The 243,793-nt window shown below is 45.6% G+C and overlaps 5 protein-coding genes and 1 pseudogene across 8 annotated transcripts; 3 read left to right on the top strand and 3 right to left on the bottom strand.

Annotated features, from left to right (window-relative positions):
• Positions 1–9,382: 9,382 nt before the first annotated feature.
• On the top strand, positions 9,383–104,211 carry RCAN1 (regulator of calcineurin 1). Of its 2 annotated transcripts, none has more exons than XM_068547019.1 (4): positions 9,383–9,775; positions 98,308–98,481; positions 100,071–100,230; positions 102,436–104,211. In XM_068547019.1, the coding sequence occupies exons 1-4, from the start codon at positions 9,542–9,544 to the stop codon at positions 102,606–102,608; spliced, it is 741 nt and encodes a 246-aa protein (XP_068403120.1). In that variant the 5' UTR covers positions 9,383–9,541; the 3' UTR covers positions 102,609–104,211. The 2 variants fall into 2 exon arrangements, with proteins under 2 accessions (XP_068403120.1, XP_068403121.1); XM_068547020.1 differs by lacking the exon at positions 9,383–9,775 and adding an exon at positions 95,308–95,570.
• An 8,251-nt stretch (positions 104,212–112,462) lies between these two features.
• On the bottom strand, positions 112,463–133,459 carry LOC137765987 (ubiquitin-conjugating enzyme E2 G1 pseudogene; annotated as a pseudogene).
• Positions 133,460–142,509: 9,050 nt separating this feature from the next.
• Positions 142,510–148,086, top strand: KCNE1 (potassium voltage-gated channel subfamily E regulatory subunit 1). The gene is made up of 3 exons (XM_068545763.1): positions 142,510–142,583; positions 143,557–143,641; positions 147,593–148,086. Exon 3 carries the CDS (start codon positions 147,644–147,646, stop codon positions 148,031–148,033), a length of 390 nt encoding a protein of 129 aa, XP_068401864.1. The 5' UTR covers positions 142,510–142,583; positions 143,557–143,641; positions 147,593–147,643; the 3' UTR covers positions 148,034–148,086.
• Positions 148,087–182,530: 34,444 nt separating this feature from the next.
• Positions 182,531–183,286, top strand: C6H21orf140 (chromosome 6 C21orf140 homolog). The gene has a single exon (XM_068545765.1). The coding sequence runs from the start codon at positions 182,531–182,533 to the stop codon at positions 183,284–183,286; it is 756 nt and encodes a 251-aa protein (XP_068401866.1).
• A 9,652-nt stretch (positions 183,287–192,938) lies between these two features.
• Positions 192,939–203,322, bottom strand: SMIM11 (small integral membrane protein 11). 3 transcript variants are annotated; one of them, XR_011074266.1, is made up of 5 exons: positions 203,263–203,322; positions 199,598–199,700; positions 195,214–195,391; positions 193,407–193,510; positions 192,939–193,116 (listed from the first exon to the last, which is right to left on the bottom strand). XR_011074266.1 is itself a non-coding variant. In XM_068545761.1 (4 exons), exons 2-3 carry the CDS (start codon positions 199,607–199,609, stop codon positions 195,227–195,229), a joined length of 177 nt encoding a protein of 58 aa, XP_068401862.1. In that variant the 5' UTR covers positions 199,610–199,700; positions 203,263–203,322; the 3' UTR covers positions 192,939–193,116; positions 195,214–195,226. The 3 variants fall into 3 exon arrangements, 2 of the variants coding, with proteins under 2 accessions (XP_068401862.1, XP_068401863.1); XM_068545761.1 differs by lacking the exon at positions 193,407–193,510; XM_068545762.1 differs by lacking the exons at positions 193,407–193,510; positions 203,263–203,322 and adding an exon at positions 202,981–203,124.
• A 4,412-nt stretch (positions 203,323–207,734) lies between these two features.
• On the bottom strand, positions 207,735–208,106 carry KCNE2 (potassium voltage-gated channel subfamily E regulatory subunit 2). Its single transcript, XM_068545759.1, has one exon. The coding sequence runs from the start codon at positions 208,104–208,106 to the stop codon at positions 207,735–207,737; it is 372 nt and encodes a 123-aa protein (XP_068401860.1).
• Positions 208,107–243,793: the final 35,687 nt, after the last annotated feature.

The following is a 243,793-nucleotide window of genomic DNA, read 5'->3' as shown; positions in this document are numbered from 1 at the left end:
CATAGTGCTCTGGGGTGACCTAAATGGAAAGGAAATCCAAAAAAGAGGGGATATATGTATACACATGGCTGATTCACTTCACTGTACAGTAGAAACTAACACAACATTGTAAGACAACTATACCCCAATAAAAAAATTAAAAAATAAAAAAATTTTTAAACACACAATAAACATTTAAATTTGTGTTTATTTCTCTTTCCTTACACTTTAAAATTTTCTATTTCTGTGTGTGTTTTATAATATGCATCACATGTATTCTGAATACAGCTGGGGAGACAGATAACTTCACAAATAAATGTTTTAATTGTATATAATATACACAGCTTAGTAATGTGCTATTACATACATTATCTGCATGTATTTCTATATGCACATATGATGGATGAACATATATTCATATACCATATTAAATTCATATATATTAGATACTATTGATTATAATTACTTTGTAGTATGTGTTATATTATACATATATATAAATATAGTATTTGTTTATACCTATTAATATATGTATATATTATATTATAATTATATACATGCATTTACATATTGTAATTTACATATGTTATACTACATTTGTGTGTATATGTAATCCTACATTTTCCTAGTCCATTCACCATTCACTCTCCCGCATTCTTGGAGGACTTCTTCCCATTTTCTTAACATGCCTTAAACTCTCAATGCCCTGCTCCTCATCCTCACCCTCAGCTGACAGCGTTGCTTCCTATGTCACTGAGGAGATCAAAGCAGCCACAGGCAACTGTCACTATCCCTGCCCCGCTATCCCATCATCCAGCCACCAGCACCTGTGCTGAACTTGCTACCTTCTTTCCATGACAGTGAATGGATGCCAGTCTTCTATCTGGGGCCCGCCTCTCCACTCATGTACCAGGTGCCCTCCCCTCCTATCTGCAAAGAGATGGCTCCAGAAATACCCCCCCCACCCCACCCAGTCATCAGGCTTTCCCGCTCTAACTGGGTAATCCTCCTCAGCGTACAAACCTACAAACCTGGGGTTTCTTCTCCTGTCTGTAAACACCAAAAAAAAAAAAAAAAACCTACAAAACTCTTCCCTTCCTCCCACTTCTTCCAGCTACTGTCCCATTTCTCTGTGCCCCTCTACAGCACAACTTCTTCAGTCACTTCAAGTCATCGTCTCCAATTCTTCTTATCCCAGTGGCGCATTCACCTCCCACTATTTCTCCAAAATTTCTCTTGCCGAGGTCAGTAATGACTTCCAAACTGTGAAATCCAAAACTCACTTTCCAGTGGTCCTCAAAGCCAGCCTTTCAGCAGCATTGGACACAGAGAACCTTTCTCTCCTCCGTGAAGCCCTCTCTGGCTTGGTTTCTAGGACACCCCACCTGCGAGTGGTTCCCAGCCTCTCTGACCCACCTCCCCAGGCACCTGCTGACTCAGCTTACACCCCTCACCTCACTCCAAGGGAATCCCTCTCGACAGGCTCATGCCTTTAAATCCCACCTAGAGCTGCATCCCCCAATGCGTGATCCCAGCCTTCTCCCCTGAACTCCAGATTCACTATCCAATGGCCTCCTTGACAACTCCCCTTTCAGGTCTAAGTGGTCTCTCAAGGCTAAGTTGCCCCTCTGTGAGCTCCTGATAAATGCTCCCTCCCCACGTGCTCCTCTCCAAGGTTAGAGGCAGCTTCTTCCTGGCAGCTGCACAGATCACAAGCCTTGTAGTTAACCTTGACCCCCATCTTTCTCTTAGTGTGACATATATAATAACGGTCCCCCCAGAAGATTCCCACATGCAAAAACCCGGAACCTGTGACTATGCTACCTTTCAGGCAACAGGACTTTGTTGATGTGATTAAGGTAAGAATCTGGAGAATTGGGAGAGGATCTAGACCATCCAGGTGGACAGCACAATGTAATCACAAGGGTCCTTATAAGAGAGAGACAAAAGGGTCAAGGTCAGAGCAGGAGATGTGATGGTGGGTTCAGAGGTTGGAGTGGTACACAGGACCACAGCTCTGCTGACCCATTTTAGATGTCTGACCTCCGGAACAATAAAATCATCTGGGGGTGTTGTTTTAACCACTAAATTTGTGGTGTTTTGTTGCAGCATCAATAGGAAAAGAATACACTAAGGAAATCCTGTTGGCTGACCTTCAAAATATAGAGAGACTCTTACCACTTTCTCACCACTTCAGGTCTTCCATCCTGATCCGAATCCCCATCACTTCTCACCTGGATTATTGCAGTAGCCTCCTGACTGGTCCCCAGCTTCCACCCTTGTTCCCACGCAGAGAACTGGGCACATAGCTCCTGAGTGAGCCCTCCTGATAGTCATAAAAAGTCAGAGCATGTTAGTTGTTTTCTGTTCAAACCTTCCTTTGGCTCCCCGTCTCAATGGGGGTGAAAGCTAAAGTGTTCACTGCACCCTACAAAGCCCTTTAAGATCAGATCCTACCAGCTCTCTGACCTCAACATCACTCATGCCCTGATCACTCACCTCAGCCATGCTGGCCTTCAAATGATCCCTTCAACAGGCTAAGCAGCTGCGGCCTCAGGGCCTTCGCACTTGCTCCTCTGCCTGGAATGCTCTTTCCTGGAAGTGGGCATGGTACCCTCTCCCTTCCTCAGGTCTTTACTCATGGTCTTCCCTGGCTGACCTAGCTGACATCCCTCTCCCACCCCACACACAATTTCCAATCACTCTTCCCTGCTTTATTTTGTGCTCCTCAGTACTTATCAATGTACATCTACGTGTCATATTTATTTATAACCAACAACTACACGTTGTCTTTATTTATCTTTATTGCCCCCCACCCGTCCACCCCCAGCAATCACCCAAGTACATTTCATGAGGGCAGGGGGTTTTGTCTGTTTTGTGTACCACCATATCCCTAGTATTCCAATGAGAATGGGAGTTCCCAGAGTCAGAGTCAGGGTGGGTTTGGGCTTGAATGCGGCTGGCTTGGTGTTGTCACTTTAGCCCTGCTCCTGGTGAGTTCTCCAGCACCAAGTCGCATTATGCAAAACACCAGGCGCTGTTAGGTGTCACAGGCAAATAGCATGTGGCTCCTACACTATAGGGTAAAATCAAAGAAGGAACCCATCGCAGTGGTTAAAACCATCCCTGAGGAAGGGCACTGGGAGAGGCACCAATGATGTCCTACCCTGACCCCTAAAACGAATAATGATGACATCAGCTAGATCTCAGGACAGGCTCGCCCAGCACACACAGGTGGCTTCCAAGGACAGACTGTCAATAGACTGGGTGTGAAGTAGGACAAATCATTAATGTACCATCCATCTCACAGTCTAAAGAAGAACTCATAACAATCTCAATAACTAACTGGTCCCTAGATCCAGCCCCTGCCCTGGTTTCATTCCCTAGAAGCTGGCCAGAGGGGAAGATCGATTTACCTGTTATTCCTATGTTAAAAGACTTTAACATAGAGGAGAAGGGGGTCCAAGTGGAAGACCACGAGTATAATTCCAATCCTTCCATTCTGAGCCCCTCCTCTGTGCCAGGAAGCGGCTGGACAAGGTATCTAAGCCCGGCAACACTTCTGAAAGGAAGCTATATTTCCATCACCTATCTATACGAGAGCATCTGGAGACTCCGACAGGTCAAGTGTTCCCCAAGGCCACAGAGATAATAAATAAAGGACAGAACTGGAATTTAGACCAGATCTACCTGGCTTCTGGAGCTATACAGGAGATTGCGTGATACTATTACAGGAGTGATCATTTTATGTCAAAACAAAGGGAGACATTTTGAACCATAAGCGCTCACTGAAAATGCACAGGCTACGAACATTCAGAAATGGACACCCATTTGCGTATGCACCCATCCCCCATCTCCAATGGCCTCAAGATGCTCCAAATGACAGCCTAGCTTCTGGACAGCCATTGAGGTCTGGTTTCTAGAATCTTCCCAAGGCCTGGCTGCATTCCTGCCTTTGGCTACCATGAGATGCCTGACATCTTTAATTTAAACCAGCTCCAGGGGTTTTGGTTACTTGCAACCAGAAGAATCCTAAGTCAAGTAAAAGCCACACAAGTGTCAGCAATTTTGAAAGAGAACTTAGAGTAATGTAAAAGTCAGTGAATTTTCTTTCTAAACTTGGAAAGGCAAAGTAACCAAATTCCAATATTTCCCCCCAAACCTAATTTATAACTCTGGCTTTCTGATTTAAAAAGCACCAGAAGACCATTAAAAATAACAGGGATTTTTAGGGGATTGAGAGGTACAAACTCTTCTCTATAAAATAAGCTACAAGGATATATTGTACAACCCAAGGTATATAACCAATAATTTTAAAAATTACAGGGATTTTTAAGAGGGGATTTTAAGAATGAACCTTGAGTAGGGAAAAACATTCCTTTCTCTAAAACAAACGAAAACAGCAAGAACATAGGACGTATTTTCATTCATTTGACAGGAGGTAATAAAATGGAAATTTTCAGTTGGGTTATTTAAAGGGTTTACTGGTTGGAGCAGTCTTTGGAAAAGTTTATTCTTTGTAAAAGCAAACACTCAAAGGCAGCTATTTGCCTTCTATCTTAAGTTTTTAAATGTCTATAATTTCCCGGAATGTGCAGAAATGCCTTTGGTTCATTTAATAAGCATTCAGCGGGTGCCTCCTGCACACAGCCCCCTTCCATTTCCAGAACAAAATAGGAAGAGATTGAAAGTGTCCTACAGCGAAACTTTCCCACCTGGCGAATGAATAGACTGGTTTATCTTCGCACAGGCATGTTTGCATAACCGGGCTGCGTTAGATGCAAGAGACAGTTGCTGAGAACAGAAATAACCAAATGTGGCTTTCTCAGCACCTCTTCGCCTTCTGCATTCTGTAATTGTGATGGCTGACGCGAAGGAAGTGTGAGGGGAGGAACGTGAATGGGAGGTGGTAGTAGGATACACTAATTGAAATGTGCATCCCTTCCCCCATTTCAAAAAAAAAAAAAAAAGAATCACTGAGAGCAGCTCTTTACCCATGTTGGGTTCCCTTCTTTTCTGGGTATCTAAAGACGTGGATCTAATCTGCTCCTTCAAGCCAATGAATAGGAAAGGCTTGCTGGTTAGAGGCCAAAGCAGGAAGCAAGGACAAATCTTAGATTCCACTGCCACCGTTAGAAGAAGAGGGACAGCTAAGAATTCCCAAAGGATGCTTCAGGAATTTTGTATCAGTGTTATGGTGAAATAGCTCTTAAAAGATTACCCTCTCAAGTTTAATTGATTTCATCCTTAAAAATGTCTGCACTTGGGAATTTCCTGGAGGACCAGTGGTTAAGACTCCGAGCTCCCATTGCAGGGGGTGCAGGTTTGATCCCTGGTTGGGGAACTAAGATCCCCACACGCCAAGAGGTGTGGCCAAAAAGAAAAAACCTAAAAGAAAAAAAAGAAATGTCTACACTCATACTTAAGTAGCATGTTTTGCTTCGTTTCTGCCTGTGCTGTTGACAGCTCGTATTTTCTGTTTTTTCCTCCTTGGGAGAGACCACTGATTGCTGATGTTAATTGTTAGAGTCAGTGGGTGAAGGCATAAGACACAGCGTCTGCCTTTCTTAAAGAGAGAAGTTACTATACAATTTTATTTTCTAGATGGAAAGGAGAATCTGACATTTTATTACTAAAGATGTCTTCTGCGGTAGGGCAAGAACCTTGGGCACCCAGATGTGGAAGGCATCATGCTAATCCTATTTATTGAGAGTGTCAGTGGAAAAATGTTGCCTGTCTTATCAGTAAACAAAGAATGTTGCAGCCATCAAGCCATCACATTACAGCCTCCCCAAAGGTGAGCCCTGAGGGAACGCATAATAGAAACAGGATGCCCACCATCAAGCCATCAGGCTGCAGCCACCCCCAAGAGTGCCCCCTGAGGAGACTCAGAATGAGAAAGCACAGTATACTGGCCCCAGATAGCTAAGGTGCATATCAAAGGAATGATTGCACTGAGCCCAGATTCTTGCATCTTCCCATACAGAGAAAAGTGATCAATTCTTTAACTTGACATGTCTGGTTTTCTTGATTTAAGAGTAATCTTTTGATGTTCCAACTACCTGGTCTTTTTTGCAAAGACTCCTTTATATCCTGGATCCTCCCTTACCTCCTTGGAACTGTCCCTCAGAGCAAATCCTTGGCTTAAGTCCTCAGTATGTCCACCGAATAAAACACAATTCTCAACTTTTAGGTTGTGCATTATTTTTTCAGTAGACAAGAGCTTCCATCATTTCGCTCGGATATTTTGAGAGCTCTCTCTGTCTCAAACAGCCCACCCAGCACTGGCCCTGCATGCGTGAGGGTGGGCTCTGCCTGGCCGGCTCTTCCTGGCATCACCACTGAACTGCCTGCACCTCTTACTTTCTGCTCTCAATCCCCTTCCCTCTCCCTTTCCCCTTCTTTGTCTCTGCTTCATTTTCCCTCTCCTCCACCATTTTGCTTTGGTTCCTTCCCCTTTTCTGTTTCCTATACTCCCAAAGGGCGGAGGCAGTGCTGGGATGAGAGAAAGAAAGCTGGTGTCCTGCTTTGCCATTTGCTGTGTGTTTGCTTATGGGGAGGTCACTCCATTTCTTGGAGCCTCAGTTCTAAGAACCTGGAGTAATATTAACTGTTGGTGAGAACGAGGTGAGCTAGTTTAGGTGTACCCCCATTAACTATTTAAGAGCCACCCAAATAAAATTGATGTTATTACTGGAGACATACAAACAACTACACAGTGATACCCTCTTTACTTTGCTGCCTGCGGAGGGAGAGGAGAGAGAGAAGAGTGGGACTCCAAAGTCACTGAAGGAATGTGTGCACATTTTGTGTCTTAGTGATGACTCACAGCATTCCAAAGCCAATTACAGGTAACTTTGCCTTCGTCACTTGCCTGAAGTGGAACTTGCCCTTTCCTCTCTTAGCTCAGTTTCTTTCCTCTGTACTTGTTGTCCACCAGGCCCAGTCCGCGTGCGTCCGTGGTCTAGGGAAAGCCGGGGTTGAAAGAGCTTGCTGTCCTCAGATGATGACAGCACAGACCAACCCGGCCATGGCTTGGCTGGGTGTTACTTTTCAAAAGTGGTGCCTCACCCCCTTTGTTAGCTTTTTCAGAATGTCTGGCTGAGCTTTCAGAGAGTTTTATATTCTGTGATGTCACCCACTCTGCCACACTTCACCTAACTCCTGATGGCCTTTATTACATTCTCTTTTCCGTAAATACCGGCTTTATTGAGATACAGTTCACATACCATAAAATTCCGCCTTTAAAGTGCAATTCAGTGACGGGTAGTATATTCATGGAGTTGTACACATATCATCACAATCCAAGTCAAGGAATTTAGTGCTTTTCTCTGTATGGGAAGATGCAAGAGTCTGGGCTCACTGAAATCTTTCCTTTGACATGCACCTCATCCTATCTGGGGCCAGTATCCTCTGTTTTCACATCCGGAGTTTCCTCAGGGCTCACCATAGGGAGTGGCTGCAGTCTGATGGCTGTCAGATGGCAGGTGTTCTTTCCTTGCTGAGTTTCCTCAGGGTTTACCAGCTCACGTTGGAGAGCTGCAATCACTGATGACTGTGCCATCCTTTGTTTACTGATATGGCAGGAAATATCCCATTTCTCACTCCCCCTTCTTTATTCCCCCAGTCCCTGGTAACCACTACCTACTTCCTGTCTCTTCATGTTGTAGCATGTATCAGTACTTCATTCCTTTTTATGGTTGAATAATATTCCATTGTATGGATCTATATCTGGTTTACCCATTCATCAGTTGATGAATTTTTGGGTTATTTCTACTTTTTTGGCTACTGTGAATAATGGGGCTACGAACCTTCCTACACAGACTTTTGTGTGGACATATGCTTTCATTTCTCTTGGGTAGATACCCAGGAGAGGAATTGCTGGGCCATGCGACAGCTCTCTATGTTTAACTTTTTGGGGAATGGCCAAACTGTTTTTCTGAAGTGACTGCACAGTTTTACATTTTCACCAGCAACATGTGATGGTTCCAATTTCTCAAGATCCTCGTAGCACATTCTCTTTCACGAGTTATCTCTGCATGCATACCACTACTTGCCTTGGATTTAAACTCCTGAAGTGCATGAACTGCACTGAGATTGTCAGAATAGCAACCACAGCACACGGCAGGTTCTGAGTAAATCTCAGCTGTTAGTTGGATAAACTTTTTATTATAATCACTACAGTTCCTAACTAGAGGCCTACTTTAGGAGAAAATACAGGTCTAATTTCACATCTTCCAAAGACACCTACACATAAACAGTACTGCCATTTATTGGGCCCTTACTGTATTCTTACCATATATGACCTAATTTTTCAGATGAGGAAACTGAGATTCAGCTTACTTGTCCAAGTAATTAACAGCAAAGCTGAAATTTAGACTCAGATTTTCACTGAACCACATTGCCCTTCACAGTGAAGGAATTCTATTTTGCAGGAAAGGTGGGAGGAGGAGAGGGAGAGAGAGAGACACTTATTTGAGGACCTCCGTTTTCTACCTATAAACTCCCCAAAGGAGAGGACCAAGGTTTTACTTCTTTTGTTAGCTCATATTGTACACAGTACATAGTAGTAACTCAAAAAAAGTATTTCTGATTATATAAATTTTGAACAATGATATAATGACTAATAAGCTAAAATCTAAAAGTAAGGTATTGTCGCAGGGGGGTGGGATGAATTGGGAGATTGGGATTGACATATATACACTACTATATATAAAATAGATAACTAATGAAAACCTACTGTACAGCACAGGGAACTTTACTCAATACTCCGTAATGACCTACATGGGAAAAGAATCTACAAAAGAATGGATATATGTATACATATAACTGATTCACTTTGCTATACAGCAGAAACGAACACAACATTGTAAAGCAACTATACTCCAATAAAAATTAATTTTAAAAAATAAATTAAAAAAGTAAGCTATCGTTAATCACGGTCTAGTTCAATTCCATATTGCGGCTATATCTGACAATATACGGTAAGAATCTAACCACTTGCCAAAGGCCATAGCCAGGACCATATCTCGTTTAAATCCCCCAAAGTTGGCCTATGTGCCTCAAAAACGTCACCCATGGGAACCACAGAAGCGCTGCCTCTCCAGCTATTAACCCTGCGCCCAAGACACTGCCTGGCGCCTTCAGCTGGCATCGGATGTCAGAAAAGCGGAACTGGCTAAAGAGACCTTTGCCCCTAACCAACATGGCCGCTCTGAGGCTTCAGGCTGAGGGCGGCAGAATGAGGATCACGTGAGAAGAATCCCAATCCTCTATTCGCTTTCTCTCCCGGACGGCGGGGGAAAATGACCCACGTGGGCCGGCCTTAAAGGGCCCACGGCTAAATCCGCCGGAGCTCCGCCCTCGTTGCCGGGCGGGCCGGGCGCGGAGCAGAACGGCGGCGGGCGGGGCCGGCACTCCGAGGCCGCGTCTCCGGGAGCCGTGGTGACCGCAGCCCGCTGCGACGCAAGCCCGAGGAGGTTAACCGCCCGGTCGGCGGACGGGAGAGCGCGAGGATCCCGCGCGAGCCCGGCACAGCCGGCGGGGGCGCACGGCCGCGGGGATGGAGGACGGCTTGGCCGGGCCCCGGCTCGGGGCGGCGGCCGAAGCGCGAGCGCGGCCCGGGGTGACGCTGAGGCCCTTCGCGCCGTTCTCGGGGGCTGCCGAGGCAGACGAGGGCGGCGGCGACTGGAGCTTCATCGACTGCGAGATGGAGGAGGTGGACCTGCAGGACCTGCCCAGCGCCACCATCGCCTGCCACCTGGACCCGCGCGTGTTCGTGGACGGCCTGTGCCGGGTGAGGGCCGGGCGGGGCGGCCGTCGGGTGGAGGGCGGACACTTGTTGCCGGGAGAAGGCAGCGCCGAGGTCCGGGCCGGCCCGGGGCAGCCTCTCCAGCCGGGCCGCCGGCGGGGCGGGAGGCCACCCGCGGGGACACGGCGACGTCCCCGGCCGCCCTGCCGCGGTCCCCTCTGGCCCGGCTGGGGTGGGGGCGCGCTCCCCGAGGTCCCGGGTCCAGAGCACCTGCCGGGCCGCGCGCTGCGCGCCCAGGGGCTAGCCTTTCACCTGGGCCGGTAACCTCCTCCTAGCGACGCTCCTGACCCCGGGTGTTAACTCGGGTGGGGAGGGGGGCGACGTAGTAGGAGACAATCGGAGGATGAATTAGCTCCCCGAGCGGCCGGGGAGCTTGTATCGTCACCTTGGGGCTTGGACCGTGCCGGGCACTTACTCCTTTGAGGAAGGGGTCGCCTCATTCATGGGGAGGAGGAAACAGACGTTGAGCGGCGACGTGACTCACTGTTACAAACAGGACAGCGTCTCGGCATTCTCAATCTGCACGCCTGGAAGGAAAGCCAATGTTTGGGTGAGGATCCGCGGTTGCTCATTATCCTGCGCTTGGCCAGTTTTGGTGGAATGGTGTTGGGGGGAAGGGGCCCATTTTCTAGGCCTTTAGGGTATTTAGTCTGGAATCTTGCTCCCTGAAGGGGTGACAGGAGACACTCAGTACAGGGAGAGTTGGATTTTTTTTTTTTTTCTTCCAAATCCCCAGGGTTTGGACACGTTGGAGGGTGAGGGGGGCAGGTATGAGTAACCAAGGGTGGTGGGGAGGAGGCATTTGTTTGGACTCTGCAATTAGTGTGCAGAATAAAATTTGGACAACGTAGGCGTTGCAGAATAAAGCCTGTCTTTGAGAGAGATGCCCCATTAGGAGAGCAGCTGTCAAAGAAAGTGCTGCTTTCAGTGCTTGGCTCTGAGTCTGCATTTACTGTCAATGAACTGTAGTCAAGGCGGCTGCCAAGAGGAACACCACTGTGGAACAGAGAATGGTGTGCTTAAGACCCATTTATTTATAATGTATAGGCTCATCTACTCTCAGGATTTACAGTGGCTGTGTGCTTAGATAAGGTTCCATGCGTGCTTTCTAAAGGAACTCTTGGCGCAAATACAGGGTCTCACTCATTTTACTCTCCAACCTTTTCTCTTCTCGAGGCTAAGGTCTAACAGCATATCAGGTCTCTTTCTTAAGGGTCCTAGGCTTTCATGCTAAAGAAACAAGATCAGATCATGTAAGATGCTTGTTTGCCTAGCAATTCATAGTTTTACGGTCTTCCCAGTGTTGGGGACCATCCTGAAATTGCTTTGTCTGAAATGTTGCCCCCTTTGGTAGCTCTTCATTTTAACAAATGTGTGTTGAGATTCTGTTGTGAGCCAGGCACTGTTCTAGGCTCTGAGGGCACAGCAGTGAATACAATAGCATTCCTGCTTTCAGGGCTGGCATTTTTGTTGGGGGAAACAGACAGTAAACAAATACATATCAAATTTGTCAAGAGGGGTTGGTGCTATAGGAAAAAGTTGGCTTTGGAAGATGGGGGGGGAGGGGAGGATTGCTGTTTTACATAAAATGATCAGGAAGAGGCTTACTCACAAGGTGCTGTTTTGAGCAGAGGCAATGGGCTAGCGTTCATTCATTCATTCACTCATTCATTTATTCTTCTGCTGTTTATCGAATGCTTACTATGTTCCAGGTACTGTTTTAGGCCCAGTGGATAGAGTGGTGAACACAGTGAGCTCCCTGCTTATGTACTAGCGGTTGAGGAAGAGATAGACAGTCAAAAAAAGTAAGTGAACAAGGTGATTTCAGATGGTGGTCAGTGCAATGCAGAACATACCCAGGATGATGTGATCGGGAGTGACCAAGGAGAGGAGAGGGACCGGGTAGTATCAGTCAGGGCCTAACAGGGACCCTATGGTGGTTCAAGAGGTTTTGATGAAGAACTGGTTAATTGGGGCAGGACTGAGGGAGTCAGAGGGAGTGCTGGGAGGAAGTCGTATTGCTGGAACCCTAGGAGAGTAGCCTCCTGGCAGGAGCTACAGACGTGGAGGGATGGAATTGAGATGCTGAAGCCATGAGTTGCAGGTAAGAAATACCCCAGCTTGCCCCAGCTTTCTGATCTCGTTGGCAGAGCCCAGCTGGCAGCCAGGAGGCCAGGGAGTTCCAACCAATGCAGTCCGTAGGTGGGGTCAGCCTTCCAGGGCCCAGAGAAGGGTGGAGAGAGCAGAGAATGGCTCTGGGATCAGTGCAGGTAAAGAGGACGTGCGGAGAGGGTCAGCATGCGGCCACTTTAGACTGAGTGGCCCCAGAAGGCCACTCTGCACGGCTTGGACTTGGCTGGCAGGAAGAAGCTCCTCATGTAGATTTTGTGTGGCCGGCGTCCAGGCAGAGGGAATAGCGAATACAGAAGTTCCAGTGCAGGGATGAACGAGTGTGTGCAGAGGGCCCAGTGAGGGCAGTGGTGGTGGCCGAGGTTGGCGCAGCCGGGGAACGGTTCCACGGGAGCCTGGAGGCCCTGGGAGGGATTCGGATCCTGTTCTAATTGCAAAGCTAGGTGGAGAATGTCTTTTGGGGAAGGAGGTTGGGTGGGCAGGAGAGGAAGCAAAGAGGCCCCTTAGGAGGCTCTTGACTTTGGTTGTCAGGGGAGCTGTGAAGGTGTCTGGACTAGGGTGGAGACGTGGGAGACAGCGCCTGTCCTCTCCATTCGGGGGTCAGGAGCCTCAGAATGCGGGCAGGGGGAGCTCTGTGCCTTGGTTGCCCATCTGCAGGGTCCTGCAGAGACCGTTGGTAAGCCTTCCAGTAGAAAGATAAATTTCTCATTTAGCTAAAACCACTCCTCCAGGTGGGAAGATGTGGCCTCTGAGATTTCAGTCTGACGGCCTTATTATTTTGAAGGCCATTCTTATTAAAGCTGGAGTGTCCCCTTTGGGTGGTGTAATGAAAACATGATTCTACTTCAGGTCAATGGTATCTCACCCTTGAGTAGGCGGACCATTGACTGCATTGCCAACAAAAGTCCGTGTGCTGGTGGTGTGGCCATACCCTCTCTTTAACCAGTCTGTTGGAGGATCATCTGGGTGAGTGATGGTGTCTTAACCTGTTAGGGCTACTGTAACAAAATGCCACAGATTGGGTGGCTTATAAACAATAGAAATTTATTTCTCACAGTTCTGGTGGCCAGCATGGCTGGGTGAGGGCCCTCTTCTGGGTTGCAGACTTCTCGCTGTGTCCTGCCATGATGGAAGGGATGAGAGAGCTCTGTGGAGTCTCATTTATAAGTGCACTAATCCCATCGTGAGGGCTTCATCCTCATGGCCCCTAATCACCTCCCAACAGCTAATACCATCACCTTTGGGGGTGAGGACATCAATATATGAACTTGGGGGAAACACAAACATCCAGATGGTGGCAGATGGTGTGAAGGAAAAAGGCTACGTCAGTGTTCTTTACGTGTGTTCATATCAGTCTCTAACCTTAATTTTAAAGTAAAGAAAGAAATTGACCTGAACTGCCAGTTCATTCGGGAGTTTATATTGGAAGCCCGTTTTCTAACTATAACAGTTGGATCTGATATGTAAAATTTGTTTTTGTTAGCTGGATCATCAAATTATTATAAATAATTTATAATTAACATGTTCATTAAATGTTTATCCAAAAAATAACTGCAACTGTATCGTCATTCATTTCAAGCAATATTATTAGAGAGATTCACACCATTACAAATGAATGAAAACTTTTATTAAAATAAGATTATTTTTTGTTGTACAGATATTTGCTTAGCATATTCCATTACTGTACTTTTTGTGAACCTTTTTTTCTTTTTACTGAGAAAGCAAAGCAGTGCTTTGAACCGGTAATTACATGTGCTTTGGATTGTTGGCAGTGGTTCGTTGGTTCCCTAGAATAAAGGTTCATTCAGTTGCCACCAAGCTAACCAGAAATTTAGAGTTCTCAAAAAATATTGTTAGTTTCCAGGCAGTAGGTATAATTTCATAGAGTAATGGAAACGAATGCCATTTTTCTGTTGTCTGAGACATGAATGTATATTTGATTGGCAGAGCTCTGCCTGTGACTAGCTCTGCTAGCGACTCACCTTTCTTAAAACAAATGCCCACATAAGATTTATGATACTGGCATGACTTTCTTTTCAAAACATGAAATAGTCTAATAAGGCATGAAAGGTGGTTGAGGGGTGTCCTTAAATTCTTTGTATCAGTGAAGACCCCTGAGAAGCTCCCATGCCCAGGCCTCTGCAGACCAATTCCAGTCTCGGGGGCTGGGAACCACCTGGAAAGCTCCCCAAGGTGATTCTGATTGGGAGCCAAGGTTGCGGACCATCGTCTAGCCAGAAGGGGTCTAGCCTGACCAGAGTCACTGTTGTATCGTGAAAAGATTATTGAATAATTGATCATTGGTTCCACTTTCAGCCCAGATCTGTGCCTTGATTTCCTCTAGACCAAAATGGGAGTCAGGCCCCTAGTCGGGAGCCTCCCTTCTCCTAAGCGCCGTTTGACCTTGCAGCCGGAAAGCAGAATGGCTGGCCGTCAGCCTGAGAGCCCAGCCTTTGGGCGGGTGACACATGAGATAAGAACACTGACCTGAACGTGGGGTTGCCTCGTGGCCTTTCTACACGTCCTCTCGTGCTGCCGCTTGCTCTCCATCAGACGTCAGATCCCGGACTCGTCCTCCCAAAGCTTGTATTTCGGTAGACAAGATATCACTCAGTAGTAATTTGATGATTGAAATGTTTGAAGCTCCAAGGTGGCACAGCTGAGATGCATAGTTTCCGCCCGTGTGGTTGTATATGCTTGGCCGTGTATCTGCTTGTTCCCATCACAGTGTGTTGTAGAATGTGACATTCCAGCAGGATAGTAACAGTTGGGGGTTCTATTACAGTGTAACATCCCCGCCTTCCTAGGCCGTTTTCACTTTTCATCCTAGTGTCACAGGCATGTGGTTTCTGAGACTTAAATTAAGCATAAAATTTCCCCTTAAACCTCCTCAAGTGTGGAGAGATATTAAACCCAATATGGTATGGTTTCATTTATTTGGGAAAGTTCAGAATGTTGTAAGTTTAAAAAAAAACAAAAACCTGCATATTATATATGTGCGAAGTTTACTTTAGAAGTTATCCACTATTTCCCTAATTTTAGAATTTCTGACTCTTAAATAAATCTATCTATCTACATATGTATATATATATTTTTAACGTCCGTGAGGGTCTTTTGATCTCTCCTCTCCACTTCCCTCCCTAACAAGGGTTTGGTCCCCTTTTCAGCACCATCCGTTGCTCAAAGCATTTCTTCTTCAGTAGCAATAGCTTTCAACGATATTGCCAGCAACTCCCAAGACAATTACATAAGGGAGCCAAAAAAAGAAAAAGAAAAAAAAAAATAGGCTTTGTGATAGAATAGCTAAAGCAGAGGCTGTTTGATTCCAGTGTTTATATTTCAGGCTCTATTCTTTCCTTCTTTCCTTTCTAAAAATGTCATCAGATGACACAGTCTACTCTTTTGCATACATGCCACTGAGGGGCCTATTTGCCCTGTTCTGTGAATGCATCACTCCCGTTACAGTGATGGCAGTTGTGCACTCATCAGTGTGTGTGTTGGGGGTAGGAGCGGGGAAGGGCCTCCTCCGTGTGCATTTTCTGTGCACAACTGTTAGGACCCATTTCAAGGGCCGAGGGGGAGTGCCGGTCGTTTGAAATACAATTCAGTTGTGACAGAATTTTTTCCTTTGTAGATATGACTCACTGTCCAAACATGGGGACGCTGACAGTTAATGAGACAGTAAGTGACTCTGCTCTGTTCTCTGAGCAGTGATGGGCTATACCATGGCCGTAGGAAGTAAAAATAGCTCTTCTACCCTTCTTGGGCAGAACAGAAGCATTTTTAAAATTGAACATCAGGAAAATATTAACGCCCTTAATTCAAACTTTGACGTGGAAGAAAGGGTTGGCTTCATGTCATGTAGATTTCAGTCACTGTAGAAATCCTTTATTTGATTTAGTTGGTGTAGAGTGTTTTTGTTTATATTTTTAACCTCTAAAGATTTCATTGGGTTTAATATGCTCACATTCCCCTTTGAAGTGTGTCCGTGAGGAGGCAATGCAGCATGATAGTTAAGGGTATGAATCTGAAGCATACCTTTACCGCTAACACCAGTGTGACCCTGGGGAAGCTATTTACCCTACCGTGCCTTCACTTCCCTACCTGTAAAATGGAGGCGCCAGTAGTACTAACACCTTATGATGTACATAAAATGCTTGTCCCAGGGACTAGGACATAGTAAACACATAATGTAAGTTGTGTATTATCTACTGCTGTGTAACAAACTAACTCAAGACTTAGTAGTTCAAAACAATAAACATTTATTATCTCACAGTTTCTGTGGGTCAGGAATCCAGGGATGGCTTATCTTGGTGCTTCTGCCTCAACATCTGCAGTAAAGTACCAGCTGCAGTCTCATCTGATGGCTCAACTGAAGGAACGTCTGCTCCTAGATTCACTCACGTGGTCTTTGGCAGGATTGCATTTCTGGTGGGTTGTTGGACTGAGAGCCCCAGTTCCTCAGTGGCTTTTGGCTAGACGCCCCCCTCAATTCATAGCCACACAGGCCTCTTTGTAAGGCAGCTTACAACCTGGCCACTGGCTTCCCTCAGAGCAAGGGAGAAAGGGCATGCAAGATGGAATGCAATTCACAGTCTTCTTATGACCTAATAATCTCAGAGTGATATCCCACCACTTTTACTGGATTCTCTTCATTAGAAGTGAGTCAGTAAGTGCAGCTCCCACTCAGCGGGGTGGGGGGCTTACACCAGGGCGTGAGTCCTGGTAAGTGGAGATCGCTGAGCCCATCTTACAGGCTGCTGACCACAGTTGCTATTTATTAGTACATTTTCTTCCTTGTAAACTTTTTTGACTTCTTGGAGCAGTTAATGTTCAGAAATGTTTATGAAGGTGTTTTCTCATCTGATTTTTTAAGCTTCAGCTCTATAAAGAATACAGTTTTAGACTCTACTACTTAACATAAAATACCTCATTGATAGGTTTATAGCTAGGTTCATAGCAAAGGCTGTCAGCCACTACACTTCTGAACCAAGAGCTCAGGACACTAAAGCTTTTTTATGTTGAGAAGGTTCAGTACTTTTCCTTTCATTACTAATTTCAGCAGGTGCAATGTGAAGTTCCCACGTGTAATCATAATTAACACCACAGGAAGAGGTGTTTGAGGTTGGCCTGAATTCAGAATTAAAAGACAAAAATGTTATTTGATTCAGAAAGCTAATTTTGGATTTTTTTCATGCGACATAACAATAGCTTGTTTTACTTTATTACCTTTATAATTTTTGTTAATTTTTCTGCTTTACTTTACAGATAATAAAATAGTTTCTATTCATTAATGTGAAGTGCTTTATGTGTAATATATATCATTTCATCTTTTTATAAGAACTCTATGAAATAGGTACTGTTATTCCCATTCTGTGGACCTGGAAACTGAGGCCAGAGGAGGCCAAGTAACCTGTCCCAGATCACATAGCCAGTAAGTGCTGGCCCTATGATTCAAACCTGGTTTTAACCAACTACAAAACCTGTGCTGGAATCATCTTGTATGCAGTAATGCACATGAATTTTTCATATCTTTCACATCTTATTTAAACCCTAGGATATCTCTATGAAGAAAGTGCTTTTATCCACAGGAAACTGAGGTTCATATGAGTTATAACTCTATTATTCTCTAAGCCACTTATTTATATTTAACAGATCTATTTGAGTGTTTTTTGTACATCAGTGGCAGCCCTGATGATATTCTCGTATTCAAGCGGAAGGCAGTGCCTGGGTACTGGAGTCAGGCAGACCTGGATTTGAATCCTAGCTCCATCACTTCACTCATTCATTCATTCATTCATTCATTCAACAAGTATTTCTGAGGGCCTCCTCTGTTCTGAGCACTGTGCTGGTTGCAAGGCCAGCTGTGGGACCCCAGGTGAGTCAGTCAACCTCCCCAGGCTTGGTCTCCCCCGTCGCAGAAGGAGGACAGTAACCCCTCCCCCACAGTCACGATGAGGTCAGGGTGAGGGGGGATGAGGTCAGGGTGAGGGGGCCGCAGCCCTTGGTGAATGACAGATGCAGTCTATCCCTTTGTGAGGCTCACAGGCCAGCAGGGAGGACACACACTTTTTAAATTGTGTGTGTTATGTAAATATAGCCAAAGAGCTTAACAGATCCATAACAAACCACACATCCTTGGGTAAGATATTCACCCAGACCTCAGTTGCTTCATCTATGAAGTGACCGGGTTGAGCTGGGTCATCTCAGTGAGGTCACTTCCAGCTCTTCTATCAGGGGAGCGCTTGCTCCCCTACAGACCTTTCCCAGTAGGAATTGACTCAAGAAGAGAATTTTTCCTAGTGTGACTCTAGTTCTCTTCCATCCAGCTTCCCAGCCTTCTACCTGCAGGGGAGACAGAACTTTACCTCTGTCCATTCTAGGTTTTCAGCTGTGGCTCTTTAACAAAAAGATGGATCACAGGAGAAAAACAGAAGTCATGAATGCGTGCAGCACATGTCAGGTGGGAGAACCCTCATCGTGACGTGGAGGCTTAGAACTTGGCTTACGTAGCCTCTTCAGCAAAGAATAAATTGATAGAGAAATGGCAGGAGGGAGGAAAGCAGTTTCAGGCTTCCACGTGGCAGCACACTGCGGGGAAGTAAATACGTGGGAGGGAACTGATGGGTGCGTTTGCAGATTCCTCTGTAGGAGTCTGGAGTCATCTCCATTAAAAGGGGCATTTATATCCCACCTATAAGCAGAAAAGAGGGACAAGATAGAGCTTTCTTGCATATGTGCTTCATAATTGCATTCAGCTCCAAATACCTTTTATGTCAGAGAGGCATATTTGGGGGGTGACATTCTGGTTTCCTCCATCCCCACTCTCGTGCCTTATCCTGCACTGGTCCGTGGGAGGCCTGTCTGCTGGTTTGTGGGAGAGAGGAGGTAAATTCCAGTCACTTACACTTGTGTCTGCAATTGGTCTTGGAAATTTCACCGATCCGAGAGGAACCTGTGTCAGAGACGATCTAACTGACGCCAGCGCCGATTCTGTCCAGTTGCCATTTGAGGGTTTGCCAAATATATGACCTCACAAAGCCGGAACAATTGAGTGAAACTTTTTTTTTTTTTTTTTAGTTTTTCCATTATTGGGAACTTTTCCCAATCGCCCGACAGCTATTTCTTATTGATACGGTGACAGTATGTCCCAGTTTGTCCATCTGGTTCATGCCTGTTGTCCCGGGAAGGTTACTAGTAGTCCCCTCCTTCACTCTTAAGTTTGGGTGATCAATTATATATGTAGTTAGTAATTAAACAATTCAGGGACTTCCCTGGTGGCGCAGTGGTTAAGAATCCGCCTGCCAATGCAGGGGACATGGGTTCGAGCCCTGGTCAGGGAAGATCCCCACATGCCGTGGAGCAACTAAGCCCGTGCGCCACAACTACTGAGCCTGCGCTCTAGAGCCCGGGAGGCACAACTACTGAGTCCGCGTGCCACAACTACTGAAGCCCATGTGCCTAGAGCCCGTGCTCTGCAACAAGAGAAGCCACCGCAATGAGAAGCACGCGCACCGCATCGAAGAGTAGCCCCCGCTCGCCACAACTAGAGAAAGCCCACGCGCAGCAACGAAGACCCAAGGCAGCCAAAAATTAATTAATTAATTAATTAATTAAAAAAGAAAACAATTCATGAGAAGCACCCTGTTTACTTAGCACATACTGTTCGCCAAATATTTTATGTACATCGTTTCATTTCATCCTTCTTTCAACCTTCCAAGATAAATACTATATTTGCCCATTTTATAGATGTGGAAGGCTTCTGCTCCCTTTGCAAAACTAATCAGCACACAGAATCCCATGGCAGCTGGGCGTCAGACTCCGGGCACAGCTACAGAACCGTGGCAGAGAGGACCTCAGGCTCAAGCCTTCAACTTCTCCAAGGAGGAATCTCAGAGCAGTGGTCACAGTTCCTCAGGGGAGCTCACTAGATATTGGCAGAACTAGAATTTTCTCCCGGCCCGCTGGTTACGCTGCTCATCTAATTTCCTGTGAAATGATGTCCTCACCTGCCCCAAGTCCCACCCCATGCAAAGAATCCGGAGCATGAGACAATGAGGAGGACAGCTAGAGTCCCGTCAGCTGAAACAGGCAGCACTGTCTCCTGTGCCACCGTTAGGGGGCTGCTGAAGAGCAGGGTACCTATGGTCCTTCCTGGTGGGAGGGCAGAGGAGGCTGTGCGAGAGCTAGTCCGGGGCTGTGCAGACACCAGCGCCTGCCACCAGGGGGAGGTCCCCTCACATGAGTTCTGCGATGGAGTCTGGTGGTTGGTTGCCTTCGCCTTTATTTCAGGCATCAAGGACAGAGCGTGCGTTTTCGGAGGGAGAAGTCACTCCCTGTGCTGCAGAAGAAGCTATTATAATGATAAGTGTGTAGCTGGAACTTTAAACTGGAGAGACACCCCCTCTCTTCCATTCTCCCAGCAGAAAGCCAAGGGAGGGGACTCTCCCTGCTGCTGGGCAGTGGGACCCCCTTTGGTTAGAACAGGAAACAGGGATGCTGTGCTCGCCTCAAAGAGTGACCCTCTTTCACTGTGCCTAGTACACATCTGTGACATTCTCTGCCCCGTGCTCTGATTTTCTGTGACTTATTCGGACGGTGACACAAATGATCAGCATAAAGAAATATAAAGAGGGAATTCCCTGGCAGTCCAGTGGTTAGGAGTCAGTGCTTCCACTGCCGGGGGGCCCGGGTTCAATCCCTGCTCGGGGAACTAAGATCCCACAAGCCAAGAGGTGTGGGAAAGAAAAAAAGGAAGAAAGAGAAAGAGAGAGCTCACTCAGATGAAACAAACACTTCATTTCAGAGATAAGGGGAATTTTCTGAGCTGTCTTCAGCTATTAGGTTGCTATGGAGATAACTTTTAAAAGGCAAAGCTTGTGCTGGTACATTGGTCGTCAGCCCCGTGTGGTGGACCCCTGTCCTCGGATGAATTACCTACTGCCCAAGCCATGTAGTGACAGTATTCTTCTGGGCTGGAGTCAGGATTTGGGGGGATTCGGGTAGATCTCAGCTCTGCTCTCAGAACCACCTTTGCGCCTAAGCTGCAGATCTTGGATGGTGATGGAGAACCCTCAGGTCTGGGTCAGCAGTCTATAAACTACTAAAAACAGACCACTCATCAGCAAAACTCACTGGGTTATAAGCCGTTCATGAACTGGCCTGGAGACCCTTGCAAACGTTTGGCAACATCAGGGTTGGTTTGTATCTGTATCTCTCTTTCCGGAACAGCCCAGTCCAAGATATATCTTTCAAACTCAACCACCTGTTTGACCCTGACACAGCATTTCCAGAGTGGTTTTCATTTTTAAAATCAGTTCTGAATTTGTGTATTTCTTCAAAGTGATTCATAAATTCTCAGGGGGCACTTTGACCCTAATGTGCTCTGTTATTCAGTTCTCTCCTTGACATATATTTGGGAAATACCATTAACGGATCTTAAGATACTTTGTAACCTCCACATTCGGAGTATTTCAGTTATTTACAACATGTTCAGGATAATGACCTGGTCCTCAGCACCATGAGCCTGCCTGAGACGGTGGCACAGGTGAGGTGGATGGGGATAGAGAGGTTGTATGCTGAGGGGATGACTTCCTGCATTTATTGGGAGGTAGTTGTGCAGAGGACAGAATGGAGACTTGTGCTTCAATTCGTGGCCTGGAATGAAGCAGTAGCAGCTGGGCCATGGCTGAGATTCTGAGCACATTCTTTATCTTATATCATAAAACAAGGGCTGGGGGGTGCTTCACCTTACTAGGATGCCTGTGATAATTAAATACAGCAGGACAGTGTTTGTGATAGAAGCTGAAGGCAGGAGATGCCCTGAAATGATTTATTTAGTCTTAATCAAGGACTTCGTTTTAATGTCATTGATTATATGGCTAGAGATTTTATATTGAGTAGCCATTTAATTTTTGTTTGTCCATTTCCTTTTCATTTCCTTTCTTTTCCTCCTTTGTTTTCTCTGCACAGGGACTACATTGGCAAGATCACCTACTTGTAGGTTTTCTTCTTGCTTGCTACTTATCTTATTTTTATGGCTTAGCTGAGAGTGAAAATGTATAAGAGAATATGCATATATTACCTGTGAGTGCCCACCTTCTTTGTGGACAAAGACCTACCTTTCTTTGGAGTTGTGCATGTTAAAAAGTCAGTAAGATGCAGTAGTTAGGAGGGTGAACCCCTGAGCCAAGTCAGTCTGAATTCAAATCCCAGCTCTGCCAGCAACTAGCTGTGTGACCTTGGGCAAGTAACTTAACTTCTCTGTGTTTCAGTCTCTTTGTAAAATGGGGTAATAAAAGTACCTACCTCTTGGGGTTGTGAAGATGAAAAGAGAGCATATAAATAAAGGGCTAAGAATAATACCAGGCTTGTAGTAAGTGTTTTGTAACTGTTAGCAATTTTATTTACATGATTATTAAAATGCAAAGACTACGGTATCTGTATTGCTTACTGCTATAGTCCTGTGCCTAGGACAGTGCCTGCCACATAGTAGGCACTTAAATATTTGTGCAGCAGTGGAAGTAAAACACTAACATAAAAATAAAAGTCTTGCTCTTTTAAGTTCATTAAATATTAAGCCTTATTTTCCCAGGAGTAGTTTTAGGCACTTCCAGAAGTTGCATAAATTATCTCAGGCCAGAAGGCTCTGCAGCTTTAAAATCATGGCAGTGATTGTGTGTGTGTATGTGTGTGCACGTATGTGTGCACACACACATGTGTATGAAACTAACAGGCTGAGATGTTGCTGAACATTTAGAATGCATTTAGAGCTGTATTATACCAGAAGACTAGCATGGCTTGTTATCACCTGTAATGCTTAGAACATCATGTTTTAACGTGAATGAGCGTTGCTACAAAGTTGAAAACAAATTAAAAACCTAAACCCTTTAAAAAATAAATCTCGGAAAAAAAAATAAAAATAAAAAAATAAATCTCGGGCTTCCCTGTGGCGCAGTGGTTAAGAACCGCCTGCCAATGCTGGGGACACGGGTTTGAGCCCTGGTCCGGGAAGATCCCACATGCTGCGGAGCAACTAAGCCCGTGTGCCACAGCTACTGAGCCTGTGCTCTAGAGCCTGCGAGCCACAACTACTGAGCCCGCGTGCCACGACTACTGAAGCCTGCGTGCCTAGAGTCTGTGCTCCGCAACAAGAGAAGCCACTGCAATGAGAAGCCTGTGCACCGCGACGAAGAGTAGCCCCCGCTCGCCACAACTAGAGAAAGCCCGTGCGCAACAACGAAGACTCAACGCAGCCAAGAATAAATAAATAAAATAAATACATTTTAAAAAATAAAAATAAATCTCAATAAGATAATGGTTTTTACATAAAGTTTCTCTGAAGCATAAAGTCATTATTTATAGCAGTAAGAAATCCTAGGCTTCCCAAGCACAACTTTTTTTTTAAAAATCTGTAATTGAGAAATAAATGTCATGTTTGCTGGTGAGGTTTTCCCCTCCCTGCCTCCCTATTCTCTCTCTCTCTTTGCTTTCCCTCTTTCCATTCTCTCTTGTTGTTCTTAGAATGCCTTTTAGGGAATACACAGATCTTTTCAGAAATTCATTGTCATCTGCTAAATCCCATCTACCAGCCAGCCTCTAGCACCCTTGATAGAAGGAGGCTGGTCATTCTTTGCCAAATCTCGTCCTAAGAGGGCAAAATCAACCTGTGATCTTCTTATCTCTGAATGCTGCCCTGTTTTCCACTACGTTGTACCAGGAGAGGTGACCTTCCTGAATGAAATGCATGCTGTCTGCTTAGTACTCAGCGGCCTGCTGTGCTTTTAATTAAATGAACCAATCTTTAAAAACCCGAGTCTTAGCCCCAAAGCAGCATGGCACTCACAGTCTGTCCCCAGGTCAGACATTCCAGATGGTTACATCATAGGGTGGCACCAGTGGGGACTGAAGATTGGATCAAGGGGCTTTAGCATGGTGTGATCTGGGCTCATAGTTCTTCGAGCCATTTCTCTGTGCTTTTGGTCCAGGATAACTCAGCCCTTATCCAGCCTTCTACCCAGAGAGTACAGCCATGACATGCTGACTTTAGCAAGAAGTTACCCACCATTGTATTACGTCTACACTGTGCTGGGGTATGTGTATATTATGTCACTGGGGAAAACTTTCTGAAGATCACAACTCATAATGAGTATTATTTGCTGAGTACCAACTATGGGTTATTACATTTGTCTAGATTGCTGTGTGCTTTGAAGAGTAATTCATTATAAACTTTTTATTTGATTGTTAAAGTGTTAACTAAAAATTCCTCATCCTTTTCTCTCAACCTGTTTCTTAAAAATAACCTCTAAGTTTTATGTGTACTCTTTCACGCATATTCTATATATGCCATGTGTATATATTTATAAATATCATATTACATATACTCTTTTGCTACTTGCATTCTTTTATTTATTTATTTATTTATGGCTGTGTTGGGTCTTCGTTTCTGTGCGAGGGCTTTCTCTAGTTGCGGCAAGTGGGGGCCACTCTTCATCACGGTGCGCAGGCCTCTCACCATTGCGGCCTCTCTTGTTGCGGAGCACAGGCTCCAGACGCGCAGGCTCAGTAGTTGTGGCTCACGGGGCTAGTTGCTCCGCGGCATGTGGGATCTTCCCAGACCAGGGCTCGAACCCGTGTCCCCTGCATTGGCAGGCAGATTCTCAACCACTGCGCCACCAGGGAAGCCCTGCTACTTGCCTTCTTAAAATATTGTGGACATCTTCCAACAGACTCAATGGAATCTGTTCTTTTGATGACTGCCTGGCATTTCATTATAAGAATGTAACATAATTGAACCAGCAATTCCTACTGATAGACATTTAGTTTGTTTCTAGGTTGTTGTTGTTTTTTTCCTGTTGTAAACAATGTCACAAGCAGCATCCTTATACACGCCTCCCCGGGTATCCATGGGGGAGCAGTTCCATGACCTGTGGATACCAAAATCTGCAGATGCTCAAGTCCCTTATAGTAAATGACATAATATTTGCATATAACCTATGCATTGTAAATGCTCTGTAAATAGCTGTAAATGCTATGTAAGTAGTTGCTGGAGAACAGCAAATTCAAGTTTTGCTTTTCAGAACTTTCTGGAATTTTTTTCTTCCAAATGTTTTTGATCCATTGTTAGTTGAATCTGCAGGTGTGGAACCCGAGGATCCAGAGGGCCCACTCTACATGTATCTTTGTTTACTTGTGTAAAAATGCTTGCAAAATACATTTCTAGAAGTGAAATATCTGTGTCAAGGGTATGGCTGTTTTGCATTTTGATAGATACTGTGAATTTGCTCTCCTGAATGTTTATACCAATTTATATTACCACCTGCACTGCATGACAGTTCCTCTTTCCCCACATTCTTGCCAATACAGGGGATCATAAATCATTTGGGATCATTGCCACAATCTTTGATAAGTGAAAAATAGTATCTCTTTGTTTTAATTTGCTTAAGGTTGACCATCTTTTATTCATATTGGTCATTTGTTGTTGTTTTTGTTTTCCTGTAAATTGATTGTTTATATCTTTTGCTATTTTTGTGGTAAGTTTTCATCTGTATTTGTGAATTTTTCAGAGTTTTGTTGTATATTAAGGAAATTGTTACTTAATCACATATATTACCAATATTTCCCCCAGTTTGCCATTTGACTATGGTGTTTTTACCCCACAGACATTTTTATCCTTTTTATTTGTAGTTCTGGTGTAGAAATTTTGCCTTCCTGTTTTCTGGGCTCTTAGACCTAGAGAGTCCTTTCCTGGGCCAAGATGTGTAGGCATATGTTTTCTTCTAGTACTTATACATTTTTATTTGTGATGTTTGCCTTTAATTCCCTGGATATTTTGGTGTAAGGAGTAAATTCGGTTTCTGATTTGCTTTTTTGCATGTTACTTGCAAGTTCCAAATCCTGCATATTTGAAATACCACCTAAATGCTCAAGTGTTCTTGAATCAGGGCTCTTCTGTTCATCTTTTTGTCCATTTCTGAGCCAGTTTCATACTATTTACAGTGGGGCTGATTCTCCCCCATTCTCTCTTTCAGAATTTATTTTCCTGGCCAGTTTCCTTTCCTTATCTCCTTCGCAAACTTTAAGAATCATTCTGTCATTTCAAAGTATCCTCTACCCCCCACAAAGAAGGAAAACAAAATGCAACAACCAAACCTGTTGGTATTTTGAGTGAGATTGCTTCGGGTTTGTAGTTACTTCAGGGGAATTGACATCTTTAAATATTATGCTCTTATAATGTTGTTCTACTTATTTAAGCCATCTTTTATGCCATCTGTACAGGTTTGACGCTTTCCATATACATATATATTCTTCACATAGATCACCTATATATTTTAGTTTGTTTTAGATATTTCAGTATAAATATTTTTATGTAAGCTTAAGACATGTATTAAAATATGAGATGTCTTTTCCATTATACTTACTTTTACTTTCATATAAAGGAAATTGTTTCCTGCATATTAATTTTGTAAGCATCTGCCATACTAAAGCCTCTTACTGTTTCTAATGTTACAGTTCATTCTTCTGCATTTTGCAGGTATTAAATCATATTGTCTGCAAAGAGTGATGATTTTGCCATCTTCTTTACAATACCTGTTTTATTCTCTAATCCACGTGGCACTTTGACAGTAGATCATAGCATTGGCATATGGCATCCTTGTCTTATACCCTGCTTTTACGGGAAATGTGCTAGTGTTCTACCATTCACCTTAACCTTGGCGTGGCAGTGTGGCATTTTAACTCACCTTTCTTCCGGTGTCTTTGACAAATACTTTCCTGTCCTAGACCTGGTTACACACAACAGACACATCCAGCTCTCTCACTGCTTTTTTGTAGGCTCTTACCTAGCACTCAATTCTCCTTTTAAAGAAGTGACTTCAGCCTTTCGGCCAGAACCGTCATCTTCCAGTAATTCATCAAAATGACCAACACAAAGGGAAAGAGGAGAGGCACCTGCTGTAGGTTCTCTAGGCCTCCTAGAAAACATGGAGCTGTTCCTTTGGCCACATACATGCGAATCTACAAGAAAGGTGATATTGTAGACATCAAGGGAATGGGCACCGTTCAAAGTGGAATGCGCCCCCAGTGTTCCCATGGCAAGACTGGAAGAGTCTACAGTGTGACCTGGCATGCTGTTGGCATTGTCGTAAACAAACAAGGGCGTGATCCTTGCCAAGACAATTAATGTCCACATTGAGCGTATTAAGCACTCTAAGAGCCGAGATAGCTTCCTGAAACTCGGGAAGGAAAATGATCAGAAAAAGAAGGAAGCCAAAGAGAAAGGTACTTGGGTTCAACTGAAGCGCCGGCCTGTTCCATCCAGAGAAACGTACTTCGTATAACAGAAACCAAGGGAAAGGAGCCTGAGCTGCTGGAACCCATTCCCTGTGAATTCATGGCATGATAGGTGTAAAAAAAATAAAAGACCTCTGGACTATAAAAAAAACAAAGAAAAAGAAGTGACTTCAAGAACACGAAAATGATGTTTAAATTAAAGTATAGTTGATGTACAGTATTATTATACGTTACAGGTGTACAATGTAGTGATGCACAATTTTTAAAGGTTATATTCCAGTTATAGTTATTATAAAATATTGGCTGTATTCCCTGTGTTGTACAATATATCCTTGTAGCTTATTTATTTTATACATAATAGTTTGTACCTCTCAATCCCCTACACTTTCTTGCTCCTGCCCCTTTTCCCTCTCCCCACTGGTAAGCATTAGTTTGTCCTCTATATCTGTGATGTTTCCTTTCTGTTATATTCACTCATTTGTTGTAACTTTTAGGTTCCACATATAAGTGATATCATACAGTATTTCTCCGTCTGACTTATTTCACTTAGCATCATGCCCTCCAGGTCCATCCACGTTGTTGCAAATGGCAAAATTTCATTCTTTTTTATGGCTGAGTAGTATTCCATTGTGAAGCGGAATTTTAAATTTTATTTCACTTTAATTAATTTAAATCTTGACCAGCTATTGAGCACTTAAAATGCGGCTAGTGCTACTGAGGAACTGAGTTTTTAATTTTGTTTAAGTTTAATTTAATTGAAATAGCCACACGTGACTCTTAGCTCCAGAATCAGGCAGCACCAGTTCCTCAATCATATCAATAAAGGATAGGACGTGAGCATAGAAGGGACCTACACAGTGGCTGCTCACTGTGCCCAGAGAGGTTGAGATTGGCCCCAGATCACACAGCAAGCTCATGATTAAACTGAAGTAAGAAGCCAGGCTCCTTGTTCTTGTCTCGGGCTCTTCCCACATTCCTTCTTTAAATGACAACCAAAGTCCAGGTGCGTACGGACCTATACACCTTCAGTAAACATGTCTCACCCCACTGACTTCTCCACCGTATCTGGGTTGACCCCTGGGCTGGTTCAGATGTAGAGTTTTCAGCTGCGTCTTCTCGCTCTGCAGGGCAAAGGCTCGCTCGCGAGAAGGGCAGGTGCAGCGGGCCTGGGAGGCCAAGCCCCACGGCTGTTGGTCCAGGTTCTGCGTCTGGACTCTCTGCTGGTGGGATTAAAGCATCGTTAGGCACCGTATTCCAGCATCCTCAGGAATATTAGTTCTGTGCCCTTTCAGTTCAAATGTATTTTCTAGTCTTTTTCTTCAAAGATTGCAAGCATCCGTGCTTCCAGCAAGACAGCGGGGTGTTGCACCTCGCCTCTGTGACTAATCTAAACCTTAAGAGAATGCATGTCCAGCGAGTTAGGGAGTCAGAGAGGAGGATAAAGAAAGGAGAGCCTTTGAGAAGGCCCTCAGACGGGGGCCGCAGCGGAGAAGGAGGGCCTCTCAGTAATGAAGCACCCACGGCCTTGCTCTCGAAGCATTTAGAATCTTCCTGCCTCCGCCAGCGCTTTCTTTTCCTCGGGGGGGTCCCTGGTCAGTCACTCAGGGTCACTGCTGGTGTCCTCCTTAGCTGTCCTTTCCAGCCACTAGTTCAAGGGAAGCAGGAGTGACCCACCCTGGAAGGAACTCTTCCCGTTTTCCGGCCGATAGGAAGACCCTACCTTCGCGTCTGAAGGTCACTGGTCAGCGCTTAGCGGTGAAGATCGCTGGACCCCCCGGGGTCCAGCCCGGCTCTGCTGCTCCTTCCACGCGGCTGGGCGACTCACCACCCACTCTGTGCCTCAGCTTGCCTGCCTGGACGTTGGGGGGTCATAATCACGCCCCCTGCCCAGGGCTCCGGTGAAGAGTACGTGAGTCCATAGGTGGAGAGCGCCCAGAGGGCCCTGCTCGCCAGGACGCCCTCCACAGAGGGTCATTCTTCACGCGGGAGAGGTGATGGCTCTCCCCGCCCTGAGGGCCGGTGACCTCCAGGCTCCGTCTCCCTCTGCCCCTCCGTGGGAGCTCTCGATGCAGGCGGATTTGGGAAGCCCTGCCTGGGGGTGTGCAGATGGCTATACCCATGGCCCCAGAGAGTCGCTTTTCCTGGCTGCATCCCACGAATGTCCTGGCTCGGCAGAATGGCAGCTGGTGTATCTGACAGCAGGGTCCCAGGCCCCTTGGGGCAGCTGGTCCAGCCCCAGGGACCCCGTTGGAGCTGTCGGGATGCTGGCTCGAGGCTCATCAGGTAGCATGCTGGTGTTGGCAGCCATGCCAGTGAAACGGCCAGCGGAGGCGCACGCGTGTCTGAACCTGTTTGCCAGTGAGGAAGTCAGCTCCACAGGTGGACAGGACCTGCCTCCCGGGAGCCTGATCTCAGCCCCCGTGTTTCTCTTTCTCAGCCCGGGCTTCCACGGTGGCTCCGACGACAGCACCCACCTGCAGAGCCTGGCCCCCGGATGCTGGAATTTGTGATGAACACGTGGGTTGTGTAATTTGCTAAAAGGTCAAACTCGGCTTGATCAGAACACAGCGTTTCTAGGATTCCATTCCTTCTTGCGGGTGTTGCTCCAGTTTCTTTTTTCTTGGTCAAGGAAAAGTCTTGGAGAACTTTCTTTAAAACTGGATAATTTTTCCTCCCTCTCTGATGATCCTCTTTCCCTGTCTCCCAGCACACCCAGAGAAGGGAAATGGCTATGGTGACTTTCCCCCAGCACCTACTATGTGCCGGTCCCCAGGGCACGGGGCTCATGTGCATGAGTGAAGTAAACGCTTGTATGGTGTTTGTTCTGTGCCAGGCGCTGTTGTATGTGCTTAGGAACGTGGACGGATTCAATCCTCACGCGAACCCTGGGAGGGAGAGGCTGCTATTGTCCCCATTGACAATTTGGCTGGAGTAACTGAGGCAAAGGGATCTGCTCATTGTTGCACAGCTGAGTTGTGGGAGCAGGATGTGAACCCCGGCTGTCTTATCCCAGAGTCTGTGTTCTTAACCACTCACCGCCGCCACCCCACTGCCTCTCCACTCTGGTCCCTCACTTTGTTTGAAGCCAGCATCCCAGGGAGGTACACATTTGTTGCATGAAGACGCGGAGGCCTGGAGAGTTCGTGGCCTGTAGCCTGCCTGGGGTTCAGATGCCACACCCGAGGCCCTGACTCCAAACCCTGCTCCTCCCCAGGTGCCTGGCAGCCTATCCGGCATTAGCACACCAGCCCCTGGACTTTGCCTCACCGCCTGCCTCTCCCATTGCCTGTCAAGTACAACCAACTGACTTCAGGGGGCTCCAGGCTCCCCTAAAGGGGGCACCTCTCTGCTCCTCCTCTATGGAACATTCTCGTATTCTTTTTTTTTCTGCTGTGTCTCTGACTACAAAATTGTTCTGCCTTCCCACATGCGTGTTGACTGATTCTGTTTCCTCTAGCTTATTTCCTCTGGACAGTTCATATCCTTTGCCTATTCAGCTGCTGGACTGTTTATTTTAGGCAGCTCCACTGTCCAGCTCAAGGGTCAGGACAGAAATTCCTCTGAGTTCATCAGTCGATATATAACATCTTTGTCCCTCTCCTGTCCTGTGACGACTCTGAAAATAACCACATGCCCCTAATGGTGAATAAGGGAATGAGAATGTAGACCTTGTTCATCCCCCAGCTCTCCATCCAGCCTCACAATAAAAACCAAGTGTAGGGGCTTCCCTGGTGGCTCGGTGTTTAAGAATCCACCTGCCAGTGCAGGGCATACGGGTTTGAGCCCTGGTCCGGGAAGATCCCACATGCTGTGGAGCAACTAAGCCCGTGCGCCACAACTACTGAGCCTGCGCTCTAGAGCCCACGAGCCACAACTACCGAGCCCACGTGCCACAACTACTGAAGCCCGTGCACCTAAAGCCCATGCTCCACAACAAGAAAAGCCACCGCAATGAGAAGCCCGCGCACGCAACAAAGAGTAGCCCCCGCTCGCCGCAACTAGAGAAAGCCTGCACGCAGCAACGAAGACCCAACGCAGCCAAAAATAAAATAAATTAGTTAATTAATGAAAAATAAAATAAACCAAGTGTAAACTGGCAGTTTTTTCCCTGCATATATTATAGATGCGTATGTCTGTCTGGGGCAGTGGTCGCCCAGGGCACAAGCCAGTCCTCTAATCTGTACACCCATTCCTTGAGGGCGGGGCTGTGCTTAGTTCACCCTGCACCCCAACCTGGGGCCTGAAGTGCAGGAAACTTCCACAAGTGTCTGTCAAAAGGAATGACTGTGGGCAGCTCACACATATTCAACGGGAAGACTCAGGAAAACAGAAGCTGGCCCAGAACTTCCCATGCCCACAGCAGTTTTCTTCTCAGTTTTCCAGACATTTCCCCATATGTGTATTTCCTGAACCTATTTCCTGATCTGAAAACCATGCATACCTTTTCTCCATGTACCAGTTGGCTCCGCAGCCAGAGGGCCCCTTAGGCCATCATATAACTCACTGAGGCCCAGTTCCCCAATCTCTGGGAGGCTCTGTGCCCGTGTCTATAAAACCCACACAGTTACTCCAATTCAGGCTGCCTCTCGCTCCCCTACCCTGCCTAAGAGAGAAACTGAGTGGGTTCATGCATGGGAATGCTTCATATTCTTAGTAAATCCAAGAGACAAGACAGCGGAGATACTAGCAAACTTAGCATCCCTTCGTAACTTCCCTAAAAGGAAGCTTGTGATTCGGGGTGGGGTGAGCTTGTGACCTCAGCCCATGTCACAAGCCAAATCTAATTCATAACAGTTCAATTTTTTTACAATTTGTGACGATACATCTGGGGATCGGCCCAGCAAGGCTGAGCTTTGCATGTGGTAAAAATAGGCTGTGCCTTGTCCAACGGCGATAGGCGCTCTGTAAGTACCTGGTTGTTGGGTGGGAGGGCTGATTAGTATTATATCGAAACACATGAAATTGCCAAGATCTGAGCACTTTTGACCTAAAAATGTTGGCACTTCACTCTTAGGCCTCCCTCTGTGATCAGGTTTCTCGTATAAGACCATCTCACAGTGAACTTCTCCACAGCTAGAGCAGGATTGAGGTCATCATATGAAGTCCCAGTCTATATACACTCAGGTTAAGTTTTATTGTAATCTAGGTGAGGGAAGATTTAGCTCATTTTGGGGAGAAGGCCAAGCAACATGTGTTTGGGATCCTGTCCAGCACTAGCGCGTGACGGGGCTCGTGGGCCCTCGGTGTATCGAAGCCCCTGTGACTGCTTAGAGCCCAGGGCCCGATCCTGTCTTCATGCCCTCAGATGCGCTTAAAATGATCAGCACCGTGTCCCCTTCCCAGGTCCTCCTGGCTCTCCGAATTAAGTCAGGCCATTGAGGTTTTCCTGTGATTGTAGTTTGACGTCTCCTATAAATCACTAAGTGCGTAGAAGTCATAGGAAAATCTGGTCAGGGACAAGACGGCCTGAGCCAAGAAATGTTTCTTCTTGGAATCAGAAATCACAAGGAACAGACGACTGGGTCCTGTTTGCTTTTGTAGGTCACACAAATCAACGTGGTCCTTGATACGTGGTTGTGCCCCTGTAGGCTGTGGGTTCCGGTGTAGAACAATGACACGCCCCTCGATGGCCCCAGAAAGGTGGCTCGGATAGAAAAGGAGGTCTGGGCTTTGATGGGTGTGTGTGGGAACAAACTGTCCCATTGAGTTGACTTGCCAGCTAATCCTGGTGCTGGGAAAATGGGACTCCCCCTCTCCCACCCCGAACTTTAATCACCTGATGGGTGTTGTATTCAGAGCAGCAGCCTAAATACTGATCCTTGGGTTTTATCAAATCTTTTTTTAGCCAGTCAATCAGGGACAGGGCCAGCTGGGTGTGGCCATGTGCTTGGGTGCTGTCACCCTGAAATAATGAAGGCAGGGCTATTTGGGGAGTAGACCCCAGCCCGGCAGGGGGGTCCTGGCTCCTCTTGGCTCCTCTTGACCCCCAAGTGCGCTGCGAGGCTGGGCGTTCCCCGCTTCCCCCCGCCACGAGCAGACCTTCTCTCCGGAATGAAAGTTCAGATATTTGGGTGAATTGGGTTTGTTTTCTCAGGTTTTCTGGCTCCCCGTCATTTTTTTTCATCTATCTAGAAAGGAAGATTTGGTACAGACGGTGGGCTCTGAAAGCCTAGCAGGGTGCAGGGGGGTGGGAGAACACCACTTTTCACCACTTTTGATGGCATTTTTACAGCTCAAATCCTGGTCTTGCTGCAGCTTGCTATGTAAGCAGCTGTGTTGGACTGGAGGTGGGGAGAGGGGATGGGTCGGATTAGATGACGGCTCTTCCGGCCACCTCGTGTAAACTGATGGCCCTTCGGGTATTACCCTGACAATCATAAGATCCAGCTTGTGGGGATCGCGAACCTTTAGGTAGATCAATTAACCGAATTGGGATTCAGTGGCATGTAAATGACTTAAACTCTGTTTAGTCTCAAAGTAGTTGTGTTTGAAGCTCAGCTTTAATTTCCATCGCTTTATTCATACCCTCCAGGGTTTCCCTTGTCCCCGGAGTCCAGCGGTGTCCCTTCAGTGGCTGGTCCCTCTCCACTGCCTCCATGTGTCCCCAGGCCTTTGTGCTTGCTCTTCCCTCCTCCTGGAGTAGTTTTCTTCCAGAAGGCCATAGCTGGCTCTCTCACCTCCTCTGGATCTTGGCTCAAATGTCACCATCTCAGGGAGCAGGTCCCTGGCCATCCTATTTCAACTGTACCCCCTTCCCCTGCACCTTCTGTCCACCCCCCGCTTTGTTTTCCTTTGTGCCACTTCTCCCCACATGACATGCCACTTGTCTTACTTATTTTTAATTTATTTTACTTATTTATTTTTGGGTACGTTGGGTCTTCGCTGCTGCACGCGGGCTTTCTCTAGTTGTGGCGAGCGGGGTCTACTCTTCGTTGCGGTGAGCGGGCTTGTCATTGCGGTGGCTTCTCTTGTTGCGGAGCACGGGCTCTAGGCATGCGGGCTTCAGTAGTTGTGGCACGTGGGCTCAGTAGTTGTGGCTCGCGGGCTCTAAAGCACAGGCTCAGTAGTTGTGGCGCACAGGCTTATGCTTCGCGGCATGTGGGATCTTCCCGGACCAGGGATCGAACCTGTGTCCCCTGCATTGGCAGGCAGATTCTTAACCACTGCGCCACCGGGGAAGTCCCTGTCTTACTTATTATTTATCGTCCACCTCTTCCTACCTGCCTGTGAACTGTGCACGGGCGGGGGTTTGTTTCATTTTGTTCACTGCTATGTCTACATCCCCAGCTCCTAGAGTTGCACCTGGTACATAGTAGGTGCCTAATGAAATACATATCAAATGAGGGAAGGAATCCTCCCAACAGATTTCCCCTGGTGTCGGCTGGGCGGCGTCCTGGAGGTGAGCACTGGGCCAGGTTCTCTCTTGATTCTCTGCTCTTCATAGGGAAGTAGCTTTTTTTTTTCTTCTAATTTTTTTTTACAACTTTTAAATTTTATTTATTTATTTATTTATTTATTTATTTATTTATTTATTTATGGCTGTGTTGGGTCTTCGTTTCTGTGCGAGGGCTTTCTCTAGTTGCGGCGAGCGGGGGCCACTCTTCATCGCGGTGCGCGGGCCTCTCACTATCGCGGCCTCTCTTGTTGCGGAGCACAGGCTCCAGATGCGCAGGCTCAGTAGGTGTGGCTCACGGGCCCAGTTGCTCCGCGGGATGTGGGATCTTCCCAGACCAGGGCTCGAACCCGCGTCCCCTGCATTGGCAGGCAGATTCTCAACCACTGCGCCACCAGGGAAGCCTGGGAAGTAGCTTTTGCATGCCCTGGTTTCTTCTTCTGAGCACGGCACAGGTGTCACCTGGATACACATTATAACGGTGCAGCTTGATGGGTTTTTACTAAATAAACAAATCCTTCTCATCGCCCCCCAGATCAGAACAGAATATTATTGTGCCCAGAAATTTCTGGACCATCCAAATCCAATCATTCTGATCACTTTATTATACAGCTGTAATTGGCTAGATAGACTTTATGTTTTAACAAGGACACAGTTTTTCTCATCCAGGAGATTTCTAGCTTCTCAAGTGTGGGAAACGTGTGTTCTAGTCCTTCTGTAACGCTCCTCCGCGGCCTTGCACACAGGGACAGATCAGCCCTTGGCTAAAATCACGTGGCCTGGACTATTGGAACCCTGTAGGGTGCTAGGTGCCGATCAGTTGCCGAGAGGGGGAGGTTCGTTAACCTGAAAGAATGTGTGTCAGGATAATGCGGAGAAAAGACTCAGTTGAAGAACGCAATTTAGAAAGGGAATTCAGAACGTTTTTCCTTAGGTTTCCGTTCTCATCCCCTTTTAGATCAGAGTCCTGAGGTTGATATGCTGTGAGGCGTGTTCATCAGACATTCATTTATTCATTCACTTGTTCATCCAACCAATATTTACTGAACTCTTCTGGCAATGTCCTGAGACCCAGGGGAAAACCGAGCCATGCCTTTGCCATCAGGGAATGTACATTTTCATGGCAGAGACAGATAATTTTTTTAAATAGATTACGATTACTGCTACAAGTAAAGCAAATGGGGAGCTGTGAGGAGCAGTAACAGGACGGATTTCATGGGGGCCTGGAAGCTTCTCTGAGGAGGTGACATTTCAACTGAGGTCTGAGGGGTGCAAAGAGGCAGGTAAGGTCCAGGCAGGGGGATGGCTGGTGTGGAGCCCTCAGCAGAAAGAGTGCGGGGCATTCACACAAGAAGCCAGTGTGAGCAGGAAGTAGGGAACAAAGGGGAAATGGGTAAGTATTGAAAAGTGTTTGCTGGACTTCTGTATTAGTCAGCGTTCTCCAGAGAAGCAGAACTCGGAGGAGAGATCCGTATCTACAGGCAGACCTCAGACACAGTGTGGGTCCAGTTCCAGAGCCCGCTCTAAAGCAAATGATCGCCATAAAGCAAGTCACACGAATTTTTTGGTTTCCCAGAGCACATAAAAGTAATGTTCACACTACACTGTAGTCCATTAAGTGTGCAATAGCATTGTGTCTAAAAAAACAACGTACATACCTTAATTAAAGAATACTTTATTGCTAAAAAATGCCAACCATCATCTGAGCCTTCAGTGAGTCATAGCTGTTACATCAAAGATCACCAATCACAGATACCGTAACAAATGTAATCATAATGAAAATGTTGCCACAAACCTTCGATTCGTGAAAAAACGCAGCATCTTCGAAGTGCAATAAAACGAGGTCTGCCTGTACCTGTATGTATCTATGTGCCTATATACGTATAGAAGCGAAACTAATTTGCATATTTATAGATATCGGTATAGATAGCCTTACTCAAATGTCAGTTCCTCAGAGAGCTTCCTTGAATCTCTAGCTAAAGCACCGCGATGTCCCCCTTTCCCTTCCCATCTGTCCTCACAGTTGTCTTCAAACAACTATATAAAACTTTAAACCATTGCCCCTTCAGCTTGCGGAACTGGTGTCCACTAAATGCATATCAAAGCATGACCCTCAGATAACAGATAATTCTTGCCTTTAGTACCTAATGTCACACATTTCCATGAGGCTGGAGGGAGTAGTGCTTAGTGTGCATTTAATTTTTGTCATTTGCATTCATTCAGGATGCTCTTATGAATCCTCTGGTGAAAGTCAGACTTAGAAAACATAGAGGTTTCTTTTCAAAGAGACTATCCCCAGGCAAGCAGTTACTTGCTTCTGCAGTGGTTTGAAGAAGTCTGGCCTGTGAGCATTTTTTAAAATTTATAAGCACATGATCCAAAGTTAAAAAGAACTTAAGATCTTCTCAGTATTTACCTCCTTTGGAGTGATGTCCTCTGCATCCTTTGTAATTTTCCCCCTGGCTGTCCCTAATTATGCCAGCTCACCTAGCAATTTGATGAAAATCTTAGTAGGTGTTAATATCAACAGGATTATATTTCGTAGGGGAATGTAATTTTCCACTGCAGTCAGCGATGAAAGAAGAGGAGGTCGGTAAAAGAAAACCTTTTGCAAGAAGGATGTATTTGAGGAGTTTTTCACAAGAACACACTATAATTATGAAGTTTTATTTTTACTGAGTCCAATTTTTTTTTTTTTCACCATGGTAATGTCTGTTTTCTTAGATTTGGTAGAAACACTAGGAAATAGATATACTTTTGATGTTGGAAGGCTTGTTTTTCATCATTATTTTGCTGTGAGGTTGTTTGGTGCATTCATCCTGAATGAGAGAGACATTTTGGATATTTCGGGCTAACTGAGTTTCTGATTTCCCTCGGGTTCTTAATGTCCTCTGAGGGCTGGGATGAGATATGAATAGAGATTTCTTGAAATAGGTGTGACTTTTCTGCATCTAGAATTCAGGCAAAGGTGAAACTCAACAAATTGTTGCCTGATGGCGGGCAGTGGGCTGGGCATTCCAGAGGGCTCTTGTAAGCTGTCTATGGCCAGCCCTGTCCTTGGGAATCCGTACAGGAGCCGGAGCCACTGTGCCCTTCAGCAGGAAGTTCAAAGAAAAGTTGTTCTAAGGTAGTTGGGAATAAACAGGTAGCTCTTGGTTAGACTTCTTAATCTGTTTAACTTCGCGTGCCTGTGCGTGCGTGTGTGTGCGCGTGTGTGTGTGTGTGTGTGTGTGTGTGTAGTTTGGTTTTTTAATGGTCAGCCTTCAGGTCTCTGCAGTGGCTGATCTGGTCACGGGATCTCTATAAAGTGTGGTTAAGTCTATCAACCTACAGATATTCAAAACAACATAGAGGCTCTTAGTATTAATTTGCCAGGGCTGCCATATCCAAGTACCACAGACTGGGCAGCTTAAACAACATACCTTTATTTTCTCACAGTTCTGGAGGCTGTAAGTCCAAGATCAAGGTGTCGGCAGGTGTGGTTTCTCCTGAGGCTTTTCTCCTTGGCCTTGTAGACGGCTGCTTCTTGCTGTGCCTTTGCCCTGTGCATGTCTGTGTCCTAATTTCCTCTTCTTGTAAGGACACAAGTCAGATTGGATTAGGGCCCACCCCAAAGGCCTCATTTTACCGTAATCACCTCTTTAAAGGCCCTATCTCCAAGTATAGTCATACTCTGAGGTACTGGGGGTTAGGGTTTCAACATATGAATTTTGGGGGGTGCGTCACAATTCAGCCCACAACACTGTTAGTGTGATCTTAGCTCTCCAGCTGAAACAGAGTGTAGAATGGTGGTTATCAGGACTTGGGAATTGTGGGGGAAATGGGGAGATGTTGGTCAACATCTTATCAGTTATAAGTTGGTCTTATAACTTATGGCAGTTACAAGATGTAGAAGTTCTGGGGACCTAGTGTACAGCACAGTGGCTGTAGCTGATACTCCTGTACTGTATACTTGAAAATGTGCTAAGAAAGTAGATCTCACCACGCACACAAAAAAGGGGGGTAACTATGTGAAGTGATGGATGTGTTAATTAGCTTAATGATAGTAATCATTTCACACTGTATGTGTATATCAGTGCATCACGTTGTACACCTTAAATATATACAGTTTTTATTGTCAATCAGACCTCAATAAAGCTGGAGAAAAGAAAAGTATCCGCAGGAATTTATTAGCACTGTTATTCTTAAGCAAGCAGTAGGTGTTCTGTCTTTGATGCTTAGCTGCTTTCCCCACACCTCACATCCAGCCCAGGTGCAAGGTCTTCGGGCGCCTCGTCAGAAGATGTTCTGAGTTCACCAACTTTTCAGCTCCGCCTCGCTCTCCCCCTTCTAAGCCAGCATCGTGCATTGCCTGCATTACTGCAATGGCCTCCTAATCCTCGCCTCCACCCTTGCCCCGCTGGAACTCTGGCTCTCCACGTAGCAGCCAGTGGTGTTTTAAAACAGAAATCAAATCCGGTCACGCTCTTGCTCAGAATTCTCCAGCTGCATCCCAGCACATTTAGTGCAAACTCCAGAATGCTTTCCTGGACCTATAAAGTTGTCCATGAACTGGCCCCTGTCTGCCTCTCCTCCTGGTCTCTGCTTCGGTCATGCACCCACCACACTGGTGTGTTATTTCTCCGGTGCGCCAAGTGTGGTCCCTGCCCCAGAGGCCTGGAATCCTGGAACGTTCTTCCCAATCTGCACACATGGTTTACTTCCTCTCTTCTAAGTCTCTGCCCAGGTGTAACCTCCTCCGAGATCTTCGTTGAGCCCGCGGCTAAACTAGCGCACTGTCCCGTAGCCCTCCCGTCTGTCCTCTCAGTTGTCTTCAGAGCCCTTGTGGCTCCCCGTCCCCCCACTGCCGCCACATCTGGGTACATAATGGCTTATTTCCTGTCTGTGCTGGACTGTAAACCTCCCGGCGGCTTCCGTCCTGTTGACCCCTAGATCCCAGCACGCAGAACAGCACCTACTAATGAATGGGCGGGAAACCACAACTGAAATTCTGGGCCTCACGGGAAACTTTGGTCAAAGGCCGAGAAGGCAGAGTGCCTTTGCCCGTGAGCAGACCGCCCCTCTGGTCCAAAGTGGTCACAGGGAGAAACCGTTCCACCCAGACTCCACCAGGCCTGGGCTAATTCGTTGAGAAATTACCTGCAAGAGTAATGACTCCTCTGGCTTGAAGGAGAGGAGGCCTGTTGGCATTTTGATAACAAATTCAGAGCTGGGAGGTCACAGACAGTCTGGTGCCTAATTCTGGGGCTCAGTGGAGAGGCACCTGCTTTGCAGGAATGAAGCAAGACCCCCCGGGAGCCGCCCAGAACGCACGCTCAGCTGGCATGCAGGCCACTTCCCCATCTTCCTAACTTTTTTTTTTTTTTTTTATTAATACCCTATTGGAACTGTCATGCAAGGTATTCTGATTGGGTTTAAATTTTTTAGGTCCTGTAAGCAATAGGGACTTTTCATTTTCAGTGAGTTTTGTCACAGATGATGGGATTGCCATCTGGGAATAACCACTCTTTTTCTTTGGGGCTCTTGGCTTCCAGGATCAGAATTTAGCAAGTGGCGCCAGGAGAGTTGGGGGCTTGCAGGGGAGGGAATTCCCTCTTCCTGCTCCTCCTCCCCGTTCTTCCTCTTATTTTTCTTCTTCTGTTCAAGGGAACTTTTCATGTAAGAGGAAAGAGGGGGTATGAATAAGACTTTCTCAGATTGAGAAGATCTTTAAGGGGCGATATCAAGTCATCTTTTGACTCTTGGAGGTATTCATTTTTGTTCTGTTCTGTGTTTAAGAAGGCTTTACACCTCGCCTTCCTTGCTCTGCCTAGTTCCGAGCTATCTGAACAGAGGCAGTCAGGACCCTAGAAACAGCGTCTTGATTTGACTGGGATGTTAGAAACGGCATCTTTCAATTCTAAGACACCCTGACAAAATGATGAAGGAGGCTCAAACACATTGGTTACCTAAACTCTCCAGCTTGGAGGCATGTCTGGTTGCTCTTTCCCACAAGACGAAGACAAATCTGGGGCGACTCTGGGCCCGGCTCTAGAAGGGCCTAGAACCCCAGACTCACTGCTCAGTGCTTTTGTTTTTTGTGGTTCTTCTCGTGCTTGTATAAAGGCCATATTTGGGGAGGGTGGGATGAATTGGGAGGTGGAGATTGGTATATATACACTACTATGTATAAAATAGATGACTAATGAGGACCTACTGTATAGCACAGGGAACTCTCCTCGGTGCTCTGTGGTGACCTAAAGGAGAAGGAAATCCAAACAAGAGGGGATATATGTATACATATAGCTGATTCACTTTGCTGTACAGTAGAAACTAACACAACATTGTAAAGCAACTCCAATAAAAATTTTTTAAAAATAAAGGCCACATTTGAAGTTTTGGCCTAATACCCCGCTCTGTCCTCCTTACCTGTCCTGTTTCCAAGCATCCCCTGTGTCGCTGGCCTTTCTCTGCTTTGCCTTGACTTACAATGAACTTTTATACCCACGTGAATGGGACACGAGCAGAGTGGTGGGAAGCTCCCAGGTCTCAAGCTTCAGACCCAAAGGGCCCGGGCTTAGGATCCCCGCTCTCTGCAACATCAGTCAAGTCCTTTCATCTCTGTGGGGTTGGATTCCATCATCCATAGAGTAGGGCGAATACTGCACGCCTCTTAGGATCACGATGAGGCTCCCACCAACGCGAGCGGCCTTGGAGAAGCTTCCAGAGCCCTGCCGGGCACTTGGGAGGTGAGGAGCACAGGTGGCCAACCCCCCCCCGCCCCCCGCCACCCCGCCGCCCCGTCACCTCCCCACCTCGGTTGTCAGGAGCCCATCCCCCTCCTGCTTTTGCAAGTGCTGTCCCTCCAGCTGCCTCGAGTCACAGCCCATAATTCCTGCAGCCCCAAAGGACGTGCCTGGATGATAGCCTGGCAAGTGAGCTGCACTGATATTTGAACACGAGCCCCGATCTGATTATTCTTCAGTCATTCAACCCCAGGCAAGAATGGATTCATACTTTCCACTGCTGCTTGCGCCAGCCGGTTTCCATATCAGCTGGAGCCTCAAGAAGATGCAAGGACACACTGTCATTCTTTCCATCCCCGCTGACCCTGCTTGCTATCGGGGTGAATGCCAGCACGTTTGGCCAAAGGAAGTTGCAACTGCTGACCGGGCCATGCAGACCGGCCTCCCTTTCCGGCACACTTGGGGAGAGATAAGCTGCCTCTCGTTGTTCTAAAGCTGGACTCGCCTTGCCTGGGAAAGCAAAACGAATTCTCCTTGGGAATTCTTGGTCGGGTTCTCTTATTTTGAGCTGTCGATGTAATTGCAGTGCAGACGCTTTGAGTCTGAAAGTAATGCAGTATGACATTCTCCCCTGTGTTCCCTGGTGTTAGTTGTAAAGAGTGAGATTGATAGCAAATTCCATATGGATTCTTCCCAAGAGCCCTGGGAGACAGATTGGAGGTTGTTATTTCTATTTTACAGAGTAGAAAGGCAATTTTAAAAAAAGAGAGAAAGAAAGAAAAATTCTTCTGCTCGGGTTCATCACTGCAAACCAGTGGCCCAAGTGGAATCAGAGTTCACGGCACTGGACCTGCTAACCCTGCACCTCCCTCCTCTGAGCTCAGGGACGTTGGTTGCTGATTCTGTTTCAGTTTTAGAAAACTTATTCAAGGGAAATGAGAGACGGGTCTATTTTAGGACCCCTGACTAATTTCGTTTTATTCTGTTTTCTGTAAAGCAAAGAGTTATTCATCAGCAAGGATAAGTGATGTATGAGTGATGCAAGCACACTGTGTTAGGTTTGGGGTCACGGTTATTGAATGGGTCGTGAGCATTTATTAAATACATGCATTGAATCATATGGTGTAAGAGCTGGGAGGAACTTAGTAATCATTTAACCCAGTGGCTCCCAAATTGGGCTGTTTATCAGAATCACCTAGAGAGCTTATCTAAAATACAGGTGCCCCCGAACTACTTCAGGCCCCGGGTCAATGACCTGGCCTCTGTCTTTAGCACTGCATTTCTAACGAGCTCCCCAAGTGGTTCCTAAATAGCCAGCCTAAAAGTCTCTAAAGGACCCCCATTTGAGAATCACTAAATACAAATCTTTCTTTTTCTCATCTGCTTGTTTTTTTATTTGTTTGTTTGCTTATTGCTTTTGTTGTTCTTGGGGTGAGGAACCCAGGGCCCAAAGGCTCAGTGACCTTGCCTGGGGTCACACGACTAGTCAAGTGTCAGAGTTGGGTCTGGAAGCCCAGTTCTGCTCTTCCCAGGGCATCAGCGTGAACATAGCTCGACAGCGTGGCCAGCAGAGGCTGGTGGCCAAGACGCTGTCTGCACTCCTGGTGACGTGTGCCCAGGCTCCTGCAAAGCCGCTCTGGCCAGATGGACCTCTCAGAGGACCTACTAAGTTCAGGAGATTCTACCCCGACGCTTTGGAAGCATTGCTTGTGGGACTGTCTAGAAAGCCTTCTCCCTCTCTGCGCAAGCCCACCTCCCCAGGGCACAGATTGGACCCACCAAGACCAGAGCAGGTGCCAGGGCTCGGCCCTGGAATAGAGCTGGTCTGTCCAATCTACCTTCTGCCCTGTGACAGCAACCTGCCTGGGAATCCTGCTGTTACACAACCGGTTCAGTTGTTGTAGACAATGAACTTCACTTGTCAGTGTCTTCAGTTATATGGCCCATTTAATTTTATTAAAAACTTTTATTCTAAAAAAGAAAAAAAACCCAAACCACTTTTTCCCCCAGTTTTGTTGAGATATAATTGACATACAGCACTGTCTAAGTTTCAGGTGTACAGCATAATGATTTGACTTACATACATCATGAAATGATCACCACAGGAAGTTTGGTGACCATCCATCTTCTCATATAGATACAAAATCAAAGAAAAAAGATTTTTTCCTTGTGATGAGAACTCCTAGGATTTACTCTCTTAATAACTTTCATAGATAACATATGGCAGTGTTAATTATGTTAATCATGTTGTACATTACATCCCTAGTACTTGAAATGGCCCATTTAAAAATGATTGTCCAATAGGCTTCAGACGGGGCACCGGCTATCTAATTACTTATTTGGCTCAGTGGAGAGGTGATAAGAGTATGTAGTTTGGTCTGTCTCAGATTTCCAGGGGGTCTGGCTAATTGCTACTCAGAGCAGGAGACCTACTAACCTATGATGTAATACATTTCTTAATTTCCTCCTGCAAGATAGTCCTGATGTTTTTCTCCCATCCCTCCCCCTTCCTGGAGTTTCTCAATCTAATATTCTAACTTATTTCCGGATCAAATAGGTAGAAAATTTCCATATTGTACCCATCCTTGGTACTCATTTAACATGGATTCCAGTATGATGTCCTCATTGGCTTACCTAAATTATGCATATTGGTGTGTGTCGGGGGATCATGAGGTAAGTAATCAGAGAGATACAGGGGCAAGGGCAATGTAAAATCATCTATTTCCACTGCACACGTCTTTGTGTGTGCGTGTGTCTCTCTATTTCTTTATTCCCATTCAGATATAAATACAAACTTTTCTGTTCAGTTAAGAGCAAACATGTCAGTATATGTTAATAACTAAAGATTCCAAGGTCTAGGAATCATATGACCTGAATTCCATCCTTACCATGGTGTGAACTTACTGCAGACTCTGAGCTAGCCTCTGCCCCTGCCTCTCTGGATCTTATATTCTCCATCCGCAGAATGAACGGCTGACTGAATAGCTGCTAAGGTTTCCTCCTACTCTAACATTTGAGAGTTGCATCTCTCTAATGATGTAAACAACCCTACCAAAAAGCCACACTTTTAACTCCCATTCGATTGTAAAAACATTGCCCATTCAAGTAATAAGGGTAGGAAATCAAAAGCAGAGAAATGTGTTTACAGTTGTCTTTTAGAAATTGCAAATTCAAATGTCTGCAGGTGACAGGCTTGCATACAAATGGGTGAAGCCAACCATGAGCACGTATTTTGGGAACCAAGGAGCACGTGCCCGTCTACAGAGGGCAGCAACCTGTCAGCTCCAGTCTACCGTCGCCATGCAGGAATGCAAGTCACCATATCATCAAGAGAAGTCAGACACCCAGCCTTTTCTGTTACATTTCCTGATAGTTAAATCTCCAGCACGCACGTCTTACCCTTCTGCCTTTTTGAATCATCACCTCCACGTTGGTTTGTCCTCAGGACTCTAACCTTAGCTGCCTCAGCCTCCTCCTCCTATTTACCACTCCCGGTAGTCTGCTGGCTGACACATCCGGACCCCTCTGCAGGGCTGTGGACCCAGCCAGCCACCTTCCTAGGGGACCCTCCACTCGGACGCTGGCCGGCGTTTCAAGCTCTGTTTGCCCGAACCCTGGCCATTGTCTTTACTCCTGAACTTGCCGTCCCTCTTTTGTTCCCTCCCATCCACTCAGTTGTTTGTGCCAGAAACAGGGAAAATGCTGCCACCTTCTCTCCCATCCTCATTTAATCAGCCAAAAGTTTTGTAGATTTCACATCTGAACATGCTTTCCATCTGTTTCCACTTTCCCATCCTCTCTGTCACTGCCTCAGTCCTCACAATACCTCTTGCCTTAGTTACTGCATCGGCCTCCCGTTCTGGTCCGGTGACCTCCAGGCCACCTCTAGCCTGCTCCTGAGGGATCTTCCCTCATCACTACGCTGCTTTGCACAACCCTTCCACACTTATCCCTGGTCTCTAAGGTAAAGTTCAAAATCCTTACTTTGCAAATATGGCCTTTTGTCTGCTCCTGCTCGTGTCTCTGCCCTGTTCTTGCAGTTCCCTAACACATCTCATCAAGGCAGGGGTGCAGAACCACTAGGGGTCCCCAGAACACAGCCTGCTGTGTGATGGAAACTGACGTTGACTCCGCCTGGGATGCCTCACTCCCCTTCCGCATCGAGCAGACCCTTTCCAGTCCTTCTGATAGCCTCTAATTTAAAAAAAAAAAAAAAAATAGACTTTCTGTTTTAGAACAGTTTTATGTTCACAGCAAAACTGAGTGGAAGGTAGAGGGGTTTCCCATGTACCCCATCTCCACACGTGCATAAGCTCCCCCATTATCAGCATCCCGCACCAGAATGGCGCATTTCTTATACCCGATGAACCGACATTGACACATCATAATCACCCAGAGTCCACAGTTCACATTAGGGTTCACTCTTTTTTTTTAATTTTTATTTTATATTGGAGTATAGTTGATGTACAGTGCTGTGTTAGTTTCAGGTGTACGGCAAAGTGCTTCAGTTATACATATATCTATTCCTTTTCAGATTCTATTTCCCATATAGGTTATTACAGAGTATCGAGTAGGGTTCCCTGTTCTGTACAATAGGTCCTTGTTGATTATCTATTTTATATATAGTCGTGTGTGTTAATCCCAACCTCCTAGTTTATCCCTCCCCCGCACCTTTCCCCTTTGGTAACCATGAGTTTGTTTTCTAAGTCTGTGAGTCCATTTCTATTTTGTGAATTAGTTCATTTGTATCCTTTTTTTTAGATTTCACATAAAAGAGATATCATGGGATATTTGTCTTTCTCTGTCTGACTTAAGGGTTCACTCTTGGTGTTGTACATTCCATAAGTTTGGACAAATGGATGAGGACATGTATCCACCATGATAGTATCATACAAAGTAGTTTCACTGCCCTAAAAAACCTCTGTGCTCTGCCTATTCCTCCCAAGTAGCCTTTCTCCTCCCAATTAACCTCTGATCTTCTCAAATGAAGAAACAAAGAAACTGTCTAGTGTTGCCAGTGCCTAGCACAGTTGCTTGCCGTGTCGTATATTATTAACAAGTGTTTGGTGAATGAATGAATGAGTTAGCAAGTCATTTAAAAACCAAGTCACAGAACTGACCCAAAGGGGAAAGCATGATTCATTAAGTGTCTTTGCATCTTCTCCCACCTGCTTCCTCATGTGTATGATAAAATTCATCTGACTGCAGTAGGTTTCCTGCCGAGCAGCAATTAGACCCGCTGGAAATCTGCCCAGTTTAAACTTTAAAACATTCACACGCATTTACCAAAATGTGCAGATTTCTCCAGCGTGTGTGCATTATTCTCAACCCGCTGTAATTCGTTTTTCTAAAGACGATACTTGCTGGCTGGTTTGGATTTTGTTTTTAATAAAATTCATCATTCCTCCTTAAAAAGGAAGGCTGAGTTTAAGAGCACACAAGACAATCAGGGAGTGATTTAAAGTAAAAAGCCTGAACCCCTAACAGCTGCCCACCCGCTGCTCGCTTGTTCTGAGTTGGATGGTGGCCCAGGGGCTCTTGTCTCCTTGTCACAGACTTGTCTGGAAGGCGGCCAGAGCCCTGCCCTTGGAGAGGCCGCAGTTCTCATTGCTGGAAAGAACAGGTCAGGGAGAGGTCTCTGCTGAGGCTGGGGGTGCAGGCGCGAGGCTGCGGAGCTCGTGGAACTGGTAATTGTCCTGCTCTGACAAAGACGGTGCAGAGTGATCCTCAGGTGGGCAACGGAAGGAGGAACCCGGGGGCCACGTGTATTGATAGAATCATGGAGCTTTGTCTTTGAGTGGTTCCCAGAGACCATTTACATTGCTGAGTTGTTGGATGCAAATCAAAATCTTCCTCAAGCTTCCCCACACGTTGTCTTTTTTTCTCCTCTAGTCGTCCCTGAGGGGATGCAGCATTTTGGAAACATCTGGAGGGCCCTGGTCCACTCACTCACGCGCTCTCTCACTCACTCAGAGTAAGCGAGACTTAACCATCCCAGACAGCGTGGTGGAAAGAACCCCAGCTCTGGTGCTATACAGGCCTGGTTGGGGCCTACTCAAGTCCTTTGAGTTCGTTTCCTCATCAGTAAAATATACCTCAGAGTTGTCCCAGGGATTAATGAGCTGGTGTGTCTTTGTTTTTGTTAAAATTTATTTATTAATCTATTTAGTTTTGGCTGCGTTGGGTCTTCATTGCAGTGCGCGGGCTTCTCATTGCAGTGGCTTCTCTTGTTGCAGAGCCCGGGCTCTAGGCGAGTGGGCTTCAGTAGCTGTGGCTTGCGGGCTCAGTAGTTGTGGCACGTGGGCTCAGCAGTTGTGGCGCACGGGCTTAGTTGCTCCACGGCATGTGGGATCTTCCCGGACCAGGGCTCGAACCCATGTCCCCTGCATTGGCAGGCGGATTCTTAACCACTGTGCCACCAGGGAAGCCCTGAGCTGGTGTGTTTGAGGGTCACAAAGTGGCTGCCGTTTCATCTACTCTTCTGGGTTTCAGCTGGTGAATTTTTATGCATGTCTTTGGTTAGTGGAATTATGCTTAGGAAGTCCTAACACTGCTCTTTCTATGCTAAATGCCTTTTAGAAAATACTTCTACTTTACATCTTCCTCTCTGTCACCTCCAGGCATAGAGTCTTCAGGCTCTAGGTGTGACCTTATTTAAGATGAACTCACCTTGAGAGCAAGACCATCTCGGCCACAATGTTTGGCAGACAAAAGAAGCTCCATGATCAGAGAGGAGAAGGGGAGGGAGGGAGAGGAGGGAAAAGGAGGGAAGAAGGGAAGTATGTCACTCGCAAGTTGAGTGGGTGGTTCCAGGCAGGGACGAGGTGCAGAGCTCGTGTTTGCTTTCCTGTGGAGTATTGCCATCCGTGCTGAGGTGGGCCTAGGCCATTTGGAGCCACCCAGGCATGGTGGCAATGAGGGGCCAGGTACGTGTTACAGAGAGTGGCTCACACTGACCGCATCTCTGCAAAGCCCCACCACCGATTTTGGTAACAAGTGATCCATGCTACTGTTGGAAAACTCATTTGATAGGAATTGGCCCGTTTTAGCAGATTCCCTCAAATCTGGAATCACGAGTTTCCACCTTCCTTTTCCCATGACTTCTTCTCAGTTCTCTCTGCCTGTCTATTTCCACCTTCTAGCAGTCATACTTTTACTTTTAGGTGGTTAACATTTGCCCGTGTTTTAGTCATAACTTGATTCTAAAACCTGTATATCAGTAAGTAGGGTTTACGCTATTATAGCTATAAAAATATTCTTCAGTGCTGGGCCCAGCAGTTGGTTAGGGTTACATTTCCTTCTAAGCAGGTCCGACTTCATGACCCGGAGGCACTTGAAGAGAATGTATTTAGTGTCAAAGTCAAATGCAAACTCCTTTTATACACTCAAAAAGCTGCCAATTTAAAATCATGTCATGCTATGCTTTACTTCATATTTGGACCTGACTTTCTTGATAGACTTTTATTTTTCTTAGAGTTTCTGTTACGTTTGTTTTTTCGTTTTTAAGTGTCACGGTGCTTTATCACAGTCTTGAGTTTGCAAGAGTCTTGCATTTGCATCTGCACAATGATGACAAACATTCTGTTCTTCTCGTTTTGCCTTCTGGACTGACTCTTCTCAAGATCTGAGGTTTACCTGCCACCCCCAGGGAGTTTTCTTCACTCCTTCCCTGCTTTCTCTTGTGTGGTTTATGCCTTCATTTTGCTGGACTTCAGTCACATTAACTTCTCCCCTTCCCTAAAGAGACAATAAAAAGTAAGTTGTCTGATATCTTGAAAATATCTTGAAATATGTGTATTTTTTTTTAAACATTGCACCTGAGTGCTAGTTTCTCTGCGTGTAGAATTCTTTAGTGAACATTGTTTTCTTCAGAACTTTTAGGGAAAGTTCAGTGTCTCCTAGGGTCTAGCTTGGCTGATGTCACTCTGACTTGTACACCTTTGTAGGTAACTGCTTTCTTTTTTCTCTTCAAACATCTCTCTTCGTCTTTGACACTCTGATACTCACTCTGATACTCATGTTTCCGTGTGTAGGTCTTTGTTCGTGGTAGTCTTCATTTGGTGAGTTCTTTCCATCTGAAGACTCATCTCCTTGAGACCTGAGGAATTTTTTTTTTTTTTTTTTTTAAGCATTCCTCATCTCTCCCCCTTCATTTATTTCTCTTCTTTCTGGAATCCTAGGAATTGAATGTTGGGTCTCCTAAATTGTTCATCTATATCTCGTAATTTCTGTCTTTGTGTTTTTATGACACGGGTAATTCTGGCATTTTTCTGCTAATTAGAGAAGCTTGTATATTGTATAATGTATATTGTAACAGCAACAACAAAAATTACAAGTAGGAGTAATTACAAGATGGAGTCAGGCCTTGGGGGAGGCAGGAGGGAACAGAATTGAGGGAGCAAATGAAGACTTTATCTTTGGGAAGGAGGACGGATGCTCCTTACCGACAAGATAGTCAAGGGGCCGAGTTAAGATACGGAAAATTGTTATAGTGCAGAGGGGAGACGTTGACTCAAGTTTCGTGGCCTTGATAATCTTATAAAGTAGAAGTTGAGGTCATCTACTTAGACTGAAGACTGGAGGGTATGAAAAAGGATGAAACATCTGCTGAAGCAACAGATGGTGAAAGGAAGTTTGACCCAGAAGCCCTGAAGACCCATCTGACATACACAAGATGTATTTGTAGTGGGACCGGTTGGCCAGGTTTTGAAACGTCCAATATTTAGGGGCTGTGAGCAGGAGGGGGATTGAAATTTGGCGGCAAGCATGGTAACAAGACACGGATGAGAGGGCTCAACCGAGGCAAAATATTTTCATCAGTGATGTTAATACGAGAGATGAGCTCAATAATCTTGACTTTATCCAAGTCGGTGACTCAGTGTTCTCTGCGTCCTTCCCTTCTCCCTTGATCACCATCACCATGCCAAAGGGTGTCCCAGGAAGAACTGAGACCAAGAGGAAGCTGGGAACTTTCGGTCCCCAAATTTGATGGTCTCTGCTACAATCTTTCCATTTACATCAAGTCCGTGTCCAAACATTATCCTTGGATCACCATCATAAAACCAGTCATTTCTGCTTGCTCACAGAATTTCCAGCTTGGATCTAGGGGTGCAGTTCAGATAAGCCAAATTCACCCACTTTCAGGGACTTTAGAATGTTGAAGCTGTTCAGAGGTCCAGCTCAGTGGTTTTGAAATGGTCTCATTTTGGGGTGGTGGTGTTGTTAATGAAATACCTTTTTTAAATGAACTCTTCCATGGAACCCAACCCATAGAGAGAAGTGCAGCTGCCCCCTTGTGGAGCAGGGGTCTGCCCTGCACCATCACCACAGACCCACAGGATTTCCCCTTACTTTATAATTGATGAAACTGAGCCCAAAAGAGGGCAGGAGAGGTCAGAACTGCACCCAGGCCCCCTGTGTTCTGTTCTCTTGTGCTGTCTCCCTGCCACCGAGAAGCAGTGGGTTCTGGACCCGAAAGAGCTGTGGATAAATCCAGACCTTTGACATTCTAGCCTCGTCGGGATGAAAGGGGATATCTCAGGAGAGTTTTAATCCGAGGCTTTTTTACCTTAGCCTCTTATGAAATCTCTCGGTCATAGGGGAGTTAACTGCTCGTGTTCTGGTCCCACAGATGCATATGTGCCCTTCAGATAAACTGCAAGTTCATTATGAAGATTTTCCAGCCTACTGTCCTTAGCGCTGCTGGGTACCATGTTTCCTTCATGATAAACAGGGCTCTTCCTGCAATATGGTGATCGTTCTCTGCCTTTTCCTGGTCACCAGTTATGTTAGTGATCATTAAATTAGGAATGGTCTTTGACAGGCATGCAAGTAAAAGCAGTTTGTTGTAATTTACCAAATTAAATAAAGTGTCTTGATAATTAATTGTAAAGTCATTTTAAAATTGTATCTGTATCCTCTGTATAGTTTTAATTTAAAATGAATTGATTGGCATTATTAGGGAAATGTGATTTCATTAATTAAAAGTGCATTTGTGTTTTGGCATAATACTTACTTTTAAGAGGTAGATATTAGCTTAATTTTTAAGTGGTGATTTGATTTTTTTCAGGAGAATTTTGTCAGAAAATCAAACTACGTTTTGGCATATTTAAACATGTTCCAGTCATTTAGAAAGCAACTTCCCTCTGAGAACTCTTCAAAATCATGATTAGTTTTTGTGGGTCTTTGTTAAAGTTTGCAACGTGCTTGAGTCTGTGATTGGGGAAAGGGTTTTTGAAGATATATATATTTTTATACAAAATCATGTAAATGTCTAAAAATGAGCGTTTTCTTGCGCTGTACTGAAAGTAATTTGTAGGTCTTCTTTTCAAATTGTGTTTGGAGTAAGTTCACTAAGTACCTGAGAAAATTAGATGGGGGTTATGATCACATGCTATTTTTGGCTTATAATAGTGTTACTAGGTTGACAGTGTACTTCATGTACCAAAATTTTGGTTTCAAGTTTTCAAAAAAAAATAAAAAGGAAAGAAAGAAAAGAAGCCAGATCCGCCATCATCAAAGGACAGAGATGTATCATAAGAAAGATGTGCTATAGATAATACAGAAAATGTGTTATAGGTGATATAGGCAATACGGAACGTGACTTCCAAAAGACTTGTGAGCCACGAAGCACGAAGTACTTGGACAACATGCTTTATATATGTCAGTGGTGGAGTGCTAATTCAAGACTCCAGCCACGCTGCCCTATAGCCTAAACTCTTATTGTTACCAAGCCCAAGCTCCCTCTGCTTGCCTCACGACAGGCCGGTAAATCGGAGACGGAGGTGTTGAGGCAGGGAGTACGAGTTTGTTCGGAAAGCCAGCCGGCAGACCGAGAAGATGGCAGACTAATACCTCCGAAAAACATCTTCTTGGGGTTTGGGTGCCAGTTTCTTTTATAGCACAGAGAGGGGGAGGAGATGAGGAAGTAAAGTAAAAAGGCCATAAGATTTGTAAATGTCCCCTGGGGATGTGTTAATTTCTTCTTTCTTGCAGCCATCCACACGTGGACAGGGTCAGGATGTTTCCCTGAACAAAGGCACTTTGGTGTAACATTCAGGCCGAAGGGCAGGGTTCCCTGAGGCAAGCCATCTTGTATAGACAGTATCCTTTTAGTGTACAGACAGTATCCTTTCAGTGAACAAAAGCAACGGGAAGCAAAGGTTAAAGTAAAAGAAACAGATCCAACATGTAGTCAGATTTGACTCTTCCCTGTTACCTTCTTGCCTAAGAAGTTGTCATTTACATCCTGTTCCTGGGATTTTTTTCCATATTCACGAGGCCTCTTAACACCACTGGTACTTAAATTAATGGAAGTTAAATGCAGAAGCAAATCAGCTCGTCTTCTGGAGAACTCTTGAGGCAAAAAAGCTTGCTCAATTTCCTTCCCTCCCTCCCCCACCTCTTTCTTTCCTCCTTTCTTCTTTTTTTCTTTCTTCTTTCCTCTTTCTTGTTTCTTTTTTCAGTTATTATTCATTTACTTGATTTGTTCTTTTTTATTTTCTCCAGAGCATATTTTACCTATACCAATTTTTTTTTTTTTTTAACTCTTCATTTTTAGAAAGGAAAAGGCCTTTTTCATTGTCTGGGATCTTCTAGATTGATGGGTTTTCTTTACAATCTCTACAGGCAGCATACTTACTGAAGACTCAGTTCATACGACGGCCTGGGGTTCTCATGCGGGGCCTGGCGGCTGTAGTCACAGGCCCTCCCCTTCCCTGTCCCCTGTTCCTCAGCTTCAGTCTGTGGTTGGACAATGCCGCAGGCTTCCAGGAGAAACAATGGGAACCCCCCCTTCCCCCCTGCTGCCTCCCATCTCCTCCAAGGCCTCTCCCCTCCCTTAGATAACTTGCCCTGAGCCCAATGATCTTTGGCTCCAGAAAGGAATTAACTGATGAACTCAGACAAGGCCTTAACCTCTTTGAGATTGCTTCCTCCTCTGTAAATGGAAATAACACGTATCAAGATGAGAAATTTTTAAAGATAATATATATGAGCACCTACGCACAGTTGCCGGCACGTAGGATGTGCTTAAATTGTTAGTTGCTTTCCCTTCCTTTTCTCTCCTTTTCTCTCCAGCTATCCCTCCACTTCCACCCCCTCACTTGTTCATCCTAGAAGCTCTGCCTTGGGACATCACCCCCAGCCCAAGCAGTGCCCGGAGAGCTCACACAGCAGGAAGCGCTCCACTTCTCAGGGTGGAGGGAAGGAGAGGCACCTGCCTTCTGTCTGCAGCTCTGGAAGTTCTTTCCCACCAGATCATAGTCAGGTTGGGTTTCTAGTCTAAGATATGCTAACGTGCAAAGAATCACCACAAAATAAAGGTAGCATTCGTTTTTTAGTATTTGTATTAAATTATTTTAAACTGACTGAAGGGAAATGGGCTCTTTTTTGAGTTTCAGTCTTTCAGGATTTATGGCAATTCCTATACAGCAATTCTCCCAACTTCAAAACAGAAGTTATTTATTTGTTTATTTGGCTGCGCCGGGTCTTAGTTGCCGCATGCGGGATCTAGTTCCCCGACCAGGGATCGAACCCGGGCCCCCTGCATTGGGAGCACAGAGTTTTAACACTGGATCACCAGGGACGTCCCCCCAAATAAGTTTTATTTCAAAAACTTCTCTTGTGAATCTGCCATTTGGGACTTGGAAGGCATTTTCCCATGTGCCCCTGGAAAGGCAGGTCCAAACATGTCTATTCCGTGGGTTCCACCTCAGCAGTCCACGAGCACAGCAACTTAGAGAAGCAAAGCTCCTTTCTGCTTAGAGCCTCTCACCCTTAAGCAGTCAACATGGGATTCCTCCCACTGATGTAAGGAGACCCATCTAAGAAGCCCCATGTACTGTAGACGTCAAGGAACTAAGGTGGCATCCCTGGCATCGCTGCCATTCCCCACCAGCAAACGCACATTTTAGACTCAGTTGCAACTTCACATCATTGTGAAGATGGAAAACAGAATTCTCAAAGTTAATGAAAAGTTAAAACATACTCTACTCAAGGTCAAGCTCTTAACAGCCAATCTGATTATGTTAAAAAGGTCTTTCGATGGATTTGGTGAGGGAGGAATTGCATCAGATATAGAATACCTTTATTTGCCCTTTCTCCTGCCTAATGGGAGCACAGAAAAGTGTCTACCTTTCAAGACGGAATTCTGACTTCGGGGGTGGAGGGCGATGAGGCGTTAGCTAAGCGTCAGCAGCCAGCGGAAGTGCTGAAGTAGGAGTCAGCTTTCAGTGTGCATATCAAACTTCCGTTAATAGGACCATGGTGTGCTTTCAACGCTGGAGCTCAGGTCCTGAGTGGAAGGCTCACGTCCCCGTGGACGCTGCTTTAAGTGCATTGCCACACAGATCTGCCAACACCTCCCCCATTCTCAGGGCTAAGACGCTTTTAGGCAATTATCCATCATGTGGAATTTGGTCCTGATCCTGAGAACCACCCAAATGCACAAGAGACATTGGACAGTATCTATTTCACCCTGATTATCTTCTGTCCACGAAGCAGACAGAACTCTGGAATATAAATGGCAAGAGAGAGAGACACATGTTTCCTCCCCCCTTTTTCCTGTTATGTTACTATTTCATTACACCAGCAACAGCAAGAAGTAGGAAATTCCAATGAAGACTGTACTTGCGAGAGATGTCTTTGTTGTAGGTTTAAGCCTCACAAAGATTTCCCTAAACATTTTCCTTGTCAGTAACTGGGCTGAGGTTTTCAGTTTCAGAGTTGATTTGAGATTAGTCTGAATGGCTGGTTACCTTTATCTAACAGAGGGACACTCTTAGAGCTTGTGTTCTCAATCTTTTAAGTATTCAGGGTTTCCTTTTACTTGAAAGCATTTGGTTTGTGGCTACACCGCCTCAAATTGTAGAAACACGCAGAATCGTAATGGGGTTTGGGGGCGGCGTGGGGTGGGAGGAAGGCAAAGCGATACCATCTAACAGATTTGTAGTTTAAAGCCTTCAGGTCAAAGAACGCTCAAGTAAGGGTACTTGGTGTGATTCTGACCTCTCCTTGGCCCCCTCTGCAGGCGAGGATGAGGCTCACTGGCCCTGTTCGTCGGAGGCGCTCTGACCCCATCCTGCTCCACCCGGGGAGCAGTGATTGGTCCAGACCTGCGTGCGTGCGCTCATGCGCGTGCGCACCCGGGATGCGCACGTGTGCAGGTGTCCGTGTGTGCTCTGTGGACGTGTGTGCGCGCATTGGGAAGGGAGAACGGAAAAGGATCAGGGAAGAAGAGGCAGGGAGAGTTTGGTTCCTTGTAACCGAGAAGTTAGAGGACAAAGGAACTGTGTACTTTTGGGGGTGGGGCGGGGAGGGAACCTGGCGGTGCTTGTCTTGTAATCAGGAGCTCAGTAGACCCTGGCAATGGGCACCGGCCCAGGACCCAGTGCTTCCCCACAGTAGCCCTCCTGTGTCCACACCCGCATGGCCCCAAGGAGACATGTCACTCAGACCCTGCACCCCTCCATTAACGCCACATTCAGGGTACAGGACCTTGCAGTTCCCTCCCCAAATGACCCAAATCCACTTCCAAGGTCTGTATGGACCTCTTCCCCAGACCTGAGTCCTCGCCATCCCAACCACCATGTAAATGGTGCAGCAGCCCAGATTTGGGGGCAGGGGCTAAGAGGCACTGCTAGCGGCCAATTGGAGCAGGCAGCCATGTGTGGACCGGGCCAGACTCTGAGAGCCCCCAGCTGTGCAGTCTGTTTCAATCAGCATTTCTCAAACTATCTGCGAGGATGACCTGCTTTGTTTCAATTTCCAATCACTTGCCAACTGATAAATACAATGTAATAAAAATAAATCACTAGAAGAATGAAGTGGAACAGGAAGACGTACAAAACACAAGCCTTGTTTTATGATTAGATGCAACAGACATGCAATTTTTCTGATAAACTGCTTTGAAAGTTTCTAAACACTCCCAGTTTCTGTTCTGACTTCATTGCAAACTGGCCGCTGTCCACAGACCACACTCGGGTAGCATTACCCTAAATGACAGTAGGGGTCAAAGCTTGGACATAAAATTATAAATATGTGTATGTATCATTGCAAGGTTTTCATAAACTTTCTAGAAAAAAGAAAATCAATGAACATCATATTCAATTTGCATTACTTTAAAATTCATGTTTAAATCTTTTCCAGTGAACAAACACACATGTTACATAGTTGTGATCCTTAACTGGGTGTTTATTCTGCTTTTTTATTTTGAAATATTTATTTATTTATTTAGGCTGCACTGCACAGGGTCTTATTTGCAGCGTGCGGGACCTAGCTCCCTGACCAGGGATCAAACCCGGGCCCCCTGCATTGGGAGTGCGGAGTCTTAACCACTGGACCACCAGGGAGGTCCCTATTCTGCTTTCGTTCACTGGCCCTTTTCTCAGGTGTGCATCCCCGGCGCCGCTGCCTGGGTCCTAGCCCTCCTCACCTCCCGCCTGGTCACTGCTCCAACCTCCACGCTGTTATCCCCTCTCCCCTCTGTTCTGCGTTCAAGTCAAGCTCTACAAGGTGCCCAGAGCGGTCTTCCCAAGTCACAAACCCCATCTCGTTCCTTCCAGTGGGCTCACAGTTCTCATAGTACGGTGCCTACATCCTTCTAAGGTCTGATCTGGACCCTGCTTGCCTCTCCGACTTCCTTTCTTATTTCCCACGCTACCATCCTTCCCACCACACCACGTGTGCCCAGCCACGCTGAGTTCCTGGAAGGTCCCTGGAAGGTCCCTGCCTTTTCACACTTCCCGGGCTGTGGCCCTAATAAACCAGCTGCCTGCACCCAGCGCTCAGTGAATGCTAGCGGTTAGTTCTTGCAGATAACAAGCTTCCCGTTTTGCTGCATTTCCCCAGATATTTTTCTATCATAAACAGCACTGACTTAAACAACTTTAGACTATTTGTCTTTTTTTTTGATATAGGAATTAATTCTCCCAAATGGAATCATAGAGTCCAAGATTATGGACCTTATAAACATGGCTGCATGTTGCCGACTTGTTTTCCAGAAAGGCTGAGCCGCTTTCCAGTGTCAACAGCAATAAATCATGAATTTCAACTCAGAAATATGGTGCCAATATTGGCTCCAAGATAAGTTTTACACTAGAGTGTACAGTGAGTTCTTAGGTTTGTAACAGCTAATATCAAACGAATTGGCTTTCTGCTTTGGATGTTAGTTCTGCAAAGGCAAGGGCCTGTCTTCCAACATTCTTTTTCCCTGAAAACAGTGGACACCTAATCAGTACATGATGGCGACGGTGGTGATGACACCCAGCCTGACGCTGAGGTGAGTAGAAGTTAAGATAAAAGGTTTGTTGAAGGAAGATGTCCCTCCTGATGTGCCCAGCAAAGGTGGAGCTAAAGAGTAACAAGGATAGCCAGGCACGCTGGTGGCAGAAGGTTGACGCGTATGCGCCATCAACAGCATCTTTGATTATCTGGGGTAAGGATGTCTAATTAACACATGTGCTTGTTTTAATAGGTCCAGCATTGTGAGCACTTTACACATTTCCTGTTGAATCCCCTCGACAACTGTATGAGCTAACACCCGCGTGTTCTTATCCCTTTTTACGGATGAGAAACTAAAGCCCACAGAGATGAGATAACTTGCCCGAAGTGGCGAGTACACAGTGCACAGAGTGAAGCTGGGGTTCAATCCTGGGCGGCCCGGAGCCCTGACACCACCCTGTGACAGCACCGTGCTGAACTTCTGCATTTGCCTCACTTATAGTTCTCTTTTTGCGGTGGTTGGTATAGAAAAGTCGCAAGTTCAATACAAGTAACTTTTTTTCTGAGCCATTTGAAAGTAGTTGCCAACCATGCCCACCACCCCTGAATACAGTAGCACATCCGCTACAACAAGGACACGCTGCTGAATAATCACAATACAGCTATCGGGATCAGGACATAAGCACTGATACGTTACGGCCGTGTAATCCTGAGACTTCATTCAGAGTTCTCCATTTGTCCCAATGGCACCCTTTGGAGTAAAAGGATCCCTTTGAGGCTCATGAGTGGCGAGTGGCTGCCTAATCCCTTGGGTCTCCTTCCATTTAGTACAGCTCCTCTGTCTTCCCTGAACTCTCAGGACCCGGACACTTTTGAAGGGTACCAGACCTGTCATTTCATAGAATGGCCATCAGTCTGGGTTTTGCGGATGTTTCCTCGTGATTAGATTTAGTTCTCGTATCTTTGTTTTTTTTTTTGTTTTTTTTTTTAAGTACAGTTCAGCGGTGTTAAGTATATTGACATTGCTGTGCAAAGACGCTGCTGTCCTAGACATTTCAGGTGTAAGAAGGCAGTGGGAGGATGCCGGCTCCCTGGCACCGCCTTCCCTCCCTCCTGTTCTCCCACTGGTGTAATCCCTCTGGCCTTTGCGGGGCCTCCCCAGGGCGTTGCCACGTGCCTTTCTTCCTGTGCCGCCCGTGTGTCTGCCCCCCCCCAACCCCCCAGAAAATGCACTTTTCTGGGAGTGCCTGGCACGTAGTAGGTATTCAACCAGTGATGACCAAATATTCAGAATATTCGGGGATCATTATGGAATATAGAGTAATTTGATTTTTCAGGAGCATGAGAATATATTCCCAAACTGATCGCTGCAGATGAAATCAGGGCTCCAGGAAGTCTTTATTGATTTACAGCCAAAATGTGACCTTCGGAGATTACCCCTGAGGGAAATAGAGCAAGATGATTATTTTATGTGCCCTCATAATGGAATTCACAGAGCACTCGGTCAGATTTTCTTGAAGCACTTGTTCTGCCTGACATCACAGAAAATATGAGGCCGATTTGGGAGTGGCCCGCTTTAGTTAATGCAGTCACATCTGAGAGAACGTAATGGAGTGTAACGCTGGTGCGCTGGCGTCGTCATGCACGACGTGGAATTTTCTGGGTAGTTCCCTGAATTGGAAAAGATAGGATCTTGAGCCTTTGAAGGAGCCAAATCCCGAATCCTGTGCTCCTGTGGAAAATTCGGTGGGCCAGGAGCCAGCCCAGGGTGCATCAGCTATTTGAACAGCAGGATCATTGCGGTGCCCTGACATGGGCCAATATTGACAGAACAGTTCTGAGTTAAAATTCAGGCTTTTTTGCTGTTGACACCGTGTATGAATTCCTTTTTAGCTTCCTTTCATAAACAGATGACTCAGGTAACTAACTTTTATGTAATCTAATCCAGAAAGAGGTAAACATTTTCCAGAGAGAGCTCGTTCTTGCAGTTCTGCTGTCAAATATTCAAACAAGCCAAGCAGAACTAACAACAATATTTTTAACTCTTGGAGGAAAAGAAAACTATTCAAATGTATTTTTGTTTACATAGAGAGCATCAGAATGGTATTTAAAGTAAATAGGATATGCAGGCAGGTCGCTGTTTTCTTTTCCTTTTTTTTTTTTTTTTTTTACTTCTTGTTGTTGTTGTTGTTGATTTTTTTTTTTTTGGCCAGGTGGCATGTGGGATCTTAGTTCCCCCACCAGGGATCGAACCCTCACCCCCCTGCAGTGGAAGTGCAGAGTCTTAACCACTGGACCGCCAGGGCCCTCCCTAGATCACTATTTTCAAACATCAAAAATCGTCCAGGGGCTTCCCTGGTGGCGCAGTGGTTGAGAATCTGCCTGCCAATGCAGGGGACACGGGTTCGAGCCCCGGTCTGGGAAGATCCCATATGCCGCGGAGCAACTAGGCCCGTGAGCCACAACTACTGAGCCTGCGCGTCTGGAGCCTGTGCTCCGCAACAAGACAGGCCGCGATAATGAGAGGCCCGCGCACCGCGATGAAGAGTGGCCCCCGCTTGCCGCAACTAGAGAAAGCCCTCGCACAGCAACGAAGACCCAACACACCCATAAATAATAAATAAATAAATTAAAAAAAAAAAAATCAACTGGAAGACCCAGTAAATGGTTTTCATTAAAAAAAAAAAAAAAAAAAAAAAAAATCGTCCAACCACGGCTTACAAATATACTTTGGGGAGTTTTTTTGTACTAAAAATAAAAGTTTTAAAGTAACCACTTAACAAAAAGTTTTTTGGTGCATAGAAAGTGGCGTAGATTGGGAACTTTTATCTTGTGTTTACACCGATCATGATTTCAGCACAGCACTAGTTTTGAAGTATTCTCAGAGAGTCTTTGCTGGATATTACTCTTTTTTTGTTTCTTTATTTCGCCGTTAATTCTCCATGTAGCTTCCCCCAGGCTCTCATTGTGCTCCTTAAACAGATGTATCATTCTCCTGATGTCTTTGTGAAATCATGTCAATGTTTACAATTTTTGACACTCTGTTTTTGCTGTCACTTCAACCAAATTTTCTTCTGGTACATTTCAAATTATCGTATTAAGTATTAAACTTATTAAAGAATTGCAAAATAGTTTCCATTATAAAACCCTATTTTCATTATTTAAAATTGTATGACTACCCTCCTTTTGGAAAGATATTTTCCAGTAAATGGCTGCCCCACAAAAAGCCAACAACCTTGAGATGAATATCAATATGGGCCTTCATTGTCTGCGGCTGTTCTTTTTCAGCAGTTTTTATTCTTATGCTATTACCTGTCTCTTCTAAGCGTAAACGATGGAAAAATAGTAAAGGAAGATCCTGTTTGTTAAGTTCTTACAGAAGTCTAGGTTGATATTCTTATATGGAGCAAGTCACAGGGGAGTTTTTAAAAGAAATGTCATTGATTTACAGTATTGTGTAGTTTCCGGTATACAGCAAAGTGATTCATATATATATATATACACACACATATACATATATATATATATATATATATGTTCTTGTTTAGATTCTTTTCCATTATAGGTTATTACAAGATACTGAGTATAGTTCCCTGTGCTATACAGTAGGTCCTTGTTGGTTATCTTTTTATTTTTTAATTTTATATTGGAGTATAGTTGATTAACAATGATGTGTTAGTTTCAGGTGTTACAGCAAAGTGATTCAGTTATACACATACGTGTGTCCATTCTTTTTCAAATTCTATTTCCATTTAGGTTATTACAGAGTATTGAGTAGAGTTCCCTGTGCTGCACAGTAGGTCCTTGTTGGTTATCTATTTTATATATAGTAGTGTGTATATTTTAATCACAAACTCCTAATTTATCCCTCCCCACCCCCCCCCCCCTTTCCCCTTTGGTAACCATAAGTTTGTTTTCTATGTCTGTGAGTCAATCTATGTTTTGTAAATAAGTTCATTTGTATCATTTTTTAAGATTCCAAGTTTAAGTGATATCATATGATATTTGTCTTTGTCTGGCTTACCTCACTTAGTATGATAATCTCTAGGTCCATCTTTGTTGCTGCAAATGGCATTATTTCATTCTTTTTTATGGCCGAGTAATATTCCATTGTATATATGTACCACATCTTCTTTATCCATTCCTCTGTTGATGGACATTTAGGTTGTTTCCATATCCTGGCTATTGTAAATAGCGCTGCTATGAACGTTGGGGTGAATTTATCTCTTTGAATTAGAATTTTCTCCAGATATATGCCCAGGAGTGGGATCACTGGATCATATGGTAACACTACTTTTAGTTTTTTTAAGGAACCTCCATACTGTTTTCCATAGTGGTTGCACCAATTTACATTCCCACCAGCAGCGTAGGAGGGTTCCTTTTTCTCCACACCCTCTCCAGCATTTATTATTCGTAGACTTTTTGATGATAGCCATTCTGACCAGTGTGAGGTTATACCTCATGGTAGTTTTGATTTGCATTCCTCCACAGAGGAGTTCTAAAACTAGGCTTCTCGCAGAAACTTCCAGCCCCTTCCAGGGTGGGTGCTTCCTTCCTAGCCCCTTCATGGGTTGCTTGCATCTGTGCCAGCATGTGCCTTTGATCAGCCCACACCTTCAGACTAAAGCATGCTTGTCAGAGTCATAAATCACGCACCTCTGTTAATAGTTTAGGCAGATTTGGGGTTTGTGCTACAGTGCTCAAGAACGCCTAGAACCTGACTTCTTGGATTAAAAGATAAATTGGGGGAAAAAAATTTGTACTGGTCAGTTAACCCTATCTCAGTTCAGAGCCTAAGACGTGAATGAGCTCACAAATCAACGTTCCCTTTAAGTCATGTTTACTGACTCACCACAGAAATCTGAGGGCATGTGCGTATACCTCAACTATGCCTTTTTTGGTACTGTCTTAAGGATTTACAAGAAGGTGTATTTGGGTGCAGCCATTCTGGGTAATAAACAGTCAGAGGGCATGAACATGCATGTACATGTCGCCAGTAGGATCTACATGACCTTGGGCAAGTGATCTGAGCTCACCGAGCCTCATTTCTGCAAAGGTAAGGATAAGAATGCCTTCCCTACCTATATCCTCCAGAGAATTTCCGGAAACTCAAATGAGTTAGTACATGTGAAAAGACTTGTAAACTGCAAAGTGTAGGTTGAATGTAACTTAAAAATATTATTATTCAGAGCCTGCATAATAAACTGGAAAATGGGAGGTACGTTCTCAGAAGATCGTCAGTACCTTCTATGGGACCCGGTTCTGGATATTTTGACTGACTTAATCCATGGAACAAGGGGATATTTGAGAGCACGGCGTCTAAAGCATTAGGTTGATTAGACCATTGCCGGCAGGACGTTTGTTCACCTTACAAACAAGTTCTTTATCTTCTCCCTTGCCTATGAAAGTTACAGAAACGCCTACATAATAGGATTCTTCATGGAGCTTATTAACTTGAACTTGTCTGAACTCATCATTCACTAGCATACCAGCCACTCTCCAGAACAAACAGGGTTAGATGAGGGTTCTTACAGAAATCATCCTGTGCTGTGAATCAAACACAGATTATATTAAACTTCCTGACACTACTTAATTTTTCAGGCAAGTTTTCTTTCTTTTTCCCCCCCCCCCCTTATCCTGACCTTGTATGAATTTTCCAACGATTCCTGGAATAAGCACGCTACATTTATCCATCTTTGCATTCTCACAATTTCCAGTGATTCTAATAGAAATTTCATGCAGCTAGGATGACAGTAATTTATGGTTTTTTTAAAAAAATTATTATGATTACTCGGAAGCCTATTTTTAGTACTCAGGTGAAATGGGTTTATAGTGCTCCGTTAGCATAGATATTAATACACGAGTGTTAATATCTCTGCCTTGCTTTCCCACAGCTTGTTCCATTATATAAGCTGAATTATGTTATAGGTGAGTATGATCTTTCCTGTCCCTGCTATCATCCTTTTGGAGCTCCTTTACCATTGATTTTGCAACAGATGAGACAGATCCAGGGAGGTGAAATGTTCAGCCCAGCACAGTACAACTTGTTTTTGCCAAAGCTGGGGCTAAAGGCCAAAACTGACTCCTGGACCAGTGTCCTAAGATGCCACAGCTCCTTGGGAAACCAGAGTGAAACCTCTGCTCTTCAAAATCCTTAGATAGGGACTTCCCTGGCAGTCCAGTGGTTAAGACTCTGTGCTTCCAATGCAGCAGGCGCAGGTTCGATCCCTGGTCGGGGAACAAAGATCCCACATGCCACACCAAAAAAAAAAAAAAAAAAAAAAAAAAAAAATCCTTAGATAGCCAGGTTTTCTGTAGAAAAAGGATATAATGTTCTGATCATTAGAAGTTTAATGTTTAACTATTTGGGGATCAGTGTCTAAAATGGACAGTCCAACCCTGCCTTAATCTTAAATAGGGCTGAAAGGATTTTTCTTGAGAATTTCCTTTCTTGGTAATTCTTGATACTGCCTTTCCTAGATTCCAGCTCATCAATCAGTCTGAGCCTCAGTCACTGTGTTTTGCTGTAAGTGGAGGTGGTGTGGTATATAAGGTAAAGAACAGGGCCTGAGCCTGAGGCCTGCTTTCTTGCAGAAGGTCGCTGGCCTTGCAAACCTTTTGATCTTTGTCTTTCTCAAGCGTGTTCCTTTGTTCGCCTGTCAGTGCAGGATGCCCGCGTGGGGTGGCATCTTCCCTGGAGTGGCCAAATGTCTCGTGAACCGTCAGCGGCATTAAGGGAATTAAGCTTGGGGCTTCCCTGGTGGCGCAGTGGTTGAGAATCTGCCTGCTAATGCAGAGGACACGGGTTCGAGCCCTGGTCTGGGAAGATCCCACGTGCCACGGAGCAACTAGGCCCGTGAGCCACAACTACTGAGCCTGCGCGTCTGGAGCCTGTGCTCCGCAACGGGAGAGGCCACGGTAGTGAGAGGCCCGCGCACCGCGATGAAGAGTGGCCCCCGCTCGCCGCAACTAGAGAAAGCCCTCGCACAGAAACGAAGACCCAACACAGCCAAAAATAAATAAATAAATAAATAATAAAGAAATGTTCTAGGACTAAAAAAAAAAAAAAAAGGAAGGATATAATCTCAGAATATAAGGTATTCCTTTAAAAAAAAAAGGGAATTAAGCTTTTTCCGTTAGTAGTTCATGGGACCACAGGCATCTCCTCGATGGCTTGATCTTGTCAACATAGTTGGCCACCAGGTATGATGGATCATTCTTCACCATTTTAAGAATTTGTGTTCGTCCGGGTGCAGTTTCATTGTCACTTTGCTTCAGATTCTGATTCCAAGTCAAACATCCAAGAGAATTCGGCATGACGTGTAGCCTAGTTCAGTTAGCCTAATTCGCAGACAGTTCCTCATCTGTGAAAAAGCAATAGCGCCTCTCTCACAGAGAAGTTTGAGGAGGAAGAGAGAGAACAGATGCCGAGTGCCCGCCCCCGAACCTGGTAGGTGCCAATTTGAGAGCTACTGCTTCCCCTCCTCTTCATCGTTACCATTGTTGGCTGCCAAGGCTATTAACGTCATCTTCTCCTGTGAAAAATGGACACCACCTTCCTCATCTTCTAAGTGGGTTCGATGTGAACGTTGTTGTAATGTTTCTTCTTTTAAAAAATTATCTGGAAATTTAAAAACCCACCACCTGGTATGTGCCAATATGCATCTTAATATGTCACTCAGTTCAGCATCTTCCCCAGGCTTGGAACAGAGCAGATCGTGATGGTTAACACTACATGCTGGGCTTTCCAAGTGTTGGGTTGGGTTTTATTTCCAGCCCTCCTCTTGAGTCTTTCTCTGACTTGGGCGGTCATGTGATCTGCATCAGTCTTTTCATAGATGAAATAGAAACAGACAGTTGCCACCTCCACACCTCACTGGATTGTCGTGGGAGCTATGAGTTAGTGCCTCTGCAATGGGTGGCTGGAGTGAGCCACGCGGGCTTGAGGTGTCCCCGTGGCGTGTCCGGTCGAGTGGACATTACCCTTACCCATGGCTCCGGTGTGGTCCTCACAGCTTCAAAGTACCATAAAGCATCCAGTGTTTCATCAACCGTGTAGTTAGAGCACCCTTCTCAGCATGGTCCTTAGACCTTAGTCATGTGACTGACCTGACCCAGGTCTGTTACACAGTAAGAAACAAAACCTTCAGTACTACTGGGTCCTCATCTGAAAGGTGGGCTGAGATGTTTCTTTGTACCTATTTTCCAGCATTTTGAAAATTGTTCTAAATATTTTCCCTGTTGTCTGTATGACAATACTTGCAAAAAAATAAGCCATGTCCAAGAGAGTTCTGTTGTATACTTTGTGTCAGAGTATGAAACTTTTCATCAGAGACCTTGCTCTCTTGAAAAATTGCTAAATCTTAAAAATTACGTACTTTCAGCTTGTGTGAATTATACATTTTATTAGGAAAGCTATCTTATACCATGTCTGTTTAACATTAGTACAGGTAGTGCTGACCTTATCTTAAATCCCCTATCAATTCTTCACTACTTTTTAAAAATAACTTTATTTATGGAGGTTTTCAAACACTTACAAAAGTAGAGTGAATAGTCTAATGAAACCCATGGACTCAACTCATCACCCAGTTTCAGCATTGATCACCACATAGAATTTCCCCTTCCCATCCTCACACCATGGGGTAATTTTAACCATACCCCCCAGACATCTTATCATTTCAAAGGTATGCATCTCTAACAGATAAGGACTCTTTTCTTTAAAAAAAAAGGTAAAAGTACTTTCTTAATATCAAATATTGATTCTGTGTTCCAATTTCCAAAATTGACTTGTGAATCTATTTTTGTACTTAGCATGTTTGGATCAGAGTTCAAATAAGATGCACTTGGTTGATATATCTCTTCTGTCTGTTAATATCTGGGTTCCTCATCCATAGTCATTTGTATTTGAAGACTGGGTCATTTGTCTGGTAGAAAGTCCCTTTTCAGACATTTTCTGGCAATTGCACCCTGTTAGCACATTCCTTTATCCCTCTATTTATTGTAAACTCATAGGTCTGGGAAAGTGGTCAAATCAGTGTGTTTCGTTAGTTTTGTTTTTGCTTACGTGAGATGTCCTTTTACTGCTGTCCATCGAGAGGTGCATAATGTCTGGTTGTCTCCCCTTTTGTGTGTCGGATCAGTCCATCTCTGAGTTGAACTGTGGTCAATCTGATCCAGCTTATAAAATTCCCCATCTGCTTTTCACCTGATGGTTTTAGTTGCCATTCTTGACCCTGGCCTCCAGAATCATCATTTCATTAGGGTTTCAGCACCCAATGCATAACTCATTTTGAAAGATTTTCCAGAAATGTTCCTTAGCGGGTATTAGAAATGCTGAGTGATTCTGAGGAAATAATGATTGCATGATTCAAAATGCTTTCACATTTTTATTATATCGAAACACATACTTTTCAGGATGTTAACTAGAAAAATAAAAATAATTCTAAGTCTCAAAGATAGAAGATGAGTATGAGAAATAATCAGTAAAGAGTTGGCTTGTTTACTCTTTTCCCAGAAACTCTGACTAAAGAGTTGAAATGTGCGTTGTTTCTAAGGGATTTTTTTTTTTAGAGAACAAAAGTAATTTTAAAGCATTTATCTTTCTTAAAACACGGGCAAATCAAGGCAATTTAAAGTACTCCATGTTAAAAGAATAAAAAATAAAATAAAGTACTCCATGCTCCTTTTGGTAATAATGGAAAAAAATTGGGGATGAAATAGTGAAATGTTCTTTTAAATAAAGCATGATGATGATCCCATCTTATAAAACAGAAGGGTCTATACTGCTTCTAATCCCTTTTGCTTCCTCATCGTACTTCATCCTGACTTCAGACCTCTTTTTGGTCTGAAAATATTTTTGCTTTATAGCCTATTTGTTTCATTAAAAGTAGATCTGATTCCGAATTGAATTCAGTAATTTTGATCGTGAGCCCAGTACCGTGTTACAGCCTCATCTACTGGAGTGTGTGATGTCCTTGTGAAACCCAGAAACATGGGTCCATCTGATGAATTTATGACAAAAGTTTATTTGGGACTTAGAGTTAAGACTTTAAAATTGTACCTAGGTTTCTGGATTTTATATATCATTCCACTTTTTATGTGGAATAACCTTCATCGGAATCATTTCAGGAAATGAGAAAAGTAGGATATGGTTATGAGTCAGCCTTGGAAAACTACAGCATGGAATGAATTAGTCAGAAGAAGGGTTTCAGTGGCCAACATGAGCTGTGCGCTATCAGGAAGTGGTGTGACTTTCCATGATTTTATGTACTGCAAATCATGTGACATAATGCTCCAGACACCTGGAGTCTTTTTTTTTTTTTTTTTTCAATCATAAGTTTTGAGATAAAATTGAGAAGTACCATGGAGTGAAAGCACAGCCCTTTCAGTACTTGTGTATCCCTGCCGTCAACTCGAATGCATTTCCACTCCACTCCCACTCCATGGGGGATACGGACATTCACCCAAAAGCCCATTGAGGCTGCTAGGTCAAGTCAGAAAAGCAGCTGGACTTGACAGAGGTGCTGCTGCAAAGGGGTGGCATCTGTCCGTTTGTTTCTAATACCTTTTTCCATGCTCCTGGTGTTGCTGCTTATAAAGCAATGTCATTTACGGTCTGCAAGAGAGTTGCTTCTCCCTGTGTTGTGCTGTGTTTTAGAAGGGTGCTCTGAAGTTCAGAAGGAGGCGGTGTGATCTGGCCTTCTATCATCCTGTTAAAGAGAAAAGAGAACCTTGGGGAAATGGAGTGGATTAAAAGTTTGGATCATATAAGTTTCATAAAGCTACATCGCTAGAGGAAAATGTTGAAAATATAATCAACCACTAAAACTAAACATGGAGGGAAATAAGTTTGTTGTTTTATTGGCAATAGAAGTCAGTTAAAGATAATCAAGCACTCAAGTCACCTCTTCCCTGTTTGTTAGGCTTGATAGGTACACATAGCATTCACTAATTACAGCTTGGGAGATGGATGTATATAGAGATATATACATATAGATATATAGAGAGATAGAGATATATGTATAGAAATATAGCATGTATATTTTAACCAGCATATCTAATGGAACAATTCGATTAAGAATGAAGCCTGCATGTGAATTCCCAACTTCCCATTGAACATCACTGAAAGTCCAGTTGACTCTGATGCCCTTGGCAACCTGGTAAACATCCCTCTGGAAGAATCCTGCCAACCAGGTTTGCCTTGTTTGCCACGTGTGGCCTTCTGGCAAGGTGTAGAGAATCATCTGTCCCCAAGCTAACCCAGGATGGTTTCATGTCCTTGTCACATGGTATCACTGAGCAATCAGATGGTAACAATGGGCATGTTCTTTCTCCCCTTCCAGCCTAGACCTCACTGTATGCCACAGATGAATGCTGGTCTCTCCTGAAATTCACACATTAAAATCCTAACCCCCAGTGTGATGATATTAAGAGGTGGGGCCTTTGGGAGGTGATTAGGTCAGACAGCAGAGCCCTCACGAATGGGATTAGTGCCCTTATAAAAGAGACCCCAGAGAGCTCCCTGCCCCTTCTGCCACGTGAAGACACCATGAGAAGTTAGCCCTCCATGAACCAAGAATTGGGCCCTCACCAGACACCAAACCTGCTGGCACCTTGATCTTGGACTTCCCAGGCCCCAGAACCGTCAGAAATAAACATCTGTTGTTTATAAGCTGCCCAGTCTTAGTCTGTTTTAGCACCCGAACAGACTGATAGCAGGTGTGGGCATCACCTGGGAATCGTGTGAAAATGCAGACTCTGCTTCAGTGGATCTCAGGTGGGGCCCGATGTTCTGCGTTTCTCACGAGTTCGCAGGTGAGGCCAGGACTACTGGCTCAGGGCTGCCCTGTGAGTATCTAGACCATCCAGGTCCGCGCTGCATAAACAAACTATATCTGCAGAGTTAGCAAAAATCCCAACCCTAAAGGGTGTCACCACCTGATGCTAATACCTGCAGAGCTCTGTGTGTCCACAACCTCGAGTCTCTTTACATGACATTCATACCTCTCCCCAGCAGGACTGGGAAACACCCCAGGGTGGAGGGACCCTCACAGGCACCTGGCAGTTGTCCCCTGCTGGCCTCTTCACCTAGCATCTCTTACTGTACTTCATCCTCTGAGCACATGCGCAGTTGTCTGCCCCGGACTCTGCCTTGTAAAGATCTGATAATTCCGTCCTTTTCTCCACTGACTGGACTGTTTCTTAGTATGAAGAAAATTTCTAGAACTGTTGGTCATCTGAGTCTTCTCGTGGGACCCACGAGCCCTACTTTTAATCTTCCTTCTAAGATTTTTATCACAGCCCACTCGTCCTCAACCTCCAATGCGCTGGGCTCAGAAAGTTCAGAAGGACAGGAAAGGATTTCAACTTTAGTGGCCAAATGCTAGAAGTTCTACAAGTGAAGATTTGAGAGGTTTAAGAATTCCTTAAGGCTGATTTAATGAAAGAAAGAGGAAAGAATGGTCTTCAGGGAGGATCCCAGCCTAGGCACTTCCAGCAATTGCTGTATTTCAGAACCACCCATTGTCAGAACGTGGGTTTTGGACTCGCTGAAAAATCGTTAAGCCGAAGTGTCAGAGCTGCTTTCTGCCGCCTCCTTTTCCCTTGACTGCTCCAGTGGAAATAGGTTAAATCTTTAATTGGCTATTTTATTTTATTACCATGGAATTTTCAAATAAACCAGCAAATCAACATCATTATTTTAAGATCCTAGGAAATATGATTCAGGGCTTGTCATTATTTTTTCCAAGGAAGAAACAGTTATAGATATTTTCTGCAAGGGTAAATTTCTGTGACTTTTCCAGTTAGAAGCCAGCCAGCAACCTTTCACACAGCCCGTTTGAAAAGAAACAGTGTTCAGAATGTAGGATGCACTCTTGGCATGCATGCATCCTCGTGGATGGCTTCCCTTGGTGTAATGGGTGCCTTTGAAAGCCTTTCTGCTATTTTCCTTGGGTCTTTGTTTAGTTAAAAAAAAAAAAAAAAGCTCCATTCCAAATGATTGCCAAAAACGTGGCGTTTGCAAAGGAGAGTTTAATCATTGTCATAGAGTTGCCTGTCTTACTTTATCAACATCAGAGAGTTCTGTGGTTTTGCATACATGAATGACTGACTTACAGCTTGGTACTGGATGATGGCAGGATGTGAATTCCATCAGATACATGGCAAAGCTCTGCGCGCGCCACTAATTGTGTCTGGGGGTAGCTGGGTGCGCGTTCCAGTGGTGACATCTCTGTCTAATTGTTTTCTTCCAGACACTTTTCCTTGAAAACATTCAGGCAAACCATAGATAGGAATTCGTGCTTCTGCAGAGACCTTATACGAGGATTTTTAGTAAGAGTGGTAGTTCAAGATGGGCATCGTTTATATGGTTATATACTCAAGTTGGAGGTCGTATTAGTTTGCTAGGCTATAGCTGCTGTAACAAAATTCCACAAACTGCGTGGCTTGTCCAACAGAAATTCATTTTCTTACAGCTCTGGAGGCCGGAAGTCCAAGATCAAGGTGTCAGCAGGGTTGATTTCTTCCGAGGCCTCTCACCTTGGCTTACTGGTGGCTGCTTTCTCACTTTGTTCTCACATGGTCCTTCCTCTGTCTTGTGCACCCTGGTGTCCCGCTGTGTGTCCACATTTCCTCCTCTTATAAGGATACAGTCTTATAGGATGAGAGCCCACCCTAACAGCCTTATTTAACCTTCATCACCTCTTTGAAGGCCCCATCTCCAAATACAGTCACATTCTGAGGTTCTAGGGGGTTTAGGGCTTCAACATAGGAATTTGGGAGGGGACGCAGTTCAGCCCATAACTAAGGTCATAGAAACCACTTTGAAATTACAGAATTATTTCTTAGGCTTGGATTATTTTGCAGTCCTTCCATTTCTTTTCAAGAATGGTTCTGTCACCGTCTTAGCAGAGAGATGGCAGATCTGGAATTTTACTGTGGAAGTAAGAATCGCAACGGCAACATCATTCTCTAAGTGGTATTTCCGGCCACTGGAGAGGCTTTCACTCTGGGAGAAGACGGATTTGGGAAGACATCCAGGATACTTCAAAGGTAACAGAGTGGACCCCTGCCACTTGGGAGTCTTGGCCATGCTTCTCCTGTTCTCACTTGCCGACCTCGCCACTCAGGGGCAGCCCTGTACCTGCAGGGCATCTGGGGGCAGGCCCTCAGAAATACACCTGGATTCTGTGTTCCGTAGCTCCTGGGGTCAGTTTGGGTGGCCAGGTCTGCCCTGTGGGCCTCCTGGCTCCTCAAGGAACCACAGTAGAGTCATATCTGGGCCCCAGCACCTGACCTAGGCCATGCCTGGCCTGTGGTAGATATTCAACGAATGGATGAATTTCAGAAGCATGTCCGCCATCAAGGCTACTGACCTCCCGCCCCCTGTCATTTTCTCCGCCTTGTGCAGCCCCTTTGGGGGCTGCTGCTATAGATCCCACTAGTAAAGTTAACCCTCATCTTTTTGCTCTTAGGTATATTGGAAGCAAGGCGGTATTGTGCAGTGAGGGTTTAACCTGGACCGGAGGGGCACCAACACCACCTTGGCCGGGAGAGAGTATTAATTTTCCAAGTTTACCTCCATAATTGGTCCTTTTGGGGTCTTAGGTGCCCACCACTAATACTGATTTTGAGCAACCACAGCACGTCCTGTAGTAGCTGCATCTTCAAACTCACCTAAACCACCAGGTGCAAAAATGACCACTGCTATGAAGAAATAAAAATAATAATTATACAGAGTTATAGGCTGTCCTAGAAAGTGCCTTCGGGCAGATTTCGCCTTTTTTGAACGCAGGGCTGCCGTAACAATGGCTGCTGGCCATCTGACTCTCGACTTCCCCCCCACCCCCCCCCCGCCCCGGTACCTTTGAGAGCCACCGACAGCCTGAGTCAGAAGACGCCAGGACCCAAACAGAGCAGGCATGGACACGGCGCCTTAGTCATTGGCCAAAGACACACGGCTTCCTTTCATCATGTAGGAGGGAGACAGGAAAGAGCCTGGGCAGCAGAAGGCAAATGAAGGGGAGCTTCAGACATGACTGTTTGGTCACATCCCGGCATCCGGCAAATGAAATCTCACAGCCGCTCCCCTGGTTGTTGACCACAAGGCAGTTTGTTGGCAGCGCAAGTCAGCAAAATCATGGAACCCACACAAAATAGGAAACAAGCATACAGAATAAGCGCAGAGAGGGAAAGCATGCCTTTCTTTGTAATTGCTTTATACCGTGATAGTCTTCTGCTTGAATTTACAATATAAACTTGGAAGGAAGTTTTCTTTAGGTGGCACCAAAACAGAATTTAACATTCTTCTGCCAGCCCATTTTGTACTAGACATGAGTAGATTTACTGAGAGATGTAGACATTCATAACAACCTTTTAAATTATCATGAATAATGTTTTTCAGTTAAAACATTATTTCTCATGATGTTAAGCAAAATATCAGTTTTATCACAATATAAAGACAAAGATATAAAAAATACCGTAATGGTGGGCTTCCCTGGTGATGCAGTGGTTAAGAATCCGCCTGCCAGTGCAGGGGACACGGGTTCGATCTCTGGTCCGGGAAGATTCCACATGCCGCAGAGCAACTAAGCCCGTGCGCCACAACTACTGAGCCCACGTGCCTGCCTAGAGCCTGTGCTCTGCAACAAGAGAAGCCATGACAATGAGAAGCCTGTGCACCTCAATGAAGAGTAGCCCCCGCTCGCTGCAACTAGAGAAAGCCCGCGCACAGCAACGAAGACCCAACACAGCCAAAAATTTAAAAAATAAATTAATTAATTAAAAAAAAATACCGTAATGATATTTAAATTATATCTCCATAAAGCTATTTAAAAAGTACTGTGCTCAACTTGCAGATATAGAGAACAAACGAGTGGTTACCAGTGGGGAGAGGGAAGGGGGGAGGGGCAACATAGGGGTAGGGGATTAAAAGGTACAAACTATTAGTATAAAATAAGCTATAAGGATATATTGTAAAACACAGGGAATACAAGCAATACTTTATAATAACTATAAATGGAGTATAATCTTTAAAATTGTGAATCACTATGTATACACCTGTAACTTATATAATATTTTATAGCAACTATACTTCAATTTTTTAAAAAAAGTTCTATGCTCCTATTTCACACATTTCAATATTGCAGAGAATTTAAATCCTGAGCAGGTACTGACTTAACCTTTTTGATCACTTTTACCCTTTTGAAACCTGCACTTTCCCAAGTTTAAATTTGAAAACTCAGCTTTCCCAGTTTAAGAGGTCATTAAAGAGCTTTTGCAGAAATCAGAGAGATGTCATTTTATTAAGAAAACTGATTCGACTGTTGTATGTTAGTTTCCGAATCATCCAGCACATATCTAACCATGCAAAACAAATTTCATAGGGAAGAGATATGGGAATATATGTATATGTATAACTGATTCACTTTGTCATAAAGCAGAAACTCACACACCATTGTAAAGCAATTATACTCCAATAAAATGTTTAAAAAAATTTCATATATAGCTTTGAAAGCAAACAGCACCCTGTAATTAAAACACATTGAATGTCTGAATTCAGTGTTTCTCACAAAGTGATAAAGTGCAGTTCTTAAGAACATGAGCTTAGAATCCATAGACTTTGGTTCACAGTCCTGTTCCAAAGCTAAGTGATAGTGAGTCTTCTTAGTTCGGGCTGCCGTAATGAAATTCCATAGTCTGGGTGGCTTGAACAATAGACGTGTATTTCTCACAGTTCTGGACTCTGGAAAGTCTGGGATCAGGTACATGCACGACACAGGTTCTGGTGAGAACTCTCTTCACCTTGCTGGTGAGGCTTGAAGATGGCTATCATCTTCTTGCTGTGTGTCCTCATGTGGCAAAGAGAGAGTGAACTCTGGTCTTTCTCCCTCTTCTTGTGAGGATCCTAGTCCCATCGTGGAGTCTCTACCCTCATGACCTCATCTAAACCTAATCACCCCCTGAAGGCCCCACTTCCTAGTACCATCACGTTGGGAGTTTGGGCTTCAACATATGAACTTGGGGGGACACAATTCAATCCATAGCAGTGGGAGAGGTACTTAGTTTCTCTCATTCTCCTGGCCCCTTCATGACAGGTTTTTACTTTTTCTGCTGGGACCATTGTTTCCAAATTTTCTATCTCCTAGAGGGTATTTGCCTACATGGCAGGGAGCAGGTGAGAAGTGTGGAGATAATAGATCACCCATGAAAGCTCTTCTCTTGGCTCCACTGGAAATACCCCGATCTCTCAGGTGTGCTGGGAGAGTCCCCATGCCTGGGCTCAGGTCCTGAGATGCCCAGGTGCTGGGGACCCTAGTCCTTCCCTGACACCACTGCCCCTTGGTTCTGGGGGTGGCATGGCTGCAGCCTGGTGGAAATCTTTCCGTGACCCTTTGGGTTCCAAACAAAACACCGCCACCAAAATCCACTGTCTTGCTCACTACGTAAACCTTTCAAAAGCAAGGATCCCAATATAGAGGTTGTGGCAAATGTTCATTCATGCAGGTATGTCCCTGTTATCCAGAAAGTCATTTTTAACAAGTCATGCACTTATGACTAATCATTTCTCCACCTTTTAAATTTTCCAGATAGGACATAGTAATGGGACAAGCTACTTATACCCTTCCTGTTTCCCCTTTTAGTGGGAAAAACACACTGTTTCCTTATCTAAAATGGAATTGAACATTTCTTGTAAAATATACATCTCAGGGAAAAACCCACTGCTATTTTGAGCATGCTTCCTCCTATTCTTCAGTTCCTGGTACGGTGAATGTTGCTTATGCCCTCTGACTTCTACTTTCTGAGCTGGAGAGTTATAATAACTTAGTATTTGAGAACACTGTATTTATCTTCAAACTACAAAGACAGTTTTAAGCTACGGCGATTTTTCTTTCATGTTCATATGTGTAGCACCTTCTTTGTATCTGCTTCTAAAATAAATAGTAGTTACACACCTGTTGACAATATAATAGCAGCATTATTGGGATTTTTCAAATAATTTAATGCTCAATTATCCCAGTAAATGATTTTAAGTTAAAGCTTACTTAGTTTGAAACAAAGAAAATGTTTTTTTACATTTAAAACAAAACAAAACCTAATGGAAAGGAAGAAACTGTGAACAAGTAATCGAGTCAGTATTTTTATGTCATTTCCTCTAAGAGCCAAAATTCAGTAAGGTCTCAGCCTGCTGGCAAATGTTTGGAGCGGGAGGTTGTTATCAGGCAGAGTTTGGGGTTGTTTAAATGGAAAAAGTGAACTTTTGCCTGATGTGATTTCTAGGCATTTTCTGAGTCACCAAAATGTTCGTTATCCATTTTATTTCTGTAAATCACTTTCTTTTACCATCCTTCTAATGATCAAAGAGCATGTCATATCTCTGAGGGATTTCATCTTATTCAAGATGCACTGAAATCTCCCAACATTTTTCCATGTGTTCAACTGAGCAGTTGAGACTCGGACAATATCTCCTTTGGACCCAGTTGAAATGACACGTTTCAAAGGAGCTCTGTATTAAAAGAGGTCATTCCTTCCTGTTGAACAAGACATTAAGTGAATGTGTTTGGCGCGCTGGGGCTGTTCTTAGGACGTTAGAACAAACCTGCTTGGTTTTAGATCCCAGAGTTCTAAAATCCTCCTCCCAGGGACGTTTGCAGATCCATGGGTGACGCTGGGGTTGCAGCAGCGACTGGGGGAGAGCTGCTGGCATCTGGGAGGGGGTCACTGAAACAGTCTAGAATGCAAAGGACAGGACCCCACAGGAAAATCTGTTTTGTCTAAAACGTCATGGGTGTAAGCGTTGAGAAACGCTGAGACAAGCCATAGGCTCACAGACTCTTAGGACATAAAGGATCTTCCCATTCATTCATCTCCCCCGTTCTTCACAGGGACAGGCTGAGCGAACTCATCTCTTTTCTCAGTGTTCTTTCACCCGTGTCCCACATTGCAGCAGCTTTCATCAGAAACCACAAGGAGCCCAAGATACACTTCCTCATTTCCAAAATGACCTTCTTAGTCATGGCCCAGATCAGTTTTCGGTGGGCATCCACCGTACGTCACTGGTACAAACTTTTGTTGGAAAATGTCAAGCCGGGGTTCAGATTGTCCTCTGGCCGGGTTTTGGAAGGGTGAGTGGCACGTGCTGACCAGCCCACACTGCCCATTGTGTGATGCTGTAGTCTCCCGACCAGAGCGAGAAGCAAACTTTAAGTGACGTGACATGGAAACAAGGCCAGGGTACAGGGGGGCTGCTCTTGTGACTCTGCTTTGCTCTCGCCTCCTGGTTTTGCTCACATCCCACTGAGAAGTCGCCGGGGCTGCTGACCCAGACGGCCAGTCAGCCCGCCCCCAACTGCAGCACAGAGCACCGGAAAGGCGGTCCCAGTGGCTCTCACACGGCTGACAGCGCCGGAGAAGAAGCTTCGTCCACATATCAAATGCCTCCATCTATCGAACTGCCCACTGGCCTTCAGGGACATGGATCTTGGAGTTCGTGTAGCACAGCCTTACGAGGCTTCCCGACGTGCACCCAGTGGTACCCTGGGCTCCCTTTCTTCCGCACGCATCACTCATACTGCTGTTTGCCAAGACTTAAAGGATAGTTCTGAGTACCGGCCTTTTACTCTGACCTAAAGTGGGTGCTTCCCGAGAGCAAGGCGGTGCTCCTTCACCTGCCCTCTCTCGGAGACCAGCTTGGCTCCTCGGACAGGGAAGATGCTCAGAAAGATGCTTGTTGAATGACTAAGGAAAGGAATCCCCAAACCAGATTCTCCCTCACTCACTCATTTACAAGTCTTCAAAGCTACCAGAGACTTACCTGGTGGCGCAGTGGTTGGGAGTCCGCCTGCCGCTGCAGGGGACACGGGTTCGAGCCCTGGTCCGGGAAGATCCCACATGCCGCGGAGCAGCGGGGCCCGTGCGCCACAACTACTGGGCCTGCGCTCTGGAGCCCGCGAGCCACAACTGCTGGAGCCCGTGTGCCGCGGCCGCCGGGGCCCGAGCGCCTGGACCCCGTGCTCCGCCGCCTCAAGAGGGGCCAACGCGGGGGGGAGTGGCCCCCGCTCGCCGCGATTGGAGGGAGCCCGCGCACAACCTGCGCGCAGTGGGAAGACCCAACGCAGCCAAAAATAAATAATTTTTTTTTTTTAAAGCGCTACCAGATATCTTTTTCGTTTTCTTTTTTTTTTTTCTAAATTCCTCTTTTTAGATCAGTATTTTGGAGTTGACAGAGAGCGTGGTCGTTAATTCATTCGGTCACTCAGTCAACAGAGAGTCGCTGAGCCGGGACCCGGGCACGATGTGGCGGTGTGGCCGGCAGCAGGAAGGTCATTTTCCAGCCCTAAACCCCAGACCAATTCCCGTTGTCATATGTGCCAGGAAGGAAAAGGAGTAATTAATCGAGGGCTTCCCCGTGTCTGGGGGGCCAGGGGCATCTTCTCTGAGGAGTGATGTTTATATTGTTATTCAAGTAGGACTCAGCCCAGAGCAGATGGCGGGGGATGCCCCAGGCAGACAGCAGCCCGGATAAAGGTTCTGAGACCTGAAGTCCGGCCTGGGCAGCATCGATGAACCAGGACCGTGGCCGGAGCTGGACTGTGTCGAGGGCGGGACCTGCACCAAGAGGCAGCAAGAGCCACTCGTGGTCACGATGCCGGGTTTTCTCCTGAAAGCAAATGGAGGCCATAGAAGGGCTGACGGAGAGAAGGACAGGCCATTTCTAACACCCAAGTTGGGGACGTCTCAGAGGAGGGGGCGTGGCAGTGCGTGTTCCGAGGCTCACTTGCCAGCATCCTTCCCAAGACGCGTCCTCCTCCCTGTGCTCCAGGTCCTGTGTGCGGACCATCCTGCAGAGAATTGGGCAGAGCTTCCAGCCACGCCTTCAGATAAACAGGCTGCCCTAAGCTCACGCAAAAGCGTCCTTGGCCATCCACACGTTACCCTGCACCAGGACCCTCAGGAGAGCCCACTCTGAAGGAGTCCGCACAGGAGTGGAGGGGGTGGGGGGAGGGGGATGACTCAGGAACCAACCAGAGAGATGGACAGAATGATGCAGGGTAAGAAACGGGCAAGGATTTTAAAAGGAGTGAGAAATCATAACAAATATGTCAGATACGAATCCAGCTAAATCAGTAAGCACTTTGAACGTCAATAGTCAAATGCACCAATTAAAAGACAGAGATTGTGACAGTGGATCAAAAAACAAGGCCAACCATACATTGTCTATAAGAAACCCACTTTAAATATAAAGGTACATATAGATTAAAAATAAATGGGTGGAAAAAATAAACCATGCTAACACTAATCAAAAAAAGAGTCAAAAAAAAAAAAAAAAAGCTGGCAGAAGTGAGAAGGATGCAGAAGGATGACATGGAGGAAGATGATAAAGGGGACAAAGGCAGGACCAGTTTCCCCGACTCCCCATCCCTGTGCCAGGCCCTGTGCTGAGTCCCGGGCATGGCTTTACAGCCTCATAACCACCCAAGGAGGTAGGTCTTGCTTTTATAGTTTCAGAGACTCTGGTCAACCTGCCCCTGCTTGCAGCTTCTCAGTAGATGGGATGTGGTCCTGCCTTCCCTGGCCCACTTCCCTTAGAACTTTCCTTCTGCTGCTGCTTTATGGCTATTAGCTCCAGCTGCCCTGGACTCTTAGGTTGAAGGGGAAAAGGGAAGTTTGCATGGACCCCTTGTCTGGTGTTTGCAGAATGTCCAGGGATCAGTCTGATCTTACACCTGAAAAGGGCACATCTGGAAGATTTTGTGCGTTCGTGCTTTTTAAAACTTTTTCAAATGCAACAAAGGAGCGGAAAGATCCTTAGAATATATGATAGGACAACCGCAGCTGCACACCCCACCTAATGGCTCCAGGCTCGGCTGTGTGGGCCCTTTATGGACACCAGAGGTGCTCAAACTTGAGCGTGCCTCCCAGTCACCTGGAGGGCTTGTTAAAACACAGAGCTTCTGATTCAGTAAATAAATTCTTAGCTGCATAATGAAATACCACAAATTGAGTGGCTTAACACAACGCCCGCTTATTAGCTATTAGCCGACAGGTCTGCAGTCAGGAGTCAGGGTGTGGTGTGGTTGGCTTCTCTGCTCTAGGTCATACAAGGCTAGAATTGAGCCATAGGCTGGGCTGCCTTCCTTTCCGGAGGTCTGGGGAAGAATCTGCTTCTGGGAACAGATCCCTGTTTCCTTCCAGGGCTACCCTCCCTCCGAGAGGGAGGCCACTCACATCCTTGCCACTTGGCCCCCTCCTCCTTCAAGCCAGCGACAAGGGATCTTTCCTCTCACATGTCAAATCTCTGCCTTCAGAAGGAGCCTGGTAGCTTTTAAGGGCTCAGCCTAGCTAATCTCCCTTTCACAAACTGTGCTGTGTGGGATTTCCCTGGCGGTCCAGTGGTTAAGACTCCTTGCTCCCAATGCAGGGGGCATGGGTTCGATCCCTGGTCGGGGAACAAAGATCCCGCACGATGCAGCACCCCCCCCCCCCGCAAAAAAGTTAAAAAACAAAGCAAAACACTGTGCTGTGTAACATAACCTAATCATGGGTAAAATCCATCATGGCCATGGTCCTGCCCTCCGTGTCCCCCGGAGAAGGGGCGGAATGGGCCATTTTAGAATTCTACCAGCTACAGTAGATGAGGCAAAATTTTGCACTTCTAACACATTCCCAGGTAATGAGATACTGCTGCTTTGGAAATCACATTGTGAGAACTACTTACCTACGCTAATTCCACCACCTTTGACTTAGATTGCGCCTAATTTACAGCAGAAGAAACTCAGAGTTTTAAGTCTAGAGGTAATATTTGAAATTCATAGCAACTAGTAGCTTGTGGGCACCAACCAATCAGAAGGGATGTCAAGCCAATCGGGCCAGATTCTGGCCATGTATAACCACTGTGGTCTTGCTGGCTGGCACCCATTGATGGATGGTCCCCAGCAAGCAAGGGCTGGAGTCAGGGCTCATACCAGAGCCGGGGCTTCGGCTACTCCACAAGCTAAGATTAAAGAGAAAATGTCCCACCAGTGCTAAGTCAGGAGACGAGGAATAAAGAGATGTTTTATTGATTCCAAAACCCATCTTCTTTCCATTCTATCTGCTCCATGTCCTATAAAGCCACCTTTCTCAAGGTTAAAATCTGGATTAGTTTCCTATTGCTGCTGTAGCAAAGTACCACAGATTTAGTGCCTGAAACCACAAAGGTTTATTATCTTACAGTGCTGGAGGTCAGAACTCCAAAATCAGTCTCAGTGGGCTAAAATCAAGAATCTGTTTCCTTGCCTTTTTCCAGGTTCTAGAGGCTACAGCGTTGGTTCACATCACCATGATCTCTGCTTCCAACATCATGTGTGGGTCCAAGCCTGATGACCCTCCTGCCTCCTTCTTTTAAGGACCTGCCCCCAGACAATCCAGGATCGTCTCGCATCTCAGGGTCCTTAAGGACCCTGTGCCTGCCAAGTCCCCTCTGCCATGTGAGGTCACGTGTTCAGAGTTCCAGGGATTAGGACGTGGATGTCTTTGAGAGGCCGTTCTTCACCCCACCTCACTATGTAAGTCCGTTCTTCAGCCCACATTTCTGCGGATCACAACGGCAGACACTTTCCTAGAACTTCCTCTGTGCCAAGCCCTTTTTAGACATTAGGTCATTAATGTCACAACCACCCTATGAGGTAGGTTCTGTTATTGTGATCCTCCTTTTACAGACAAAGAAACTGAAGCACGTGGGAGTTAAGAACCTTGCCCAAGGTCACACAGCTAGGAAATGGCAATGCCAGGGCTCCAACCCAGACAGGCTGGCTCCAGAGTCTACACTCTTCCCCACGATGTTGTGTACCTCTCGTCGATGGACAGGTGAAAAGCAGGCCACTTTATATAAATGGCAAGAAGCCAAAGTCACCATCCCAGCCTCAACCCCTCACCTACCCTTCTTCTAACTCCCACTCTGCCTGTTAAGGATCCTACTCTGTGTGGGAAAGCAGTCAGTCACTTTGGTCTTTCCTTCCTTGCTTTCCAAGTCTAATCAGTTACAAAGGCCTTGTCACTTCTGCCATCTCTGAAATGTTGTTCCAGTTACTATTGCTGGGAGACAAACCACCCAGAACTTAAAGGTTTAAAACAGCAACAATCCTTTATTTTGGTCATGAATCTGCAATTCGTGCGGAGACGGGTCTTCCCTCCTCCACGTGGCGTCTGCTGGGTTTGCTTAGCTGGACGCCAGGGAACCCACTCTCAAGATGTCACACTCACATGGCTGGCAAGTTATACCGGCTGTCGGTTGGGAGCTCAGCCAGGGCTCTGGGCCAGGGGCCTCAGTTCCTCTCCACGTGGGCCCCTCCACGGGCTGCCTGGGCTTCCCACAAACATGGTGACCAGGTTCCAAGAGAACAAGGCGGAAGTGCATGGCTTTTTATGACCTAGCCTCGGAAGTCATATGGTGTCATATCCACCATACGGTGTCTGTTGAGACACTCACAAATGCCCTCCCACATTCAAGGGTGGAAGATACACACCCCTCCCCTTGATGGGGGAATGGCAAGGTTCTACAAGAGCATGTGGGATAGGAGGTTTGTGGCAACTGTCTTCAGAAAATGCCATCTGCCAGAATTGCCTTTAGAGTAGCTCCCTGCGTCCTCCTCTGCCCGCACACTGATGGATACATTATTCCCCAAGCCCCAGTTTGGCTATGTGAACTAACAGAAGAGTTTTGTCTAATATGTTCATTTATTTTGATATTTTTACCAAAATATTAAAAATGTAGCCACATGTATTGTGCGAATTGTTTGTATTTTAGGAATAAATCAAAGTAGCAAAAGTAGGATTTCCCAAGAAATCCAGGACATGAGATTAACAAACACCAACACTTAACCAGTGCCGCGCCAAAATGCAGGCACTCAAAGAAATTTGTTCAAAATGGACAAACTGTATATGTCTTTTAATGAAAGCAGCTCCTTATTTGATTCTGCACGGTAGTGAGTGAAGAAAATGTTAACTTTCCTAATACCTTTTATTCAAGTAGTAATGAGAAAATACAGGGATATATCCTTTCCCCACCTATTTAAAATCTAACCCTATTCTCAAGGCCTTAACCCACAGGACTTTCTGTAACTGGACTAATGGGGTATTGAGATAAGATCATCACTGATCACCACCCTCCACCTCCAGTATCCTGAGCTCTTACTGCCTGCAGCACAGATGGGACTCATGCATGTTATCACGTCACTGGAGTGGCAGTCTTATCTCCCAAGCTTCAATCTTAAGCCCCTGTAAGGTCAGGCACTGTGACTTAGGCTTTTGAACCCCCTCGTAGAGTACTGGACACCTGGTAATGGCTTAGTAAGAATTTCACGATTGACTTGACTGTGAGTTCTTGAAGGAAGAGTCATGCCCTACTCTTCTCTGTGCCTGCAGTGAAGAGTCAGGTACTTAGCTGCATGCTTTATTCAACAAATATTTATGGAGGGTCCCAAGTGTTCCAGGGTCCATGACTTGGTCTGCCCTTAGTTTAGTGGAGGAAACCAGTTAAAATATGATAAATACTAAGAACTAGAGGTCCCCAGTGTTATGAGAATATGTAATACGTATAATTTGACCCAGCGGTGGAGTTTGAGAAGGCACAGAGTAGATTCTTGTTAAATGGTGGTTGAACAAGAAACAAATGAATGATTTTCTTTAGGCGTGGACGTCTGTTCTTAACTCCAAACAGCCCAGACAAGAATCTGCTCGATGTAGATGCTCGAAAAATGTGTGTCTCATCTCCAGGTAGGCAACACCCGTCCCCAGAAGAGCCCACCTGTCCAAGGAATTTTTCCCTATAACTGACCTGCTGCGTGGAACTTGCCCCTTAGTGATGCCTTCCTTTGGGGCTGAGACTTTGATCTCCAGAAATTGCTGATTAAATACAAATTCTCTGGGAGGTCTTATACTTTAAATAGCTGTCATCATTAACGCAGTCATGGTAAAAAGTTCATTAGGTATGTTCCAGTCTTGTTAGAAGGGAGATGCAGAGGGCAGAACTGTGCCAGGGAGGAAAAAAAAAAATACCTGGATGTGATTCTGGGACAGAAGAACAGAGGAAAAACACACAGATGAGGAAGCAGTAGATGTGGTGACATGGCAGTGACAGGAAAGAACTTGATAGTTTTGCTCTGAGACGGCATCCCCCTTGGGAACATTTGAAAGACCCGGATGGGAGATTTTCCCCCCAAGATCAGATATTCTCTGATGACCACACTCTGGAGCCTGCAGAATGTGCTTTGTGAGGTCTGCTTACACTAAGTCAGTGCTCAGCCTAGCGACCCACACTGTGGAGTCGGACAGAATCACAGGACCCTGTGCTGGCCAGTGCACGACCTCGACTCCATGGAGACTGGGTCAGCCCATACAGCTGATGAGTCGGGCGTTTCACCAGATAAAGATGGCTGCCAGGAGAGCTTATCAAAGAAAAACAAAATAAATATTTTCTGGTGAAATCCCTGTCTTTAAAGGTATTTAAGTAAGACATGGGATTCTTCCAACAGTTGGCACTCCAAAATATTAATGAGTTAAAAATACCGGGTTTGGGAATGGTGCATAAGGAATTAAAATTCATGACACCAGACTACTATGCAAAGAAAGGAGTAGATTTCCTCTCTGACTAACCTTCCACCTTACTTAGTGTATCTGTTAACCATGGTTTCCTTGACCATTGATATAGAACATATAGTAGGGGGAGGGGAAAGAGAAAAGCCGTTTTCTTATTGCAAAAGTAATAAATGTGCATTGTAGAAATTCTAGTAAGTCCAAAGAAGCGAAAAAGGAAAACACTGCAATCTTCTTTAATACTAACATGCATGTTTTTTCTTTTCACCAAAATGGAGTCACAACAGTAAACACTGCTTTGAAACCTGCTTTTTTTTTCTTAACAGCAGGTTGTGAACATCTTTTTATGTTGTTAAGTAGTTTTCACTTCCTTCCTGTGAGGTGTGAGTGGCTTTATAGTCTATTGATTCAGCATATTTATTAGCTGGTCACTGATAGGATGGTTAGCTTGTTCTTATGTGTTATTTGCATAAAGAACGTTGCAGGGAATGTATTTGCATCTGAATCTTTGCCCACAGCCCTATGGATTTCCTTAGAATAAACTCCTAGGAGGGAAACGGAAGTTGAGTCAATATTGAGTCAGGGGGCTTCCCTGGTGGCGCAGTGGTTGAGAATCTGCCTGCCAATGCAGGGGACACGGGTTCGAGCCCTGGTCTGGGAAGATCCCACATGCCGCGGAGCAACTGGGCCCGTGAGCCACAGTTGCTGAGCCTGCGCGTCTGGAGCCTGTGCTCTGCAACAAGAGAGGCCGCGATGGTGAGAGGCCCGCGCACCGCGATGAAGAGTGGCCCCCGCTTGCCACAACTGGAGAAAGCCCTCGCACAGAAACGAAGACCCAACACAGCCAAAAATAAATAAATAAATAAAATTAAAAAAAAAAAAAAAGTAATCAGCATAAAATAAAAAAAAAAAAGAATCAAAATGATTTAAAAAAAAATATTGAGTCAATATTCAAGGTGTTAGTTGAGCTGGTTTACACTGAAAGTTTAAACTATCGAGTGTACCACAGTTCACTACCATATTCCTTTAGAAGTTCCTTACCTGGGGAGATGAGCTAATGATTTGGAGTGGAATCAGTCGTATTTTCATGGTGTCCAGTTTAAAGTCTGTCATATTTGTGAGAAATTTCAGATGATTAACTTAGGGTGCAGATCTTTGAATTTGGGTCTTGTTGGTTCGTTGACTTTGGGTCTGTTTCATTGGTTCATTGGTTGGTTGGTTGAGGGACACAGTGACACACCCAGGTCCCTTCAAGAATAATGGATTTGTCCCCCAGCTGCCCTGTCACTTGCCCCCTTTGGGGATGACTTCAGCTGAGAGCCACCCCCCTAAGTCCCCTCCTTCTCAAGGTACCGCCCCCATCCCAGAGCTGACCAATGTTGGGTATCAAGGCCCAGCCCTTCTGCTCCAACGAGGGTCACCCCATCTTCAGAACACCCCACAGGACCAGCGAGGCTGCCAGTGGGACCCCATGGTAGCCCTACTGTCCCTCTGCCCAGCCTCTTTTTCTCCCCTCCCCTCCCTCCCCTCTGCTTTCCTCTCCTTCCCTGGGTGTTGATCCCAGAAGAACCCCCTAATAAACCTCATGCACAAGAAGCTCTGTCTCAGGGGATAACTGTTGGGTTTTGGTGGGTTGGGGGGTTTACAAGAGCAGAAGTGGGGCTCAGCAGACCCTGGCAGTTGATCACTGTATGTGCCACGTAATTTCTCCTCCACAGGGCCAGTAGTGCCACCACGACCTCCCTCGGGATGGAAGCGCCAGGGCAGCTCAGACTCAGGGCTGAAGTCAGCCTCTGTCTTCCTGAGAGTTAGTTCAACATAAGAAGATTGATCAGACTGTATCCTAGAATCTTACAAGAGCAGTTTAAAATGCTGTCTTCTCAAAATGATCTTTTGAAAAACTATCTTAAAAGCCACACCCTGAGAATACCTGGATCTCAGTCTACTTTTAGATCATCTTTCCAACCGTGTCATTGAATATTGGTCGTAACAAAACCCTTCTGTCTTCATTCATCGTAAGCCAGTTCTGTAGAAATCCGTAAGTTCTGATTCTCAGTCGTGCTGTGTGCCTCCCTGGTATGGCCCAATCATGTCGCCCTAACGATTGCTAAAGAAACCAACTGTGGTTTGTAAACGTTTGAGCGGAATCTAGGTCAGCCTTATAATAACGTCCCCACCATTCACTTGCATGAGAGTATAATTTCAGGAGTATAGAGAATGTCCTGCAAATGCCCGGGTAGTCACCCGTAGAAATGTGTTGAGCCAGAAAAAAAAATAAAGAATTGCTGTGTAAGGAGCGAGGGACACACTCTCTCAATGTATTATTTGGAGTAGATTATTTGACACAGAACATTTTGAGCCACGGGGATATGGATGGGTAAGCTGCTTTGTGCGTATCCCTACCTCTCAGTATCTGGCTCAAAGCAGGTGACTAATCTATTTTCGATGACTTACTAAATTAAGCCAGAGGCCAAAAACTCAGATGCTTTTGGGGTCGGGAGCGACGGGGCCATTGGTATTCAAAAAGCAGGGGCTTAGCCAAGGGTTCAACCGTTGCGAATGGGCCTCTGGGCCCATTATTGTCACATCTTCCTTTTTTTTTTTTAATCCCAAAGAAACCAGAAATTCGATTTCTATGTGAAACCTCCCAATTTTTAAATGTTGACAACTAATATTTTTATTTGGGGGAAGGGGGGCTGCCAATTCACAACCAGTAAACTAACCTGGCCATTCTAGACTTGATGGAAAGGAGGCAGCTCTTACTTCTCAGATGCTCTGGTGCAAAGATGGGTGTGCAAATTTTAAGTCACTTGCCATAAACACCCCAATTTTCCTAATGAACAAAGTTGGCATGATCGTTCTTGCTTTTCATGGTGACTGTTAATATCCAAGTTGTGGTGGTGCCTTGTTTGTCCTGTGTTTATAGTTTATTGTTTGTTAAGTATGTTTTGAATCACTGTGTTACCCACATGGGGTGACAGGAGATAGTTCCTCAGGCGACTTATCAGACTTTTAAATAATCCTCAAAGAAGGCAACGTCAGTGTGAAAAGACAGCATACGCAGTGGTGCCAGTCGGTAACTTCCCAACAACAGACACGGAAGTGGGGCCTGGGGGTGGTAATGGAAAGAGTAGGTAAGAACACATAATACTTTTCTCTTCTCCCAAACTTGGCAAGACAATGATTTCTGAGCTGAGATCCTGAGATTGAAAACTGGGTGCGGATACAAACTCTTCGTAGCCAAGTTATTGAAAACTGGGTTTCATATCTGGTGCTAAAGATTTCCAGAGTTCGGTTTGACCTCATTCTTTTCCCCTTCCTCTTTTTTGACCTTCGACTCTGGTTTGGCCGGTCACTCACCTGGTATTGAGGGAGTGTCTGCGTGCCCCCAGCGCTGTGCCAGGTTCCCTGGGAGAACCTACCAGAACCAGAACAGGATCCGGGCCTGCCTCAAGGCAGCACACGTGCCACCCAGGGTTTTAGTTGTGTCAGTTCTTCTGAGATGAGTATGGAACGTAGAATGAGAGGAACAGGGCTTTTCCGGCAGCGTTCACACAGCAGCGTCGAACTCATCCTTTGAATGTAAAGGGATTTACTGGCGGGAATGAATCAGTCTGGGGTTGTGAAAGCTCTTTGGAGCTGGAATTGAAGGTAACCAGGTCCTGGTGATTGAAGAACACAAGAGCAGCCTGTCACCAGCCCACCCCTGCGCGAGTGTTCTTTTTTTTTTAAAGTTGAGTTTTATTAGACCATGGTCTCCCCCAACATTCTGTTTCTTTAGCATTACTGTGGGGTTTTTTTTCTTTTTCTTTTTTAAATTTATTTATTTTACTTATTTATTTTTGACTGCGTTGGGTCTTCGTTGCTGTGCGCAGGCTTTCTCTAGTTGCAGCGAGCGGGGGTTACTCTTCGTTGCTGTGAGCGGGCTTCTCATTGCAGGGGCTTCTCTTGTTGCAGAGCACAAGCTCTAGGCGTACGGGCTTCAGTAGTTGTGGCACACGGGCTCAGTAGTTGTGGCTCGCGGGCTCAGTAGTTGTGGCTCGCAGGCTCTAGAGCGCAGGCTCAGTAGTTGTGGCGCACGGGCTCAGTTGCTCCGTGACATGCGGGATCTTCCCGGACCAGGGCTCGAACCCATGCCCCCTGCACTGGCAGGCGGATTCTTAACCATTGCACCACCAGGGAAACCCCTGTACCAGTGTTCTTGTCCAGGTTTTTGTCACTGCAGGATTGTGCCCTGGCTTCAGAATAGCTTCAAAGCAGAAGTGAAAATCAATCATTAAAGCAAAGTGGGTCTGGAAAGGAATAGAGTAAAAAGAACAATTGAAGAAGGATTTTTAGGGGGGCTTTGGCCCCAGCTGGCTTTAAATAAATGTTACCTCCCTTAATCCGCGGCTGCTGGTCTCCAAGTCATTAAGTATAGCTTTGATTTGTCTATGGCCATTTCTCCGTCTTAAGCATCGCAAATAGTGCGTTTCCAAGAAGTGACAGAGGGGGGGTTAACTTCACGTACTAGGGAAAGATTGAGGTAATAAGGAAAAAAGAGTTAATGGGATTTCAAGTGCACATGGAATTTAACAAACAAGATGAAATCTTGGATGAACTGTGACCTCTCTTTTAAGGTATCTATTTGAACATGCTTTCCTCCCTACTTTTCCCCAATCAGTTGGTTATTTTATTTTACTTTATGTTTTTTCTTTCTTTCCTTTTTTTTTTTTTTTTGAGGGTGATTGCATTTTTCCTTCATTTCCACCATAAGCTTTAACAGAGCATGATTGCCATTCTGCTAAAACATGCGTTTAGCATTTTCACCACTGCCTCCATCATTTGTGGCACTGGTGTCAATAAGCCACTTTTTAAAAAAATTAAGTAATAGGAAGTTCCACGTTATCTCAGAAATACAAATTATTTGTATACTATCTTGTACTAATCTGTGTAAAGTATCAAATGATATTTCAGGCTTTTCCATTTTTTTTCCAAGTATCAAAAATGATCCAGGCTGAAATTTAGTATTAATATCATTTCTTCTGTGTTATCCTACAGATTCAGAAGATTAATGGTTATTAAACATAAAGGTGATTTTCATTAAAGATGTTTTCCTCAGCTCAGATTTAGAATTCATAGGCATCACCCCTGTAGTGGGAGACAAGGGCACTCTCTTGTCTAAGGAGTTCTGGTTAGAACTTTCCAAGTCCCACAAAAAATGGTTATCAGCTTTGTTTTACATTTTCTTTCATACAAGTCCCCTCCCTGTGGCCGCGAGCAGATCTTACCAGTAATAAAGCAATTCTGTGAGCAGTAAATTCCTGAGCCCACATCTGGCTCTGCCCCGCTCCCCAGCCCATTCCCTGATTACCCTTCAGAGAGAACAAAAATGGAAACGCCTTTAGAAATCAGAAAGAAGAATATTTTCCGGTTCTCCTTCTTACACGTGATCGTCACAAAGAAGCAGAAAATTGGGAATTTAATCACCCTACTGCTGAGACAATAGGCCTTCAAACACTTCTGATCATGAACCTCATGGATGAAAGATTTTTAGTACATCTGCCAATAAAAGCATTTTATTTGTAACTTCTCTACAAATTCTACTCTCTACTGTGCACCTTATAAAACACACCCTAAAAAATAGGCATTTGATAAAGACAAGTGAACATATATTAAATTGAACACGTTCTGCCCAAACGACAAAGGGCTGTCGAGACCCCGGCCGTAGACCCCTAAGGAGAGTCACAAGGCCTCTGGGAGTGCCCGGGGGGTGGGGCCTCAGAGGCTGGAGCTGGTGGTGCAGTCCCGTGCCTGGACATCCTGCGAGCCACCATGCAGCAAGCACAGAGGAAGTGCACCCTGGAATGTGACCAGCACCCGCTGAGCAAACTTGTACCTTTACCACCCCCTGCAACGAAAAGGAGGTCTTTGTTCAAACCAAAGACACTGGAAACCCTCCAGGTAGGAACACAGATGGCCTTGGCCCTCTGATGGCTGGTGGATGCTGGCTCTTTGCCCGTCTCAGATGGACCCTCCCTGGTGTAGTCCCTGAACTTCCCAAGCATTTATCCGCATCTCCAGGGAGTGGCAGGATGAGCGGTGGTGCCCTCAAGCAGCTCTCACTGTAGTAGGGAGATTGCCAGGTAAGAACATAACTAGGATGCCAGGCAGACTGCACTGAGAGCTGGGGGGGTGGGTGGGGGGAGGTCACAGGGGTTAAAGGAGGGAGAGAACATAAAGTCCAGAGGGGTGCCTCCTGGAGAACGGATGTTTGGTGATGGGCTTTGAAGGATGAATAGAAGTTTGGCAGGCAGAGAAGAAACTAGGGAGGAGCTGGCTGATGGAACTGAGGAAAGCAGGCAGAGCTGAGGGCTGCCTAGAGGAGTCATGGGCTCCATAGTCAGAGAAGGTCTCGTGCCTTAGGGGTGCCTTGCCCCCAGCCTGTCCCTTCCCTCTTTTCTGAACCCAGACACTGGAGTGGTTCTGTTGCATGGAAGTTAGTTCATGCCTCTCCTCTGCTCAAAACCTTCTGATATCAGTATGCAAGCCAGAGACCTTCCAATGGCTAAAGGTCTCATGTGGCCCTGCTCCCAACCACTTTCTCCACGTCCTTCCTCTACAGCCATCCTGAGCCTCCTGCTGGGCCTGGAACATGCCAGGGGCCTTTGTACCTTCTGTTCCCTGGCCTGAAATGCTGTTCCGAGCATCTCACAGTTCACTCCGCCACTTCCTTCAGGTCTTGATGTACCCACCTGTCATCTTCTCAGGGACGCCTTCCCTGGCTAGTCTTCCTTCCTCCCTTCCTTCCTTCCTTCATCTTCTCAGGGACGCCTTCCCTGGCTAGTCTTCCTTCCTCCCTTCCTTCCTTCCTTTTTCTTTCTTTCTCTCTCTCTGTCTTTCTTTCTCTCTTTCTTTCTCCTTTTCCCAGCTTTTCCTATCCCTCATCTCTGCCTTATTCCCAGCACTTACCACTATCTAAACACACTGTATATTTTACCCATTTATCTCATTTCTTTTCTTTTCCTTTTTTCCCATCTAGAATGTAAGCTCCATGAGGGCAGAGAGTTTTGTCTGTCTTCAACTCTGAACCCCCAACACCTGGAACTGTGCTTGGGTGAAAGAACAAATGGGTAGATAGATGCGTGGATTGACAAATGGATGAATACCAAGTGAAAATCTTCCCCTTTAACCTACAGAGCAATGGGAAGTCACTGAAATCTTTACAGTAGGAGGGGAACGTGATCAAGCTCAGCTTCGGGAAGTTTCATGTTGTGGGAATTACGCACTGTTTTGGAGCAGTAAGAAACTGGCCACAGCGAGGCCACTTAGAAAGGTACTGTGGCCGCCTGAAATGCTGTGCAGGAGTGCCAGGTGGAGGAGGCTACAGAGAACCTAGAGACCCCTCCATTGACCAGTGGGGCACGTAGGAGAGGAAGCCATCCAGGATGCCAGAGGGACTGAGAGAATGGAGATGGGGAAGTACCAAAGGGCACTGCTGCGAGGCAAGCATAGTTCCATGGAATCCGCAATCAAAGGATCAGGGTGAGTCCTGACTCTCCTCAACACAGTGAGACGCCCTGAACCTCAGTATCCTTACCGATGAAATGAGAACTAGAAACACAACTCACATGCATCAACCACTGATTGTGTTTCAAGCACTATACTGGGCACTCCGCCTATGTCAGATTGTTCAATCTTCACTGCAACTCGGAAGTTGATATTAACCTGGTTTCCAAGTGAGGGCAAGAACTGTCCCCTCGGTTAATAACACCTTTTAGACTGGGAAGTGATAAAGATGACTCAGAGGCCCCTGTGTTTTTCCTGTGTGCAGTGACTTAGGTTGGGAAAACAATGCTCCACATTATAAAGGGAAGGGTTACGAATATTAAGTAACAGTAAAGCTATCCCATTATCTCAGAAGCTAAAAGCGCCATTAAAACGCAAGTTTAATTGGCATTCAAGAGAAACTCTCTGATACCTTTGATCTCAATCAGGTGTGCCATTTTCCCTCCCAGGAGATCTTCTGCAGATTTCTTCTTCGCTCAGCTCTGATTTGCACAGCAAAGTCAGAACTCGGTTTCTCTCTGTGGTCATTCTGTAGAAGGCTTCACTGGTGGCACATTCTTGGCGTAGTTGTAAACTCCTTGGGGTTTATAATGGGCGTGCTGAGGTCATCCTCACTATGCTTTAAGAGTGCTGTAATGGGAATGACGGATTTCGACATAAACTACAATTGTTCCTCACTGAAAATAGAAACTTCTTAATGAAAATATGCTCTCACTGCTTGGAGCCAGAGGAGGCAAATGCAGGCTGAAGAGATTCATTTAAGATTTTTAACGGCGCGAATGGAAGAAACGCAAAACATCTAAAGCTTTCAGCGGACTAAAGCATTTCATTTCTTCTCTAACTTCTGCTTTCTGTTTTACTATTTTAAGTGCAATTTTTAGTATGCTTTTCAAGAGTTCTAATGAGACGTTGCTGTGGGCCCTGCTTTCTTCAAATCACTTACATCCATCTTGCAAACAAGAATCAAAAAGGTACTTGCCTTTCAAACCACAGGGGATAGACAAATACCATAGGACGTTTAGAAGTGCAGGTTCATGTCTAATAGACGTGCAGTCGAAGAGTGGACATTCCTAGCAAGAACTGTCAGGTGAGCCGATAAAGGGAAGGCCCTCTGGGTTCAGGGACAGGTGTCTGTCCCCTTGGCCAGCCGGGGCTTTGGAGCACCATGAAGGGTCCATGCTCCGTACCTCTCACGCCGTGGGAAGCCTGTGTTATTGGACCCTAGGTGCCATCTCTCTCAGGTATACTTTGTGACCCAGTGGTTTTTGCCGGCCTCCAAGCCAGCCTCCCTACAGTCGACCACCACTTTGAGCCCCTTTCTCTGATCTAGAAGTGGAAGCACTCAAGTTCCCTAAATATGATTCAGATGGAGCTTACCATCAATTCAAAGGCAGGTACAGAATTGCATGTTTGGGGAGGCTTTCTGGACAGCCTAATGAAAGATCTATCATTTATCATTTATTTCTAGGAGCAAAGACAGTTGAACCATCTTCAAATACCTCACTATTCCTTTTTTTCTTTTTTTTTTTTTTTTTTAATCCCATCCGTATTAATGAAACCACAGTTGTAAATTTGAGTGAGTTCAGTGCTGCTGTCTCAGATGAACAGAAATGTTCCAGATTTGCCCACACGACTGAGTTGGAGCTTCATGTCATGAGTTTTAATAGGAGGAGGAAAGGGAGAAGGAGATGGTGAAATTAACCTCCTCTTCCTCCTCTGATCTCCTTTTAACCCTTATTCGCCAAGGTGGACTCCAGGAGAAAGAGAAAAGGAGGGACAGCCGCTCTGGAGGAGTGGAATGCACTTCTGTGACTTCTACCTCCCGTGCCTTTCCCCTTGGCCTCCCATACGCCCACTGCCACCCCCAGGCCACCACCAAAGCCTGCATGTGCCTCCAGGGTACGCTGCAGGCTCTGCACCGAAATGCAGCCAATCCCAGGGCACAGTTCCCGGAACCAAGCACCACCCAGTGGACCATTTCCTCTTGGCGTTTGATGCATGCCATACTATTTCACAGTTTGAAACTCTTCTAGAACATATGCACTTAGATCTCTTGGGTTGGCAGTTACGGGTAATTTGGCAAAGCAAACGCCATAACTGGTCTCTTGCATAACCCTACAGCTGGCAGCAGGGCACCATGCATGGAGATTAAGCAGTGCTCACTCATCCGAGAAGACTTCGCATTTCCTTTTATGGAGGGATAAATGCTCTGGTTTGTTCTTTCCCATTGCATATATTCTTTTTATTATTGGCTGACTTTAATGATTCTTTGAAGTTAATTTTTAAATGTGAATAGCAGGATTCCACTTAACTTTTGGAAGCTTAAGAGGTGTCTGCCTCTAGACTAGAGAATGCTTTTATAAATAATGAGACTGCATTTAGGTGATAATGAGTAGGAAGGACCTAGGACTCTGCCATAGGGACCTAAACTGGCAAAGTACTTGGAAGTTCAAAGAGTTGCAGCCGTTAAATGGGATTAATAAATACATACGACTATATATAAGAGAGATAACCAACAAGGACCTACTGTTTAGCACAGGGAACTATAGTCAATATCTTGTAATAACCAATAAGGGAAAAGAATCTGAAGAAGAATAGATATAGATATGTATACCTGAATCACTGTGCTGTACACCTGAAACTAACACAACATTGTAAATCAACTATACTTCAATTTAAAAAGTAATAAAATAAAAAGTTGGAAAAAAAGAGTTGCAGCCTTTTCAAAGAACTGGTATCCTGACATCCAGTGTGCTTCTCCAAGACCAGACATCTTACCTGAAAAAAGGCCAACTGAACTAACTTCAATTGTAGTGTACATTCTTTCTATTTCTTCTTCCTTTCCTAATTAAAGCAAAAACAAAAACTTTCAGTCTATGAGTCTTTAAGCAGACAGCCTCTGAATGTTTCTTTTCTCAGCTTCAGAGGCTAGATCCTCTAAAATATTTTGGTATCTTTTCCCGAATTTAGCAGCTGTTAGAAAATGATCAAAGTGCGGCATATTCCTGGTTCTCAAATTACAATAATAAAGTTTTCCAATGAAAATCCTAGGATCTCTTCTCACATTCTCACTGTGAAATACAAGTGGGAATTAGGACATTCCTCCAATAAAGTTTAATCAGAAAAAAAAAAAAGGCCGTATTTCAAAATGAAGTCCACTTTTTCTTTAAAAGCAGAGTTCATTGACCAAGACCGATTTCAAAATGTTTTCTCTAATACCCCAACATATGAAACTTTGATTTAAGTGTTCAGGAAATTACAGGGATCAAACAACTGGCCAAGACTTCGGTTTCCAGGTTTCTCCAAGCCTTGAGAGTTCCCTGGAGGCTAATTACTGTTTACTGCTGTAGACCTTCCTCCTGTTCTTCTGTAACATTTTCCATCTTAAGAAGGGTCGTCCCATTCAGCCGAGGAGCCTGGTGACTGAGTGGCTGAATGGAATTACTACCAGTGGAAACTATGCTGCAAGAGGGGTAGATAAAGCAGCTGCAAAGCAAACCTCGGCAGTTTTTTCCATCCTCCCCAAGCAAAGTTAATTAGCATAGGGAAAATGACTAAGGTGTTGACGTCACCTCTTTCCAGTAGAAACTTACACTGTGTCTCTGCCTGCCTGCGAGCAAGTAGGACTTGACTCAGGAATTTGGTGTCCAAACAGGATGCGCTGGAAGCGGTGCTTTTTTTTCCCGGTGGGGGCCGGACCTCGGTGCTTTATAAGTGACGGCTCGAGAAAGAACTTACAGCCTCTGGTAAAGGAACCTTACTTGGGGCTTGACCGCGGGAATTGCTGTAGCTTTCACTGTAAGAAAGCAAGATGCACTTCAGAAACTTTAACTACAGTTTTAGCTCCCTGATTGCCTGTGTGGCAAACAGTGAGATCTTCAGCGAAAGTGAAACCAGGGTAAGGCTTCTGATATAATGTGATTTTTGAGAGTTTTCAAACTATTATGTTAATTGGGACTATTAGCTGAAATACTTGGTGGGGTATGTGGCTGTCTTGTGCGTTTGGGGGTTTTGAAATACATCCAGAATGCTTTGAGCCTTAAAAATCAAAAGGTGTTGCCTGAGGAATTAACTGTGAAGGAATTTTTAAAGCTCTCAATATTTAAAAACGTCTGCGTCCCTTGACCAGGTAGTAAGGGAGGGTTTGGCGTGGTGTTTTTTCATTCTGTGTGGGTTGTATCAATAAGTAAACTTTTGGAGGGAGGACTTTTCTGACAGTGAACAGAATGTTTCACTTTGACATTTAGAGTTCAGGATACTTTGATTTTTATCTCAGGAAATCAATATTGGAAAGATATTTGAATGTTTGCAGTAATTACAAGGGCCTGTCTTCAAGTTTCCAGATTTCTCTAGCTGGAGAAAATGCAGCCATAGCAAATAAATAATAAAACTGGATACATAACTTAAGTGTGGGATGAGTATACCTCCTGGGAAGCAGCTCTCATTGATGGTTATTAATATAATTAGTAATTTTAATTACTATGCTTTTCTTCTTCATTTGATTAAAATGTAAGATTTTCATCAGTAGCTACGAAGCTATCTAATTGATCTCTTACAATATTATATATGAATGAATTCTGTATGTTCTGTTTGGGGGGCGGTGATCATGTTATACCTTTATACCCAAAGCCCTACTGAGACATCGGAAGGTTTCTTTTTTTTTTTTTTTTAAATCAAATTTAACTCCATAACTGTGTACAATGCTTGCAGGCCGGGGCTATAGTTTTTGAACTAGATATTAGAGCATGTTCTATGTGTAAAAGTACTACAAAGTCTATGTATTTAATGTTAGCCTTATATGAGTAAAATCACTGATTTACTTAATTAAGTAGAGATGCCATCCACTAACTATAATCACTAGGTATCGGTTATTAGAACAAATAAGATTATTTTATAAGAGAATACTAATAGCATAATAGCAATACAAAATTAACAAGATAGTGTGGGTTCTCTTGGGTTCTGGTCCTAAGCCCTGACTTGTATTCTAAAAATATTCAGCGAAGTCATCTCTCTTAAATTATGAATGATAACTTTAAAACTAAGCAGCTGGTCACAGTGCCTATGGATGAGGTCGTGTGAAATTCCAGATCTGCGCAGACACCCTTATGCCCCAGACTTGCCCGTGCTCGGGACGGGTGGAGAACAAGTCACGTGCAGCCAGATGAAATCGCAGCTTAAACATCTGCCGTGCATTCTTTCTCATTCTTTGCCTCTGCAACACCCCTCGTAGGAAAGTCACAGACATTTCCATCAACTAAAGAGAAGCCGGGGAATTTGAAGAGAGAACGTTTGTGAGCTGTTCCCCACTCCCCCCGAGCCACCTGCCCCGTGGAGACATCAGCCAGAAGGGAATGCGGGACCTACCCACAGCCCTGCCCTGTGGACCAGGCACTGAGCGACAGGGAGGCCCATCCCCTCCCCGGCTTTCTAGCACTGAATATCCTCGAAGATGTTCTCCCTTCTTGCTGGGAACCCTCTCTCCCCTCTGCAGAAGCACCGTGCTCTGCATAGGTCTCCAGGGTACTTGTGGACTCCAGGGCCTTCTCTTCTCACCAGTCATCTGGGTGGAGGGCACGCTGCCCCATCTGGGCTCTCACCATCTGCCATCCCACCCCCATCTGCCTCTCACCCCCACCTGCCTCTCACCATCCTCACAGTTTAGTCTGAAAAAGGATTCAGAAAGCTCGGTGACTAAAAGTCCCTGCATAATCTTCCTGGAAGTTTCAAGACTGTCCATCACCTCCCTCTCTTGTCAGAAAGGTTGCAGTGGCCTCCCAGGTCCCCCCAAGGGCACCACCACTCAGGACCCGGCCCGGGGTTGCTCCCTAGAGCTTTTCCCAGGAGCTGATGAACGCTGTCCTGAATCTAGGCTTTTAGTCCTTGAACTTGGGCATTTCAATTCTAAGAACTCATGCTGTTTCAAAGTGTTCACTAGTTCTTTTAACACTAGAGCTGGATCTGTACATGTATTAAAGCCAGCGTGCCGAAATGGGTTCATTGGCAGAATGTTAATTTTTGAAACCAGTACTATTTTAGAGAGTTAAAGAGTAACAGATTGAATGGGAACATAATAATGGGAATTTTTAAAAAACTGCTTCCTTTACATTAAGAAATGCAAGGCTTTTCATTAACTTCATTGGTTACCAATTCAATAATAATGTTTTTTTTTTTGAAATTAGCTCCAGTGCTTTTAAGTCCAAAAGCCATATTTGATGGACAAAGCAATGCCCTGAGCTGAGTGGTGGGATTGGAGTTCACTAGATTGGGGAAGGTCACAGGACAATAGGGTCTGGCAGGCCAGAAGGGTGACAAATGACCAAACGAAAATGTTCCTTCTACTTTAAAAAGAATGTTTCCGTGACTGTAAGAAGTGTTGAAGTATTGGTAATTGTTCAGCTGATTAAATGAATTTAGTAAATCGTACATTCTTACTTTTGTATAAAATCACGTATATTAAATTAAAAGGGCAGAATCTCCCCAGAGGAGAAAGGTGGGTTCTCTGTCTTCTCTAAGAAAAAAGTTGGAAGTTCTTGACATGATTAATAATTTGGTTCCTCCATAAGAAATGTAATGAAGTCATCCAGTCAAAGGTCATATGCAGGTAAATTTCAACTCCTTTTATTTTTATTTTTCAGGCCAAATTTGAATCCCTCTTTAGGACATATGACAAAGATATCACCTTTCAGTATTTTAAGAGCTTCAAACGAGTCAGAATAAACTTCAGCAACCCATTATCTGCAGCAGATGCCAGACTCCAGCTACATAAGACTGAATTTCTTGGAAAGGAAATGAAATTATATTTTGCTCAGGTGACTCGAGTTCATTAATACCCATCCTTCTCCCTCCTCCCTCCCATCCTTAAAAGTAGCTTAGACATCCATTACGTATAGGTTGATTTAAAACTCCAAGAAATCATCTTGAGAAGGGCAAAATTCATGCTCGAAATTTTTCATGTCACCTATTTTAAGAAGACATCGGGGTGTATTTGAAAGTGCCCTCAGAGATGACCTTCTCGGGTTGAGTGATGAGGGGAGAAAGAGAGCCTTTCCTGACTCAGGAAGGTGGAGAACCTCAGAGTCGTGGGCGTGGCTACCCTTGACCCCCCCCGCCCCGGACCAGAGCGGTTCGGCTCTGCGCTGGGTCCCCACGGCCCCGCTCACTCCTGGCGAGCTGGTATCTGCAAGCCGGTCCTGCACATCAGCAGGTAGTAAGTGCTAAGAAATACTCGTGGTAAGCGGGGATCCCGGCCCCAGGGCACTCCCGGGAGCTGTGCGGCGGGTTTGCTTTTTCTCCTGCATCACCCTTCCTGCCTCCCCCAGCAACTGCCTTCTAGGCAGTTCCCAAAGTTCCATTTGATGATGTTACCGGAGTCTAACAGCTTGGCAGGGGGAGGGGCAGGGGCTCTTCGGGTGCTGCTGCCTGGTGAAAGAGACCCCCCACTGGGGCCCTGAGTTCCCCTTGCCAGTGCGGGAGCAGATCCTGTAGAGGGGCTTCCTGACCTTGCGGGAAGGTGAACTTGCCCTTCCAGGGTAAACGAGAGCCGGGATGCCCTGCCCCCTGGTGGTAAGTGCGAGGCGCAGGCTTCAACCTTGGATCCTTAGGAGCAAATTCCCTTCTACATTTGGTGGGGTTCCATATAAGTAATTATTTGGTCTCTCCACGACTTTTTCTGGTTTATTAAAGTAAATGCATGTTCACTGTGAATTTTTTTTTGGGGGGGGGGGTGATACTAAAGAACAAAGAAAATCCAAACTGGTAAGATTTTGTTGTAAGATCTCTCCAAACAGCCCTCTAATCACTGGTATAATTTTTAAGCCCAAACTAGGATCTTGGTCATTGTTTCTTATCATTATTGTTTTAAATATGTATCCTGGAAGGTAGATGTATTTTTCCTTCCTCACTTTTGGCATCTGATTCAGAGCCCTCGAGGGAGGGAAGCCTGAGAGCGTGATGGGCAGGGGTCCTGGGTCATCTTAGAGATGTCGCTTAGCGTTTGGAGCTTCTGTGATAGCATGTGATGCCACCGTAATATGAGGAGTTGGAAGCAATTGATGCTGAGATCCCTCTTGACCTCAGGGACAGTGCTTTACTTTTCCCGTGTATACTAAAATTATCTCCGTATATTTTCTGTCAGTCTAGTTCAAGCATAATTACTTGCAGTCCCGGGGCCTGTGAGTCCCCATCCTGCGAGAGACCTCTAATCATGTTTGCACCATAATCCAAGTTCCCTTCCCCACCCTTAGAAACCGTATTGCGATTCATCCTTGGGCTGCACCTGTTCAGCTGTCTGGACGTGGGTTTGTCCTTCACACCTGTCTTCCGTAGGCTGCCATTAAGTGCTATTGCTGCTTCAGTTCTTCCCCCGAGAACAACCACCTGCATTTATCTCTCTCCTCAGACTTTACACATAGGAAGTTCACACCTGGCTCCACCAAACCCAGACAAGCAGTTTCTGATTTCTCCTCCTGCCTCGCCGCCGGTCGGTTGGAAACAAGTGGAAGACGCTACTCCCGTCATAAATTATGACCTTTTATATGCTATCTCCAAGCTGGGGCCAGGTAAGCAGTGCCCTCGGGTGGAGAAGGGGCAAGGAGACGTGGAGAGATTGTGGTCAAGGCACAGAGGCTCGCCTGCAGCAGGAGTGGCCACGACCCCATTGCTCTTTCCACTTCTCACGTGATCAGTGCCAGTGTGTGTTGTGAATTGTCTCTATTTGCTTTCTTCTGAATCGAAGTAACCCATGCCCTGGGGTGGGAGCGTGCACGCCTGCCTCTGACTTCATCCCTTAGGAAAGCGTGCAAGCTGGTCCCGGGGACCAAGTACCATGACCCCTCTGGGCTGCATCACGTGACTCCATCCCCTCACCCACTGAGCACAGCCGGTGTGAGGGACTCAAGACCCGGCCTCACGTCCTGTTGCTCCAAGTGGGGATGAGTGATTGGATTTTGGAAAGGGAAAACAGGCTTTCCCCACTTTTAGACATTTCATTTTTAGTCAAGGTAATTTCATCTGTTGATCTGATTCTCCCCTGACCTTTTGAATGTGTGAGGGAACAGAGACCCATAGATCATAGTGGAGAAAGAGCCCCAGTCACAAAGCCCAGTAGGGAGGGGTGCTCGCCTACTGAGCTTGCCAGGGAAAGAAGAGGTTCCGGCCCTCAGAAGGGGCAAAGGTGTGAGCATTTAGGAAGAAAGGTACTCTGGCCTCAGGCTTCTCATCCAGAAAATGGGTATTACCGGGTGGAGTAGTAAATGAGATCATCGTGTAAAAAGCACTTCATATAGTGCCTAGCTTATCGGCAGTGCTCAAAACATGTTTTCTGGAAACAGTAAAATGTTGGAGGTTCCTGTCCTATCTGATAGGGTTTGGGTGAGCTGGCAGGTGCAAGCGGGGGTCTTGGGGGTAAAGAGGTTTGAGCCCCCCTTCTGCCCTATTCGTGGAGCAAATGCAATAAACGCTGAGGCCATCAGCTTTCTCCTTGACCAGCAATCTGATGTTCCTTTGAGTGGATGGTTTTATTTTCTTGGACCATCAGCAGTTCCACATGGAAAAGATTACATCTCTGTTAACATCGCTCTGACGGAAATTCCCCCTGTGGTAGAAAGCAAGACTCACATTACTTACTGCTCACCGTGGCATGAAGGTCAAGATGGAAGTGGCCAGTGCCCCTCCTGGCAGCTCCAGGCCAAGGTGTATTAGGGAGCAGAGGGTTGGAACCTTCTGGAACGTTAGAGAAGGGAGGAAGGGGATGTCCACCTGGGGAGAGGTGTCAGACTGCTCCAGAGGCAGGAAGTGCTGCTAGTGAACATTCTTCACACTCTAGAACCTACCACTTCTTTACAGACGGCTTGTTTGAGAAACCCTTCTGGAAAATAGCCATAATAAGATCAATTTGCCCTTAGTTTACTTAGGGCTTATGACCTTGAATAGTCTTTCTTTCAACAGTTGAAAGATTGCAAAGATTTTGCCAATGTGATCCTGTCCCCATGCTTTCTGGATTGTGACTCCTCGGCAGGTAGATAGGGATTTGCAAAGGGGATCGTGACCAACATTTTGAGCGATCTCTCTGACCCTCCACCTTAATTCCCCCCTACCCCGAGAATGCTGAGGCTCTTTCCCCCTTTCAGACGCAGTTACAATAGCATTCCAGTCTCACGTGTGGGGTAGAGAAGAGGCAACACCTTTTTTATGAGTAAAAGCATCTTGACTGAACCTGATAAAATTCAGGCTGACATAGAACAGCAGGACACGCCTGGTTCAAGGGGTTGATAGTTGTGTGAAAAAGGATATGGTGTGGTCAAAAATGTTTTCAGAGCACCTGTTTCAACCAGCACACCTGTGTCTTTGTGCAGGGCCTCCCCGTGCTTCCTGCCCCTATCGTGGGCTAGCAGGAGGCTCAAGAGGTCCTTTCCTAATGCCTGTATTCATGCACCGTCTTTTCCTGAACAGGCGCTCCTTGCACCACACCGGGGAAGTCCTCTGGGGAGCCTAGAGGGCCTGGTGAACATGCTAAGTGTAATTTAAAAATACACTCCTTCCATACCTTCCATATGCCTGGACTCAGAGGGTTTGATTGAAAGCTGAGTCATTTACGGTGGTGAGATATAAAGAAACACCAATCCAGAGTGCGGCTGCCTGTGGCCCTCAGTCCCCACTGGATGCCCGCGGAAGCTTGGCCGAGCGGACCCCTACATGCGCATCCGTTTGCTCTTTGACCCTCGGGTCCTTGCCTGAGTTACCCTGCACTTATTTTCCTTCCCTAGGGGAAAAGTATGAATTGCACGCAGCGACCGACACCACTCCCAGCGTGGTGGTCCACGTGTGTGAGAGCGACCAGGAGAACGAGGAAGAAGACGAGATGGAAAGAATGAAGAGACCCAAACCCAAAATTATCCAGACCAGGAGGCCGGAGTACTCGCCCGTCCACTTAAGCTGAACTGGCACCCGGACGAAGAAGTGTTCTGAATCATACTCACGAGAAGGAATCTTTTACTGTGGAAGTGGCCAGTCACAACTTTGGAGGTGGCAGCCTGTGATCGCTGTGGCAGAAATTCCATGTTGCTCAGAAGAGAATCGAGGCTTTGTCTTCTGGTTCTAACAACGCTGCGCATCAGTCAATGCTCCTGGCTCCTGGGAATGTCCTGAGCCAATCACTGAGTGTGGGGTGATCGCACAAGGACTTCTGGGAACGTCTCGAGAAAACCAATAACGATAGTGTTTTGTACTTGTTCTTTTCTGGTAGGTTCTGTTTTTGCCAGGGGTAGGTTGATCAGTGGGTCCAGGGAGAGCCTTCTGTTTCTAACCAGCCTACAAGGTAGACTCTCTCTCCCAGTAGGAAAAGGCACCACGTGAAGCCGTAAGGTGTCTGGTGCAGAAAGGTTGTGAAGACAACAGTGCAATGTGGAAACTGTAGTGTCTCATTTTTCCCCCTCACGTTCTAATGTTTGTGCATGTGTATTACTGATTTTCAGAACTAACCTTTGGTCGTATATAGAGTTACGCCATTGTTGTTTTCCATCTTTGGGGAAGATAGGAAAGCATTTCCAAAATCTGTCACCTTTCCAGAGTCAATGACTGTCTTTGCAACAGCACACACGGTGGGGGATTCTACCGGTAATACACCCACTCAGCATCCTATTTGATGCAACCTAGAACTTGTGCTTTTGCAAAACAAGTCGATCTGAAATTCCTACGTAGCGTTTCGCTTATAAAACTCAGAAAATAGCAGTTTCACTGCCAACTTTTAGTGGGTGAGAAATTTTAGTTTAGATGTTTTAGATCAGACAATAAATGGGTTTCATTTATTTCTTTTACGTGGTGGTTTATATACATGAATCATAGCCAAAACCCTTTTTTGGGGGAACTGTCAGTTGAGATCATCGATTTTTTTTTTTTTAACCCCACTGAAACATCAAGATAAACTTGTAAATAAAGCTGATAGCATATATTCATACCTGTTGTGCCCTTGGGTGAGAAATACGGCCGTGGAAGACTAGTGTAAGATGTATTAACCTCCCTGTGAATTGTATGTTATAGAAAACGCCTTTCAACCATTTGACAGGACCTGAATTCAAAGCATGTGAAGTGGACAGTAGATGTGTGGTGGTATGAGAAGGATGCAGTGCCTTTCCCCATTCGTTCCTGACGGAATTGTCACACTAGGTTAAATGTTTGTAATTTTTTTCTAGTTGTCATGTGTTTGTCTGGTCAATAGGTATTTTGGCCTTACAATACCATAACAAGGTTTGTCCTTTTGAGATACCTAATGCCAAGTAACAATGCATGCTTTGGAAATGTGGAAGATGGTTTTCTTTAAGAAGCAAAGGTATGGGGCTGTCCATATCAAGACATTGACTGAATGTTCTCAAAACCCTGTTTACAGTACTTGGTGGGGGGGTCGGGGCAGGTGAGGGAGAGACCGTTGCATAGCTGTTCAAGTGTCCCTAGTTAAGTGCTTTTAAACTGGAGGGGCTAACCTCAAGATATTTTTTTTAACTGCATTCTATAATAAATCGACACAATATGCTCTTTACGGAAAAGTTACCTGTTTGTCATTTTATTTCTAATTGTCAACCTGTGCGCCCTTTGAATTCTGCAGTCTCAGAAGGACGCATCCCTTCATCAGTTTGAGTTTGGAAACTCCCAGATCCTTGCTGCGATTCACAGAGGGTCATCCACACTAATGGTGCGTCACCTAGGAAAGGGGAAGATGGAGAAAACTGAAACCAGAAGTCTGAGTATTTCCTTTGTCCAGGGAGAGGATACACTGGTGAAAACCCTTTTCGCCAGCAGATCCACTAAAGGACAATCTTTCTGATTGTTAACTTAAGGAGTTTTCTTTCCTGTTAGAAAACATGCCCATGGAAGATACTAAGTTACAAAGGCCAGTTATGTTCAGAAAATCTGTCTGTTCAGCCTCCTCTTTGAATCTCACCTGGAACTCTTATTACAAATGGTGGTGAGCTCCTGGCCGGCCCTCAAAGGCCTAAACAACCCCATGTTTATTTGCCAAACTAGAGCAAAAAACGGTGTTCATCTTCATCGAGATGAGCATCAGGCATTTCTCCATGAAAATTCACTTGCTCCTCTGTTTTCCTTGTACAAGCGGCCTCATTCTGTCATTCCCCAACGGCACTTGCATATTTTAAATTCATATACGTTTGAGGTTTAAACATGTTGGAAAATCCACATTTCTACCAGATTGGTTGAATCTCATTGTTGAGGAGATTCACTAATTAACCACGGGGGCTGGGGGGAAGGGCTGTTATTTGTCATCATGTTGAATAAGTAGGAGCCCTTGCAGAGCAGAACTGAATTGGGAAGTGTGCTGGTCCAGGATCCTGTTTCATAAATAACCCTGGAGGGAGTTCCCTGGCGGCCTAGTGGTTAGGATTCCGGGCTTTCACTGCCGGGGCCCAGGTTCAATCCCTGGTTGGGGAACTGAGATCCCACAAGCCACGCGATGTGGCAAAACAAAACATAACATTAATGACCCTGGAATAAAGTCGAATTGTGTTGTCAGTTAATGCAGATTTCCAACAGTTCCCCTTACACAACTGGGGAAATACAGGTGGCTGGGACCACTGCCCGGGAAGCCGTCAGACCCTAGAGTAGAAATCACAAGTCAACAAACAGCCTCACTCCTGATGGACGATGTCTGATAAGTGGTTCTGTGGCAGGTACAGCCTCACCTGAAATTCCAAAGCCAATAATGCTCACAGTCTGGTTACCTGGCAGATGATTATGAAGGGCCCCAAATCACGCACGTGCCCAGGACTCAAGCATCTCTCTAGCCCTGCTAGCGAGAGGGCTCAGTAAAATGCGAAACGACAGACACAAAACAGGCAGAATCACGCGGGACGCATCCTTTGCCATTGATTGGATGTGTTCCTTAAAGAGATTTTCATAGAATATAGTTCTCATCTGATGATAAGTAGCTTGGAGCCATCCATCCAAGAAAAGAAAATCAGCCCCTCAATGTATGCTAAATCCAAGCAAAGGGCGGTAAATGATGAGAGAAGTATAACATTTCGTGCGGCTATTAATACTCGGGCTATAAACATTGACTTGCAGTCAGCAAGCATTTAGGATTTTTCATGTCCAGAATGTTGTGAGAATTAGTGCCCGCAGGAGATTTGGGTTTTTGGAGAGCTTTAATTTTAGGTGAAATTGTACAGAACTCACTACCAACTAAATAGATTTTCTCAAATATTCATTGCAAAGGATTAAATATACTATACAGACATGTTATGACCAACAGTGAATCGGCAGTTGGGGTATGTCATATTTTACAGCATTTAAAGAATCCTGTGGAATATTTGCATTAAGTGCCTATCAAGTAAATTTCATCTAAAGGTCAACAATTCCGATGGAAATTACATAAATAATTTACCTTAAAATTATCTGAGAAGAAGTTAGAATATAATAAGAAATACATTTTTTTCTTCTCCAATTCTCGTGTCTTCTGATTCTAAACCAGGACATGTAGGGAATTTTTTTTCAAGTATGCCGCCACACTTGGCAATCTTTAATTCACATCTGAAATTCTCACTCTCGTGACTCACCAAAAGTTACATGGCAGTCAGGTAGATGGATTTTATTCTCACATACCTCACTTTCTTCAGCACTCCCTCCCGCTGTTCGTGAAAGGTCATTTTAATCATGACTACGTTTATGAAAGCCAGAGAAGATTATTTGGAAGTGACTGAGATGTGGTGCCTACGTGCACCGTTTCTCCTTCTTTCAAGATTCTGATTAGGGATCCGATGACCATTCTATACAGCGACTGACAGCCAAGCTGCTCACAGCTTGCTGTAGCCCCTGCTCACAGTTGTATCTTTCAAGGCTATCAAGAACGCCCCTCCTGGCTGACATTCATACTCTGGTCATGTGGAATCTGCAGTGTTTCTAACTCACTCTGTTCTCTCTTCCCTGTGCTCCATTGAGCATGTTCCCTAAAACGTTATCCCACTGCCCCAGCCCTGCCTGGGCTAACTCCACAGTGATGTGTATACTGTGAGAACCGTCCCATGTCTGCCCTACTCACCTCTGTCTGAATCACTAGCAGCTACCACTGTGCCCAGCCTGCAGTGCTCAATAAATATTCCTGAAATAATTAGCCAACTCATTGATATTTGTCCTACGTCTCCACCATTAATGTCTCTTCCCCTGAGAATCCCTCCCAGCTACTCCTGCTGTGTCACCCATTGTGTCCCATACTTCCCTGTTGTAGTATGTATTGCCTTTTTAGCATAATTGTTAAATTGTCTGTCTTCCCTGTTAGAACATAAATCAAGTGGAGATGGGATTCCCGGTGGCCTTTGGCTCAGAGCAGACATTCAACAAAAGTTGGAAAAAAAAAAAAGTTGGATGGATGGACAGGTGGGTGGGTGAATTGGTAGATGAATGGAATGGATGGATGGATGGATGGAAGGATGGTTGAATAGGTGGGTGGTGAATGGATGGATGAATGGATGGATGGATGGACAGATGGATGGATGGATGGATGGATGTGTGGGCAAATGGGTGGATGGATGGATGGATGTGTGTGTGGGTGAATGGGTGGATGGATGGATGGATGGATGGATGGATAGGTGGGTTGGTGGGTGGATGGATGGATGGATGGATGGATGAATAGGTGGGTGGGTTGGTGGGTGGATGGATGGATGGATGGATGGATGAATAGGTGGGTGGGTGGGATGGATGGATGGATGCAGATTTCAGAGGATGAAGAGTGAAAAGGTCACTGAGAAAAAATAGAAAAATAATAAGGCATGTTTCTCTCTCCTTAGTCAGTAGAGCCAATAATCAGCTCAGTGCTTTAATTCAACAAAATGCCAGGCTGCTAGAGCAACAAGAATGAAAGAAAAAGAAAAGGAGACATAATTGTGTTGGAGTAAAGCAAAAGATGAGAAAAGAAAAAAACTTTGCTTTTAAAATTTTCTTTTCAGAACAGATTGATTGGCTAGAGTATGAGTGACTGGAAAGGAGCATCATGGAACTTTTCAGAATGATGGAAATGTTCTATATCTTGATAGAGCAACACAGTAATAACAGCAGTAACAACAGCACATTAGTAGTAAAACAAGTTTATACATTTGTCCAAAACTGATCAATCTGCATACTTAAAATGTGTGCGTTTTGTTTTATGTAAAGTATGCCTCAATAAAGTTAATTTATTTTTAAAATCAGGATAAAGGAAAAGAATTTAAATCTTAGACAATGGACAAAAGTTGGGGGAAGGTCTTACTTCTCACTCTATCTTTGTAAAAACATTTTTCAAGTGTATAATGCTTTCATAACATTCTTAGAACACAGTATTATACACCAAGGCAAAGCAGCTTCCCAAATTAGAGTGTGAGCATTCTGATTAAGCTCTTCTAGAAGACCTTGATATGTCCATGACAATCTGTTAACTTTAAAAAGTAACTTGGGTCATATTTCTTTCCCTAAAGTTTAATATATGACTAATTTTTCATATGTTCAGAACCAACCAATTACTGCTTCAAGAATATATTCATCCATGGGACTTTGCTGGGGACGCAGTGGTTAAGAATCCGCCTGTCAATGCAGGGGACACGGGTGCAATCCCTGGTCCGGGAAGATCCCACATGCCGTGGAGCAACTAAGCCCGTGAGCCACAACTACTGAGCCTGCACTCTAGACCCCATGAGCCACAGCTACTGAGCCCATGTGCCACAACTACTGAAGCCCGTGTGCCTAGAGCCCGTGCTCCGCAGCAAGAGAAGCCACTGCAATGAGAAGCCCACGCGCCGCAACGAAGAGTAGCCCCCGCTCGCCGCAACTAGAGAAAGCCCGCGCGCAATGAAGACCCAACGTAGCCAAAAATAAATAAATAAATAAGAATATATACATCCACATGTAATCAGTCATAAATGAAATTCATTTTATCACCTCTTTAATGTCAATCGACACTCTCATCAGACCTCGGGCAGCAGTGACGTATTGTACCAGGAAAATACATCTGCAATGACGCATTTGAAATTAATGAATTATTAGAAAAAGAAAAAAACCAAACAAAACCGCACTACGTTTCTGCAAGGTCAATTTTATTTCTGAAGCTTCTAAAACATTTTTCCTGCAAATTATACAAAATGTGCATCATTCTTTTTCTTATAGAAATAAAAATTTAAGCACCATGAATACTGGGGAAATAACTTATAGAAGCTATAGAAGATCCTCAACAACCATTATAAATAGTGGCTTATATCATATCTGCATGTTTATGCCTTCCAAATCTAATATTTGTATGTGGTTTTATTATAGGATAAGTTGCCAAATAACTTCTTTTAACTGAGTTAACTTGAATTCATGCTTTTTATAAGGTAAAATTAGTCCCAGCTTTAGTTTTTGGTATTTGTGGCAGATCTTTGGTGAGTAGAGGTACTAATAAGTAGGTATGTAGCAGATTACACACAGTCCTGCCAGATCCAGGAGACAGACAGACAGGAAAAAGGGGCTTAAAAACCACAACAAGATGTGACTTCTTTTCATTTGGTATCTGGCTGCCAATCTACTGTTTCCCTAAACCTAACTGTGCAATGTTCAGACCCCGAGCTGCTTCCACTTCAAATCAGTTACTTCAAGTTTTCTCTGCTGAATTTCATAAATGATTTGTCTTCCTGTTTTGTTGAGAGCTGCTCTGTTCCAGATTCTTGATGGATTTAACCCTCACAGTGCTTGTGGCTTCACCAAAACAGGTGTCACTCTTCTCCCTGAAGTTACTCAATATCTCTGACCGAGTCTACTGTCATAACCTATTGAGAAGTTATCCTCTGCACCGATGTTTTTCTTTTCTTTTTTCCTCTTTTTACCCCTGTAGGCTCATCAGGAAAACAATGGGAAGAGTTTCCCCTTCCAAAGTGTTGAACCAGGATACTGTACTTCTGAGACCGGGCTTCATTAGCCTCCAGATGGGGTCAGCAAGATCTCCTTGGATCCTGGTGTCTGGGGCTCCCCTCTCTGAAAGATCAAGGTCTTCCTGGTGGGTAGTCAAGCTTCCAATGTCTAAGAAAAGAGACAGAGTGAAGAATCTGTGCTCAGAGCTGGGAGGTTCGGGTTGGGGTGGGAGAAACAGAAGGCGGGGCTATAAAAGGAGAGAGCTGACCTTGGAAGAGATTGACTCATCCTTGTGAGGGTTTCAGGACCAAGTGTGAAGCCAAACTTGGCATGGCTCGAGTCAATGGCATCTCCCACTAAGGGTCCTCTTCTTGGCCTGGGTCTTGCAGGCCTGAGCAAGGACCAGAGGCAGCCCCCGTCAGTCAAGGACCAGGCCCTCCATGGTGGGGGGCTCAGGAGGCAGAGCCCCAGGCTCCCTGTGTTCATAGAAAGAGCCCCCTCCATTGACCTCCACTGAACTGCCTGCCAATCTCAGGAGGCGAGTTCCTGAGCAAACTTCATTTTATCCTGTGCTCGGGAAGTTTGGTTTTTTGTTTGTTTTTATTTTGCTTTTCATTTAGACAAAATGTGCCCAAGTCCAAAATCTCTTTTTTATCTTAATTTCCACACAGGACCCTTAGGCCTGTCCCTCCTCCCATGTTCCTTGTTCCCATCAGTGGCAACACCATTCACCCAGCTCAACCGAGAAACCCTTTGTCTCATTCTCCTCTCCAACCCATTAGCAAATGTTCTCACCTCTGTCTTCAAAATACATCCAGAATCTCCCTCCTTCAGGTCACCTGGCCCTCCGAGGTCTCTGCCCTGGGGTGCTGAAGAGCTTCCTGTGCGGTCACCTGCTCTGCTACCGGTGACCGGTTCTGTCCACAGAACCAGAGGGACCCTTGTTACAGTACATCAGATCCTGCCACGCCCTTGCTCACTGCGCGCCCCCCCCCCCCCGCCCCACACCATGACTTTCTGTGTGATGGGCTGGATGGTGGACCCCAAAGATATCCAGGTTCTAATCCCTGGGACCTGTGGATGTGACCTTACAGGGCAACAGGAACTTTGCAGGTGTGATGAAGATAAAGATTTCGAGATGGGGAGATTATCCTGGTGGGCCCCACGTGTTATCACAAGAGTCCTTATAAGAGAGAAGCAGAGACAGATTTGATGACAGAAAAGAGATTTGAAGTTGCTACACTGTTGGCTTTGAAGATGGAGGAAGGGGCCATGAGCCAAGGGATGCAAGAAATACAGCTCCTGAAGCTGGAATAGGCAAGAAAAAGGATTCTCCCCCAGAGCCTCCGGGGCCACATGGCTCTGCCCACACCTTGACTTCAGCCCAGTGAAACTGATTTTTGATCTCGGCCCCCAGAACTTAAGGAGAGTAAACGCTATATTAAGCTACAGTGTGTGTGGTAATTGGTTATAGCAGGAGTAGGAAGCTAATACATCCCCCCGCTCCCCGACTTGGAATTTAAAATCCTTCCCGGGCTTTGGGGCCCTCTTCCCCCAGGCCTTTGTCCTTCTTCTCCGACCTCCCTGTCTACACGCTCTCCCTGGCTCAGCACTGGCTAGTTACACCAACATGCTAAACACAGTCCCCTGTATTCAAGTTTGCCAAAGATACTAATTCCCATGAAGTTCCCAGGACAAGACTGAAAGGAGCTGGATGGTGATTCTCAGGCCTTTGCCTCGGGCCCCGAATACCAGAAACTACTGGATTTCCTATCAGGAAGGAAATTACACCCTAGACCAATATTGCCAGACACCCAGGGCAGGAGATGACCCGTTCTGCCCCCGCCTGGTTGTGCCACATGGGCTAGGCAGCAGGTGGGCCCCCGAGCCAGCGATGGAAATCATGAATTACCAAAAATTCAGAGTACTTTCTGGAAATGAAGTTTCCTCCCCAGGAAGCAAGGTGTTTGGATCTTGACTGGGATACACTATTGGCATGCTCCAAGGATGGTGGTTGCAGGAAGGTACTGACCGACAGATGTCCTTAAGGGCTCAGGCTTACGGGGACATTAATGGGGACATTCCCAGTCCTAATGCCCAGCGTTGGGTGATTGCAGCAAAGATCTCAAAGCCTCCAAAGTAAGGGTTTGGGCGGCCAAGAACAGGAGCTGTACAAGGCCATGTATGGTGATGGGCTGCCCCCCCTGATCCCGAGGGTCCGAGACTCAGGCCACGTGGCAAGGGCACCTAGAGGGGCGTGCTTTGTTCTGAGCCCAGTCCAGGTGAGTCTGAGCCCCACTCACAGCCTCTTCCAACTGCAGAAGCTGATGGAGACCTGGAGGAGGGAAAGGGAAGGGGAAGGTGGGGTAGAATACAGGATGGTCATGGCGCCTGGCAAGGCCTGCATGCAGCGGCGCATTGCTGGCCCAGCGGGTCACAGCTCATACTGCTGGCCCGCAGATCTCAGGGCCTTACCTGCAGGCCTGTGGAAGCTGACGGCCAGGGCCCAGGGACCCTGTTCTACCACCAAACAGACAAGCCCCTCGGCCTGTCGTGAAGGACCCAGAAAACTGTGACCTGGAGCTCACCCAGTGGAGCTGTGCTCAGGCGGAAGAGACTAGAAGAGTGCCTGAGACGGCCCCGATGAGAAGAACCTACCGCCGACGATGCGAACACTGCAGTGTGGCTGGGAGGGGGCCTCCAGACACAAAAAAGGGACAGGAGAAGGAGGCAGCGCGGGCCCCTCTTCAATCAGGGACCGCCCCGCTTCACTCTCCATCCTCGCCGCCACCGCCAGACCACGGGCAGAGGCGGAGGCGTGCTCATCCGCCAGCAGGGACCTGGCCATGGAAGCCCCCTACCCTTGCACTGCCATTCCCCTGCGGCAGAGCTAACTCCCCTGCAGAGACGCAGGCTGGGACGGAGGAGACCTCAGGCATAGGCACGGCCCGCCTTCTCCTGGGAGAGAGCCGGGAATCCAGGAAGAGGCGCATGGGCTTGGGATGCGGCTGAGCTCCCGCCTTCTGGGACGGCCGGCCAGCCAAGGCCGGCAGCGCCCCCTGCTGCCCGTATTGAGCTGTACACACTCAGGGAGTACGGAGGAGAGAGATACAGCAGCGAGCGGGGAGCGGAGGTTCCGAGGCGGAGGCTGACAAGGAGGATGGGAGGTGAGGCAGAGAGGTGACCTGGGCAGGCAAGGGGGCTCAGCAGGAGGCCATCCCTGGTCTGATGAGATAGTTCCATTGTCCCCAGTCGTAAGAGAGTTCCCAGAGCTTAGCAGAAGTCCGGCTGAGGCCGTGCTCCCTGGGGTTAGAAAGGATGGGATTGGTGAGAATGCAGTTGTGAATTGGGGTCGAGGGGTGGTGATTGGTGGACTGGCGAGGTTGACCCCCAAGATTCCCACCGCCACCGCTGGGGAACAAGCCCCTCCCTTGAGGGTGGGCAGGCCCTGTGACTGTGACAGGACATCACCCCCATGGTGATATCACCTTATATGGGAAAAGGGATTTCACAGTTAGAACGCAGTACCCGACTCAGCTGATTTTGAGTTAATCCAAAGGAAAATGCTCCCAGGTGGGCCTGACCTAATCAGGCGAGTCCTTAAAGGAGAGCAGAGCCGTAGCAGGGTTCTCCTGCCGGCCGGGAAGAGGCAAGCTGTGAGAGGAGGGCCGTGTGCCAGGCACCTGGGGGCAGCTTCTAGAAGCTGAGGGCAGTCCCTTGCCAGCAGCCAGCTAGAAAAGGGGTTGTCAGTTCTACAGCTGCAAGGAAAGGACTTCTGCTAACAACCGCGTGAGTTTGGAAGAGGACTCGGAGCCTCAGGTGAGATCGCAGCCCTGGCTAACACCTTGACTCCAAGGGGGTCTCACCTGGGGAGAGACCCTGAGCAGAGGATGCAGCCATCACAGACCTGGATCCTGACCCACCGAAACTGTGAGATGATAAATGTGTTCTCTGAAACTTCCAAGTTGGTGGTAATTCGTTGAGCAGTGATAGAAAACTAATACAGAGGTGTAAGGTGTAACCTCAGAGGGGAGGTGTGTCATCTTCATCGGGCCAGACTCACAGCGCCGCATGGCCTGTCCAAGGCCAGCTCCTCTGGGGCAGCCTGTGTGGCCCTGTGAGCTGTCAGCCCCCAATGAACGTGATCTCTCCTCAGGGCATCCCTTTACTGCACGCTGCAGGCCATGTGGACTCAAACACTGATCTCTCCTCTCCCCTTTAATGAGGCGTTTATAAATATATTTTAATAGTTACATTAAGCTCTTTCCTAAGCAATTTTGCAACAAAATACAGCTTTGAATTTGGGTGGGTTTTTTTTTTTTTTTCAAGGATACAGTACTCTTAGTACAAAGCATTGTTATAAAATGTGCAAAGTAAGGTTACTATGATTTTTAAAATCAGGCTCCCCATGATTATCAGAACCAGTGGAAGAGTAGAAGCCCAGATAATGCCACATATAGGCCACTGCACTATTGTCATATTTCACTCAAGGCTCACTCAGTAAGTGTTTATTCAGCATCCAGATGTGCCAGGCACTGTTGGCAGAGCTGGAGATGAGGTGATGGAGACCAACACAGAGCCCACTCTCACAGAGCTTAGTAAGAGGAACTAGACAATAAACATACAAATAAATAAATTAAATAACTTCAGATAGTGAGAGATGCCGTGAAGAAGATAAACAAGATGCATTCATTTCCTATGGCTGCTGGTAGCAAATTACCACAAACGCAGGGCCTTGAAACCACATAAATTTATTATCTTACAGTTCTAGAAATCAGATTTCTAAAATCAAGGTGTCCTCAGGACTGCATTCATTCCGGAGGCTCTAGGGGAGAATCCTCGCCTTTTTTAGCTTCCAGAAGCCACCTGTGTTCCTTGGCTCATGACCCCTTCCTTGCACACCAAGCGTTTGCTTCTGTCATCTGTTTTAATCACCTCCCCTTCACCCTGTTCATGAAGGAGGGATTCCTACCCCAGGGTTATGGGGATGGATGAACACACAACACCCAACACAGGACAGATGAGATAAAAAACAGTTTATTGGTCACACACACTCACAGCCCGGGAGAGGGGGATAGTGCATACCATGCAGGGGCACATGGGGGTTACACTCAGAACAGAGTGAACAAGCAGGGCTCTGTAGTAACAAGGGGGTGGGGTGGCCCCTGGTTCCCCCGGGAGGATGTGACGGGCTTGTCTGAGCAATTCTACCAGCCGGGAGGGAACAGAAACCCACTACTCAGGGGTAAGCAGGAACTGAACCTGATCTGTTTGATAAGGGGGGTGGGGGGGCTAGGTGTTTAGCTGGGGGACCTTATCCACAGGAACAGAGTGGGGAGGGAAACTTGCTGTTGGGCCATAAGAGGGCCTCCAATTTCACCAGATGTCAAGACCACATGATCTCGAGTCTCATTTTATGTCTTACACCACATGGTCACATCTATTGTCAGGAAGTGGTTGAGTCAAAATTTCAACCTGTATTAATCTGACTCCAGAGCTGTGGTTCTGACCACCTCACTGCTCCTCCCTCTTGCCCTGTGAACCGTGGCAGCCAGTGTGCAAAGACAGCCCCCAAGGAGCTACACCCGCCGGCATCAGTGCCCTGGTGACGTCTGCTCCCACACTGAGTCTGCATTGCCGCTAAGACTTGACTAAACCAACAGAACATGCTGAAAGTGACACTGTGCCTGTTCTGATCGTAAGAGGCCTTGGCAGCCTCTGCTTCTGCCCTCTTGGCAGCCAGCTGCTGTGTAAGAAGTCCAACTACCTCTTGTGGAGAGAGGCCACACGGAGAGACCCTAGAGGGTAAGATCCCTCCGTGGAGACAAAGGCCACAGGGAGGAGCACCAAGATGGCAGAGACGTCATCTTGGAATGTTCTAGCAAAATAGAGCCCTCAGAGACCGTACTGCTAGCCAACCTCATGGAGCAGAAGAGCTGCCAGCTCACACCAGCCAATCCACAGCCCAGCGTGAGAGAATACAGTGGTGGTTGTTTTAAGTCACTAAGTTTTGGGGTGATTTTTTTACTCCTACATAATTAAAATTCCAGTTTATATCTTCTCTTAGCTAACTTTATATCAGTACCATTAGTGAAGCATAAATACTTCAAACCAGTGCTGTAGTAAGGAATACGACCTAATTCTCTCTGGGTGAGAAGAACACTTGGGTGAATATACTCGTATATCAATAAAAAAGGGTGAAGAAGGACCTCTAGCTGTATTGCATTTTTCATCATATATATTCACTTCTACGGATATTTTTATAAAGGTGTCCAGCGACTGCTTGCTCACTCTTTGCATATTGCCCATGTTTTAAAAAATATATTCTGTCGTAATGTTTGATTATTCTGAAGACTTTCAAGAGAGAGTTACCTCATAGATGTCCTTCCAGAAAACACCAAATCATGAGTTAAACCGATTAGCTAACCTAGACCTGAGGCGATGTGTTAGGCCTGTGATTCTAGATGGTGCTGTCGTTGTGCAGTCCCTGGTCTAAAAACATTCTAAAAGCCAGAGTAAGTGTCTCTAAATTTTTTCAGATGCTAAAGCTGCTGGTCATCAGTGGTCCTCTCACCTCTTACATGGTTTGCGATGCAGTTTTAAGGCCAAGCATTGTATTAAACTGAATAGGACCTGCTCACAGTTTCCTGTCATCACCGACTCAGGTCCTCTCACGGGCAAGGGAGAGCCTGGGATACGTCACCCCTGCCCCATCATTTAATCCCCCCAAGAAAGATATGCGAGGCTGACCCGCTGATGTGTGTTTATGTCTCGCACCATCAGAGATGTGCTTTCCTTCTTTCAGAAAGAAGTCTTGACGTGCTTATGTGGATCAGGCCCTTGTTCCCTGCACACGTTTCCACCCAGCCCTCTCTCAGGAACTCCAGAATTGCCTATCCGGCAGGGCTCATTGATTTCCCACCCGCACTTCCAGATCTCAGCCCTGTCTACCCAGTGACTCAAGCTAGGGCCATGGAAGGCGGCCTCTGTCTCCTTATCCCCGACTTCAGTCACTTCTGCAAGTCCCGATCCCTCTCTGTTCTATCTTTAGGATGTGCCCCCTGTGTTGCCACCTCATCAGACGCTCACCCTTTCTCACTTTATTATAGGCAAAGCCTCCCCCATCCGTTCTCCACACAACAAACAGCTTGAGTGAGCTTTCTAACATGTATGTCTGATCTTCATACCTCCTTCATCTTCATCCTAAAGACCAAACTCAGTCTCCTAAGGTGCATCCATTTACACTGGGAATTCTTTCTCACCTCCCGCAGAGACAGCAAGCACAGTGGGCATCTGCACTTCTCTGGACGTGCGTGCCGTACTTCCACCTCTGTCTTCACGTGCGATGCCTTTCTCTGACTTTCCAGCTTCTAGTTGTTCTCAGGGAACTTCTCAGGCATCATGTCCTTTGGGATGACTTGCCTGCCGCTTGCCTGTCCCATCAAATGGAACTGTGTGTCCCTGGCACTTGCCTGGCGGTCCGGTGGTTAAGACTCCGAGCTCCCACTGCAGGGGTGGGGCATGGGTTTGATCCCTGGTCGGGGAACTACATGTCCCTGCTCTGGCTCCTGCAAACCCACTGAGTTCCCAGCACAGCTCTCACCCCACTGATCGAGACCCCGGTGGTTGGCCTCCCTTCCACCCCCCAAGCCAGTTTGCCAGCTCTTTTGATTTATTTGTCTCTGGTTTCTCAGCACCTAGCAGAGGCTTGGAATGAAATCATCACTCAATAGCTATTTGTTGAATGAATTGCTTATAACCCAGCTCGAACCCTTTTTCTTTAACTCTGTATGGATGTAGTTCCCTCAAGCACTATTGAGTGGGCCGTGTCTGTGTGGGAGGCTAGAACCTAAGGCAGGTAATGCACACGAATATTTCACCGGGCTGTTTTCTGGGTGCAGACTCTGTGTACCAACATGGAAACGCGGGCCTGCCTTTCCCCAGATGCATCCGAGAGAGGCTGGTTCTTATCTCCACGCCCCCAGCTGTGTTCACACTGTGATCTGCCCGATCTATCCAACCAGCGGAGTTAAGCTTAAGCAAGAAATCACTGAGTGATGAGAAAACATTTCAAAGATATGATTAGTCTAGACACCTAGCAGTTCTCTGAAAGGTTGTCCCCTTGGGATCTGCAGGGCCCACCTTAAGGAGCTGGGACAGAAGGGAGATTCCTGAGTTTTTGACCTGGACCTGCAATATGGAACCACTGCAGCCACATAATGCTTTTATTTATTTTTTTAAGAAGAAAATATTTATGTATTTATTTTAAATAGATAAGGGTTTATTTGTTCACATATACGCAGAAGCCCAAAGACTGGCAGATCAGATCTGGCACAGTGGCTCAAAAATCAACAGGGGACCCAAACACCTTCCCATTTTGCTTGTTGCAAGGCAGTCTCTATCGTGTCTGCTCTTGTACTGTCTTCCACGTGAAGAGCATGAGTTTGGAGGCTTAGTTTGATTATGATGTTTATTTCAGTTTTTAATAAATTGAATACGTAGCATCACATATATGGAATTCAGCTGACGTGGCTATCTTTGTTTCTTATAAAGTAAGGCACAGTCCTTCGGTCCTAGGTAAGTAACGTACTCTTAATATATTAAAACTCAGGAGAAGTACGACCTTCTGCATCACCATTTGATGGGTAGGAATAGTAGTTGTAAAACTTGGTTTCTGAATTGAGGTGTTCTTTTGTAAGTGTCAAAATGGTAGCATAGGGAAAGAGTACAGGTTGGGGGGGTGGGATATGCATTAAGAATCTTGTTATTGTTGCTGTCTAAATAGAATGGAATAAACAAGTTTTGAAGACCTGTATTTATAAAGATAAAAAACAATGCAGCCACATAATTCTGAATGCACAATAGTGATTCATTCCCGAGGAATTCCCTGTTGGGTCTGAAAACAAAATAATCTCCGAATGTGAGGCATTTAACATACAAGTGCTATACAACTCAACTGACAAACAGTGTATGTTGAAATTACTTTTAAACAATGTTCCATAAAAAAAAAAATTGCTGTTAAAAAGTTTTTGTTTTTGTTTTTGTTTTTTTCCCAGAAACTTCCATCTTGTCTCACTATGCTCAACACACGGGAATTTTTTACCAACTTCGAGGTGGATGCTAGGTGTCTTGGGGGTGGGAGTGACTAGGAGACACCCCAAGCCAAGGTGTTTTCAGGGGTGTAGTCTGGCCTCTTTTGAGCTGGAGTAACCAGTGTGAGTCTTTGCATGCACTTTATTTCACTTTTTCTCAGACAAGAGGGGAGAAGGAGAAATCTACAAGATGATAGTCAGTGGTACTCAGGACACATTGACAAAGCGAGTACAGAGAAACCAGCACATTCCCAGCTCCTAGGGACTGCAGTGTGGATTAGAGGACATGTTTGCACCCTGATGTCAACTGGTCCTGCTCGGGTCTCTAAGACCTGGGTGAGTTCAAACCCCGACTGCATAGCTTAGGAAGCCCTGAGCCTTGTATGGTGCCTGCTGCTTCCCACCTCACTCCCTCCCCACCTGCCTCTGCCTCTATTGGGACCCACACCTCCCAGGTCACAAAGTGTGCCTCAGTCACCAGCTGCCACAAGAAATCAAAAGGACAGAAAGAAGGTCTTTGATTTTGTTTGTTTGTTTTAAACGTCTTTATTGAGATATAATTCACAGACATACAATTCACCCATTTAATGTGTACAATTCAATGGTTTTTGATATATTCACAGATATGGGCAACCATCACCACAGTCAATTTTAGAACATTTTCATCACCTCAGAAAGAAACCCCCAAACCCTTTATTATCACCTCCCTTATCTCCTCGTCCTTCCCCTGCCCACCCCCCCACCCCAGCCCTAAGCAACCAGCCATCTACTTCCTGTTTCTATAGATTTCCCTATTCAGGAACTTCATACAGACAGAATCATATAATATGTGATCTTTTGTGACTGGCTTCTTTCACTTAGCGTAACATTTATTAGGTTCATCCACATTGTAACATGTATCAGTACTCCATTCCTTTTTATGGTTGAATAATATTTCATTGTATAGATATACAGCATTCTGTGTATCCATTCATCAGTTGATGGACATTTGGGCTGTTTCCATTTTTTGGCTTTTATGAATAATGCTGCTACAAACGTTCATGTGCAGTTTCTATGTGGACAAATGAAGTTTTGTTTCCCTTGGGTAGATACCAAGAGTAGAATGGCTGGGTCATACGGTAACTCTATGTTTAAGCATTTGAGAAACTGCCTTTCTGGTTTCCAAAGCAGTTGAACCCTTTTATACACCCACCTGGAGTGTATGAAGGTTCTGATTTCTCCACATCCTTGCCAAAACTTATTGTTTATTGTTATCTGATTTTTTTCATGCTGGTCATCCTAGTGGCAGAAGTGATATCTCATCGTGGTGTGTGTTTGCATTTCCCTGATGACTAGTGATGTTGAGCATCTTTTCCTGTACTTAATTGGCCATTCATTTTGATTTGAGAGAAGGGGGTCTCATCTTGCAGAACATTCTACCATCTCCCTCTCCCTCCCCCTCTTCCTCACCCTGTATCCTCCTGAATCCCACCCACCCACAAACGCTCACCTAGGTCCAAACTACATAGAGTGGCTTCCTCTTCCTCTGAAGGCCCTGTGCCAGTCAACACAAGGTCCAGGGCTCAGGGTCTGCCACCCGTGGGCTCACCTGATAAAGGCTGGACTTCTGACACCAGCTGCTTAGATGAAAATTTCTCTATCTTGTTGCATCTGTGTAACTGGAATATGGGAGGGGCTTACTAGGAAATAACTCTTGGTATTTACATGTGTTTGAATGTATGTGTTTCCTGCTTTGGAGTGTTACAAATTCACAAGGTGAAGAGCTACTCCAAAATTTCAGAGCGAAGGAAAGAGTTTGGTGGCATATGTTGAAATTCTGGACCCCCAAAGAGCTCACTTTTTGTAAGGATGTACTTCCCTTAAAGTAAAGCAGGTGGTTTTCTAAAGAAGGAGACTTTGGAAGATGAGAACCTCACCCATGCCTGACAGTAGCCATGGTGAGATTGTATGGAAAACTCAGAAATTCTAGAGCCACCTTTCTTAAGGCAAACTGCCTGGCTTGATAAGGAGTATTGTGACCTCTGATCATGTGGTCATCTGACCAGCCTTGGCTGAGTTCCAGTCTCAGGCCAGTGCCCTTAACAACTCTTTGCACTTCACTTGTCTCGGTAGAGAATAATCGACAGTATGTCCTCAATGTACTCTTGTTGATTGATGGAGGGACCAAGTCATCGGGTGGGGTCAGGTGAGTGAGTACAGGGGACGGGGTTGGGTGGGGCATGGGTTTTCCTCATTGTCGCACAATGTGAGCTCCACCCAGGTAGCCACTAGGGATTATTAGGAGTGACCAACAACAAAAACTCTATGGTAATTCTACACCTGTATGAAGGACAGGACATGCCCTGAAATGAAAGGCCAATCTGAGTTTTGGTCTCTATTCCTGGTTGGTTCAAAGAGATGAGAAACTAACAAGCTGGGTGACTTTGTCAAATGGGCAAACCACCCTCAGACTAGTTTCTGCACCTGAATTCATTCATTCATTCATCTCTGAACAGTTATTGAGTACCTGCTAGGTGCCCAATACAGGGCAAAATGATGGAGCTAGAGATGAGTCAAAATCCTTATAATCCAGACAGGATGAAACCCAGCAGGACCCTGTGGGACCCTCCCAAGTACAAAAGCCTTTCTGTGTCCCCCATTTCTTGTGTGTAGGAAAATGGTTTCAGCCTCTTAGACCTTCCCTGAGTTCCAAAGGGCAGATTCAAACGGTCACTAATTAGAGGAATGAGGCAATGCAGAAACAAAGGAAAAGCAGTCAAGAAACAGTAGTGCAGGGATGGGGCAGGGTCCTGGTTCCTCCTGGGGGATATACATGGCAATATGCCTCTGAGTTCTTCTATTGGAACCAAGGCCTCCACCCATGAGGACCCCAGACTGGTTGGAAACAGAAGGCTGAACACCAGCCTGTTACCTCACCACCAGCCAATCAGAGGAAGGTCACATACACTGCAGCCCACCCCCAAATTTTGCCATTAAAAACTCTTCCCCCCAGATCGTTGGGGACTTTGGGCTTTTTTAACATGAGCTGCCTGTTCTCCTTGCTTGGACTTCCAATAAACTTTTCTCTGCTCCAAACTCTGATGTTTTGGTTTGTTTGGCCTCACTGTGCATCGGACACACAAACTTGGGTTCGTCAACAAGGACTGAATGCAAGAGGAAGGATTGGGCCATTCGGCCTAAGGGGACCCAGGAAAGGTTCCTTCAGCAACGTGATGCTAATGTTGACTCTTGGCAGACAGGAAGGACTCTGCCACATGGATCAAAAAAGGAAAGGTGTTTTAGATGGTTGGCACAAAAGCAAACTCATAGAAATGGAGTGCTTATCTCGTCTGTCCCCAGTTCCCAGGGCATCAACATTCCCACTCTTACCGAGGTATGGGACTTCCAGGTCCACACCCACTGGTTGGTGATAACACCAAGTTCAAAGCCCACCTTGGGATCTAGTGCTCCCCAAGGCTTACAGAGGTTCCAGATTATTATTGAGCTCACTCCTCCTGGAGTCCAGAGTGTAGCTGAGGTGTACCTTGACTGGAGAGTAACAGATGCTGCCCATGATTAGCTTGCAGAAGTCATGGACACTCCGACTGCAGAGTGGGGGCCTGCGGGGATGAGGTCATAGTTCAGGGGTGGGTTCTCTGTCTGGGCTTGATCCTGGAGCACTAGCATGGAGCCCATGGACCTAGAGCTTTCTTCTGTGTACCCACCCGTACGGTCCCAGGCTCTAATGGCTCTTTAAGACTCCCCTGTTCTCACCAACCACACCTCTTGGACCCAAAGACTGTAACCCTTCTCATCCACCTCCACCCGGCCCTCGGGGTCTTGAAACCTATTTTGCAGGCCCTGAAACCTGCAAGATCTCATGATCTCATCTTCTTTCTCAGACACTTAAGTATCAACCTCTAGGACAATAACAAGAGTGGAGTCCAGGAGATGGGCATTTCCTCCCAGACCAGTGGGGGCCTGTCCACACTTCCATGCTAAGAAAACCCTTTCCCATTCCCAGTAGAGCTGTGAGCAGCAGTCCTCAAGTTCTACCTGGGAAGTTGCTCTCATCTTCTCCTGAAGCAGATGACTTTTGTGTTTAAGAATGTGGGGGACCTTTTTCCATTGCTTTTTCTTTGGGCAGTAACTTACTATAGCGGGTAACCCTGACTCGCCTGGTCCTACTCTCTGCTGTGATATGTATATGAGTTCCTGATCCCCCGTCCATGAGATTTGGGATGGCCTCCACTGGTCAGCTCATGTGTGCTTATTGGGCAATCCAACTTCCATGGCAGTGTGGCTCCTACCTGGCATTTACACATGCTTATCCCACTTCGCTAGAGCAGGAGACAGCAGTGGCAGACCAGAACCAGTCCTGTAGCTTTGGGTCGAGGGTGCCTGAGTCTGGAGTGATGCCCCCAAAGTCTCACCTCCTTCCTCCACTCCCAAGCAGAATTTGGCAGGCAACACCTAATGTTAAGAAAAATTAAAATTCTCATGCCTTTGTCAAAGCAGGAAGTTACAACTTGGAGCCAGAGAGACAGGGAGTCAGGGTACCATCCTCCTTGATGTTCACATTTCAAAGAGACGGCTCCAAGGCCCCCAAGAAAGACGTCTCTGGGGAGTCAAACTGGTAAAGGGTTATTAGATTTTTTGAAAGGCTTACACACATCTCAAAGAGACAGAGAAAGGATTGTAAAGGAAACACCCTAAGAAAGGGAGGGAGGGAGTTCTCTTTCCCTTTTGGCACCAGGGAAAATCTTTTCTTTCCATTTGTAGTTACCCTTACACTGCCTAGGGAAAAAGGAGCAGGCGAAGATCTGCTGAGGGGCCGAGCTGCCTGGGAGGATGGTCCCCCAAGCGGAAGTGCCCCTGTAGTCCAGGAGGACTGGCCCTCCTTTTCCTGTTCGCTGGCTGCTTCACTTCTCGGGCCACTGGTCAGTCCGGGGGCTGCTGTCTATCGAGGTCTCACAAGCACCCTCCCAGATCCGGGTTCCCACATTTCCCTTCCTCATCCCCATCCCCATTTCTCTGTCTGAAACCTGCCGTATGCTGCATGGAGTGACCTTGGAAACACAAAAGTCTTTCTTCTTTTTGAGCTGCTGGAATGTGCAAATAGTTCAAGAAGGTGTCACCAGGTCTTGGAGAAGTGAACTAAAACTCTGGATACCTGGGACCCTCCCCAGACTGATTAAATCAGAACCACTGGGCAGATTTAGTTTTTGGTTTTTTAAAAATATTTATTTATTTGGCTGTGCCGGGTCTTAGTTGCGGCATGTGGGATCTAGTTCCCTGACCAGGGATCGAACCCAGGCCCTCTGCATTGGGAGTGCAGAGTCTTAACCACTGGACCAGGAGGGAAGTCCCAGCTAGACAGGTTTTAAAGCTCTCAAATCTTTAAAGGATTCTAAAATGTAGCCAAGGTTGAAAACTGCTGGCAGGGGCAGAACGTGGAGGGATCTTTTGTGTATTATTAGGGAGTCCAGACTGGAACCTTTTGAGAAAGGGAAGACCTTTGAATTTTCGTAGGGAGAAGGATAGTACTGATAGATTGGGGATTTCGAAAGATGCTCTGGCAACCGTGTGAAGGGTGCACAGGAGAGGAACAAGCCCAGGGGACCAGGTAGGAGACTGTTGGGTGATCCAGATGAGAGCCTGGGCTGGAGTGAAGGCAGCAGGACAAAGAAGAAGAACCTCAAGGTCGTCCTTTCCCTGTCTCTCTGCTCTTAGGTTTCCGCAGCCTCTAAGTCAGTTTCCAGAAGAACAGGAGTTAGCGTTCACATCTAGAAGTGAGGCAAATGTCCCCTCATGGAGGGGCAGAAACATCTGCTTATGTCATCCATCAAATTCAAGTGTAAGGTAATTCTAACAGAGCAATGCTAAGGGAGAGAGATTCTGGATAATTTTATCTGTTCTCAATTGTACGTGTTTTTGTAACATGGTTACATCACGTAGGTATAGGAAAACCAAATTCATGATAGTGAAAAGCATCATTAAACAATTTCTTCTCGTGGTTAACATTCTTGTGGCAGATTTGAAGTTCCTGGGATGGAATGCTGGAGATTAAACCCGGGACTGCTGTCTTCAGTTTTCTTTGCCTTGTTTCTAACAGTCTGTGAAGGAGAATGACCAGTTTCCCAATCTACTTGGCAGTAGAATTCCCTAAAATGGAATACTAGAGCCTTTAGTGTGGGGCTTAAGTCCTGGGAGGGGGCTGAGGTTCACGGAAATATCAGGTGTGATCTAATCAGCCAGTATTTCTTCCCAGTAGGGGGCAGTGTTTGCTGCTCAGTCCTCCACAATGATGTAAGGTGCCACCTGCAGGGACTGACTGGTATCTTCTCTTCCTAATTCATCCTGTTAGTTCCTGTTTCCAACCATTGCCACAGGAAAATGTTTCTCCTGTGTGAGAATTCAGCAAGAATGATGGTTGCATCTCTTTTTCATCTGGAAAACCTCGATCTACTTTTGCATTTTCCTCTTATCAGACATTTCAGCGACCCTTGCCAGTTAACCACTCCCTCCTTCTGGAGACGCTTTATTTTCCTGACTCCCAGGATGGTGTTTTTCCTTGCTCTTCCTCCTACCTCTTGCTGTTCCCTCTTAGTCTCCTCTTCTGCTTTACTCTCCGGAGAGACTGAATATACAAATGGACAATAGTCAGATCATACACATAAAGAGAACTCTGACCCACAATCAGCAGCAAACTGTCCAGGAAGCCAACCCCTTGACTACAGTAACCAGCCCAGGAAGCCAGCCTGCTGTCAGTCCGACGTGTAGGCAGCTAGACTGCCATCTCCAACAACGATACAGGAAGTTCATCAATAACTTCTGCAACAACTGACCCCAAATGGCCAGGACTTAATAACTGACAGCTTTCCAATTTTTGTCCCCGCTTCCAACTTAAGGCCAACAGAGAAAGCCAAATATGCACCCTAAGCATTCACATAGGATGCCCCGCTCTAATTACCCCACCTCCAGCTTCCCCAGGCCCACAGCCTCGAATCAGGTACACTGAAGCCGTCCCTTTCTTCCACTACGAGGTTTTCCCACTCTTCTGCCTGCCTTTGAGTCTCTGCCAAAATGCAAGTGATGGTGGCCAACTCCCTTGCTGCAGAAAGCTCTGGAATAGCCTTTGTTTTTCTCATTTGGTTCCACACTCCTCTGTGAAGCTCGAATCCCTGGAGTGTCTCCAGACTTGAACCTCAGACCTCTCTTCCCTAGCTACCCTTTCTCCATGGGGGTCTCATCATGTCCCCTGGCATGAAGTACCATCAGTATACGGATGACAACCAAGTGTATATCTCCTGCCTGATTCCTCTCTGAGCTCCAAATTCAATATACAAGAGCCCACTTCTAGACTTGGACTTTGAAAGGCATCCCAAATTTCCCATGTTCAAAAGACGAACTTCCTAAATTTCTCCCTCATCTTTACCATCTCAGTTCATGACACCAACCTCCATGCAGCCACTCAAACTTTGCTGTCAACCCTAGCTGACGTCCTAGATGCCTCTTCTCATCTGTTGGAGTCCTGGGCTCTGCCACATTATTCAGAGCCATTCAGTGACTTCTGACAGCTCAGCCTCAAAACGTTTCTCTATTTGTTTGTTGTTCTCCCCTCCCCCACTCCTCTGCTACCAGCCGAGTTCAGACCCCATCATATCTCACATGGTCCGTGCTACGGAGTGAATGAACAAGCAGCTGGGTTGCTTTCTCATCGACCTCCAATATCTGACTGTTCCCAGTGGTTCTAAAGAGACTTGTCAGCAGATGTAATTTATCTTCCAGGAAAATTTGAGATTACATTTCATGAAAGATTTGTTATTAACAAGGGGGTGGTGAAACGTAAAGGTAATTAATCTTGAGTTAGGCTCTTCATAAAAAAAAAGCCCAAAGTTTCCATATTGCAAAAGATTTATGCATCCATTCATCCTCAGAAACACTGAGGCCAAGTATTGATCACAAAATACTTATTAATTCTCCTAGGTTGTTATTGTTCTATATGGTGTTGGTTGCATGTTCTTATACAACTCTCTCTCTCTCTCTCTCTGTATATATATGTACAAATATATGCAAGTGTACTAGGAAAAAGAATAGAGGTTAAAATCATGATTACCCACGTAGCTGAACCCAGCTATATCACAACTTTACATCTTGCAACATGTATTCCAGATATTTCATGTTTATAAAACATTATAAAGACCCTCCACACCCCACTCCTTCATTCTATTTCCATTCTTCCCTCTGCAGAGGCAACTGCTATCATGAGTTTACTATTTTTTGTTTGTTTTTGTACTTAGACTAAATTTTATAAGTCTGTAAGTAAGATATAGTTTGTTTTACTGATGTTATGTTTTTTAAATTGGTATATTTTAGGTATTATTTGGCAAATTACTTTTAAAATTCAACATTGTTTTTTACGTTTACCCATGTGGAAACATAGTCTGATTCATTCTTCATGCATCCTTGTTTTCTTTCCATCACTGAGGTTTATTGAGTTGTACAGAAAAGTAGACAAATAATGAGCATCAGCTCAATCAATATTCATAAAGTGAACATATCCATGTGACCACAAACTGGATTAAGATATTGAATATATTAATTACACCCCAGAAGCCCTCACATGACATCACCTGGCCATCATCTGCTCCACTTCCCCAGAGAAAACATCTTCCTAACTTCTCACACCATAGTTGCCAGTTTAAGAACTCTGTATGGAAGGAATCAGAGTTTGTAGATTTGTGTCTGACGTCTTTTGCTCAACTTTATATTCGAGAGATTCATCTATATTTTTTGTATAGAGGTACTTTGTTCATTTAAAATTTTCCCTTTAACAGACTTTACTTTTAGAACCATTGTAGACTGTCAGAAAAATTGGGAAGATAGTACAGAGAGTTCCTATATACCTCATCCAGTTTCCCCTATTACTAAGCTCTTACATTAGTATGGTACATACTAATGTAACCAATATCAATACCTTATTATCAAAAGTTCATAATTCATTTCGATTTTCTTAATCTTTACCTAATGCTCTTTTTTTCTGTTCCAGGATCCCACATGACATTAGTTGTCAGGCCTCTTTAGGCTCCTGGTGGCTGTAGCAGCTTCTCAGACTTTCCCTCTTTTGGTGCCCTTGAGAGTTTCTATAAGGTCTGGTCAGGTATTTTGTACGGTGCCCCAATATTGGGATTTGCCTGGTGTTTTTCTCATGATAAGACTGGGGTTTGGGTTTGTGGGAGCCAGATCACAAAGGTGAAGTGCTATTTTCATGACACCACAGAAAGCATATGTACTGCCAACATTATTGATGACTGCTGATGGTGGCCTTAGTCACCTGCCTGAGGTAGCGTTTGTCTGGTTTATCCCCTGTAAAGTGACTCCTTTTCTCTCCCTTTCTATGTTGTACAGTTTGGAAGGAGGTCATTCTGCACAGCCCTCACTTACAGAGTGAGGAGTTTTACTCCCTCTCCTTGGAGGCAGAGTATCTACATAAATTCCTTGGAATTCTTCTGTATGGGAGATTTGTCTCTTCTTCCTCATTTACTAATTTATTCAATCATTTATTTACATCAGTATGGACTTGTGGACATTTACTTTATTTCCTGGGTTATAATCCTTTGACCCCTGGAACTCTTTCAATGGGCTACTGTGGTCCTTTGTCCTTTGACATACCGGTCGATGTTTTATTTTGTTTTGTGTTGAGCTCTTCCTCACTTTCAGGGACTACCAAGTTATCCAGGCTCATCTTGTATATGTCCTGCCTAGTCTTAGAATCAGCCATTTCTCCAAGGAGCCCTGGTTCATCTTATTGGAGAACGGTGTTAGAAACCAAAATTTGGGTACTAAGCCATGCTTGTTGATACTGGGGTGTCATTTCTTGTTAGACTTCTCCGATGACAGAGCAAAAAATATATGTGTACTAAGTGGTGTACATATAGTGTAACTATAAACCCTTGTATATGTAACCATCTGTATCTATATTAAGCAAAGCATGAGTTCGTATTGATATCTCAAATCCATTATTACATGGATCCTACCCTTGTTTATCCATAAACTCCCATTCTAATACTGAGAAACCTGGCTCCACCATCGGCCATACGTTGATGTGATTGTTCCAGTCTAGTATACATATATAGCTGTATCAGAATTGTTAACCAGTACCCAGAGGGAAACAGCTTTATCCACTAGTGTACAGAGCTCATATGCAGTTCCTTTTGCCTTTAGTCTTAGAGATCTCATTCATTTCCAAAGACACTTAGGTCAACACCTCTCCCCACCCCACCTACCCATCCCTTTCAGTGAGGTTGTTTCATGTTTGTAATAGTTAACTTGAGAACTGCAATAGTTAACAAGTTAGGGCTTCCCTGGTGGTGCAGTGGTTAAGAATCCGCCTGCCAATGCAGGGGACACGGGTTTGAGCCCTGTTCCGGGTAGATCCCACATGCCGCGGAGCACCTAAGCCCGTGCACCACAACTACTGAGCCTGCGCCCTAGAGCCCGCGAGCCACAACCACTGAAGCCTGCACGCCTAGAGCCCATGCTCTGCAACAAGAGAAGCCACCGCAATGAGAAGCCCGCGCACCGCAACGAAGAGTAGCCCCCGGTCGCCACAACTAGAGAAAGCCTGCGTGCAGCAACGAACACCCGATGCAGCCAAACATAAAATTAAAAAAAAAAAAGTTCACTAGTTAACTTCTCTTGTCACAGTCTGCATTCCTTCCTGAGTTCCCCCAACTTCTTAAATGATTTGTAAAAAAATTTGCAGTCATCAAATTTCACTCTTTGTTCTATAGATTTTGACAGATGCATAGTATCTTGTATCCACCATTACTGTAATTTTACTGCCCTAAAAATCCCCTGTGTTATTCATCCTTCCCCCCTTCCTCCTGAACCCTGGAAACCACTGATCACTTTACTGTGTCTACAGTTTTACATTTTCCAGAGTGTCATATAAGTGGAATCATACTATATGTACCCTTTTCATACAGACTTCCTTTACTTGGCAATATGCATTTAAGCTTCCTTCATGTCTTTTCATGGTTTGATAGTCGTTCTTTTTATTGCTGAGTAATATTCCATTGTATGGAGGCACCACAGTTGGTTTATTTGTTTGTTTAATCAGTTCCTGATAAAAGTGTGTTAAAATTCCACCCTGTTCATAGATTTGTCTTTTTCTTCTTTTTTTCCCTACAATTTTTGCTTTATAAACTGATGATACGTTTAGTACATACAAATATAGAATTTTTATATCTCTCTGATGAATTGAGTCTTGTCATTATGAAATGCTCCTCCTTATCTCTAATATGCTTCTTAGTCTATTTTGTCAGTTATTAGCATACTTATGCCAACTTTATTTTGTTTAGTGTTTGCATGGCATATTGTTTTCTGTTCTTTTGCTTTTAGCATTTCTGTACCCTTATATTTAAAAGGTGTCTCTTATAAAGCACATATAGCAGGCTTTATGTTTTTATCCTGCCTGATAATCCTTGTCTTTTAATTGAAGTATTCTGTCTTTTATATATAATATAATTACTGATGAATCTGGGTTTAAATCTACCATCTAAATAATTATTTTCTGTTAGTTTCACTTGTCAAATGTTCCTTTTCTTTCTTTCCTTTTTTGGATTACTGAAGTTTTTATTTCATATTTCCCCATAATTAATTTATTATCTATGCATTCTTTCATTATTATTTTAGTGACAACACCAGAGAGTACAACATGCTCCCCATAATTAATTTATTATCTATGCATTCTTTCATTATTATTTTAGTGACAACACCAGAGATTACAACATGCTCCTTGAATTATTAAAATCTTTATTTTGCTTTCAATTTTAAAGGATATTTTCACTGGGTATAGAATTCTAGGTTGGCAGTTATTTTCTTTCAGCACTTTGAAAATGTCATTTCTTTTTTTTTGGAGGGGGAGATTCTATCATTCCTTTTGAGAAATAAGACATATATTTTATTGGTGATTCTTTAAGTTATGTATCTTTTTCTTCCCCCATCTCATTTTAAGATGTTCTCTTTGTCTTTTGTTTGCTGCATTTGTATTATGATGTGCCTACAGGTGACTTTCTTTGAAGTAATTCTGCCTGACATTTTTAATATTTCTTTAATCCGTGGCTTGATTTTTTGAAATCAGTTTGGGGAAATTCTCAATCTCTACCTCTCCAAATATTTCTTCTGCTCCATTTACTTTCGTCTCTACTTCTAGGACGCCAGCTGCGCTTGTGTTAGTCCTTTTCCCTATATTTCTTATACTCCTTTTTTGTACTTTCCATTATTATTTTTTCCTTGTGCTTCACTCTAGATATTTTTAACCTACTTCTTCTAATTCATGAACTCTTTCTTTAGCTGTGTCTAATCTACTACTAAATCCATTCACTGAATTGATATCTTTTTATAGATTCTAGCTTTCTGCTGAAATTGTATTTATTTATGAATTAACCTTGGGAATTTATTTTTTGCTGGAGAAATATTTCATCTAAATATTCAAATTATGTTTCTCAAGTGGCTTTTCATTTAGTTGATCCTTTCTATTTTTCTTTGTTCTCTTTTTTGTTAATTTCTGTTCTTGGCTTAAATTTTAATTTATTCTACTTCCTTTAGTGTATCTCATAGTTTTGTTTTGTTTTGTTTGCCATGCTGTGCAGCATGCGGGATGCTGACCAGGGATCAAGCCTGTGCCCCAGGTTAGTTCCCTGACCAGGGATCAAACCCATGCCCCGCTGGCATGGGGAGCATGGAGTCTTAACCACTGGACCACCAGGGAAGTCCCTCCTCTTTTGCTTTTGAGTTAAGTTTCATTTATTCATATAATTTTTCTTTTTAAAAATGTATTTAATGCTATAAATTTACCTCTAAGAACCACTTTATTAACCCAGAGGTTTTCATATATAGCACTCTCTATGTCATTTAATATCTTATTGTTTCTACTGTGTTCACTTCTTCAACCAATGAGTTAAGTAGCCATATATTGGTTTTTTGGTTCTCAGATATAAGGTTTATTGACTATGTATTTATTATGGATGCATAACTTTTTTAAAGAATAAGAAACAGGATTTATTTTTCTATCAAATCTCTAATCCATGTTCCAGCCAATGCATGGAGCGTAAATCAAGCCCCCTGTAGGCTCTTGGTAAAAACAATTGTAACTTTCTACAGGGCAAAAAAAAAATCAGCATTTTTTTCTTTTTTTTTAATTGGAAAAAAATTATATTTTGGAAGAACTCACTACATAAGGTGACAGAATTCCAAAATCAAATTACATGAAAATATACATCACAATTTCTTTGTACAGCAGGTGAGAAAAATCTGCAGTATAGAGAATAGAGGCAAAGAAATATGAAGGGTTGAGGAAAAGGGTATGTGGGTAAACAGCATTTTAAATAGCAAACCCAGAATTTAAGTAGAAAGCCTGTAGCTGTGCATGATTTATTCATCCAATATTCACATTAGGTAACTGAGGGCAAAAATAAAACCAAATCAGAATTGTTTACTGTTTGGGGCACATTTCAATAATTTTAAATCTGAATTGAATTCAGAACCAACTCTTTTTAGTTCTTGGGGATAATGACTGAATTCAAGAGCTCTCAACAACGAAAACATGTTATTGAACTATCCAATCCAAGAGATGGATGCGAGTAGAATACAAAAGGGACAAAGCACCCAGTGACAACCATTCCTCTGAAGTCATCATTAAAAATCAAGTAGTTGCTTATTGAGTGTTTCAGTATTTGCACTAAATGATTTGAAAACTTCCTGGTAGACAGACGAGATAAAAGCAAAGGGAAGTGTGTCAAAATGAAGAAGATACAAAGTTTAGTAAGTGAAAAGAGTTTAATGAAGCCTCAATAGTTTAAAGGAAATGAAATGGAAACTTTTAATCCTAATTGCTTTTTATCTGACATGCTTTAAGGAGTCTTTTAAAACTGGTAAGAAACAATGAATAGGGAAAGAAAACCTGCTAAAATCTTTTTAGAATTTACATGATTCTTATTTTACTACAAGAAAGCATTATTGGGTACAAGGTGTGTTTGTGGATGTACATGAACAGTATATATATTATCCGGATCATGTTATGCTATGTACAGGTCTTTACAATTCTTCCTGAAGGTTAAAACAGTTCTTTAGAATTCAAAATGCATAATCATCTGTAAGTTGACACTTGTTAGGCTCTTGTCAGCATTGATACTGACATGTTTTATTGCAGCCCATTTCCAGCCAGTGTTTGCCAAATTGTTACAACAGAAGTCCAGCAATAGGTGGGTAGGTAGAGTGCAGGAAAAACAGTGCCATGTTTCTCAATCGGAGACCCTGAAATTACAGCTGTTGAATAAATGTCACTCAAAAGCAGTCTCTTGCTTTTTCTTACACAGCGGGCAACCTTCCTTTTGAATTCTCCATTTCTGTCTTCTCTCCATTCTTTTGCAGCATCAACATTAGCAGGTGAGTCTCCATTAGGGTCTGGCAGCATAGAAATGACACTAATCATGATGGTTTCCACGGTGTGAATAGGCAGCCAGTGTTCCTCTGGCTTTTCATAGCCATAGTTATCTTCCCCCGGCTCATGAAGAATAGAAATGCATGCATCACCATTTTTATCAACATTTGGGTGCCAGATTTCTGTAACGAATTTCATTTTAGGAGGCCTAAGGGGATAATCTTTTGGGAAAGTGAGATGAGCCTGAAAAACACCACCTTCATAAAGTGTATCTGGAGGACCAATAATGACTTTCCATCGATAGAGATCATTGTCATCTATTCAACCTCCTGAAAAGCCTTCCACTGGATTTCTGTTGAGTTCTGCCAGCTGTCTTTGCAGTAGCAGTGCAGACTGCAGCTCCCTCATCCTCCCCGCCAAGGGCCCGGACTGGCGCCGGGGCTTGCGAAGGACTGGGGACAGGCTCTGGGGCTGCTGGAGCTGGGTGTGCTGAGGAACCCAGGCCCACACGACGGGAGCGCCGAAGCCCACGGAGTCCGCTCGCTTCTGCTTTCCTCACAGCGCCTCACGCCCGGAAGGGGAGGGTGCCCGTGCCGCCGCGGTGCGCACAGGGCAGCATTTTTTTCTTTTAAAGAATATTCTAGATGTTTTTGTGCAGATGAAAAAGTTCACATATTACATGGGTCTGTGCTCTCTTCGCTTATGTACTCAAATGTTCCCTCCCTGCTGTCACTTCTGCACAGAGGAGGCATAGATCATCGCTCTGCAGCTGCACTAACGCTCGCGTCTCCACGTCGCCGCGCTAACGCTCCTATCTCCATGTCGCTCCATAGTTTGGTAGCCTGGAACCGTGGTATGATTTCACTTTATAATGCCCCAAGAGCAACTGGAAAGTTCTGAATTAAAGTCTTCAAACCTTTTTTGAGTGCCTACTCTTAAATCACCGGGAAGTGATTCTGCTGGTTCTGAGAAACATAAACGGTGCTGGGAGAGGAGTTTTCCTCTGAAGCGGCAGGAGGATGTTTTCTAGGAGTCAAGGGAACCAATTTCTCCTCTGCTTAGACTACTTTTGGTAGGTGTGGCTCTCAGGCCCTGGGAATGGATGCTGTGCTCTCTTCTGACAGGTGCTGCCATGGAAGAACCAAGAGCAGTAGAACCAGGAAGAGCTGACATCCTAGTTCAAAGGCTGCCAGGCAGAAGTATTCTCATTTACTCTTACTTATGGGAGAGTCAGTCTTTCGTTCTATTCAGGTCTTCAGCTGATTGGGTAAAGCCCACCCACCTTGGGGAAGGGCAATCTGTTTTATTCAGTCTAAAGATTTAAATGTTAATCTCATCCCAAAACACCCTCACAGAAACACCCAGAATAGTGTTTGAACAATTATCTGTACACCATGTGGCCCAGTCAAGTTGACACATAAAATTAACCATCACATCATAATATTAATATTAATACTACTAACATGTTAATTACACCCACTGATTTTTCTCACATTATCCTGTGTTAAACAAACCTGGCATTCCTGGATAAACCTACCTCTATTGTGATATAGTGCTTATTTTAGAATTGCTAGATTCAGTTTGCTAATACTGTATCTAGCATTTCTGCATCTATTTTCAGAAGTGATATTGGCTTGTGATTTTCCTTTTTTGTCCTTTTTTATCCGGTTTGGCATGAGTGTTCTAGCTTCATAAAATGAGTCAAGGATTTTTGACTGTCCTTCATATTATATTTCTTCACATGTTTCAGAGTTTTGATTTTTAGGCCCATTTTGAGTGGGGTTTTGTTTTTATTCTTTTCATTTTTCTGCTCACCTGCCTCCACCCCACCCAATGAGCTTTTCCCTGATGATCATTTTGTGATAGCTTTCACCTGGACTCTGTGACTTCATCCTGGACCAGATTTTATAAAGGCAGTTTGGGGTTTCCGTCCCATAGTGATTGTGGGGACATCCATGCCGTCATGAGGCCAGCATGTGACTAGGCTCTGTTTTTGGCTGGGGTTTGGGTCTCCAGCCCCACATTTCTAGACTCTCATTCTTCTAAAATATTGGTCTCCAGGCAATGGAAAGCCATGGGGCTCCCACCCCAGTTCTTGACTTAAGCAAGGTACTTAGTTCCTGTCTGCCATCTTGGGTGTTTGTGTCTTGGGTTTATCCCATAGGAGCCAAACTCCTGCTGATTTTAGACAAAGAGCCCCCTGGGTCAGAGGCTTCCAGGAGTTTTCTTCTGCCTCTGTTGAGCCAGATATCTCTTTTTAGCTTTCTATTTTTATACCTTATCTGTCATGGCTTTGTGTTCAGGCTAAAGGATGAATCAAAGCAAGAACTCATTGAGCTGCCTTGTTCAAAACACTCTTCCCTATCTTTCTTATTTTCAATTTACTGCCTTGTCTCACAGGGATTTAAAGAAACTATTTTACTTCATGATGCCAATGCAATGAGTCAGATAGAGCAGGTATTCCTATCACCCCGAGTGACAAATGAGCAAAACAAGAACAGAGAGTTCAAGTGCTTTAGTTCAGGTTTAGGGAATAGCTGGTTACCTGCAGAGCCTGTTCCCCCAGAGCCCATCCCAATTTTACTTTTTACTCATTCTTGCCACCAAGAGAAATAGAACACTGAACAATCATGACATTCATTAAAGACAATTCCCTTGACCAATTTTTCAATGCTTTTGATACCTTGAGCATTTTGTAATTTCAAGAATAGTATCAGAGGAGAAAATGTCTGATCTGCTGTCACGGCACTGGATTTTAATTTAGATAGTGTCATTCCCACTTATTCCTCCCATTTACCTTTCTAGTACAAATTTCCATGCTCCAAAATTCAATTCAATTCAGTTCAATTCAGCAAATGTTCATTGAGGCTCTGTCATGCTCAGACACCACCAGGTGGTATGGTCTGGTCAATGACTGGTCTGGAAAGGGGCGTCCCCCAAATCACACATAGATGAGCAACTAGTTTTCCACTCAAGAAATATCTAGGAATCTCTTTCCACACGCCAAGCTCCTTGCTGGTCGTAGTAGATGACTGAAAGGCAAGTCCCTTGGTAGAGCCTGTCCCTTGGTGGAGCTTACTGCTGGAGGACAGCCGACATGGTCATTGATTACTGACATGTGAGGCAGAAAATGAAGAGTGGTGAAGTGGACCATGCAAGGATGGATGAAGAGGGTTGGACTGGGCCAGGAGATCAGCCCAGAAACTCTTGTGAGATTCCTGGTAAAAGTCGATACAGACTGGCCTTTGGTAGGGGCTTCAGAAATGAAAAGAAGTCCTGAGATCACTGTTGGGGGTGGAGGGCGTAGTCATAGGTGACACCCTGGTGCTGTTGGAACCTGCACAGCGGTCCCCAGCAGAGAGAGAAGATCACTTCTGCCAGAAAGTCTTTGTGTGTGTTTGTGGGGACATGGGGGAGGTTAGCAAGAGAAAGGATATTTTAGCTCTAATCTGCAAGATCAGTGAATTTGAACATATATTTGATTGGGTGCTCTACAACCTACCCATAGAGGAACTCAATAAATACTGAATTGAACTGACTAGTCATCCACGGAAAAGATTTATTTATTGGGAAAAATTGTAAGGAAAGGGATCCGAGTTTAAACTAGGACACTACTTAGAATAAGGATTCAGTTTGAAAATCAAGATTGTTATCAACCAACAAGGACCTACCGTACAGCACAGGGGGCTATACTCAGTATTTTGTAATAACCTATAAGGGAAAAGAATCTGAAAAAGAATATATAAATATAACTGAATCAGTGTGCTGTACACCTGAAACTAACACGATATTATAAATCAACTTTACTTCAATAAAAAATTTTTAAATAAAATAAACGACAATTTTAAAACTTAACAAACAAAAGACTGTTATCAAAATCTTTTCACTGTTTACAAATTTTGCCCTTAAAAACGAACTTTTTGGCCAACCCAATATTTTGGAATTTGCTTTTCTAAAGATTTCCTTCGAATATTTTTCCTCTCATCCCCTTTTGAGTCATGCCAGACACCACCCCTGATTTCTTCACTTTTTCCTTCAATCCCCGTGGAGGACCTGCAGAAACCCACATGAATCCAGACTTCCAGGCTGAGGTCCTGGTTGAAATAACACAGAAACCATGACAATGACTGTGGACAGTCCGTTTCTAAAAAAAAGTGACCTTCACACACATTCCCAGAAAGGCTGCCTGCACTGGTTTTAAATTCAGGCTTGCCAATGCATTTCCATTTCAGGCACTTTGGCCACAAGAGTGCTTCTGTGTTATCAGGAATTGGAGGTACACTGAAATAATCTCAGACATGCAAAGAACTGAATAGATGCTAATCTCACTCCTGCGTCTCCTTGTTCTTTGGCTGAGTAGAACAGCCAGCATATTGTTACCTCCGTGATTTTTAAATCCACAGCATTTAAAAGGATTAGACATATGTCAGTGTAAACTGGACGGATTGAGGGTTTTTTTAAAACATAAGGACTATGCTTGTATTCAAATGTTAAACACTGTATGTGTAGATTTAGTGTTCTTTCTTAGCCATAAATAACATTCCAGGCAGTAATTAATTTATCCATGTTCCTATCAGCACAGCATTATTCCAGGACATAAAGGGGTGGAGAGAGGCGGGGGGCGGGGGCAGAAATCAACACTGTTATTTCTTTTGGAAAATCTTTCTTAATTGGATTTGTGCTCTTTTCATAACAAGGTGAAGGCTGTGGTTATTTGTCAAATCCAAGGGCAGCTGGGATTCCTGAATCCGTGGGTCTGTAGCCAGCTACGTCGTCTTCTTTGAATGACTCGAGGGTGACAAAAATTAGAGCAAGTGCCCCCGAGACCTGGGCAGAGGCAGCTTAAGTGACTATTTTAATGGGCAATCTTGCCGTCCACCCACCAGGCAACACTCAGTGGCACCGTGCACTGTAGAGCCCCATAGAATTGATGCCATAGAGTTGAATTTGTTTTATGGGAAAGACAGTCCTTACCCTAAATCAGCAGCTCCTAACACAGCAGCCAAGAATCATCTAGCACATCAGGGGTCCATAAGTCTGCGGAATTGTAGGTAAAATGTTGCACACGTGTGCATTTGGGGTAACGGTTGGGGAGAGCCATAGCTTTTCTCAGATTCCCAAAGGAATCCTGAAAAATCCAGAACCATTGCTCTAAAAGGACAAACAGAACTTACACACCTGAAACAGCCAAAATGCACATGCAACACGACATGTGAGCAAGGCCAAAACAAGTCAATGAGGAAGTGAGTGCCCAGGTGTGCAAAGTGAAGGAACAGCCAGAGAAAGGGCATTGCAGGAACTTTTTCCTGGAAGGGAAGGGCCTAGAATAAAAGTGACAAACTCAATACCTACAGAACCGGGCAGGACATTCCATAAGCGGGGCCTGCTGAGTGTCCTTGTCAGGGAGAGTGTGGAGTTTGCATTTTTCTGGAAAGGGGCTGGTGCCCTCAGCTCCTGCCGCTTTTTCTCATGCCAAATATGGGCATAAGTTTCTAAATCCACTGGGTTTTGTGAGAGAAGCCAAAGTCTAGGTATTTAGTATAAGAGCTCTCAATTTTTTAAATCTAAAAAACCAATTCAAAATTAAAGCAAACAGGGACTTCTCTGGCAGTCCAGTGGTTAAGCCTCCGCACTTCCACTGCAGGGGGCACGGGTTTGATCTCTGGTCAGGGAGCTAAGATCCCACATGCCGTGCGGTGCAGCTAGTCTAAGACCAGCATTCGCTAGTCTTAGACCTTTGCTGAAGATCTGGGATTTGAAAAAGTCCTGAGCTCCAGCTGGAGGACGATCATCAACCTCTGGTTTGTTAAGCTGGAAGCAGAGGGCCGACCCCATGAACAAGGGCCTGGAGCAGGGGGAAGAGATGGGTAGTGCACAGAGGATGGAGGTGCCTCGTTCGCTGGCCCGGGAGCTCAGAGGAGCAGAGCACCTGGAAGTGAGGTTGGGGAGCTGGATTGGCCTGTAGGGCCCCAAGCAGGCTGGGAGTGGTTTCTTTCTGGAACAGGATCGGCCCTCGAGAGGGTTTTAGGAGAGTGCCAGGAGATGCCGCGTTTGGGAAGGATGTACCTTGTGTGCAGGGCTCCCACCTAAAGAGGAGTCCTGGGAGGAAACTGAAGCTGGCCTCCTGTGACCAGGTGAATCAGGCGCGAGATGTGGGCTAAGGAAGGGGGACAGAAAAGACGCGAGCATTGAGTGGCCAGTAGAGAAGACGCAAACACGTCCAGCCATCTGCGTGGGATGGTGATGGAGCTGGGGCGGCACTGGGGGGGCCACGCCCCAGGCAGCAGGGCCGGGCTCTCTTCCATCATTGTGTACCTCCTCACCCGTCACCGGGGGCAGGATGGGGACTTCAGTGACCTTCCTCCTCCTTGTCTTTCTCGTGAGGAGGAAGTATTGCAATTTTCGCGTACTACGGCACCCAGGTTATGCTCTGTGGCTGCTCAAGAAAAGTTGCTGGCTTTCCAGGTGTTTCTCACTGACAGGTGAGAGCTGCCCTCGAGGATACTAGAAGCTGTGCAGTAAGGGTCAAAAACAAAGACGGAAGGGGTCCTAAGGGAAAGGAATGTTCCCCAGGCTAACACAGGGGCATCTGGATGCCAATGGAACAGCAGCCAGAGAAAACGGCAAAGAGCTATCAGCATGATCCTGGGCTCCATATGTGCATCCTGGGTGGGTTACAATGAAGACAGTTCTCTCTGGTGACGGGGCCTTTATTTCTCTGGCAGCGTGTGGAAAGGGTTAGGAACATGAGCAGGAATTCCAAGCTGCGAGTTGAGATTTGAGGTCTTCCTAAGAAAGAACGAGAAGCTGCTGGAGCTCTGGCTTTGGATGTCACCTGCAATGAGGTGGGAGCTCATGGAAGATGATGTTAAACCCACCAAGAGGAGCAGAGCCCACATTTGCCATCCCCTCTCCCAAGGGACAGTTCCCAGTGAGGGGACCAAGAGGAATGGAGAAGGTGGAGGAGCCAGAGAAAAAAGGGAAATGACCCAAGGACTTTGTCGCTCTGTTGTTATGTTTGTTTAAGACCAATCACACCTGTACGACGGGAAGAGGCGAGAATGAAAGAGTAAAAGGAGAAGGAAGAGGAAGAGAAAAGAAGCCATTTCAAGTTCTCCAAAGCCAACAGAATACAGTCTCTTATCCGTAATTGTGTTTTATCATTACGAATAGGGAATGACAACAAAGGTATCACTGCAATAAAATAATTCATCACACGTGGGATGGAGAGAACCAGGGAGAGAAATAAGAATATCACCACTCATTAGGACTCTGTGCTTGCTTCCACTGCAGGGGGCACGGGTTTGATCCCCAGTGGGGGAACTAAGATCCCGCATGCTGCAAAAAAAATCACCACTCACAGAATACTTTACTTTTTTTTTTTTTGGCTGCGTTGGGTCTTCGTTGCTGCGCGTGGGCTTTCTCTCGTTGCGGTAAGCAGGGGCTTCTCTTGTTGCAGAGCATGGGCTCTAGGTGCGTGGGCTTCAGTAGTTGTGGCACACGGGCTCAGTAGTTGTGGCTCGCGGGCTCTAGAGCGCAGGCTCAGTAGTTGTGGTGCATGGGTTTAGGTGCTCCACGGCTTGTGGCATCTTCCCGGACCAGGGCTCGAACCGGTGTCCCCTGCCTTGGCAGGCAGATTCTTAACCACTGCGCCACCAGGGAAGTCCCTACTTTACCTTTTTGAAGACACTTCCAAACATACAGTCTGCACAGTAACTAGGAGACAGGTGGGCAGACATCGACCGCCCCGTCCCCTGACAGGGGGGTCTCTGCAGTTGGTCTGGAGCACGCTGTCCATGCATGTTGGGTTATTACTGAAAGGGTAGCACATAAATTCTACAGGACAAACGTTTTTGCTTCAATGATCCATTTTTTCCTTCCTGGTGGAGTCCTTTTGTGGAAAGGTGAGCAAAACGATACTAAATACATCCAGCATGACCTTGAGGGGGTAGAGTCCAGAGAATTTTCAGATAAAGTTTATGTATTTTTTCCTAAATATTAAAGAATATAGTTATTGCAAAAAAAAAAAGGAAAGGAAAACATAGAATGTATAAATAAGAAAATAAATACCATGTAAGCCCATCACTAGCACACAGTATTAACATCATGATGTGTTTTCTTACGGTCTTTTGAAATAATGCATAGCATCTTGTATGTACAATTTAGGGTTTTGTATTTTTCACTTAACATTACAAACTATTTGTAAACATTATCTTAATGACCACATAAAACATTCCAGTATGTAGAATAATATTCTATCATACGTACCATAATATAACCACTTTTCTATTTTGAGACGTTTAGATTCTAGTTATTTTAAGTAAAACTACAAAGAACTTTTCTATGCATAAAGCTTTTCTACAGTTCAGATCCCCTCCGTAGAATAGATTTCACACAGTATAAGTACACATCAAGGCTATGGACATTTTAGAACTTTCCAGAGTGGTTGTGTGGGTTTAGACTAGCACCCGTGGTGCAGGGGAGTGCCAGCTCTGCCTGTGCTAGCTGGGCTGCGTCCTAAAGTGCCACATCCAATGGACCCCTTCCCAGAGCCTTCAGTGGCCTCCTCCCCAAAGAACCGCCAGGTGGAGGCCCAAGCGGAAGTGACTGGCCCAGGAAGACTAGGGGGGTCCGAGAAAATGTCTTCTATCTCTAGGCCAGGAATCTAATTTCTCTGTTCCCTGCCTGCAGACCGCAAGCCTGGACCTTATTCCCCAGCGCTTTCACAGGACTGTCGTTTGGGAATTGCCCGTCTCACGCTCGCCACCCCCCTACCCACCCCCAAGCTGGAAGGCAGCTGCTGTGAAATTTGCCTGGAGGTTCCTGGGGCCAAGGCTCAGTTTGCTCCTGGCGGCCTGAAAGGCTGTTCCCACTGCCCCAGGAACTTCGGAGCTGGGGTGCCAACGCATGGGTGGCTCCAGCCACCGACACCTGCGCACTGGGACACCTGTCTGTCTGGTCCACAGCTGCACCCCCAGGTCAGGACGGGACACCTGTCAGTAGATGCTCAATAAATGCTTACCGAATAGATGCATGGCCACTGCTGGGGTTCAAGACGCAGCCAAAAGGAGTCTGCTGGGGTTTTGAGCTTATTTGAAGTTCTTGTTTGGAGGTGTGTGAAGGAGTGTTTGGCGAGTGCTTGGCCGACAGTGGGGGCCTCCGGGACGGACTTCTTTTGGCCACTGCGGCTTCTTCCTCAGGAAGGTATATCTGGCTGGCTGGCTGGCTGGCAGTTCTTACACAGACTCTCTGCCGGCTCTGCGCTTGCCCCGCGTGCAGAGCGCTTGCTGGAGATGCAGGGTGCGGAGGATCCGGGGGGCCCCGGGATGGCCTGGGCGGGGGGCGCCGGGGGCCGCGGGCTCGGCGGGGACGCGCGGGGACGGGGCGGGGCGCCCTCTGGCTCCGGAGGCCCCGCCCGCCCCGCCGCGCACTTGCCCGCGGAGCGCGCCGCCCGGGGCGCGGCCGTCGGTGTCCTGCGCTTGGCTGCCGTGGACCCCGCTGCGCTCCCGGCTCTCTCCGCGCCCCAGACCTGGTAAGTCAAGGGCTCCTGCCTCCCGGCGAGCGATGCCCCAGGCCGGCGACCCTGAGCGGGCTCCAGGCACCCAGTCTCAGCCCCCGGGCCACAGCGGGCGCCCCCAGGCAGGAGGCGCCGCGACCCCCCTTAGTGGGAGACAGAATAGGTGGCTCGGCCTCACGCTTCCTTTCCCTCTGCCTTCTACACGTCTAGAACGTATGCCTAGAAAATCATCTCACCACCAAACAACGACAACATTTTCCCATTATTATTAAATTACAGTCGTTCCTGGAGAAAATTGGGAAAATACTTAAAAGCATCCAGAGAAAACTAAAACCGCCCATGATCCCAGTCCCCCGCTTGGTTTCAAAGACCTCCAGATGGGGCAATATTTGCAAACACACCCGGCCTCAAAGGGAATCTTTTGTGGGTTTTTTTTTGGACCAGAAAAGTTTCTTGGGCCTTGGCATCTCCCCAGGGAAAAGGCGTGGGACACGCAGAACGTTACTGGTATCTGATCTTGATTGAAGTAACTGGGGAAAATGTGGAACTTTTAGAAGAAGGTGGACCCAGTAGCAGTCACGTGTTATGTGCTGAGTATATCACATGTTAATCCACCCCACCCCATCCCCGGCCCCTGCCCCCGACCCTCGATTGTTCAGACTGCTATATGTGAACTGTTTGAGTCCACTTTTAGGTTGAGAAGGAGCTTCCAGCTCCACTGAGGAAGGGCCTTGTCAATAACCACAGGTGTCACTCACGGTCACCATGGTGGGGAACTTTGCTGTGATCACACCGTTGCTTTAATCATGTGATGAGTGAATTGCCAGAAGGCACTGTTGACTCTGATCTATGGGTTCCTAACCAGGGGGCGAAACCCCTCTGCACGCTCTGCTCTGTTTCATGTTGCTCAACAGAGATGAACTGAGGATGGGTCTGAGGAAGGCATTCTCAGTTTCCAGAATATTCAGGTATGTCTTGCTTTTGACAGGTTATTCCAAAGTGGATTGTTTTGAAACTGTGAACACATCAGAGGGATTCATGCCTGTCATCTTAAGTCTCTGAAGGCAGAGCTGGTGAGACAGTTTCTGTGTGGTTCGGGCTTTCCGGTAGTTGCGTGGGACATTTACTCACTCACGCATCCGTGCATGCATGCCTGCATCTGTGAATATTTACTGTGCTCCTGCCACATGCCAGACACTGTTCTAGTCTTCGGGATACATGGGGACAACACAGGCAAAGATCCCTGCCCTCAAAAGCTTACATTTTGATAGGGAAGACAAACAATAGACAATGAACAGAATAAATAAGAAAAACTATACTAGGTGCAGGTGATCAAGTACTATGGATAAAAAGGAGAGCAAGATAAGAGTTATGGGAATTGGGGAGGATGGGTGAAAATTATGCTGTATTACTGACAATTACTGCTGGCTTTAAACCTTTTTAGGAATAAGGTGGGTTGCAGATATATATAGTTATTAATATAGTTATACATAACTATATTAAAAATATAAATTTTAATATACAAAATAAATAATGCTAATAAAATAAATATACATAAAAATAATTTAAATTTTATTATATCAAAAGAGACTACATTGAAAGAGGTTTTCATTTGGTTACACCAAGCTCTTTCCAGAGTGTACTCTACTTTGTTGATTATTTGCTCTCACATTCACATTGTAGTTGTATTAAATTTAATACTTTGCATGCCCATTTAATTCAGCAAACCCATATGGACTCATTCTGGGGGCTGGAGTGAGGACAAGGTGAACGAGACAGTCTCTGATCTTCCTGAGCTCCTGGAAATGCATACACAAGCCTACAAATGATTACAACACAACTTAGAATCTGAATGGTACAGACTGGGCACTATGAGGGCTCAAAGCAGGGGACGGGACATCTGGAAGGGGCTTCACAGGTTGGCATAGGAGTGTGCTTTTGGAGGACCAGTAGAATTTTGGCAGGCAGACATGGTGGTCATGACTCTCTTGCAGAGAGAGCAGCAAAAGCAAGAGATAGGAAAGTTGTGGGCTTGTTTCATGCCTCCCCAGTCGTCCCATCATCCCCAGTTTTCAGATGAGGAAACTGGGGCTCCCCAAATTCATTTAATTTGCTGAGGGTGAGATTCTTCCTTCTACGTGACTACAGCTCCCTTCCCAGAGTCTGGGAATCCTGCTGCCATCCGTTCTCCATGCCAAAATGCTCATCCTTTTTCCCATACTGAGTTTGACTGGGTCCCTCTCATCAGCTCCCTGGTTCACATTTCCACCCTTCACACCCCAGAGCTCCTCTCTGTCACCCACAGAGAGGTCTGGGACACTCTTAGTCCTGTGACCAGACTCAAGAGCCACACCGCACATCCAGCAGGGAGGTGGCAGAAAGCCCTTTTCAGATCTTTGAGGACAGTCAAATGCGGTGCCTCTGTATAGGTTTCATCCTGACTTTTTGAGACCTTGGCCACCTTAGTGATTCCTCTCCCGGGAGAGAGGAAGGTGAGAAGCCCAAGACAAAGCCAGCTGACTGCCTGGAAGAGTCTGGGCCCCTCTTTGCTTCTTTGCTGCTAGGAGGTAAATGTATCTCCAGAATTTGGACATCGTGTTTCGATAAAGATGAAGACGGTTGACAGTTATTTCCAAGGAAAATTGGCTCACAGATTTCTTGACTCAGTAAGATCATATTCCCCCAAATTAAGCTTATCCATAATTGTTTCTACCCTAATTCTGCTTCCTGAAACAAAAAATGATGATTTCCAAACTGGATGCTCTTTCGAGAACATGCTGACAAGAATGGCAGGAATGTCATCCCCATCCCTCCTAGATAAGCAAGCTACGGTACCGTCTGGAAGCCGCGAGGAGTAGCTAGGACTGAACCAGGGCTGGAACTCGGATCCCTGACATTCCTCTTTCCCTGACTTGCCCCCAGAATCTGTCCCTCTCAGTAGAGAGCTTGGAGTCAGCCATGAAAGCATTGCCCTTTCAGTAAATGCGTAAGAAAGAATGAGAGGTGCGGTACTAGGAAATCTGTTCTAAAAGCCTGTTATCGGTGCTGATATGAGATGGATCTGGAACTCCTGGGAGAAAGGCAGAAGGGGCGGTGTGTGCCGGGAACAGCGTGACATCACCTACTTCCCCCTCTCCCCTGGGTGCAGTTGGAGCGTTTGCAGGAGCCCGGGGTGCTGGAGGCCCACTTGCTGTCCTTTTGCAGCTCAGCTCGGCTGCCCACAGTTTCGAATCCTGAGTGATTCTCACTAGACCAGCAGCTCTGGGACCAAGCTTTGACAGAAAAAAATTGCACTAACCTTTGTTGGGGGCAGTGTCTATGCCTCCTGAAGAGGCTCAAACCCAGGCAGAAGCAGAAACTTCTAGAGCCCCACCCCACTTCCTTCTTTCTGGGCCCATTAAGGCCAGTTTGAGGATGTTTAGCACAGGCTGAGCATCAAACTGGTTGTGATCGGAGCTGGACCTCCCTGGTTCCTGCTGCTTCTTCCTCCTCCAGCCCCCTATTCCCTGTGCGAGCTACAAAAAGCTGTGGTTCTCGCCGGTGGGGCAGAGGGGTCTCCTGACGGCATATGTAGGTCAGAAGCCAGTTCCCAATTAGGTAGACTCAGTTTTACCTGATACAAGTAGCTGGCTCCTTGGTTCCTTTGAGCTTAAATACAGATCTGCCTTCTCTCTGCAAGGTCCTGAGAACTCCTTTTTCTATGCTAATAAAATGTGAGTCCATGGCTAAAAGATTAGAGTTTAGATGTATTTTTGATCGGAGACGTGACCTTGGCCAAGTCAGCTCACCTCTGTGGAAACCAGTTTTCTATGAAGTAAAGACTGTTGGATCAGCTGGTCTCCAAATCCATTTGAGTCCAACAGTCTTAACTGTGGCCACTAGGCAGTGCTTTGGCATTATAATGAATGTGAACTTGGAGAATGGGACATAAACCCACAGCTGTTGTGCGGATTGGGTTCTGTGTCGTTTACACCATGCTGATTATTAGAGGACGTTGCCAAACTCATTTTGTGACTCATTACGCAAAAACACCATGTGACCCAGCATGCAGGCCTTGGGGGCACAGAAGGCATTTAGCAAAAGCGATACAATAAATTAAGTGTAAAGTCAGCAAAAGATTTTTCTTTAAAAATGCAGAGTTGTTATTTGAAAGGCAGTTAAGTAACTTGGCTTTTCTGGTCCAGCATAAAGTTATGACAGGCTTATCATAATTTGAGGTGCCAACGTGAGTTAGGACAGGGACAGCTGAGGTCATGGTAATGACTTGAGAATTTCTTTCCGCAACTCCTGTTCAGATTTTCTCAGGGACATGCAAGACCGAAAAAGAAAATCTGAAAAGCAAACAAGATTGGGAAATTATGCTATGAAGTTATTATTTCTCTTCTTATATAATTCTTCCGGGTACTCTGCAGCACAAAAGACTGATTGGTTAATTTCCTAAGGGCCCACATCATAGCTCAGTGGTTCTCAATCTTGACTGCAAAGTAGGATCACCTGAGAAGCTTTGAGAAGTCCCAATGCCAGACAGGAACCCAGACCAAGGTCTGTCTTCCTCTTCTTATAAGGCCACCATCCTATCAGATTAGGACCTTACATTTATGACCTCATCTAACTTAATTACCTCTGAAAGACCCTACCTCCAAGTTCAACTGCATTAGGGGTTAGGGCTTGAACATATGACTTGGTGGAGAGCACAATTTGGCCCATAGCATATAAATTAAAAGGCACACGTACGACACAATGTGTGTATTAAGGGAACTCGTTCTGGTGATCACCTATGGAGGTAGGGACTGGGAGTGGTGAATAGAAATAAAAGTGAATCAATTTATCATTTGATCAGTCAAGAGAGGGCATTATGCAGATCCCAGGTGGCACACACCATGACGGAGTACTCCTCCGTCATACTCTGGTAGGGCACCCCTCTTACTGAGATTTTTAAAAACTGTGTGGGGGGTGTGTGTGGCGGGATGGGGGTGTTTGGGCCAATACATATTTTTTGATTTCAGGTTGCACTTTTCTTTTAGAAAGTTTTCCTGGGAAGTTTACTCTCCCGCAGTGAAACCTTAACTCTCAGGATGATCCTGTCTAACGCCACGGCTGTGACACCCTTGCTGACCAAGCTGTGGCAGGGGACAGTTCAACCAGTCAACAACACATCCAACCTGGCCCGCAGGTCCCTGGGCCACGATGACGGCAAGCTGGCGGCACTCTACATCCTCATGGTGCTTGGCTTTTTTGGTTTCTTCACCCTGGGCATCATGCTAAGTTACATCCGCTCCAAGAAACTGGAGCACTCCCATGACCCGTACAATGTGTACATCGAGTCTGACACCTGGCAGGAGCAGGACAAGGCATACTTCCAGGCCCGGATTCTGGAGAGCTGCAGGGCGTGTTATGTCATTGAAAACCAGCTGGCTGTAGAACGACCCAATGCATACCTTCCTGAGATGAAGCTGTCATCCTGACCCCGAGACTGGTCAGAATTGGACAAAGCCTCCCTGATGATCTGATTTTTCCAATTACATGTTCCTTATATTCTTTATTGCATGAGAATAATTCGTTTTTTTTTTTTTTTCTATCATAAGGGGTGAAAGATGGGTTAGTAACACTATATTTCTAAAATCACTTTCCTTCTATAATAGGCTGTGAGCCGTTCCCCAGTATGTGTGCCTGCCTTGTTAATTTCAGCAAAAATCCCTGAGATCATGGCCTCTGAGAATAAGAGCTGTATTTCCCTGACTCCCTTGCAGCTAGCAAGGTCCTGTGTATGAAGTTATGGCCAGTAGAAGTGGGAATGATGAGTGCAATTTCCCATTGAGCCTTGAAAAGGAAAGGATGTGTCCTCCACTCCCCTTTCCTCCTTCCCCGTGGCTGGGACATGGATGAGGTGGTGAGCCAGCTTTGACTCTGGAAAAGGATAGTGTATTCACAGATGGCAGAGCAATAAGAGTCTGGGTCCCTGGGCCATGGCATGGGGCAGGGTCTGGTCAATCACCAGCTCAGACTTTAGAGGAAAGGGAAACTAACTCCGATCTCCTTGGGCCAGTGTTATTTTCGTTTTTGTTAAAGTAACAGAATCAATATCCTAACGAATACACCTTCCTTATGGGACTGAGACCAAAGGCATAATGTTTCCATATTTGTTGCAAGCACACTTCCCCACTTGCTATGGGACAAGACTTACTCTGCCCTTTTCACTCGTACCCTCACCATGGTGGCTCTATCCTCCCCTTCCTCTCCTGCCTCCTATTCCCCCCATGCCCACCCTTCACACACACACACCCCCCCCAAACACATGCTCATACCCACAGGCACACACATGCACACAGAAACACACAGAGAAACACACACAGATACACAAGGACACACGCACACACTACCTACTCACATAGCGCAGTTGAGATGCAGAAGGAAAAGAATCCTGCTTCAGAATGTGTACCAAGGGGCAGGTACTCAGTTTTCATGGCAGGAGGGAGGGCTGCATCCACCACCTCAAGATCTCAGGGGAAGGCATGGGCGTGGGCAAGGGGCAACACACGGGACTGAGGTGGCAGGGCCTTTTGAGGTAACGTGCCCATCGTGGTTGAATTGTGACCCCCCCAAAACATCCTCTTAGCCCTTCAAGTCCTAACCTGTGAATGCGACCTTATCTGGAAATAAGGTCTTTGCAGATGTGATCAAGGAAGGTAAGGTCATTGGGGTGGGCCCTAATCCAATGTGACTGACATCCTTATAAGAAGAGGGAAATTTGGGCAGAGATAGGAGTGATGCAGCTGCAAACCAAGGACCACCAAGGATTGAGGGTCACCACTGGAAGCTGGGAGAGGAAAGGAAGGATTCTCCCGGACAGCTTTCAGAGGAAGCAGGGCCCCAAGACCCCGTGATTTCAGACTTCTGGCCTCCAGAACGGTAAGACAAGGGGTTTCTCTTGCTCAAAGCCACTCAGGCTGGGCTAGTTTGTTCCAGCAGCAATCGGAAGCTCACGCAGTGCCTCTCCCCTGACCATCCCGCCAGAGACAGCGCTTTCCTCCTGGCCCTTCTCCTCACAAGACAGAGATTCCCTTGGAAACTTCCCTCCCAACTGAGAGGTGGGAAAGGGATTCAGGGGTGGAGGCAGACGGTATCAGGGACTTGCTCACGGCAGTGGAAGGAACCTCGTGAGCATGGCCTGGCCTGAGGGACTCAGAGGACGTGTGACCTGGGTCTCAGCCTTCTTCCCCAGCTGCCCTCGGTCACCTGCGCCATCCTGGACGCTCGCCTGCCTAGGCATTCCTTAAGAGGGTGGAATACTTAAATAAAACATACTTGTTAGAAACCTGCACATAATATAAATTAGAAGCAACACGGAAGCATCGCTGGCCATCCTCCAGTAGACGAATGGGGCCCAGTCCTTGCTTCATGTAATAGACAGCGATTCCTTTGTGGGCTTGGGGGCAGGGCTCCCAATGGGACATCTCCTGGGCAGAAGCCTGGCAGAGCTACTACAGTCCTCGAGACCAGTGGTTATTTGCGTCAGAGTCCTTTGAAAATCTAATGAAAGCTATGATCCCCCCAAATTGCACACAGACACATTTTACCCACAATCTCGGGGGTTCTTGGGCCCCTGGAAGCCCACCTATGACTGCTGGCATCTCCTGGCCGCGTGTGACTTCCCTGCTGTGACAGACACAGTTGGCCCCTAGTGAAGGAAAGCAGGCTGGGCGCGAGAGTTTGGAGAGGGACCCAGGACGCACGTGGTCCACAGCGTGATTCACGGCGGCAGGCAGACTTGGGTATTCCAGGCACACAGACTAGTTCTTTATCACCACTTCACTTTCCCCCTGAGATTCCTGCCCCTTTTAAGGCAGAGGGAGATCCCATGAGCTTTAGTCCTCCCCGTCCTTGAAGGACCAGGCATTCAGCTCACTTCCCCACACCCCTCAAACCTCTTATAAGCCACACATGTTCAAATGCTTGTTACCATATTTAAAATTTTGGGTGAGCATTCGCAGAATGCTTGCTATGAGCCAGGCACTGTTCTAAGGCCTTTCAAACTAGAATCTCAGTGCTCTGTGCGCAATATTTTATGTGTTCATTGAATAGGACAACATGCCTTTTGAGGTATTAAAAACATCTTTTTAAAAAATTAGAGTCTTTTATCATGATGTGTAGTGTGTGTTTTGTTAATACCACTATGATCCTTTTAGAAAGTGGACGTGGGTTCTTGGGGGGGCTCCGGAATAAGGAAGTATGATTGCCCGTGGATAAACTCTGCTGTAGACACCCCTGATCCTACAAGTAGAAAGCAAGGGAGCAAAGTCCCAGGTGGAGCTGCAGGCAGACTGCCGAGCGCCCCCTCCCCTATCACCCAAGCCTTCTGCTAAGGGGGTGGGAGGCCGCCACTGCTGCTGAATCCCAGACCTGCTCAGCCAGCCAGCAGCTTGGGCTGACTCTTGATGGACTTGTGAGTTTTTACGAGAAGTTGGAAATCTGGATGTTTATTTGAAATCTCCTGATTTTTGAATGTGGGCAACTAATTCAATTTTATCTTTTTAAATGTGGGCCAAACAAGCTATGACCTTGAACTGAGTTCTGCTCAAAGACCACTGATTTACAACCTCTGCTTTAAGGAGAAAGAATAGCTCCGGGCCAGCCCCAGGCCACACTTGATAGAAACCAGAGTCAGGGAGGGGAACCTGCATCTGAAGGACTGCCCGCCATGGTGGCAGAGGCAGGTGGAATCAGTGGCAGCAACCCCCGAGGTGTGGGCCTGGCCAGTGGACCCTCAGATCCCAGCCCTCTGATAGGATGCTGCATCGGGCTGTCTTTACCTGGCACCTCCCATTCAGATGCCAGGCCCCTCACCCTCTGTCAGTATAGAAGAGGGCATTACAGCTCCAATTTTGCTCTGCAGATTCTTGAAACCAGTTGTGGAGTCCGCCCTGGAGAGGTGGATCCACTCTATGAGCAGACAAACCAGGCTTGTCTACAAGACTGAGGGCTGACCGTGGACTGGGGTACACTAGCCAATACGAAGAATGGCATGGCACCTCACCTCTCCTGGGGGCACGCAGCCTGGCTAGGCGAATGGCTCCAGATTAGATATGCCCCACGTGCAATTCACCAGACAGTTGGCCTTGGAGAGCAAGCTCCCTGAGGTTTAACTAGACCACGGCTGTCACTTAACTGTTGAGGAAACTGAGGCTCAGCGAGGTTCAAGGACACACCCAAGGTCATGGTTTGCCTGAAGGAGGAAGCCAGCAGGAGGTGTGCTTCCCTAACTTCTGCCCTCGCTGACAAGCCAGGGGCTCCTGGGGGTCTGTGAGGTGGGGAAGGAATGACGGGGCTCTGATTTTATTCACTTATGCACACTAACTCGACTTGATCATTCTTTACGGGATATCATTGAGTAATATCAGACAATTTACTCTCCAAAAGGATCCTCCTGGTTCCCTCCCTTTCTAGGCCCTTTAATGGCTATTGTTGTTCTCCTTTTTAGCCCTTGTTTGTTTAACCTTTTGGTTTAGTTTGTGTCTTTTAGGCTCCAACAGTTTGAAGTAAGGCTCATGATGGCTCAAGGAATTCAGCCAATTCCAGAGGAGAGTGGCCCAAGTCCCTACAGGTCCTTGGAACAGTCAGTGAGCGACTTCTATACCTCTAGGATAGGCTAGGGTCTGTGGCCCCCATCCAGCAGGAAGAAGTTTCAGAAGAAGAGACCTTCGGCCCCTTACCCCTTAAGAATAAGGGTGTAGGGTCTCTCAGGGGGGAATGAGACAGGCTGGGACCTGCGATCCTTTGCTGCAGTGTTGCAGTACTTGCACCTGGACACACCTCTCCTCAGGCAACAAAATACAAAGAAACCGTATGGGCTAAGTATAACTGCATGCATGCACAGTTAGGGCAAATTCTGGACAAAAGATACAAAGAGACCAAAAAACTCAACTGTCAATTTTGAAGAGCCCACAAGCAGGGGGTCCAGGGCACTGTGCATGCCTCCTGCCCACAACACCATCTCGGGGTGGGCAAAGAACCTAAGCCACCACTCCGCCCCGACCCCTGGACACACCCTTATTCTCACCCCATATATGGAACAAGCTCGCCCCCCCCTCAGCGAGCAAGCAAGCAAGGGAACCTACTGTTTGTTTTCGCTCCCCCTTGCTGCAGCAGGGGCCCCATAAAGCGTTGCCTGAAAGAAAAAGTATCCTAATACCGTCTGCACCGTATACCTGGAGGTCTGCTTAGAGAGACAGAAGGTAGTCCAGCATCTGAGCAGGGCCATTTAAAAAAAAAAGGCAAACTGAGCCAAAAAGCAGCCAATTGCAAATTCTGATAATATGGCTTGAAATATTGTCTTTGCCCTGGCTCTGAACTTCAGTTTTCCCTCAGGATACTATGGTAATTCGATAGTAGCCGTAACAAGAATTAGAAATAAGCTGACAGGCAGAGAAAACTGTTATGGATTCCACAACCTCTGGATCTCCAGACAAGCCTGTGTGTGACTTGTGTGTTAATGCGTGTGACTCGCTCCAGAGGATGCCCGATCTTAAATCCACATCAGTAGATGGCTTCTCTATGGGCACATAAATACTAAAAAAAAATGAGAAGTAAATACTAAATCAGATTAAGGGAGGTAGCCAAAGGCTATGAGAGCTTGAGGACAAAAGAAATGTACAGAAAGCTAAGGATGGATTGAGAAGGGGTGGTAAATTCTTTAACTGATTCATTGGATACACAAACAAATCTAAATACAAATACAAAAAGGAGTCAGGGACTTAGAGCAATTGGCCCCTCAGTTTCCTCGGTGTGTCTACTTAAGGTCAATAAAGCCAGGTGTCTTAGATATTTCCAGAAATACGGGGTTTTGCCTGCCAGTCTCCACGGGCGGAGGAAGGCGCCCTGGGTGTGGCTGCCCCCTGGCGGTCAGGTTGAGAATTTCCAATGCACATGGAGCCCTGAGCACCGGGAGCCAGGTGGGTGCCTGCTTGGGGCCGGTGAGGTTCTCCGCGTGGGCTTCAGACCTTCTCTGGAGGCTAAACTTCTACTCACTCATCACGTTCAGCAGGACAGAGCCCACCATGGTCATCATTACAAAACAGGAGGGAGAGAGAGAAGCAGGCCTCTGGAAGGGCCTTGGGAGGCACTTCCTCTGAGCAGGGGCCCTGGGGGCTCAGAGTTCTCAGGAAGTTGCTAGGACCCCTTCTCCTTTCCTTTGTGCTGGAACCTGTTCACCCCCAACCCCCTTTCTAGGAATCTCCTCATCATCCTTTCCAGCCTTTGGGAAACCATCTCTCACCCAGACCTCAGCCCCTTTCCATTCCAGGCCTGTGACCACTCATGCTGTCACGGAAGAGGCTCAGCAAATTTGGGGTGACAGTAACCTCAGTGACCCCGTTCAGATATTGTCACAGGGAGGAGGAATGGGGAAAGTGGTCGCTTGTCTAGGGCCCCCCATGGGTGTATTTTTTTTTAAATTTATTTATTTCATTTATTTATTTTTGGCTGCGTTGGGTCTTCATTGCTGCGTGCGGGCTTTTTCTAGTTGCGGTGAGTGGGGGCTACTCTTCGTTGCAGTGCAAGGACTTCTCATTGCAGTGGCTTCTCTTGCTGCGGAGCACGGGTTCCAGGTGCGCGGGCTTCAGTAGTTGCGGCATGCGGGCTCAGTAGTTGTGGCTCGCGGGCTCTAGAGCGCAGGCTCAGTATTTGTGGCATGTGGGCTCAGTAGCTGTGGCTCACGGGCTTAGTTGCTCCGTGGCATGTGGGATCTTCCTGGACCAGGGCTCGACCGTGTCCCCTGCATTGGCAGGCGGACTCTTAACCACTGCGCCACCAGGGCAGCCCCCTGGTCCCTCTCACACCAGACAGTCCCCAGAAGCAAGCTCCTCTCAGACTACAGTGATCCAGTGCAGCAGGAGGGAGTGTGAGGAGGGAGGATGGGGGCTGGACTCAGCCCCGGGGGCAGGACGTCTTCCCCCAGGACGAGGAGGGGGCTCTGGGCTAACTTGGCAATGAAAGACCTTAAGGTAGCATGAGGAACGGAGAATGTGGCTTCTTTGCAGAAAACCCGGGAGATCCATAGAAAAGAACCCAGATTTCCTAACTGCTTTTTTTTTTTTTAAATTAATTAATTTATTTTTGACTGTGTTGGGTCTTCGTTTCTGTGCGAGGGCTTTCTCTAGTTGTGGCGAGCGGGGGCCACTCTTCATCGCGGTGCGTGGGCCTCTCACTATCGCGGCCTCTCTTGTTGCGGAGCACAGGCTCCAAACGCGCAGGCTCAGTAGTTGTGGCTCACGGGCCCAGTTGCTCCGCGGCATGTGGGATCTTCTCAGACCAGGGCTCGAACCCGTGTCCCCTGCATTAGCAGGCAGATTCTCAACCACTGCGCCACCTGGGAAGCCCCTAACTGCTTTTTAAACATAGCTTTTCTGTGAGAATTCAGTGGGCGATCATATTAACTTCCTGTGGCTGCCATAAACCATGACCACAAAACTGGTGGCTTGAAACAACAGAAAGGTATCCTCTCATGGTTCTGGAGGCCAGAGGCCAAAGTCTGGGTGTCAGCAGGGCCTCGCTCCCTCTGGGGCTCTGCGGGAGGACCGTTCCCACCTTTTGCAGCTTCTGGTGGCTCCTTGGCTTGTGGTCACATCACTCCAACCGCTGTCTCTGTCTCACTTGGTCTTCTGCTCTGTGTGTGTGTCTTCTCCTCTTCTTATAAGGACATCAGCCATCAGATTTAGGACACCACCCCAGTTGCTACCGTAAACCCAGTTGTGATTTTTCTCAAGTGATGTTCTTACTGCATATTCTCATCCTTCAACCACGGACTTTTTCATTTATTTTGTGGCTGATCAGTCAGGGTCCAATCAGGAAAAGAGAAACCTCACTGTTTTGGCGGAGAAATTAATAGGAAGAATTGCTTAAGCAGGTGTTAAAGAACTGAAAAGGCGAAAATGGGAAAACAGGCAGAGAAAACTAGGAGGTTCTAACGGCAGACAGCAGCCAGCAAACAGAAAGATAGGAAAAGGTTGAGGGTCTTGTTACCCTGTCTCTTCTTTGAAGCCGATTGCCCTGCAAATCCTCCCACAGGCTGCCTGAAGCAGGGAACTGGAAGGAAGATTGTTCATTTGGGGCTAAAATGTAAACTAACCCATGGGGGCCTTGGATGTCAGAAGCTGCCTCCAAGGTTCCATGCTGGACACATGCTAGGTCAAAGCTTCTTGCCTGTTTTACTTTAAAGGGTGGCCTTTCTGATATTTGTGGCAAAAAGAAAAGAAAAGAAAAACTCCAAAGTTTCAGCTATTAAGCAAGTCCTCAAGAGCTGGCAAGACTGAACCCCTCCTGGTCAGGGATGTGTGAACTCAGGGAGCAGCTGAGGGCACGCACACGCGGGCTAACGCTGCATCAAAGGAGGAAAAGAAAGAGAGAAAGCAAAACATCACTACATAGTCAAGTCAAAGGGCAGGAGGGAGGCCCCCGCAGTGCCAAGGAGGACACGAGGGAGAGGGTGCATTTTCCCTGTGCCCACGTGTTCACAGGACCTTTGGGAGAAATTGAAACAGGTGTGGAAATTTTGTTTTTTGATGCAGCCAGAGGAGGATGAGAACATTTGTTGGCTGCATTTTTCAAGCTGATTTCTTGGATCAAAGACTTTGGGGCCTTATAGAGCACTGAGGTATTCAGGGTGTCACTTCCCCCAGGTCATAAAGGTCACAAGATGTCAGGACACACTGAACTTGGGAAAGACTCAAAGTGGATGTACTAACAGGGCAAACCACAGCCATTGACCCTGTGCATGTCCCACTACTTGACAGCGCTCAACTCCGTCGGACAGCAGACCACAAAACGCACATCACCGGTAAGGTACAGAATCATTGGGTTTTGGAGACAGGAGGAGCGTTCTAGACTAGGGTTTGGCCAACTATGGCCCACAGACCAAATCTGGCCAGCCACCTATTTTTTGTTGTTTGTTTTGGTTTTGGTTTGGGGTTTTGTTTGTTTGTTTTTTTGGCCACGCCACAGGGCCTGCTGGATCTTAGTTCCTCAACCAGGGATTGAAGCCGGGCCACGGCAGTGAAAGCGCTGAGTCCTAACCGCTGGACTGTCAGGGAATTCCCCTGTTTTTGTAAATAAAGTTTTATTGTAACACTACCACACATTTATTTACATATTGTGTAAGGTTGCATTCCTTCTACAGAGGCAGAGTTGTGTTCTTGTGACAGAGATCATATTGAATCACAAATCCAAAAATATTGACTATTTAGCTCTTTACGGAGAAAAAGGAGGCTGACCCCTGTTCTAGAACGATCCTGAATTTTTTGATGACTTGGCCATACTTGGTAACGTTGGCAGCATAGGGCTCAGGGGATGCACATTCTGGAGCATGCAAGTACAGGAGCCACAGGTGAGAGGCAGGTAGGCACTCTCTGGGGTCAAACTGAGGCAGGCCCAGTTCTTCCAAGTTTTGTCTGTTAAGCATGGAATACCAGAATTGGATTTTTTTAAAAAAATCAATGACTATTGAGTTATGTACTTTACAATTTTTTTTAATGCTTTTGTGTGCATTATGTGTGAAATCCACGTATCTAACTATTGTTCTAGAAAACACGAGCAGCTCCCGCGTGGCTGTCTCATCAGCGCCCTCTACTGAAAACCCTTGAGCTGGTCACCCAGGGAATCCGTCTGGGGCAGCTCCCTGGGGATGGCCTGCTTGTAATAGCAGCCTCTCGCCACAGGGTGGCAGAGCATCCATGGGTACCTCGGAGCCCTGCCCCGCAAGAATCCCGGAGTCCAGAGTCTTCAGGGGCCTCTTGGAGCCCCTTGGAGAGAGAACGTCTAGTGGTGGTAACATCAGGACAGCCTACACTGAACTACTGAATCAGTAATTACCGGGGACACAGAATCAGAGGGAGAATGAATTACTGAATTTCAAAGGGCTTTTGCAATAAAGTCAGGGCAAGCTGCACATAACATAGTTTTCACACCTCTTGTGATTCTCTCTTGTGAGGCAGGCTATTTCTCTTACACAAGGGAACATTTCTACAAGAAGATGCAAATCAGGGACAGAGATGGACGTCTAGGGGATTGGATTTAAAATGTTTGGAAGCAAGACTTTCAAACATACTAGCATAGAAACAGCTGATTCCATGTAAAGAGTTGACGTGTTCATTGCAAACTCCTCACTCTTAAAAAAACATATTTGCCTTTTCAATAGGTAACAGACACATAGTAAAAAACAAACAAACAAATCATTTAAAAGGAAACTGCCCAGAGGACAATAAAAGGATTCTTAGGTCTCTTTTTAGAAATATTCTTTGCATATACAAGAATATACAGCTTTTATATATAAATGGTGGACAACACACCAATCTACATCACGCTTATTTTTTTCCTACTTATCAAGATTTTGAAGATTGTTCCTCTTCAGTACACAGACATCTGCCTCATTCCTTTTAATGCTTGACTAGGATCCCATCGCGTGGATTTCCGTACTGTCCTTACCAGTCCTCTCTTGATGGACATTTAGATGGTTTCAAATCTCTTGCTTGCAATGACCAGACCTGTACATATGTCCTGGAAATATGCTCACATCACACCCAAGTCCCTCAAATTCCCAGAAGATGACTGAGTGGTCAGAAGGTATGTGTGCTATAAAATTTTAATAATGCCAATTATCCTCAATAATAATAAAAACTGACTTCTATGAGCTGTCACTGCGTGTCAGACACTGTTCAGACTGTTTTGTATACCGTGGCGAACACACTGTGGATAGACCCACTTTGCAAATGATCTTTACTTGTCTACCAGTAAAGATTTGCTGATTTGCATCTATATTGTTATGGGTGAGAATGAGTATATTTTTTCTGTTTAAAAGACACTGTTACTTCTTTTTCTTTCCTTTTTTTAAATCTTTTTTTTTTTTTGGACTTCTTTTTCTGTGACTAGCTGTCCATGTGCTTTGACCATCTTTCTGTTGAATGGCTGACGTGTTTTATTTAATGTTAAAAACCTTTTAAATATTAACAAATTTGACACTTTACCATATGTGTTGCTAATGCTTCCCCCAAGTTTATCATTTATTTATATCTTGTCGCGATTGACAGTATTTTGCTTTTGCCACGAAGGCTTTTTTTTTTTTAATAAATTTATTTATTTATTTATTTTTTGGCTGCGTTGGGTCTTCGTTGCTGTGCGCGCGCTTTCTCTAGTTGCGGCGAGCGGGGGCTACTCTTTGATGCGGTGCGTGGGTTTCTCATTGCGGTGTCTTCTCTTTGTTGCGGAGCACAGGCTCTAGGCAAGCGAACTGCAGTAGTTGCGGCACGTGGGCTCAGTAGTTGTGGCACGTGGGCTCTAGAGTGCAGGCTCAGTAGTTGTGGCACACGGCCTTAGTTGCTCCTCGGCATGTGGTATCTTCCCGGTCCAGGGCTCGAACCCGTGTCCCCTGCATTGGCAGGCGGATTCTTAACCACTGTGCCACCAGGGAAGTCCCCATGAAGGTATTTTTAATTCTTATGTAGTTGGATTTATGTCTTGTCTTTTGTGACTTCTGACTTCTGTGTCATGCTTGGAAATACTGCCACAATCTGAGATTATAAAAATAACTCTCCCATGTTTGTTCTAGTTCTTTTATAGCTTTATTTTTAAAAATTATAATTTAGCTCCATCTGGAATTTATTTTGGTATAGCAGAGATCCAATTTTACTCTTTCCCAGATGTTTACCCAGTTGTCCCATGCATTTATTAGATAACCAATCTTTTCTACACTGATTTGAAACATTCTCTTTATTTTATACTATTTTCCTGAATGTTTTTGAATCTATTTCTGGAATTTATTCTGTTCTACTGGTCTGTCTGCCTGTTTATATGCTGGAATCAAGCCCTTTTAATTTCTGTGGCTTTACAATATGTTTTAACATCTTGCAGGGATATTTCATTACTGATTTTTTCCTATAATTTTCTTGGCTATTCTTGCATGTTCAATTTTACATATAAATTTTAGACTCAACTTGTCTGTGTGAATTTGAATGGAGCAAGGCTCTCAAAGTCTTTGTCTAAATAAGAAATTTAGCAAATTTATTTACCTCATGCTTCTGGTGAAAGAGGAGGGAAGCCAAACAAAGAAAGTTAACAAAGATATTTCCTTTGAGGAAACAGTTATCAATTTATATCTCTGCCAGGGTCAACATAATTAAGTAAAACGACCAGTTTGAATGATAGCTTTGGGGGAAGTCAAGTTTACTTTTCTCAGAGGCAACCTTGAAAATCCTGGGGATTTGCCTATTCGTTTGTTGGAATAATACCTGCAAGGATGGGTGTTTATGATGAAGGACGCTGTCTGCTGCTCTCTGCAGCTGCAGGGGAAGAAGGACCATTTTCTCCTTTTGATTTTGCTGTGATTTTTCAAGCCTAAAAGTTGGAAATCTATTCGTTGAAACTGAAAGAAAGATGGGCCTGAAAACACGAAATATATCATTGGAAAGGAAAAGACAAGAATAAGATCATTAACAAATGGAGTAAGGGCTCTGAAAACTTGGCATTCAGTGTAGTTTGGAAAACAAAACAAAATGAGAACAACAAAAAACCAAAAACCTCTGTTGATCTTTTGTTGGGATTGTACTAAATCTACAGATGAATTTGGAAAGAATTACCATCTTTACACAAGTGAGTCTTTCTAAGAATATGAAATATTTGCATTTAGTCAAATCTTCCTTTTTGTCCCTCTTTTTAAAGATTTTCTCTGTATGAATCTTATGCATTTATTGTACTCGTAGGTGTCTTATCTTCTTTGGTTCCAATTGTAAGTAGAATTTTGTCTTCAATTATATTTACAAAGTTATTGCTGTTAATATAGATTCTTGGATATTGATTTTTTTTAGTATTTATGTTGTACCCACTCAGCTTACTGAATTATCCTACTAATAGTTTGCTAATAGTTGCTAATAGTTTTGCAGTTGATTCTCTTTATTTTTCTAATCATACAGTCAATGATAATTTTTGCCTTCTCTTTTCCAGTTTTAGTGCCTCTTGTCTAATTGAATTGAATAATTCCTCCAGTATAATATTAAATGACGGTGGTGATAATGGGTGATTGTGTCTTTTCTTTCTTTTTTTTCCTTCCAGTTTTATTTAGCTATAATTGACATACAGCACCATATAAGTTTAAGGTGTACAGAATAATTAATGATTTGCCTTACTTACATCATGAAATGATGACCACAATAAGGTTACGGAACATCCATCATCTTACATACATACAAAATAAAAGAAAAAAATATTTTTTCCTCGTGATGAGAACTCTTAGGATTTACTCTCTTAACTTTTATATATAACATGTATCAGTGTTAATTACATTTATCATGTTGTACATTACCTTCCTAGTACTTATTTCTCTTATAACTGGAATTTTGTACCTTTTGACTGCCTTCATCCAATTTGCCTGTCCCCCACCTCTGGTAATCACAAATCTGATCTCCTTTTCTATGAGTCTGTTTGTTGTTGAAGTATAATTGGCCTATAACTAGGTTAGTTCTTGGTCTACAACATTGTGATTCAATATCTCTATATATTTCAAAATGATCACCAGGATAAGTCTAGTTACAATCTATCAACATACAAAGATATTACTTATTATTGACTGTATTCCCCACACTGTGTATTTCATACCCATGATTCATTTATTTTTTAACAGTAAATTTGGACCTCTTAATCTCCCTCACCTATTTCTCTCATCCCGTCACCTTCCTCCCCTCTGGCAACCACTTGTTTATTCTCTGTATCTATGACTCTGATTCTGTTTTGTTATGTTTGTTCATTTGTTTTGTTTTTTAGATGCCACATATATCATACAGTAATATTTGATTTAATATTTGATTTATTTTCTACATAAATCATATAGTATTTTACTTTCTCTGACTTGTTTTACTTAGCATAATAGCCTCTAGGTCCATCCATGTTGTCACAAATAGAAAGATTTCGTCCTTTTTTATGGCACAGTAATATTCCTCTGTGTGTGTGTGTGTGTGTGTGTGTGTGTGTGTGTGTGTGTCACATCTTCTTTATCCATTCACCTATTAATGGGCACTTAGGTTGCTTCCATATCTTGGCTGTTGTAAACAATGCTACAATGAACACAGAAGTGTATATATCTTTTTGAATTAATGTTTTTGTTTTCTTTGGATAAATATCCAGGAGTGGAATTGCTGGATTGTATGGTAGTTCTATTTTTAAGTTTTTGAGGAACCTCCATACTGTTTTCCACAGTGGCTGCACCAATTTCCTCCCCATCAGCAGTGTACAAGGGTTTCCTTTTCTCCACGCCCTTGCCAACAATTATCTGTTGTCTTTTTGTTAACAACCATTCTGACAGGTGTGGGGTGATTGTGTCTTATTCCTGACTGTATTGATGTCCTTCTAGTGTCTTACCATTAAGCATAAGTCCAGTTTCTGACTTTAGATATATTTAATTTAGCATATTAGAGAAATATCTATCTTCTTATTTATCAAGATTTTAAAAATCAGGATGGAATTAAAGTTGAACAAATACCTATCTATCATCTATAAAGATGAACACATTTTATTTGACTATTCTTGTGGTAAATCACATTAATGGATTCCTAATATTAAACAATTCATTCATAATTGGCATGTCTGCATTTGTTTGTGGTGTATTTTTCTTTTAGTGTACTATTGGGGTCTACTGACTAATACTGTATTTAGAATACTTACATCTTTATCCAGAAGTGAAGCTGGTCTGTGGTTACCTTTTATCATGGTGGTTTTATAGGGCTAGGTTATCACCGATGTAGTGGCTTCATCAGAAAAATTGGGAAGATTTTTCCTTTCTCCATGCTCTAGAGCTGATTAAAAGCAGCCTTCTTTATCAGTAAAGGTTTAGTAGGATTCACCTGTGAAATCAGCAGAACCAGATTCTTTTCTGGGTGGATGACTCTTTCACAAGTTTTTCAGCATCTTCTATGGTAACCGATATTTTCTGATTTTTAAAATCTCTTTTGGGATCAGTTTTGGTCATCTATATTTTCCTAGAAAATCATTAGTTTGGTCAAAGTTTTCAAATTTATTTGCACAGAATTGAGCAGATGAATTGAGGAATCATTTCTTTGATTTTCTCTATATCTATTGCTATTCCATTCACAATTCTTATTTTGTATATTTGTTCTTTGTCCTTTATTTCTTTATTAGGGTAGCTAATGGTTTATCCGTTTCCTTCCTCCCTTCCCTCCCTCCCTCTCTCTCTCTTTCTCCCCCGCTTCCTTCCTTCCTCTCTCCCTCCCTCTTTCCCTCTCTCTCTTTCTTTCTTTCTTCCTTCCTTCCTCCCTCCCTCCCTCCCTCTCTCCCTCTTTTTCTTTCTTTCTTTCTTTTCTTTCTTTCTTTCTTTCTTTCTTTCTTTCTTTCTTTCTTTCTTTCTTTCTTTCTTTCTTTCTTTCTTTCTTTCTTTCTTTCTTTCTTTCTTTCTTTCTTTCTTTCTTTCTTTCCTCAAGGAAGCAGGTCTTAGATGTATTATTAGCATTATCAATTTTCTGGCTTCTAAATTCTGCTCTTATCCTTTTTAATAAACCACTCCCCACCCCCGCTTTCTTTAGGATTATTTTGTTTTCCTTTTTCTAACATCTGGAATTAGGTGTTTAATTTACAATTTTAAAGCAGCCTTATTGAGATATAATTTACATACCATAAAATCTACCTATTGTAAGGGTACAGTTTGATGATGTTTAGTAAATTTATACAATTGTGAACCCTTACCACAATCCAGTTTCAGAACATTTCCATCAGCCTAAAAAGTTCCCTTGTTCCTGTTTGAATCAATTCCTATTCCTACCTCTGGCCCCAGGTAACCACTGATCTGCTTTCTGTCTTTGTAATTTTGCCTTTTCTAGAAATTTCATATAGATGGAACATTACAATGTGTGGTCCTATGGGTCTTGTTTCTTTCACTCAGAGTAATACTTTTGAGGTTCATGCATGTTTATTGCTGAACAGTGTTCCTTCATAAGGATATACCACATTTTGGTTTTCCATTCACCTGATGATGGACGTTTGGACTATTTCCAATTTGGAGCTATTATGAAAGGTACTGATATGAATATTTATGTATATTGTGTTTATGTATAATATTTATGAACATTTAGTCTTTGTGTGGACATATATTTTTGTTTGCCTTGTGTAGATACCTAGGAGTGAAACTGCAAAATCATGTAGTAGGTATATATTTAGTTTTTTAAGAAATTGTCAAACTGTTTTCCAGAGTAGTTGTACCATTATCATTCTCACCAGCAATGTATGAGAGTTCCTGTTGCTCCACATCCTTGCCAACATTCAGTATGGTCCACTTTTTAAATTATAGCCATTTTAGTGGGTGTATAGTGATACATCATTGTGGTTTTGATTTTCATTTCCCTAACAACTAATGGCGTTGAGCATCTTTTCATGTGCCTATCATCCATTTGTGTACCTTCTTTGGTGAAATGTCTGTTCAAATCTCTTTCTGACTTTTTATTGAGTTGTTTGTCCTCTTATTATTAAATTGTAAGACTTTTTCATATATTCTGGATGCAAGTCCTTTATCAGACACTTGACTTGCAAATATCGCCTACCAGTCTGTTGTCTTTTCATTTTCTTAATAGTGTTTTTTGAAGATCAAAAGTTTTGCATTTTGATGAAGTCCATTTTATCAGTTTTTTTCTTTCATGAATAGTGCTTTTAAAGTTATATCTGAGAAATCGTTGCTTAATTCAACATCACAATGATTTTCTTCTATGTGTTTGTCTAGAAGTTTTATAGTTTTAGCTCTTACATTAAGGTTAAGTTAAATGATCCATCCTGAGTTAACGTTTGTGTATAGTGTAAGGTAAGGGTCTTAGTTCACTTTTAAAATGTGAATATCTGATCGTTCCACTGCCATTTGTTGAAAAGACTGGACTTTCCCCATTTTTTAGTAAATCTATTTTTATTTTTTCTTCTTTACTAATGTTAGCCATATTGTATAGATTCAGATATGCACTGTTTTTAATTAATTTTCTAGATATCATTTTACTTTAGGTCTTGATTTTCATTTTAACTAAGAATTTCCTGAGCTTTAATTTCCAGTAGCAAGACTTATATTTTTCAATTTTTTAAATTAATTTCTGTTCTTAATAATTGTTAGTAGAGAATATTTCTACTTTAAAAAAAATGTCCTTAAGTGTCCTTTACAGCCAAATATATGATTTTTGTGTATGTGAAAATTTAATGGTTCTTGGAAAAAAAACCTGTATTCTGTATTTTCAGGACATAGAGTTCAATATATATATATATATATCAAATTACTTCTGCCTTATTAAATATATCAATTATGTATTTTGATTTCTATAACTTTACTTAAAATATCTTGTTTATTTTTTCTATTATGGACCAAGAGGTAAATTTAAATTGCCTGCTTCTATATTTTTTCTGTCATCTTTTATTTTCAGTAAGTTTTGCTTTATGAATTTTGATGCTGTATTATCTGGTGCATAGATACTCATGATGTTAGATGATCAGAGTAGATTATTAAGTGCCTCCTTTTACTTTATTTAATGCTTTATGTATTGAGTTCAACATACATGATATTAACATGGATATTTCTGCTTTCTTTATGTTTGTATTTACTTTGTGTGTCTGTGCCCATTCTTTTTCTTTTGATATAATTAAGTGTTTTAGATTAATTAATAATTGTAAGCTGACTTAGAACATGCCTGGCACATAGTAAGTGCTAATTAAGAGTTTGCTGAAAATAAAAACAAACAAAGCCCTTTTGCATTTCCTGAATGCAAAGTATAATTAGCTATTGTTTGTGTTGATTTTTTTCATCTGCAATATATAGATAGGACAAATTTATTTAGTCTTGTTTTATTATCTGGTTTTAGATCATGCTTTTTGTTTTTTGTTTTTTCTTTTTTATAAATTTTATTTATTTATTTATTTATTTTTTGCTCCACTGGGTCTTCGTTGCTGCGTGCAGGCTTTCCCTAGTTGCAGCGAGCGGGGGCTACTCTTTGTTGCGTTGTGTGGGCTTCTCATCACAGTGGCGTCTCTTGTTGCAGAGCACGGGCTCTAGGCATGTGGGCTTCAGTAGTTGTAGCACGTGGGCTCAGTAGTTCTGGCTCGCAGGCTCTAGAGCACAGCCTCAGTAGCTGTGGCACATGGGCTTAGTTGCTCCATGGCATGCAGGATCTTCCCAGACCAGGGCTTGAACCCATGTCCCCTGCATTGGCAGGCGGATTCTTCACCACTGTGCCACTAGGGAAGCCCGCTTTTTGTTTTCAATGCTTTTTTATTTTTCATTTTTCTTATTGTTGTATTTTCTTTGCTTTGCATGTGTGCACTTTCTGACAATTTGAAATCTTTATAATCTGCTTCTTCCAGTAGGCTTTTTTTTATTAATGTGAAATTCACAAAACATAAAATTAAGCTTTCAAAGTGTACAATTCAGTGGCATCTAGTACATTCACATTATTGTGCAACCATCACCTCTATCTAGTTTCAAGGCATTTTCATCATCCCAAAGAAAATTTCATACCCGTTAAACATTATTCCCCATTCCTCCTTCTCCTAGCCCCTGGCAACCACTAATCTGCTTTCTATCTTTATGAATTTACCTTTTCTGGACATGGAATCATACAATATGTGACCCTTTATATGTCTGACTTATTTCCCTTAGCATAATGTTTCTGAGATTTTTCCATGTTCTAGCATGTACCAGTACTTTATTTTTTTTTAACGTCTTTATTGGAGTATAATTGCTTTACAATGTTGTGTTAGTTTCTGCTGTATAACAAAGTGAATCAGCTACATGCATACATATATCCCCATATCTCCTCCCTCTCGCGTCTCCCTCCCACTGTCCCTATCCTACCCCTCTAGGTGGTTGAAAAGCACCCAGGTGATCTCCCTGTGCTAAGCGGCTGCTTCCCACTAGCTATCTATTTTACAGTTGGTAGTGTATGTATGACAATGTTACTCTCTCACTTCGTCCCAGCTTACCCTTCCCCCTCCCCGTGTCCTCAAGTCCATTCTCTACGTCTGTGTCTTTATTCCTGTCCTGCCCCTATGTTCATCAGAACCATTTTTTTTTAGATTCCATATATATGTGTTAGCATACAGTATTTGTCTTTCTCTTCCTGACTTACTTCACTCTGTATGACAGACTCTAGGTCCTTCCACCTCACTACAAATAACTGAGCTTCATTTCTTTCTATGGCTGAGTAATATTCCATTGTATATATGTGCCACACCTTCTTTATCCATTCATCTGTCAATGGACACTTAGGTTGCTTCCATGTCCTGGCTATTGTAAATAGAGCTGCAATGAACATTGTGGTACATGACTCTTTTCGAATTATGGTTTTCTCAGGGTATATGCCCAGTAGTGGGATTGCTGGGTCGTATGGTAGTTCTATTTTTAGTTTTTTAAGGAATCTCCATACTGTTCTCCATAGTGGCTGTATCAATTTACATTCCCACAAACAGTGCAAGTGGGTTCCTTTTTCTCCACACCCTCTCCAGCATTTCTTGTTTGTAGATTTTTTGATGATGGCCATTCTGACGGGTGTGAGGTGATACCTCATTGTAGTTTTGATTTGCATTTCTCTAATGATTAGTGATGCTGAGCATCTTTTCATGTGTTTGTTGGCCATCTGTATATCTTCTTTGGAGAAATGTCCTTTTAGTTCTTCTGCCCATTTTTGGATTGGTTTTTTTTTTTAACATCTTTATTGGAGTATAATTGCTTTACAATGGTGTGTTAGTTTCTGCTTTATAACAAAGTGAATCAGCTATACATATACATATATCCCCATATCTCCTCCCTCTTGCATCTCCCTCCCACCCTCCCTAGCCCACCCCTCTTTGTTTGTTTTTTTGATATTGAGCTGCATGAGCTGTTTGTATACTTTGGAGATTAATCCTTTGTCAGTTGCTTCGCTTGCAAATATTTTCTCCCATTCTGAGGGTTGTCTTTTCGTCTTCTTTATGGTTTCCTTTGCTGTGCAAAAGTTTTTAAGTTCCACTAGGTCCCATTTGTTTATTTTTGTTTTTATTTCCTTTTCTCTAGGAGGTGGGTCAAAAAGGATCTTGCTGTGATTTATGTCATAGGGTGTTCTGCTTATGTTTTCCTCTCAGAGTTTTATAGTGTCTGGCCTTACGTTTAGGTCTTTAATCCATTTTGAGTTTATTTTTGTGTATAGTGTTAGGAAGTGTTCTAATTTCATTCTTTTACATGTAGCTGTCCAGTTTTCCCAGCACCACTTATTGAAGAGGCTGTCTTTTCTCCATTGTATACTCTTGCCTCCTTTATCAAAGATGAGGTGACCATAGGTGCGTGGGTTTATCGCTGGGCTTTCTATCCTGTCCCATTGATCCATATTTCTGTTTTTGTGCCAGTACCATACTGTCTTGATTACTGTAGCTTTGTAGTATAGTCTACCAGTGCTTTATTCCTCTTTAAGGCTAAATAATATTACATTGTATATAGAGACCACATTTTGTTTATCCATTCATCCATTGGTGGGCATATGGGTTGTTTCCACCTTTTGGCTATTTGAGTAGTGCTGCTGTACGCATTCATGTATGAGTGTTTGCTATATACATAGGAGTGGAGTTGGTGGATAGCATGGTAATTTTATGATTAACTTTTTGAGGAACCAACACACTCTTTTCTACAGTGGATGTGGATGCAGCATTTTATATTCTTACTAGCAGTGTTTAAGGGTTCCAATTTCTCCATATTCTCACCAACACATGATCATTTCCTTTTTTTTTTTCTTGTGAAGTTATATCTCATTGTGGCTTCGATTTGCATTTCTTTAATTACTAATGCTGTTGAGCATCTTTTCATGTGCCTGTTGGCCATTTGTTCCACTGGTTATTTTTTTTTTTTTTTTTTTTGGAGGTTAAGTATTTATTAACCAATGAATTATATTAAAATAAGGGTTACAAGAAAAAAATAATGTTAAATGTCCAACCAAGCATTGTTCATGAAGCAGTACAGTATAATATCCATTCTTGAGTAAATTTATAAACACCACATTTTGGTTAATTGCCATTAACCCTTTATTATTTTTTTTATTTTTTATTTTTTTTAAACATCTTTATTGAAGTATAATTGCCTTACAATAGTGTGTTAGCTTCTGCTTTATAACAAAGTGAATCAGTTATACATATACAATATGTTCCCATTTCTCTTCCCTCTTGCATCTCCCTCCCTCCCACCCTCCCCATCCCACCCCTCTAGGTGGTCACAAAGCACCGAGCTGATCTCCCTGTGCTATGTGGCTGCTTCCCACTAGTTATCTATTTTACATTTGGTAGTGTATATATGTCCATGACACTCTCTTACCCTGTCACATCTCACCCCACCCCCTCCCCATATCCTCAAGTCCATTCTCTAGTAGGTCTGTGTCTTTATTCCCGTCTTGCCACTAGGTTCTTCATGGCCTTTTTTTTTTTTTTTTTCCTTAGATTCCGAATATATGTGTTAGCATACTGTATTTGTTTTTCTCTTTCTGACTTACTTCCCACTGGTTATTTTTAAACATACTTTTTATAATGTGGTTAATCCTGTTTCTTGAACAATACCCATTAATTATCTAATATGGATGAAAATAAAATTAGAATACTACTAACTGTCCTGCCTATCCTGACCACCTTTTCTGATGATTTTTTTCTAAAGAAGTTTCTCCTTCTCTACCTCTTTGTTCCCTATTTCAGCATCTTATTTCTTTCCTTTATGGCTTGAAGTCCAGCTTTTATTAGTTTATTGTTCGCTTATTTGTGTTTTTCTCTCTTCCCACTAGATATAAGCTCCTTGAGGGCCGGGAATCTGTCTTGTCATCATTGTACCTCCAGCATTTACCTAGTACAGTGTCTGACTGGCATATAGTAGGTCCTTAATAAATATTTTTTGAATGTATGTTTGAATGAATGGAACAAAACTAGTCCAATTTTATAAACAATGATTCCCTATATGATAATCATGATAATGATAGATACAAGTACTTACATTGATATCCAACTATATTAGTGTCCAAGCACCATGTCAATAAATTGCCACTGACTTTGTGGCAGAAATTAATCTCTCACAATTCTGGGGGTGAGAAATCCAAAATCAAGGTATCAGCAGGGCCACACACGCTTTGGAGGCTCAAGAGAGGAATTCTTTCTCCTTGCTTCCAGCTTCTAGTGGCTACAAGCATTCCTTGGCTTGTGGCAGCATCACTCCAATCTCTGCTCTGCCCTCACACAGCCTTCTTCCCTGTGTCTTTGTGTGTCTTCTCCTTTCCTGTCTCTTAACAGGATACTCACCATTGGATTTGCAATCTGCTTTAATCCAGGATGATTGAGATCCTTACCTAAATTTCATCCACAAAGGCCATTATTCCAAATAAGGTCACATTCTGAAATTCCAGGTGAACATATCTTTTGAGGGAAGACTGTCTTAGTCTGTTTGGGCTGCCATAACAAAATACCATAGTCTGGGTGGTTTAAACAACAGAAACATATTTGTCAAAGTTGGGGGCTGGTAAGTCTAAGATCAAGGTGCCAGCAGATTCAGTGTCTGGTAAGAGCTCTCTTCCTGGCTTGCAGGTGTCTGCCTTCCTGATGTGTCCTCACGTGATGGAGAGAAAAGGAGGAAGCAAGCTCTCTGGTGTCTTTTCTTATAAGGGCACTCATCCCATCATGAGGGCCCCACCCTCATGACCTCATCTAGACCAAATTACCTCCCAAAGCCCCACCTCCAAAAGCTATCACACTGGGGGCTAAGGGCTTCAACAAATGAATTTTGAGCAGACACAATTCAGTTCATAGCAGACATCATTCAACCTACTGCATGAGCTAATCAAGCTCTGTTCTTTCTGAATGTCTCTTGAATCCATGACTTCTCTCCAGCATTACTCCCACTACCCTCTTGCCTGGATTAAGCCCACAGCTGCCTGACTGGTTTCTCTGCCTCCAGTCCTGTCCCTCTTCAACCCATGCTCTACAATGCAGTCTGTGTCATCTAGGACAGGTGACTTTTGTCTTTTTCTGAGCATCTGCTATAGACTGGTTTAATTACTGGACCCCATCCCAATTCTGACTGCCCACAGTAGATGCCTGACTCAGTCTGGCCAATCAGAGCCATTCCCTGGGATATCCCTGGCTAAACAGGGAGAAAAGCACCCCCTTTCCCATCTGGTGGTGAAACTATTTGGGTGTACATCTGAGTGCCACATGCCACAATACATGGAGAGAGGCTGAGAAGGAAGACAGAAATGGACCTTCCTCCCTGCATTAGCCCTGTAAGCCAGCTCTATCCCGCCCTCTCTCTTGCTTGCTTGAACCCATAAAATCTCCCTTTCTGCTAACTCTTGTTTAAATTTTGCTCTGCATCCCAGAGCATGGGATCCATCATTACAGACAAGACTCGTGGGACATAATAGTAATACACTTTTGTGTTCCCACTTCTTTAATTCTGCTCTGTGGGCTCTACACAGTGTGGGGTTTGACCTCCCCTGCCCTATAGTCAGGTTGGGGAACCTTAATTCGGTAATTAAGATCATGCGGTCTCATGTCATAATCAAAATTCTGAGCTCGATCTCAGGTTGAAGCTCCCCCGTCTCCAGCTCAGGCTGCAGGGGCAGGAGAACTGCAGGGGGGCAGTGGGGGCCGCCTTCTTCCTTCCATCACTGCTCTTCTGTTTCTGCTCCTGCCTTGTTACTGTGGTGTCTGACCTCCCCAGGGCTGAAGCAAGGGAACCAGAGAGGGAGCAGAACAGTCTTATGTGTCAGTTCTGTGGTGTGAACTAACAACAGGCAGGTGTTTAGAGCTAATGCCTTCTCTTGTGGGTTCATTTTTTCAGTCTTTGAAGACTTGCTCATCCTCATCTGACAGACTGTGCAAGGTCAGTGTTCAACAGCGGCCCCATGTGGCAGCTGGAGGCAACAGCGGCAGAGGATTATTCAGACTCTAGTCCTCTGGGCTTGGCTGAGGGAGCCAGGCTGCCCTCCTTCCCTACTCTGGACAAAGTTCCTGGGAGTCCTGGTCAACCTGGGAGGCCTTAAGAGGGAAATAAATATAAGATTTCCTATGAATCAGACAACCAAGGGCTCAAGTAATTAATTGGGAGAAGAAATGAGGTGTGACTCTATTTGCCCCTTGGAGTCCTTCATGTCATCACAATTTATTATCCTTTGTTTACAGCAGAAGTTCAGGTCAGGGAAGTGACTTGACCACAGTCCCTCAATTAATAAGTGAGAAAGCCCCAACTAGAACCTGGGTCCTCCAATTCCAAAGGCTCTGAGCTTTCCTCTGTAACTCCCTGGAGACAGCAGAGAAGAGTAATGTCCCTAAGTGCTAGAAGATGACAATGAAGGTGAAAGGAAGGGCAGGAGTGACATATAAGTTAGAGACATTTTAAAATATGCAAAACATCTTTTAAAAGTCCTCTGGGAGGTTGTACCCCCTGCAAAGGCAGAAACACCTGGAATCTGTGTTCTTGGCCGTACGACTCCCGGACATCAGCTTTAATGTCCTTTCAGAGTGCAGGGTGTCAGACTTGGTTGGTGGGGTCTTCCTCCCACACCCAGAAAATACTTCTTAGAAAGAAGGTCAAGTGTAGATATAGGCATTTATTTATTGACATTTTAAAAATACCATTTCTGTCCCCATGAAATGCAAAAGCACTTGTTTCTTTTCTTTTTTTCTCTGTTTTGGAATGTCAAATCCATATCACTGCCACCTTGGTTCCCAATTTAGCCATTCTCTAAGCTGACTGGCTCTTCAGTAACAAAAAGAGCCTTGGCCCCCTGGGAGAGTTCAGGTTCTAACGTCAAAGGAGCCAGAGGGTATTGGGGTCCTTCCTCCCAGAGGAAGGAGGATATTTGTCCCAGCTCAGTCAAATATTTACTGAGTGAGTGGCTTTCCTTGACTGCCTTGAGGTTGGTATTTGTCTAGACTGAACCAGAAGGCCAGAGGAGACATACATAAGTGGGAAGGAAATTCTTGGCGCACATGGTGGTACATTTCGCTGTTATGTAAGCATTCGGGAATGACAAATAGTTGGCATCACCCACACTGCATAAGAAGGCAGGCAGCTGCCCAGGCCCTGTGCCCATGATCTTGACCATCCCCACCCCAGGCACAGGGCACTTTTCCTTAGATGGTATCATGTGGCCACAGCCATGACAGAATATAGAACCCTTTTTAAAAACAGCATTTGTATTTTTCTAGATAAGCCTTCAACTTTATTTTCCCGTCGCCTATCAGGGCTTTCCATGTTAAACAGCAAGGTGAGGTTTGAAATGAAGTAGAACGTACATGCAGAAAAGTGAACACAATTCTAGGATGTGCCCCAAGTTGAACAAACCCCTGAAACAGGACATGACCAGCACCCTAGAGCCCCCCTCCTGCCCCCTCTAGACACCCTCAACTGTAAGGTACCTATTACCTTGACTTTTAACATAACAGTTTAATTTCGGCCAACAGGGAGGGTTTCAAGGTCATGGATATGTCTCAGCAATGACAGTCTACAAGTCAACCTGTAGGACAAGCAGTCAGGAGAATTCATGGGACTCTGGGTCGAGCTTGAAGGTGACATTCGCAGTGTGGAAGGAGAAGGCCTTTGGCACCTACAAGTTGTATGACTTTGGGTAAGTCTCTTCTCTGAGCCTGAAAGAGCGTTCCCCTCTTTAACTGGGAATGACACTCCCGCCTTGCAGGAATTCTAAGAGGCAGAATCCAGGAAGAAAACGCCTGGCACAGAGCTATTTCCGAATGTCAGGGCTCCCTTGGTGGTACGGATGAGACCAAAGGCCACCTCTCCTTACATCTCCCTTATTTTTCTGGAGCTTATCCCTCCCAGCGTCCCACACTGACATCCTGTAGAGCTGAATGCCGAAACCTTCTGACTTCACGGATGACATACGCTCCAAAGCCTGCACCTCTTGGGCGCCAGCTGCCCAGGCGTGTTCTCCCTCTCCTGAGGTGGCCAGTGCTGGCAGCCTTCCTGTTCAGACACCCTCACAAGGAGCAGCTCTTCCCTACACCCCAGGCTTCCTCCCTGTCTCCCTGGGACCCGAGGATATTGACCCTGCTGCTCCTCCACCTTGCAGGGGAGGAAACTGCAGGAGGGGTGGGGACTTGTCCAGGGTTACTTACCACATAAGACTACAAATACTGGTCTGCAGTCTGTGTCCCCCACCGACGCATGAGAATATGATTTTAAGAATAAGGACAACATCTTATTAATTTTGACATCACTTACTCCGTGCAAACACACAGTAAGTATTTGCTGAACAAGTGAAGGTTGCAAGTGTGTCAACTTAGTTATTTACAATGGGTGCTATTCCATTTGGGACAGTAGGTGCTAACAATTTTCTCTAGGCACTTTCTCCTGGTGGAAATGTCCAGTCCTCAGACAAAATATAATGAGCATGGAATTTGCACAGGGGACTGGTTGTCCTTAGGGTCTGCTTCCAGCAAACAAAGGGAGTTGGATTATTACTGTTTATAATATTTCTCTATGTTTACAAAGTACACTTATCTTTCTATCTCATTTCAGTCCTTATAACAACCATGGGAGGTGGGCCAGTTCCTGGTTTTGGCCCTGATGGCTCCCTTTCCACACATAGGCCTGACTCACTAGTCTGTCTTCAAGCCAGCTCAGATATCCTCTCCTCCAGAAAGCCTTCTCCCCTTGCCCAGTCTCCTACAGATGTGTCAAAAAAATAGCAATACTCATTTAAAAATAATAACAGCTAAAATAAAAGGACTTGGTGTGTACCAGGTGCTAAATGTTCTACATGTGTTATCTCGTGTGCCTGTTACCCATTCTCTGCATCCCCAGGTCCTATGCTGCCTCTATGCTAACAGCCACCAACGAAGCTAGAGATAAACCATGCAGTCATTTGAACAGAGGAAGTTTCATATAAAGAATTATTAAATGACAATAGGGAAGAAACGATGAAGATGTAAAGAGAACTCTAAAGCATATCCAAGATCTGAGGGAGAGTGCCCAGGGAAGGACAAACTTGGAAGGGGGTCCCCTCCCTAAGGCTGAGGTGCAGACCTCATTGGAGAAGGTATGGCTGCAGCCACTGGGTGGTGGAGAGGTTCACAGTGTTGCCTGGGCCACAGTCTCCGGGCAGCAGTTAACAATTTCCCTGGCCCAGCAGAGCCAAGGCTGATGAATGGGTGCATAAAGAGAATTGGGGTATAGGGAGTCCACTCACGGGCAGGGTACCACATAGTCTGTTGTGTACTGCACCACGATGGGAAGGCTGCAGAAAACAACTGCCCAGGACAGAGGCCAGCACAGGCTAGTGGACAGCCAGTGGGGGAGTTAGGCCATTGGTAGTGTGCTATGGACTGAAAGTTTGTGTCCCCACCCCCAAATTCTTATGTTGCAGCCCTAATCCCTAATGTGATGGTATTAGGAAATAGGGTCTTTGGGAGGTGATTAGGTTTGGATGAGGTCATGAGGGTGGGGCCCCTACCATGGGATTAACGTCCTTATAGGAAGAAAGACACAGGCCATGCACTCTTTGTAAAAGAAGCATGTATAAAGTGTGGGTGATTCGGGACAATGTGTTAGAACTGAAAACTTGATCAATAAACCTCAGGTCAGAACAGAAAAAGAAATTTATGTCATCCACCATCAGCATTAGCAATATAATTTGACACAATGGAAAATTTAATGAAGTGAAACCAACCAGTTGATGAGCCTCCAATAAAAGTCGTAAATGTCAAATTAAGCCACATCATTTCCATGACATGGATTTCTGTGCTGCTCTCATGTGTGCACAAGTCCTGAAGTTCTTTGGAGAGTATTTTTATTGTAATTATTATTTGCTGGGGAGATGCTGAGCTGTCTGCCCCCGAGTGGTATTCCTCCTGGGTTGTTTGAAACCCTGATTGCCTCATGCCTTCTGCCCTAAGCTGCCACCCCAGACAAGCACTTTCATGCATGTGTCTCTTTATCAGCAGGAAGCGCAGAGGGGAGCCTCTCTAGGCCAGGCAGGGCCCTTTACCCCACACCCCCTGCCTTGTTAACCCACTTAGCACAAGTTATATTAGGAAGTTTAATTAGCAGAAAACAAACAAGTGGGGGGGGGGTCCCAGCTGGAGCCCAGGGGACATCAGGCCCCCTGCTGGGGTCGGATGTGTCTGAACAAGTGTCAACGAGGCTCTTTGCATGAAGGACAGAGGACAGATCTCCTCCTGGGGAAAGAGAGATGAGAGAAGTAAGGCTGGGCCCCTCTCAGGTCCTGAGAGCCCAGAAGTCCTGGCAAGAGCCCCGAGATTTACTGGGGGCTGCTTATGTCACAAGCACTCCCTGAACCACGCAGTGGCTCGGGGAGTGGGATGTGCTGATTGGCTTAAGTTTGGAGCAGGAGTTGACATGGCTTCCTCCAAAAGAACCTGAGCTTCATGGGAGACAGGTGAGCACTGGAACCGAACTCAGGGCACTGTCGGGGAGTGGGGTGGGGGGGTGGTTGGGAAAATGGAAGTGGAGAGGCAACCATGTGTCCATTAAAGGTGCCATAGAAAGAGAAGAAAACTAACATTTAATGAACACTACCAAACGCTGGGTGCTTTGATGTATACTAGCTGGGTGATCCCTTTAATGAACACCACGAGGTGCATGCTATCCGGGAATTGAGGCACAGAGAGGCTAAAAAAACTGTATATTGTCAAACAGCGGGCAAGAAGTTCAAAGCTAGGTCCATGTGATATTTCTGTGAATTATTTGTCCAAAATGTACCTTTATTTTCATCCAAGGTGAGGAATGAGAAGGCTACTGGTTCGGGCTAGGTTCATTTCTCTCTCATGCCCCCTGCACACGGTGGGTTGGCTGGGGCTCTGCTCTGTGTCATTACTGTCCTTGCTCTGAGACCCAGGTTTCTGGAGCAGCCACTGTCTGAAACATCTCTGGTCTTGGTGTTGAAGGGAAGAGCTCCAGAGAGTCTCACCTGGATGGTTAAATGCTCCAGCCCGGAAGAGACGCACATCACACCTGCCTACCACTCACGGGCTAAAGTAGCCCATGGTCCTCCCAACCACAAGGGGCTGGGGAAGTGCCATCCTACCCTGTGCCTGGAAGGCCAGAGCCAAACAATCCAGGAAGAGCACCAATGGCTACTACAGAACTGATCCCAGGTTCTCAAACCATGTGCTAAGGACTGAATGTTTGTGTCCCCCGCAAAGTTCATATGTTGAAATCCTAACCTCCAATGTGATGTATTAGGAGGTGGGGCCTTTGGGAGGTAATGAGGTCATAAGGGTGTGGCCCCCATGATGGGGTCAGTGCCCTTAGGAGAAGTGACCTGAGAGCTTGCCTCCTCCAATTTCTGCCCTCTTCATGTGAGGAAACCCTGAGTAAATGACTGTCTGAGGGCCCAGGGAGTGGGCCCTCACCAGACACTGTATCTACTGGGTCTACAGGCACCTTGATCTTGGACTTCCCAGCCCCCAGAGCTGTGAGAGATAAATGTCTGTTATTTTTAAGCCCCATCTGTGGTAACTTGTTACAGCAGCACAAAGGGACTAAGACTCCTTGTTCCACGGAGGTTCCTCGGGTCTCCGCAGGAGTGAGGAAAGGCCAGTCCCATTCCCTACATTCTATCCTTTTCATTCATATAAAACTCAAACCTTTCTACATGAAAAAGAAGTCTATAAATTTTATGTGAGGAAAAAAAATTGTTCTGTTCCCTTTAAAACTAACTCTGGGGTCCCTGACAGCTCTACACCCATAGGTCCCCACCAGGCTCTGATCAGGCCTTGCTCTCAAAAGGGGGTTTCAACTTGGCCTCACCTTAGAATCACATAGAAGTCTGTAAAAAGCTTGATGATGCCTGGGCCTCACCCCAGACCAATTCCATCAGAACCTCTGAGCTCGGGGCCCCGGCATAAGCAAAGCTCCTCTGACAGTTCCTCAGTGCTGTTCCAAGCAGTGTCAGGAAGCAGCTGAAGCCCCGAGGGCTGGTTCTTGTCTTCCAGGTGAAGGCGGAGGAGAAGCTGGGGGTGGGAGTCTTGCCTCCGTTAAACGAGGCAAGAAGCGAGCGGAGGAAGGTTGAAGAGAATTTGGTCATTACCCTGATGGTTCCAGCTCCTTCCCAGCGGCGGGGAGCTGGGGATGATGTGGCCCACGGGCCCTGGGAGGAGTGCCCAGCAGGGGTGCTGTCACGCTGGGCTGGCCTGAGGAAGGCGGCCTCTCTGAGCGCTGCTGCTCGGCTGCTGAGAACACGGGAAGCGCGTCCAGAGCTGCATGTCCTCCCACAGGTCCAGGTGCTCAGAATTCACACACACAACACCATCCACACACATTCACACGCAGACACACACATTCACATACACATCTGCACACAACACACATACACAGCATCCCACACACATATACACACACACGAATGTGCACACACACATACATACTCACATGTGTAAATCTACCCCACATATACACCTCACACACACACGTACTTCCACACATGTATACACACTCTACACACACACACACTCTTACATCCATACTCACATGCATCTTTTTTGTTCCACAGGAAAGAGAAAGATCACATTTTGGGGTGAATGAAACTCCTCCCTTGCCTGGTCCAATTCTCTCATCCTACGCGTGAGGAAAAGCAGCTGTGAGGAGGGTCAAGGCGTGTGAGAAGCCCCCCCTTGGTTCTGGTCAACTCTCCTTAGCTCTAGAAAGTACATTAGAAGGATTTTTTTTTTTAAGAATTTGTTTTTTTGTGGAAAAAAAGGTGACTGGGGGTTCTTCTCCTGGTTGGCAAAGAGAGGAAAAGGGGCACTTTTGTCCTCTCTTCCCAAGCGACTTGTCTCCCAAGCGGGGTGATGATCATTCCAGCTCCATGGGTCGCCATGAGGATTAACCAAGATGCTTCGTGTTGAGGGACCAGTGCTGTTTCCGGCACTAAGTGCTCTAGAACGATATCATCACCCCCAGTCACCGACAGAGCAGGGGCTTTGTGACCTCACTTGACAGACATGTCTCATTGGGGGTGACACTCCAACAGCGGGCTGTGGGACGATGAAAAGTCGGATACACACGTGCACAAACACACACACGCGCGCGCACACACACACACACACACACACACACACACACACACAGAGTCACTGGTGGATCATCTGCTGAGCAGTGAATTTGGGTTACTTCCCAGCCGTTTTTCCTTCCTGCCCTGCCCTTTGTAGGGGGTGCTGGGCTCTGTGCTCGTTGCCCTGGAGGAGATTCAGGATGCCAGGCCGAAAGCCTGAGGGCAGGCCCTCTTCCCCTGTAGCTGAGATTGTGCTACTTGTCCTGCAGAAGGTAGGGGAGGACAGGGCTGCCTAGAGGAGAGAATGGGGGCAGAGCTGTACCCAAGCCTGGGGCCGGACAGAGCCTCTTGGGTTGGGGGAACTGGGGGGTCCTCAGCCTATTCACTCTTGGTTCCCCCTGGAGTTGGCTGGGTCTCCTGGGGCAGTGGCCTTGGGCACACACCTCAGTGGCCGGATCCTAGCCTTGAGGTTGTCAGCCCCAGCAGGACTGCAGTGCCTAGGTGCCGGGACCACAGGGTTGGATGCAGGCACATCCGCGTGTGCCCACAGTGAGCAGCGGGGAGGGCTGGCCTCAGCATCCTGCCAACGCTCTGGCCTTGAAGGCGGGGTAAGGAGCCTCTACAATGCCCGAGTCCAGTGTGATTGATTTATATCAATAACAGACTGTCTTATAGAGTGAAGTAAGTCAGAAAGAAAAACAGATATCGTATATTAACGCATATATGTGAAACCTAGAAAAATGGTACAGATGAACCAGTTTGCAGGGCAGAAATAGAGACACAGATGTAGAGAACAAACGTACAGACACCAAGAGGGGAAAGTGGCAGGGGGGTGGTGGTGGGATGAATTGGGAGATTGGGACTGACATATATACACTAATATGTATAAAATAGATAACTAACAAGAACCTGCTGTATAAAAAAAATATTAAATTCAAAAATAAAATAAGCATAATGTTTCCTGCACAACCAAGTTTGTGGAATAAGACTCAAAGTAGCACATGTAAACACACATCTGTGTATATGTGTGGCAACTCTTTTAGTTTATGGGATTTGGTGGGGGGAGGTTACGGTTGGTGAAACCAGTTTCCAAATGTTCCCCCTTTTTGATGACGAGCAGAATTTGTGCCAGGTGTGCCAACAGAACCACACTAATACTTACACACTGAGTAAAGATTTCTGTTAACTTTCCGTCTTTGAACCGAACAAACTTGATCTCCCAATTATACAAAATTAATTTCAACGAATTAAACATGTGACAGCATTCTACCTTAGAATATCCGTTACCCAGGCAGTGAAGAAGACAGAAGTGTTTTCTAGAAAAGCAGATAGTAGTGACTCTTAGGGCCAAGGGAGAAGGTTGTGACTGGGAAGGGGTGTGGGGTGTGAGGCTTCTGGGAAAGCAAGGTTCTATCTCGAGTCCTGGGAGGTACTTAAAAGGTGTTGCCTTATAAGTCATCAAGGAGACATATAACTACTGCCTCCTGGTGGTCCTTCTGCCATCCTGCAAATTCTCCAAAGTGGGACGTGACCCGGGTGAAGCTTTGTTCTTTATCCCAAGCCCTTAGTATCTCCCAACAGAACCTAAAGTCAAGAAGGGGAAAGCCACAAGGCATAGCATCAGGAGAAGGAGTGAAGGGAAGGGTTCTCTGAGTTTCTCTGGCCGCCCATGGTGCAATGCTTTGCTTGAGTCCAGACCCCACTTTGCTGCCTGGCAGGCTACTTCTTGGTCCTGCCTGGATGCAGCCTTGGCCTCTCCCTGGGCCAGTGAGGGTGGAGGCTTGTGGTCTTTGTTGGCTTCCTTTCTGTCAGGCTGGACAAGATGTCCCAAGCTCATCTTGCACATTTCCTTCCCCAGACCTACAATCAAAGGACCTCTGATTCCTTCAGTAGGAAATAATATTGAGAGACCATAATCTGGAGGGTAGGAGTATACATTGCTACTGAGTTTGTTTGTTTGTTCTGGTTTCTGACAATGATAAGCAGTGAGGTTCATTAGTTTCAGTTGTCTTGCATATTTTAGAGATCATTGTGTTTTAGTTTTCTTTTTATACCCTTGGTTTTTTTTTTAAAATGTGAAATGTTTACATTGTCTAGTCAAAACTATAAAACAAGATACATTCAGAAAAGATTTCTCACTTCTTTTCCTCCCTCCTGTTCTATCCCTTCCCCTATAGGTGAGCATTTTTAATTAGTGTTAGGTTTATTCTTCTGTTGTTTATATTTGAAAATGCAAGCAAATATGCATATTCTTTGTCATTTATACACACACGTATATTTACACAAAGGTAACATTATACATTTTCTTCTACACTTCTGAGCATGTTTCTCATATCCATACATAACTGAAGATTGGATGAGGGAGAAGCAAAGAATTGTTGTCTTGGAATTGACTTCATTGTATTATATAATGTTTTCACATCGCTCCAGGCCACAGGGTCCTGTGGGACAGGAGACAGAAAGGGGTGTCTGAACAGGGCGGGGCTCTGGACCGCCATCACCACCTCAACCCAGCAGCCACACTTCTACATATTTAGCATCGATATCAAATTTGGTCTGAAAATGGTTCCTGCCACCAGAAGAAAAATTCTAAGAGAAAATGGCCACAATTATCAACCCAAACCCACTGATTCTAGCCTCTGAGAAAGTTGCTTGGAGAGCACAGCCTTCATGTTAACTTTACTATGTTGAGTTAGTCTTACTGTCTGGCGTTGCCTAAACTTGAGTCCCAAGAAAACTTTGTGGGAAGAAAATCTTCATCCATTCAACAGTAGAGAAAATGACCCAATAAATCAGTTTGTCCACATCTTCATTTGAGGGAACCCATTATTCACATTTATGAAAGATCTTTAAGGAGACAAGAAAATACGAAGGAAATTAAAGAGGCTGCTAGAGTTTGAAGTAAACTGTCATTCTGCCTTGAGTATATAAAATTAAAGTCCTTTGTAGACGGGGTATTGAATTAGCTCAAGAATTGGCAGCCCCAGTGAAAGACAGGTATGCAGGCTGACTTTCTTTCTCTGTTTGCCATACCCTTTCTGCCACCTGGAGAAACCACTCTTGATTGTGAAAGTGGACAGGCAGCAGGCACAAAGTCCATGTGTACACAGACATAAACCATATACGTGTCTAGGCCTCACCGGACACGTCATGACTGTACCCCTGGGGCCTGGCACAATGCCTGGTGTAGAGTAAGTGCTCAGAATGGATGAATGAACAAATATATTACACTCCATCCTCATGACCTAAATGGAAATGAGTCAGGAACTTGGCTCATCACTGTTAAAAGGTTGCTTTAGGGGCTGAATTGTGTCTCCCCCAAATCACATGTTGAAGCCCTGACCCCCAGGACCTCAGAATATGACTATATTTGGAGACGGGGGTCTCTAAAGAGGTGATTAAGGTAAAATGAGGTCATATTGGTGGGCCTTAATCCCACAGGACTGGTGTCCTTATAAGGAGAGATTAGGACAGAGACACGTGGACACACAGAGGAAAGGCCAAATAAGGACATAGGGGGAAGGTGGCCATCTGCAAGCCAAGGAGAAAGGTCTCAGGTGAAACCAGACCTGCTGACACCTCGATCTTGGGCTTCTAGCCTCCAGAACTGTGAAAAAATAAATTTCTGCTGTTTTGTTACGGCAGCCTTAGCAAACTAATACAATTGCCAATCTCTCTCCAGACCTACTACAGATGCAATATCAAAGTAACATCTTGGATGGCTAGCCATTCCCATTCCCACGTCATATAAGCCAGAAAAGAATTGTTCTGAGTGTGTGTTTCACGATGCTTTGAAATCTAAAGTGTATCTATGGAACCCCCTCAGCTGTAAGAAAGCCCTTTATGAGGTCATCATCCCACTCTTGCCAGATCTCTGCAGATGGAGACACTCAAGCTTTGAAAAACACTTGAAGAGCTACCATGCCTCACTTTGCAAAACCTCTTTTAAGAAACATTATTATCAGAAATCTATTCCGTAGCATGAAGAGGAAGCAATGTCTCCAGTATTTGAAAACCCTGAGAACACTGCAGTATGATGGGTTTACAACTGTATATTTTGGGGAAACTGATATCCCTGAGAGTCTTGTGACAGGGGAAGATTTTAGTGATGGCTATTTCATGCCAACTCCAGCTTGGTGTATTGTGCATGCCGGTGGTAGTCAAGGATGGATGCCTTGGAAATTTCGGATGTTCCTAAGGGATGAGTTATGCATCAAACAAGAAGACAGCCTCTTCTCTGAGTTCTGTGATGTGGCAAAGAAGACCTACGGGAAGTGCACCATTGTGGTCAAAGAGAGAAGGCAGCAGGATGAGATGAAGCCAAGGGAAGACAAAGAATCCGAGGCCCAGGCCCATGTCCCATCAGTCATTAACTTAAGGAACATCACATGTTGTCCTGAGGTGGCCAAGTCCTATGGCCATAAATTACTCTCTCTGCCTTCCCCTTACAGTTATCTGAACCCTCTAGACTCAGCCTGGTCTTCTCTGAAATGGTTTATCATCAATAACAGAAAGGAGTTTTGTTTGCAGTCCATTGATGGTGTCTATTCTTACCAGTATATACTCTTCAGTGATTTAATTAGCAAAGGGATTGAAAGGATAAACCCAAGCAAATGGAGAACACTAACTAACAAAGTAAGAAGATGGGAAAACTACTATCTTGGTAAATTTTCTTAAGTGCGATTCCTCTAACAAACAACAGGGCTGTGCTGTGGGTTTACCAATTCTGTTGGGTTTGACTCTGGACCACTGCAGCCAAAGATACTCCAACAATGACCTCACAGGGATGCTGTGAGGACGGCTTCCTAAGGGCACTGGCAAAGTGCTTTTGGTTTGCTGAAGGTTTCATTAAATCTTGTTGGTAAATTAGTGATCTTGACCTTCATCTGGTTAAGGCCACTGTGAGGGCTATTATGTCACTGAGAGGATGAGGGTTAACCGAGCCCAAAGGAGCTTGGAAGTGAGCAGAGATGAACAGAGCTAAAGGTTGTGTGAGGAAAAAAAAGAGAACCAAGAGCGTGCTCACAAAAAATTGAAATTAACTAGCGTGCCTACCGGTTTAACTACCGGTTAACTACCGGTTTCAGGCCACCAAAATAATCCACTGGGAGCCGGCTTGCCATCAACAGATGTGGTCCCGACGGTGGCTGAACAGGCTCTTTCCCTTCCATCGCTTGAAAGCAAGGAGGCAGAGGGTGAGCAAGAGACATCCAAGGAAGTGAAATCCCGCCCAGATCCTCCAGGTAAGTTGGCGGTCCCCATAAGGAACCTGGAAAGCTATGACAGTGGTTGGTTCAAGTTGGACTTGGTGGGTGAACAGGTGACGTAAACAGGAGGGTCTACAGAACCCACTTATCCAATCCGCCTCCCATTCCAACTCCAAGAATCCCAACGGGAGGTCATTCGCCTGTCATGCAGTTGTATCTCGGGGCCCTGGTTGCTGAGCCACCTGTGGCTGGTACAACAACATCCTAAAGTCTGGGGCTGCTGCTAATGGTGGTTGTAAGGATTTGTGGTGGTATTTTTCACTTTTATAAAAAAAAGCCCTGCCTCCTATTAAACATATCACAAAATTCACTCTTGCTTATGTATGTTCAGGCAGTAATTCTATAATAGAAGTAATTATTCTGGGGTATGTCAAAAACAACGTCTGAAAATTGCTACCAACTCCCAACAGACTTGCCTATATATCAGATGGCGAGGCCAGGTTCCCACCAGCCAAGCACAGAAAAATCAGATTCTTTGCTTGTCTTCTGCCCTAATTCCTTCCTGAAAGCCCCTGGATTATTTAGAAACACTTCGTCAGAAAACAGATGTTCAGTGCTTTTCAGCAACTAAGCGGTGGACTTCTGCAGCATCTTGTTATTATGCATTTTATCTGCAGATGAATCACACTTACCACCTCCAACCACTGGGAACCAGACACTCTCAGCTGCACCTCCCACTTTACAGCCGACCGTGCAGTATGAGTTTCTTGTGGCTGCTGTGACAACTACCACACACTTGGTGCATTAAACCAACACAAACTTATCCTCTCCCAGTCCTGGAGGCCTGAAGTCTGAAATCAGTTCTGCTGAGCCAAAATCAAGCTGTCAGCCGGGCCACGCTCCCTCCACAGGCTCTAAGGGAGAATCCATCCCTGGCCTCTTGTGGCTTCTGGGTGGCTGCCCGCCTTCCTTGGCTTGTGGCCACATCACTCCAATTTCTGCTTCTGTGGCCACATTACTTTCTCCTGTTCTGTGTCAAATCTCCCTCTGCCTCCCTCTTATAAGGACACGTGTGACTGCATTTAGGTCCCATCCAGATAATCCAAAATCATCTCACCATCTCAAAATCCTTAATTTAATCACACATGCAAAGATTCTTTTTCCATATAGGGTAACATTCACAGGTTCCAGAGATTCAGACCTGGATACATTTAGGGACCATTATTCAGCTGAGCACAGGTTCTAAAGAAGGTTTTCTTCTGCCAGCTGAAATACTGCATTTCCCACTGGCAGTTACCCCCAGTGAAATGGCTCTCACTGTGTGGTACTTTTATTTTTAAACCTTTTATTTATTTTATTAAAATTTTTTGTTTAGTTTTTGGCCATGCTTCGCAGCATGCGGGACCTTGGTTCCCCAACCAGGGATGGAACCTGCAACCCCTGCCGTGAAAGCGGGGAGTCTTAACTACTGGACCGCCAGGGAAGTCCACTACGTGGTACTTTTGTGTGGTTTTTTTCACTACCTGTTTCATGTATGTTTTAGAATTTATGTTCCTTGAGAGCAAGTGATAGGACTCAGACCTCCTTGGTGACTTCAGTGTCGGTAGCCTGGGTTGGGGATGTGAGTGCATTTTGCCCCTACATCGCATTTATCTCACACCTGTCCAGAGTTCTGTAGTGACAAGCACTAACAGCTATACACGCTTAACTCACTTAATCCTCACAACAGTCTGCGATGTAGGAACTACCATTGTCTCCATTTCTCAGAAGGGTAAACTGAGGCACAGAGAGATACGTAACTTGCTCCAGTGCGGAAGAGCTGAGGTTCAAATCCAGAGTTCCCAGGTAGAGCTGTTATTCACACAGCCTCTCTACTAACGAGCAGCTCAGTTCACCCTCAAAACAACCTCTCAGGTAGGTTCTATCACTTTCCCATTTTACAGATGAGGAGACTGAGACACTCAGGCCAGTCAGATCCTAAGCCCGTGTGCCCAGCCGCCATGCTTGGCTTGGTTATTGAAACACGGTGTAAGGCTCGCCTCTGACATCAGACAATCAGCTGAAGTGGCTGCCTCCAACTGGACACAACAAAATATACTTCAGCACAATACTGAGCTAGAGGCAGGTACTTTTTAAAGACACACTATTTTGCAGTGAGAAAAAAAAAATGGGAGGTTTTTGGGTTATCAGATGAACAAGATAGACCAACAGGAGCTATTTTTCTTGGAAAACCGAGACGATCTAATAAAACGAGTTTAGGATTGTATTCCTTCGAGGCCTTGTTCAATCATCAGAAAGCAAGTAGGGGAAAAGAGAACATCGATATAACCAGAGATCAAAGGGCCACGGGTAATGTGCAATTGAGTTACATAATATTGTACTCATAATTAAGAAATGCTGCTCTATGCCAAGCATGGAAACTTCCAGGAGAAAATAATGGAAAGTGCACGGGGTTTTGGGAATCGGATGGATCTCGTTAGAATAGGAAGTTTCCAGCTTGTTAACCATGAGACTTTGGACAAGTTACTTCCCTGAGGCTCAATGAACTCATTCGTAAACTAGAGTTGAGGGCTTTAAACGCTTAGCACACACCAAGCCACTACATCATGACCAGCTCCGACTCAGCGCTCAATAAACTGGAGCTCCGGTTATTGCGGTGCAGGCTGGGCTTCCAGCAAGCGTGTCCACAGTTAGATCTACTGTAGCTGACCTCATTTCCTTTTCACTCTTTGTGGCAAATTCTTGCTGCTTTTTATCACTGGGTTGTAATCAGAGTAGACACATCTTAAGATGTGTCTTTTGATCAAAGGAAATTTTTTCTCTGGCATTTCTTTTAAGACCATCTGCGATAGGTTAGGGAATTAAGGATAAGAGGTCTCTTCTGGTGGTGTGGACAGCGAGGTTGGTGAGTACAGCCTGGAACCTTTTGGGGAGCAGCACTTGTATGAAATAAACAGTGGGTGACAAGGCCCAGCAGCCCTGCGGGTGTGGACACATCCTCCGGAAGATCCTTCGTGATGTCGGTGGTGCTGACTCCTTCGGAGATGTTGGCTGAGGGAACATCTCATCCACTTTGGTCCTCATCAGGACCAACAACCACACGCCCACTCCCTTCCTGTGGGCCAGGCTCCCCCTGAGGAGGTGGGGCGTTGGAAAATGTGCTGCCCTGGAAAGAGCCCAGAGGGAAATAGGCAAACGGAGCTGAACGCCCACTGGCTCTGGCCTTGACCACTCAAGGAAGGTCCAGGCTCAACTGAGTTGATCGAGCCGCACCTGGCCAATCAGGGGACCGAGTTGCCCCCCGCCATCCCCGCAGGTGGTACACACTCCTTCCATTTGTGATCGTTTTACATGTACAGAACATTTTTATATACTTGACCTCATTCAGTTTAGACAACCACCCTGTACATCGGCAGGGCAGTGATCGTTAAGCTCATTTTACAAATGAAGACAAAGTCGGGTGGTAACTGACTCACCTGGAGGGATGCCCACCTGTAGTGACAGGAGGGTCAGGACTAGAATCCACGTCTTCCTATCAGGAAGTCCTCACACCCCTCTCTAGCTGGCTCTATGGGTCAGTTAGGATTAGGTCAGGCTATGAGTAGTGGAGACCTAACCACAGAGATTTAAACAAAATAGAAGTTACCCTCCCATCCCCCACCAAAACAAGAAATGCTAAGGTGGCAGTTCAGGGCTAATATGATGGATCCACGATCATAAAGAACTCAGGGTCTTATCTTTTTCCTCTACTGTCCTAGACTTGGTTCCATCCTCAAAGTCACCTCATAGTCCAAAATGGCTGCTGAAAAAGCCATTGCATTAGCATTCCAGGTAGCAGAGAAGGAGAAAAGGAGGAAGAAGGGCTCATCCCTTTTCTTTTAAGGGGCTTTCCAGGAAGTCTCACACTTAAATATTCCACTTAAACCTTCCACTTAAATCTCATTGGCCAGACTTAGTCACAAGGGAAGCTGGGAAAGGTAGTCTTTATTCTGGGTAGTGATGTGGCCAGCTGAAAATCCCTGCTCCCCTTCCTTTGGGTGTTACCACTCATCCACTCACCAAATATTCGAGCACCTTCTATGTGCCTGTAATGTGTGGCCCGGACAGGGGCCTGAAGAAAGTAAGCTCGGGCCCCGGAGGCAGTCAGGTTGGTGGTGTGGAGTACCTCTCGGTCAGTGAGATTTTGGAGGTGTGGGGAGTGGGGGCTCAGAGTCCAGGGCCTGGTTGGGGCGTCCGGGGCAGAGCGGCAGGAAGAGGTGAAACTGGAGCCGAGGCCAGAGGAAGAGCAGGGCCTTCATCACAGTGGGTAGAGGGGGAAGGGGACGGGCAGCCCAGGAAGAAGGTCAAGTGTGCCCAGCCTACCCACTTCCCAGGGCACGGGGTATGTGAGTGCGCGCATGTGCGTGCAAGTGTGCGTGTGGCGAGCAGGGAGCAGTGTGAGTGGAATGAAAGGAAGAATGCAAGTGTGGAAGGGACAGGATGGAAAAAGAAAACAACGTGTTGTATGAGAAGGAGTTTGGGCTATTCTAGAAGGAAAGGAAAGACACTGAAGGGTGTTGAGCAGGACGATGGGTTAGGGTTTTCAGGTTAGGGTTTTCAGGTTAGGGTGGGGAAGCATAACTTTTCCCACCAAGGAGTCCAGCTCCTGGTTAAAAACCCATGTGTGGTTTTCCAGGCCCGACCGCAGGCAGTTACAAAGGTGTCACCCAGCAGGGCTCATGGGGGCAAAAGCCACCCTCCCCGCAGCAGACTTGGTGACAGCCAGGGCCCTGCAGTCTCTGAAGGGACCTGTAGTCCACGACTCAGGCCCCTGACCTGGAGGGAGAGGGGAGAGGGGAGAGGGGACTGCAGACCGCAGGTCCTCGGGCTCTGCCCACCGCACCCAGCATCCCTCCCACGCTCGGAGCAAAAGGACTTGCCTCAAGCTAAAGGGGAAACCGAGGCCTTTACCCAGCACAGCTTCCCTGGGTATCCCCTCGCCCTGCATTTACCGGCGCCTTCAGTGCCCGGCCCCCAGATGCCACCCACCCTCAGCGCGGCCAGGTTCCCTTCCCTTTTCCTCTCGCATCTCCTTCAGCCTGTGATCATGCTCAAGCTTACTCCTTCTGGAAAAACCTTTCCCTCAACCCTGCCTTCCCCTAAGGCTACCAATGTCTCTGTCCCCACCTTTGAGGTGCACAGCAGGTGGCAGAGTTAGGAGAACTTCTTTTACAATTTTTAAATAATCAGCTCGCCGTGAAGTCCCTCCAAATTTAATTCAGTGGGGCTAATTGTGAATCTTTGAAAAGTACAATCAGTACATTAGAGAGTGTCCAAAACATCTGGAAACTCAAGGGAAATATTGAGCCAATTATTTGAAAACTAACCAGTTATTTGTAATTAACATATTGCTCAGACAAAAATCTGTTTCCTGACTTTGCAGACCACCCACCCACCCACACCCACACCCACACCCACACCCACACACACACACACACACACACTTGAAATTAGGATGCAAACGGCACTGTTTCTGTTTCCTCAGACCCTCCCCACTTCCCACAGCCTGGCCTCTGTCCTCATCCTGTCGTCTTGAAGACTTGATGACCCACGACTTGGAAGAACAAGAACGCCTGCCCACCTGCCCTGTCCTTGCACGGGAGTGAAAAGTACAGGCCCAGAGCTGAACTACGAGGTCCACATCCCGTCTCTGCCTCTTGCCAGCTGGGGAACCTTAGACAGAGCGGTTAACCTCTCTGTGCCTCGGCTTCCTTATTGTGAGAAGGGGATGATGACAAATGTTGGGGGTAATAGATGTAAAGCAGGAGGGAGAGTTAAGGGCTAAACAAGGATCCGCAGCTGCGTTCTCTCTCCTGCTCCTCATCCTATTGCTCCGGATGTTCTTTCCCAGCCTGGCTTCCGGCTCATCTCCCTCCGCCCATCGTTTAAAGCTCCAAAGGAGATTCAAGGACCACCTCATCGGCATCCCCTTGGGGTTTTCAAATTTGTACACAGATTCCTGGTCTCTCCCGCATGGCTTTTGATGCCGTGGGTCTGGAGCCCAGCCCAGGAATCTGCACTTTAAACAGCCCCTCGTGTGCGCTCACATTTAAGAACCCAGCCTCAATCCTCTTTTCCCTCCAGACTCTCCATCACCCGTGGCTTCCCTCCGACAAGGACGAGACCTGTGGCATCTCAGCACAGCCGGGGTCCTCAAGTCGGCCGAGTCGCAGTACTGCGCATGCGCAGGCCCGGCCCCTGCAGGAGGTTGGGAAGGCCGCGTCCAGGCAGCTGTGCTTCCCTGAGATGAGAATTTGGAGACAGACGGGCAAGAGGTGACCTTTTTTCAAACACCCCGGGTTTTTTGTTTGAAATATTCAGTTCCTGAAATATATTATGTACGTCTCTGCCTCGTTAAGCAAAGTATATAAAGACAGTTTCACCTTTCCTTAATGACTAGAATCATCGTCATGAACAAGTCGGGTGGCGTTCCTGGCGTGGGCTTGGCGATCGTACAGACGAGTTCTCAGGCCTGGTCTGCTGCTCAAAGGCCGTCTCTCTTGCTCTGAGGTATTTCTGGCGCCAACAGCCTTTCTTCATATCTGATTCTAGTATGTTGTAAGCTCGAAAACCAAAAACATGTTAGGAACCCGTCTAATAAGATGAAATATGATCTGTGTGAGGGATCCTGGGGCTCTCTTGTGTGTGGAGGACGTAGATTCCAGTTTACGTTCTTTGAAACATCTTTCAGCTGCCCAGGGACGGTGGTCTTACGGAATCGTTCTCAGTTATGGTCCCGAGAGAGGCTGGGTAAGGTGCAGTCAGATGGGGTCCTGGGTGTGGGCTTTACCAATCACACCATCCACCCACGTGTTCATGCATCCAACCACTTATTTAAAGTCAAGCTACAAATCTGCTGACTTCATGTACACAGGGTTGGAATAGTATCAGTAACTCCAAATACAGTAAGTCCCCTACATACAAACCTGCAAGTTTCAAACTTGCAAAGATGCAAACATGCATCTGGTTCCAGCAAGGAACCAGAACCTGTGCCATCAACGTCAGGCGTGAGTGAAATTGCAGTTTGCCCTCCGTCTCCTATTGCTGACGACCCTTCAGCTCTACCATCTCCCACCTCTTCTCCCTCCTCCAGTCGTAACTCCTCTTGCCTGTTCACTCGATGCCAGCCCCTGGATGCCAGCTGTTGTACTGTACTGCTGTACTTTTCAAGGTACTGCACTGTAAGATTAAAAATGTTTTCGTGTTTGTTTTTTATGTATTATTTGCACGAAAAGTATTATAAACCTATTACAGTACAGTACGATATAGCCGATTGTGTTAGTTGGGTACCTAGGCTAACTTTGTTGGACGTACACACAAAATTGAACTTACGAACGCACTCTCAGAACAGAACTCGTTCGTATGTAGGGGACTTCCTATAGTGATTATCTCCCCCTAGTGGAAGAAGAGAGTATCAGAAAGGTTAACTTAAACTCCAAAACAGCGTTTACAGAAAACCTGTGGGCGTGGTCAATGGTTTATTCCTATCCTTAGATGATCTGCTACCGAATTTTCCAAGAAGACGGCCAGATGTTCCACCAATTCCAAAACTGAGTTCTAAATCCCAAAGCCTAGAAACACACCTGTGTTTAAAATAAACCTGAACATCTACTAGGTGGGCATAGTGTCTCCGTGAAAAGCCAAGGCCACTCTTCATCCCCTGCCCTTGGGTTTATGAGGCACATAGGTGTTAAGTACATATGAGGAAAGGGTGCCCAGAGGTAGTGGGTGTGATGCCAGGTGTGCTGGGAGCCCATGATGCCCTCATCCTGCAGAGAGGTGAGGAAGCAGAGGCCGAGGCCCTAGCACAGGAGCCTAGAGCAGGGTGGGTGGGTCACCTGCCAGGCTGCAGAGCCCGCCCTGACAAAGGCAGGAGGCTAGGCCATGGCCCAGGGTCAGCTCTGGACCCTACCTGAGCAGGTCAGGGAAGCGAGAGTGCCAGGCTGCAGAGATCCCAGGGCATCTCACCTCTGCTACGGTCATCTGTTCCTGCTGCACGAGACCCAGGCCACAGCGAGGCTCCCAGGCAAAGGCCAGAGCAGCGTCCTGCAGGGAGGCTGAGGTGCGAGCATGAGGGAAAGTTCCCTTCTATTCTGGGATTTGTAGCTTGTAGAGTCAAAGTCTCCTGTATTTAAAACTTTGACTCTGTGTAAATTCTGTTTTCTAAATTGTGATTAGGAGCATCCAGTAATCACAGTAAAACTTAAGAAAAATATAATTCCCTTTATTCCTCATGCTTAAAATTCCAAGTTCTGCCAACCTGGGCCAGGATGGCGTGGGGCGGGGGTGAGGTAGGGGGAGTATCTACTAACATGCCCTCGCGCGGATTTTCCACGTGGCTGCCTGCAACGAGACCAAACATTCCACCATATTTGTGGCTTTGGTTACTGCTGCCTCATTCCCCATCCTCTGTGGTATCTTGAGAGAAGTGAAAAAACAGGAACCTTTTAATAAGAGACCTCAGTCTGTTAGGGGCTGAATCAAAATACTTACGGACCCCACTCCTCTCAAATCTTAAAGTCTCCTGGGCATGTCCCGCCCTTCATCTCATATCAGCAAATCGGAACAAGCAAACTGGTGGGGAGAGAACAAAGCACACCTGGGCTCCTCTTTCCTCCTCACAAACAGAGGCAATTCCTCCGAGACTTGGTACCCACCGGGGCAGGAGGGTCTCATCCTGTACTCCGCCCTGCAAGGACCTCACGGGTCAGCAGAGGCGCGATGCTCCTGGAGCAGCCAACAGCCCCTCCCCCCAACAATGAAAACACAAGAAAGAGCTGCAGTGCTCGGCAGTGCTCGGAGGAGAGAAAGAGGAGGAAAGGAGCGTAGGCACTAGGGCAGCAGGTTAGAGGGATGGAGGGATGGGTGAGGGAGAGCAGGCTGACGCCACAGCTACGGCCCGGTCGTCTGTGGAGGTGCACCTGTGATCTGGTACCCACAGCTAGGAGATGCTGGAAATGCAAAATTCCCTCCTCTCACTACACAGAGGGGGGTGTGTGTGTGTGAGAGAGAGGAAGAGGGAGAGGGAGAAGGAGAGGGAGACATACACATACTTTGGCTTATTCCAAAGACCAGAGACACCCTTTTTACAAAGGTATTTTATTTTAGTAAACAAAATACTGGTTCTCTTAAAAGCACATAAAAATTCACATCATTTTAAGTTAGACTATAGGCTGGGAGTTTTCTTCTGACACACCATTCAATAATTAAATCTTTCTTCTCAGCCGGAGTCCACTCAAGCTGCCATTTAAATTACAAAATCTAGGAAGGAAGACCAAAGGGAGAAGTATGAAACGTCTCACAGAGTAATAGTGATTTTTCTACTTGCTCAGCATTAACCTTTACGTTCAGCCATTTACACTTAAACAGAAACCACTGAAGCTTATCTATTAAGGAATGAATTTTTAGCATCACAATTTCCTTTCATCTAAAAATCCCTTTTGTTTAAAACAAGGCTGCACGCCAAGCTTTGATAAGCTGCCGGCCTAGGACGGGGAAACGGACTCCCCTGGTCAGTTCTAGGGTCAGCTGGACAAGCCGTCCATCCCTACCTCGCTGACGGGCCTCTACTGAAGTCTGTGGGAAGGAAGAAGCGTTTATGACCTCACGCCTCATCTTCTCTTTCTCTTTGCGGTTAACAAACAAAATGATGACTCTGTGGATCAGAAATCCAATCAACGTTTCAGTGGAAACTGCCTTCCCTCACCTTTTCCAAGTCTGAAGCGCTCCCTCTTTCCCCACTCCAGTGCCTACTCATGAATTTCAGTCAATAAAACATCTTTTTTTTTTTTAAAAAAAGGGCAAGATTTCATAAGAATAACTTCTTTTGCCTGGCACTGCATACAGCTCACTCAGGACCAGTGAGAGGACCGTCTCCTCCCCCGGGGTGAGGAACAGGAGCTGAGTGCTTCCCGCGGCCTCTCCCAGCATCTGGCGTTCAGGACCAGGACACAGTGCAGCCGGGAGTGACACACTGTGGCTGAACGTTCGACCTGGGGTCAATTCTGGTTCTGCTCTTCACCATGTCTGGTGGGGGCCATTTTTCAATCTGAATGGACCACACAGGGCTGTCAGGAGTGGTCAGTAACATCGCTGTATGTGAAAGGCTCAGCAAAATGCTAGCCCAGGACAATCATTCAATATGCTATTACAATTATTACTCATAGGGATGCTTTTTAGCCTCAACAAGTCTACAAGTATTGTAAGGGAATTCACGTCTACAGAAGCCTGTCTCAGAGTGGACAGAGGTTTTGGAGGTCACCAACCCAGTGGTTCTTACAGTGACCTGTTGCTGAGAAGACAGCGTTAAGAATCACCTAAAAAGTTTTCAAAAGAACAGACACCAGACCCAACCACAGGCAGAATGGAATGTCTCTGAGGCTGGACCCTGGGAATCTGCATTTTAGCAAGCACCCCAGGCAAATCCTGACCATTAGCCAAGTTTGGAAACCACTGATCTAGAACTCCCCGCTACCATATTTGACTCCTCTAATTTTTAGAGAAAAGCATAGAACTCAACCTGAGAAGTGATGAAACTGGATGAGCACAACAGAATTAAGGAAACTGCTAATTGTCATAAGTTCGATCTGTAAGGGGGTGTTTAATAACTTCCTGATGCCTTAACTCAACAAACACCTTCTGGGCACCCCCTGTGCTCTGGGACAGGCACTGGGCTACAGCAATGAGGAAGGCTTTGTGCCCAGTGAGGTGGTCACCGGGAAGGCTCTCTGGCCAGGGGACCAACCAGCAAAGGCCAAGGGGCATGAAAGTCTATCGTGGTGAAGCAATGGCCTGCAGGAGCATAGCGAGAGGCAGCAAAGGGGGCAAACGTGACCGGGGTGAGGATACACTGGGAAGGGATTTATATGCCATACACCTAGGAGGCATTATCCTGAGCTTAGCAGGGCTTCTTAGTCTTAGGTACAGGCAGGGGTCTTAAATGACCTGTGACCCCACTTCCTCCCCACCCCTGTCTGCAATTTTATGTACAATTCAGGTGTTTCTAGTATGTGAGCTTCTGCAGGGAGAAGGTCCACAACTGTCATGAAATTCTCAAGAGTCCTGTGACCCAAATCCAGTTAAGCACCATTGCTCCCAACGAGGGGGAACCAGTGCAGGCTGAGAGCAGAGGCGTGGACTAATCACACATGCCCTGCAGCTCACGAGCAGACGGGGGCTCGAGGGTCAGGACCTGCACACCGCACCTTGTACACAGCTGTTCTACCTCCTGTGACAGGTGGGGCTCCGCGCTCACCCACAGCCTTCAGACCGCGGGATCCGGAATTCTCTGAACTATCACATCCAAGGACAGGCCCGCCCTAACCCACTGTGCAGCCTGCATTTGCAAAGTCCCAGTACCTGTGATTTCCCTTTAGTTATCCTTCTTCTCTGACTGCTTCTTCTTTTCAGCTTCCAGTTTTTGCTGTTTGGCTTCCAATTTTTTCCTTTGGTATACTTTGGCTCCGGCAAATGCCAGGCAGAGAATTAATGTTTTCGCTACCAAGATATACAGCAGCAGGGGCACGTGTTCAAGAACCTTAAAGAGGAAAGAAACTATCCTAGATGATCTGTAATTGATAAGGAAGGTTTCTTTCATGTTCCTTCATTCAACACACATTTCCTGTGCACCTATTATGCACCAGGCACTACACTAGATGCCAGAGCTTCACTGGTGTAGGACAGACAAGGTCCCTGTCCCCGTGTCAATGACAGTCTAGTTTTAGGTGCCCTTCATCACGCCCTTGCTGCTGGCTTCACAGAGAGGACCACCAGTGGCCTGCAGATGTCATAACTCTGCTCCCTCACAACCTAACCTTGCACTCTGCCGATCACCTGGCCCCCTGCGTCTGAGGCAGCAGCTCAGTCCGGTGCGAGGAGCCGGAGCCAGGGGATTGGTCCCAGCCCAGCTCTGCCACTGACTGACCCACTGACAGACCGTGCGACCTGGGTCAGTCACTTGACTTTCCTGAGCTTCTGCCTCTTCATCTGCAAAGGGAGGTTGGACCAAAACTTCCTTCTGAATTCTCCACCCTTATAGGATGCTATGATTTTCTCTTGGTTCCAGCTACTCGTTAGCACTGGTATTTGAAGATAAAATAAATATATAAATAAAATACGATAAAACTTAAAACATTAAAACTTAGCTACTTGTTTATTGTTCCTATAATTTCCTGTCGGAGGGAAGTTTTAACCCATTGGCTAGAATGAAGTCTGGGGAATAACTTAGGGGTTGGAATTACTCACTTTTTGCACCAGCAGGCTTTATTATGAAATTCGGTATATCACAAGTATCTCAAGGCAAACACTATACTAGTTTTGTAAACGTGATTAGTATGACCTGAGTGATAATTATGAGCTTTCTGTGTGATTAAAAATTCCTTCCCAAATAAAGTGAAAAGGTATGCCTTCGTTGAGAGATCATTATTCTAGAGGACTAGGTAAGATTTAGTCCAATGAAACCATTAGGTTAAATGCCGAACATCACTTATTATACGCAGCACCAGTATAATGAGACTCTGCGATGGACAGTGCAGTAGTCCCTCCCTCCAATGGTTTAACTAAAGCTCGTCTGGAACTAGTTAGTGAAACCTTTAGCTGAGAACAGTACGCTTGCAGACGTGGAGGGCTAGAAAGGATTTTAAAGACGACTTGGTCTACACCTTGTTATACAAACGAGGAAAGTAAAGCTCAGGGCCATTGAGAGGCCCATCCACGTTACACGGCTAATTCACGAGGAGGCCAGAGTTGGAACAGAACATGGCAACCACTACGCCAGCTGTCTTTCCACTGATTCTTGATTTTAATGCAGTGGAATTAATGAAATCAACAAATTATGTCCCAAGAACACTCTGAGTAACTAGATAATGGTTTTCAACCACAAAATCATTTTAAGGTAAAGAATAAGCACAACATACGCACTTCAGAACGCTCACTCTGGCAACAGTATAAGAGACTAAAAATGTTACAAAAGTGAAACCTTTTATCCTGACAAATAGAAGCAGCTTAGAACGCTGATTTGGTGTCCAGGTCCTTCCTGCCTCAGACCTATGGCTAATCTCCCCGACCTCCCCCCAGTAACCCTCTAACTCATCTACTTTCTTGAAGGTTCACATTTTAGGGATGAGGATTGGCTCTATGTTTATAAGCCAGCTAAGAAAGGACAGATTGCTAAATTGTACCTCCCTGGAGGCAAAGATCACCAGTTTGGAGATATTAACTTCTTTTTACGTCCACTAGGACTTTCCAGGCTAACCGAACCCTGGCTTACTCTGGCAAAAGTTACCCTCTTCCAATTCTCTCAATCTCTATGGATGACCCTCTGGAGTCCTGTTATAACCGAGCCCCCATCACAGCCCATGGTTCCCGTGACCTAAACCCAAAACTAAGCTGTGGCAGTTACGGGAATGTACATCGCAACCAGAAGTTAGAAACCCACTGAAATGGAAACACATCAACAGGTGGACCCAGGTAGGTGGTTTCAGTATTTACTTTCTTTTTAAAGGCTGTGGAGAGAAGGTGACAAGAGGCAGAAGTTTCGGGACTGAGAAGGGGCAGGGCAATGGCAGTGGAAGTCAAGGACACCACAAGGGCTAAAGCGAAGGTTTCAGGGCCCCTGGTCCTGCAACGCTCTTGGACGGTTTTGTTAAATCTTCAGTCGTGTTAAATCTCTTCCTCTGACTTCCTTCTAACAAACCCCTCACGTTAACTCCCCAAACCTGCAAATCTTCACGGAGGTGAATGCGTAACATATAGCTGGGTGGATTAGCTCTCTGACAGTTTTTTAAGCAAAATCCCAATACCCGGGCCATGAGAATGACTGACTTTTTAAACACACTCTGTTGTTAAGGTACTAATCCACAGGCAGGGCTGACTGCCGCTGATGGCCACAGGCCGACCGAGCTAGAAAGGGAAGCACAGGATTCACCGGGGGCTCCATAATCCTTCAGCCTCCTGGGGGGGGGGTCGCCGCAGTCAGGGCAGGAGAGGCCATTCCCTTCTGACACGACGTGGAAGGGCGTCCCCCTGTAAACACGAAGCTGCTCCCTGGTAGCCCTGGAGCTGTGTGTCTGCCCGGAATTGGGAAGGTATGGGTAGATTTTGTTCCGGACACAGGAAGGGACTCCTTTCGTGACAAGCAGGATTGGCCTGGGTGGTCAAGTGGGTCGATGTCACGCCACAATTAAAACGAAAACTTTCTCTGCGTAGCGCCTCACCGGTATACATCAGAGTCGCCTGGGAACTTGCTAACCCCAGGCCTACGCAAACAGAAACTCTGGGCATGGGGCCACAATCCGTATTTCAACTAGCCCTCGAGGTGGTCGTGCTATATGCCGCGGCCTCGCAGCACCAAGCGCCCGGCCTGACCCTCGCTGGCTGACGTGGCCTGTGGTAGCAGCTACCGCCTGTCGTCAGGCTCTGCAGAGGCTAAAAAGCCTTCCCTACATCCCACCCCACACTGCTCTCTGCTTCCCCCACCCCACACCCTCTTAATTGCCTTGTCTTTCCTTCCCAGCCTTTCTACTGGCAGCTCTGGAACCCCAACACAGCTGAAACAAACGCTCCCGCATCTCCAAGCCCTGCACAGAATGCTCATTCTGCCTGCTGAATCTCAACCAGGCTCTTCCTGAACAGTCCCCAGAGCCCTCCCGCAGGGCCCCCCAAGCCCCACGGAGCTGGGGAAGGAGGGCGGGCTGTACTCTCCCGCCTCCCTGATCCTGCTTCCAGACCCTTCCACTTCTTGCGATGAAAGCCAGTGGCTGTTCTGAACAAGCAAACGCTTATGATAATTGAAAAAATACATACAATGAGATCCTAAGTTTGAGAATACACACATTACACATATATGTGGAAAAAGCACGGGAAGAAAATACACCAAAATTGTTAATAGTAGCCATCTCTGGATAGTGAGACGATACATGATTTTGATTTGATTTGATACTTTTCAAAGCATCTATTCCCCTGACTGCTCTCTTAGCCAACCTCCAACCTACCCCACTCCATCTCCTTCCGGGAGGTAACGTGACACTCCCCTTCCCTCTCTAAGACCTGCTGACTATCGCCCACAGCCCTCCCAATGCTTGCGGCTAACAGGAAACTCTTTGGTTGCCCTTGAACTTCTACTCCCACCAACTGCATCCAAGGTTTTACAGGGGTCAGTTGTGTTTATTCTGCAGCCAGTTTACTTAAGTAGCACTTGATGTTATAATAATTTATTTAAACACGAGATCCACGAAATATGACTATGTAAAGGAAAGGCTGTCTCCATGAAAACTAAGTTGCATGCTTTCAAAGACTCAATTTGAACTGGAAAAAAATGATACTGTTGACAACACAAATGTAAAAGATTAGGGAAGAAGAGCATAAAAATCAGGAAAGATTTTGTATGATGCAGATTGCTTCATCAGATCTTCCTCATCCACTTTAAAGAAACCAAAGTGTGAAATTATAGGTGAAACTTCAAAGGCGTGCTTTTTGCAAGAAAAGTGAGGCAGATCTGAGGGCAGTCGACGTCCTCTCAGAGAAAAGGCCTAGCCTTCCTCCAAAAGTCTGGCGAATAAATGTACATTTATCTGTTTTTATTTAGAATATTACATATTATTATGATTCCTGCTTTAACCTACTTTTTTCTTTTCCTTTCTTTCTTCTTAATCAACCCATCTCTACAGAACTATTATTCTGAATTTTTACTATCAGGAGAAAGAAAAACCCCAAGCCATAAATGAATGTTTAATGGTATTCTTACCTTCCAGTTCATGCTGGGCCAGCTGGGAGTTCACTCCTGGTCAGTGCGGGCCACTCCACTCAGACAAGGAGGAGAGGCAGCCGGAGGGGCAGGTCTCACTGTTCTGGTCGGGAAGAGAAGAAACAGGCCAGTTTGGGTTTCCTAGAGCAGACCACCTTAGGAAGACTTCTCTTTGATGGAGAGAAGGCCCATGAACAGAGACAGCAAGCTCTGCAGAGAGGAGGTAAGCGTCCCCAGCAAGGTGACCAGAGGCTGGGGGAAAGCGGAAGGCCTGGGTGAGGTCGAGACAGCCTTGGCTCCTGCTGAGCAGGAGTATCCACTTGGGTGCTCCTGATGGCGGAGGGGAGCCCCGCCAAGCAGAGGGGCCGGCACTGCTCCTGAGGCACGTATGCTCCCGCTCCATCCACCTGTAGCCATAAGAGCCCAGGTCCAGAATCTGTTCCTCCAGCCACCCCTGCCTTGAACGAGAGCTGGTCTGGGGATGAGTGTCATTTTATTTCTCAGGTCCTCTGAGTGTTAATTTAGGTAATCTTGGTTTTTTAAAATATCTGGAAGGAAGGGAATAAGTGATAGGGGAACAAAATATCCTAAGAAAGCCATTCAAATCTAGAATTCCCTCTAAAACGTGAAGGAGACCTAGGGGAAGGTGAGGCAGGAAGTGACAAGGCAGGGACACGGCTGGAGCACAGGATTTGCTCTGAGGCCTCCTACGCCACTATTTTTAGAATACGACACATGCCCCAAGAGTCAGAAGACTTGAGCTCTGGATGAAGAGCCCACACGCTCTGGTCAGCGACTTCCCTCTGGGGGGTCTCCGTCCCATCTGCAAATGAAGATGGGGGTGTCAACTAGATGGGGGTGTCAACTAGACGGGCTCTGGGGCCCCTACTTTTTTTGCAGTTCGGCGACTTTCAGCATAATAGTCACAGCTTCGCTTTATTGTGCCCGGCTGTGCGGAAGTGCACTATATGTGTTAACTCAGCTAGTCTTCACACCAGCCCCATGAGGTGCAGTTCACCGTCTACACTTCGGAGATGAGGAAACAAAGTTTCTGTGACACGTCCAGAGTCACAGTGGGGACTGAGATTCGAACTCATCCAGTGCGGCTCCAGAGTCTTATCCTAATGCAGACAGAGAGCTCTGCAGTAAAAAATCGTGGGGATGCTTCTCTTTAAATATACTTACAATCAGAATCAAGAAAGCAGAAAACTTCACAGGCCTTTAGAATGGGGCTAATGAGATAAACTTCAGGGAAGATGGTTTTTAAAACTTTCACTTACAAAAACATCTAAATAGAAAAAGTTCAGACCTCATTTGCTCAAGGTCATAGTATCTTGAAAACAAGCTGGCAGTTGGCACAAGATAGCCAAGCTTTCCCCGTGACTTTTTCAAAGTCAGATAAGCTAACAACAGGAATTTACACCACAAATCTGTTTAAATGCGATGACCATGATTGAAGGTGCTCATTACCTTCACGTATAAATGGCCTATTTGTCTTTAAGTAGCAGCAGATTCTGCCCTGCACTGGAGAAATATGTTCCTACCAGGTTATAACCTGTTGCTGGAATTTTCACTCTGAATAATCTCTAGTAATCTCAGGAATCAGCCATGTTGTAAATTAAAATGATTAAGGTTGTGCAAATTTTATTTTTACAACTCCTGCTTTTATTGAGTTGTCTGCAGATACAAGTAGACAGGTTTGGCTGTTCCCCACACATTTTCTGAGCCAAAAATTACATACTCAGTGAATTGAAGTAGGTAAGATATTAATTCCCAAGGTCAAGGACCACGAACAGGTCCAAAAAGGTTATAGGGGGAAATAAAAAGAACGCCCGGTGGTCTGGCCCTCTGGTAAACATGTACTAGGTTTACTAGCAGTGTGACCTTGGACGAGTCACTGGGCCTCTCTAAGCCTCAGCTCCCTTGTCTGTAAATTCTCCTTCAAAGATTGGATCATAAACACTAAGCACCATGTTCAGCACATGAAAAGCACTGAACAAATTATCAACCATAACTGTTATGATAAATACCTCTTTCCACTAATGGACATGTCAAGCTGCAGAACATAAGCAAGTGGCATCCAGGGCAAAGTGAGACAGCAGGGTATGGTATAAAGAACCACCACTGGGCAACCAGGAGAACTGGAGATCTGGTCTCTATTCTTGGTGGCACCAATGGCAAGGCATGTGACCTGGGGCAAGCAATTAGCCTCTCTAAGCCAAAGTGTTATCATTTTAAAAACCAGCATCCAAAGAACAACGCTGTAACGCTGAAATGCCTAAGTCACCACTCTCTTTGATATCACAGAATCTGACTAAAAATATACTGGCAGCTGCCTCAACATCATATCTAGAGTGATAAAATTCAATCTCTTTAGGAAAGAAACATATTTAAAGTCCATCTGCAAAGCAGTGGAAGGAGTGCATTGAGGGTGGGAGATGAGAGGGCAAATCAATCAAACTCATCCCCACCCACTGCCTCCAAATGATAACTTTTCCCCATCTCCCTTAAATTACAGGCTCCAACTCAGCCATTTTTGTAGCACCCTGCCGGACTTCAGCAAATGAGAACAACTGAGAAAGCTAAAAATATCATCAGGCTATTTGCTCGGCTGCCATATGTACACCTGATGCAATATTAGAAGCAGGAGACAGCTGGCATCTGAGGGCTGAACTGCAAAAGCCAACAAGACCGGGACAATTTTGAGAGGCATAAAATCTGTGAAGTGCAGGAAGTTTTAACCCCTGGAACTATCCACCGTCTTAGCTTAAAACCCCAAAATAACAATGGCTTAGGAAGAAATAGTTCTTTCCTTCACTGCAAAAATATCCTGATTTCTCCTTTGCCAGATTTCTCCTAAAAAACAGAAGAACCAGTGGCTTATTTTGATTAGGCCAATTACAGCAATATGGACAATGTGTAGTCCACAATTTTCTTCTTGGCACACCTAACACACCCAAGGGTCGGTCTGCCTCTGGGTGTCTCATTCCAGCCACTCATTAGGCTGTGTCCTTAGTTTGAACTGTCCGAAGCTGTTCTCATTCCCCGTCTCTACCGTTTTCACCCCAACCCTTCACCCAGTCATCTGAAGTAGAGGTAGGTGCGGGGAGGAGAGGGTTCCAGATGAACCTTGGGTATCACCTGGTCGACCTCTGCCCCACGCCCGGGTCGGCCGGGGTTCCCAGGGCGACGGGCTGAGCCTCGGCTCCTCCGTAGCCGGAGGGCCGGGCCAGGGTCCGCTCAGCCGCGATACCTGGGAGCAAAGCCTGCCCCGCTCAGACCCGAGGATGAGGACCAAGGGCGACCACTGCTTCCCCCCTCCCCCATTCTACAGAACATTCCAGGGCATTCGCTCGCCCCCAAATCTCTCTGGCGAGAACTACCTCTGGGTCGCCCCCTCGGCCTGCGTGCCAGCCTCAACACACCGCCCCCGGCGCCGGATCCGCCGATTTCGCGGCGCCTGGACAACCTAGCCAGGCAGGACGCTCTGCGGGGGGGGGGGGGGGGGGCCGTGACCGCTGTCAACCCCGCGGTCCCCGGGGGCCCGCTGGAGAGCGTCCCGCAGAGAAAGCGCAAAAGCGGAGCTGGCCGCCGAACTCCACAGCGCCCCCACACAGCTGCCGGGTCTCGGAACGATTCGGCAGACACGGACGCCACCCACTTACAGCTCCAGGCCGCGGAAGATCCAGCTCGCCGCCGGCACACGAACCACGACTCCCACAATGCCGCGGGGAAACAACATATCCCGAAATGCACCGCTCCGCGCGCCGGCGCAGTGGGCTCCGGCAGCCTAGGAGGGTGCGCCGCTGCTCGCGCCGGCGCAGTGGGCCCGGGCCGCCTGGGTGGGTGCGCCGCTCGTCGCGCATGCGTTATGGGCCCGGACGGTCTTCGTTGGGCAGTGACGTGGGTCACGGAGCGGAATCGGCCTGGCCCCGGGCAGGTTCTCGTTCTGAACTTACCTGAGCTGGAGGACAGCGGCCGGAGGGCTGGCGTCGCGGGGGCTCCTCTCGCTCAGCCGTCTCGCATCCCTGGACGCTCCTCGCTGTGTGCGACTGAGGGCACGTGGCTCCCCAGAAGTTTCCAAATTTAGCGTTCATTTTCTCTGCCAAAAATGCGTGTGTTTTCCCTTGGGATAGCAGTAGGGTGCCCGATACTAGGTTCCCAGTTTCCTTCATTTAACAAGCGCTTAGAAAACCGGAGCGGAGGTTGAGTCCACTCAGTCCCTGCCGCACGGGATGGCGCAATCTGGACACCCTCCCCTCCCAATTCAAGGATAACGAGAGGGAAGTTCACGGACTTCTTCCTACGTGCTTGGCTCGCCATTTTTTGGTTGAGGAAACTGAGGCAAGGGGAGATGATGTGGCCGGCGCAAGACAACTTGTGAATTGGGAGTGGCAAAATCTAGATTTGAACCCAGGCAGCCTAACTCCGAATCCCATTGGGACATCTTGGTGGTGGTGAAGAACGAAATGTTCGCGAGTGCAGAGGAAAGGACAAACTGGAGGATTGGGGAGAGGGGGGTTAGTTCTGTCAACAAGTGAAGTTTTCCTGGAGAAAGTAACAAAAATAGCTTTGTTCTAAGCACTTGGCGGCAATTTTCTAATTGAAGTCTCCTAACAAGCCTATAAAGGACATAATATGACTATAACCACTTCACAGATGAGGAAATGGAGACACAAACTGATTAAAGTAAATTGTCCAGGGTTTTAAAACCAGCAAGCGCCAGAGCTGGGGTCTGACTCTGGGTAATCTGGAGCTGGACTCTCTCAGGGCAGCCACTACCATAGGTTCCTTTTCAAATCGCTCCTGATCTATGCTGTAAGAAGTAAATGGGGCTCAGGTCATTTGGAGCCAGTAGACCAAGCAGAAGGAACTCTAAAAGCAAACGGGGTGGAAGAGAAAACTAACAAGTTCGAAATGGAATTTTCAGTTGCCAGGTTGAAAGTGGCAAGCCTGGGTTTGGTGGAAATTGATGCTGGAGTGACAAACGGGGGGCAGGTGGCAGCAACTGTATACCCAGAATGCTCGTAAACACTGGGCATTTCTCCCATTCCCCAAAAGTAAAGTTGATACTGATAACCGTCTATGTTGGCCCCATATACTTTAGTGATGATAAGAAAACATACTTAATTAGGAAAACCTAGGTTTTCCCCGCTTAATTTGTTTCCTTATGTCAAAGATAAACAAAGCTGGACACCAGTTCAAGTGTTAAGGATAGACTTTATTAAGCAACTATTGCAATAGGGGAGAGAGTCCAGCATGAACTGAACTCAGCTTTGTCTTGTGCAGAGGTAACTGGGCATTTTAAAAGCGGAAGGAGGGATTGGGGCGGCAGGCACTTGAGCAGAGTCAGGGAAGTGGAAATTTACAAAAAGCAGAGGGGATTGGTCAACCTGACCTGGGTTTGTTAACAGACGCTTATCTGGAGGAGAAACAAAGTTCGATCTTTATGACTGTCCGCAGTGGTGCATGTTAAGAGCAACGTGCCCACAGGTTGGGGAGAGTTACTCCTTGAATGTTGGCATTTCAAAGAGACAAGACAGTTCTGGGTGGTAAAAGATTTACAGCTCAAAGGGGGAGACAAAGGATTTATAATTGTAAGATTTCTAAAATAACTGCCCTAGGAGGGATTCAGGGGGCTGATTTGCCTACCATCAGGTTTTGGCTGGCAAAAAAAGTAAATTGAGTTTTCTTAGGCAAGCACTTTAAAGCGGGCTGGGGTCCCCTTAGGGACGCAACCTAGAGCTGTTAGAAACTATGGTAGTGTTTGTTCAGATGTGGGGAGGTGGATGATATCTTTTTTGCCAAGAATGTGCAGTGTTTATAGGGCAAGAGGTCTAGTCAAGAAGAAGGCTCAGAGGAGCCTGACCAGAGTTTGGTCAAAGAGATAGTCTTTGTCAGATGGTAGAAACCTTGGATTCCTGTCTGGATCCAGACCCAAGGCTGAGATTTTGTAGCCTGGGTTGCTGCTCTGGGCACACTGGTTAGAATGTTCCGTGTGGTACAGCATTTCTGGGTTTCTGATCTAAGGAGGGAAATCACTCTTGCCGTATCTGCTCTTGGAACATGAATGGCTTTCTCCAAAACTGTATTTAACGCTTCTGTTAGCATAATTGCATCTTTGTTATTAGGAAACAGACCTTGTATATATCTCACCCTAAAGACACAAAGCTTGTAATCCGTATAAGACGTTGAAGAAGGACTCCTGTTTTGAATTTTGTGTTAGTGCCCTGAGACTTGAGGCTCTGCTCACAATTGCTCTGCTTGGCTGAGTAGATGGGAAGCTGGAGGAAGAGAAGAGTGTAAGGGGGCGTGAAGCTTTGTGAAGCTACAGCCCGTAAGTCCGTCTTGCCATTGGCTTCCTCCTCTCAGCTACTCTCTAGACCTTAACCCGACTTAGGCGGGGCCTCTGTCCCGGCTCTAGCTCTGCCCCTTTTGTGTTGCTCTCCGTTATAACGTTGTCACATTATATCGTTTTGATGTTCACGTGTCTGACTCCGCCTCGACTGAGTGAGTTCCTGCAGCTCTGGGAGTCCCATTCATCTCTATACTCCTGGGGTCTAGGCCAGTGACCCAGGTAGATAGATATTAAATGATGCTTGTCTGAATTGATGAATGAAGTCGCCTAATCTGTGGACCAGAGATTCCCGTCTACAAATGAATAGATTCTCCCCTAGAAGCTCTAGAAGAACACAGCCCAGTGAGTCCCAGTTCAGACTTCTGACCTCCAGAAGTGTAGGAGAATATATCTCTTTGTTTTAAGCCGGTACATTTGTGGTGATTTGTTACAGCAGCAGTAAGAATCTAATACAGGATTAGGAACCAGCATGGGGCTGACCTTGGGTTCCAGACCTGCTCATAACCGTCCTGAGATAACCCATGAACCCTTGGTGTGCCTGCTCTCTGAACATACACTTTCTTGTAAATTACCCCTTACAGGCATGGTTGCTTCAAGACTAATGTTGACACAACTGTTTCCATTAGCAAATAACTTCCAAAACAGGAAGCACAGAGGCTATTTTCTTAAGGAGTATGTTTTGACAGTCTTTGGCTAACTCTTGACTAGGCTTATTTATTTGTTTGTTTGCTTGTTTTTTCCTGTGTCTAATTTTCTGGTATTAAAGCACCCAGACTCTCTGGACGTCTGGGAAAAAAAAAAAAAAAAAAGGAACACTATGATCTCCAAGGTGTCTTCTTCCAGCCCTGACATTCTGTGATGTTGTGAACCCCAAGCTTCAAAATACTAAGCAGTTAACAGTCTAGCTCTTCAACAGACAGCAACACTTCAGCCACTTTCCGTATGTAAGTGAAAATAAGTTTCTTGAAACTAAGTGGAAATAAGTAATTGTAAATAGGGAAAATAAATTGAGTGAAAAGAGTTGTTCATAAAGCAGTATTACAATGTTTTATTACTTTTTCTATAATAACAAGGACTTTTAAAAGTTTTCTGTGAAATTTTAAATGTTAATTAAAAGGTATGTTTCTGTTGCACCAAGTAGTTCTTAAAGATTCTACTTCTCTGGTGTGGATTCTTTGCCCTTGTGAAATGTTTGTTCAGTCTTCAGACTTCCAAATAAGCTCAATGCTAGGGAAACAATACACATAAAGGAACCCCGTGGTTCTATTTATTCATCACTTCAGACTCTACATTCATGAATTAATAAATAAATGCTCCTACATCAATCCAGTGAGCAAGTGACAGATTTCTGAACCTCAGCTTCTGGGTAATACACCTGGGTTATTTATAAATTGATTTAGTCACAAACAAAATGTTTCGTGAGGAAGAAGATTCAATGATTTGTTAATCTCTCCTTTCTAGCCCCACTGGCACTGCCCAGGCATGTGACTTCAAATTTGGCTTTATTTTCACTATTGACATTGATTAAAATGACATTGACATTGCACGGAAAGGAAAAGAGCTCTTCAGCATAAATTACTGCTCCAGTGAGCAAGCATAAATCACTGAGATTGAAATGTCCCCTGTCTTAGTTGACCAGCCACCTGATCTCCATGAAAATTCTCAACAGAGAGCGAGGAACTTAGTGTCTTCTAAGCATGGCAACTTGGATTGGCTGCATGACACTGGCGTATCTTCATATTTGCATATCAGACGTTGGCTGTATGCCTCTCTCGCTAATCAAGGAGACATTTTGAGCCCTGCTGCACCAGTGTTCTCGTGGATGGTGGCCCTTGGTTCTCCTAGGTTCAAGATTTGACTCTTGTACTTCTCTTGCCAGTCCTCCACAATGTACTGGTGGTACGGGTCATTGGAGTGTTCTTGTCTCTTGGATTTCACTGTGCTCACCAGGATGGCCACAATGATGAAAGAGAACATTCCAATCATAACCATAAGGTACAAGATGACGTAGTAGAAGTTCTCAGCATCGACTTTGGCTTGCAGGGCCTCCTGCTCAGCTGTTGTGTTCCTGCGCCAATTGTCCATATAAGTAACAAAAATCCTTTTGAAGACATATTCCAGTGTCTGTGTCAGATTGGATGGAGTAGGCATATTTCCCTCCTGCTGCAATTTAAATAATAAAATATATGAACAAGCTTAAGAAAATGGATTCTTTCTGCATTTGGCTACCTTAAGGGATGGAGCGAGGGGCATGCAAGGGGGGGAAGTAATATTATTTCTTCTTTACCTGGCTGGTGACTGAGTGAGTGCATATTTTGTTATTCTTTAAATTTTGCTATGCACTTGATGCATTGTTTGCATTCATGATATCTTACAATAAAAGTTTAATGGAGTACATAAAACTATATGTATTATGATCCCAATTTACCTATGTGAATAAATATACATGCAGATGAAAATGGAAAAAAGACTGGATAGATAAATAGTTCAAAGTGTTAACAGTGGATGGTATACTCACAGATTTTTTTTTTCCTTATATTTTTCTTCCGTTCAAAATTTTCATCAATAATCTTGCATTCATTACTTTGTTTCTGAATAGGTCGCTCACCTCACAATGGCTAGCACAATGCCTTGTTCATAACAGATCCTCAACAGACATCAGCTGAATGAAGCAATGACTGACGTATGTTCTGTGTTTTCAGAGACTTATGGGTCAGAAGCTTGCAAGGGGCGTTGACAGACTTTGCAATCTGCTCCATCTCCTATGTCTAGGCAGTGCTTTTTCCAGTTGTACCAAAGAGATGGGTATGTGCATCATATTTGAAAGAAGTACTTTAGGTAAGTGATACAAAGGCACAACCTGAGAGATCATTCATATTTCTCAACTCCCACTCTCTTCTCCACCCTCACTTCGCTGCCCAGCCACAGCATCTCTCACCTGGCTGATGCAATGCAATGCAATGCGACCCTCCCCAAAACCACCCCCCCAGGGTCACACCTGCCCCTCTCTGCCCTGCACGGCAGTCAGTGTGCTCTTTTTAAGAGGGAAATGGGAGCACATCATTCCCCTGCCTTTAAAATGATGCAATACCTTCCCGTTCACAAAATAAAATCCTCATTCTCTAACGGGTTTACCTGGCCTGGCCCGGCTGGCCCCTGACCACCTCCCCAGTTACTCTCCGCTCGTGGCAACTGGTCTTCCTGGCCTGCCTTCCTCCACATCAGTAAACCTTCTCCTGCTTCAGGACGTTTGCACATTCTGTTCCCTCAACCTGGAATACTTTTCCCCTTCTCTTCCCTCTGCTACCTCCTCACCCTTTGGGGCCCAGCTTAACTGTCACTTCTGAGAAAACTCCCCCGGCCCTGCTCTCAAACCCCACCCCCGTCATCACTTTTCTCCAATAGCATCTTATTACTTTTCTTCAAAGCTCTCTTCCCAATATGTGGTGCCTCTGTGTGTATGTCGCTGTGTGTGTGTGATGATTGGCTTATGGTCTCAGCTTTCCCACTCGACCATGATGTCTGTGGGGGCAGGGCTCACATCGCCTCTGTCTACCTCGGTTTAGTGAATGTTGGCACTAAACCAACTAAACTGGCACACAGTAGGCACACAACGGATGTCTGATGAGTAAATGAATGTGCCGGGAACATGCTGGCATCGGAAATGCAGCGATGGCGAGTACGAGAATTCTGCCTGTGGAAGCTCAGTGTAGTGGGAGAGATGCAAACAAACGACCGGGCAAGGTGCAGAGGGTTGTAACAGGTGTGAACAGAGTGGGTTGAAAAGAAACTTAACAAACAGGTAAGATTGCCCCAAAGTACTCACCAAGCATATTTTCCAAGCAGTGTGACAGAGGCACGCTTTCTCCCCCTTAAAATAACACAGTTCACTGTGAAAGAGTATAGCTAAGCCGGCCTTAACCCGAGTCAAGACTTCACCACTGGCTCCTTAACCCTTGAAGAGCCCAGGTCTACTCATTTGGGGGGAGCTCACACTTGTTTCATCCATCCAAAAAAAATCCATCGCCCCCGCCACTCTCGTGCTCTGTAGGGCTCACCTTACAAATGTGACGGGGTAGGATCACTTCACCCACCAGTGCCCTCACCCTCTGTTCCTGCCAACCCTTCTCCACAGCTTCATCCAATAAAGAAAGCTGTGATTTTCCCAGCTTATACATCCCCCTGCTGCACCCTCTGGAGAGAATTCAGTTTCCCTCTGTGAAGCCAAATTGAAGAATGGGTAGAACATAGAGACAACTAAAAAACCAAAAACCAAGCAAACAAAAAATGGAAACAAACAAACAAGAATCCCAGAGGAGCTAAGTGTACAAAAGCAAAGACTGGGGGGTGACGAGGGAAGTTTGGTCTGGTGGAAGACCCCAAGCGACTGTGGACTAAGAGGCAACTGAGAAGGGGAAGAAGGGGACCTCTTCAGGGCAGGGAATTGGGTCCCCTTCGTGTTCTTCCTGCCAAGATGGGAAATAGTCTACTTATTTCTGCTCATTGGACAGCGGTTCTCTGCAGCAAGGCCAGCAGGCAGTGGGCTACAGGAGGCTGCCTTGGATCTTGGTTCCCCCAGAGAGGAGGGCGCATTGCGAGCTCCTCTGTGCTCTGAGCTCCTCTGCCCGCCCGCCTCCCCTCCTGTGCATCTCCTTCGTGGCTGTGCCGCTGTGCTTGGAATTCCAGTGGCACCCCTGAGTGGAGGGAGTAAAGTCCCCGTGTTACAGGGGAAGGACAGCAGGGTCGGTCACGCTCACTGCCGACATCGTTCTGCGAATGCTTTCATCAAAGCGACTCTTTAGCTTTTTACCACCTGTGAAAACTCTGGGCCAGGGCCTGTTCCTTCAGGGCTCCGAGAGACCGCAGTGGACACAGGAGAGGCATGTTCTGAGGCTTAGCAAGACCATCCAGGACAGGGTGCCTCAAGGGAAGCCCCAGCTTTCCACGCTGGGATGTGGATGGGCACTTTAAGTATTGAGGGGAAGGGGCAGTGGGGCGGAGGGAGAGAGGAGAGAGCACTGATCTTCTCCAGGACTTTCCCTGGGTTGCCCTTCTCCCTCCCACCCTCCCTATCCCACCCCTCTAGGTGGTCACAAAGCACCGAGCTGATCTCCCTGTGCTATGCGGCTGCTTCCCACTAGCTATCTGTTTTACATTTGGTAGTGTATATATGTCCATGCCACTCTCTCACTTCATCCCAGCTTACCCTTCCCCCTCCCCGTGTCCTCAAGTCCATTCTCTACGTCTGCGTCTTTATTCCTGTCCTGCCCCTAGGTTCTTCAGAACCTTTTTTTTTTTTTTTTAGATTCCATATATATGTGTTAGCACACAGTATTTGTTTTTCTTTTTCTGACTTGCTTCACTCTGTATGACAGACTCTAGGTCCACCCACCTCACTACAAATAACTCAGTTTCGTTTCTCTTTATGGCTGAGTACTATTCCATTGTATATATGTGCCACATCTTCTTTATCCATCACACTCACAGATTTTAAAAAGATGGTTTGCTCTTATAGTTTCAGAAACCTAGGTCGGCAGGCACCCTGTCCACAAGCTTTTCCCCGACCTCCCAGTATGGGCTGGAGATCCCTTTTCTGTGTTACTCCTGCAAACCGTCATGTTTGTTTGCTTGCTTGTTCTCAATTTTCCCATTTACTGTGTGCTATTCATGGGATGCTCAAAACCACTCTAAAATGTAAGCAAGTACCTCCATTTTACAAACGAGGAAACTGATGTTTACAGAGAAAGTCCTTTGATTCCAAATGACATAAGCACTGAGCTGCTGGAGGGCAGAGATTGTTTTATTCACCTTCAAATCCCGGAACTGCACTGGGGTTGATGGATAGCAGACCTTGATTACAGGTTCTGTGAATGAATGAACGCTCCTCTCCTGTGTTCTACAGAATTCAACTGGAAACTACAATAGTGATTCTTAACTTATTTGTGGGGAGGGTCGGGTCCCTAGATTCCTTGAAAAACGAAATAAAACAATTTGACTTTATTTTTCCCCAGAAAATTGTACGTATGCACATATGAAGCTCTACATTCACTTTCAGGGGACTCCTGGGGCCCCTAAATCCCAATCAAAAATCTCTGCCATGAAATGCCTTTGAGATGAAGGACTTCAGTGCCGAGATCCCCTGGAGTTGGGTTTGTTTCCAGGTGTGGACGAGGCAGCATTCATGGGCCTGTTAGAGCTAATACTACTGATTATCTGTTCAGCTCTTCTATATAATATGGACAAAGGCCCACTGCTGAGCAGGTCAAGAGGTGCTTTCCGATAAAACTTAATCACAGAGCTAAAAAGGGCCTATGGGGATTAACTGCCTAAGTGCTGACCCCTGGCCAGGCTGAAAAAGTGGAGTCCAAGGAAGGGTCACTATTCGGACGCTGTTGCATGAGGCATGGCTGGGCAGCCCATCGTCCACAGGCAAAAATCAAATTACAGTGCATGAAAGCTATTTCACTGATGGACATTCTGCTAAAACAAGCAGATTAACTTTTCTGCTACCCAGAATAACTATTTAACTGATAGACGTTTACCATATTTGGTATAAATACTTATCCCTCCTCTAAGTAGAATACCATAATAGGCATTCACCCTTGGAATGTGGAGGCAACTATTATTTATGTTCCGTTGAACCATTTGAAGTTGCCCTTTATAGAGGTTAAAAATGGTCAAATATTGGCAATGTCCCATATAGTCCAAACTAATACACGTGGTTCTACATTTTCAGGCATTTTTAATAGCTGGTTCTTGCTCAGTCAAATAACAGGATGGGCCCCTGGAGATTCTTTGGGCTGGTCTGCTCCTTTGGCAGGGGGAGTAACTACAGCCCAGCGAGCTTAAGTCCCCTGTCCAAGGTCACAGTGCTAAGTCTAGAAACCCAAGTCACCCAGGCTGGTGCTCAGCCCCCGCTCTGTCTTAGCAGAGGTCACAAAGTCCACTAACTCCCTGTTTCCATCGCCTGTGACTGGTCAGCTCACTGGGCAAGAGAAACGAGACCAAGACCAAGGCTTGAGCCCATGTACATCAATTGATTGTGCCCTCTCTTCCGGACACTTAATGACCCCCTAATTCCAGCTGTGCCTGTCACAAATGTGCGTAATTCATGACAAGGACAATCTGACACTATGAGGAAAGTAACACGTAGTTGATCCCCAAATCCAAAGTTCTCTTTTCTAGAGAGCTTGTGGATCACTAGTTTCATCTGGACCTACAAAATGCAGCAGAGTCTTTCATTGTTATAACAGGAATAGAAACAGATGATTATCTACATTTACCATGAAACTCCCATTAAAAAAATAAACGCTCAAAATTTTCATCCAAAGGCAATTACTGAAGAAATGGGTAAGGAAAACACTAAAAAGAGAAGATGGAGGAAGAGGAGGAAAAGAAGGAGAAGAAGAAAGAGGAAGAGGACTGGGAGGAGGAGGGGAGGAGAAGGAGGAGAAGAAAGAGAGAGACAAAGTGTGCAAAAGAGGAAGGAGGAAGGAAGGAGCGAAGGAGGGAGAGAGGGAGAGGGGGTGAGGGGGTGGGGAAGGGAAGGGAAGGGAGGAAAGGCCAGGTCTTGTGCCAGGAAAATCATTCCTTTTATAATTTTCTGTTAAAAAAAAAATAGCTTTGTTAGTTAATTCCTAAAACAATGAAGTATTTGCAATGGAAACTTGCCTGTGCGGTGAGCAGCAGTAGGGAATTCCTCGCTGCAGAGTCAGGCTGTCCTGCACCTTCTCGCTGGCGCCAGGAGCTCGAAGGATGCTGCATAAACCTGGCCTGTGGGGAGCTCCAGCCTGCAGCCAGCTGAGCCCTCGCTCACCGCAGTCTGCAATCCTAGGCTTTTATGAACCCAAATATTTAATCTAATCTTATGAGGAAGGTTAAATACTGACCGGCAGTTGGGAATTAACCTTGGTGCCGGCGGCGGTGTGCCTGCTGGAGTCTGGCGTTGGGCACAAGTTCCCTCTTCAGGCCCAGTGATGCCAGCTCCAGCTGGGGCAGTGCGGGGGCACAGGGAGCCGCCCAGGCTGGGACAAGTCTTAGTGGACAGCACCATTCCCTGCAGACCTCGTGGGGAGGGAAAGCGTCCCAGACAGCGGACATGAATATGGCCATCTCTGAGTGGTTGGTGTGGGTTGAGGAGAAGGCCAGTATGATTTGCGGCAAGCATCCCTATTCTGACCACTTCCTGATGGGCCAAATTTCGTTTAATTGTCCTCTCTAGGACAATTTCCAAATGACTTATAACTACACGGTTGTCTGGTAAAATAGAAACTTGCCACAGAAAGGTGTTATACGGAGGAGATGGAAGCAAGTCTGCAAAGTATACAAAGAGCTGACAAATTCTACTTACGAAAAGATCCTTTTCTATCATAGTGGGAGTCCTTGGAATTGGGCAGAGTGGGACTTAATAAAAATGACACCTACTGAGTACTTACCATGTGCCAGGTTCTTCTCAAATGCTTGTATTGTATCAGCATCATGTGATCATTGCCACACCAGTGTAGAAGGTACTATGAACCTTACAGCTGAGGAATGCAGGCACAGCGAGCTCAAGAGGTCAGAATGACATAGAAGTAGAGCCAGGATTTGTGTCCGGTTCCTGAATGGCAGCTGCAGAAGTTACACACCACCAAAGTCACTTGAAGGTCACGGGGCTGGCCAGTACTCTGTAAGGTACCTGTGTAAAGGAAGGTTAACTTTGCTTCATTTTGGATTTTTCTCATTAAATGATGCACTGAACAGTATGGTTTGCAGTACACTGGGTGGCAAGAGGAAGATGGCTGGGACGTAAAACTACCTACAAAGTATAGTAGTTAATGTAAATATTAGGTGTGAACTGAAGAAATATAAGGATTTCTAAAACTGCACCAGCTTCTCATGACACCATTTGTTCTCTAAAATTGCCTTCACTGAACAAGACTAAGCAAACCCATCCAGAAAGGAATTGTTCGATGGTCCAGTTGGACTGAAAGTGCCTCCGTAGAAACAGAAGCAGGAGGTTCAAATGGCTCTCTGGGAAATTCAACTGAGGTGACTGTGCCCCCTGCTGGTGAAACAAGGAACAGAGCCCAATCTCACTCCTAAGGCAGCCCTGGCCGTTTCACCGCACATCTTGAATTCTCCTAAGAGCAAATGTAAGAAGAATCAAAAGAGTGTGCAAGTCTACACTTTGGTAATCAGGGCAGGACTGGAAGACGGTATATCCTGGAGGCTAAGAGCTTGGCTTTGGAGGCTGACAAACCAGGTGAGCAAATTACATAGCGTTCCTGATCTGTGGATTCTTCATCTGTAAGATGGAGAGGAAGAAGAGTTTCTACCTCATTGGGTTGTCATAAAAATTAGATGAGAAAAAGGACATAAAGCACTTAGTACAGACCTGGCACATAGTAAGAGAGTAAGTGCCCGACACATACTAGCTTTTGTTATTATTTTTAAGAGAAATAAACAAGGGGACGTGACAGTGAGAAGCAGAGCTTGACCAGCCTTATTAAGGAAAAGAGCTTCCTAGCACCTGGTGAAGAGTAGTTCCTTAATGGTTAATTTTTACATAGCTCTTCCAGAAGCCTGATATACAATCCATACGACTGCAATCGGATTCAGAAGCAGAGTGTAAATGTGACCCAAGTATCTGTTACAGGCTGGAGAAGAAAGAAGAAAGGGGACAGAGCTGTCTCCTGTTTCCCCCATGGGCATCAACCCTCTTGACCTCTGCAGAAGTTTCTCGATAGACTCACTCTGCATCGTCCCCAACAGTAAAATGCTATCTGCCCAGAAAGCGAGGCACGTAAAAGCAAATGTTCTCTTCCAAAACTAAATTGCAACCCACATCTTTACATACATCTTTACTTACCTCTGCCTACACATGGCATGTTTTTAAAATCTAGTGAGTTGAGTCTGCCTTTGGACTTAAACGGAATGTTATTCAGTCTGATATCCAGCACTTAAAAAACCCAAAATTCCTTCGAAAGAGAAGAGCGTGGAAGACTTTATTTAGAATCAAGTCTGCCTTTCAAGTCACCTGCATTGTTCTTCGAGCATCTCTATGGATACCAACCAAGGGCTAACAACCCTCCTTAAGCAGAACGTAACTCTGGTAACAGATAATGGTGAAGGTAGAGGGTTGGTAACTGTCTTTGGAGAGTCTCAGATCAGTTAGTGCCTCTGCCTCAGTCCTGCTAGGAGAGATATCCTGCACAGACTCTGTCTGTTGCCCTCCTGTGTTGGAAGGTGACTCTACATCCGCATCCTCTTCCCTCCTCCACACCCTCCCAGTACAGCTCCATCACAATTTAGGGTTAAATCCAACCTCAGAGTTTGCATTTCTATGATGATAGAAACATTGTTCTTTGATGACCCACGTAGTGGGCTGTAATTACATCTTTCCTACACCAATTTTTGTTTTTCTTGGAGCTGATAATTATTTCTTTTCTTTTCTCGCTATCCTTGAACCTCTTCCTATGGCCCTCAATGGCTCAGCATCATTAGTTAGCAGGAAATGAACTTACAACCACAGTGAGATGGTCCACATGCCTTCTAGAATGGCTAAATTTTAAAAAGACTGACGACACCAAGTGTCGGTGAGGATGTGGAGTAACTGGAACTTTCATCGTCGCTGGCAGGAATGTAAAATGGTACAACCACTTGGAAACAGTTTGGCAGTTTTCTAGGAAGTTACTGTAAGGCCCCCAATAATCCCACTTCTAGGTATTCACCCAAGATAAATGAAAAAAGTATGTCCACACGAAGGCTTACACATCAACGTTTGTAGGAGTTTTATTCGTAATAGCTAAAAACTGGGAATAACCCACATATCCCTCAACAGACAAATGGGTAAATAAATTGTGGTATATCTAGACAATGGAATATTGCTCAAAAATAAAAAGGGACAAACTAATGATACATGCAACCACGTGGATGAATCTCAAAAACATTATCTGAGCAAAACATGTCAGACAGAAAAGAGGTTTTACTGTGTAAGTCCATTTCTAGAAATTCCAGAAAGGGCAAAAGTAATCTACGGTGATAGAAAGCAGACCAGTTGTTTCCTGGAGCCAGGTGAGGGGAAGGTTGAATGCAAAGGATGGAGAGAGAACTTCTGGGGGTGACTGAATTGTTCTATATCTTGATGGTGGTCTTGGTTACTTGGGTGAATGCATTTGTCAAAACTCATTGAACTGTACCCTTGAAATGGGTACATGTAATTTGATGTAAACTATACCACAATAAAGTTGATATCTTAAAAATCCATATTTATAAATTTATACCTCCAGCCCAGTTCTCTCCTCTAAACTTCAGTCTCAAATGTCCAAATGCTTACTTAACCTTTCCACTTACATGTTTAACGGTCATCTCAGCTTCAAAGGTCCAAACAGAATGCTTAATGCTCCCACCACATGTGTTCCTCCCATCACCACAGTAAAGGGGTCCCCACCATCCTCTCAGTTCCCTAAGCCACAAACCTAAGAATTAGCTTCGATTCCTTGCTTTTCCTAACCTCCCGCATCCAATCCATTAACAGATATTGTTGATTGACTCCCATCAAGAAAAGCCTCTCCGGGACTTCCCTGGTGGCTCAGTGGTTAAGAATCTGCCTACCAATGCAGGGGATACGGGTTCGATCCCTGGTCCAGGAAGATCCCACATGCCGCGGAGCAACTAAGCCCGTGCGCCACAACTACTGAGCCTGCGCTCTAGAGCCTGCAAGTCACAACAACTGAGCCCGCGGGTCACAACTACTGAGGCCCGCACACCTAGAGCCCATGCTCCGCAACAAGAGAAGCCACTGCAACGAGAAGTCCGCACACCGCGATGAAGAGTAGACCCCGCTCGCCGCAACTAGAGAAAGCCCGTGTACAGCAATGAAGACCCAACGCAGCCATAAATAAAGATTAAAAAAAAAGAAAAAAAGAAAAGAAAAGCCTCTCCAAATCTTGATCTTGGATGTGGGAGTCTGCCCTCTGAGTGATATTGAACCAGCCAGAACTGTAGCAACCCGGCTCAACCTCTTTGGAAACTGCATCTGGGCTTCTGTGTTGTAAACTAGTGTGATGGCCAATTGCAAAGAAGAGTTACAATCCGTCTCATGAGCCAATCAGACACCCTTTCTCAGAAACTTGCCCTTTTCTGTTGTACATTTTTGATTGTTGCCCTAAGCTTCAGTCTTCCTATTTCTGCACAGACAGACCCTTTGAACACGTCCCTTTGTCTGGCAAGCAATAGATTCAGCTTCATTTCTTACTGCTTTGGTGCTTTTGGTGGTGGTCAGTGGTTTGCTGACACTTTAGAACACATCCCAACTCAGTCTACTTTGAACCACCCACCTCCTGGCTGGACTGTGTCGTGGCTTGCTCTCTGCCTTCAGCCTTCCACTCTTTGTCCTCATTCATCCACTTCTAAGAGCGACCAGCATGACCTTTTAGAAACATAAATCAGGACACGCTATTGCCCTGCTTAAAACTCTCCAATGATTTCCCATCACCTTCAGAATAAAATCCAGACTCCTTAGTGCAGCCCAGAAGGCCATAGAGGACCCCTGGTTCCCCCTCTGATCTCATCTTCGCCTCAAAGCCTGGTCCTGCTTCCCTGCTCTTCTTGTTTCTGCCTTAGCATCTGTATTAGTTTCCCATTGTTGCTGCAATAACCTATCACAAACTTAATGGCTTAAAACAACATAAACTTATTATCTTAAAGTTCTGGAGGTCAGAAGTCCAAAATGGGTCTCACTGGGCTAAAATCAAGGTGTCAGCAGGGCTGATTCCTTCTGGAGACTCTGGCAGGGGAAACCTGTTTCCTTGTCTTTTCCAGCTTCTAGAGGCTGCCCCCATTCCTTGGCTCACAGCCCCTTCCTCATATGACTCCAACCTCTGCTTTCATCATCACATTTCTTACCACTAACTCTGACCTTCTTGCCTTTCTCTTACAAGGACTTTTGTGATTGCACTTGACCTGCCCAGATCAACCAGAATAATCTCACCTCAAGGCTTTTCATTTAAATAGAACTGCAAAGTCCCTTTTACATGTAAGTTAACTTAATTCACAGGTTCCAAGGGTTAGGAGGTGGACATCTTCGAGGGGCCATCATTCAGCCTGCCCCAGCATCTTTGCATCAGCTGTTCCCTCTGCCTGGAACGGTATTCCTGCAGATCTTAGCACAGCTTGCTTCTTCTTCACTTCAAATGATATCTTCTCAGACAAGTTTTTTCCCTACCCACCCAATCTGTAACACTGATGTCCACCACCCTACATGATGGCATCTTTGAATTCTGAAGTTATCCTGTTTTATTGCTTTCTTTTCTGTCTCTAACTAGAACTTGAGTTCCATGACAGCAGGAACCTTGTCTGTTTTGCTCATCCCGAGTCTGGTTGAACAACGGTTCTCAGTGCCTTCCAGATTCATGGGAAAAGGTAACAATTCTAGATTTCACCTCTGATGAAATCAAAACCCACCTGTTTACAAGGTATCAAGGTTATTCTTCCAATCAAAAATAAACTCTCGGAAAAAAAAAAAAAAACCTCTTCACCATTTCAGAAACATTAACGGTACTTGAAGTTTCCAGATGGAGCTCATAAAATAGGAGGTTTTCGTTGATGGTCTTGGTGTGAGCATGATGGTTTTGTGAAAAGCTGAAGCTGGCTGTGCTGAGAAACACTGTGAGTTTCATGCAGCTGCACAATGAGCTTTAGATTTCTCTGCCCAGCTGCAGAATATTAGAAGAGATGACAGTAGTTCTGGAGTGGATGCCACTATTTGACTGAGGAACTACTGGAGTTTTCTTCTTCTCTGAGCCACAAACAAACTTGACCATTTCCAACAAAGAAGGCTTCACCAAGGACTCCCCAAACATGTGGAGATTCTTTGGTCCAGCAACAAGAGAAGCAACCCTGTAGGATGCTTTGGAGATGCTGCTTTACTGATAGAGCAAACGAAGTTTTGTTAAAGTTTATCCTCTTTATGTGGAGTCTTGACCCAAGGTGCTCTCCCAGCTTTGCTTCTGGGGATGAGAATCTTGCCACCAAGAAGCTGCGAGCCTAATTTGGAATGTAAAGCCAGAGGACGTCTCAACTTCATGGTGTTCTATTTTCCTTGACCTTACTCAATGTCAGTGAGGCCCAAGTGCACCAAGGCCTAATGGCAGGGTACTGTCTTTAATTTCTGTGAGCGGAAAACGAGGGCTGCACGAAGCTCACCCCATGGTCTCGGAGAGCATTTCTTTCCCTGTGCGTTAATCTGGAGTGCATGATACCTTACTGTGATACCAGGGTTATTTTGCAAAGGTGATTTTCAAAGAGGAAGAGAATCAAAACAAAGAGAAGAGAATCCTCAGCATGTGGGCCACAGGTGTGTGGGGACTGAAACTGGATGGAAAGGTGAGAAGGGAGAGACGTGGGGGCTTCTTCTCCCCTAGAAGGAGTGGGAGGCCCGTGGACCCTTTTAGGGAAAAGCCGATCAACCCAGACCAGGGAAGAGAGAAGGGGGTCTCACCAGCAAACTTTGTCTGCTTTCCAGTTTTGCCAGGAATGAGACCTGTCTTTTGGTCTCTGCTTAGAACCCAGCTTCCTGTTAACACATCCAGTGAAACTCGTTCCAGATGTATCCTTGCCCACATCTCTCCTTGTTCCTGAGCCCTTTGTTTAGGAAGATTGTTGAGTGGGTTTTCTTTGGAACTTTTGTGTCTGATTCAAAGACAGAAGCCTGGGATGGAGAGTGTCCAGCTCAGGAAGAGTCCCCGAGGCACCCCACCAACCCCACCCCGGCCCTATCACTGTGGACTCCCAGCCCTTCTGCCCTCTTGATGCACTCAGGTCAGACCTCAAGGGAGGACCAAACCCAAGCACCTGCTCCCTTAAGAAATCATTTCTAAGAATTCCATCTCCTTGAACATTTAGAACAAGTCCTTGCCTTGTCTGGGAGAAAACTGTCTCCAGGACTCTCCTGGATTCCAAAGTTTGGTAGCTTTAAGAATTTGCTTCACTTCACACCTGTCAGAGTGGCTATTATTTAAAAACAAAACAAAACCAAGACAACAAGTGCTGGGGATGATGTGGAGAAATTAGAACCTTGCACACTGTTGGTGGGAAAGCAAAATGGCAATGTCGCTACGGACAACGGTATGGAGGTCCTCAAAAAATTAAAACTAGAACTACCACGTAATCTAGTAATCCCAGTCCTGGGTATTTATCCAAAAGAACTGAAATCAGGATCTTGAAGAGGTGTCCGCACTCCCATGTTCATTGCAGCACTATTCACAAGAGCCAAGATGTGGAAACAACTTAAGTGGATGAATGGATGAAGAATATGTGGTATATACATATAATGGAATACTATACAGCCTTTAAAAAGAATGAAATTCTGTGATACACGACAGCACAAATGCACCTTGAGGACATTATGCTGAAGGGAATAAACCAGTCACAGAAAGGCAAATACTACATGCTTCCACTTACATGAGACACCTGAAATAGTCAAATTCATAGAATCAAAAAGTGGAATGGTGGTTGTAGGGGGCTGGGAGGAGTGGAAATGGGTTACTAATCACCAGGCATGAACTTTCAGTTAAGCAAGATGAATAAGCCCTAGAGAGCTGCTGCACAACACTGCACCTAGGGTCAACAATGATGTGTTGCACCCTTTGTTAAAAGGGTAGATCTCATGTTAAGTGTTCGTATGACAATAAAATAAAACTAACAACAAAAGAATTTGCTTTCAGTTAGCGACCTCAAGGAGACAGCACAGCTTTATGAGTATCCCGAAAAGGGATGGCCCAGAGGAACCTGCTGTCCACCTCTGGAGAATGGCCCGAAGACCACTTTCTAGCTCATGGTCTTCCAAGCCTGACTAGGCAGGGTGTTTTTAATAGGTTCTCCTCAGCTCAGACCAGAGAAAGAAAATCTAAACCAGAGACTGGGGTGCTCAAAACGGCCACACTGTGTCCCCACAGTGCTGTCAACTGCTCACAAAGCAGACCGGTCCAGCCGTGGTCAGTTCTGGGCATAAGGTAGAGCCTTGCCATGCTCTGGCTGGTGGGCTCTCCTCCCTGCCTGATCTAACTGCCAATAGCCCTTAACAAGGTTTGGGCTTATTTGTTTTTAAAATTTTTATGTTAGAGTGTGATGGATACAACCATTCTATACATTTCTTTTTAAATTATTTTTAGTTTGAAATCATTGTAGACTCAGAGGAAGTTGCAAAAATGTTGAGTCCCATGTACCCTTCACCCAGCTTCCCCCAATGATGACATCTTACATAACTATATATAATAAAGTATCAAAATCAGGGAATCCACACCAATACGATGCTGTTAACTAGACCACAGACCTTATTCTGATTTCTCCGTTTTTACCTACATTCGTGTGTGTGTGTGTGTGTGTGTGTGTGTTTGTGTGTATAGTTTGGTGCAATTTCCTCTAATGTATAGATTCATGGAACTACCACCACAATCAAGGTACAGAACTGCCCCCTCACCTCTAAGAAACTCCCTCGTACTCCACTTTACACTTGTACCCCTTTCTCCCACTGTCTACCCTCTGGTCTCACTCTCTATAAACCTGTCATTTTGAGAATGTTCTAAAAATAGGATTATACAGTAAATAACCTTTTGAGACTGGCTTTTTTCCACTCAGCATAATGCCCATGAGATCCATACAAGTTGCTCTGTATATCAACAGCTATTTTCTTTTTATTTCTGAGAAGTGTTATAGGGATATTTAACCTTTCACCTGCTGAAGGGCATTTGAATTGTTTTCAGGTTTTTGCTATTGTGAACAGAGCTACTGTGAACATTCTTATACAGGTTTGGGTGTGAACATAAGTTTTCATTTCTCTGGGATAAATGTTCAAGAGTGCAATTGCTGGGTCATACGGTAGATGCTTGTTTAGTTTTGTAAGAAACTGCTGAATTAGTTTCCAGAGTTGTTGTACATTCCAGCCAGGAATGAGTAAAAATTCCAGTTGCTCCGTATCCTCATCAGCAAAGCTTTGTGTTTTGTATCCATGGTTATGAACCCTGGATAGAACGTTAGGACCATATGGAGCCTTAAAGATTTTCTAGTCCAGCACATTGATTCTACACAGGGAGGAACCAAGACGCTGGGAAGGGACATCATTTCCCCTTCCTCCATTTCTTCTCTTATTATTACCATCTTCCCTGTTTGCCCCGTTGACAATCTCAGGCAGAGCTGTCTCATGTTTCTGATGTCTCTGCAAACTTGTCTAAGGTAGAGCAGGACCTAAGAGCTGTGTTCAAGCCTCGGGGAAAAGTCTTGCCCGGGAAATTCAACCTCGGCCTTGCTGACGTTGAAGAAACCAGGCTCCAGCTGCACTTGTGGATTCTCGCACGGCTCTAATGCACCACTGCATTAACCTCGCTCAGGAAATTACTAACATCACCGAAGTTCAAATACGGTCTGAAGTCACAGCCCACAGTTAGCTTTCCCAGGTTCACCCTGTCCCCTGCCCAACAATAATGTCAACAGCCATTGTCACTAGTTCAGCTACTCCCATTTATTAAGCACCTGTTGTGTGTCAGGAAATGTACAAGGCACTTCCGGTCTTTACCCCAACCTGCAAGCCCCGTCTGACACCTGACAGATGAGAAAAAAATGGCTACCAGAAGTCATAATCTTGGACTCAAAAGTTTTAGAATGAAAGAACCAGGTCTGGGTCATTCTGTTGCACAACTACTTCCAGTACAAAAATTCATGAAATGTTGTTTTTGGTGATCTAAATGGCCTTTCCCGTCACTTTTCGAGCTTAAATGAACAATGTGCCTCGCTCTTATTTATGTAGCTGACACCAGGTGGCGCCAAAGCTGAGCTTTTTTTCATTGCGTGGACCAGCTGGACTTTTCACAGAAGCCCTCCACTGATTCTCATATCCTGTGCTTCCCACTCTACTATAGTATTTCTAGCACATTAAGCTCTTTATTAAAAGAGCAGACATCCTTGCTTTCTTAAAAATCAAATCACTAAATATGAACATGCACGCATCTTTCTAAAAGGGGTACACTTTACAGCAAAAAGTAAAGAAATACAGCATCTAGGTAGAAGATAGAACGTTCACACTAAACATTAATTGCTTTAAATTGCTGCTTATTTTAACTACAACTTTTCCTTATATGAATGCTCCTGAGACATAGGTAACTGTTGCAGACACGTACAGCATTTTGAGTGATTAAAAGCCATGATTTCTCTGCAGTTTTCTGTGGAGATGAAATTAAAACCTATCTGTAGCTTTGTTTTACTGTGGAGCTTGTTTGAGAATATTTTAAGAACTGAAGCTCTCTTGTTTTGCTTGTCAATGCCCAATTCCTCCTAACCTACTAATTTCCCTGTTTCTTTCTATGTGAATAAATTACTTTCTGCTTCTTTGTTCTCCTAAAACATGAAAGGAGAAATACAACTGCTATGTATATGCTGCATGTCCCAACGACCTCTCATTTTTCCCAGTTCAGATATTTCCTCTCCAGGAGCTTTTCTTCTTCCTAGTTCTCTTTTCTTTGAAGTTTTGAGTAGGGTGACCAATTTGTGCTGGTTTGCCTGGGAATTCTTTTCCATCCTGCCTCCTGGGAACCCTCTGAGTTGCAGGCTGAAAGGGACAGTTTGGGACTCTAGCTTTAAGTTTTAGTAAAAGTTAACTTGCAATGAAATTAAGATTAGGATTCAATTCCTAATTGAATTCACTGTAGCAGGCTTCAGTCTCAGTCACAGACCTATTATTCATTCACTCATTCATTTAGCAAACGTGTGTGTGTTAAATAAAACTCAACTCCCTTTGCCATTCCAAATCCATCTACATGACTCTTTTTTTAAATAGATATTCTCATATATTGTTAGTGAGGGTGCAAAGTGGCACAGCCCTTTTTTGAAAAAAATGTATTTATTTATTTATTTTATTTTTGGCTGCATTGGGTCTTCGTTGCTGCGCACGGGCTTTCTCTAGTTGCGGCGAGCGGGGGCTACTTTTCGTTGCGGCGTGTGGGCTTCTCATTGCAGTGGCTTCTCTTGTTGTGGAGCACGGGCTCTAGGCGCATGGGCTTCAGTAGTTGTGGCACGTGGGCTCAGTAGTTGTGGCATGCAGGCTCAGTAGTTGTGGCGCACAGGCTTAGTTGCTCCGAGGCTTGTGGGATCTTCCCGGACCAGAGCTCAAACCCATGTCCCCTGACTTGGCAGGCAGATTCTTAACCACTGCACCACCAGGGAAGTCCCACCTACATGACTTTTAATGTTCCCACCTCTCACTGAAGTTTTTTGATGCTGATGGTTGGTGTTAGACATCTTCCAAGGTCCACAGTGAGGAATACAGCATCTAATCCAGATAGATGCTTCATTAATGATTGTTAAATGAAGTAAAAGAATGAATGCCTCTCTTCCCCTTGGGGCTACCACTTCTCTGTGGCTCCAAGCATACCTTCATTCTAGAACGTTAGCAGCCCCTGCTTGAAACTGAAGAAAGCTCTTAGGTGGGAGTAGCAAAGGGAATGTCGTGATGTCACATGGGGTCTTGGCCCTGATAGAGACAGCAGTGTCCAACATTTTTTTAGAACCTGCCTCAAACTTCAGAATTCCTTGTTACCCTTCCGAGAATAAAATCTCCCCAAATTTGTTTTTCGTGGGGTTTATATGTATATTTGTGAGAAGCCAGTATTTACAAGGGACTCATAACTCAGGAGCAGCCTTAATTCCCCACCAGACCTCAACATTTCAGAAGAGGAGGTAGTGGCTGCAGGAGTGGGAGACAGGAATTTGCCTGAGAGATTGCCCACTCTTCCCAAATAAGTTCTGTCTCTCTTTCCCAGCCAGACTCTCTATAAAAGGGAAAACTGGGCAACAGGCAGCAGGAAAGGAGCACGTCCTGGCAACTTTCTGTGAAACACGTACACCACGCTGTTTACAAATTCCTGCAGCCAGCCCCGGAGTCCAAATGTAGACAACTGTGTTTATGTAACTAAAATAGACGCTTATACCGTGTGATTAAGGTGGCTACTGGGAGTTGGGTCACGGTCGGGAGACATTTGCTGCAGCTGAGACCAGAAGAGAGCACAGGTCCCAGGATCCCCTGGGACCCTGGGCAGGTATGAGTTTTTTAAAGATGACTTTTCTGGTCTAGAAATCTCCCAGGGTCAGCACATTCCAAAATGCAAGGGAGAAGTCGTAACCTGGGAGCCTTGGTTTCCTGTCCATCACAGAGGATGGAGCTCTTCATCAAAGAGGGACCAGCCCAGCACTGCCCCTCCCAGCCAGCTCCTTTCTCAACACTGTGTTTGGAATGAAGCCCCCCTCCTGCACCAACAAGAGAAGACTTGTTCCAACATATGGTTCCAATCAGCCACCCACTGCCTGGGTCAGTCGGGAGGCTCGAATGTTCTAGGGTAAGGAGACGGCCCAATTTAACATTCCCTCCGAAGCCTGGTCTCAAACTCACCATGGCCTTCCTACCTCTGGACCCCTGGCCTCAGGACTGGACTGGCTTCCTCCACAAGACTCATTCAAGTCTCATTTCCTATCCAGACGTCCTCCAACCCCTCCCCACCTGGAAGAAGTCATGGCTCCCTCCTCTGGGTGATGAGGTCACCCATCTCCAGGTCCATCCACCCCACTCCTCGGTGAGCTCCTTGGAATCAGGGTCTGTGTCTCATCATCTTTATACCAGCCTTGGCCCTGGCATAGTCTCCAACACAGGGAGCCACATTGGTCAATGGCTTATCTTGCTGAGTCAGGGAAAGACAACATCCAGTGGCCATAGGACGGGAGCAGAAGCAGTGGCGCTGCGAATTCTGCTTCAATTCACCCCATCGACTCCCTGTGTCCTGAAGAAGGAGGCCCCGTTCTCATGGCTCACAAGGCCGGGCATGGCCGCCCTGCTGCCCGCTGCAGCTCACCTCGTGCTGGACTGCCACTGTTCTCCTTCGTGCTCCAGTCTCTGTAGACTTCAGCTGTTGGAAGGAGCCACGGGCTTTGGGGGCCTTTGCACACTGTTTCCTCTCCTGAGACCTGCTGTCTCACCACCCAGATCCACTCTCTGCTTCATCCAACTCACTGTTCAGCTGTCCACCTAAATGCCAAGGAAGTTAGGGACCATTTCCCGACTGCACCTCCCCACGGTCTAGATTATGTCTCCTTCTTGTAGGTTTGCACCACTGGGTACCATACCGGGTACTGCCATGGCATCACCTACTGAGGGTCAGAGCGGGGTTTTATCCCTGTGCATCCCCCCCTAGCACTGGCCACGTGGTACTCGGTTATTCCTGTAATTACTTGCTTACTCTCTACTTTCCCACTTCACTCCCGGAGAGCAGGAAATCCATCTTCCTCTCCACTGTCATCCAGATGCCCAGCCCAGTTGTCTGGTTTGCTAGGAACAAATGAACAAATGAGCTGATGACTGGATAGACTAATGAATCAACCAAAGCAGGCCTGAAGGAACTTAGGAGAGCCTTGAGCAACCAGAATTGAGGTCACCATGAGGCGAGACCGAACTGGAACTTGCCCATGGCCCACCATGAAAGGTGCTTCTGGGGAACAAAGGGTGACTGTTCTCTGCCCAAATTAACAAGATCTCATAAGGCAATGGGTCAGAGGAGAAAAGGCAACAGAAAACCCCCAGAGTTTTAACCTAAATGTCGTTTTCTCTTTTCTTTTGGAAAAAATAAACACAAGTGTTCTTCACCGAGTTCTGAGGGGGAAGTGGGTGGCCGTGGCGTGTAGCAGAAGGAAGAAAAGTTCTTGACCGTCAACATCTCTGATCTCAGAAGCAGACTCAAGGAGAAGGAGGCCCCTCCAAAGTCACACTTGGATGCCAGACCCCCGGCGCAAGGGAGGGCGCCGCAGCTGCCAGGACCAGCTCGGGCACACACAGGGGCATTCACAGCCCTGTGGTCACAGCCCACCCCCAACCCGTGCTGTGCACTCCAGCAGCAAACAGAACTCTCTGTCTCAGTTCCTGAGTCAAGCTTGCACAGAATTAACTGTAATAATTGGCAGGTGGGCCGCTGGCTTCTGGGTTTCAATTCAGCAGGGGATCATGGAAAAAAAAAAAAAAATCCAAAACTGGATGTTCTGCCGTAGCCAGTATTTAGCTTGGGCTCTGAGAAGTTTCAGCTTTCCATGACAAGAAACAAACTATGAGGCTGTAGCTGCCCTGGGCAAACATAGAGCTCCAGAACAGCCTTGGAGAAAGAGGCCCTTGCTGGCCCCCGATCAGCTTGCTCCTTGGGGAAAGAGGAGGAAATAGCCCTTGTCTGCTGCTCTTCTCAGGGGCTCAGATAATGGAGAAGAAAGGAATCTTTCTGGGAGTTTGTTTCCTTGGATGGAAGGGAGTGATCATCACCTCCAAAGATTTTTCCATGGCATGAATGCCTTGGTAACCTTTTATAAGAATACTTGTGATAATAGGGGTGCTCGTCCCAGCCCACAACTGAGCCACCGTTTAACCATCGGACAGGAACTACAGGACAGGAAGCAGCCTCCACTACTGGATTTCTGCTATTTGCCCACTGCAGACATCACTAATCAACAGTGGTTATCTTTTCTACTGAGCCTTAGCCATGGACTCAGAATCCTTCTCAACATTTTATCCCAGGAAGCCACTAGAAATGAATAGGCGTTGGCATGAGAGCTGAAAAATACTTGCTGCTTCTATTTTAGTAACTCAGAAGAGGCCAAAGTTACAATCGCACCAAAGTTTCTGCAAGGACAGGAATCCAGTTATGTCCAACTACAGGACTGTGGCTTTGATGCCAGTTACTGCCCAAACAGAATCCTTATCACTGCTCTCCAGAGAGTGGGCTCTGGTGATGACCCTGGGTGAGGGGGACAATGCACAGGATTTCACTGGAGACCCAGGCACAGTGGCCCACGGCTGGGTCAGCCAATGTCAAGGGCACGTCTTTTCTATTCGCTGCACCTGCGCTTGAAGCTTGTCTTTCAACTGGAGATTTTGCTTCCAGTCTGTTATGACAGGACAGAGCAGCCGCCATCCTAAAGTGCTTTCCTGGAGACAGCTGCCCCATCCTCAGTGACTCCCGCCATGTGTTTCTCCCTCGCTCTTTCTCAACAGGACTGTTTGCCCCCTTCTTCATAGGAAACTAATGTGTAGTGCTGGCGTGGGATAACTCTGACCGTCAGGGCTAGGAAACGTTAAAGAAGTGGCTTCCCTTGGGGTCAGGCCCGCATTCTTCCCAGGGCAGAAGGTCCTTAGTTCAGGATCCAGGTGACACCGACTACTCCTTCCTGGATGATGGTCCTGGGGCTTCGGGACGTGTCTTCTTCTAGATTCCTTCCTCCATCCCTGTTGTTCACTCCGTTAGAGACCAAAGCCTGAAGCAATTACAGTGGTGCCTCCGCCTTCTCAGCCCAAGGCCAGAGAGGAGCTTCCTCTGCCCTCGCAAGTTGGATGCTGTGTCCTGAGCGCTGACCTACTGCTTTAAGAAGGAGGGAGACCCCGGCAGCCCCTCCCTCTCTCTCACCTTGCTGTATGGTGGGAGGGCTAACTGCTTGGGATCTCGGGTGGCCACTTCAGCTCCCTAAATCTGCTTCCTCACCTGCAAAATAGGAATAATGATACCACCTCCTAGGATTGCTCTGAGGACAAAATGAGATCGTCTATGTATCAATAAAATGCCCAGTGTAGAGTCAGCACCCAGGGGATACAGGCTATTATCAGTATGGGGTAGATATTTCAGCTATAATACCACTCCTATGGATTTTTTAAAATTGTGGTAAAATACACATAACATAAAATACACTGTTTTGAAGTGTATAATTCAGTGGCATTAAGCATCTTTACAATGTTGTGCAACCATCACCATGATCTAGTCCCAGAACTTTTTCAGCACCCCAAATGGGAACCCTGTACCCAATAAATGGTCCCTCTCTATTCCTCCCTCCCTGGAAACCACTTTCTGTGTCTCTAGATTTGCCTACTCCGATTATTTAAATAAATAGAATCATAAAATATGTGGTCTTTAGTGTCTGGTTTCTTCACTTAGCATAATCTTTTCAAGGTTCGTTCATGTTTCAACAGATATTGGTATTTCATTCTTTTCATGGCTAAATAGTATTCCATTGTGTGGATATACTATATTTGGTTAATCTCCTCATCTGTTGATTGACATTCTTTCGACATTTGGGCTGTTGTGTATGAACATTTGTGAGCAAGTTTTTGTTTGAACACCTGTTTTCAGTTTGGGGGTTTATATACCTAGGAGTGGAATTGTTGAGTGGTATGTAATTCTATATTTAACTTATTGAGAAATTATCTAACTATTTTCCACAGTGGCTGCACCATTTTACATTTCAATCAGCAACATATGAGGGTTCTAATTTTTCCACATCCTCACCAACGCTTATCATTTACCCCTTTTAAAAAAATTTTGGCAATCCTAGTGAGTTTGAAGTGGTATCTCATTGTGGTTTTGATTTGCATTTCCCTAATGACTAATCACATTGAGCAACTTTTCATGTGCTTCTTGGTCATTTATATCTCTTTGGAGAAATGTCTACTCAAGTCCTTTACTCATTTTTAAATCGGGTTGTTTGTCTTTTTGTGGTTTCTCCTATGAATTTTAGGTCATTTTCTAACCAATGGGGTTAGGAAAAAGAATCAAAAGACATGAAAATATGTGTGTGTGTTTGTGCATGTGTATTCAAATTCCCTGTACAACCTGAATGTGCAGGGAATAAAACTAGTTCCTTTGTCTATAGTTTGTCTTCCTTTTGGGTCTTTACTGCTGGCTAATAGGGAAAAGATTAATTTTTAATCCAATCTGCTTTATAATTTAGATCCTCAAATTTAAACAGTCCTTTCAGTTATGCTCAGTCTTTCTAGGAAAAAACAAAACAAACTCAAATTCCAAATCTCTGAGATTTCTCTTCCCTGGTCCCAAGATAGCCATGGCCTCTCAGAGTATGGGGTGGTGATGGTTTGGAAACCTCAAGGCAGAGGGGACATCTCAGCACCCTTGGTGTGGTGACTTCTGCTTCCACTGGACTCCTGGGCCATGTCCCTTTTCTGCTAGTTGAGCCTCATCCTGCCGGAAATGGCGGCCAATGGCTGGGGCCACGTGGTCAGTCTTCAACTCTTGGCTCCACCAAAAGCCACCTGCTTCTGGAGACTTGGCCTCCCCTTTGAGGTCTGGCTGTGACTTCCTCTGCTCTACCCTAGACAGACCATTGACTCCTCCTTAGTCTCACTTTCACCACCTTCACCTGACCCGAAGACAGCTCAGGAAAGCTAAAGCCTCAGGACCTTCCTGCCAAACCACCCCACACCAGAGTGTCTGCATGGATGAACCACCCCCAGGGCAGCTGCAGCATCCTCCCCGAGCAGCAGAGAGGCAGCAGGTGGGGCGACAGCATCCTGGTGCCTCAGCGGAGGGAGAATTCAGGAGGTGGCAGCTAAGCCAGTCCTTGAGGGATAGGGGACGTGTCTCGGGGTGGGAACTCTGCCGTCTGATTGTCCTTTGCTCCTCACAGCACCTGACAACAGGTTAGATAAGGAGGCGGTACTCAAGCCATCGATTGCTTGAGGTGACTGTGAGAGATGAAAGCCCTGGGAGGTTGAAGGACACAGCTCAGTGGCTATTTCTCTTTGAATCAGAGGAACGTGGCCACCGCAAGCCCATCTCTACCACTGACCATGAACTCCCTTAACTTACTGCTCACAAAATGACAAGGGCCTAACCCCTCCAGCCAGTCCTGCAGGTCAGAATAAGGTATATCCCCCTCCTCTTTGGAGCTAATTCTCCCACCTGTGCTCTTCCCATCCCTTCATCTTCTTTAAGATCTAGACCTTGATCCCAGGAGCTCAAAGAGAGGATGGCCTGCTCAGATACAGAGAAGTGGTTGACCAGTTGGCTTATTGCTGGCTCCTATGAGCAGAAACTGCTGAACCTCCCCTTGCTTTGCTATTGCTTGACAGATGCTCTTGTCCTGAGCCACCTGCCAGTGGACTACAAAATCAGGAGCATTTAAGGGTCTCTGTGATGAGGTATAGAAAGACCAAGCCTTTAGCCCAAAAGGCCCCCATTTGAGGAAGACTGATGAAAGAGCTTGAATGAACAAGTAATGAGGATGCTCAGAGGATATGATTAGAGTCTGAGAAATGGACTTCCTGGAACTAAAACTATTCTTTATTTTAAAACTTGGGAAATAAACTGAAAAGAGGATGATTGAGCAGTGAATTAGAGGTCTAGAAGATCAAGGGAAAGAAATAGCTTATGATATGAAAACACAAAGGGATGGAAACCAAGAGGCACCAGTAAGAGACTTAGAGGACCAAACAAGAGAGATGACATTCAAACAGTAGAAGTTTCAGAAGTTGGGATGGGGGGAGAGGAAAGATGATGAAAGAGAAGTAATAGTTAAATAACAGAAGAGATTTTCCATGATCTGACATAAGATTGAAGACTGTAGATTGAAAGGCCCAAGTTCCAGACAGGATTATTTTTTTTAAAGACACACACCTAGATATAACTTGGTGAAACCTTGGAATTCTTAGGATAAAGAAAATTGTTTACCAAGATGAGACAGAATGAGAGGAATGAAGGGAGAGACCACGTTTTCTTGCTATATCGTTTCACTAATAATAATGAGTACTTGTTATTTGAAAATTGACAAAGAAAAATATTTTAATGCCTTCTCATGATTCTCATTTGTCTATGGACCCTCTTAACCCAGCATCTAAAGACATGCATCACTCTGGATCCAATTTCCAATTATTTAAATTTTTTTGGTTTTTCTCCTCATACTTGGGTCCTGGCCAGCCTGGGCTCCTTCAGACCAGCAAGCACTTCTTGTGCCTTTACTTTGAGCCTGGAACTGTACTCAACTTTGAAATGCAGTGATGAGTAGGTATGGTTCCTACACTCAAGAAGCATAAGTCAGGAGTGAGCTGAATTTATTCCTTGGGTTGAGCCTCTGGGCTTTTGTACTTTGCTGATTCTCAGGGGAAGTGGTGAGACTGCAAAAGATCATGCACATTTCTTCCATCTGCCTACCTAGGGCCCCTGTTAAAAAAAAAGTGACCTGACACTATAGCCCTGAGGCTTCCATGACAACCCTAAGAAGGCATTTCCTGTGACCCAGCTGAGGTCCTTCTGAGACAGGATGGCTGACTTGGCCTCCCTTCACCCCCACGCATCCCAGCTCTCTTCCCCTCTCTTTGCACCCGCCTTCCACATAAGTCCCCATATCATCCCAGTCACAATGGATGTGAGGATTCCCTTATTTTCAGAAACACGTTCTATATTTGAATTTCGGCTCTCCTCTTGGGCTTGTTTTCCAAAGACAATGAAATCAGGTCCCAAAGGCCACCTTGAAACAGTGTCACCCAGGTGGGGCAAGGGACTGCTCGAGGTTAAGAACCAAAGAAGGAACTAAAAGAGGGAACTCCCCAAATAGGGGGATTTCCTCCTTTTTCTCTGGTGTCTTTCTGGTAAGGGGAGAGAGATGGGGATATAGAAAGCTTTGAGGGAAGCCAGAAGTGGCAGGGAGGAATGGAGAGGTGGTCCCCTACAGGATGAACTGTGGACGGCCACCACCCCTGCAGTGCCAGGATCTGCCAGGGGACAGCTTGTGAGTGATACTCAGTGGGGCCAGAAGGTCGCCACATTGGACAAAGCATCATATATGGCTGCAGAGCTAATGCATTTGCATGTCTGGGGGTACCTGGCTAGGTAAAAGGATACAATTCCCCAGGTGCTCAGTAACTCTGAGTGACACCAGATACACCTTTAGCACAGGGTAATAAACACAGACTCCCTGCTTGTTTGCCATCTTTCCTCCCCATCTGGTCATTCTAAAGCCTACCTCTCGGATTCCCATTCCACCTGTCTTGTCAGAAACTGGACTCGTCCTACCCCCAAAGCTTCTTCTCAATTCCAGAGGCCAAGAAACCAGGCCATGGGTCACCCCTCCTTCCTGCTCCCAGAGATAAGCAGTCAAGTTGGAGCCTAGAGCACAGAGGCCCAAATGAAGAAATGTCAAGGTAACTCAGGGCAGCTCAAGGCCACGTTGCCGACACTGGCCAAGGTCCGAGCCAAAGGACATAAAGAAACAGGCTTTCCATGCAGAGTATCTCCGAGGATTTGCACGCCTGCCCAATTGACAAAAGCCCCAAAGTGTTGGCCCGGGGAGGGAGTGCCAGCTTTCCGCTTAGTCTGGCACTGTTCTAACAGGCCTGCAAGGATCGGCAAGCTGCAAGGATGGGTTTCAAGGCCCCTGAGTACCCATGTTTATCTTCAGGCTCAGATCCAGGAGCTCAGCAATGTGTCCATTTCAAAATAATAATTACAACGATAGCCTGTCTTCAGTAAGATGCAGACTTTGGAATCCATGTCAAAGTACAGTAGAACAAAACACCCTAAGAGAAGGCGACTTTGCCTAACGCCTCTGGTGCATGAAGAGTGGAATTTATCCTAAGAATTCTTAGAATCCATATGGGCCTCAAACACCTCCATAAGAAGAGGATGTGAAGACATTATAATTGGAAGAGATAATTGGAGAAATGGCTGGAGCATGACTGTTTTGCAAAATTGAGTGTTTCAGCTGGTTCTGGTCGTCGGACAATGGAAGGACCAGCATTTGGATATTCAATTACCTCCTGAAGCTGAGGATTAGTTGAATATATTTCATTCCGGAAATGTCCCAATGAAGCAAGAGAAAAATGGGACAAAAAGCTTTGGCAGAGGCCAAGCGTTCTCCCAGCTGCAGAAATGAAAGACAAATCCCAGAGCACCCCGTACCCCACCCTCACCCCAGCCCCAACTTGGCCTAGGAGAATGCATGAAGCAGGGCTTAACAACAGCCTAGATGCTGGCAAGAGGCATCACAAGCCCCCCAGGAAAACGCCTTGCGTCAGCCCACCCTACCCCTTAGGGCACACCACCTTGCTTCACTAAGAATGAGAAATTCTGAAACAACCTTTCTGACTGTTGGCACCAGGCACCCAGGCATTTACCAATCTACTTCCCTACCTCCTGATAGAAAACTGCCAACTTCCCAACCACACGTTGACATTCCTGGCAGAAAAAACCCTTATTATTCCACCTGAACCAGGGAGAAACAAAGCCAGTCAAGAAATGTGCCTACTGAGACTGCAAGGCTTTGAATGCCATCGGTCATGTGGAAAACGTGGAGCTGAGCCTGGCATTGTCCTCCGAGGCCTTCATGCAAACAAGAGGCCGCCGAGAGCTTTCAAGCCCACGTGGAGGGGGAACCGCTAAGCACAAAACCGGGCACTGGCCTCCTCTGATGGCCCTAATGAGGACCAGGTGAACACAGATGAAGGCGACCACACTGTGCTTGCATTTGTCAAATCTGAGATTGCTGCAAAGCCTGGAATGAACGAGCCTGCAAACAAGAAAACCTATCTGTCTAGGAGCTGGAAAGAATAGGATGTGGAAAAGGAGGGTGGGAGGTTGTCATCAATTACTTGTGGTTCTCGCAGAGCCAAGAATTATGCTTGGAAGTACAACTTCTGAGCATCTGGAGAAGTCTTTGGTCAGCATCCTAAGTTTCCTGGGTAATATCACAGTCATTCAGAGGGTCCAAGCCAGGCCAGATGGAGGCAATATTGTGTAGCGTGCAGAGTTGCTCCTCTCTGCCTTCTCACTGCTTCTTGCCCACCTTCCTGCCGGTCCCCAGCCCCCTCTCCACCACCACCAAGAACAGCTCAGGGTCTTCCCTCCTCCGCTGCCCAAATCTGCTCCTAGGAAAGGATCTGATGCAACTGTCCTTGCCCTGATCACAGGTCGAGTATTCAATATCAGTGTATTGACGTCTTAATGGGAGTAAATGCCATCACGTAAAGGGTAACAGTTCTCACTGTGGAAACTGAGGAATTAGCCAGAGCAGGAGGGCACAAGAGTCACAGTGACATAGCCCACGTCACACGGCGCCTTGTGCGTTGGCCTCCTTCGCTGGGTCTCAGCGTCCTCGTCTGTGTGAGGAGGGGTGGGTGCGACCTAGGGGACTCTGCTGTGCCTTCCCTCGTGACCAGCCCACGGGCAGCAGGGCTGTGGGAGCCTCTCGGGAGCGTTTGTGAAGAGGTAGTGATTCCTCCGTGGGCAGCTTGCTTCTTAGAGCCTGAGAGCTGTTCCGCCCCCTCCACGGAAGAGCCTGCCGCAGCCTCCGGGAAGACTGATGCGCGCGGGCGGGGGCGGGTCCCGCTGGGCCCCGGGGGACCAGACACGAGCTGCCACTCTCCAGGTGCCCGGGCGGTGGAGGGCGAAGCATTTCGGTGCCATACTGAGGACTCGGTAGTAGCCCAGCTAGGGCTTCTCCTGTGTCCCGAGGGAGGCCCCGGGGCAGTGGCTACCCTGCCCAGGCCCCTTACACCTGCTCCTTCAGGTCCCGGGTCCTCCCCAGGCATCCCCCCGCCCAGCCCTGCTTCCCCCTCCCCCCAGCCCGCCTCCGCGGCTACATGTCGCCTGGCGCCTGGCCCAGGTGTACCTCGGTGTTGCCCTCCTGCAGGGGTACCCCTCACGCTGCAGTTGAGACAAATAGCTGAGCTTTGCCAGGGTGAAGGGCGGCCCCTGGAGCCGTGCAGCCCTGCGTCCTTCAGATTCCTCCCAAGCAGGGCTGTGAACTTGGGAGGGTTCTGCTGTCCTCTGCAGCCAGTTTCCAATCGCTCATCATCGTCACCCCCTTTTCCCTCACAGCAGGAGGCAGATCTTCCTTGTCTTCATCTCTCTCTGAGCCTCGTACAGGACTGGACACCAAAAGGGCCCTGTAAACCCTGCCTGCTTGACCGACTAGAAGTCGGGGCTACAAATGACCATTCCTTCTTATTCAAAAGTTTTGTGAGTTTGTTTTTTCTTCTTCTTCTTCTTCTTCTTCATATGAGAGGTATTTGGGTGTCTGGGAAAGAGCTTTAAAATAGCTTTTATAACTAATGAAGAATTTTAAAATACCCTTTAGAACAAAAGGCCTCTTTGAAGCCCGGTCCACATAGGCACCCTGTTTACTTGCTACAAATTGTTTACTTTGCTACAAATTGAATGCAGACAAAATGCAGGCTTCTGCATGGAAGTCAGCCTGGAAGAGAGTTCCAGTAACCTCAGCCCCATTCCACACACTCTGCCTCAACTGTGTGCTATGGAATAATGCTGTGTTTGGGGCAACTCTCCAGCGGCTCTGACTTGGCCCTGAGCTGGGCTTGGGGGTGGCCCAGTCTCCCATGATAACTCTGTATTTTAGACCCTAGGGTGAGGGGAATGCATAGAACAACTCAGTACTTTTGACCTAGAGGAAAGACAAGATTTGGGGATGGAAACGAGGGTGTGTAGGAAGGGGGGAGAGAGAGGTGCTTTCCCCTCATAGCCTATTACGGAAGCTTATTGTGGAATTCCTTTACTGCCCCCATGCTCCCCAACTACCCAAGGGGAAACACACCTTCCCTGCTTCCGAGAGGGGCTCTAACTAGAACCCCATGACCATGCTAATCCCATTTTCCCCTCATTCACTCTACTTGCTGTCGGCTATGCACTGAACTGCATTTCCCCCCCAAATCACATGTTGATGCCCTAACCCCCAGTACCTCTGAATGTGACTGTACTTGGAGATGGGGCCTTCAAAGAAGTGGTTAAGTTAAAATGAGGTGAGCCACCTTTAGGGTGGGCCCTAATCCTATCTGACTGGTGTCCTTATAAGACAAGATTAGGACACGGACACAGACGCAAACAGAGGAAAGGCCACGTGAGGACACAGCCAGAAGGCGGCCATCTACAAGCCAAGGAGAGAGGCCTCAGAAGAAACCAAACCTGCTGACACCTTGATCTTGGACTTCCAGCCTCCAGAGTCGTGAGACAAATTTCTGATGTTTAAGCCACCTGGTCTGTGGTATTTTGTATGCAGCCCTAGCAATCTAATATGCTGGCAAAAGAACAAAAATCCTGGGAACTCTCTCTAAGCTTCTGTTCCTCATCTGTAAATTAGGAATATTTGTTTCTGCCTTGCGGGGCTCTTGTAAGGGTTAGGATCACAAATGACAAGGCACCTGGAGCAGGGTCTAGCATAGAGCAGGCGTGTGCTAAATAATTGTGAAAGTTAAGAGTGTTGTTACTATTATTAGAGATCAATAAATGTGTATGTGTTGCTTATGGGTGGTCCCTACCAAATGTACCTAGAATCTCTACCCATTGATTTGATGATTTAGCACCAAAGAATTTAGTGTTTTAGGCAACCCTGGAGATTTCACCCTCTCTGGGCCACCAGGCTACCCAACTCCAGGGGGCACATTTATTCCCTAAACTGACCCCTCTTCATAACTTTACATCCTCACCTATTTCACAGAAAGTCAGTATCGCATAATAGCCATTGACAAGACAAAGCTTTGTTGAAAGTCTAATATAAATTATATCCACGAGGCTACTCACCTTCATGTCAAACTCTAATAAATTGGTCAGGCATGATTTTGCTCTGATATAATCTGTTTTCTTTCCCCCAAAGAGATCATCTTTTTAAAGGATTGGTGATTCTATCTTCTCGCATATCTGTGCCATGTGACACACGGGAGAAGTGAGGCCTGAACAATGAGCCTTTTTTGTGTAGTAGGATTTCCGAGGACACTGTGACCACAGGTAATGATGGGTTACATCCTTCACTAACAGTCCTGGCCACTGAGGTACATTTAGTTTGCTTGTCCTTGAAAGTACTGGACTTTGACCACCTCTGAATTTTAACCTCTAATCTGATTAATTAGAATCTCCCTAAAAGTTCTCCCCACCAGCACTGGCTCAGATCATGGCCACACACCACTTCTTTACCTTAATATCTCTAAATGAAAGGACCCTCTTAGCCCTCAGTTTCTGATGGCCCCAGATTCTCCGCCTGAGTTTCTCCTTTTGGACATAACTTTCTGTAAACACTCAGGCCCTGCAAAGTTGGCTCACCCCAGCAGCTATTTCAGGTTTGTCCTCTCTGTTTAAATGAGATGATGTACAACAACACTCAGTGAACCATGACACCAGAGATAAATGTACAGCTTTACATTAAATTACTGTTTTTCATTTATTTATTTATTTATTTATTTATTTATTTATTTATTTATTTATTTATTTATTTATGACTGTGTTGGGTCTTCGTTTCTGTGCGAGGGCTTTCTCTAGTTGCAGCAAGTGGGGGCCGCTCTTCATCGCGGTGCACGGGCCTCTCATTATCGCGGCCTTTCTTGTTGCGGAGCACAGGCTCCAGACGCGCAGGCTCAGTAATTGTGGCTCACGGGCCCAGCTGCTCCGCAGCATGTGGGATCTTCCCAGACCAAGGCTCGAACCCGTGTCCCCTGCATTGGCAGGCAGACTCTCAACCACTGCGCCACCAGGGAAGCCCTAAATTACTGTTTTTCAACTTTTAATATTCTCTCATTCCTGACTGATAACTTGACCCCAGGATTTTCTGGTCATGAAAAGTGAATTGTCTTCATTTACACAGCTACCGTTCGCGGTCCCTGATAACGACTTTCCTCCATGTCTGTCGTCTTTTCCTTCCACCTGGCCTCAGGAGAGCAACACGCCCACTCTCCCCAGGGCCAACAGCTTTCTACGAAACTCCTGTGCAGTGTCTGCCCTCACCTCAGAGGACCTTCCTCTCACAGCTTTCTCGGCTTCTCCCTCCCACCCACAGGCTCCTTCCTGACATTACAAAATCATCTTCTCCTGAGCTCATGCCCTTCCCTAGCTGACCATCTCTCATGGCCAAAATTCTCTCTTTTTTTAAATTAAATTAAATTAAATTTTAAGAGTTGTATTGAGATATAATTGACATATAACATTGTGTTAGCCTAAAGTGCATGACATTGATTTGATACATTTATGTATTATTATATGATGACCACAGTAGTGTTAGCTCACATCCGTGTCTCATCACATAATTAGCATTTCTTTTTTCTGGTGGGAACAATTAGGATCTAGACTCTTAGCAACTGTGAACTTTATAATACAGTATAGTTGACTATCATCTCTATGCTGTGCCTTAGATCTCTAGGACTTATTTAACTATTGGTTGCAAGTCTGTACCCTTAAGTAATATCTCCCCAGTCAATTCCTTGCCCCCCAGCCCCTGGTAACCACATTCTGCTCTGTTTTTATGATTTTGGCTTTTTTAGATTCCACACATAAGTGAGACCATAGAGTATCTATCTTTCTCTGTCTGACTTACCTCGCTCAGCAGAATGCCCTCAATGTCCATCTAAGTTGCCTCAAATGGCAGAATTTCCCCCTTTTCATGGCTGAATAATATTCCACTGTGATAACGCACCACATCTTCTTCACCAAGATTCTTGGTCACAAGGTTTTTTCCCACCACCGCATCTTGTAGCCACTCGCTCACTCGAGCATGTCTGATGTCTGATTGCCGGCCCACCTCTCCACCAAACAAAACTCTCACTTCCAAGGCCCAAGATGGAGCCCCTGGGCAAACTCCCACCCCCACTGGGAGGGAGGCAGAAGAAGCACAAGGCTATGAGCAGGAGAATGAGTGACCTGGCCTGGCTGAGACACCTGGCCTCTTGGGGAAGTTGCAGAATCACACAGCGAATCTCCAGGCAGTCAGAGGCACCCGGAGGTCAATCACTGGCTTGCTGGAGGTGTCACCTCCTTCCCCTCTGTTATCCACGACTTCCTCCACCCCAAATGTGCCAGCCCACCTGGCTCATCTCCATCTCCTCCAAGTCTTCCCCAACTTTCCCCCAGTCTAAGCAAGCCCCTCCTCAGCATCTTCCCACATCCATCAGAGACCCACCAGCCAAGCCACTCTGCACTGCCCCTCTGCACTGACGAGTGCCACTGAATACCCACCTTGGGCCAGGCCATCACTCAGCTATTCTGTCCGCACAACAACCCCACAGGTTAGGTACAGTTGCCATCCTCATTCCCATTTCACAGGTGAGGAAACTGAGTCCCAGAGAGGATAAACTTTCTTTCCCAGGGTGTCCCTTTTAAAAAGTAGCAGAGCCAGAACTTGATGGTGAGGAATCAGGCTCCACTGAGCATATCCTGCCTCGCGTCTGTATCTGCTCCCCTCTTGCCATCTGTGTTCACTCAACTGTGGGGCCCTAGGGCACCCAAACCCCGGCCCACCCAGGGCAACCTTAGACTGGAGGGGCCTGTCCTCTTCCAGAGATCTTCCAAGCTGTCTCGAGAAGACCTTGACATTCACACCTGAGGCCCTGACCCCTCACTCTCCATCCTGGATTCTGCTTCGTCCTCATTTCCTCCCCCATCAAAGCCAGCAATGCTGCACCCACTTCCCCTGCTGAGTTGTCACCATTGGAGAGAGACCCAACTTTGTCCCCAAGAGGAAGAAGAGAGGAGCAGTTCTGCCACAGTCTCCAAGTGGACTGCCCAGGTTGTTGGCTGTGTGGTTTAGGGCAGGTTACTGAACCTCTCTGTGCCCTGGACCTCACATCTGTAAAATGGGCATGATAGCAGTACCTCCCTCCTGTGAACGTTGTAAGGATGAGGTAGCAATGAATAAGCATTAGCTCTTCTTATTTGTACTCCTGTGGTCTAAGGAACTACCCCTTCTCTTAGAGGTAATATTTCAGCAGGAGGCTCTTAGAGGTAGACAACACTTGGAGAGATAAAGAAATGCATCTCTAACAGCAGAATTCCAGACACCCTCGAAGGCCAAGGGTCTCTGCACCCTCCAAATCATATCACCAAGGCAGCTGCCCATGTGTCCTGACTATGCTCATGGCCCAGCAAGAGCCAGCAAGCTGGTTGGCACAAAGTGGCCAGTCGCCTTGCTAACACTGGCTTAAGGTTTTCATTAGTCAGATGTGAGCAGAGGGTGTTCCTGTACCACTTAAATGAGCTCCGTGGAAGATTCACCTCCACAGTGGTGCCCACCACCCAGAAAAGTAACGAGGGAGGGGCAGGGCCCAGGCCCCAGCCATCTTGTTAGGCCTTGCATGAATCCTGGCCACGAGGTGGGGAGCAGGGCGAGAAGGGAGCTGTGCAAAGGGAGCGTGAACAGCTCTGGTGTCTTTTTCTTTTTCTTTTTTTTTTTTGCTATGCACACTTGGAGCTGTTACCGGTCTCAGTCGCGACATCTTTATTGATTCCACAGGCTCCAGGACCAGAGCATGATGAATATCACTTTTCCACTGGGGCTGAAGTCACACGGCCAAAAGAGTGAGGCAATCATCCAGAAAACAAAATTGTTTTTGTCTGAATGTGCCATTGGAGATGCTCTGAAAAACAGGCTCTTCAGGTGATTATAGAGCTTAAGCAAAGCCAGGCTCTTGCTTGAATTATCCGCATAATTGCCTTAGTTCTCCAGTTTGTCCACGCAGATGGGACCTCGCAAATCACTGGCTCGCCTAAGGGAGCACGTTTGAAGTCAAGCAATGATAGTAATGATGCCAATTTAATAAAGGAAGAGCTAGGCTCTGCTGAGCACTCAGCTGCAGCAACAGCCTGGGGTTTGTTTAAAGATTTCCTATGACAATGGGTTTCATGGATGTTTTTGTCGCTGGTTGTCCATGATGATCCTGGAAGGTAGAATTCCCACCTTGAAGATCATCCTGGTCCCTGAACCAAGCTTGTCATCTTGGATGGCTTCCCCGTTGCTGGGAGATCCCTCGTCCCCTCACTGCAGGAGGTGTCCACGGCAGGCCAGTTCCTGAGGTCAGCCGTCTGCGCCATGTTGACCAAACTGGACACCGTCTTCTTGCAGAGTTAGCGCACTTCCCCTGAGATCCCCCTCTTGTCCCTGCCTTTGGCTAACCAGGCAGATTACCCTCTTGGGCATCAGAACATCTGAGTACATATCTGCCTCTACCAAGGCCACAATAAAAAAACAAGTGGCATGGCAAAACGGAAGCATTCAAGGTGGGGATATAGGGGTAATTACAAAGGTGTGGGCAGCTGAGCATAACTGCTGGGGGGGGCGGTGCAGGAATCCCGGGTTAGCAACATTGGTGCTCTCACGCATGGCCCCTCCATCCACCTGCTGGATGGGGAAAGGAGAGGTCCCCAGAATATGCAATGTGAGGGTCATGTGGAGTGAACCATCTTGAGAGGAGTTGTGAGGGACAGAGCCAGCCAAGACCATTTTACAAGGAGGGGCCAGGGGAGTCAGACCATGGTGCCAACCTACTCCCTGCCTCTGGTTTCAGGTTGGGCTCCCTGCTATAGCGCCAAACCCAACCAGAAGGCAGGCTCCATGATCCCATCCATGCGCCATATAGGTCAGGCCCCCAAGGCAGAGATCAGGGTAGAGGAAGGTGAAGAGAGAACATAGCAGGGTAAAGAGAAGGCATTCCCCAAACATAGCAATCAAAATTCAATTATAAAAGGAACCCAATTTGGAAGTTCAGAATTGAATGTCCCTCGATGTTTAACCACATCTTATAACCCAACAAGAGTCAATTGATGTAAAACCTAGAACCTGCTGCCTTGACTAGGCTGAGGTGATACTTTGACTTTGGGTCTGATAAATTATTATAACCCTGGGAAAGTATAGAAATTACTATCGTGTATAGTCACTGTAACCTCAGGAATGGATAAAAGTAAACATAAGTAGAAAGATAATAAAGTAAACAAATTAGGTCCATGATTCTAGTACTTTTATCATTGTTTTAAGTGTAATTGTAACAAAGTTTCATTATCATTGTGATAATATTCAAATTTTTTGAAGCATGTAAACGAATCCAGTACAGTAGGTTTGTGATTTTAATTGGTGATTAGGAAATTTTGAAAAAAGAAGTTTGTACTCAAGTTTAAATATCAGGGAATTTTAAAATTTGTAAATTCCTAGGTTTTATGTTATTGGTTGGGTAAGTGGCATTTGAAGAACAATATTTAATAGGCTTATGAGATTAGTAAGCTGTGTGTTCAATT

The sequence above is a fragment of the Eschrichtius robustus genome, chromosome 6 (assembly GCF_028021215.1).
Source record: "Eschrichtius robustus isolate mEscRob2 chromosome 6, mEscRob2.pri, whole genome shotgun sequence".
NCBI lineage: Eukaryota > Metazoa > Chordata > Mammalia > Artiodactyla > Eschrichtiidae > Eschrichtius > Eschrichtius robustus.
This window is presented reverse-complemented; position numbering and strand designations above follow the sequence as displayed.

Coding starts and splice junctions, on each gene's coding strand:
- RCAN1 (XM_068547019.1), top strand. CDS start 9,542: ATGGAGGACGGCTTGGCCGGGCCCCGGCTCGGGGCGGCGGCCGAAGCG. Junction 98,482..100,070: donor TGAAATTATATTTTGCTCAG/GTGACTCGAGTT, acceptor CTCTCTCCTCAG/ACTTTACACATAGGAAGTTC. Junction 100,231..102,435: donor TATCTCCAAGCTGGGGCCAG/GTAAGCAGTGCC, acceptor TTCCTTCCCTAG/GGGAAAAGTATGAATTGCAC.
- KCNE1 (XM_068545763.1), top strand. CDS start 147,644: ATGATCCTGTCTAACGCCACGGCTGTGACACCCTTGCTGACCAAGCTG.
- C6H21orf140 (XM_068545765.1), top strand. CDS start 182,531: ATGCCTCACTTTGCAAAACCTCTTTTAAGAAACATTATTATCAGAAAT.
- KCNE2 (XM_068545759.1), bottom strand. CDS start 208,106: ATGCCTACTCCATCCAATCTGACACAGACACTGGAATATGTCTTCAAA.